General features: G+C 40.2%; 11 protein-coding genes and 1 long non-coding RNA gene across 27 annotated transcripts; 7 read left to right on the top strand and 5 right to left on the bottom strand.

Moving 5' to 3' along the window:
• Positions 1-10585: 10585 nt before the first annotated feature.
• On the bottom strand, positions 10586-13459 carry ccnb1 (cyclin B1). The gene is made up of 9 exons (XM_061061451.1): positions 13306-13459; positions 12941-13069; positions 12400-12513; positions 12124-12306; positions 11885-12043; positions 11565-11801; positions 11345-11485; positions 10928-11038; positions 10586-10815 (listed from the first exon to the last, which is right to left on the bottom strand). Exons 1-9 carry the CDS (start codon positions 13324-13326, stop codon positions 10711-10713), a joined length of 1200 nt encoding a protein of 399 aa, XP_060917434.1. The 5' UTR covers positions 13327-13459; the 3' UTR covers positions 10586-10710.
• A 1630-nt stretch (positions 13460-15089) lies between these two features.
• On the top strand, positions 15090-20694 carry LOC132992033 (AN1-type zinc finger protein 5-like). Of its 2 annotated transcripts, none has more exons than XM_061061124.1 (6): positions 15090-15220; positions 17188-17372; positions 17484-17643; positions 17877-17980; positions 18589-18717; positions 19175-20694. In XM_061061124.1, exons 2-6 carry the CDS (start codon positions 17216-17218, stop codon positions 19321-19323), a joined length of 699 nt encoding a protein of 232 aa, XP_060917107.1. In that variant the 5' UTR covers positions 15090-15220; positions 17188-17215; the 3' UTR covers positions 19324-20694. The 2 variants fall into 2 exon arrangements, with proteins under 2 accessions (XP_060917107.1, XP_060917106.1); XM_061061123.1 differs by having other exon boundaries at positions 15169-15355.
• Positions 20695-27037: 6343 nt separating this feature from the next.
• tmc2a (transmembrane channel-like 2a) lies at positions 27038-40341 on the top strand. The gene is made up of 20 exons (XM_061061519.1): positions 27038-27169; positions 28250-28288; positions 28410-28881; positions 29939-30094; positions 30509-30599; positions 30684-30765; positions 30854-30960; positions 31123-31221; positions 32498-32640; positions 32937-33084; positions 33189-33377; positions 33491-33670; positions 34359-34517; positions 34840-34968; positions 36371-36438; positions 37267-37506; positions 37589-37714; positions 37936-38014; positions 39620-39737; positions 39865-40341. The coding sequence occupies exons 1-20, from the start codon at positions 27133-27135 to the stop codon at positions 40071-40073; spliced, it is 2871 nt and encodes a 956-aa protein (XP_060917502.1). The 5' UTR covers positions 27038-27132; the 3' UTR covers positions 40074-40341.
• A 1296-nt stretch (positions 40342-41637) lies between these two features.
• On the top strand, positions 41638-49105 carry LOC132992418 (annexin A1-like). Its single transcript, XM_061061678.1, has 12 exons — positions 41638-41775; positions 41861-41968; positions 42475-42580; positions 42807-42901; positions 43767-43880; positions 44246-44336; positions 44618-44754; positions 45748-45841; positions 46425-46520; positions 47385-47443; positions 48365-48487; positions 48632-49105. The coding sequence occupies exons 2-12, from the start codon at positions 41900-41902 to the stop codon at positions 48686-48688; spliced, it is 1041 nt and encodes a 346-aa protein (XP_060917661.1). The 5' UTR covers positions 41638-41775; positions 41861-41899; the 3' UTR covers positions 48689-49105.
• An 872-nt stretch (positions 49106-49977) lies between these two features.
• On the top strand, positions 49978-59052 carry slc30a5 (solute carrier family 30 member 5). The gene is made up of 16 exons (XM_061061221.1): positions 49978-50486; positions 51299-51421; positions 52000-52066; positions 52193-52278; positions 52404-52491; positions 53044-53131; positions 53263-53339; positions 53437-53607; positions 54409-54694; positions 55768-55976; positions 56317-56474; positions 56582-56711; positions 56857-57109; positions 57188-57414; positions 58504-58632; positions 58774-59052. The coding sequence occupies exons 1-16, from the start codon at positions 50416-50418 to the stop codon at positions 58942-58944; spliced, it is 2334 nt and encodes a 777-aa protein (XP_060917204.1). The 5' UTR covers positions 49978-50415; the 3' UTR covers positions 58945-59052.
• Positions 59053-59945: 893 nt separating this feature from the next.
• Positions 59946-74849, bottom strand: LOC132992274 (MAM domain-containing protein 2-like). Of its 2 annotated transcripts, none has more exons than XM_061061485.1 (15): positions 74589-74849; positions 74355-74465; positions 70299-70588; positions 68259-68343; positions 67932-68069; positions 67210-67487; positions 65804-65897; positions 65208-65351; positions 64327-64446; positions 64055-64224; positions 62343-62439; positions 61618-61776; positions 61245-61498; positions 60363-60447; positions 59946-60281 (listed from the first exon to the last, which is right to left on the bottom strand). In XM_061061485.1, exons 1-15 carry the CDS (start codon positions 74689-74691, stop codon positions 60235-60237), a joined length of 2175 nt encoding a protein of 724 aa, XP_060917468.1. In that variant the 5' UTR covers positions 74692-74849; the 3' UTR covers positions 59946-60234. The 2 variants fall into 2 exon arrangements, with proteins under 2 accessions (XP_060917468.1, XP_060917469.1); XM_061061486.1 differs by having other exon boundaries at positions 64055-64203.
• Positions 74850-81735: 6886 nt separating this feature from the next.
• LOC132992294 (amyloid-beta A4 precursor protein-binding family A member 1-like) lies at positions 81736-107649 on the top strand. Of its 2 annotated transcripts, none has more exons than XM_061061518.1 (13): positions 81736-82045; positions 89123-91082; positions 92748-93089; positions 93546-93585; positions 94728-94873; positions 101230-101262; positions 101562-101648; positions 101907-102107; positions 104040-104219; positions 104821-105033; positions 105848-105967; positions 106222-106362; positions 107125-107649. In XM_061061518.1, exons 2-13 carry the CDS (start codon positions 89199-89201, stop codon positions 107194-107196), a joined length of 3459 nt encoding a protein of 1152 aa, XP_060917501.1. In that variant the 5' UTR covers positions 81736-82045; positions 89123-89198; the 3' UTR covers positions 107197-107649. The 2 variants fall into 2 exon arrangements, with proteins under 2 accessions (XP_060917501.1, XP_060917499.1); XM_061061516.1 differs by having other exon boundaries at positions 92724-93089.
• Positions 107650-110881: 3232 nt separating this feature from the next.
• tjp2a (tight junction protein 2a (zona occludens 2)) lies at positions 110882-147023 on the bottom strand. 9 transcript variants are annotated; one of them, XM_061061513.1, is made up of 25 exons: positions 146809-147023; positions 138108-138237; positions 130516-130569; positions 124706-124830; positions 123839-123941; positions 122867-123605; positions 122528-122631; positions 121142-121295; positions 119959-120070; positions 118432-118562; positions 118245-118332; positions 117957-118107; positions 117405-117513; positions 116733-116952; positions 116296-116483; positions 116080-116175; positions 115830-115909; positions 115532-115742; positions 114558-114658; positions 114223-114447; positions 112750-112851; positions 112382-112618; positions 111889-111966; positions 111192-111277; positions 110882-111047 (listed from the first exon to the last, which is right to left on the bottom strand). In XM_061061513.1, exons 2-25 carry the CDS (start codon positions 138111-138113, stop codon positions 110891-110893), a joined length of 3657 nt encoding a protein of 1218 aa, XP_060917496.1. In that variant the 5' UTR covers positions 138114-138237; positions 146809-147023; the 3' UTR covers positions 110882-110890. The 9 variants fall into 9 exon arrangements, with proteins under 9 accessions (XP_060917496.1, XP_060917490.1, XP_060917492.1 ...); XM_061061507.1 differs by lacking the exon at positions 146809-147023 and adding an exon at positions 141530-141683; XM_061061509.1 differs by lacking the exon at positions 146809-147023 and adding an exon at positions 141530-141682 and having other exon boundaries at positions 112382-112603.
• Positions 147024-148670: 1647 nt separating this feature from the next.
• pip5k1ba (phosphatidylinositol-4-phosphate 5-kinase, type I, beta a) lies at positions 148671-166022 on the bottom strand. Of its 5 annotated transcripts, none has more exons than XM_061061520.1 (15): positions 165886-166022; positions 162650-162882; positions 162197-162327; positions 160751-160868; positions 160491-160643; positions 159313-159609; positions 155864-156048; positions 155684-155764; positions 154494-154542; positions 154311-154395; positions 154080-154220; positions 153886-153976; positions 152737-152833; positions 152011-152109; positions 148671-149628 (listed from the first exon to the last, which is right to left on the bottom strand). In XM_061061520.1, exons 2-14 carry the CDS (start codon positions 162722-162724, stop codon positions 152014-152016), a joined length of 1599 nt encoding a protein of 532 aa, XP_060917503.1. In that variant the 5' UTR covers positions 162725-162882; positions 165886-166022; the 3' UTR covers positions 148671-149628; positions 152011-152013. The 5 variants fall into 5 exon arrangements, with proteins under 5 accessions (XP_060917503.1, XP_060917506.1, XP_060917504.1 ...); XM_061061523.1 differs by having other exon boundaries at positions 152011-152081; XM_061061521.1 differs by lacking the exon at positions 165886-166022 and adding an exon at positions 162984-163133.
• A 3380-nt stretch (positions 166023-169402) lies between these two features.
• Positions 169403-173315, bottom strand: LOC132992038 (uncharacterized). Its single transcript, XM_061061133.1, has 4 exons — positions 172818-173315; positions 171320-171520; positions 171002-171112; positions 169403-169880 (listed from the first exon to the last, which is right to left on the bottom strand). Exons 1-4 carry the CDS (start codon positions 173115-173117, stop codon positions 169854-169856), a joined length of 639 nt encoding a protein of 212 aa, XP_060917116.1. The 5' UTR covers positions 173118-173315; the 3' UTR covers positions 169403-169853.
• Positions 173316-174903: 1588 nt separating this feature from the next.
• On the top strand, positions 174904-178489 carry LOC132992417 (uncharacterized). The gene is made up of 2 exons (XR_009676328.1): positions 174904-174976; positions 176606-178489. It is a non-coding gene; the product is annotated as an uncharacterized LOC132992417 (long non-coding RNA).
• A 9395-nt stretch (positions 178490-187884) lies between these two features.
• On the top strand, positions 187885-193610 carry LOC132992453 (zinc finger protein 883-like). The gene is made up of 5 exons (XM_061061747.1): positions 187885-188659; positions 189124-189313; positions 189420-189500; positions 189975-190034; positions 191569-193610. Exons 1-5 carry the CDS (start codon positions 188441-188443, stop codon positions 192834-192836), a joined length of 1818 nt encoding a protein of 605 aa, XP_060917730.1. The 5' UTR covers positions 187885-188440; the 3' UTR covers positions 192837-193610.
• Positions 193611-269955: the final 76345 nt, after the last annotated feature.

The raw sequence follows: 269955 nt of genomic DNA, 5'->3' as shown, positions 1-269955 counted from the left end.
GTGCATACTCAGCAGAGTACAAACAGAGAGCGCAGTGTCGTTAGCATTGTTGATAAATGAGCACATTGGCACTAAATCGTGCTTGATAATTGTTTGAAAGTGGGCCTTTAAGAGTATTCATTCATTATATTTGCATTTAGCAATTATCCAGAAGAGCATCTTCATTTTTTATATAATGCCAATAATTTTAATAATATGGACCAAATTTGCTTTCTAATGACTGAATTACGCCAAAGTATTCAATCATTGTGCATGTTGAACAAAAGTCTTTAGTTTGGTTTCAAAAGGACAAATGAAGAATTATTGGGGTGTTGTACTTTGTTCTTTGACTTTTCTTGTTTCTTTCACACAGACATCAGTAAGTCCCCCCAAAATGTGTTTTAATCTGTGTTAAAAGTTCGTTTTTATAATGTATTTAAAGTGAACGTGTTTCAGTTACATATGAGTGTATCCTGGTGAGCTTTGAGAAACCAACAAGGTCATCTAACAACACTTTCTGTTTTAAATTGATTTAAACATGCAGAACAACATAGATAACCAGGGTGGCTGTGGCTCAGTGGTAGAGTCGGCCGTCTCTTAACCGGAGGGTCAGGGGGTTAAATTGACTCCAGCTCCTGAAGAACATACTTGAAGGGTCCTTGGGCAAGACACTGAACCCTTAGTTTCACTGCTGCTACACTGGTGGTGTGTGTGAATAGTAGTACAGTACTTTTGGGAGGGTAGGCACTTTTCATACAGAAAGATACAGAAACACAGAAAAGCGCTATACAAATCCATTTACCATTTGCTGGGTTACATAAGTTTTCTCTTAGTGCTTCCACTTCCCTCTGTAGAGACCATTAGGTCTTTGTTTTTATTGGAAGTCCCGTCCCTTTTTCATTGTAATTGGTCCGTGTGGGAGAAGTGACATTGATGAGCGTGTTAGTGTTTCAAAAGTTGAGTTATTTTCAACGCTAGGCTAACGCAGTGGATGTTTTTTTGCACCTTTAAGACCTTGATTGCTGAAACCATGATCTGCATCAGTTTTTTATTTTTTTCACAAAAAAAAAGGCACATTGCAAAAAACAGGCCATAATTTCACCCCATCAAAACAGATGGAGCACAGACTTCTTTGAAAGTCTGTTAGTGCAATAATCTGCAAAGTTAACCATGTGTCTGATTGTTGCAGGAAGAAACTCCAGAAGACAACACACAATTTGAAGGGTAAGTTCAGAGGCTTAATTGACTGAGGTGACACAAACAAACAGATAGCAGCATCAACCTGTCACAGCGACCACACCCGAGATATGCTTAACATCATGCCTGATGCCTAACTTTATGGAGATGAATCCTATAGATCAGAAGTATGTTGAAGGTCTCTGAATCTTTGTTTGGTGTTTGAATTTTGCTTGTGATATCATCTTGTCTTTAATTCTGTGTAGTTAATGGAGCTGCAGTGACATGAATCAAATTTAAAACTTTTTTTTACTTTAAAGTTCTATCAATCAGTCAATCAATATAAGCCTTTGAGTTGTATAAATATTCATCCCCCACAGGAGTGTCATGAATAAATAAATCTGTGATGGAGACCAAAGCAGTTATTGTACCAGGCTGAAAAATGTTAATTTGTTTGACATGGTGCCTAACAGGTTTTAACTCTCTATCGGACCAGCTTCATGTGGCCACTTGAGGAACTGCAGCTTTTAGCATTCATGTGTTTGCTCCATTTTTTAAGCACCTACGATTTCAGATGATTTAACTAAGTTTGCACAGTCACAGACCATGGATAAAGACTTCAAGTCGAGAGGGATTTTTCTTTTATACCAATCACACTTCATGAGAAGCAGAACACAAGGTTCATACTTGGTTTGGAATATGTTGGATGCATACTGTATATGCAGTATACTTTTTGCATAATTTTGTGTTGCTGCAATCCTCACTCAAACACCACTATGTAAAATTCTTGATTAAAAGTTAAGAAAAATGTATGACTACGGATTTCTGGGTGCACATATTAGATTAGGTTAGCACAAAAAGCAACTAGGTGACAAGGTCCAGTGTCCTCTAGTTTTTCTCAATCTGTGTGTCACATACAGGCAACAAAGGAGGTGGCCAAGTGACCCCAGAGGTTGATTTACAATGTGTCAGCAGGATGCGTCCCCTCCTCCCCTCCAAACAGCACATAGAGGATTTATCATAGCTGGGAGGCAGCCTGAGTCACCAAACAGGTCAGATTACAACATACCATAGACACCAGCAGGCATCTCTGAGTGCTTCTGTTCCTTTAAAGTTAAGAAAATTAGTTATTTCTACTTTTCTTTTGAAGACATTTCACAGCTTCTGTGAAGGACGTTTTTTGGTTTTTCTTTTTCTTCATGCAGAGTGATTATTTTTCTGGATTTTATGACAAAAAATATTCAATAATATATGTTCAAAATATACTGTGCAAACCTTAAACCCATAGCACCTGCATTTAATTTGTCATATCTCTGACCTATTGCGTTTTAACCTCAGAGAAAGGCTTGATTGTACTATTACAAACCTCCAATCATAACACTGAGCACTTCATTGGCAGTCTTTCTCTGATTATTCCTGATATCATGAATCAAAACAAAAACCCTTTCAGTCAAACAGTGTGATATAAACCCTGATAGTCACGGTGCATGGCAACATTAACGTAATAACCCTTTTTAGTGTTATTTTGCACAGAGATGTTAGGGTGAAATACAGGAAACAGTTTGATAAGAAGAAACTATGGAGCTCCAGTCAGTATGATGTAATGTGAACATCAAGATGTACTGTATGTGACCGCTGGGGAAGGAATTAGTAAACTGCATTTCAGCAGCAGGGTTGGAAAAACTTAAAGGTTACTTTTTTTAATGGGTCCATTGAGAACAAGTCTGCCAGTTAGTTAAGATGATGTTCACATGAGGACACGTCTTTTCAGCAGTGAAGAGCTGATCTTCCTCTGATCCATCTCTGGTTCCTCCAGTCTGCATGTTGAAGTGTCCTTAGGCTAGATATGAAATCTCAAATTGCTCCTAAAAGCTGCTCATGTGGCTTGTGTCTAAGTAAGTGTATGAATGAGTGTGTGTATGTAAATAGGGGGAAAAGTAATGTGAAGGCGATATAGTTTGCAGACCATTGGATGAAGTTTCTCAATACTTCCAATACCTCAACAATAAAGTTAGACATATCTCAGACATTCAATCAATCAATCAATCAATTTTTATTTGTATAGTGTCAACTCATAAGTGTTATCTGGAGACACTTCACAAAAAGCAGGTAAAAGACCTTACTCATTGTCTTTTAACATTACAAAAGACTGTATCTTCAAAATGGACAAGGCATCTCTGCCTCCTTCCATTGTACAAAAGTGAAGACAAAACACCCCTGCAACAGGCGCTGACATATTGCTCTGGTGACGTCATTTGGAGCCAAGACATGCACAAATAGAATCCGGCTTTTGGAACCATGGAATTAAAGCCACACCCCTTCTGCTAACCAAAGCACAACTTTAATACGCTGATGAAACGTCAGGATAAACAGATTCTTGTGTCAGTTTGGAGCAGACACTCGTGGTTATGCATTTCTCAACAGAGCCAAAGAAGTCGTGTGAAGGTCACTGAAGCATTTGGAAGAGATGCAAGAGAGATCTGGTTGGGTGGAAGGACCTGCATCTCGTTTTCTCTTGCCTTTACTCTTCTACGCTGATAATCTGGTTGAGAAGCTGCAAAGAGCCTCAATTGTCAATAGAACATTGGGGTGCCCTGCTTAGTCCTGCAAAAACAAGCCAAGTAAAAAGGATTGTTTGCCCGTAGGTCCTTGGAAATTGCTTGCAAGAATCCCCTGATAAGATCGTAATCCTGTTGTTCAAATGTGACAGATTTCTCAACAAGTTAAATGTGTTCAGGGTGCCGTTGGCTGAGTGGTTAGTTTGCGGGCGGCCCGGGTTGAAATCCAACCTTTAGCTCCTTTCCCGCATGTCATTCCCCAGTCTCCCTGTCCCTGATTTCCAACTCTATTCTATCTGTCCTATCTCTACAGTAAAGGCATAAAGGCCCCAAAAGATCTTTATAAAAATACACGTCTTCTTTTCCTAACTGAACACAAACTTGAACAGTTTTATTGTGTTTTTTCTCTTCTTACCAAACCGCTCCTGTCTTTTAAAGACATGTTACCGCCTGGTTTCTTCCTGTGAGAAAGTCTACAGGCACTTTAAAAAAATGTCGAACAAAATATATAAATCCCCAGATCTTGTATTGTGAAGGCCAGTGGAAAAATCTTAGTTGTGGAAGTGAACAGGACAACAGACCTCTAGTTTGTAACCACACCACTCAGTGAAACAGTCCAGTAGAGCTGCTCTGTGGCCAAAAATAACCTCTGAGGGCTGAAACAAGATAATAACTTCTTTTTGTCTCCCCAAAACAACCGCTGCAGCCAAAGCATGCATGTAATACAATTTGGGATTTCTAAAGAGGATTCTTACTTTCATAATTTAAGTCAGTTTCTGTTTTTGCTCATCTGTGTTTTTGTTTGCAATGTGTACTGTAAATAAAAGGTTGTTATAGGGATTTGTTCTCTATTTGTTCAAAGTCATTTATGTCCTAAAATGTCCCTTTAGACTGTGAAAATTATTGTTTGAGATTTCATCAACACCATGAAAAAGAAAATAGACTTTAATAAAACATGCACGTGGTCTCAGTGACGTCACCATTTGTTTGTGAAGAGGCCTTTTAAAGCCAAATGATGGACGTCATCATATTGGAAATGCTTACTCCACCTAGCTGTCAGTCAATTTAATAACAGACAAAGAGGTGGGGTTGAGACAGGACATTGCCTCCTGGTAAACACGCTACAACAGATTTTTTGTCAACTCAGCCAAGTTGTTATGATTCTTTGGGGGGTTTTTAGGCCTTTATTGGACCGGACAGATGTAGAGTGTGGGGGGAGAGAGTTTGGAATGACATGCAGCAAACAGCATCAGGATTGGGACTGCAGCTTCATTTCATTGAGTGCCAACTAAGCTGCCCCGAACTACGCTCCTAACTATGTTCATTTATGCAAAACTCTTCACCTACTCATTATAAAAACAGATGTGTTATAAAAGAATATCACCCCCAGTACAGTTTTTTTTAACAATGAAGAAATTACCTGTTGAAACAAAAAACTTTTAATGACCCAGCTGTTGGAAAAATAAGCATTTGTATCAGTTCAAATGATTAAAAAAAACAACCTCTAGAGCAGCTGAAGATGCCCAAAAATACAACATTTACATTAATGTTACTCTGTATATGAGATGTTTTAAATAAGCACTGATATTTTATTTCCTTTGTTCAACATCAGTTTTAATGGAAACGCGCTCTGCTCTCTTTCCAACAATGAAATTCCCTTTGAAAATAACCACTACTTCTCTTCTGTCTGAGACATTTTGACACATCTGTAAGTCTATAGGCCAACTTGATTGTGAGGAAAAGATCACTTCCTGTCTGGTCCTCAGTTAAGGTACTCTGGAGAAAATTGCACTCACCTTTCTTAATCCCTGTTCGGGTCAGGCTACAATGGGAGCCTTTCTTTCCTTCATGTGACATCAAGCATTCAAGGTCAGTGGAGTTCAGGAAGCAGATGATTTCTATTTGAAAATCTATAAATTGTGAAAATGAATGCTCCTGTGTTTATTTGTGCTCCACTCTGCTCTCCTGCTCAGAGGCCTCATTCTGCCTGCCAGCTGCTAACCTATTAGCACCCCACAGAAACCCGAACAGTGCTGCCACGGGCCCTCTGTTTGTTTGACTTTGTCAGTCTGAATTGAGCCGTGCAGACTCGGAATAGGAGGTGAGAATGGGCATTGAATCATTTTGAAGGGTGCACTTGTTAAATCTCTGGCCATCTTGGACGATGTTTAGACTGGGATGGAGCTCTAAACTCTCCACTCTGGTCTTGGACGATCAGCTTGTGGGTGAGATCTGTGTTGCTGAAGATGCCTGAAACCAAGCTTTGCATTCTTCCTGGACCTCAGTGCTGACTCGCAAATTCATTTAATGGGAATGAGCTTGGATAAACATGGAAAAGGGCAGAGGCACTCAGGCTTTAAGGACACTGAAATGTGCAGAAACTTCTCAAATTGATTTCTCAGAATGTGTGTTAAATGTACTTACTTGTCATGCTGACGTTTAAATATGCTACATATATTTTATCATTTAGTTATAGTGGGAAATAACCACACAGATATTTTTTGGTATTATTTAACTACATAAATTTTGAGAGATTGGCCTCTGATGTCCTTTTGAAGTAACACTTTCTAGAGGTAAATAGAAATACATTTACGTTTCTTTTCTTTTCTTTTTTTGAGCCAGAAGTTATTATAACAACTGGAGAGTAGCAAGGAGTCTGCTAACACTATAGTTATAATTATTTGTTGTATCACTCCTTAGATGGGTTTACAATTTAACCTGATGATGGCACGCAAAAAAAAAACCTGGCAAGATCAGGTTATAAAAATGAACAGGACTTGAATGTTAAAACCAAAACATTTTTACTGAGTCCTCTAGGAACTACAAATAAAAAGAAAATGAAAATTGTTTGCCAATCCAATCTTTTTCTTTATATGAGCACCATAAAGTTCTGTATTTGGTTACAGGCCGACATCTCAGAGGCTACAAATAAAAAACAGATCTATTTGCATGGCTAGACACCAAGAGCGTTTAGTGAGGAAATATTTTTTTGTTGCAAATTTGGTCAGCTGACCCTCAAGCATTTCAAAGGTTACTAGTAAACGATATGTTTCAGTGTCGAGTTGCTGAGTTTTCTTGAACTGCTCTGCTTTTATCTTCAATTTTCCATCATTATAAATGTCACACGGCGGAGTCTTTGTCATCAGGGCCAAATAGTGTTCCAGGCAGCTGCAAGTGTACGGTTGGGAGCCCTGCACAGGAGGAATCTGTCTTGTAAACCGATATGGCTGCCCAGCCATGACCTCAGCCTCAAAGCATGAATCCTCAGTGTGATGTGTGGGTTTAAAAGCCCGGCTTTGTAGGATAACTGAGACTAATTATCATGTGTCTCTGTGGAAAACAACAGAAGGGGCAGAGGTGGACGGGTGAAGGGATGTTAAGGTGTCAGATACTGCATCTCATAATGTCAGATAATAATGTAGATTCTCAGAGTGGTGAATAATTCTGCATTATATAACTGAGCTATCAAAGTGTGGTTTGGCTGTGTTTCTACCTCACAAGACAGTGAAGCACCACAGATCTTTTATGTGGATGTTATCCTAATATTTCACAGTTTGAACTCTGCGCATGAACTACAATGAACTCAAACTCCCAAGGTGCCAAATAATGCTTTTCCCCCCTTTCAGCACCGGATGATTTCTGGTGTTAGTCTTTAGCAGCAACAGATGTAGACAAGCTGTTCGTCAGCAGACCTTCAGGAGAGATGGCCTAATGATCCTTGTGATGTACGCAGACTGTGACTCACATCAAGCAGATGGCAGGTGGACTTTTACAGGAAAGCTCTCCTGGTGTCCCCCCCCCGGAGGATGGAGGATGGATAAAGGGGGCACTGGATCCCCTGAGGTCTCAGCTGTGAAAGGGTTAAAGCGATAAGAGCTCACACTCTGCTCATGTGCATTAGCTTTAAATACTGCTGGATTGATGTGATGTAATTAGAGTTGTGAAAAGTGTGTGCATCTGCAGCCAACATGAGACCTACATGTAGGCTTTTCAAAGTATTTCAATAACTGGAGTCATATTACTCTGTCGAGGGAGTTTAAGAGGGATGGATAAAAAACATTAACATAAATGTTCTGAAATTAAATTAAGAAACTGCCTTTGCTCAGCCTTTTATATACTTTGTGTTGTGATAATAACTTTGACAATCTCATATTTATTTGACTTTTTTTTAAGACATTCAGACAAATGGGTGTAGGAAAGGGTGTGTGTGTGTGTGTGTGATGCATTTAGCTGCGTCCTTATCCAGGTCCTGCTGTGCTTACTCATTCACTGTCACTGCTTACTGGAACACTTAAGACCACAGCCATCAATCATGCTTTTGGGATCACCTGGGCTTTAGCGTTCCTAAACTTTGTCAAAGTGTCTGCTGTAACTTTGTATCGCAGAGCTCCCTGGATATTCTTTTTTTTTTTAGTCTGCTATTGATTTGAGAGAATCTGCTGTATTACTCATTTGTTTTTCAAACACATTTGTGCCAAACATATGTTATTAGTGTGGCAGGTTTTGCCAATATCCACTTCTCTGCAGCACGAGGAATGGCTCAGGGTCAGATATGGGCGGTGCTGGACGACAGAAGTGCATGGTCAGACGGGTTTGGATGTCATGACACAAACAGCGCCATCGGCTAAATAAGTGTAAGAAGCACAAATAATTGATATACCTGTATTTCAGAAAATATAAAATGTATTTCATGGCTCTTTTATATCTTTATTGTGTTGTTATGCATTTTTATGAAGTCATTAATGTTATATTAATGTGTGATCAGAACACCATATTCCATCTTACAAAATATATATTTAAACACAGATTAGAAATAAACAGATCAAATAACAGGCCGGGAAACAGTACTACCAATTTTCTGAAGCACTGCATGCAACAGATCTCTGCTTTTTGATGTTTTCTGTGTTAATCAAGCTGTAAAAAGAAGAAAAAAAGAGAAGGTTTTGGTTTCAAATAAGCTCGCCAGTGCACTCTAGCGGATAAAACATGTAACGAAGGCACATTGAAGCCTTGTTCACATTATGCACTCCTGAAAACTGTAGGACAGGCTGCCCAGAAATCTTTCAGATTTGCCTGTTCACATTGTATTTCTTTCTTCCACCCAAGTTTTCATTGGGCCGGGGGCATAATAGTTAGGTGGAAGTTATTACTGTGTCAAGTCAAAGGCAAAACAATGCAGGGGTGGCCTGGAGTGTGATGCGCACACACACACACACACACACACACACACACACACTTGGTAATGGTTTGGTCCAAAGAAATTGCCAATAAGTTCATTAAAAGAACGACAGTGTGCATTACATTCCTTTGCGCCTGCCTTATGAAATAGAAGTTATTTATATTTGAAAGAATTATACAAACAAAAGGTGGACTACATTGCACATCCGATGAAGACTACTACATATACAGTTTTGGGACGTGAATAGGCAGGCTGGATCTCTTTGAAGTGATGACACACAGCTCGAAAGAGTACAATGCCCAGACTTGCCAACAGTTGCTGAATCATCCGTGTCAATTTCCTGTTTGCTTCATGTCAGCTGTGAAGTTGACACTTTCCCACAGCTTAGTTTATACTCAGGTTTGTTAATGCAGAGCAGGTTTACCCTAAGTGGGAGTGTCCAGATAAACTTTTGAGATTGCCAAGGATGGCTCTTTTAAGAGGTCAGTGTCTGGATTTAACCAGGTAAAAAGGTGTTGAATGAAAGGCTAAAAAATATCTAGTAGGCTACAGAAGCTTTAGGCCATGTGCTAGCTACATCAACCACCAATGAGTTGCTCTCAGTAACCTAAATCATTACTAGGAGATGAGTTAGGAACAGTTTTAAATTGTATTGGACTCCCGATCATATCAGAGCATTGATGGGTGGATGGAGTAGCATTTTTATAATCACAAGCTTACAGGGTAGGCGCTACACTTTTTTTGGGTAGGTGATGGCACAACGTCTTCCAAGATAACCCAGTGTTAGTTTGAATGCACCAACCTCAATGTAAACTTTGAAGCTGAAGTAGGAGAAATTTTGAAAATTGTAACCTAAATAACCATCTATATTTTAAGGTCCATTTACAGCCAAGCTTGATCTTAGAAATGTTGTACTATACAGCGAAACATATGGACCAAGTTTTATTCACCAATTTCTCTTTGTGAAGAAAAGAATAGCATCAATGCAAACAAGTCCTTATTGGCTTTAGGAGTACTGGTGCAGCAATTAATGAAATACTGAAGAGGGCTTCATGCATTACTTGAATGTAATTGTTTTTAAGTCAGAAGAGCAACTTCCAACAGGTAAATTCATTTGCTGCTGAAACAGGAGGCAAAGTAGCCTTGTCTTAGAGCAGCCTCTAGTGGTGGTTAAAGGTATGACAAGGAAACAGATATCTGGTATAAACCATTTAATTAGATTTAAAACATCACATGTAAGAACATAAAATCATTTAAAAAAGTATTGCTGTACATTTTACACAGTCACTGCCATACACACATTAAGAAAATGCTGAAATTTAAAAGAAAGTGGGGGCACATTTGTCCAATGGACCCAACACAATACTGACCATTTTGAAAGCAGGCCATAAGGTTTAAGAAAGTGGGCACTTCAGCTACACTAAGTTATAAAACACATGGTTATAGGGGCACAAGTATTGTGTTCAAGGACTAACTTTAAAGATGTCACTTGGCCAAAGTAAGTAGTGCATTAATTGACACATCATTTGCATTACAGCAGTTACGTAGCTGAGTCCTTGTGCACAATAAGGTGACATTGTTGTCACTGATGAGCAAGTCAGTTTTTAAAGCCTTGGCTGTACCAGAAAGTCTCCAATGCCAGCTCTTACATTGGAAATTAAAGCTTGTGGCATGCTTTCTAAAATGGTCAGTAACAGTCTCTTTGAGTTGGTAAAACATGCAAACCACCCATATGGTCTTCAGTTTGCCGACCCCTCAGTCTTGTTAAAAGTTTAAGTTACAACTGTACAAATGAGCACATGGTGCTTAACAGTCCTCTCACTGGGTGACTTGCTTTGCAAGATCCTTTACCAGTGAAGACTTGAGCTGGGCGAGTGCTGCAATCCGCATCTGCTTGGAGGTTGAATACTTTCCTTTGATAGCCTGCAGAAGACACAAGGTTTCAGTGTTAGGACATGAAGTCAGCCATTTACCAAGATGGGAGAACCAGTTATGCCAAATGTTCAGATCTCATGCAAACATTGTTGACACGTACCATATGTTTAGTCAGACCGTCATTCACTTTCACAACGTTTTTGGCAATGTGTGCCATCACAGGAATCAAGCTCTCTGCTGTGTAGTCCATGTAGTGCTGCAGTGTCACATCCTGAGGAAGAATCCAGAAAAACTAATTGAGCATTTTTTTTCTTGCATGTTGTACCGTTAGTGGAAATGATAAAAGCTAGTTTGAGATCTAGATCAAGTTGCAAACAAAAATAAACTAAGGCATGCACTTTTGTCTTTATGCAATATTTTCCATACACATTGGAAGCTGCACATCTTTCAGGCAATTATATTCAGCAAAATAAAAGCATTAACACCTTTTGTGCAGTGTTGTTAGTCAACGCCAGACTGACCTAACACTTCACCACCCTCTTAGAATACCTAACAAAGCTAGGCTGGTCAGACTCACCCATTCGCCAGCATCCAAGATCTTCAGGGTAAGAGCCAGAGAAGCACTTGCAACCATGGAAGGTGGGAAATGAACCATGTCGTAGTCAACCATTGTGAGCTCTAGGAGGTATTTAGCCAGGGTGTGTTGCTCAGCAGTTACCTGAAACAAGTCAATAGTAGAGGTGTTAGTGTCACTGAATAAACCAACAGTAGTCAGTTGAATAGTTTCTGCTACAAACCTCATAAATCTTTGAAGCCCTTCTGAGGAACTGCAGGGGAAGAGGGCGGCCCAGTTTAAACTTTAACACCCGCAGGATTGTCATCTCCATGTCTCTGATCTGGGCGGTGGTGTAGGCACGGTCTGTCACATAGGCAAAGTCTGAGATCTCTGGTGGGTACATCTCCTCATATTTGGAAGCAAGGAACATGGCGGTCACACCAACCAGCTGCAGCTGCTTCTTGGGGACTGGGTGGTCCTGTTGAAAGTGAAATCAGAGATTGTTAGCTAGAGGATTAGAGATGTTCTACACAGGTTAGCTGAGGTTTGATAGTTACGCACCTGAAGAAAGCGGTCAATGATTCCTACAGTCATGTACATAGTCTCCTGCAGCAGACGGAATTTGAGGTTCACTTGCACAAGCCAGTCGATGAGAATGGCCCGCATGTTTCCAGTCACCTCCTTACCCTGCAAGTAAGTAGGTCTGACATTCTGATCCACCTGGAAACAGAGAACTGGGTTTAAAAGGTGGGGAGAGAATATAGGGAAGAATTAAGCCATTGAAGAGGAAAATAAGTAACCTCAAGCTGTCGGAGGTACTTGTAGATATCTTTCACATATTCACTGCAGAGCATGGGGTTCTCGTAGTCATCTGCATCCACGTCCCTGATAGCGTTGTGAAGGATGACATCTGAAAAGGCTTGACAAAGGTCTGCAGGCTCACAGCCAGATGTCTCCATGGGAGTGGGGGATGCAGGTTCAGGCTGGAAGGATTCAAACACCATACAAGTTAAAACGCAAGAGCCACACCCATCCACCAAGCAGCCATTTGTATACTAAAAGGCTAGATAGCTTACCTGCACCTCAGGCTCGGGTTTAACAGGAACAACATTTTTAGGTTTTGGTGCCTCAACAACTGCTTTCTCTACTTTGGTGGCGACTTTGGTCTTTGTGGCCTCTGTCTTGACAGCCTGGAAATTAAAGTTACAAGTTAGTGGGACCAGAAAACAACTTGTACAAATAACTTAAGCAAAAAGCAAACAATTCCATGCTAATAGTTACCCGAAAGTTAGTTAAAGTAACAGCTTAATAAGCACTTTTACCCTATAGGTAATCAAATGAAAAGCATAAGATTCCTAGAGTTAGGCTTTCAGTAAACAAGTTACAGCTGCTAGTCATGCATACAAATGACGTCTACTGACATGGGGTATATGGTGAACCATTTAGAGCCAGAGTAAAAAAAAAAAAAATAAGCCTTACACCTTTAAACCACCTTATATATATATATAAGTCTGCATATTAACAAAAGTATGTGTCTGTGGTAAGATGCACTATTTAAGTATCACTAACATGCAATTGATTTAGGGGGATATAAGGACGTACAAACATTTCTCTTACCTTTTTCTGTGGCTCTTTGTTTGCTGTAATGTTTCCGATTTCGCCCAGTGCAGCTCTAGGCTTCAGGCCAGGCCCAGTCACCGAGCAAGCCTTTCCTCCAAGGTCGGTCCTGGTAGAGGCCAAGCGGTTCTGTAAAACAATATAAAAGTATTCATCGTTAATACATCCCTTATTTTTTATTAATTAAATGCCGAATTTAAATTGGGCTCAGAATAAGGAACAGCTGCGCGAGATCGCACCTCACATATGCGCACGAGGACATTTAACAATGTACAAAAAATATAAATTAATGTGAGAAAATAGTTTGAGAGAATACAAAGTATAAAGTATGGACAAAATAAAAATGTGAAGTTTAAAGGACTCACTCTTGTCACTCGGAGAGCCATTTCGTTATGAGCGTTGCTTCCACAAACAGACGGAGACTCGTAATGGAGGATGATGCAGTTTGTAGCTTGTGTGTGTCTTGGTTTAAATCCTCGCTCGCTGCACGCTGATTCGCTGCATCCGGAATTATCTGAGCATCTGATTGGTCGAGCGCATCTGTTTCAAATGCATCCCCAGGACAACTAGTGGTCACGTGGTCCGAGACTTTTTTTTTTTTTTATCATTTCCTTTTCCTGTAAGTGCTTTGCTTATTTTTTAAACCCATACGTTCAAAAAGCAAATACTGCCCTTTCAAAAGGTAACACAATGATAAATCCATTCACAAAACTTACAATAGACTGTAGGCAGAATATAATTAACATTCATATATGGGAAAATTATATTGAAAGCAATAAAGGCAACAAAAAAAACAGAATACAGTAAAACATCCTTATAAGGATAGTTCTTTAAACAAAATGTTTGAATGATCAGAAATATAAAACATGAACTTTAAAGGGATAACCCCTAAATGCCAACTTAGAAGTTCAAATTAATGTAAACTGTTTATATAAGTCTTAAAAATTACATTTATAGGTTTTTTTCCAGTTGTCTGGTCAGCTTTTTCAACTATCAACTATCAAATTACTCCGAGGAGCATATTTAGATGACAAAATACAAATACAACAAACAAAACTATTTTGTCATACACCAGAAAGCAACAAAACAACAAATATAGAATTGCTTGTAAAAATAAAATTCAACACCTATAATCAAAATATTATCTCACAACAATTAAACCTCTTTGTTGTGCAATCTCATTTGTAAGTGTACTTTCCCCATCCTCCACAAAAAATAACAATTCGACTTTATTGGGTAATATTTACAGTCTATCTTGGGGAGTCAAAGTCCAAGTAGAATATCTTCTACAATGAAGGATTGGAGTTTAGCACATGAAGGCAACACCATTTAAACTAGTTTCTTTTTTGAAATCCACAGACTGTAGCTGCATGTCTGCGGCGTAAAACATTTACAGTTTAACTATTTTTTACTGAGCAGTTACAGGGCCAGAAATCAAAACAACAAGAATTTCGATAAGTCAGCACTAATCTTTCTAGCAATCCTGCTGGATTTCATTTTTTTCAGAGATAAGAAAAAATGTTTGAAATAATTTATAAACCAGTCAAAGGAGGGTTTGCTGTTTCTGCACTTACTACAGTGAATATGATATTTACTCATGAGTAAAATAACATTTACTATGTCGGTAATTGAAGGGTTTAAATTATCCATAAAATAGAGAATACTAGAAGTATCAAAAGATGGAATATCATTAATTTTTAGCGACAACCAGCTTCTAATGTTGACCCAAAATCTTTGAGACAAAGGACAGAATACAAACAAGTGCTCTGAAGTCTCTTCAGATTCACCACAGAAAGCACTGAAGGCTTCACATCAAAATTTAACCTGTTTTTGAGAAATGCAGCAGTTGGATAAATCTGGTGAATTATTTTAAAATGGGTTTCTTTCACTTCAGGGAAAACAGGCATCTTAATATATATGGAATGTGCTTTAGTCAGAACAGAAAGCTCAATTAACTCTGGGAGCTTAGTAAGCAGCTCTCTGTGGTAATCATGGAAAAACCTAGATTTCAGGATAGTACGAATAACTTTGTTATTACATTTACTATCACACAAGTTACACTCAGAGTCTCAGCTATGTTATGGCCTGTTTACATGATGAAAGAAGTAGGTGTTGTGTCTGAAATCTTGCATGGCTGTACTCCAACAAGCATACCTTCCAATCACAGGGTCACAATTTCCGTGACGTACACCGGAAAGGGAGCACGCAAACGCACCACGTAAGGCAAAACAGATGCCACCACAAATCAGCGACAGAGGACGTCAGCGAGTTTGTCCGAAGGTAGGAGTCTATTCCCCGGCAGAAAAGACCCGATAAGACAAGGCACAAACAACAACGACACACCTAGACGGCCCTAGTTTGTAAGCTGGAGAGTAAACCTTGTTTAAACCCATCCAGAGGGTCAAAAGAAAATCAGTAAGTAAACATTAAATAAAGAAAGAAAGTTACCACTTTGTTTCTGAGCCAGAACAAGAACTTAAAGAAATCCTGAAGTTGCAGTTTTAGTTGATAATGTTTAGCATTGGCATGAATGTGTAATAGACTTTATATGTTGTTAGAATTTAACTACAGAAAAGTAGATGTTTTTAATACACGTGTATTTATGTGTTAATCTGTTAGCACTAGCATCTGTACACATGCTAACGTGAATCTGTTGTTTACTTTCTCAAAGTTTCACCGTCATTGTTTGTGACAACTGACTTGTTTTTATCTATCACACGGGGTGTTTTCTCAAATGTCCCCTCGGTATATAGTTATGTTAATAATCTTTAGTTCCTCTTGAGGTGTGAAGAAAACAAAGAACAGACAAAGCTAACTGTTGAAGCTAACAGCTAGCATGCTATCATTAGCGAGATCACGAGAATCAGATCACAAGGTTGTTTTGGCTTTAATACTTCTATAATGAATACAACACATAGTGCTGATTGCTGCTTAATTTGTATGTCTTTTAGCTTAAGAACAACAACAAACTGGACTCTGTGGACTCTGTTGGTGCTTCTCTGTAACAGGTTTTGCTAGCAGCAGCTATTATCTTGTTAGCATGACTCAGTGGATTTGTGACTGCTGTGGCCTGTTGTTTGTCAGGAAGACACCGAGGGTTAAAGACAAGAGGATTTATATACATAGTTCACCTCAAATGAGCACACATATATGTAAAGATCGGGATTTTGTACCTCTTTATGATATTGTTCAGGTTATAACTCAGATTAATAATGTAACTTGTGCTCAGTGATTATTATTGGCTTTTGTCTGATCGACTCTTGTTGTGATCTACAGGTGTTGTGCTGTAATTTGTTACCATGTTAGAGTCTGTTCCCAGAGCTCTGTCAATTCCTGAAGTGTCGAGACTGTATTTCATCCCTCTAGTTAGAAAGCTGATGGAAAACCTTCTCCAGGATACAACTTCTGGCACGAAATCAGCCATGTGTGCAGGGCTCTAGAGGTTGTGTATAAATAGACATGATCGCTGCCTCAGAGGTAACTCTTAGGTGTGTATGTGTGTGTGCTCCAATGGGATCACAGTGTCACATTGCACTCCTGTGACAGAGGAAATCCACCACACAGACGCCCATGTGAGCACTACTGTCTGTACACAGACACACGTGAAGGTGTTGCAAACAGTGGTGTGTTGATTGGGAAAGGAGGAAGCCTCTGATGCAATTCACCACACCTGAACGTAGAAGTGTGAATACTTCCCTTTTTGGTTGTTTTACTTTAGTCATTAAAACAGGAAGTTGGGATGACATCACAAGCAGAAGCCTTTTATGTTTTTATAAGGCTGGTTGGATTACCTGTACATGTTTCTCAAGAGCCCTAATTATGAAAATCGCTACTGCTTTATATTGCTGAGCATTCAGGTTTTAAAACCTGAACAAAACAGTTTAGAAGGAGCTATAGCTGGACGATATGGCCTAAAAATAAAATCACTGATTTTTTTCCACTCCAACCTTGATTTATGGTTTTACTTGTCTTTTTCTTTTGCTAACATAAAACTAGAAATGACAAACACGTTTTGCTTTCATCTTTACATAGAAATTTAACAAAAGTAAAAATCTACCGTGACATTAATAAATCAACGGAAAACCACGTCTGGGAAAATTATTTTAAATGCTTATGCTAAAACAATTCTCATGAAATTACTTTCATATATAGAAACACTCTACATATTGGTGTTCCCTATTTAACCCTTTATGTTTTCACACAACACATTCATCACTATGGCCTTTGTCTTTTGTTTGTGTGTCCAGGTCAGCTCAGCAGGTGGCAGACATCACTATGGCCCAAGAGACCAATCAGAGCCCGGTTCCTATGCTCTGTCCTACTGGCTGTGGTTTCTATGGCAACCCTAGGACTAATGGCATGTGCTCGGTGTGCCACAAGGAGCACCTGTCAAGGCAGAACAATGGAGGAGTCAGCACTTTGAGTCCTCTGGGTAAGTCCTGCTGGGTCTGTCTCATTTTTTCTTTGTTTCCATGTGAACATCTTACAAAATTGGCCAGCCTTTGTGCCTGACTGTAACATGTGGTGAAACTTTCTTCTTCAGGCATCAGTGGTGGCTCCACAGCTGAAGTGTCTGCCATCCAGAGGTTAGAGGCCACTTTGAATAATGCTGCAGCTGCAGCAGTTGCTGCTGCAGAAGTTGCAGCTGAGGCCGCCGCGTCTGCTGAGGCTGCGGCTGCTGCTGATGCTGCTGATGCTCTCAGGTGAGCATCAAACAAAGCTCGTTAGGTGGCCATTTATGAGCTGAAAAGTATACGTAAACACTATTCAACCTGCAAATATATGGTACATCTCTGTACCTCTGTATCTCTTCATTAATGTATTTTCAACAGATACAAAGATAATAATCATTGGTGGAAAGAAAAGTTTAATTAATCAAATTACTCTCCCTATATGTTAAGCCATTTTCACCTGTTTTCACATCTATCCCTTGCAGTGGGGGGTCAACAGCGATTTCTGTAACACAACAGATGACTGAGATGAGTCTGTCTTCTGAGGGGATAGGAGCATCAGGAAGCAAAGTAGAGCTCAATGAGCCAGGTAAGTACCTAATATGGAACTCTTTGTGAATATCCTCTGGTTAATAGAGTTAAAATCAACAAAGTTGTGATCTTCATCAAAGATGGGCAAATATTCTTTAACACATCATAGAAGACTTTGAATGTTCTCACACTGAGCTGAATGGAATGAAGGCGAGATTAAGAGTTGACAACAGCTGCACTCGTGTCTGCATTTATTTTTTTTAAGAGTAAGAAAATACCTGTATTGACATAAAATAAAGCATCTCTATGTTGCTCCATAGCGCCAGACCGACGAGTAGAACAATGACTTGATCATCCCTGATATTTGATCATTGAAAGTGGGTAGGGATATCCCCATAAACCCATGAGCCATTATGTTAAATGAATGTATTAATTTGAGAAGGAACACTCCTTGATTTGACTTATTCATTTAATAGGTTTTCCCAACAGACACATAATAAAAATCATGAACTCTATTCTTCGTGCCGAATCACAATATATATGTATATATATATTTTTTTTTTCATATAGGGATACACAAAAACACCTCAGTGTAGATGAGTAGAAGAGAACCATACTGTTATAAGTATATATGTAACTACAAGTATATTCCTTGTTTGTCTCCAGTGTTGGTTCAGCCCTCATCCTCATCCTTGCATCCCTCCACTGCTGGCAGTGAAGAGTCCAACGCCCAAGAGCCCCAAAAACCCAAGAAGAATCGCTGTTTTATGTGCCGCAAAAAGGTTGGCCTTACAGGTAAGGAATGAGTCTGTTAACTGTAGCACTACCATTTAAAATAAATAAAGAAATAAAAAAATGTCACCAACAGCCACAGACTTGTTCTGACCTCCTATAAGGTAGAAGCAAGAAACTTTAAATGAATCTAGCGTTAAATTACTAAAGTTATTTACCCGTTGTTTGTATGGTTGAAAGACTTAAGTGCCCTGGGTAGCTGTAATGGTTCTGGCTCAGAATACAATACAGTCGGGTCAAACCTGAGCCGTTACACAACAAGATTTTCTTTTCTGCCATAGTGTTACAAGGTCCACAGCAAAATGCAGTTAGCAGATACAAGGTGCAAAAGCTGTTAACCAAATCCCCATCCATCACAATCCTTTGCAGAAAACTAATGTTGGTAATTGAGGGGGGTTTTTCCTTTCTTTGGGACTTGTTATTGATTTCACTCACTTTGTCCTTTGCTGTGGCATTTCAGGTTTTGGCTGCCGCTGTGGGAATATATTCTGTGGAATTCATCGTTACTCCGACAAACACAACTGTCCGTACGACTACAAAGCCGAAGCTGCTGATAAAATCCGCAAAGAGAACCCTGTGGTTGTTGCTGACAAGATCCAGAGAATATAACTTTGAACACTGGGAAGAATCTAATTTACACAATGGACTTGAGCCTGACCTTCTTCCTTAAGGATTTTTTCTTTTTCCCCCCCTGTGATTGTTTCAGGACTTTCCCCCAGTGCATGAGAGTTCAGTTTCATAGTTTCAGCTTTTATTCTTGTTTGTGTGCAAGTTAAAAAAAAAAATATGTGAAAGGTTGTGTTGAACAAACAAAATATGTATGTGAGGACTGGAGACGTGACCGAGGAAGACTTCAGAAGAAAAAAAAATTATCCTTTGAGATAAAATGCTGTTGAGGTCTATTTTGTGATCCTCCGGAGGTCACTTGAACTCTGCCTGGAAGGAGCTCCGACACTTGGGCCTGTTTGGACTCTTGACTGTTACTGCTGTTGGCTGATTGTGCCGTGTCAGCCGTGCTTGCTCTCTGCTGGCTTGAGTAGCAAAAATGTTTTCCTTTTTCTCTGCGTGGCCACAGTCTAACCCTCTCTCCGTTTTTGTCACACTTAACGACCTGGTAAGTTTTTATCATCCTGAGAAGCTTCTCTGTGCCGCTGGGATCTGATCCACCCTGTTCCCCCTTTCAGAAAAGAGACTTTGAAGAAGAGATTTTGTTGCTATCTTTTTTTTTTTTTTTTAATCTCACTGGCTCATAATCCTTCCTCCTTGCTGTTTGTGCGGCACAAGAATCACGACCTAGTTTGACCCTTAACTTGTTTTGTCCTCTTGTTGATCCTGAGCTGAATGCTGTGACTCGCTCTGTGCCGTGGATCTGGACTGCAGGCTCGTGTATCTCCTGCATTGTAGGTCTTAAAAACGCATCCACTGAAATTACAAGACAATGCACGTCGCCCGACTGTTTTTTTTTCTTTTTGGTAATATTTGTTTCATGTAATTTTTGATTTGCAGAATGTGGTGTGTGTATGCTGTGTGTTGTTGTATGACAAGTAGCCCAAACTTGTATTAATTTTTTGCCTTTGGAAGGGTTTAGCTCCACTAACATTTTCATCTTTTACTTCACTGTTGAATGTTTTCCTACGTTTTTAATGTGAGGTGACAAATTCACAAGTTTGGAAGTGTTGGACTGTTGCATCAAACACAAGTGTGTGTGTGTGTGTGTGTGTGTGTGGACCGTGTATGAGATATTGTGTGAGGCTAATTGGTTGTGTTGCCGCGGTGACTTAGTGAGACATGTGGTCGTAGGTTATTAATAATTTTCAGTCCGGCTGCTTAATCAGTTTGTTTTGTTTTTTATCCTTTAGTTATGCAAGTTTGTACAAACATCTTTATTTATATACTGCAGTGTGCATAATCCTCCAATAAAACAGAAATAATTGTATGATGTAAATAAATTATGTTCACAAATATATAACCAGGAGTTCATGACCTTTCATCGTCTGTCTTTGTCAGCGTAAATTGAGAATTATTTTTGTGGCTCCAAATGAATTTGTCAAGGAAGAGAGATTCTCCAAACCTACTCACATTGAAAAGCTATAAACATTTATTCAGTCAAATTCTACATATTTACATGTTTATTTTAACACTTATTGTGACTTCATGCCATCTCCAAGTCTTTCTTATTCTCAGGAGATCTTTTGAAGATCTGTTTTGCAAGTTATTTGGCAAATGCAGGTTTTTCTAAATCTTTGGAGGAGGGATTTAGAGGAGGGAGGGATTAGGAGAGCAGTCATCAGTCGGTAGCAGTCTTCATCCTCACAGCTTGATGCTAACAAATCTTAACCACTGGTGTTTAAATTGATGTTGTATTTTGCCATTTAAATCTGTCTGATTTTACTCTCAACATCCCTCCTTTCTCCTCATGCACCTTCATATAAAGCATAACCTCATCATACCAACACTTTCTCATCCTGCAGGTCAAAATACATTTACTACATAAAATACAATTCTCAGTTCCTCCTGAAACAGGCAGCCAAAGTAGACTTTATGAACATGGACCTAAAGAGGCAACATCATAACACGTCTACAGAAGCGCTGGGTACAACTCTCACATGTTGTCAAACACTAATATGCTTCAAAACAAATGTGCAACACACACCCACACAGCATACCCATATATAAATTATGTCCACAGTGTTATAAAACATATTAAAAATAAAATCACTGTGGTAAAAGTTTGATAAATCAAAAGCTTTTAATCATGCATAGTCCCTAGAACAGGCTAAGATGTCCAGTGAACCTCTTGTGAACGTTTCCTGGCTGCTGTCTGTCAGTTTATCTGTGTCTCCATGTGACTCATGTCTCTGCAGGCGAAACTCGATCTCCTGCAGTGAGCCTGGCCTCAGGTCACGTTCTGATACCCGCTGACCTGCCTCACTGTGAGGACTGTGTGGTTTTATACACACACGTGCAGAGGGTACTCATATCAGCAGCACAGGGTGTCATGGACACTTGTGTTCCCCCGCTTCACTGACGATGAGTAGAAATGGTTCTTCAAATATCTGTGCAGGAAACACAGACCATGAATGCTTTTACATATTTATTTTATCATGTAATAAAAACATTTAGGTTATGTTACCTTTCCTTAAGTCTTTGAGTTTGTAGTCTATCTCATTGAAGTATGAAAATAAAAGGTCAGTGGAATTATAGTCTCTCTTAATGTAAGCTCTCAATAGGGACCTTATTTGGGTGCTGGTGACCTAGCAGTTAGTTTGCACACCCCATGTACAGAGGCTACAGTCCTCACAGCAGACAAACCACGTTTGAATCCAACCTGTGGCTCCTCTGTTGCATGTCATTCCCCACTCTCCCTCTCTGGTATCTTTCTCTATCCACTGTCCACTGTCCTAGCTCTGTGATTACGGTATAAAAAGCTCCAAAATAAAGTCTTTAAAAAAAGGTGCCCTATTTTCTGGAGCTTTTGAGCAAACACACTATGAAATGTTCAAATGAAGATCTTTTAGAGGAGCCATTTCATACATCATGTTTTTACACTCCACTTGGTGCCTGCATGTACTGTTAAGTATGTCAATACTCCTGAAGAAAACAATCAAGCAATATCACATGAGAGGAAGTGATGTTCTAAATATCAGCACGGCTGTGAGTCGGTCTGAGGAACAAGGCCGCTGGCCTAGTGCTAAAGAAAATCACAGCAGTGTTGACAGTCAGTACATCCTGACCTCGAGTGTGATACTGCTTTCACACAACACTTCTACAACCAAATTATAGAAGACAAAAGTAAAATAAAACAACAGATTATACATTTATCCTCCACCAATTTAACTAGTTCTTTATCTAAAATAAAACTCATCTGTTGCCAAGCAACCCAAACATTCTCTTGTTCTCTTTTTACTTAGTTTGTCTCCATGGCTACCAAAGAACATTTATTTATTGTTATTATTATTATTATTATTATTATTATTATTATTATTATTAATAATAATAATAATAATAATAATAATGATAATAATAATAATATATTTAATTTATAAGTGCTTTTCAAAACTCAGACACTGCACATTTGTTTAATTTTTTTTAAATAATAATATTAATGAATTAATCAATTGAACTAATGCAACGAGTAAAGTAAGGATCTGCTGTCACGTAAAGTGAATGTATTCAGAACACCTGTCCTGAGCAGAGTCGTACCATCTTGAAAAGTTCCAGTGATGTTGTTCTTAATATCAGTACTCGTGGAAGACCTCTTGTCCAATCAGAGTACTCGGTCAAAACTATTGTACAATATATAACAATATGTATAATGTATAATATTAAACAACAGGAGATAAAGTGAGAGGTTGTCTCAGAAAATGTTTCCAAAGAAGTCGAAAAAAGACATTGAAAAAGTTAATTATAGGTCCACCTGTAAACCAGAATTTAAGGCAGAAGAAATCAGGTTTGTGAATGCAGAAAACTGAGAAGTTGTTTTAGAAAACTATACATTTCATTCATATATAAAAAGTTAAGTTTTTTATTTATTCTCTTAAAAATAAATGTGGGCTGAGTCCTGAATAGCTAATTTGCTAAGTCATACACAGTGCTGCTTCAGTATCTGTGGGTTTATAGCTTTCAAGTTTATATATTTATTTTTTATAGTTTACAAGACATGAGGTCAGTTTTTAATGCATAGCCACTAGGGGGCATACTAAACACATGACATGCCATTGAACAGATGTACCTATGGCAGGAACTTGAATGTTTCCTTGAAGATCATTGTGGGGAAGTTTGAGTAACATGAGGAGACTTGAGAAGAAAATAAAGTATAGTGAATGCCAACAGCAAGACAACAAAGCATAAATGGAAACATAACATTTCACATTTTAAAGGGGAACTTAACAGTTATTAACCTCTGAAACATGAACGTAATAAGGCCACTTGGACAATGAAACATGTAAATAGCTTAAAATTGAAAATCTCTTACTTGTGCGTATTGTATTTGAGAGTAAATCATTGTCATAATTTAAAATGTAAATGCACATCTATTATCTCTTTAAGATTGAGTTTGGTGACCATTCATGTGCAGAAAAACAACATTCACAAGTCCTGATACATTAACTATTAATTGCTCATGCAGCTTTCATGGTGATTGTGCATTAAACATCAATTCAGAATCATGTGTTACGTTTAAAGACATGTTTAGAAATTCATGTCAAAACCACAAATATTTCCATGTTTGACAGGAACATTGAGATTTCTTGCTGTTTTGTTTTGTTTTTGTAACTGTTTCCTATTCAACAGTTTTTGATTTGTGTGACTTATGATTAATCATCTCTCATAAATATTTGTAGTACAGTATTAATGTAAGAGAGCTGCAGGCAAAGGGAAAAAGTCCCAGCCATATTCCGTCAAAACCATGATAAGCACACTGCACCAAAAACTGTTCAATATGTTCATAAGTACAAGGATCAAACAGCAATTTGTAGAGGTGTTCCTAGTAGTGTTGACTCTTGACCCACAGATAAAAACCACATGTCTTTTAAGTCCCTACAGAAGGTTTCTACATATTTTTATTCTGTTTTATTTTGAAGGCCATGACTGCACTGTTTTGGTTTACACAGCTTCTATCAGTCTCATTTACACCAGAGAATACTGTAGGTTCAAAGATGTTGCGCTGAGAGTCACTTCTTTTATATATGTGAAGTACATGTATATTGCAAGTTCTGGCAACACAGATATCTTTGGTCTGTCATATCTTTTGTCATCAAAATGATGGCATCGTATCGTATGGGTTCCTTTCAGGTTATAAAGTAAATGTAGACAAAACCATGGCTATGGATATAAGTGGTAATATTTCACAATCAGTCAAACTTCAGAGTGGGTTTAAATGGCCAAAAGATGGTATTAGATATCTTGGCATTCAAATTCCGCTAACATTAAACAACCTATATAATACAAACTACAAACCTATAACTCAGAATATTAGTAGGGATCTGGACCGGTGGTCAACTCTTCCACTATCTCTGTTAGGTTGTATAGAAAGTGTACGGATGAATATACTCCCTAAGCTTCTCTACCTATTTCAGATGTTGCCAATTGATATTCCAAAATCCACATTTGATAAATTAGATAGACTTATTTCAAAGTTCATTTGGCATGGACGACGGCAGAGAGTTAGACTGAAAACACTACAACTTCCTAAATCCCATGGAGGCCTCAAACTCCCAAATCTAAGACACTACTTCTGGGCTGCACAGTTAAGACCCATAACAATATGGATTCAGGATCTCTCAGATACACGCTGGCTAAACATAGAAAAAACTTTGTGTGCTACTCCCCTACAGGCCTTGCCTTTCATAGATGTCCCATTAGGGGACATTCAAATGTGTGAATGGAGCAGAGTCACATTAAATATGTGGAGGAAAATAAAAGTATCATTTGGATTACCTAAAACAATCTCAGCACTAACTGACATTGGATTTATGAAGGATTTTGCTCCCTCCCATATGGATGCAGGTTTTAGGAAGTGGTCAGAACATGGACTCACTAAGCTACACCAATCCGTAGGGGTAGAAGTCTAAAATCATTTGAACAACTAAAAGAGGAATTCATACTCCCTAACACTGATTTCTTTAGATATTTACAATTAAGGACATTTTTAACTAAACATAAAGAATGGAATAAAGTCTCGGAGCCCACTCGAATTGAGGAGTTTCTGTTAAAATTACAAACTGGAAACAAGGGTAAGAAGATTATAGGTCGTTTTTATCATATATTTTCAGGTATGACTTTAAATAATACATTGCAGATAAAAAGAAGATGGGAAACCGAAATGAATGTACACATACCAGAGGACACGTGGGATGAAATATGTACTGAAGCCCATCTTGTAACCAGTTCTAATTCATGGAGGGAATTCAAGTGGAAGGTAATAATGAGATTCTTCTGGACGCCAGTAATAGTGGCTAAAACGGACCTAGCATACTCTACTACATGTTGGAGAAATTGTGGTACACAAATTGACAACCATACCCACATATTCTGGACATGTACAAAACTAAAAACATTTTGGGAGGAGGTTTTTAAAGCTCTAGAAATGATATTCCATCAAAAGTTTACAAAAGATCCAACTGTGGCACTACTGGGCCTAACACCAATAGATATTGATGGTAGGGCTAAAAAATATCTTTTACAAATACTTATTACAGCAGCTCTCAAATGTATAACAACTAAATGGCTAAAACCTGACCCTCCGACATATAGTATGTGGACTGGGAAAGTATTGGAAATTTACCACATGGAACGCATAACATACACCCTGAGACTACAGAAAGAAAAATTCATGAAAAGATGGAACCCTGACATTTTTTTACCCTATGATAGAGTTAAGTTAAGTTAAGTTATATCTGTCTTGTTGGGGTTTTTTAAATTTTATTTATTATTGTGTTTATCCTTGTAAACATATAGATACAGCTGTAAACAAAAAAGGAAAATTGAAGAACTGTGAATATTATTGTATAAATTGTTGAATCTGAACTAAAAACTAAGTTTAAAAAGAAAAGATGGCATCATGTATGCTTTTTTGACATATAAGAGTCATTTCAAGAGCACTTGTAGATGAGCAGTCTTAAAGGGTGAGATCCACGTCTAACCTGTGGGAACTGACTACCGTGTAGGCGTGTAATGGAATCCTTATGGATGTGAAAAAAGATCTCTACTCTATTATTTAATGAGGCTACGAGGTGTTTCTCTTGACGGTTTACAGAAAACAGATAGCTGCTGCCAGCTGGCTGACTGTACGCCTGCTATCATTCTATTGAAAGGTTCAAGCAAATAATATTTCAACTTCAAGGTCATCTAGGGGTATTTACTGTATGCCTCATGAGTCTTTCATAGAGAAACCTAAACCTTCATTAAATCTTTAGGGCGTCTGCGGTCTACGTCGGTGTGTGGGGTTTCCAGTTGCAAGAGGAGTGAGAGTGTTCCTAAACATCGAGATGATGTGGCTCTTTTGGCCATTTTAGAAAAAAAAAAAAAACAGGACCAAAAAGTCAGTCGTGGTTGATTAGAGCTGTATTGTGTGTTTTCTTTTCTTACTGTAATTCCAAGATCAATATGAAACACTGGTGAGACTGTCAGCTGTTTATCTACACCTTTTAAATTATTATGAAATATAAGTGTCACAGCTGAAGGAGGATAAAGCAGCCTCTCTGCTTGATAGTCCAAAGTATTAATTTACTGCACCTTTCCAAGAGCACCTATTGAGAGCAGGTCACATGCAGCAGTCGTCATAGTGACGGCACCATCAGATACCTGAGTTGGGTGCTGGCAAGGAGCCTAGGTAGAGGAGGGCCAACCCACTGAAGAGGTAGACCAGACGAACGCTGCAGAGGACACAGAGGACAGACACTTTTATCATTTTTCAAGATGCCGAGGAAAATTGATGCATCTACTTTGGATGAAGGTGGGTTAAAGACAAGAGGACTAAGAGTTGAATCTGCTTTCACATTATGATGATATAAATTATTGAAATTTTAATGATACATAATCCAGCCTGGTTCAATTCAGAGGATAAAAAATGTTTTATTTTTTCTGTATTAATCAGGAATGTTTTGTTGTTATGAGATAAAATCTTCTTTAATTTCTGTATGAACATAAAGTCATCTTCTATGACTTCTTACTACTGTCAGACTTTAAACTACGGTGCACTTTGGGGTAAAAGTTCTGGACTCAAGTGACATTGCTTGGCCTTTTAACTTAACTAAGCTTAACACACGTGCAGCCATCATCACTGTCTCAGCTTTTCTTTCCACCAGATTCCTATGAGTTGAAATCAAAATAGATTTCTAAGTTTTACCTTACTTAGATACCTTATACAGGCATCTGGTCCAACAATATCAAAATACGTAAATGCTTAAAGTTATTAATAACTCATCCTAATAGTCTTGTAGAGCTTTAGCTCAATGAGCTTCGTTAGTGTGTGCAGCTGCTAACAAGCAAGTTTGCTAGTAAACTAGAATATTGTTTACTTGCATAAATTAATATAGAATACTGTTACCTGGGGTAGTATTTTGCTTTGGCAATTAAAATTAGACATTTCAATGTACAGAGGAATTGTATTCATGTTATTTTAGTCCTGTTCTTTTTTTTTGCATGTTTGTTGTTTTACCAGAAAAAAAGAATGTAATCCAGATCAAATAGGTTGAATGAGCGTTCAGCTAACATTTCCCTCACTAGATCAACAGTGTGGCTGATTGAAATTGAGACAAGTTGAAGTGTTCTGACTTAATAATGACTTTCCTTTTCAATTTGCAAACTTATACCAATGTGTTTGATATGTTTTCTATTAGAGGACAATTTAGATAGATTTTAGATAGATGAATTGTTCCGGTTAAATTGGATGCGTTACATTTCCGTCTCTATCTGTCTGTCTGTCTGTCTGCCTGCCTGCCTGCCTGCCTGCCTACCTGCCTGCCTGCCTGTCTGTCTGTCTGTCTGTCTGTGGAGCTGATGGTGTTTGTGTTGTTTTTCTGTTCCTCCTCAGTTGGGATAGAGGTGGACGGGGACTTGACTGACAGTGATGGTGAGTGAATAATAACAGAATGTCGAAGTAACTGATGAAATACTTTCAGTCCAGAATCTAATCTAGTAACTGAAATATCAACTTTGATTTGTCTTGTGTGTTAAATCTCATCTTAATATAGACGGTGCCACGCAGAGGAGACCAAACAGAAGGCAGGCAGCCGGCAGAGGAGGCGCAAGGGCAAGAGGACGGGGTAAAAAACCAGCCAGCGATGATGATGATGAGGAGGAGGAGGACGAAGATGACGCTCCCAAGAGACGCAGGGGAGCAAACAATAAAAAGCCAACCAAAAAACGTGGCGGTGGGGATGATGGTGATGATGACAGTGAGGATGAAGCTCCGAAGAAGAAACGAGGAGGGGCGGCCAACAAGAAGCGAGGAGGAAAAGGAAAAGCCCAGGACAGTGATGAGGAGGACAGTGACGCGGGGAAGGGAAAGAGGGGAAAGAAAGGAGGAGGAAAGAAAGGAGGGAAGGAGGAGGAGGACAGTAAGGGTAAGAAGGGGGACGCCAAAGGAAAGGACAAAGGGAAAGACAAGGGGAAAGACAAGGACAATGACAAGGACAAGAAAAAGAAGAAGAAGAAGGATGACAGGTAGGCCATGAAGAAGTCAAACTAATAAGACTGTGACTTCAAAATGAAGCCCTGCTAACTGGAGGTCGCAGGGCTCATTAAACACCACGACTTGTAACAAATCTGCTCTACTAAGAACAGTGTCCATTCTGGAGTCTGTTGGGGCCCGAGGCAAAAATTGACAGGGAGCCCCTACAGACAGCATTTGTCCCCATTATGTAATAAATAATCTGACACCAAACACATTTTTTTAAGCAGAAGTTATGTTATAAAAGTGTCTCTCCCCCGTATTGAGGGCTAGACGGGCATCATGTGAGTGAGTGTTGTCACACAATATCACAGGGGGGTTTCCAACTGTCATTGCAAACTTTGCACTGCTGTGGTTTAAAGTGTATCAGCTCTTGGGGGCCCCCTACTGGCCTGGGACCCCAAGCAGTTGCCTGCCTTGCCTGTTGACAAGCAGCGCCTCTGACCAAGAAGCATTTATAGGAACAAACATTTTGACACAAGTTTTTTCAACCTTTGGAGAGCAGTTTCTTCAGGGCAGCCTTCCTTACAGACTTCATCATATATATTTTGGTCTTTGAATTGCCCTACAAACAAGCCAGCTCACTCCACTAAATGGAAAGATTTAACCTTCTATGAAGCATGAACGTGCTTTGAAAGTTGCATTGAGTTAATATTTAAATCATTAATTTAATATTTTAGGGGAATAAGTAGAAGTTTTTTTGAAAAATATCAGAAATTTGAAAACAGCCTCAGCTTGTTTTTATGCTTAATAGCAAATATTTGCACGCCACGATGCTTCACTAGGAAAGTGAATATGATAAACAACTTCACCTTCATGCTATTGTCTTCATCGTCTACTCTTTAATAGTTATGGTTTATAGCAGTATATTAACCAGTTAATCTTCAAGAATCCCTACATTCTGCTTTACTATGCTGTTCATCACCTTGCAGCCTCTGTTTTATTTCCTAGGTGCCCCTCAGCCTTAAGGGGGGACATTCTCATTACAATGTGTCTGTTGGAGTAGGTATCCATCATTTGATCTGTCTCCATCTTCCCTTCCTCCTCCAGTTCCTCTGATTCAAACACGAACTCTGACGAAGAGGAGGAGTCCCTGTCAGAGGGCGAGATGGCCGCGCTGATGGAGGAGGTGGAGGAGAAGAAGAAACTGATCGCCACCATCAGAAACAAGCCATGGAGGATGAAGAGGAGGCTCTTCCACTTAAAGTAACTTCTTACAGCTTTTGTTTTTGGTTTCCAATTTCAGAGAATAATTCTTTAGCCCAACCCAGAATCACAGAGCAATATTTCAAGCTTTTAAGGCAAATATTAGGTGTATAATATAATATCAGGTTTGAAATGATCTGATGATGAACTAGTAACTTAAAGGTCTCACACACAGTGATGCACAGCACGCTGCAAACTGCCACATTTTATACCGCAGAGATTCCTAAGAGAGTCATACCTGAAAGGCATTATGAGATATGATGTTACAGAAACATCACTCACACATAGAGGAGCTTTAACATTAAGTTGATATTTGTCTTAAGACTGCTGTCTGTATGATGTGTAGCTGTAAAGCAGTGTGGATGAACCTCAATGCAGCTCTTCAGTCTGACATGAAGTCTTGTTCCTTCACAGAGAGGCTCAGCAGTTTGTGGATAAGTTTGAAGGAGCTCTGGGCAAAGGAAAAGGCAGGAAGTGGTACGCTTACAAAGTGATGATGACAAAGGTTAGCATCAGAACTCAAACTGTCTTATATTTCGTTTTTACACATCGTGTATGCCCACTGTGATTCACTTTCTTTGAATCTCAGAAATGGATCAAGTTCCAGAGGGATTTTGAGAACTTCAGAACGGCCTGCATCCCCTGGGAGAGGAAGATCAAAGAGGTTGAAAGTAGGTTGTCTTTTTGTGTGTGCGGTGCAGCCAAACAGCTTCTCCAAGTGGACAAAGAGTTAAAAAAAAATCCTCTGTATGTCCTCAGGTCACTTTGGATCATCTGTGGCATCTTACTTTATCTTTCTGCGCTGGATGTACGGCATGAACCTGGTCCTGTTTGGTTTCACCTTTGGACTCGTGGTTATGCCTGAGGTGAAATGATGTGCTCCTGCTTCTGAATTAAAAAGCTGTCGAAAAAAATCTACTGGCATAGAACTTCAAAAACAATTTACCAATACACTGGATGTATTTGTGTTACCTTTAATTATTTAAAGAACGTTTATTGCAAATAGATGTTCTGTATATCATTTCCAGGTTCTGATGGGTCTTCCATACGGGTCGATTCCCAGGAAGACCGTACCCAGAGCAGAACAGGACACGGCTCAGGACTACTCTGTGCTCATGGACTTCAATGTGAGTCTATGAGAAAGGTCAAAGATTAGATCATGTGTTCTAGTTCTTATTTATCAAGTCATTCCCTGCTTTAAATATATTAGTAGTAAGTATATATACAAATACAAAGAATCTGTCTTGGTCATTTGGTGTTTTTTCAGTCAGAAAGCTCACGTTTGCATTAGTTTGAAATATTTTTCAGAACATAGTTTGTGTTTTGGGTCCAGGCTCCGACCTCATCACTCCTCGCAGTGTAATTAACATGCAGAAACTTGAGGAGTGATGAGCTGCCCCAGTTGGAGCATACAGGTGGATGTGGTGGTCGGGCTGAGCAAGAGAGAAAGAGTGCAGTACTGGTGCAGGTCAGAGTCTGTAATGAAAGAGCAGAGAAAATCTTACATCTTAAACAGACGGCTAATTGGAAGGAGGTGCTGTCAGGTGATAGTGGATAATGACACATGTCAAGAGTGAAATCAGCACAGCTCGACTCCCTGAACTAGCTCTCAGGCGATCCCTTAAATAATAAAAACTATTTGAATTTGAAAGAATATTGCACAAAGTATATACACTATGTGAATTTAGAGTGCAGCTTAAAAAGAAGGCTTGCAGAAGCCGAGCACTTCAAATACTAGTCGACTACACATTGGGCAAAATAAAGAAAAGCAGATCACATAACAAACGGTGAAAACAATTAAATTCTGTATAAGTCATTTCACCTGAGAGAGAAATCCAGATTAACAGTAATGACATAGTTTAACTTCTTTTGGAAAGAGTTAGCTAACTTTTTCTTTAAATGTAATAATCATTCCTTTTTTTAAGATGTCAGACATTTTCTTTGGGCCTTTTTGCCTTTATTGGATAGGACAGCTGAAGAGAGACAGGAAATGCTTTTTAAGAGAGAAAGGGGGTCTAATGCAGCAAAGGGCCTAGTGTGGATCTAAACCCACAGCCGCTACAAAGAGGACTCCAGCCTCCTCATTTGGGGTGCATGTTGTACCACTAGGCTATCGGCGCTCCCAAGATTTCATACTTATTGATTGAACCTTATTTTTATTATTGTGCAGACAAAAGTGAAGATTTTCCTCTTTGTTTTAAATCACAGCGTGCACAATGTGTTTTCACTTCTGATATTGTTAAAGCTGTCAGTCACAACAACAAGAGGGCACAAATCAGGACTTCATAGTTCAGCTCAGTTCTTTGGTTTCTAGTAAGATGTGATGCAGTTTACATGTCGTTTCATAAGAAACTCACTTCATGTGTTGTAAAAAGAAAATGACGACAGCTCCTCTATTCTCAGGGCTACTGCAAATATTCCGTCCTTTTCTACGGATATTACAACAACCAGAGGACCATCGGCCTGCTGCAGTTCAGGCTGCCTTTGTCCTACCTCATGGTCGGGATCGGCTCCTTCGGCTACAGCCTGATGGTGGTTATTCGCACGTGAGTCTGCAGCGGCGTCCAATGAAGGCGCTTCATATGGACTGTCACAGGAATATCATTAAGTACCAGTTTTGATTGTTTGAATGATTCAAGAGTTCAGAAAAAAAGATGTTGTTAAATAGATCTGATTTAATTTTACTCAAAAAATGTGACTTAAAATCAAAACACTGGGACAGCAGAAAAGATGAAACAATCTGTTATATGTTCAAAATGATGGAAAATATGGTTAGTGATGAAAATACAAAAATGACCTTTAAGCATTTTCTGCCCACAAAGAAGTCTGTTTTGTTCTTCAGAATGGCCAAGAACGCTGATGTGGGCGGTGGAGACGGAGAGGAGGGAGAGTTCACATTCGCCTGGAAGATGTTCACCAGCTGGGATTACCTCATAGGAAACGCAGAGACTGCCGACAACAAGTACGCCTCCATCACCACCAGCTTCAAGGTAAACATGGCAACCACAGGCAACAAGAACATAAATGTCTCTGGCAATGTTTTTTACTGACTGTAAATCTCTCTTTCCCCGCTCCCCCTTTTTGACAAGAACAGGAGTCCATCGTGGACGAGCAGGAGAACCAGAAGGATGAAAACATCCACCTGCGGAGGTTCCTACGAGTCCTGGCTAACGTCCTCATCACCTGCAGCCTCGGCGGCAGTGGATACCTCATCTACTTTGTGGTGAAGAGGTCTCAAGAGTTCGCCAACAGGGACGACCTCAGCTGGTACGAGAAGAACGAGGTAATGACCCTCAGATTGTTACAGGAGATCTGTGTCACTCATCAGGCCTTTATTGTGTCTTGAAAGGAAATTATATCATAAAAGTTATTTTTAATTTGGACTCTTGTGGACAGCTGGAGCTCATCATGTCTCTGCTGGGTCTGGTGTGTCCTCCTCTGTTTGAGACCTTCGCTGAGCTGGAGGACTACCATCCTCGAATCGCCCTCAAGTGGCAGCTCGGGCGCATCTTCGCCCTCTTCCTGGGAAACCTGTACACCTTCCTGTTCGCCCTGTTTGATGAGGTTAATACAAAGGTATGGAAGTAGTTTATATGACACGCAGAGAGATTTCTAACGGTGACACAGCCTCTACAGAAGCTTTCAATGATGACATAGCCCTTCAGACAATCCTGGCTCAACATTGATCTTCTTAACGTCTCATAAAAGCTGCCTTGGTGTCAGTTTGGATCTACTTATTGCATCTGAATTGATCTGAAAAAAGATTTGATGATTCGATTAGTTAATGTGTCCGCCAAGTCAGCACATTAATGAGTCTTTAGATTTACAAATATTCAGATCTTTTTTCAGAGCGCTGAGTCTCCCCCTGCTGGCCATTAGAAGGAATGCAGGTTTTAATGTAATTCTGCAATCTGATTAATCAACCTTTTTTATTTACAGTCAGTGGCTTTAGTCCTTAATAAGATATGTAAAGTCAAAAAATGTGAGATTTGTGAACAGGATATAAACTAGATTTAAAGTTTTCCAGTTTTGTGACCCCAAGTTGTCAAAACTTTTCTAGCTACACTTTAAGCCACTAGGGGTCTGAAGCAAACCAACACACATAACCCTTCAACTTCATCATCTGCAGTCTTTAAAAAAAACAACATGTGTATGTCTCAAAGAGTTCTTTTGTGGCTCTCTTTCACACTGCTCTACTTTGAATGTTTTACTTTTGTTTAATAGAAATTCCATGTTGATTGATTCTCTTGTTTGCGACTCGCAGCTGGAAGAAGAACAGTCCATTAAGAACGCCTCCATCTGGGCCATGAAGGAATATTACGCCAACTTCACGGTTATGATCAACGACACATTGGTAACCCCGCCGCCCATGCCCCCCGCTGACGTCATCAGAGGACCATGCTGGGAGACTGCTGTCGGCATAGTAATGAACAGAAAACTCACTTTTATTTCTTATTCAGACCCAGAAGTAACACTGTTAAATATTAACAAATGGTTCACTTACATTTTCTATCAGTATGTACACTAGCAAGTTGTTATAGGATTATTTGTATAAAAGCCTTTCAAATAATGTAATTAACTCATTTTCAAAACATCCATTTCAGTTTTGTCTTCTTTATTTTTTCTCAATACAAAATATCCTTGTTGTGTTTACAAATGACTTCAAGTTGTTCTGAGAGCAAAAATATCACCCTTCCTAAATGATTATACATCTTATTTGTTTGTGTGTGTTGTTGTTGCTGTAGGAGTTTGTGAAGCTGACCGTGTCGGACATCCAGGTCACCTACCTGACCATCCTGATCGGTGACTTTGCCCGAGCGGTCATCGTTCGCTTCCTCAACTACTGCTGGTGTTGGGACCTGGAGGCTGGATTTGTGAGTGTGTCCGAAGCATCATGTGACTCAGTTTTTATTTAAACAGTCATTTTAATAGAACAGTATGTTGTTCAGAACAGCTCCACTATTTCTGTCTGCATCGTGAGACAAAAGTGTCCGGACCCTTTTCAAACATACATAGACATAGACAAGACAGAAGGCATTGTGTAAATTGTTATAACACACGTACCATGTCACAGATGCCCCGAGTTTTGAGGGAGCATGCAATTGGCTTGCTGACTAAAAGAATGTCCATCAGACCGTGAATTTAATGTTTATTTCTCTTCCATAAGCTCTTCCAAAGTCGTCTCAGAGAATTTATATTAGATCCTACCGGCCTCACAACAGCAGACCTCGTGTAGCAAAGCCAGCCCAGGACCTCCATATCCGGCATCTTCACCTGCAAGATTATCTGAGACCAGCCACCTGGACGGCTGATGAAACAATGGATTTATATAACCAAAGAGTCTCTGCACCAACTGTCAGAAACAGTCTAAGGGAAGCTCATCTGCTTTTTCTTCGTCCTCACCAGGGTCTTGACTTGACTTTGTTATTTCTCACCTTTGATGGCATCTGGCATTTTGGAGAATGTACTCTTCCCTGATGAATCTTTGTTTCCACTGTACTGGGCAGACAGGGGTTGTGGTATGGACAGGCATACACTATGGACAACGAACACAGATGCATTTTGAAAGCACAGAGATACTATGAAGAGACCCATTGTTGATTCATCCACCACCATCCCCTCATGTTGCAGCACGGTAAAGCCCGGCAAGGATCTGTACACAATTCCTAGAATCTGAAAACATCCCAGTTCTTGAATGGCCTGCATACTCACAGGACATGTCACCTGCTGAGCTCGTTTGGGATGCTGTTGATGCGGCTTTCACAACATTATGTTTCAGGTCATGCCAATATCCAGAAACTTTGCACACTGAAGAGGAGTGAAACAACAGTCACCATGTCACAACCAACAACCTGATCAGCTGTATGAGAAGGAGATGTGTTGTGAGGAAAGTGATGGTGACTTTTCAGATAAAACTGCACATTTTAGAGTGGCCTGTTTTTGTTTCCAGCCTAAGGCACACCTGTGCAATAATCATACTTTCTAATCAGCACCAAACCCCTGTCAGGTGGATGGATTTGAATTTGGGATGAATATGCATTCTGTGTACAAAGAAATAGTCTTAGGTCTCTGATTTCAACTCGTGAAAATTGGAGCAGAAACAAAAGTGTTTATATTTTTGTTCAGTGTAATTCCAGTCACATTAATCCGGGGTGTCTGTTCTTTTGGGTTGATAAATAAATATTATCATGCTTAGGTGCTAAACTAAGATGGTACATTTGTGAATTTCTGAAACATGTGTTTAAGTGAGTAATCATTTTGTCTGTTGACTTTCAGCCGTCGTATGGAGAGTTTGACATCAGTGGAAATGTACTTGGATTGGTCTTTAATCAAGGGATGATCTGGTATGAGCTTTTGTTTTTATACATCAACCACACACGATCAGTTTTCATTGTGTACCTCTGTGTGATTGTACTCTGACGTTTACATTCATGGGTGTGTGCTGCTGTGTGTATCAAGTATCACTGAGTGTATAAATTATATCAGTGTCATCTATACTGTCTGTGTTTGGGCTTCAGGATGCAAGGACATCACTCAGTATTGACAGCACGTGAAATGTGTGATATGAGTCTTTATGTTGTAGGTGGGTGTTGCCCTTTGGTGTTCACCTAATAAAGATCCCAAAACTATAGTTAGAAATCCAGCATTTGATTGTTTTAGTTTTTCAGATTGTATCCCTTTCTCATCTGTCTTCTTAATTTCCTCAAATTTGAAATGTTTAATACTTAAAGCAATTGTAAAAAAATGTTGTGATCGTGTGATGGTGAGTGGAGATGTGTTGGAGGTGTGTCGCTGGAGGAGAGCGGAGGCTTCAGAATAGCCGAGGTGTCTCCAAACAGCAGTTTGATGCTGATGCTCAAGGGCGCCATCTACTGGATCAGAAAGGCGCACATTCTTCTTTAAAAAATGTTCCATGCCAGTGCTTCATTGTGAGTTACACGTTGGACATTCGAACCAAAGAGGGATGAGAATTTACAGCGGTTTCCAAAATCTACAAATACCAGAAAGTTCCTCACAGGAGGTTTAAAAGAGGAGTGCTCATATCTTAGTGTAGAATTTGACCACTGTCACGTAAATATAGTATTAAAAGCATTTCAAAAGGAAAGTTTCCATGTTTTGTTCTTTGTTACTCATCATATGACCACACTGCATGATGTCATGTTGTGTTTCAGGATGGGTGCATTTTACGCTCCGGGTCTGGTCGGCATCAACCTGCTCCGCCTCCTCAGCTCCATGTACTATCAGTGCTGGGCTGTCATGGCCACAAACGTCCCCCACGAGAGAGTCTTCAAGGCCTCCAAGTCCAACAACTTCTACATGGGTCTGCTGCTCCTCATCCTCTTCCTCAGTCTGTTACCTGTGGTCTATACCATCATGACGCTGCCGCCTTCGTTCGACTGCGGACCCTTCAGGTAACAATCAGACATAAACCTTGAAGGGTAAGAAGCTTAAAAAACAAAAAGGAAAGCATACTGACGCTGCTGATGTTTGCAGTGGGAAGGTGAAGATGTTTGATGTGATCATGGAGACGATCGATCTGGACCTGCCGGCTTTCCTGGGGACGCTGTTCAGCTACGCAGCCAACCCGGGCCTCATCATACCGGCTGTGCTGCTCATGGTGTAAGTGTGGAGGAGATTCTCACGCTCACACAATCACTGCCTTATTTACCAATGAATGCGTCCACTTGCAAAGACGCAAACGCAAGTGAATGATCACACTGGTTGTTGTTGTTGTTGTTGTCGTTGTGGTGGTGGTAGAGTGTGAGTCTAAAAAAAGATGCAAAACTTTGTTGCATTAGAAGCTACTGAAAAACCACAAATCCTGTCATCCTCCTCTCCAGACTTGCCATCTACTATCTGAACTCAGTGTCTGAGGCCTACAAGAACTCCAACACGGAGCTGAAGAAGAAGATGCAGATGGTAAGTGAAGAAAGGAGGTAACATTAGTGTAAACCATACCTTCATCATATACTCGAGCAAGATGCTACAATAGAACTAAAAGCAGTCTACAGGATTCAGAAACTTATTAAGCAAAAACCAAACAAAATAAGTGAAATGACAATCTCAGCTGTATTATTGGTGAATATTTGCACAAGAAATGCAAAGCCAAGAAGGCTTACACAGTAAACATTTACCTGCAGTAAACACCAGCATGTTCAAGTGATTTTGAGCATGTGAACATGCTGATGTATGACTGAGGCTAAGGCTGAATCCAAAAGTCTTCCCTCAGTGTAAAGCATCAGTAGGACAAACTGTGAGGTGTTTACTGTCATCATGTCATCCTTAAGTCTGCAGAGGGCGTCAGAGTTCATGGCTTCTTATATAGAGGCCTGAAGACGGCAAAAATATAATTTTGGATTTTCTCTGTAGCTGATACTTCTGCATAGTTAGGTGAAGTAGTTGTTCTTTAATGTCAATAAAAAGTTATTTTAGGTTTATTTTTGTTCGATTAGGAAAACTACAGCGTCCATAGTTATCGCAATAGATTGTCAGAGAAATGCAGAGAAAGTCTGCCTGCGCTCTTTGAGGATTGGATCAAGTGGGGGTCTTAAGAGTCCTCAGTACTTGCAGATTTATCTTAAAGGTCACATGCAAAGTCTGCAGGTCTGCAGATCAGTAAAGTCTGGACATTTGAACTCAGCCTGATCAAAGCCTCTTTTTGCTGTTTCGTACACATTCTTGTACAGTTCTGCAGCAGCTTTCACAGTTTTTGGTTAGAAAGGAAAATGTCCTGCGACTTTCTCTGCTTTTTATGTAATCAAATAAGAGGAAAGGAGAAACACATACTAAAGCCTCATGTTTGTACTGGGAAACATGTTCTTTCATTTCCATTAACACACACACTGTAGTTTATTTGGAATCAATCACACACACACATGCAAGCATGCACACCCACCCTCACACACACACAGACACATAATGTTCTTCTGTTGTAAATTCTCACCCGAGCACATTAAACATATTAATCAGCCACTAAAAATAGTCTGCCGTTAACAAAAGGATCCATTTGTTTTTTTTAATTACCAAACCCACTGAAACCTACTTAATTGTGACCAACAATTACACACATGCCTTCAACAGAAGCGAAAGGCTTAGGGCGAAGTGTTACTGTCATCTTAGAGATCAGACAGTGTTGATAGAGACTTGAAAATTGTTAGTTTTGCTCTTTTCGAAGTATTTTGGTAACAAAAACAAAACTATACAACAGCCATATCCTTAAGTCTTCTTCTTGCAGAATCTTTAACGAGAGTCAAACTTCTTCCCCTTCTGCAGCATACCTATGTAATGAACAACACATGTCTGGCCCTTCTTTGGAAATGTTCTTCCATCACCGGGAGATATAGTCTCGACTTCCACACCCATGGTTGTGCTACTGCAAAGATCAGCTCTGAAACATGCAGCCTATGGAGTCGATTTGACAGCCAGTGTACAACCCCTCCACTCTTCCTCCACTGTCTTCTCTTTCTTACTTAATCTCTTATTTTGCATCATCTCATCCGCCTCTCTCCTGGTCCGTCTGTCCAGGCTCGAGACGAAGAGAAAAACCGCAGGAACAACACAGACAGCACCAACCAGGTCATGAAAGACCTGGAGGACCTGCTGCCGAACCGGTCTCTGGCGCCTCCTGCTCCCCCTGAGCCTGGTTAGTAAACTCCTGATTGGTTGTCTAATTAGATCATTGATCAGTTTTCTTGTACGGGTTAAAGAATCATCTACTTATATTAAATATATACTGGAACGCTAATCCACCACGCTCCCTGTCCAAACAGTAAAGAAACCAGAGCCAGAAGCAAAGCCAACAAAAACCAAGCCGGGATCAGCAGGTAAAGGTGTGAACCTGCAGAAAGATGTGGCTCTGGCATCCCCCAACCCCAACGCTCGAGGACCCGTGAGGCAGCCCCCCGGCCCTAGAGGACCTGGACCTGGTCCTGGAGCTGGACCGGGACGAGGCCGTGGGAGAGGGCCCCCTCCGAGATAACAGAGTGAGAAATCTCCTTTCATTTCACAGCAGGTGAATTATATTATATATTAAAATAAATGTCCTCTTATTTACTGAAATCAGAAAGTACTGAAAGTCCCCTGAAGACAGTTTTTGTAATTGAAAGATGTATGAATTGTAACTTACTGTTTGGCAACACGGTGCAGTGAAAATAAGACAGATGTGCTTTTTTTTGTTTGTTTTCTTCTTACATTCACTTTGTAATTCACGGTATGATTCTGACTTTGCAATAAAGTTTATAACACATCTTTGTCGTAGCTAAGTCTACATCTTTTTATTCTCAGCTGCTGAGATCAGCAGCTAGTTTCTTTTGTTGGTCCCTCAGTCCAACCAACAGTACTCCAGGAAGGAGAAACTTGGTGGAGGGGACGTGCTTTTGTGTTCGTGTATAGACTATAACTAAGAAGGGGATGTAGCCTCAAGATCTTCAAAGAGAAGCTTGTGCAGAAATGCCTCAACAAACATCATTCTGCACTGGTTGCCTAAGAGAAGTCAGGTATTAGATGAGAAAGTAAACCTGTTTTGTTACCTATTCAAATATTATCCTACAAAAATTACAGTCTCAATATAAAGTGGTAATGAGGTTATGACAATAGGAGATTAAAAAAAAAAACGGTAATCATGAGCTGAAGAAGAGATGATTAACTGTCTTTGCTAATCTGCTGAAAGTGGACAGGGCAGTGGGAGTGACCTAAAACAAAGTTACTTTACCTTTTAAATGGAATTGTCCTACATGACAGACTTGGAGACGGACAAACACAACCTCTAACTCGTCATTTTCTCTTGTTGGATGAATCATTGGACTACACAGGGTTCGTTTTTTCCCTGACGATGGTCTGCACAGAACCTGTAGTTAAGCCACGCCCCCTTATATCAACTTTGTCCAGGTGTCTGTGTGATTAAAGCTATTCAAATGTAATGTAATTTGCAATAAACATCTTTGTACACAACAGTTCCTGATGTTTTTTTTACTGCTAAAATCTCATAAATGTTTCTGCCACTTTTAAACAGTAACCTAACTTATTAATCATTATGCTCCATAAACCACATCATTGTCACAAAAGCATATTTTCTTCCTTGTTACAATTTTGTGCTAACAATACCCACAATGCAAAGTGTCTGCTAACAGTTTTTTGTATATCTTCATGATTTAGCCTGAAGCTGCTCGCCTTGAGCACGAGATCATAGGGAACTTGTTTCATTCTAACTCCTCACTCTGATTTTTGCCATTTAAAGAATTTAACCATCATCCCCCAAGTAAAATCACTGGAGGACATTCATCAGGTTTCACACAGAGGACCCCCCCCCCCCCCCCAGCAAGTATCAGCTCTAGAGAAAAATGTTGAACATCAGGTTCAGTCTTATAATTATGCAAAAAGTGGTTACTTTAGAAAATGAACTACAGTTACCGCCGTCCGGCTGTCCTCGTTCTCTGCATGTGTGTGTGAATCTTACACAACAGAGGAGTCACCCAACCTGTCAGAAGAACCTCTGACTGTCACCTCACAGGAATGTTGTCTCAGAGAGGTGGATGGTGACTTGCCGATCCACTTTAAGTGTAAGTAAATCTGCCTGTTGAATCACCTGCACAGAGATGGGTGGAGACACACAGCAGGGTGAGTTAAAAAGTCACTCCTGAGATCTGCAGACTGCAGTGTGACGACGATCTGCAGGAGTACAGGTGAGCTTTTTATACAACGTTTGAATATGAGGCAGAAGACTCATCTTCAATACTTGATCTCATTCTTCCATTTTTCCTTCAACAGAGACATTTTGTCTGTTTATTAACTTAAAGCCAAGTCAACATGTCTATGTTCAAGAAATTCTTCAACAACGTCATCCATGACCGAGACAGCGATGACGAAAATATCAAAGTAAGTGTCAGAAAAATCAAAATACAGCAGCTGTTTGATTACATTTCTATATGATTCCCTGTTTTCCAACATTTTAATAGGCTGTAGAAATGATAGTTTTATTGGTTTGTTGTTGCAATGAAGTGTGTTTTATGATTATTCTGGAGGTGAAATGTGAGTGTGGTGGGGCGGGGTGGGGGTGTGGCCCACAAGCCCTTACAGTATGTTTTGACCTGAGATCCTGGAGCTCTTGTGTGACAACTTTTGAATTTGAATGCCAAATATAACGCCTTTTTGCCTTACAATCAAAAGCAACATATTCAGAAATGAAATAACCTGACAAAGACCTCTCTTAGACATTCAGAAGTTGAAGAGAAGCTCAAAATCTTTCTTTTCTTTTCTGACAAAAAGCATTATGTTTTTTCTGTGACTTAATAATTTAGTTGACTAAATGACAGCTGTTGTTTTTGGTTTGCAGCACCTTTAGTTAGAAAAACGTCTGATTTTTTTGTACCTGTGGTTTTAAGGTGAAGGGGAAGGTGAAACGAAAGTATTACGGAACAGTCGCCGAGTATCCAAACTTCAGTGCCAGCAGTGATGCGTCTGTTCTTCAGACAGCTATTGAACATCACAGTAAGTGGCCTAATGTGAAATAACTACAAAATGAGGTTAATGTCCCCTCTCTGAATGACATATTGAGCTGGGAACAAGCCACGCTGCTCCTCTGGTTTTCATTGTTTCATTGTTGTTCTGAGGAACACTTTTTCCTCCTCATCTCTGCACATAAAGCATGTATATACAGTCTGTTGATTAGATGCTTTTAAAAGAGTAAAATCAAAATAAAATGTGTCCCTGACAGACGTGGACGAGGATGTGATCGTTTCAGTCCTGGTGAAGAGAAACAACGAGCAGAGGCAGAAGATCAAAGTCACTTATGAAGCTTCTACTGGAAACGTGAGTGAATAAAAAAACAGACAAAAATACAATTCTGGAAAGTTATTGGAGTTTGAAATATTCTGCAAAACGTCCTCTGAGTTCACCATGCAAAGTGTTCAGGGCTTTTATAGATTTACAACACTATTAAGGTACATTTTGTGACTTGAACAAGTCTTTTAAAACAAAGACCAAGACACCTCGCACACTGCAGGACCCCAATATTGCATAAATGTATTTCTCCTTGTGGAATACATTTATGGAATATTTTGTCTTAGTTTTAAGTGATTTTTTTGCTCGACTCTGCAACCGCCCTTTTTGGTTTGGATGTGTGTGTTTTCTCAATTGTTGAACAAGTAATTTAAAATCAAAGCTGCAATCAAAGTTCTTATTTTTGGATTGTGTATCATATTTTTTTTTAAGTTCCTTCATTTTTATATAAATAATTTGCTTATTTCATCTTAAACCTTTATTATTAGACAAACTAAAGAAACTCCAGACTGCTGACTAAAACCTTGCTCGGTCTGGTATGACCAGTTTGAATGTGGCCAGTCAACAAGCTCTACATGACTATAGACATGAACATCCTGACTCACTTTGTCATGACTTTACATTTTTCAATGTAAAAACAAATAATTCCACTGGACAGATGACTTTTTCTCAGTGTATACCTTGTGAGAATCGTGTCAGTTGTTGGGAAAGTTGACTACATATCTCCACTCTAAAGCAAAAATTAAATAAAGTCTTGCTTTTAAGCTGATACATGTAGCATCTGTGGTAGCAATGTAATGCACACTCACATGAAATGTAAGATGTTGTGAAATCCCCTGGTTATCACACTGTTTTACACTCATGCCTCCACGTGGCTGCTCCCTGTGCGTCTTAGAGGCTGGATGAAGCTCTGGAGTCGGCTCTCAGGCACGACTTAGAGGATGTCACCCTGGCCCTGCTCATGACGCCCACTCGCTTTGATGCCTACGAGCTCAGGCAGGCCACCAAGGTAAATATCATCGCTTGTTCTCTGATTTGTAATTCAAATGTTATCTTATTCTACACGGTACACACAGAGTATCTTTATATTCAGAGAGAATGAGTCAAATTGATGACAAGTGATGCACTCAAAGCCCATCATTTATATCACAAACTTCATTTTGAGCCTGCAATGTGTTGGAGTTGACCGAATGTTACCCCCTTAATGGAACTAGGGAAATGTTTGGGGTATATACGCCGTGATCCTTGTCTGAAAGTCCCCCCTTAAAGATTCATCTTCTTCCTTTCTGATTGCTTTTAACTGCTGTTAACCCAGCATATCATTGATTGATTTATTTAAACTTGCCACTACAAACATTTGCTCTTTTCTAACAGGGTCTGGGCACCGATGAAGACGTGCTGGTGGAGATCCTAGCCACAAGAACGAATAAAGAAATCGAGGATATTAAGAGGGTCTACAAAGAAGGTGTGGACAAATTCAGTGTTGGTGCACTTCCTGAGCTCTGAGGCCCTGAAGGGATTTCACATTTTATGAAACATCTTTGCTATTTGCCTGTCCGTCAAACGTAGGCACAGCAGTAAAACAAAGCTGAATTCCTCGACCACGCAGCCCTGTAATAACACAGTTATGAAGACTGAACTTCTGCTAACTCCACCAGTGCAGCCAGACTCTGTTCAGTTATGTTACAGTTATGTCTGTTATGTTGCAAAGTCTGTTTGGGCTAATTGTTTTTTTTGTCCCCTCAGTGTATGAAGTTGAACTGGAGGAAGTCATTAAAGATGAGACCAGTGGTGACTTCACCACGGCCCTTCTGGCCATGTTGAAGGCTGAACAAGACGAGAGCGATGAAGTCGATATGGATTTAGTCCAAAAGGATGCAGAGGTAAATCAGGGGGGAAAAACTCATCAAGGAAAAAGCTGTTGTCCTTCAATATTTATCTACTTCCTGTGTGAGTCCAAATCTGATTGGTTCCGAATGAAGGGGTAAAATCTTTTCTCATGGGAGGAATCCTTTCTTTGTGTCGATCTTAGACAAATTAGTACGTCTTATCTCTCAGCTGATTTTATTCTGTACATCGACAAGTAGGATTTTCTGTCAAAAAATGTCTCTTAACAATCAAACCACATTACATTGCCTGTTAAAGACGTCACTGTTATGCCTTGCCATCAATGTAAGTCCTTTTCACATTGTGATTCTGCAACAGGGACATAAAAAAGTTCCTCCGTCAGTGCATCCTCAACAGCATAATATTGACGTCCCAGTGTGTGATTTCACATTGCGTTTGAGTGAGGAAGCATTAGAGGCAGGACGTGTACACACAGCGGGAGCTTCACACACATACACACCTTTTGTTACGCCTCTGTGACCACCTCAGATGCCGAATCAGGGGCTGAACGACTTTGCCACACTCTTCCGCCCCTGTGCATTACACACTGCAGACCAGGTGTTGTTTCAGCAGCAGAGTGCCTCACCACAGCGTCACATAGCGATCTGTAATCTGATTCACAAAGCTGTGTGGACCCAAAATAAACTGTTTTTGCTTTGAGTTAAGTTGCAACAAAAGTCTGAATAACCTGATCAAGAAGGTGTTTTTGTGAAGTGTAAAAATTTAAATAATGTTAGGTCTGTTGGCAAGACTGCCATATTCTGAAAACACTTGTTTTTTTTTAACTAAGGAAAGACACATTCTGGTGCAATCTCGAAATATCAAGAGAATCTACAAATCGTGTACAAATGATAAGCATTGTGCTATTCCTGTTGCCATTGTAAAGTTGGCACATTATTTCTTTGTTTAGCAGTGTGACTCAGCAGCTTTATCCTAAGAAGATAATTTGTATTAACTGGTGATGCTGTGTCACTGTTTTGTTCCTGCAGACTCTGTTTGAGGCAGCTGAGCATCCTGAAGGAATCAATGTTACCACCTTCATCAACATCCTGACCTCTCGGAACGCAAAGCAACTCTCTAAGAGTGAGTGTCTGAAGTGTTTGACTCCTTTAAGCTGCTGGGTTTGACTCATCAGAGGCTCAAGCAGCCAAAACCTCCCTTTCAAACACCAACACCTGGAAAAACAGGTTTGAACCACACCTGCAAGTAACCGAGGAACAAGGGAACACACCCAGACGTTTAGCCACGATAAAGAGAAAATCTTTTAGTCTAGTCTGGAGTTGATGGCTTATTTATGGGGAAATAAAAAACATTTATGGATTCTTATCAGCTTTGAATATCTTTTGAAGGTTTATTTAAGCACACATCATTAATGCAATTTTCAATCTTAAGATCATTTCTTTGTGCTACATATTGTCTGTGTTGCTCAAAGTTACTAAAATGACTCGACCAATAATACACATTTTAATGGAATGACTAAAAAACAAGCTCTTATTTATACTTCTTACAGTATGAATTGTGTGTCTAAAGATTACCTTAAACCAGACGAAGCAGGTTTTTCTTAAATCCCACAGCTGGTTGAGGTATCAGTATTCAATGCATGCACTTAATATAATTGCATTAACCATTTATTCTAAATACGTGTTATTTTCTGCTTACCTGCTAGCATTCCAGAAATATGCCTTGGGCAGTGACATGACATTACCTAAGGCTCTGGACATGCATCTTAGCGGCGACATTGAAGACTGTCTGCTGGACATTGGTGAGATACTTTCAGCAATTATTTTCCTAATGTGAACAGATTTGGTCTCACTTTTCATGGTTAAGGAGTTCACTTACAACAAGTTTAAAAAGCCCTCCAAACCATTTACTCAACTGGGATTAATGAGAACTGCATGGACTCAGTTTTGGTCATTTATTTTACATGAGATTCTTCATAATCTTAATTCATCCTAATCAACTTTTTTTGAATCTCAATGTTCAGTTTGAAACCTTTTAAAATAATTTTTGAGAGGAACATTTTGGAGACTTTAAAGTACATCTCTATCAGAAGGAAGTGTAAAGTGTAAAAAACTGCAGTTGTCCCAGTTGTTCTCCCTCTGACTGAGTCCCAGCTTAAACCTGCAGAATCAGTTTCTCTTGCAGCACTAGTGCTGTAGTATTACTTGTGTGTCCCAGGAGAACCACAGGCTACCAGTCTACAGTTTGGATTTTGAATCCTCTTTGTTAAGCAAAGTAATGTAAAACAACTTGCACCTTTATTCCAGCTAGACTAGACAACTAAAGAAATGCATCAGAGTGATGCCAAGGCTGCAGCTGCAGCATGCATCCTGCTACATAAGCACTGTTGATACTACAGCACTGTAAGCAGGAGATAATCAGCCCTTTCTGTCTGTGGAGCATGGCCACCTTCAGTTATCTACATTTATTATTAACAGACTGGACATCCTCATAAAGTCTGCATTTTATTATTGACAAGCGTTGACTTAATTGTTGATCAACTGATGTTTAAATGGAGAAGCTGCTATCAAGACTTCAGCTTGTGAGGTTCAGCTACATTAAAGTCACATTCGACTTCATGTAAGTATATCCAATACTCACATGTTTGTGTCTCTTTGTTGTTCAGTGAAATGCTCCTGGAACACGTCGGCGTTCTTCGCTGAGAAGCTCCATAAGGCTATGGACGTGTGTATAAATACTCCATCTTACCCTCTAAGCAGATGTTAAGAGTGCATATCTGTGTGTATGAGTGTATGAGTGTGTTAATGTGTGTACATGTGGATCTCTGTGGAACTGTTTTGTTTGCTCATAACTTTGACTTCTTTTTGGTAAGAATTAGGTAACTTCTATCTTAGGCATCATTTTGGAGGGAATTTAGATACTTTTTTTCCTGCTCACTCTGAGAGAAACGTGGTCCTGGACGTCTTAATGTACACGTTATTATCTTTCTGTCATGTGTCTATTTGGAAATTTAGACAGAGTAGTGCAAATCTAAGACATGTACTGTATGTCATATTACGCTGAAATCAAATGCAAGTACTGTGCAAACTGAGTACTAATAAGACATCGGCTTCTTTGTCAATCCCTTTTTAGCAGCTGACTAAATTTGGAGCTCTGGCCTCCATTAATAATAATAATAATAATAATCCTTTGGAAGACAATGACTAACTGTAAAGGGAGGTTATGCACAGATGTAATGTGAACTGCTACATAAATTCAACTTATGTCATCCTCTTTCCAAATGTTTAGTAATGTTCCTTAAAGCTGTGGTTGTGCATACATGTTTACACTTATTCATGTTGTGTAAACAAGTGTGCAATATGGGATAATATGCAATATTAGAATGCAATAATATGCAATATGTTGGTTGTGGTTGTCATGGGTAAGTGCGTCTCTGTCTACATGTGTGTTGTTTGAAATGTTGATTATTGTTATTTATTAGTTCTACTGCGGAGGAGCTAAATGTGTATAGTTTTTTGCTACAGGGGGCAATAATGCATCCTATCATATCCGTAACATACACATATTTAATGAAGACACTTAACACTACAGTAGTTTGCACATAGTGGTGTTTGCAGTCAACCATCCTCTGCTCTGTTCTCACAGGGTCACGGCACATGTGAGCAAACTCTCATCCGGGTGCTGGTGAGCCGCTCTGAGGTGGACCTGAAGAAGATCGTGGAGGAGTACAGGGCTATGTATGGAGTTAGCCTTCAGGACTCCTTAGTGGTAAAGTATCCAAACTATTAAGTATTCACATTTTCCCTGATGTCTACCATTGTGTTTTCCCCAAAATTAAGTTAAGCGAAGAAACCAATGACTTTATTGTATCAGAGAATTTCTGCTGATTATGTCTTTTTCTCTGTTTCACAGAATGACACAGAGGGACACTATCAGGCTGTCCTGCTTGGACTGTGTGGACCTTTCTGAAAATCTGGTGTTACCTACTTACTAGAAATAAATCTTGTCTCACATTGTGTAAAATTGTGAATTATTTGACATAAATCAAAGTGTTTTCCCAACATCATTAATATGTCTGACTTAAACATATTGCTAGTGTTAAAACAGCTTATTCACATGAATGCTTATCCTGTGTTATAAATGTTTTTAACTGTTGGTTAGTGTGGGTTTGTTTCTTTCTGTGCTGTGTCTTTATTAAAATCTTTATGTCCAATTGAACCTACGATTGTGATGAGGTCCTGATTCAAAAACTGCTTCTAGAAACTTCCTTTAACGAAAACTTACTTGTTGTTTTTATTGTTGCCTTTTCTTTTACAAGTTGTCAACTGTATTAGAATGGATAATAAACGACCATGTTGCAGTTAAATCTCTATTTTTAAGTAAAAATTAGGAAGACTGAGTTACTTCTTTGACTCTGGGAACCAGTGTCAAGGCTTCATGGGAGCTGTAGTTGTTTTAATGCAGTCTGAGTAAATCTGTCTTTTTTCATAGATGATTTTAAAATGATACTGTAGTAAATTCAGCAGTAGAAACTTTGCAAGTCCATATCCACCAGGACAACATAAGAAAAACTTATTCTACATACACTTCTACACAATAGTTTGATCTGGTACTGCAAAATGACTGAAAATACTACTCAAGACGGAAACACTGTGGGACTGAATCTAATTTTTTAATTTGTAGGGACAAAAACTACAACATTTTATGAATACATTTGGTGTCTGAATTATTTTATCTTTATATGAATACCCAATACGAAGGGAAAGAAGACTGAAAATATTCCAAAGATTAAAATGGTTATATGTTTTAGTTCAAAATAATCAATTGGCTACATTGAAATACTGGTAGAAATGTCTTACAAATTAAATAAGGACAAATCTCATTCCAAATATAGGCTACAGTCTGAATCATGAGATTAAGACAAAATCTGGAATTTCTTAGTAATTATTGTAAACATTATTTATAAATAACAAGCATCTTGAAATTTTAAAGAATGTTTTTCAGATGTTTTTTTCCCACGCCAGTATAATCAGGGAAATGAAGGCGTAATAGTCAAGATTTTGAGACAAAGATGTTGTTATCAAAATAAAAAAAACACCAAAAAAATGTAGTAATTCAGAGTAAAATAAACTGAACTCATGTTGGTAAGCCAAATACTTTAAATACATTTGATAATACACAGTCTATGAGGTAAACCAGTAAACTGCCATCATCATCAGCGCAGAAGTCTGAACTGCGCAGGCGCAACGTGACGTGGAATGTTTACCGTGTCCGGAAGTGCCGTGGCTCTTTGGCCAGGCTGGACGTTTTATCCTGAAATCTCACTCTCTAGTTGGTATTGTATTGAAGTTAACCCACATTTCGCAAATTATTTAACTCGACTACGACTAAAAACATTAGTTTGACGTACAACGTACACTTAAGGAGCGTCGTAGCTCAAAACTGACGATACAAAGTGCTCATTTAACCGGCTTGCTAAACTAGCTTACAGGCTAAGAGGACTGACAGCTGACTGTATGCTGTTTCCCTGTTTACAATTCATTTAATAGATTTAGCAAGTTTGAACGAAAGACTGGGTTACAACCAGAAGCCGCCTGGTCATGGTCTTCACCACACCACCAGTTTCAGGGTCGAGATGACAGAGAGGTTTTTGTTTTTGTGGACATAATTGAAGTGGTCGAGTGTGAAGATTAAACATGGAAGATAAATACAGCAGCAACGTGCTGTCAGGAGGGAAGCTGGGCATGGTGGAAGTACCCAACTCTAGGTACGTACAGTTTAGTTAAACAACCTGTGTGAAATCATATCATTATAGTAGCTTCAAATGAAGTCACATGTTTCTAGAATAGGTCCATCTTAGGCTAAGTATGCTTAGTATCTTGCTTCTTTTATCAGGAATGACATGTTTTCTATGTATGTCCAACTAATAAGATGTCCTATAATAATGCCTGTGTCCACTGTCCAAGGTGACATTGTTAAATGTATTGTTTACAAACTCTGTATAGATTTATAATATTTTATTTTAAGGAAAACTCATTTAATCCTCACTTTAAAGAAGTAAGAACAGTTTAATATTAACTTGATGATTACTGGATTACTACATTTTCAGATGGGGCGGCAGTAGCTCTGTAGGGACTTGGGTTGGGAATCGGAGGGTTGCCGATTCAAGTCCCGGCCCGGACCAAGTCCGGAAATTGGTCTAGTAGCTGGAGAGGTGCCAGATCACCTCCTGAGCACTGCCGAGGTGCCCTTGAGCAAGGCACCAAACCCCCTCCCCACCATCAGCTCAGGAGCGCCCGCTGTGGGCAGCCCCCTAACTCTGACATCTCTCCATTAGTGCATGTCCATAGGATCCTGTTTGTGCATGTGTGTATTTCAGCCTATGTTTGTGTAGCATGTTTACTAGACAGAGTGTAAAATCGAATTTCCCCTCGCGGGATTAATAAAAGTATATAAATTAAATTATGATTAATTGGATGATTTCTTCAGACATATTTAGGATACTGGTGCAAATTGTGGAAAGGCTTTAACATGACAGATCTCCAGTAGTGAAATATATGTCTTTGTCCTTTTCTTCAGGTTAACAAGATATATAGTTTTACTCATTATTACGAAGATCCTAAAGGCCCTGGGGATCTTTGAATCTTATGATATCCTCAAAGTGGTTCACATTGTGCAGTTCATCTTCATACTTAAATTAGGGTAAGTACTCTTCCGTTGTTAATTGCTTTAGTTTCATTCCATATATCGTGGTCAGCCTGAACTTGATGTTTGTGTTTTTACTGCAGTCAAGCCGCTTGAAAAGTGATGCACGTCTCATATCAAATAATAACATAATAATAATATCAAAGCGTCTCAATGTTTCTCATCACCTGTGACAGATTTTTCTAAATAAAATATCGAAACATCCAATATGACTAAAATATCAAAGTGTCTTAATGCAATTTGAGCAGACTTTACCTTTAATTATCTCAAAAACTATACAGTAAAATCTGGACTACAGCCAGGGACATGAGGAACAAGAATCCATTGAAAGTTTCTTGTCTTCACATTGTGTTTTTTTTCTCTCAGCCGTTATTATTGATGGTATCTTTTGCTGAAATCCGCGGCCGCATTCATTCTTTTTGGGCGCTCCAAGCACCTGTACCGTAAACCCGGTATAGACACACATAATTTTTTAAGTGGCAGTCTTTTTGCTAAAGACAGCTCACTTGACTGTAATGTATTTTTGGTGTTGTCATTGGAGATAACATGCTAACTGCTATCCTTCTCTTTCCCAGGAGTGCTGTTATTCTGCTTTTCTTTCAAAAGCCTTTCTCCTCAGGAAAAGCCATTTCAAAAAGACAGGTGTGTTGTAAATCTTCCCCTCTGCAGCCGGATGATTACAGTAAAATGTTGTTGTTGTTTTTACCATTTTCTCTCTGTAGATCTTAACTTTAATTTGTTTTGATTTTATTTCTGTTTCCTTCACAGTGGATAAAGTTACTAAAGCATGCTGTTTTCAGCTGCATCATCTCCCTCCTGGGCTTCTTTGGCCTGACCCTCTGTGGCCCTCTAAGGTAAAATGTCCCCAGAAATGTGTGTCAGACTTTTTGTTTTGTTAACTTTTTGTCTTAGTATGAGCTCATTTAGACTCAAGATGTGTTCAGGTTGTCACTAAAACTCTGGATTGTGTCTTTTACAGGACGCTGTTACTTTTTGAGCACAGTGATGTGGTGGTTCTTGCCCTCCTCGGGGTTCTGTTCACCAGCTCAGGAGGAGGACCATCCAAGGTAGGGGGTCACACAAGTTAACCTCAATTTATTTCATATTGAAAAGCTTGTTGACAATCTGACTGTTTGACTGCGAGTGTCTCCTGCATTGTGGGACTTTGATGAAGCAGAATCAGAATCACAATAAGTTATAATGTCAAGAATGTTTAAACATACAAGAAATTCCTCTTGGTATTTTGGTAGATTAAAATAAACATGGAAAAATGTCAATAAGGAAACTTCTTAAGTGCATTTGACATTGTATTATAAAAATGATGGCCAAAAGCCTGAAAATAAGACTGGAGTTTAACAGAAAAATTATATCTTTTATAGAACAATAGTTCATTGCTGTCTGCTGGGAGAAACTTTGTGAGGAGGCAGAGACTCCCACATTTAAAAAAAAATGTTTAAAAAATGATGAAATATTTGTTGTAACTTTGCTTTATCTGCTGCATTTTGTGCCTCATATAAGATATTTAATAACAACTTGCCTGTAAACACTGCCTCAGATGAATATGTCACTTTGATAGATGTGTTTTAAATTCATTTCTGTTTGTTTGTGGTTTTGGGCAGACTCGAGGAGCGGCGTTATTCATCATCGCTGTGATCTGCCTTCTGCTCTTTGACAATGATGATCTCATGGCAAAGATGGCTGAGCACCGTATCCTTTCATTCCCTGTGAAGGGCAGCATTTACATCTGTTCTGTTATTGGTCTGCTCTGTTTTTGTTGTGCATTATTTATAATATTCCTGTGTTTACATAGCATCTGCCTTAACTCGTCTTTTAACCAGCTGAGGGACACCATGACAGTGCGCTCACTCACTTCCTCTACACTGCCATTGCATTTTTAGGGGTTGCAGATCATAAAGTAAGCAAAACCCACTCAGTACATTTGATGTTCAATGCTGCCTTCAGAAGCACGGTGAAACATTTGTTTTGCTTTCTTCATGAATTTCCTCCATCAGGGTGGTGTAGTGCTGTTGGTGGTCTCCCTGTGCCTGAAGGTGGGCTTCCACACCGCCTCCAGGAAACTATCTGTTGAACTCGGCGGTGCAAAACGCCTCTATGCCTTAGACAACCTGGTGTCTGCTGTGGTGCTGCTGCCCTGGGTCATCGTGCTATCAGCAACAACAGATGTAAGTGCAATAACTCTTAACATTCATGATTTGTCCTTTCAGAGAGCTAACAAGAGTCACAGAAAGTTGGAGAAAATTAGTAAAAAGACATATTGAGATGAGATGTTTCCAGGGGAAATTAGTGTTTACTGAAGAAAAAGATCAAACCAGAGATGTTGTTTCAAGATGTAACAAAGCGTAGGTCAAAGGAATGGCTGCCTTACATGTTTTTTTTACTCCAATTATCAAACATTTTGATCCAAAACAAGACATCTACTTTCTAGAATATAATTGAAATTTGAGACGATATTTATGATCCACACAACGTGTTTTGTAACGATTTAAAGAAAGTCCGGATCTTTCCTTTATTAACCTGCTGATTAAAAGATGCTCTGTGACCGACAGTTTCGTCTATCAAGCCGTATTTTATTTGTATTTGCTGTGGATATTTGTTGTCCCCGGGGGTTTTTGTGACTACTGGATGTTTTCACAGAGCCACCTCCCTATTTATGTAGTAGATATATGAGATTTAGACAGAGAGAGATTTGTCTCTCCACAAAAAAAAATCTTCTTTCCATGCGTTTTATGTTAATTCTTTATTGATGTTATCAAGACTCTATCTAACCTCTATCATATTTTCAGAGTTGGTACTTTATTGGTTTATTTGACTGCTTTGCATTGTGTTGTATTGATAAGACTACACAATGCACAGTATAATAATAATGTTCCTTATATGGTGCTTACCACTTCTTTGTGTTTTTTATGCTCAGATGAGTTTTTTTTTAAAGTCTGCCTGTTTTTCTACGTCTCTCTCGATACTAGAGTAAAGTAGAATCCTGGTCGTCACTTGTCCTGCCGTTCGGGATGATCATCTTCTCTGTAATGATCCTGGAGTTTTACGTTGAGGCCATCTGCAGCGCTAAGATGGAGGCGCCGAGGTGTGCCCGCTACGGCGCCATCTCCCTCTTCCTTAGTGCCCTCCTGCTGGCTAACTTCTGGACTCACCCGCTGACCGACCAGCTGCGCTCCATGAGCATACCCCAGCAGGTCAGCACAGAGCACGTGCTCTCTGGAGGAGTGATCGTCAGCGCCGTCTTCTTTATCATGTGTGAGTAAAAGCTGTGGGACTCAGCAGAATGATGGTTGTGTAGTGATGGTGTCAAGTAGTTATTTAAAACCTACACCAATTGATCCATCTTTCTGGAGTCAAGACAACTCTGGGCCAGCTTTCTGTTAGTCTCACCCCATCCAAGCAAAACATTTCTGAATGCACAGACAGATTTATCTCTGTTTGTCAATACTCTCACTGAAAGTTGAAACAAGCTGTGTTACTGTCAACTTTTATTTTCCTGCTTATAATGCCTCCAACCATTTCAGGGTGGCATTCCAGTTATTTGTCAATGTAATGTCACAGGAATGCCTGAAGGTATTAAAGTCACTTAGTCAAACGGTCCACTTGGAGATTTTTTGTTTGTCTACCGCAATCCCTCAAAAACTGTTTGGTCTTAACTTCATCAAAAGAAAAGTGTCAAAATGTGGATTTTCCGATATATTTAACCCAAATTGTCAAAGGGTCACCTTCTCTATGACTTCATAATATCATGGAAAGAGAACGTATGATCACAATTCCTCTCAAATGTAAGTGAACACAGTAGGTCTAGAGTTTCTAGAGGCTCACCATTGGACATTCACCCCTCGCTCTACCCTTTGCATGCTTGTTCATTCTGCTTTCAAGAGATGAGTATAAGAGTAATCTCTCAGAAAGACAGACAGGATTTTGCTGCAACTGCTCCTGTTTAATGAACATATTCTTTTGATGTTTAGTTTTACAGGAAATGCTGTCTTTATGTGGGAAACACTGATGCATGTAAACGGTTATTTGACTTGTTAGGGAGTCGTACATCAAGCTGTTTTACATTTTAATTTAGCATTATGAAGCATTACAAATGTAGTATTTAAAAGAACAAGAGCAACAGTTCTAGGATGATGTCATCAAGTACAGCAGGAATATAATACACAGTCAGTTTATTACACTGTGTTTTCTGAACATTTACCCTCTTGTATTTAAACATAAAGGAACACATGTACTGTATACTGTACTATTACACTTAACAGTCATTTAAAACATAAACAATCTAACTGAAACACCAACCTTTATTTCTCCTCGCTCCTTCCTTGCAGCATCCAGCATCCTCTCATCTCCGTCTAGAAAAGGTCAGAAGGGCACCTTGGTGGGATATTCACCTGAAGGGACCCCTCTGTACAACTTCATGGGCGACGCCCTACAGCACACGTCACAGTCCCTCCCTCGGTTCATCAAAGAGTCCCTGAAACAGATCCTGGAGGAATACGACTCCAGACAGATCTTCTACTTCCTGTGTCTCAATCTGGTATGTACGGCCACAGAAAGAAAAAAAAAACAAAACTGACTGCTGCCGATCAGATGAATGATCAAGAATGTAAATGCATGGCCAATTCAACATGTAGATAATTGTTTACAAAAATAACAATGGTGGGTCTAAAAAAACAACATCAATACTGAAAGTTTAGCTTAGTTCTTAAAAGTGAAACTTTTTAAAGAAACTGCAAAAGTAAAAATAAAAAAACATCCTCCCCTTATGTCTTTTTTTAAATGCTTTGTCTTCATACCTTTTTTTTTCTCAGGATCCAGTTTCAGGATTGGTGTGTGTACAGTTAAATGTCAATGTATTTTCTGTTTCTCTGTTTTAGGCGTTCACGTTTGTCGAGCTGTTTTATGGCGTTTGGACCAACAGTCTGGGTTTGATCTCTGACGGCTTCCACATGCTGTTTGACTGCTCCGCTTTAGTCCTGGGTTTGTTTGCTGCTCTAATGACGCGCTGGAAAGCCACCAGGATCTTCTCCTACGGGTAGAGTTCATGAAGAGCATGTGAAAATGATTTGATGGGAGTTGTTGGGATAATGGAAAGCTATTGAAAAAAATTAATTGAAAAAATAAATGTCTTGTTTTGTGCAGGTTTGGTCGTGTTGAGATACTCTCTGGATTCATTAATGGCTTGTTCCTGATGGTCATCGCTTTCTTTGTTTTTGTGGAGTCAGTCACACGTGTGTTGGATCCTCCGAATATAAACACTGACATGTTGACTGTGAGTACATGAATCTACTATTTAATGTTATGGATTAAGACTGAATTGTTCCTTGATCAAACGCGTAGTGATGCTTTTTGTAATGTATTGATATGATTATCATAGATTCAGTCTTAACTCTGGGTGTTGTTTCTGTCCCGTGCAGCCGGTGTCTGTCGGAGGCTTACTGGTCAACCTGGTCGGTATCTGCGCTTTCAGTCACGCTCACTCCCACGGCAGCAACAAAAGCTGCTCCTCGCATGACCACGGCCACTCACACCACGGCCACTCCCACAGCGAACACAGCCACGGGGGTCACGGACACTCCCACGGCGGACACGGACACAGCAGTCATGGGCATGGTGGACATGGGCACTCCCATGGCTCGGGAGGTGGAGGCATGAACGCTAACATGAGAGGTTTGTGATGCAGCTAATCGAAGCACTGTTTAAAAGAAAGTCGCCCTATGATATAATCCTCAAGTGTTTTTCTTCCAGGTGTTTTCCTGCATGTACTTGCTGATACGTTGGGCAGCGTCGGAGTCATCATCTCCACCATCCTCATCCGTCAGTTTGGCTGGTTGATCGCTGACCCCATCTGTTCGCTCTTCATCGCCACGCTCATTTTTCTCAGCGTCATCCCTCTGCTGAAGGACGCCTGTGAGGTTCTTCTTCTGCGAGCCCCCCCAGAAAATGAGAAGGAGCTGAACAGTGCGCTGGAAAAGGTAAGGAGTCTCACATCATTGTATCTATAACAAGATTTATAAAGAGGGAGACAGAAAAAATCAAATGCTTTTGCTAATTCATTTTATTTTGATACATCAGATCAATGTGGTGAGCATGCCGTTTCTATTCTGTATTTTTACATTTTAAAGCTCAATTCAAACCAAAAATAGCTTTTTTGAGTCACTTAAGTCTTATATTGATTGTCACCTCTATGCCATTATCTGGCCTGCAATGACAAAAACAGTCATTTTGTCACATAACAGTTCAGTGCTATTTGATGCTGTAAGCAAACATCTTTTGATCAATCAAGTTCTTCTTAAGGTTCTGTTTTTACACAAAACATGTAAACTTACTGAATCAAATATTACCCTGCTTGTAATATCTTGGAAACTTAAAAATCGGTCGCAAACATGATAGCGTTTTACCTCGACCAATGAGCAGGATATTACAGAACATGTATTAAGTATATAAATATAAGAATAGGAGGCTATGTATCTGTAACAAAGTAATTGCTTTTTACTGTCAGATGATTGTGTATTTATCTTAAAGGAGCAATCTGTAAGATATCTACAATATTAAATCATAAAATGACCTTACTATATGATCAGACTTTAAGGAAACATGCTATGTTGAAGTGCTGGCTTCTCTGACAACAATGCAGCAGCCAGTGTGTCCTCCTAAGTTTAGATTCTGGTCCTGAATGCTCTGGATTTGTTTTCATTAGAGAACGTTGGCGGTTTAAATGCAACCCCACACGGCCGTTGAGAGCATTTATCACGGCAAACCAACAAGTGTAAGAGTGATGGAAGCCTACCCAAGAGAACTGGTTCAGATAGAAGTGATTGTACACGACCTAAAAATATTGAAGATGATTTTGAAAAATGGAGAGAGGTTAGAACACAGAAAGGTTTACAGAGCGATGCAAAGCTGGCTAAACACTGAAGCTTCAGTGTCTGACATGTGAACCCATGTGTGCATCGACTCTAGGGAGGAGTGCCAAAAAAGAACTGGAGCAAGTACTTACGTATTCACCTTGGCTACCATTAAAAAATATTGATGTTCATTTTTTTCCTAAACTGTTGTTTCAGATTGAGAAGATTGAAGGAGTTTTGTCGTTCCGGGATCCTCATTTCTGGAGACATTCAGCCAACGTGATCGCAGGGACCATCCACCTCCAGATCATGTCAGACGTGGTGGAGCAGAGGATCATACAGCAGGTACAGAATATTAAGTTGCCCATCTGATCTCTATCTGAGGGCCAAACTTCAAAGGCCTGAGGTACTGGTCCCTAAAGGGGACATTTTTCAATTTAGGTCATTGTTTGCTCCCATGTAATAATTAATTCCCCTCATCTGTAGGTGACAACCATTTTGAAAGACGCCGGGGTGAATAATTTGTCGGTGCAGGTGGAGAAGGAGGCGTACTTTCAGCACATGTCTGGACTCAGCACAGGATTTCATGAAGTTCTTGCGATGACTCAGCAGATGGAGTCCATGAAAGACCTGAAAGATGGGACGTGTATCATGTGAAGAACATTTTTTGGGACCAAATGAAACTCGACATTCAGACTCTTTTGCATTGAAATGTACAGTATATGTGTGTATGTGGTTCTAATAAATCTGAATATATTGGTTTTACCTGAGTCAGCTGTTTTCGTAAATAAAATTAAATACTGAATATTAAACATTCAGTATTTAACTCTATTATTAGCTGAATAATAAAGGGCAGCTGTGGCTCAGTGGTATAGATCTTTAATCCCTCGATTTGTTGGTGGTTGGTGGTTTGATCCCAGCTCCTGCTGGCCACATCTCTTTGGGGAATGAATGGCTCTAGTTAATACTGACGGGCACTATAACCGTCCGCTCTCAGTATGTGAATGTTGAGTAAATATGACATAAAGTGTCAAAGTGATTTAAGGGGTCAGAAGACTAGAAAAGTGCTACAAGTCGTTTTACTGAATCCATTATCTATACCGCTTTTCCCATTGGCTCTAGTTACAGAATGTGGAGCCGATCCTAGCTGTCATTGGGCGAGAAGCAGGGTACACCCTGGACTGTTCACCAGTCAGTCACAGGGCTGACATACAGAGACAGACAACCAGCCAAACTCACACATTAGAGTGACACCAATTGACCTAACGAGCATGTCTTTGGACTGAGGGAGGAAGCTGGAGTACCCGGAGAGAACCCACACATGCACTGGGAGAACATCCCAGAAACCTCGCTGTGAGGTAACCCCCGTTTTTACTGAAGCAATACTCATTAGGACAAAAAAGTTCTCCCTTTTAGTTGTAACAAAACCTTAAAACTAAATATCTAACTTCATCGCTCAGCTGTGTAAAATGTCTCTAAAGTAAATTACAGAATTGAAATGACCATGACCATATACATATATTGTCCATATCGCTACTGCAATTAGTCAAACAAGTAAAACTATGGGAGCCCGCTACAACGAGCATCAATCCCTGTAGCTTACACTAAAATTAAGTGTTGAATTTGCTGGTCACCATCAGAAAGAAACACAAAACGAATGTGGATTAACCATTTGGATTTATTTGAGAAATAGGCATTAATCTAATGCATATAAAGTGGAAGAAACACACAGTTTAACACGCCCTCTGATGCTACAGTGCAGAGAGGAATGCTGACTATGACACAACTGATATGTGTTGCTCCATATAAAACAGCACTACATGAGAAGTTTTTTTCCTTTTAGCCACATCCCTACATGTTCTGGTGACCATGTAAGAGTCAGGAGTCTGTAATGTGCAAAAAAGTACAGCGTTCATGCATCCTACGCAGCAGATCCTCTCGCCTCTGCTACTCGATCTCATTGGAGGTTCCCACAGAGGTCTTGATCTCCATTTCTGCAAGGAAGTAAAAGAGAACAAGGAGCTGTCACACACTGTAACAGTTTATTCAGCAAATACCTGAGAGAGAGAGTTTACCTGAGCAGGGTCCACCTTCCAAAATAATATCATCGATGGCGATGTCACTCCTTACTGATGAGCCCCTGGTGGCTTCAAACACAATCTGGAACAGTGAAAAGAGCAGCTAATATAAACAACCATGTTCAAATATTTCATTACACATTAAGGTCCAGCATAACAAATCTATTAAAATTTATTCCAAGAAGTAAAAGTTTGTATTACATAAAAATGACCTCTAGGGCTGATGTGTTATTTAATATGAATTGTTACAGCTGCTGCATCAGTGTGGAAACAACTATGAAGTAAGAAAGATTTCAACAAGCCAAAAAATGTTTTTCTTAGATAAATTATCCAAGAAACTTTTTCTAAAAACACTGAGAGGATTCTTGAAAACGATCTTTTAACAAGCTTCAATTATTTTCCTCTCTGTAACCCTAGCCCCCAGAAATTATGCACCAAAACTTGGTTAATTCAACTAAGGAACTTAGGACGAGTGTGCCAAGAAAGTTTTTGTTTTTTTAACCGTTCTTAGCTCATAATACAAGAGAGAAAAAGATTCTGATTTGAGTTCCTAAATCAATAACCATATTTTTTTGTTTTTCTCTTTTTCTGCATGATCTCAAGTCAACCACTGCTTTAATATCCCATACTGCTTTGTATTTGAGCATGGGTACAATGTGCTATTTGAATTCATAGTCCATCTGTAAGGAGAACTGTAAGGATTATTAAAGTACAATACCTCTCTCTGAATCAGGTGTGGTAGAATTTAAATTATGAGAAGAGGTGAAGTAGATCTTAATAAACACTTATGTACAGTACTTGAGTTATCGCGTATGTTACAACAGTTTTTCGAGTCTTTACATCTCAAACAGAAGGAGTCATTATTGTATGCACTCTTGCCTGATGCTGGCTGTCACTCTGGTACTCCACCGTCGCTCTCAGCCAGGCGACGCTCTGCTCGCCGCTCAGTTGCCTCAGCAACACATCCTCTCCGTCCTTGCTGAGATGGATGCTGAGCTGTCCCGTGCCGGAGCCGTACATGTGGTAGAAGAAGCGCAGACACTGAGGCCCCCTGGAGCCCCTCAGGACGGAGGACAACAGTCTGACTCTCTGACCGGGCAGCAAGGGGGACGCCTCCAGGTGCAGGTAGTATCCTGTCAATCAAACGTGTGTGATTACAGCTGTTTGAGTTTGTTTTAATAATGCTGTGTGAGCCTGTGTACGTTTAATCATGTAAGCAGGACTTTTCAGCTTCTGACAAGAGAACCCTCACCCAGTCCTGTGGTGTGGTCTCCCCTGGGTCCGGTGTATGATGTCGGGGTGGGTCCTCTCCTCCACTCCCAGTCAGCGTCATCGCTGTGCTTGTCCTGAGTGTAACCGCACAGACCTGCTTCAAAGTCACAATGTCCCGGGAGAGACAACGACAACGAAGCTGCAGGAAAATGAAGGGTAAGTTAACACTTTTTATTCTAATAGACAACACTCTGGAAATCACCTGAAAGGCACTTTTCTTTAGTCACTCAGCATTTCCAATATGGTGACCGTCTCATTGGGCTTGAAAACGACTCTTCAGAAACCAACGGGTGACGTCCATATTTTATACAGTCAATGTCAAATAAGTATTTTCTGGACATTTTGATAAAACAGTGAAGTCCACCTTAACCTTCAGGTTTAAAATTGACATTACTCTATCATTTTGGTCAAACTGTGTCATAATTTGTAAGAATCCTTCAGTTATGGCCCTTTTACACTCAATTTGAATCAGTTTATCCTCATAGTTAAGTGGGTATTTGTGCCATGTGTTAAGACATTCCCTCCACATGTTTCTCAGTCTGTTTATCGTCTTGTTTCCTCGAGGACAGACAGAAACCAATAAACTTTGCCTTCGGTCTTGACTAATAACACATTTAAATGTATTTTTAGTTTTAGTCTTTAGTTTTACAATTAAATTAAAAACTATTGCCCTCGTTAAAGGGAAACTTTTTTTGATGCTTTTACCTGCTGTTAGCTCACAATCTCCGAGGTTAACACTGATATCGTCTAAAGCCACAGAGCCGCAGTCCCAGAAGCTCCTGCAGGTGCTGACGAAGACCACCTGAACAGTGAGACAGTCAACAGAGAAGTCTTCATCACCAGCTCCAACATTTCAGAGGAAATCTTACAATCTTAAAGCTATTAATCATCGACAGATCCAAACCCACACACTCTTTGTTGTGAGACTCTGAAGGAAATGATCAATGAAATACTGAATGTTTTTAAGTAGATCAGTGTGGTGAAGTCTTTGAGCCCTTTCCAGATCTGTTCAATCTGTCTGGTCGGTCCAGAGCTCAACACACAGAACACATTATGTCATCTGTTTCATTAGCTGCTTTTAAATCACTTTAGCATGTTTGTCCTCTTTTCTATCCTGAACTCTTTTCATTTCTTCCTCTCTTCCTTCCTTCTTTCATTTATTATATCTGCTGGACAATCCCTGTGTTGGAGTTTTTAGTTTTTAGTTTTATCCTTTATTTTTTGAAGATTTATTTTGGGGCCTTTTGCCTTTTTTTTGATAGCACAGTGAATAGGCGAGAGAAAGTTGGGAATGACTTACAGGAAAGGAGCCACAGGTCAGACTTGAAATGGGCCGTTCACCTTGAGGACTATTGCCTCCGTACATGGGGCTCGACCCAACCGCTAGGCCATCTGTGCCCCCTAAATAGTTCCTGAATTAGCTTATCTTTTCTTTGGAAGTGCTTTTAGAAGAGTAGCTCGAAAATCAATCCATCAGTTCAACACTCGGGCACAGACAGAAATGTCTGAACAGCTGTTGAATAGATTCCCATGACCATTAACATTCATTGGCCTTAGTGGGAGAGTTATCACTTTGATCTGCCCTTAAGTTTTCATTAAGTCAAATTTAGCATGCAAAAATGAGCCAATTAGCGAATGTTAGCATACCTAATAAACCTGATAAAGATAATCATGCATAGCATTACAACTCTGAGTATGTAGGCCAATACAAGTACAAATTACACTAATAGTAAATCAATAAACCCTATATTTGCTTGGCAACACTTAATCATTAGTGTGTAATGATGCATGTTTAGTTGGAGTTTTTTTAATCAGACCTATATCAGTGTTATGAAGCAAATGTTAGCATGCTAACCAGCTCTACTCTGATACTGAACAATGTAAAGCTTTAACCCGCTGACGATAGCTTGTTAGAAATGTGAATATGACCTGTGGGCAATATGTCAGCATGCTGATAATAGCATTTAGCTAAACAAGTACAACCTCACACAGCTGCTTTATACTTCCTTTGTTCTTCTTCTGTTCATTTTGTTGATTTGCTTTTCCCTTCCTCTTCTCAGACCTTTATTTATTGCTTCTTGTCATCCATCTTTTTATAATGTTTAGTATATTTTTTGTCCTCAACTTTCTCCCTGCATGTAGAAGTTTATTTTTCTTTACATCGCCGTCTATTCATTCCTTTCCCTCGTCATGTGTTCACGTGTTTACTCAATAATCAGCCCCACTTCATTTGAATCTCTCTTCCTTCTTAGACTCATCAGATTGTTTATTTCTTCCCTCCTCAGGTCGTTAATAATTTCACTCCCTCTTTGTTTCCATTTTCACCTTCCTTTATCCTCTATTTTATCTGTTCCAGATCGTCTGGTTCTCTATTCTGATACTGATTGATGTAATATTTCCATTTCCTGTCCTCTGACCTTGGCAGGCTTTGATGTCTGGAAGGTGACATCCGTTCCGATCCAGATTCCTCTGGATTTCTCTCCTTGGGTCCAGATCTTCTCCTGGCTGCTGCTCTGCTGCTGCTGTTGCAGATAAACAGCGAGAGCTCGGTCCGTCTGGTTGAAACCTGCCGTTGCCAGAGTTATTCCTGGTTGGTGAGTCAGCAAAAATAAATCACAGCAGAGGATTCACAAATATATAGTCACAAACAGCACCACATATCCAGACAGATTTCAGGGGGGGCACTCACCCCTCAGAGAGAAGTAAAATCTCAGGCAGAACTTCATGTTCCCCGGGAGAGTTGGACCAATCAGACGGTTAACGTAACCGGACCGAGGGTTCAGCCGCGAGTGAGCCAACAGGAAAGATCCTGGAAGGAGAAGAAGGCCATCATCATCTCACAAAACTCTCTCTTCCTCACAGTCTGGTGTCTTTGAATTTTCCCATCACGACTTGCACCCTGTAATTATCTTGATTTCAACATTTTCAAAACGTTTTAGCCTAAGAAAAAAACTGTACTTTAACAAACAAACAAAACAAGCTGACAAATAAACAATCACAACCTAATCCCTTATGTATGAAATTTGAATGGCTTACATGTGATCAAAAATGTATGCAGTGGGGGTGACAGCTTGTTCTATGAAAACAGCTGATGGCTGCTTGTGGTTGCATTAAATGAAGAAAAGTAAACATGTTATACAACCAAACAATAAGCTAAGAAAGGAGAAAACATTTTAAAAGCAGCAGAATGATGAAATCATTTCCCACCAAAGCATTGTTTCTGAGCTATTAGGAATGATAATTGAGGGTGTTGCCAGAGAGGAGCAAATGCTCATTCATCAGCTAATGTTGGCTCTAGCTTGGTTGGCAAGATGCATCTGTCATTCATATTGAGTGTAATCATAAGAAGGCTGCAGTAAAGAGGTCTAGTGTCCCAGATTTGTTCTAGTTTCAAACTCAGTCGTCGGCCCGCAACTAGCATCTTCTCAAATGATCATTTGTGGACATTTATGAGACTTCTCACTGCAACCTCTGCAGCCAGAAGAAGCCTTACACCATTTTTCCACATGAGGAGAAGCAACCCTTAAGGCCCTGTAAACTGACTTGGATGTGTAGGTCATTTTAACCCACCTGCTCCTGTGGTGTGATCTCCGTTCCTGAATATGTTCGGCTTCACAGACACCTTCTTCCACGAGCCCACCACCTGGTCCTGAGTGTACCGACAGAGACCTGACTCAAAGTCACAGTTAGCCACGGAGGGGTCGAAAGTCGGCACTGTGGGGCAAATGTGTGGAATCAGCATGTTGATGTGGATGGATGGACACAAACTGCTCAGGCTTAAATAATTCTTATTTGACAGCAAGATTTGTATGACATTTGTGAAGGATTGACATAGTTTCAAGGTAATGAATCCTGCAGTTTTATTGACCCTTGTGATCTTGTGTATTGTGAAATATAAAAAGCTCATTCATGCTTAGAGGTTGAACTTTTGGAAAAGGTCTTTGGACTTAGGACAAACTTGACATTTTTATCTCCTAATGTTTCTAATGACAGCTTCTATATCCTGCTGATGGTACATTAAGCTTTGAGTCCTTCTGAAATCATAAAATATTCATATCTTGGAATACATGCAGGTGCTTATAATTGCAACATAAATAAGACTTTCTTCTAATTTAAGCATTCAATGAGCCTTTGTAGAATAAAAAAGAGAAACAGCTGCTCCTCACCAGAGTCAGTGCTGCAAAACTCTGGAGAAAAGGAAATGTCATCAACTGCAACGCGTCCGCCTCTCGGGCTGTTAAAGGCCACTTCAAAGACCACCTGGAGAGGCAGACAGACACTCATTAACAGAGATGCATGCCATCATCACCCTCACACAGAAGTCACATTTATGTGCATTCCAGTACAGTGTTGAGATAATGGCTCTAAAAAATTATTTTGTTTTATTTTGCACAAGCTCTTTTAATGGATATAAAAGCAGGAAAAGGGGAAGGGTCCATTTTTTTTAAATGGAGATGCAAAGAGCATCCACCACCTTGGCACTGTAGTCTCACTAAATATTTTCCACATTCAGTAACAATATTTCAGGGGAAATTACTTTCACTATAATTCATGTGGTTTCTGTTCTTCTGTTGTTGTTTGCAGATGCTGAACATACCCGACTAAAACATCCTACAGCACACTTTAAAGGTTCATTTAACTGTAATTAAAGTATGTATTTTAAAGTACCAGAGAATTGTCTTCTTGTCAGGTAAAGTAAAAAGAAACTAACATATTAAAACTATGAATGGAAGCTGCCGTGCTCACTGTGTGTCAGCTTATGTTGGGTAATAGAAGGTGAGCTGTGGTAGGAAAAAATTACTGAAAAAAACAACACTGGACCAGATTACTTCTGTTTGGTAGTGGAGTAGTCTCTGAAGCGGTTACAGGCACACATGTGTGGGAGAGGAACTTCCCACACAAGTGTGCGGTAAAAGGAATGAGCTGTTTTAAGATTATATTTTCATCTGTCAGACCATGTAATCATCTATTTTCTGTTTAAAGTTTGATGCTTTGTACCCTTTTCCTCACACAGTCACAAAGGTTGGGTAAAACAAAACACGAGTAGTCAAAGATATACTTCTACATTTGTATCAGATAAACCATGATCCCAGTGTACTGAACACCACACAAACAAATAGGAGCAATCACTATTTTGATCATTTTAGCTCTTTTATAAGCAAAATAAACATCCTGCTATAGCCTACTGCAGTTTTTATAAAAGCGTTTAGTTATAGAGGATCTCTTATATGATGACAAGGATAAATGCTGTAAGTTCATTTGAGACGAGTCTTATCTATTCTTCAAGCCTATCAAATAAAATGAAATTATTTACATTAAGTTAATTAGCATAAGAGACAAAAGCCACTAGTCATACTTGACCAAATCATTTATAAAAGTCAAACCTCTGAATGTAAGAGTCTTATTGCATGGTAAAACGACTTGTAAAGGGAAACATTATTTGTATTATTTTGTTATATTATTGTGTTATTCTTCCTCTCAGTAATAGTCCTTCTGTAATATGTGTATAAAGTCACCTCTTTGAGATTTTAAAAACTCCTTATTTAGGTTGACATGTTGCGTTCACACTGACCTGTACAGAGTACGGGGCCTTCAGGTCCACCTGCACAGGTGTCCATTCCCCCAGCGTCCCGCTCCAGTCGCTCTGGTTCTCTGTCCCCGCCCTCCACAGTTCCTGGTACTGACCCAGTTTGTCCCTGGTGAACACAGAGAACAGGTTTCCCCTCTCCTCACTTCGCTGGTACTGAAAGCTCAGGCAGCCGGACATCGGCACCATGGTCATCGGAGAGATCAGCTTGGCCACTTCTTTGAAGGTCTTAGCATAGACCGAGTCCACATACATCAAGTGACCTGAGAGGTAAGTGAGGGTGTTAAATTTGATTTGGGAACTTTGAAATGTACTCATACCAAAATAGACTGATTTAGTAATTTACAATGACACATGTGAGACCTTTTGGAAATGCTTTGTTAAAGGAGCGGTATGTAACTCTGACACCTAGTGTTTAAAATGGGTACTGCAGTCCAAATTTGAAACATTGGAGACAGCTGTCTCCCCCCGCCCCCTACCCTCTAGAGTCGATGCTCATGCAGGTTGCCATGTGGTGAACACTGAAGCTTCAGTGTTTATCCAGCTCTGCATGGGTCTGTAAACCTTTCTGTGTTCTAACCTCTCTCCATTTTTCAAAAGATTCTCAAATATTGATCCTAGTCTCTCAGTCTCTCAGAGATGAAAAGAGCTCTGATTCACTGGATAAAATGACCTTTTTGTGTATGATATGTGATTATCTTACTCACCCGTCTTGTTGTTGTATGTGTGGTCATTTGGCATGTCGTTGTGAAGGAGCTGGCCCCCTCCACCTCCCACGTACCAGTTTACATTTGCGTTCCATAGATTATTGTATCCACACAGGTGAGACTCCTCAAAATCACAATCTAGATGCAGAAAGGAAAGAGAAATCAGAAACAGAACCACCGTTATGTGTGTGGGTTAGAATGCCTTCATGCTGCTGTAACATAATACGATCCCAAGTGAGCACAGATGGTCTTTATCCTGCCATGAATATGTGATTTTTATTTGGTTTTAGAAAGATGTTTGAGTGATGTATGTGTGAAATCACCGACCCAGGCAGTATCCGGGGCTGATGTGGATCTCAAAGATGGCCACGCTGCTCCCAGGGCTCCCTGCAGGTTTACCTTCAATCACGACCTAATCAACAACACATGTTCAGTCGAACCGTGCAACCTATGATATGGATCGATGCGGGAATGACATCATAGAGGGAGAGTGAACGTATGGAAGGTCAGAGAGAGCACATACATGAAATGCATAACAATCTAATTTATTTTAAAGCTCCAGTGATCACCAGGCTTTATGTGAAATGACATACAGAAATAGAAGAGAAGAAACACATTTTTAAAAGCATGAGGTCAGAGCTTGAGCATGTGAGAACATGTGAGTGGAGGTTGAAGGGTGATGTTGAGATAAACTGTACCTGAAAACATGAAACAATGACATGCTTTTAAATAACATCCAGTGGACACAGAACAACGTAAGCCTGATTAATAGAACTTTTTCAAGCTTCACTTTGGTCTCCACCACTTAAATATCCAGCCCTTTATCTGATCCAGATTTTTTTTTTCAAGTGCACCTTGGTAGTTCTTGGGAAGTGCCCTGTCACCTCTCCGGCTACCAGAACAGCTTCCTTACCTGGGGTCAACCGGGACTTAAACCAGCGACCATCCGCTTCCCAACCCAAGTCACTACAGACTGAGCTACTGCTGTGTGTAACGCAGAATATTGACGCCCCTGTTACGCCTCGTCTGCAGTGTGTAACACATGGAGGCAGGATGGTGGAGGGAAGAAGTTCAGTCCCAGATCGCCATCATCATCATCATCATCATCATCATCATCATCATCATCATCAGCCATCTAGTGAGTAACAGAGGCGTAAAGGGGGAAATGCACTGGCAATGTGTATGGTCAGATCGAGCATGGTGAAGCAGCGCTGTGTGTGTATGCATGCCTGAGTGTGTGTGTGTGTGAAGCTCCTGCTGTGTGTTCAAACACGGTGCCTCTCATGCTCCTCTCAACTTTCTGCAATGCCGTTACGCAGTGTAAATCCACTGGGACACCAATATTATGCAGTTGCAGAACCACAATCTGTAAAAGGTTTTTATGGTAAGATAAGCCAGCAACGTCTGACTCCAGCAACTGAACACACAGACACACGGATGGTAGAGTTTTTCTTTTTTGGCTCTTTGAAAGCAATAGAACACATTTCCAAAATGTTGAACCATTTCTTGTTAAATGAGAGGAAAGACTTTAGTTAGACCTGAGGAGGAAGAGGTGGTGTGTTTGTGTTAGGTGAGAATAAATAGAAAGAAGCTTTTATCAGTCTTTAAGTTTAAATGTCTGGTCTGAAATAGACTTGGTTTATGCTTTGAGGGGCCCACACATGGTACAGACATTGACTTTCCATTATGTAGGTCCTGACCCTGTCAGACTCAGCTCTGCCTCTGCACATAATATAAACATGGGCTGCACTGTTCCCAGAGTGTTTGGACAATGTGTGTGTGAGTGAATATGTGTGTTTTTACACACACATCATAATGGCCTCACTTTGCGCCTGCATGTGTTATGTCAACCTATATCTGTCTTCCTTTCAACAGCAGCATAACTGTTTTTTTCTTCTTTTAAAAAAAAAAAATCTCTGCTATATTTTTAATGAGAGAGATTTGGACAGTTTACTACTCACTGAAGACATACTGCACTTGATACTTTTGATTAGAGCTCAAAATATTTATACATTATGCTTGTTATATTACAAGTTATAGTGAGAAACCAGTGAGAAAATGGGCTTCAGTTGTGTTCTGTCTGAATCCAAATAATGTTGTGATGTAGTGAACCAACACCAACATGTAATATCTTAAAGTTAAAGGTTTCATTTGACATAGAGCTCATAGTTAATAGCCGTTCATTTAGTGCTTCCTGTAACACAAACATTTAACTTTGGGTGCCATGCAAGTCTGAGAATATTATTTCTCTGCATGCTTTAAACATAAACAACCTGTAGGGCCCATTAGAGGCACTTTGGCCTTGTTTTTCACATGAAGCTAGTTTCCTCATCAAACAAAGAAGAAAGACACTTGGGTGTGTGTTACCGTGTGAGGCTCAGTGTTGTTCTGCAGGTCCATGCTTGAGATGACCCAGCTGTCAGAGGACTCCTGGCTGCTCCACAGTGGCCTGTCGAAGCTCTTCCCCTCAGTGCGCTGCAGCACCGTCAGGCTCCCTGACCCGATGATCTGATAGACAAGCCTCAGACAGCTCCACTCGCCCTGCTCCAGAGCCGGGCTCAGCAGGACCCCTATGGTCTCTTTCTGCGGTCCAGTTTCTGCAGCTGTCTCATCATCCTGAACATCCGCTGGGGCTGCATCCACCGCAACAAAACGCCCTGATACAAAAATGTATGAGGAGCTGAGATTATGCAACTTGTAAACAGAAGTTCTAAATCTGAGAAAGTTTTCTCCTCACTTGAATTAAAAAAAAAAAAAACACAAGAAGCTCTGTTGCAAAATATGCACATCTTTCTTTAATCCTACAATTATGATTTCTGTCAAGAAAACACCAGAGGTTCCTCTTGTGGGTAGAAGAATAGGGAGAACACATGTTAAATACTGGATACTGTTACTCATGAAACAATTATTAGTAGCAAAAAAAAAAGCTCAACTTGATGGGATAAAGCCTTATTCATCAGTATTTCAGAGCTCCCATCCTGACAGCAACGCTTCCTCTCTGCTGCAGGGGCCTTTGAGCTCTCCTTACCCGTCTGTCATTTATTATTTGTCCCCGTGGAAAGCCCTGCTGCCCCGAGGCTCCTTTATCCTGACAAACACACACGTATCCAAACTAACACACACTCACTGTAGAGCTCTTTTCACTCAAGATGTTTTTCTGCTCCTTCTGGCAACATACTGCACTCGTTTGCAAATGTTTGTATTCAAATATTAAATATAAACCCAATTTATCATATACAAGTAAGAAGCAATGTAGCCTACTTTCTTGTTTTAATCAGTATCAATGCCTTATTTGGACTCAAAAACAAAGTCCATAAAAAGTGGCTCATATATTTGACATGACTTCACTCCTCCTGCAGCCTCAGCTGTCCTGCAGAAACCAAGAGAGGGGAGAACAAATGAGCGAGAGCTGAGCACACCATTACCACACCAAACCACACTGACCTTTTCAAACAAGCCGGCGGCAATAGCAACAAGGATGGAAACAGGAAAAGAGAAGTGGCTGAAGTATCGCAGAGGAAACACTGACAGTGAAAAGTGCTGCGACAACGGAGCAAATTCCAGACAAGTGAGAGCAAGGATCACTACGGGGGAAAAAGTCTTTATGGGGAGATTTTTGTTGCAGAAGCTACTGGAGCTGCAGGACATGGTTATGATTGAGGAATCTGCCTCTTCAATCAGTTAGATGTTGATGAGATTTAGAGTTGAGTTTTGATTTGACCGCTCTAGTGCAGCAGAGTTACTTAGTCTGTCAAGTTGATGGTGAAGTCATTAGTGTGCTCATTGACCAACTAAACTCCTGAACAATTTGCATCATCTCATTCAATTTAAGTATTCTGAATCAATTAGTTCTCTCTCTGTGTAGGGTGAAACGAGTAACTTCACTACGTCCACTTCAAAAACACAATAAAATACTCGTCAAGTCTTCAGGCTGTTGTTTGATAAGAAATACTTAAAGCGCCTTACTCAGCCAAAAACCCTCTATTAGTGATTTTTTAAGAGAGCAAGGCGTGTTGTGTCCACCTGCTTTCACACTGTGTACTATGCTTATATTGACTTCAGAACTAATGCACAGAAATGTACTGCATACCAACAATCCCTCTCTGTAGTTACTGTTTCAAAATGTACAAAACCAGTACCTGAGATTAGAACAAATACTAAAAGAATACTACATTTGATTTATTTTGTTCTACCATCGTGTGAATGGAAGTATTCAGTTGCATAAGATGCCACCACCTCTCCTGATAATCCTAAAGATTTCAACACAGAAACTTCACTTTTACTGTTGCATGGACTGTTTGTGTTGTAGCTGCTGTGTAGTTATAATATATGCATGTGGTGATGGACTGCATGAGAAACAAGATCTGGGTATATAAAGGACTGAATGACGAGTAAAGTTTGGATATATCCTTACACAAGTTAATGTCAGAGGATACTTCAGAGGTTTTAAGCCACAAGATCTGTCACTAATCCTCCTTTGTCACTCTCTGAAGGAGAGCCTGCGAGCATATTTGCAAATGATCCCAAAATATTCCCCATATAGTAAAACTATACGTTACTAGAGAACTGATAGTTTCTGCACATCGATGGGGCAAAATATTGCTTATATCTTTTATTGCATCCTTAACCAGCAGAAAAATGTAAACCCCCTATTTGTATCTTGTGTTTGTACTGTTTACTTATTGATGTAGTTTTCTTTACTACACAGGAGAGCAGTTATACTACTTTTAATTGCACCTTAAAGTGAATATAAAGTAAATTCTGTTCTGTACAGGTACATCAGAGGTTTACAGAAATGTTTTATACTGTGGGGCAATGATCCACATCTTGAGGGTTATGGTATTAGTTTATTTATTTATCTATCTTATCCTTTACGCTGATATGTTGTGTCACAGTAAGAACATAAATATTTTGGCTTTTGTCCAATCATGTCTGCTGATTGATTAGCAGATGATTTGGAAGTGTGGATGTGGGCCGGATTACACTCAGAGTCAAGTTCACCGAGGAGTGGGAAGTGGCAGTGTCACAGATTCAGTGTTGTTCTTTCTACTCATGATATCAATCAGTGTCTTGTAAATGACACAGTGTGTTGCTCTGCTGAAGGTTCACTGGAACATCTTTCTGTATTTTGCCCTTTATTAGGCAACTATTGGATAACATCACTTTTTTTTAACGTTTCTCCAAAGTTTTTTCAAAGAATATTCAACACGACCATCTTTGGTTGCTCTGCAGAGATTTTTAAGTTGTTGCACAATATGCACATTGTTCTGCATTTAGGAGTGGTGGATGCTAAACCGTTTTTCTCCTCACCATCCTGCTTCTTTCAATAGCTTAGGGACATGTTGTCTGTTATACAAACGAAAAGACTGCGTACTTACAATCCGCATACATAGAGTACATTTGAGAGAGTTAGGGACCTTTCTTGCACAGTGTCATATTAACCATCTTCTATAGGGACTCTCCAGGATTCAGTCTGGTGTTTGACTTGAAACATTTCTTAGTACATGCCCATGTCAGTTTAATTTTCAACCTGAGATGTTACTATTGTGATAACCATTTTGAAACTCTATTAACGCAGTCCTTTAAACGTGCAGCCCTATTTCTATTGTTCTTCTTTGTTTTGCCTTTTGGTCAGTTTGCACTTCACTCAGTGCTGTGATCAACTTGTATTGTTTTGAACGTTGTAAAATAAAATAAAAAGCACCTGGAATCCGAACAGGTTTTGCATCGATTCTGGACCATCATCCATCAAAACTCCTACAGAACTGGCCAGACAGATGTAGGTTTGTTGCACAATTATTGGTTTTAGGGATGGGCTGTGTGTAGATAACAGCAGGTCCAAGAGCAAAGAGAGTGTTATTGTAATGTTCACATGGCCCCAGCCTCTAAAAGCAAGCCTCTCTTCATGTCACAACCAGTGTGATGGGATCCTGCTGCTCCTGCAACATATGAGGCATTTGTCTCCAGATGCAGCAACAGTGCAGATACATCAACAGAGAGTGTGTGAGAGGAGTGGAATCATTTAAAAAAAAAAAATCTACAACAAAGTAATAAATACAAAGAACCCAATCTGTTTTTAACTTTTGTGTTTGACCCCTTTAGATAAACAGACACTGACAAACTGTAGTTATGGGTGTGTGCAGTCGTCTGTATCAACTCCAGTACCAACCCAGAGAGAATACCTAAATCTGTTATTTCATCCACTCCAGATGTTGGGAGATGCAGAAATCAATGCAGAACAGATGGGCTTTTTCTAACCACTGTGCTTTAGTGGCATAGTAAAAACCAGCACCAAAACATCTGCAGCATCACATCTAAACATGTAACTGCTATTTACATAGCCACAAAAAACTCTACTAGCTCTACTTTCAAAATGTTGATGACTGTGGATGCTCTGTGTTTTCCATTAGAATGGTTCAGTACCGTCTTTGTGCAGGATCCAGCTCGTGAAGTCTGCATCTGATGTGTATCCGCAGGTGTTGGACTCAAAGTTGCAGGAGCCAGGCAACAGTTGGCTTTGTGCTTGGACGGTGGCTTTGAGAGAATAAACGAGAGAAGGCAGAGAGCAGGAATGGTAAGTATGAATCATGGCATCTGGCATTAACAGAAACATGCCATCATGCACCAGCACTGGCGCTGCTGCTGTAATGAACTCACCAGCAAATGTCAGGAGGTAGAGTAGAAGCATTGCAGCTCTCTGTGGAAATAAACAAACCGCCTGAGGAAATAAGAAAAGTAAAAGTAGGTCTTCTCTTTGCATCCACAGTTGGGGGTAAAAATACAAAAAGTTTCAAGAAAAGTTGCTCTACAAAGATCTTTCTTGTGTTTCTGGTCTGAGTGTCTCTCCAGCTCACAGACTGGCAGCACACTGCAGACTCTCTGTCAGGACGTTTGTGTGTCTGGAAGGCAGAGCAGGGAGGAGGAGAAAGAGAGAGAGAGAGAGAGAGAGAGAGAGAGAGAGAGAGAGAGAGAGAGAGAGAGAGAATAAGTCTGAGAGGGAGGAGGAGAAAGAAGGTAAGTGATGAGATGGTGGGAGGTGGGTGAGAGAGCAGAGAGAAGGAGAGGAGGGGGTAAGGGAATTAAGGGGAGAGAGGTGGGGGGAGGCTGGTGAGAAAACTAAGTGGGGGAAGTGAGGAAGGGAAATGATGTAATAGAGCAAATTGGGGAAGAAAAAGAGGAATAAAATATTAAGTCACCTTTCAAAAGAAAGAAACTTTATCAAGTTCATTTCAGCATCAACATGGTGAATAGAGGCTGATTTATTACTTTTAAGATCTCACTGTGCAGGAGTTAGCAGCCTTTTTCCACTGACAGTCTGATTTATTGTCCTCTGAGCAGAGACACTGTAGGGTTAGGGGTTAATTGTCTTGCTCAAGGGCACCCCTGTTATGGCATTGGAAAAAGGTCAAAGCTATTCATCCCTTTTTGGGGAGTGTTCCCTTAATTTTGAGTCATGGCAACCATTAGCAACAAGTATGTATTTTAAAAAGCCCATCTAGGGACGGGCAATGCAAACAAGCCTTGGCTTTAAATGCTGTAGTGTGTGGTATCAGTTTACTTTCTCCATACGTGTCCCTTTACAAATAAACATTCAATAAGTATATAAAAACAAAACTGTCCTCATCAGAAAATAAGAGTGTCTGACCAAGCCGTCCTGTTTAAAGACTTCTTCAAAGGGTTTGGGTTACACACTAACCCAATAAATCAAGATTTATTTTCTACATTTAGGAGATCCAACTATATATAGGACAGACAAACCAGCCCATAGATTCATTCACCTGAGGGTTGTATTTATTTGAGTTTGGATGCCACTGATGGACGGGTGCATCTTTGTAAAGTTAAGGTGTCCTTCTTTAAATAAAAATATAAGAATTGGCATCCACCTCGCTTGAATTATACAGATGTTCAAAAGGGAAGCTGACGATATTTAATTAGAATCGTGAGCTTAAAGGTTCGTATTGACTTTGGTCCCATTTGTGGACGGTCAGTCTGATCTCTCTGCTGATCGTATCCCAGCTGCCACATGTCTGATGTAAGACACTTAACCCAAAGTTGCTCCCATTACTTCGTCGGCGGCGTATGTGTTTGAATGGAATTAGTGAATACTGCTAGGCACTTTACATAGCATCCTCTTCCATCTCTGTGTGAATGGGTGTGAATGGGTTGATGTGACTTGCGGTGTAAAAGCGCTTTGAGCAGCCAGAAGTTTGTCACTTTTCTCGTCTTCTGACTCCTCAAAGCGCTTTTTCATCACAGATCACATCAACCCATTCACACACTGATGGCAGAGGACGCTATGTAAAGTGTCCATCAGTATCAACTATTCCCATTCATACTGTACACACACACATCACCAACGAACCAGTGAGCTATAGCCAGCCCAGTAACAACAGTTATATGAATAACTTTTTTCATTGCTTTGCAGGTGGTTTTGGTTGGCATGAAAACAGTGAGTATTCAGGGTTAAGAACCTGTGCAGGATTTCTATTTTCAAACAACTTGACTTTCCCTTTAATTTTAGAAAGTGCTTTTATGTGACCAAAAGAGAACTGACAGAATAGTTTTCCCAACATGTAGAAATGTAATTTACTTTCAAATTGGAGGCAACAGTTTAAAAAAAGAGGTTTCCTGTTCAAAAATATCAAAGCCAGCACAAAGCCAGCAGATGTGCACGGAGCCCAAACTAAACCCCAACACCACCTGCACAACAGTCTTCCTCCAAGAGGGCTTTTGCTCTTTTTAGCAGTCACAGGTGTTGCATGTTCACTAACTTATATATAGCATATATTAATATATGTTGTAATATATGTTTTCTTTGCTTTTGTAAAGACAAGCCTTTAAGATCCCGTCTGAAAGTGGTATCATGGGGCTCTGCTGTTGAAGAAGAGACAATACACAAATGACCCACAGAGACCCTGCAGAGTCCAAACATTTTGAAAGTCTGCAGTATTTGATGTGGTTTCAGCCTTCAACCGCTTGCAGGCAGTCTGTTTTATTTAGGCAACTCAGCTTTAATCCTACATGTGCAGCTCCTAAAAGTCTGCAGATATTCTTGAGTTGTTTCCTCCAGTTTCAATTGAGGGAGAATTTGAATTTTTACTTTCACCACTGAAAACCTCGTCCCCATCACTGCAGAGAGAAACGGATTTCAAAAAGTTAAGGAGAAAAGAATGTAGAATGCAGGATTTTTTGGAGACTTTGTTGTAATTTTTACGAGACGGAGAACTCTCGTCCACATTTGTGATCCATCTGCCAGACCTGGCGACTCCGCCCTCTGTCTTTTTCTCCCTTTCTGCTGTTGTTCATGGTCAATCCTCTGCCTTCAGTTATCAGCATTTTAATGAGGTGTCATGAGATCTCTCAGACTAGATGTAGATGAATCCTCTCCTGGTTGTGTACAGAAAGCCTGACAGCATTCATCTTCTCCAGGAAACAATGAAGATCTGAGGCACATCCTGCTGATTATTGAGAAAATGATTTGATTTGATTTTCAAGTCAATGTTAATTGTTTGATCGAGAACAATGAACAGAAAGGAGACTGGAAATGCTCTAGCTGGTTGGATTTAAAGATGACTGCACATGCTCTGTTCCAAAGACAATATTTATGTTTTCAACGATATCTATCACTCATCTGGTTCTCTGTATTTCTGTAAACAACACGACAAAGCTTCAAAATCAATTAAAGAGTGCCAGAATAAACATCTGCAGTGCAAGCTGAAACCATTAATTGCATCAAGATAGATCGCAGGAGCCATTTTTGTTTAACTGGTGAACAATTAATAGTAGTTTGACTTTAAGTGACACATTGATTATGCTTTAAACTAACTTACTTTAGTCATGAATAAACATGAGGACACTGCACATATTTATTTCTTCAAATGCTCACATGCCTGATAACAGCTGGGATCGGCTCCAGCCCCCCTGCCACCCCGAATATGAAAAGCGGTATTGATAATGGATGGATGATGCTTTACTACATGACTGAAAACTATTACAAGAGTTATGACATGTTTTCCTCAGTATGAGATTCAGTGCCAGAGGGCTGAGCAGGTTTCATCTCCCCTGGGAACATCACAGACCATCAAGGTTTTTAATGTAAAAATGTGAGCTACCTGGACCGGATGTGATCACAGTGATATATTAAACCCTTTAATTATACATTTTCAGATTTTCAAAAGTGATTTCTCTGGTAGTCAGTGTCAGAAACCTGTACTGCTGTGTTTTTGCACCATCTGCTGGAGCATAAGTAACAGTTTATTTCAAGTATTATGTGAGTGATTCAACAGCTACACTACATTTAAGTGAATATAAAAAAACAACATTTTGGAGCTCTTTAATTCCTTTATTAGAGAGGACAGAGGATAGATCAGGAGGCCGCTGAGAGAATGGGGACTTTATGAGCGTTGCCCTTTTTGTACCTGCATTACATAAAGGTCAAGTGTGTGTCGAAGAATGCATTACTGGGCATGCTTTCACAGAGGTCGAGAACATAGACACAGGGGGCTTGGCAAAGTGGGTTCACTTACTGTAGAGAAACATTGGTGAAATAAAAAATAAAATGGCCTTGAGTTGTAGATGGTAATTGCTAAATACAAAAAGTGCACTTGAATCACTCCTCTTCTCTACAACACAATAATATAATGTAAGCTCAGATAAGATGAGGATGTTTATGTATTGTGTTTAATGTTCACCATGTTGTTATGCCTTATGTTCAATTAGCCTTTTAGCATTAAACAGCAAATAGGCTAAAGCTAAAGCTAACAGGAAAGTCTTATTTAAGAGACATTATTTAATGGTATTTTCCAAATGTGTTCATTATTGTCTCTAATGTTATTAATTATCAACATTTTAATTATGTTACAATCAATGAAGTGCCCAAAAGGAAAACTGTTGAATTCCATGCGGTTCAGTTTTTAACCCTTTGTGTGAATTATAACAGGATGGTAAAATAAACAAAATCCTAATCTTCCTAGATTAAAAAAATGTAATAATGAAATAATGTTGTTAATTGGTTATTAATGCTTTCCTTCTACAGAACGCCACCTTGGAGAAAACCAAGAGCCACAAGGAATCTTCAAAACAGGAACATGGGGAAAGTCCGACAATGAACAATGAACAATGACAATGAGGCAGAAGGGAAGAAACACACAGAGCTCAACACAGGGGGATATCAAACACAGGTGTGACAGACGACACACAGTGGAAAGTCATGAAGGACTTCACAAAGGGAGGAAGTAAGACTAGACATGATACACAGGGGCAAGAACTACAAAATAAAACAGGAAACACTGAAAACTAAATGCAGGATTATCATCAGAAAAATACACAGGAAACAAAGAAACACAAGGATACAAATGTCAAAATAAAACAGGAAATCACAACTAAGGAACAAACAAACTTAAAAAGAGTGCATCATGAGACATATTTGGTTAAAAAACAAACAATAGTAGATGTAAATTATGTACTTATACTTGTGTTATTTTTGTTATATTTTAATTTTTCTATTAGTATTTCTCTCTTCCTCTTAATATTTCAATTATTTATATCATTATTGATGATTCTTTCTGAGCTGTATTAACACGAGCGGCTGTGGCTCAGTTGGTAGAGTCGGTCGTGTCTCAACTGGAAGTGGGACGCATGAAGTGGGTTTGATCCCCAGCTCCTGCAACAACATGTCTGATGTGTGCTTGGGCAAGACACTTAAGTCCAAATTAGACACTTGATCCTAAATTGCTTCGTTGGTGGCGTGTGCATGTGTATTAATGGATTAGTTACTTTACACAGCAGCCTCTGCCATCAGTGTGTGAGTGTTGGTGTGACCTGCGGTGTAAAAGCACTCTGAGTAGTCAGAAAGCGCTATTCAAGCTCAAGTCCATTTACCGATCACATGTTACTTCCCACAATCGGGGATCAATAAAGATGATCTTATCTTATCTGACGCAGCCCGACAGTCTCATGAACATGAAATTGCAGTGTGCATTTTGAGGCGATGGCTTTCTGCGTGATAGGAAACGACTCCGCAAAGGGCCATTATAAAAAATGAATGTGCATTAATTCCAGTAATGGGTGCAGTCTACCCTCACAGCATGCTATACCGCTAACAGAGCATGCATACCCACATCCATGTATGCAAAGAGAGGCAACAAATTATTGATGTCTCTGGAAATAGAACAGCAGTGAATTTGACTCAGAGCACGATATATAGGCTGTTTGACATGAGTTAACGCCTGCAGCAGAGTGAAACTGCTACCTCAGATACACTGATGACCTGATTCTGCAAACTGCACTCTTTATTTTGGAGCTTTTTGATTGGCTCTGGACTTTAAACCATCCCCTAAACGCCTCCACTTTCAGCCAAAAGTTCACAGCCACTAATTTTACAGATCTGGAGAGGCTTGATTGTGTGGGATCAAAAAAAAAAACGCGGTCGCAATAAAAGACTGTGGATGCCATGGATACCACTCCACACCATCACCATCCTCCGTCACATATTGTTGTCACGGTAACGGCTGCTTCGGTGGAAGGGCGCACGTGACTTAGGTGAGAATGCGTTACCAGGGCTCAACAATGTGCAGACACAGGCCCTGTTGATCTACTCCACCAGGCCTTTTATGACACACAAATGTGGCCAGATTATCGTGCCAGGAGCCCCTCAAACACCGCCCCCCCTTCACACTCCAGTCTGTACATCGTGTATCAGCTATGAATAGTTACTGTATCTCATAGAATACATGTCAGCCAAAAAAACAGAATTCAGACAGAGGGTTTTTGGTTTTTGTTTTCACACAATGACGCTGAGAACAAAACAAAAAAAGAAGCTCTTTTCCCAAAATATTAATTTTAATTTCTCAAGTCTGGTCTCAGTAAAGTTACCATGATGCTTTGATTAATATAGAACCACTTCGGTTAGGAGGTATATGTTGATGTATTCAGTTACAGCAATTACCAAACCTATCAGCTTGAAGACTAATGCAACACAAAAATGTTTCCATAAAGTTGATTCTTATAAAGCCAAACAAAACAAAGTTACTCTTAACTTTTTTAATGTTTTTTTAAAATCATGTTCTTTTATCTGCCATGCTGGAAATGATGTCTCAACTTAACTTTCAGTCAACATATTAACAGTTAAATCGCACCCACATTAGGTCAGCTACGCTGCTTATTGAGAATAACGCCTATCTTCATCAAATAAAAAACGGACGAGTCATCAAAATTCACCCCGTGTACAGCGTGTGCCAATCGAGACATCAGCTAAACACACCAATTTTGTTGTTTGAACCAGGCTGTAAACATGTTTAATTCCTACCGATTAAAAAGAAAAAAAATGTATGGGTGTGTATGTGACTTCTGATGCTTCAGCAGCCATGCCTCAAGTGGACACTCGATGAACTGCAGGATTTTAAACTTCTGCATTGGCTTCCTTTTTTTTTTTAACACCACTTGTTTTTTTTTTTATAGCATTTTCTGTTTTGGGAGTCTGATTGTCCTCGGGATTAGCCTTTGTTATTTAGTTCACCGTGTTCCTGTAAAAAAAAAAAACAAAGATTGTTCCATACAAAGCTATGCTTCAAAAAAGCTTCTCTAAAACTGCAGTGATTGGGCTCAAATAAGCGCTCGAGGGATGACACTTGCTCTCCCATCCGGCTCTATGGTGCATCATGGGGATCTTGATTAACTAACTTCAACTACAAGCAGAGAGCTCCAGCAGCAGTTAACAGCGACACCCCCGACAGACCGTGGGAACAGAAGAGCTCGGTGTTGCAGCAGGCAGCGCTCTCTCTCTCTCTCTCTCCCTCTCTCTCTCTGCAGGCAGCTGATGGAGTGGGAGGGATGAGGGTTCACTCATGGCCGTAAAGCACCGCTTGTGTGTCTTGCTCTGCACCACCAGCATCAGCACTGTTTGTAAAGGCGCTTTGTGCATCGCTAATCCGCTCTGATGTCACGGTGCAGGAGGAGGGGCTGCTGAGCTCTCCGCTTTAATCCGACCAAGTTGTCTGGAGGGACAAAACAGAATCAAACCGAGCCAACCTGCCAAACGGAGCGAGAAGGCACGGGAACGGGGACGATGAGTACTGCAGCAGCCGGACCCGGGCCTCTCCTCCACTGACATGCAGGTAATGGAGTGAATGTCCTGTCCGGCAGCCGGTCAGGGGGACTCCGGGTTTTGTGTGGGGGCAGGAAGGGGGGGTAGGAATTTGTTCGGGTTGTTTTCGCTTATGGCGGATCCGACACCTGCGGAGATTTAATCCAGACCGCGAGGAGGGTAAAAGGAAAGCATTTGGACAGGTGACAGTCTGCTGCACTTGTTTGAAATAGCTGTCAGTCTTGTTATGCAGTCAGATACCAAGAAATAACCCCGGATTGCGTGCACCCTCTCTAGAATAACGTTATCATGTAGATGGATTGCATCCGGTTTTTAGCGTATCTCAAGCAGACAGGATGCAGGACACATTATAATCGACAACAGTCCCAAAAGGAAAAAGCTTCTGCCCTTTTAACATAAAACCATTCAAGGCCATTGGAGGAGATTTAAGAAGCATTAAGCCTTTCAAAAAAAAAAAAAAAAAAAACACTTGCCAGTTTGGCACTTGTTCATGGATTAATGGTCTCCCTCTGGAGCAACGGCGTAGTCTTCATGTAAACATAATGTAAGCAATACGACTATTGATGAATCCCAACATACACCATATGTCTGAACGTGTCTGGGTGTGTGTTTGTGAGAGAGTGTGTGTGTGTGTGTGTGTGTTTGTGAGAGAGAGAGTGTGTGTGTGTAAATGTGTAAGAGGCAGCGGGATGAGGAGAGATATGTAAGAGGATGAATCATGATACCAAGAATAGAAAGATGAGGAGATTCCTCCAAAGTGAGGACAGTCATTTTTTTTTTATTATTCTGATCTAGTAGATAAAAACTGTTTTTAATGAACAGTTTCGTCGTTGGCTAGGAAAACCAAAGATGCCCTTTACAATATCCCAGAGTCCATAGTTAAAGCTTTAAATTGAAGTGATGTTCAACCAACATCTAAATGCTTGAATATCTTTATTTTTATTATTATATTATTATTTTTAAAAATGCAGCAAATCACAAGCAGATCTGGTGATAAGCGCCATTGTTTTTTTTTGTGTTTTTTTTTAAGGTTTATTTTGGGGCTTTTATCCCTTTATTTTGAGAGAGGACAGTGGATAGAGTCATGAATCAGGGAGAGAGAGAGAGAGAGAGAGAGAGAGAGTGCAGAATTACATGTGGGAAGCGAGCGAATCAGATTCAAATCTTTGCCTATTTGGAGGGCAAGCCTCCGTACATGGGGTGAGCACATTAACCACTAGGCTACTGGCGCCCCCATGCCTCAATGTTCTTGATTTGTTTGAAAGGATATTAAATGGATTGGGTTGGAATCAGCAACCAATAAACTTTGTGTTTATGCCGATAAAAGGGTTTCATGGTGAATGTGCCATGTCTTGTTTTTGACAACATTTGTGTGCAAGATAAGATTGTGAGATGATGCACCTACTGTACATGATGCATTTCCTTTTTCCATTTCACAGATGTACCTTTAATGTTGCATTCACCTGATCACTGCAGCATCCAGTGCAGAGAGTTAGAGTCTATCACCCTCTTCATAAATATACATCTGGAGATAAAACAAGCACGCCCAAGATTAGTTTTAAATCCTTCCTTCAGCATCCAAATGATTCACCAGCTACTGCTCCTGGATATTTGGCAGCTGTGTTTGACTGCAGGACTCAGGTGCAGTTTTTTTTTTTTTTTTAACTTCACAAATCTCATCCCTTTAAAAGACAAGCAATAAATGGAACTTGACAGTTTATTCATTTGGCAAAGTGACTGTTTTCTGTGGTTATATAAATGTTTAGAGTGAGTAAAATGAACCCAAGTGGTCATTTTATTCTTGCAACTAAACATTGTTTATGAGAATGTACAGTGTAAAATACTTCCTGAAACATGAGGTCTTTAAGACATATAGAAACACTTATACCTGTCTTGGCCAGGTCTCCCTTGAAAAATAGGTTTTCAATCTCAATGGGACCAACCTGGTTAAATAAAGGTTAAATAAAGGTTAAATAAATAAATACATAGAAAATACTGGAGAGTAAAAATCCAACCTAAATATTTGAATTAACATTAAAATAGATCTGTTTCTATGTGCATCAATATGACTAAACAAAAGTTAGAAGGCTGCCTTCTTCAACAAATAAAGTAGAATATTTAATATGGTCACACATCGTCCACTTATTAAATCACAACAGAAACAGCTGAGAGTAGTGTAAACTTTTGAGTGTGGGCACTGGACCGACTGTTTGATAGAAACTATTTTAAATCAAACAGAGAATTGTTTTCAAATGGCTGCATTTGGCTGTTTTGAACAAGCATCCATAAATACTGATACTGTATGTCTGTGGTATTTCCTTATTAACTTACAATTTCAGCTGACATTTCATTGGTCAAGATCCATCTAAAAGGAACAAATTCATCCACAACATATCACCACACTGTGACATCACCAAATATTGATGGTCATTTTTCACAGTTTCCTCATGAATTAGAGGATACATGACAATTGACAGCCACATATATGTTGACAGTGATCATCAGTTGAAAACTACAGTCAGAATGATTCTGTTTGCCTTACCTACTCAGCCATACATTAAGGGTTTACAGTGGAGGAAGTTGAAGTTAGGTCAATAATCAGTGAAAGTCCTTGCAGGTCTGTATAGCTGCACGTGTGTTGTCAGTGTGTGTTTGTCTGTCAGTATAAGATCAGTGAGTTAATGGGCTAGTAAATCCCCCACCCCGCAGCTTTCACTGCAGCCTGACAGATGGACGTGCAGCGCTCGGCTCACGGCTCTGCGGGCCTGTGCGTTTCTTTGCCACGCTGCCAGGGGCCATCTGTGACCCGGGCCACCCTTCCTCTCTGACCCCCCCCCCCCCCCCCCCCCCCCCCCCCTGCCCCGCCCATCCCTCAGAGTCGCCCAACCCGATGCCATCCAGTCCTAAAACTCCTGGCAGAGGGACACATTAGCCACCCGGGGAGTCCGCCCTGACTCCTGTTGCATCCCTTTGTGCTCTGTCCCTGACAGTTGTGGTTCGTGCTCAGATTACAGGGATAATCGTTAACCCCTGCCCCCTGTGTCGGCTCTATGTACTCGACTTCGATTTGAAAAGACTGGAGTTTATATCTCTGCACATATAAGATGACAAACACGTCGGTAAACCTTCTGTTGCTGCTTAATCCTACATGAAACATGTTGATTCAAGACAAGCTGCTGTAATTGACGGTTAGGAGAGGGCTTATCATACATTTACTTTGATTATAAAAAGAAAGCTCACATGATCAAAATGGATCCAATATGTTTTACATAATCCTATAAATATGAGAGGAAGAATTAATACTAAGAATTTATTAAGGGGGGCGGCAGTAGCTCAGTCTGTAGGGACTTGGGCTAGGAACCGGAGGGTCGCCTGTTCAAACGGACCAAGTCTGGAAATTAGCTGTTCAATTCCTGAGCACTACTGATGTGCCCTTGAGCAAGGCACCAACCCTCTTAACAGCTCACAAGCGCTCTCAATCTTTTTTTATTTCATGCAATAGCGTGACAAACTGGTGACATATACATGACAAATGAGTCACAAAAAAAACAAACAGAAGAGATGAAACGATACAAAACAGAAAACAGCCCTCTCACTCTGACTTCTCTCCATTAGTGCATGTCCATAGGATCCTGTTTGGGCATGTGTGCGCGTGTGTAGCATGTTCAACAACAGAGTATGTCAAATTTAATTTCCCATTGTTGGATTAATAAAGCATGTCTTATGTTATCTTATAATCATTTTTAGAAGAAGAAACACTGACCAAAACAAGTTACACACATTTTGTTGAAGTTACATCTTCAGTTATTATTACACTGAAAGAGAACATGTGATCACGTTGAAGTAGCATTTACAGTATGCATTTTTAACTCCGGGGTCTATTTTAATTCGTACACTTTAGGCTCAATGACTTATGAGTACAAAATGTTTGTTGCACCATTGTAAATCGTTTCTGTTTCAAAAGTGCAAAGCAGGCTTTCATGGCAGTAACATAATCCTGTAGGGAAAAAGTTCCTGGTCAAAGTGCGTCAACTGAAAAAAAGCTTTTTTTTCCTTAACTGTGTGACAACAACAGAGAGGACCACTAATGAAAGAGTCCTCTTTTTTTTTTTTTTTTAACGGTAAGATAACCCCTTAACAAAAAGGGTTATTTTGTGTTGAACACAGGAGAGGTGAGCCACAGCTGAATTTGTTTTTTTTTGTCATGTTGGATCAGAGCAGACCTGTTCAAACACAAAACTGTGACCGACCGAGGCAGCGGCCGACCAGCAACTCTCATGCTCTACCAGGAATAAATACAGTTTTTGTCAATGGAGTCTGATAAGTTTGTAGAGGATGAAGTAATCAATCAATTTTCAATTTTTATTTGTATAGCGTCAACTCATAACAAGTGTTATCTCAAGACACTTTACAAAAAGCAGGTAAAAGACCTTACTCATTGTTATGTTACAAAGATCTGGCCTATCCATCATGAGCACTTTAGCAAAGCAGCAAAAGTTACAGTGGTAAGAAAAAAACCCTAATGGCTGCTACTTGTTAAAAATAAGTGTATCTCTTTGAGGAATCCCTTCTGTAATGTTGTCAGTCACACACTTTGGATGACAATCTGAGCATGTCGGACACAGAAAGAAGCGCCTGTAGTGGACGTGCTTCAGCTGTGTTGTTATTGATGGGCTGCAGCTATTTCACCTGCTGGCTGAATTCATCTATGAGAGGGATTCCAAATTATTTTTTAACCCAAATACCTGAAAACAGAGCACAGGTTATAATAAGCTGGATTTAACATCCAAGCAGACAAAGGGTTTTTTCCATTGCACAGGTGTTCTTTAAATGAAGAGAGACATAGTGACACGAGACATTTTGCTCCTCCTTTAAGTTTGTCGCCTTTTTTCCTCAAAGAATCTGTCAGGCAACATCTATTGTAGAGGAAATGTTTATTTGCAATCCTTTCTAAGCACATTACTGACAAAGAGGCAATGCTGTATCGTGCAAAAGAAATAAAGGGAAGCTCTTAAAATACTACAAGTTTTACTTCTCGACTCTTAACTTGCCATCTTCTCTAATTCAGCCTTGAATTTGTGATAATCTTGATGTTCAAACAACAATAATGTCTGGATTTCAGACAGATCACTGAAGGAGTGCACAGTAAATATTCAGCAGCCATTTATCTGAGATCGGAAGACGAGGATGAAAACAGATGTTTCTTACATACAGTCACACATTTATTGATTGTTCGGACTCGATAGAAGACGTATGAGAGCAGCTTGTTTAAATCATGGAGAAGCAGGAATTGATAAATATAGGCCCTTCAAAAAAAAGCATACGTCTCTTTCTTCTTCTTATCGTTCCTGAAGCAGCTACAAGGATTATATTTTTTATGTCCTTTCTCAGCTCGTTGACCTCGGACATGTTGAAGGTCGCGATAAGAGCGAACTGACGGAAACCCCGATAGCCCTGTCATATAAAATAAATATCAAAACTGGGCCTCTCTCTCACACTGAGGGCATTTATTATTCACATCGTAGCCTTATTCGTCTCTCTGCCAGGTCTTATCTGATACCAGAGATATCCTTCCCTGTCCTTCTGCCCTCCTCCTCCTCTTCCTCCTACTCCTCCTCCTCCTCCTTTTTTCTCTTCCTATCCTTTGCCATCTGCCAGCTGCTGCTGGACGGATGAACGTGGTGCAGATTAAAGTGTAGTACACACCCAGATGAATCCCCTGGGATTTAGGGTTCTGCTATTGGCAATAGAGAGAGAGGGAGTTCCTGTGTGTGTGTGTGTGTGTGTGTGTGTGTGTGTGTGTGTGTGTGTGTGTGTGTGTGTGTGTGTGTGTGTGTGTGTGTGTGTGTGTGTGTGTGTGTGTGTGTGTGTGTGTGTGTGTGTGTGTGTGTGTGTGTGTGTGTGTGTGTGTGTGTGTGTGTGTGTGTGTGTGTGTGTGTGTAAGTGCATAGTATCAGATCAAGATGCTATGGCTTAATTAGCGTTGGTAGGGTGAAAATTTAACTTTTAAACAGTTATCATTTTCATCAGAGGCAGTGCTGACATTGGGAAGCTAAAAAAATGTAGGATTTTATTCATGCTCATCAATTATATACAGATACACACTAACTGCTCCAATCTGTTCTTCTCTGGTTCTACTCTTTAAAGGTTTGTGTTTCAGTAAAATTAGCATTTTTTTGTTTTTATTGTACACAACATTTCTCCCCAAAAAATATAGTCATTTAGCTTTTATTTGAAGAAAACTACAAACTGGTTAAGAAAAGAAAGAGATGCAGTATTTGGAGAGGAGAGTGTTATGAAAGACGGACAACAGCTTAAGTACCATCATGGCTGACACCACCAGTAGACTTCCCGATAGATTTGAATATATATACTGTATCAAAGGACATTTGTTGATTCCTAATTGAGCATGATAATGTTGTACTGAGAATAAAGAATGATTAATTAGAGATAAAAATATTAACAATTAAATTGAATAAATTGTGTCCAATAGTCTAAACCATTATCTTTCCTTTAACTTATCAAAGCAGTTTGGAGTTTAAAAATCACAACAAAGAGGGGATCATAGTTCAGGTTTAAGGTTGTCAAAATGATGATACCTTGATAGTTTTCTGATACCAAGTGTTTTTAATAATATTTCTGTTACTTTAATGACCATCGTATCCAAAAGTCTTATTTTTAACCAAACGCTGTCGTAAGAGAAGAGGAGACAGCAGCGGGTTACTGATGTCTGTGTCTCATGAAGATGCAACATTTAGGTTTATGTCTCTTACAAACAAACAGAGAGCAGAGGAGGTGACCCGGTCTAAATACTAAATTGCACAAACACACTGGCAACCAAAATGTTGCTAATGTATTTGTGCAATCTAGACAGTGTGCAGGAGTTTGACTGCAATTTCTGGTGATTAAAACAAGAAATAACTCGATAGTGTTTAGACTTGATGTCTGTCAACAGGGCAGATACTGATGCTCAACAGATACATGCATCCTTAGTGCTAACAATGTTTTAGTTTTTTTCTTTTCATGCATTTACTTGAGCATCGTTTGCCTATAAGTCCTATTTATTTTCTGCCTCTGTCTCTCCCAGGTTGTGCCATGAGCAGAATTTTCTTGGAGCTAAGTACAGCATGTTCTAAAAAATAAAGTGAGATCACGCCCGAGCCATGAGCCAGAAGTATCAGGGAGAGGCATCAGGGGAAGCAGGCGAGGAGCAGAAGGCCCCTCTGAGGAGCAGGCAGGCCAACGGATTGACAGCCGGGGATCCCCCTGTCCGCCGCTCCTGGAGGCCCTGTCAGATGCTCAACCAGGACGGGGAACCGAATCCCCATCATCACCACCACCATCACCACGCTCCTCACCACCACCACCACCACCAACCACCCTCAGGTCGGGGACCTCCTCGGCATCGCCGGCGGCCTCCGTCGGGTCAGGGGCAGAGCCAGGCTCAGAGTCCTGGTTTGTCCCCGGAGGCAGCACCTTGCAGGCCGGATGGTGTCGAGGACAGAGAGGACGAGCCTCGTCCCGTCCAGCAGCCCCGCCCCGGTGTCGCCCGTTACCGCCGCCATGGTGACCCTAACCCTAGACTCAGAGGTCAGAGGCAGAGGCAGCCGATCAAAGAGACGCAGGATGCTTCACCTGTTGAGGAAACGGAGGGTCCAGGAGAGGTGCTGCAACACAGGTCAGATGATCCTGTTATGGACCAATCGCAGGACAGGGCATCCTCTCACCAGACTCCCATAGCTGTTGTAACCCCCACCCACCTCTCACCTGGTTCTGCTGCCCACAACAAGCAACTGCACCACGAACACACTCCTCCTGCCGAGGCGGAGGAGGACCAGGACATCCAGGAGAACAAAGTGGAGTGTGGAGAGGAGGTGGAGGAAGGTAAGGAGAGGAGCAGAGAAGAACAAGAGCAGACAGAGGATGACGGAGACCACCTCTCCACCACAGCTCGCCTTAGCTGTAGTCATGACGACGATGCAGCAGAGGAGTGTGCAGAGAGGGTGGAGGAGGATCAGGAGGAAGCGATGGAGGACGTGGCAGAGGACATCGCGGCTCAGGGAAGTGAAATCACCGACCTCTGCTCGGACACCGAGAGCGCCGCCTCGCTCAGCATGGACGGACCTCTGCACAGCCCGCCGCCACTCCACTCGCCAACTCCACCTTCCTCCCCGGACGTCCCACCTTTCCCGCAGCTGGACCACTTCAGCGAGGACGCAAGCATGAGCCCCCTGCCCGACAACGATCTCCTACCCGAGGATGACGACGACGATGAGGACTGCTCCGAGTCGTGCTCGCTGTCACACTTCACGTCCGGCTCGGAATCTTATCCTAAAACCTATGCAGACTTTTACTCAGAGTCCCACCAAAAATCGTACCAGGAGCCGGTGTATGAGTCATACGCAGAGGCAAAATCCCATCCCAACTCTTTTCCTGAGCCTCTTAAGACGTCCTACCCTGAGTCGCATAGAGAGCCTCGCAGGCAATCTGGTTGGAGGCCTGAGCCCCATGAAGCCCGTCAGGAGTCCCGCCAAGAGCCCTTCACCAGCCATAGACAGGAGAATGTACAAAAAGGGGCTCCGCCGTCCCCCACCAAGGGCTCTCACTATGCCCCAAGGCAGGGAAGAGACCGCATCTCCCATCACTCCCCTCTGGACCGCTCTGTCGGCTGCCGGCTACACCACTACGACGGACAGTCCGACAGCGAGGGGGACGGCGGCAATCAAAGTCCTGTTCCAAAAAGTCGCAGGCCGGCTCAGAGGTCAGGAGAAACCCAGGCCAAGAGCCCCTTGTCTTGGCAGAGCAGCTCAGGTGACGCCCAGGAGGAGAGGACCGCCGTGGGTAACCATGGAGAGGAAGGTTCGAGGGGCTCAGGAGACGCCATCAGCCTGGCCATCAAAGACATTAAGGAGGCGATAGAGGAGGTGAAGATTAAGGCAGTCCGCTCCCCGTACACACCTGACCAGCCTGTGGAGCCGATCTGGGTGATGAGGCAGGAGAGCAGCCCCACAGAGGACCTGTACCCGCTGCAGACCACAGCTGGACATGTGAGTATGACTGTTGAAGAAATAAACCATCCTAACGTTTCCTCCAGGCTTTAGAGAAAAAATAAACATAAAATGAGTCATCAGTTCTCCAAAACCTTTCAGGATTTTGAACAAACATTTCATTCATGAGAGGATCCTAAGTCATCATAAAAGGGAAAAGACCAAATAAACTATGATTTATTCTTAACTTCTCCTGATTCCCCTGGATGTATCTAAATCTTTCAACTCAAGAGCCAGAGGAATGATTCCTGTTGTCAGCTTTAACTATAGATTAGTACTTAGAAATGGGAGATGTCCAGGAAATACATTCATGATTTCCCCATGCAATAGTATCAAAAAGCTAAATAAAAAATATAGATTAAAGTCTTAACTCTAGCAGGCTGCACTGGTATGATGTGTCTGACTGACAGAGAAGAAACACTGCTGTATGTGTAAAGACGCCCTACAGTAACTGCCTTAAAAAAAACCATTTATTTATTTATTTAGGAGAGCAGAGCCCTCATTTTCTTTAAATTTCTTTTCATCAACATCTGCAGGATGGAGGATATTTAGAGACAGCTGTTTGCATCCTGCAGGTCTCTCAGTGTTCTCCTGAGTCACCTGAAGTTCTGTCACACCAAACACTGCAACTTGTTTCTTTAAAAATTCAGTTCAGTCAGGAACACTCTCTTCATAAATGTAATCATTTCATTGTAAAATGGACTCACAGTTTAGCTTGGGGTTGAAGGCTCTTCTTGAAAGATGCTCCCTGGGTTAGCGGAGCAGCAGCACGTCCCAGGTTTCCAGGGAGCGCAGTGCTAAACCGCCCGAAAGGGTGAACTAAAGGCTCGAGGCAGGAGGGAGGCGCCTTGGATGGCCGAGGCAAAGCTTTGCCATCAGTAGCAGCATTGATGTAGCAGAGATCAGTGAGATGGAAGTTGTGTTTAAATGAACCACCTTGATGTGAGAATGAGCTGAGGGTATGACTTCTGTGTCCTACAGTAACTAACATAAAGCTTTATTTCTGTCTTCCTTAAAAGTTAGAACACATTTCCATGTACAAGTCCTTGACTTTGCTTGAGTCATGGTCATAAGAAAATGGACACAAAAGCCTCTACATCTGTCTGAGTATGAACAAGTAATATTTTGGTGTCATTTATTGACATTTCTTGGTGCAATTTTCATTTATCTTTTCAATTTTTGAACTATTCTGGGGCACTGATGACCTAGTGGAAAGGTCACGCCCCATGTACGGAGACTATAGTCCTTCAAGCTGGCGGTTCAGGTCCCAGTCTGACCCGTGACTCCTTTCCCTCTCTCCCTGATTTCCTACTCTATCCACTGAAGGCAAAAGTCCCAAAATAAATCTTTTTTAAAAAAGATATTGAACCGCTCATTTAAGTCTGTTCTGATGAGTGACATTGCCCAAGGAGTTTGGAACTGCCATGTTGCGATGATTAGATTAGACTTCATCGCTTCTGGGAAGTAAGCAAACTAAGGATTTACATCCCTGGCTCTCATTTCATTTTGTTTCTTGGATTGATGCCCAAACCCTGTGAATCATTAATGGTGGGAGGAAGGTGTTGCTGTAGATGCATTGCACTTACAAAGAGGAAATTTAAAATAAATGCTCTTCTATTTGTCTCTGTCTCCTCCTGATAGTCTTCTCCTCACTCCCCCTCGCAGTCAGCGTCTGAGTCTCCGTCCCGCTACGCCTCAGTTCCAACCCGGGAGCCGGTCAGTCCGCTCAGAGCTGACTCAGCTAGAGCACTTCCTCCTCAACATTATCACCAACAGCAGCCCCAACACAACCACCAACACCACCACCAGGGCCAGCATCCACAGCAGAGAGACACCACCCGGCCGACCCAGACATACTCACAACCTCAGACGTACCCACAGATGCAGCCTAATCAGCATCAGCAGCGTCAGCATCAGCACCAACAACAGCGTCAGCAGCTTCCGGCGCAGCAGCCGCAACCGCAAGTGCAGCCGGCGACGCCTCCGCAGCCGCCATCTGTCCAGGATGTGAGAGTCCATTAATTAACATGTGTAAAATATAGAACAGAAGACGCTCCTCATAGCTGCAGATCCTGCCCAGGATTCTTCACAATCTGAAGTTTTTCTGAAGTGTCAAAGTAACCAGGAGGCAGTGTTGTCTTCACATCTCTGAGTCGTGCAAACAACAACCTCCAACAGCTAAATTCAGCTTACCTTGAAAGATGCCAATTTGTCTAAAAGTAAACAAGCTAAAGGCTGAAAGCAGTCTAAAAAAAGCCGGGCTCACTGGATCCTTTTCAGCGAGGATGATAAATCCTGGAAAAGGCAGACGGGCATCTTTTACGAGGTGTTTATCTGCCAGCAGCTAAACGGCTGACAGCAGTAAAAGTCTCCCAGAATTTCAATGAGTTAGGAGAGACCTGCAGTATGTGAGGAGAAATAATAAGGACGCTGATGTGGTTTGTCTTCTTCTCACCTTCACAGATTCGCAGATCTCTTCCTCAGTTTCCAACATTTGTGGACGGTGAGTGTAAAATCAATCTTGTATCATGTATTATTCTTTCTTCTGAAATTTTATTTCCAGCTCCATTTTTTTCCTCTGTTGATTTGGAGTTCTTCTTTTTTTACAATCCATTTCTTTATTTCATGTTTTTGGCAGTGAGTCCACATTAAAAATCATGTTTTGATATTTTGGAGGATCAGGCTAACACATGTTTTGCACATTTCATTCACAAGTAAATTATTTATAACAGAACTTCAAAAAAAAAAAAAGATCCAAACACACTTATATGATATTCAAGAAAATAACATTTTGCCAACCTAAATAACACACTGATTAATACAACGCAATTAACCGCAACTTCATTACTATTGCTGTATTGTGGGAGGCGGCTGTGGAAGTTGATCTGGCAGCTGGAGCACTGCCAAGGTGCCACTGAGCAAGGCACCGAACCCCCAACCCGCTCTGGTGCGCTCCCTATGTAGTAGTGTGTAGCAGCCCCGCTCTTATGTCAATCAATCAATCAATTTTTATTTGTATATCTCTCCACTGATGTCGGCCTATACATCGGGCCTGTGTGTGTGAGAAGCATGTCTCTGAAACAGAAACCAGTATTTCCCTCAGTGATTAATAAATGATGTTAAATTAAACTAAATTAAATATCAGTATCTGCAATTAACACTTTATGCAAAGTCTGAATTTATTGCAATAAATAAGAAACATTGTTTTATGTAAATGGCTTTGTCACTCAGAATGTCTACATTTAACCTTTTGGATGGAGACCTCAGAATACTTTGACAGTCAGATGAAGTCTAAGCAGCTTTAAGCTACTCTTGAGTTCATTGATGACACTTTAGTGAACTTGTTTCCTGGAGATTCATGTCTCAAACAGGGGTAGAACAGCAGATGGACATATAAAACAAACTGATCTCTTTTTAATCACACTTCATATTGTCATCGATATCGACAATGTAATTGCACATCACATGTTTGTCTTCATCGTGCAGCTCTACCACGCACACACATAACCGTTTTTTATTACCCCTGTCCTGATCCAGCTCCAACACACACTTTTCATTTCCCTATCCTCACCTTTAAATGTTTGTATGCTACAGTATATTTTAATGATTGTTAATGTGCTAATCGGTGTATTTGGGATGATGTAGTTCCAGGACCATGCGACCCTGAAGACCTCATTGATGGCATCATCTTTGCAGCCACCTACCTGGGCTGCACCCACCTGCTGTCAGAGAGGACGCCTACAAAGAGCGCCCGCATGCAGCAAGCTCAGGAGGCCATGAACAGAGTCCGGGTGAGTTTATTTGAATATTTTCTGATGGTGACAACACGGGAAAAATACGGTAGAATGTATATAAGATTGTGAAAGTGCCTTCAACCTGAATTCTCCCAGAAACTGAACCTACCTCTCAGTCACTTTAATACCTTATACCTTAAGTTAAAAAAAGATTGTTCAACTTGTAACTCCTGGTCCAAATGAAAGTTAGTAATGGTAAATACATGAGAGGGAAAGGCTATGACAAGCAGCTATCACACTGACCTGCCAATCAGAGCAGAGGAAACAATGCATATCAACCAAACATCTCTATAGATGGTCAGTAATATGCCAAAAAAGTTTTTAATTCTTTAGGTACAAACTGTTAAACTGCTGACCAATTTTCTTATTCAATCAATGAATCACTTTTAAAGCATCGATTAATAACAAATGAAATCTCACAACACTCACAAAAAAGCAGCAGGTCTAGACTTTACTGTTTACAAAGACCCGACAATAATCCACCATGAGCACAGAGAGACCAAGATCATCAACAACAGCTCATACAGACTTATGGTAATAATTATAATGTTAAAGTTTTTTTCTTCCCCCCCCCCCCCCCCCCCCCCCCCCCCCCCCCACACACACACACACACACACACATATATATTGACATATAATAAACACACTGTAAGTCTCACTCTTTGCTAACAAATTCCTATAGTTTTAGAATTTATTAAGTACAGAATAGAAACTTCAGTGTTTGACAACAAAGTGAAAAAAAGTCCCTTTTAAAGAGGAAACAACAAAAACTTCATCATTTGTAGTGTCTGGTGTAGATTCCTTCACAGGGTTACGTCTAGCTCGAAGTCCTTTTAAAACATATGCCATGCTGTGCCAGCAGTGAAAGAGATCCTGCGCCCCAATATAGGATTCCCTGCATTAAAGAGATGTCAGTAACACTTTATATTATATTAATAGTGGACGGCCCATTCCTCAGTGTGACAGGACAGCAGCAACGATCCACAGGAAGCTATAAGACACGGGAGGTAGGACATGAATTACAGAGAGAGAGAGAGAGAGAGAGAGAAGGAGAGACAGGAGCTCACTTTGATCCGGGTCCCTCAGATCATTCAATTCATTTGACAGATGAATGTTTATAGACTGATATATTGGGATAGAAAAATAATTCACAATTTTATATCTGAAGAAAAAAACATTTTCTTGTGTCAGCCTAAAAAAAACCAACTAAATCTATCACGCTGAATTTGTGAAAATGTGCCTGAAAACATCAAAAAGACATTTGGAATCTAATCGTTTGATGAAATGGTACAACCATAAAGAAACATGCCAACACCATTACACAAAGTATGAACATCATACAGCTTAAGTGGCGGGGTTTGTAAAACCTTAAACGGAGAATAAACCATCAGAGTCTTCACAACCTTTAAGCTTCTTAAAGTGAACACTTTGGGTTTATCGAGGATCCTGAAGATCAACCCAGCAGCTCCTTCATTTTGGAGTTGCCTCTTTTGCACACTCTGACATTTCAGTGATGTAACTATAAGGTTCACTTCATATTTGGGTCTTTTAAAGTTAAAAGCAGTCAACACAGTCGGCGGGCAAAGAGTCTCCGGGTTTCTGCACAATGCATCATCCACAGATCACAGCTCCCGATCCACTAGTCAAACGAGCTCCACTGGATGTTATATAAACTCTTCATCAAGGCTCTGCAGCACTGGAGACTGAAGACTCCGCTTTCTGCTCCAGTCGCTGTGCATGATGTCCAATACAGGTCACGCAAAGGAAAGACACAGAACAAACAAAGCAGAGGAGTGGATATATGTAGCTCATTTCAGATAGTTTCATGTAGGTTGCTTTCACTGTTCACATGAGAAGAAATATCCACTTGATGGTAGGTGGTGTCAGGGACTGAGTGGTGAAGATAGCGTTCAAACACAGTGCTCTGTTAGCCCGAGAGATGAGCAGGAAGAGGTTGCCATTTCAGAGTGATGAGGGAAGAGTGTCCTCAGCGGGGAAAGGGCGGGAGAAGAGCCAAATTTGTGCTTTCTGGACGGCTGACTGACAGTTTAAGGACATCGCCTCGGTTAAGGTCTGAGGAACCTACAGGGAGGGAGGGGGTTAGAGACTCTGTAATGAGGAGGGGAGGGATACATAAGTCATTCACTGTCTGGCGTCTCACTTGCTGGGACGCAGTGGTCTGACTCATGCTGGTGGAGGATACAGAGAAGGGATTTAACTTTATTCTTACAGTGAGGTTCATCTTTTAGTCTGTAACAAAGTCAACGAATAAGAAGAGGATGTAGCTGCAGGCTCAGTGATGTATCTATCTGCAGTCGTTCTTTTGTCCAGTAGGGGGCGAAACCAATAAATGCAAGAATAAGTCAGATTGTTTGGCAGTAGACTCAAATAATAACTTAGTGTTTGATAGATTTTTCTGATTTTATTTATAATATTTTATTTATTTAAAATAGACAATGCACATTAATGAACATCTACATAGAAATATACCAGATTAAATCCACAGACCAGTTTCCATCTGTTGTCACCTGGCAGGTTGATGATGATGATGATGATGATGATGATGATGATGATGATGATGATGATGATGTCATGGCCTTAATCACTAGTTTCAAGTCATCATGGTCATACTGTAGGTTGACTTGTGGTCCCCTTTAGAGTAAAATAAACACGAGAACAGAACAGGGTCTTTTGAGGGGCCTTGATACCTGTGATGACAGGTGGCTATCACACCAACCTAAAAATGACGTTAAGGGCCCGGGGCCAACTCTACTCACAGACTCACTGAGGAATGGGTCGTCCAATTGGACACAACTCTTTTTTAAAGGCTTTTTTTGCTGGCAATAATTTGCAATTAAAATCACAGTTACCTTTCATTCTTATTGCAACTTAGTTTCCACGTCAGTGTTACTTAATTAACCCCTCCCTCGTCTCCAGCTCCTCCCTCTTCACCAAAAATGCTTCCTCCTGGATCCAAAGAACCAAGATATTTACGACCAAAACAGTAAACCAATGAGTGTCATCAATTTGTGGCGTCATCTTTTAATCCTAAAGGGTCTATCAGTTCATTTACAAGGGCGTTATATAAAGTTGTGAAATTCAAAAGCAGTTACCTGAAAACACTTGAGACATCATCATGTACCATTAGTTTTATACATGTATGTTTAAACATGTATGTATCCTACATGTGGTTCTTATAGTTTGAGCTGTAGATTATTATCTAACCTGACAAACAGCACGGAGCAGCTGTGACTGACATCAGACACCTTTACTTTTATGTTGGTTTGGTCTCACAGACTCAAACCAAACTGCTCTGCAGCTACAGCAGCTGTTAAGTTTAAAGTGAAAATAAAAAAGAAGCTCTTATTTGAAAGTGAAATGAAACATATTTTAAATGATTTTTTTTTAAAACCCTCTCTCAACAAAACAAAAGTGAAACACTTAAGAAGTCCGGTCTGTTTGTCAGGATGTTAGACTTTAGTATCAGAGGGGGGGATCAACGTGAGCTTACCTCCGAGAATGACCCGACCGGACCACAAAACTGTTTTAATGAGGTCCCCTCACATCTGGCTGATCCCAGATTCATTTAATGAGATCAGGATCAGGGTCAGTTTCCATCCAGAGGGATTTGATTCAGCAGCAGATTTTGTTGTTTTCAGACAGATAAAATATTCAGTTGTTGCATCTTGCACGTCTGTATTTAAGAACTTGTGAAAAAATAACTCTCAATGTTGTGAATTTATATTTTCTCAGATTTCAGATTGTACTTTTTTAAATTTGTCTTTGAGATGTCAACAACAACATTAAAATAACAACATGATAGAGAGTGTGGGATGAAACATATTCTTTTATAAACTCATAAATAAGCTAAAACATACACGCTAAATTACATTAAACCTTTGACGTACAAATAATAGAGAAATAATCTAAAGCAGACAGAAAGACGTTTTGTAATGTATTGCACCTAGAGCTAAATGGGTAAGATGAAAAAAAGAAGAAATCTCAGTGTGTAAAAATAAGCGTTCTAATGGAGGGCAGCCTGAGGTCCGGGGGCAGGACTGTCCACAATGGCATCAAAAGACGGTTATTGTTCAGGATGTCCGCTAAAAATAAACAGAGATGAAACCCTGGAGGTGACAGAGTGATGTATGAACGGTGACGTCCAGCACAGGTCACGAGTCAGACTGCGGCTCAGGATGCTGATGTGACGGCAGCCTGCGGAGGCGGTCAGCGCCGAGGCTGAAACAGAAACAGTGACGTGTTTTCTGCAGGCTCAGAGAGAGAGAGAGGCTGTGAGGATCTTAACAACAGCCGTGTTTACAAAGTCACATTTTCTGACACCATGAATGAGTACTTAGTATGATGTATCAACTACAGTGCAGATTATCAGCAGTCACAAAAACAGCAACAAAAATAAATAAATGGGGAAATGTGCAATCAAATAAATCGAGCTATACGGCCTTAGAGTGAAAAGATAACTGAATTCTGCCCATGTGTTTTATCACAGAGACTTCATCTTTCAGGTAGTTCAACCCGTCCATCCCTTTGTTGTAAACCGGCTCTATCAGAGATGTCAGGAGGGAATCTTCAGACAGATCATTTATTAATCCTTTACAGGAAATTACACCGACACAGAGGCTGCAATCACAGTCAAGACACAACATAAGAACTGGACAAATAACATTAAGGCCCAAATAAATAACACATCCAAATACTAAAATCAGTTTTAAAAAAACAGACCAGAATTGACCAATTATGAACAAATACAGCACAATAAATCCTCTTGGACTTAAAGGATGAACTGAGTAGAATTTAATATCAAATCACTAATTCACTGTTATTTAAAGCTCCTGCAGGAGAACTTTTGGTTTGTGTTGATTTTGGCGACCCCTGTGGACAAAGTGGGTAGCTCTTTTGGTTTCGCTGAATTTGTAAAGATGGCTGTGTCTGCAGCGAACGGTTTGTCACAGTTAGATACTCTGAAAGTTCTGTTTTATTGGGACGTTAAAGAGTGTAAAGATAAAGTCCTTCAGAGTGATGCCTCATGCTTTAAAGGTTTTATATGTGATATTTCACACTTAAATATAATATAAATCAAGTATATCCTCTGAAAATAACTCTGTGAGTCATGACTGTCTACAATGGGTGTAACACCCGAGTCCCACTGTCTGTGATGTTTTCAGAGTTTTCAGAGTCATATCTTCACTTTGTTTACATCGTCAGGACGGCCGGATGACTCCTCCCCTCAAGTATAAAAGTTGTTTAATTGAGGGACTAGAGAAAAGAAGAATAACATACTGTACTCACTGCTTAACTGTGTTTCTAGATCACACTCATTTCAGGTAAATTTACATGCAGTGTGAAGATACGAGCATAATAAAGATCGCTAGCATTAGCATGCTAACACAACAATGCAGCGTAAGTTGTTTTGGTTTCATGCTGGTGCTCAAGGGCGACATCTGCTGGATCAAAAAATCACACATAAAGCCTTTAAGAAACTATCTTTGGACTGTCCTTATGCATGCAGAACGCATATTTACCCTTCAAACAGAATTCTTCTGTAGTTCAGATTTACAGCAGCTACTAATGATTAAGTTTACACTGGCTGATATGGATCAGTTGATTGTTTACTCTGTGAAATATGAATTACAAATTGTTTAGTGTTGGCCTACAAAATGACATAATCCGGTGAAATGCAGTGTCAATACAAGAAGTCTAAACGTCTCCATCATGAGAAGATGTCTCACTCACAACGTGCAACACATCAGAATCACCTCCGATCATGTCAAAGCCATGATCCTTTTTTTAATTTCCACAGATTAAATCCACTTTAATCACATCAGCAGGTTGAGATTTTAACCTCTGAACAGTTTAGAGAGCAAACTGCGCGACAGCACCAGCAGACATTTGGAATCATGAAACCCTGAGCTGTGGCGAGGCGTCGGCCGCAGACACGAGGCCGCTCGCCTTTTCTTCAGGGGTCGTCCGTGTCACATCGATTAAGAGGAACTTTTGATAATGTTTGTGAAGGCCGCTGGCAGCCAGCTCTGTCAGATGTGATAGACAGTTACATCACTTCCTCCCATACACACACACACACACAAACACATGCAGATACACACACACACACACACACACACACACACACACACACACACACACACACACACACACACACACACACACACACACACACACACACACACACATGCAGATACACACACATCTTTGAGGTCCTTTTTGTCCTTTAATTTGGCATTTGGATCACAGACAGTGAATGAGGCGATTGGGTTTTCTTGATTTGAATTCTTCTGAGGTTTTTTTTGTGTGTGTGTATTTTTTGATCGCTGCAGGCGGCTCAGAAGCAGGCGAAGAACAGAAAGAAGGTACACTTGTTTGTTTTGTTATTGTCTTGTGATGTACAAGTTGCATAAAAGATAACTCAGGTGTACGGATGTAATGTTTAAAATAAAGCATTAGCTGAAAAATGTACAGATTGCTGATGAATACATAAGATAATTTGTATGTTTTGTCTTCATACAAACAACCTTTTATGAAAAAAAACCTCTGTCTTGTAATGTTTTGTTGTTTTCCTGTCCCGCTGACTCTCCATTTTATGCCTCCCTCTGTTATGACTTTGTAAAGTGCATTAGACATCAGTGTTTTTATTTGTCTCCTCGTGCAGAGCCCTGACGGGGAGGCTCCGTCCACAGCTGAGGTAGATCTGTTCATGTCCACACAGAGGATCAAAGTCCTCAACGCAGACACTCAGGTATGAACATGGTCAGACTCTTTTTCCTTTAATCTTTGGTACTACAGGGGACAATATCATTGTGCAAAGAGATCTGATCCTAGAGATATGTTTAGTGCTACAAAAAACATGTATAATAACATATATCCCCTTTGAGTCCAACAGACCTCATTCAAAAACGTACAACTGTAGCCGGTGAATGTGACAACGTCTCATTTATTAATGATCCATTGTAAAGTCTTTTATTTAGAGTTGTTCTCGTCTTCTTTGGATCACCAGGAGTCTCTAATGGACCTTCCCCTGAGGACCATCTCCTACATAGCGGACATCGGGAACATGGTGGTGCTGATGGCTCGGGGGAAGATGGTCCGGTCCCGCAGCGCGCAGGAAAACCTGGACCACGCTGCTGAGCAAACCACCATGAGCCACGACGACAGGCGGCTGTACCGGATGATCTGCCACGTCTTTGAGTCAGAGGATGTGAGTTATCGGTTATGAACATTTTCAATCAGCACATATAATGATTTGGATTTGATGAGCTGAGGTGGGATGACCTAACAAAAAAAATACACTGGTTTTGTGTGACGTTATTTAAAGCAATGCTCTGATGTTTCTGGGAGTTTGTTGTGCTGCTAGATGACGTTTTTTGGTCTGTGCACCCGGTTCAAAGTGTGGATCAAGGGCAAGTTTAACCGAGTCAAACACAAGTTCAATTATACGACCTGTTACAAAATCTAAATGATTATTTAAAGAAAGGATGAAAAAAGGATAACTAAAGCGTGAGCACATCTAAAACGTTTCTCATATTTTCATCTTGAACCCACAGAGCAGACTCAGTTAGGCCTAACTCTGGGCCACTGTTGTCCCTTTATAATAATAATAATGATAATAATAATAATAACTTTATTTATATAGCACCTTTTAAAAACACAGGTTTACAGGTGCTTTGACAAACAGCAAAAACAAGAACAAACAAATGCAAAATACTAAAAATAATTAAATACAATTCAAGAGAAAAGAACCCAAAGTGCACGATACCCAACAGACATATATAACCCGACCATCACAAGAACCATTATAAGAACCCAGGAAACACAAGAACCCAACAACACGAGCTGAGACCAAGAGGACCAAAGATTTAAAAAGATGTAAGAAACTAAAAGAGATAAAAGCAAATAAAAAGAGAACAGCATAACTTTAAGCTCAGATCAGTCAGACGACTCACCTGTCACTCCTCACAGATTTATTTGAAATGCAGAAATTGAGGAGTGATGACCCCAGATCCTGCAGGTGGATGTTGGGGTGGTGGTGGGGACTTTAAATGCAGCACTGGTACAAGACGGCAAGACAATGACGGAGCAGAGGGCGAGACCAGAGCAGCTTAAATAGATCGCTCTATTAGGAGGATGTGTGTGATTGTAGATCGTGAGAATGACGCCTGTCAGTGTGAAATCTGTGCAGCACAGGTTGTCTGCCTGAACAAGCTCTCAGGCGAGAACATTATGTCACAGGGGTTTGAAATAGGTGACAGCAAATGTATTTCTGGCCATACTCAGCCTGAGTCAGTGCTGTTATTCGAAAGTGACTCGAATACAGGCCACATTTAGAAACTGTTACACAATGGAGAAAACACACACAAAAAGGGATGGAGCTGAGTGGAGCTAAAAAGTCTCTGAAAGTCTGGAATATCGGAACCCTGCTGTGTGTGAGCCGTCTTTATCTTTGTTTTCAGTCTAATTTAGCAACTGGACATCACAAAAGCTAAAAAAAATAAAAAATAAAGGAGAATCTAGAGTTCTCAGAAGTTCAAACAAAGTGTTGTGAAGGTGCCTTTGGAATAAAAAAAAAAGGATGAAAAACCAAGGCACTCCTCTGAAAACAATACAACACCTTCAACAAATTGTTTCATCATGGAAAAAGTTCAAAACAAAGAAAGAAACAGCCTTCTTCAGGGGTTCGCATCGCTACCTGACGGTGATGACTTATGTTTTTAACTTTTCCATGATGAAATTTAATCAAGGCTTTTTACTTAATCAGAGGAGTGCCTTGGTTTGTTCCCCCTTTTTGAAACTAAAAAGCTGATTTGGAAAAACATTTTTTTAGAGTCTTTGGTATTGATTCAAGAGTTTGGTATGAGTAAGAAATGCATCATGAGAGTCGGAGTCCTTCAAAGACTTTCAGTACAACGCATGAGTGAGTCCTTAAGTGGGACTAAATCAAGTCATTTGAACACCCTGTGCTCAGTTTGTCTCAGAACACAAAATCCCCACTGGGTTCATAAAACTTACAGTCCTTATCTCTGTCTGTCTGTCTGTCTGTCTGTCTGTCTGTCTGTCTGTCTGTCTGTCTGTCTCTCTCTCTCTCTCTCTCTGTCTGTCTGTCTGTCTCTCTCTCTCCCTCTCTCTTTGTCAGGCTCAGCTGATCGCTCAGTCCATCGGTCAGTCTTTCAGCGTCGCCTACCAGGAGTTCCTCAGGGCCAATGGCATCGACCCCGAGGACCTGAGCCAGAGGGAGTACAGCGACCTGCTCAACACTCAGGACATGTACAACGACGACCTCATCCACTTCTCCAAGTCAGAGAACTGCAGAGATGTGAGTTAGCCAGCAGGTGGCAGCACAGGAACAGGAATGTTAAACCTTGCCCTTAAAACTCAGTATACAATATCTTATTTTAAAAAAAGATTGATAACCTGTGCTGCACGAACTGCTTGACTTTTTGCAAATGCAGAGAATAAGAGCCCTTCAGGTCATGTCATGACATTCTGTTAATGTTGGAACAGAAATGAACCAGTGTCTTTAATTTTCTGCTCAGTCTGCTCTCTGAGTTTGCCCTTCAGTGGTTTCAATGAACAGCTGTTTTTTTTTAGTCACAGCTGTGGGACAGACAGACAAAAATGTCACCCAAGTATGAAGGTGATTTTGAGGTGCTAAACCTGCACTGACCTCAGACTCTCCTCTCTCCTCTGCGGCTCTAAATGCCGACTGTCATCTCCCATTTCTCAGGATTGTGCATCTGGCTGTGAAAAGCTCAAAAATGGGTCCAACCTTATTCTCCCTGTGACTTCACAAAAAAAGAGGATTATACATTTATCAATCCTGCAAGAGGAGGACTGCTTCAAACATTCTCAAAAGGATGATTTTTAGAATTGGAGAAAGGAGTTGCTGAAATAAAGTGGGACTTCCTTCCTCACAGGTTTACATCGAGAAGCAGAAAGGAGAGATCCTGGGGGTGGTCATCGTCGAGTCCGGGTGGGGGTCCATTCTTCCAACAGTCATCATCGCCAGCATGATGCACGCCGGCCCAGCCGAGAAATCCGGTCGACTCAACATCGGGGATCAGATCATGACCATCAACGGGACGAGTCTGGTGGGTTTACCGCTCAACACCTGCCAGAGCATCATCAAGGTACGCATGCTGCACTCAACATTTTGACTCACATACACTCGTAAGTGAGAGGATAAAGATTTACATACTCTACTAAAAAAATAAAGGAGCATGTAGAATATCAAAAAGCTTTGAGGCATATCTTTCAAGTTCATACAACAAACCGTCCTTGTTAGAAGAGAGGAAATATTCAGACCAGTGGATGACTTAAAGAGCTGCCATGTTTGGTGTGACGCGTTCTCTTGGCTGTCAAACCAACAGGTCAAATAGTCAAGAGAAACATATTTATGTTTGACTCGATGCCAATGTGTTTCAGCAGGAACTACTGTATGTCTGCAGTTCAAAAGAAGCTTTTTTTTAACTTTCCATTCTCATTTGTCGGCAATAAAGACGTTAGACATAACAGGTAGAATGAAAACATGAAACTAGTAAACATTTATCTTAAATATTGTACATGGTCCCTTCACAAAGAAAATCAATTCAATTCAATCTCCTCTCTAAGCAGGTTTCTCTTCACTCACCTGAGCTGACTGCAAACTTTCTATCCTTCAAATCAGAGCTTGTTCTGCCGCCAGTTTCCGATTCAAACTTTCTTAAAGCAGAACCTTTTTAATTCTCTCCACTTTAATCTGCCACAACTGCTGTACTTTTCTGAAATTATCTTTTTTTTGTCAAGTTTATTTATGGGGCTGTTGATGCCTTTATTGACAGGACAGTGGTCAGAGATGGAAACGAGGATGAGAGAGTCGGCCCTGATATCTGTAGATGTTAATTCATCAGAAGGCTTGTGTGATGTGTTTATACCTTTCTCATTTCTGTATTTGTCTCCCCTCAGGGTCTGAAGTCTCAGTCCAGGATCAAGATGAACATCGTCAGGTGTCCTCCTGTCACCATGGTGCTCATCCGCCGGCCGGACCTCAGATACCAGCTGGGCTTCAGCGTCCAGAACGGCATCGTGAGTATCAGGACTGACCACACAGATACAGAGGATCCCACTGCAGAAAAGATGCTACAAGCTTTTTTTTTAAAATCAGCATAGAAAGGCTTTGTGTTGTCGACCGTATTCTCAAACCTGTGTCTGTTCTTCAGCAGCAGCTATGGTGAAGTGATCGTACAGATAATGTTCATGGTCATGTTCTCAGATTGTAAACAGTGAAAGTTCTCCCGGTGTAAGTTAACTCCCTTTTTGAACTGTGTCCTGTGCAACAGATCTGCAGCCTGATGAGGGGGGGCATCGCGGAGAGGGGAGGCGTCCGTGTCGGTCACAGGATCATCGAGATCAACAGTCAGAGTGTGGTGGCGACGCCTCACGAGAAGATCGTTCAGATCCTCTCGAACGCCATGGGAGAGGTAGGACGAGTTCTGAAGTATACAAAAAAAACACAGCTCATTTGCATATTTAAAGGTACAGACACAGAAACAGCCTGTTCTGAGCAGGGCTGAAATAGAGGAGTTTATAGACATGATCAAATACAGGATCAGAGTGGATTTAGAACAAGACACTTCACACATTGCTCTTTTATTGATTTTATTTTCTGTAGTAGCTTTATCTCATTTCTCGTTGTTTATCATTTATGTATGTTTTCTCTGCATCATTGTAAATGAGGGTCGCCCTCAATGATCTCTCCGAGAACTTCAATAAAGGTTGATGATGATGATGACATGTTTTGGGGAGCTCAGAGACTTATTTAAACTGGTTGAAAAGGAGGAGAATATGTGACCTTTAAAATAATATACAATCTGAGCATGAAAATGATCTTACAAATTCATTCCCTGTCACCATCTAACTAAAAAAATCTAGATTACATTTCTTTGTCAAAAAGAGAGGTCACATTCCTGATCTTAGAACTCTTTGATTGTATCGCCCACTGACTGATCCTCTCAAGCTTCACTTTGAGTAAAGCCTTTGATTTACCCTAATTAATATGTCGTGGTTATGCTTTAACACTTTAATACTGTGGGCTGAATTGGTCGTTGCAGGTTTGGAAAAAAAAATGCTGAAATAAATCATTAAAATAGCAAAAACAATGACCATCTCTTCACACGTCTTATTGTCTCTTATTTTGTGTTCCTGCCTTTGAATTTACACCATTTGTTTTCTTTCCGCTCCAGATCCACATGAAGACGATGCCTGCAGCCATGTACCGTCTGCTGACAGCCCAGGAGCAGCCTGTCTACATCTGAACACCTCTCACTCTTTTTTTCACCCACACGACTCGAGTCTATCTTTGCTACTCTCCATCCATCCTTCTGTTACTTTCAATCCCCTCGACCCCCCCCTCTCTCTGGATCCTCTTTGATATCACTTGACTTGCCTTAATCTGTACAGTAAACTGTCCTGTAAACATGTACATCCACAGTGTGACAGAAGGCAGGTTATCTCACTAGGCCGAGTGTTCGTGTGACGTCTTATGTTTGACCAAAGAGAAACCGTGGATTTTATTGTGCATATTTAGGTGGCAAAAAGAGTAAATATTATCTTTGGTTGAATAGCTGTAATATCTGAATGTACTCTTAATATGTTGGACCTATAGAAAGGCAGGGCCGCTCAGATGATAAAGAACTTTTAAAGTACAGTGTGGTCATGTAAAAGGAGAATGCATGTACAAATCTGCTGAATAAACTCGGTGGTCAGTACATTCTGCTCTGTTTTCTTCTTCAGGGTTCACAATGAATGTGGTGGGCTGTTAATTAAACATCCTGTATGAATGAAGGTCCATCAGTAAACCCTGGAGGCACACTTTGAGACTGATTGTACATCCTTATTTAATATTTCCTCACTCCTCATGTGCATCTCTGGTGGGAAGGAATAAGAAAATATTAAGGGAGAGATGCATGAATACTACTCATGAGACCAGGTATGTGCCCAAAGAGTAATTAGCAAAAGCAGCCAATCACGAGGCAATAGAGCAGGCTCAGAAAATTGTCATTTAGGGGGGAAAATGAAACATCTTGCCTTTTGCAGTCCTTGTGAGTTTTGCAGCCACCTTAGGGTCCTTCAAACACTTGAAAGGTTGGAGCGAGGGAAGCAGTTGTCAGAGGTTTGCAACCTGAGTCCTTAGCACTCTATATTTTACGCTCTGCTCCCTCAATGTGCCGGTCCATTACATCGCAGAGTACAGCTGTGCTATTAATTGTAATCTGTTGTTATCGCGACACAATCATTTTCAAGACGAACATCAGAAAAATCTGGATTTAATGCAATAAATACGTTCTTTTATAAAAACAAGTGATGCTGTCACACCCAGCATGTTTACATTTCACCTGCTGGATGTAGGCCAGGGTGCATTCTCCATGTTTTCACAACATGTTAATGCAGTAGGATTCAGCTTTAGCTAGCTGTCAGCTTCCCTCTCACATGAATGAGTGCATATTTAGTGATGAATAAATACTTTGAGGGTTTATTTTAGATTCAGGTGTTGCAAACACAGGTATTGTGTTAAACATCAGATAGACAGGAAGAAGAAGCTCATAAAATAGCTAATATTCAGTCTTTGATTTTTGTTTCTTCAGTGCTCGTCCTGTTTTCTTATTCTAATTAAATGTTAGACCACATCTCTTCATTTCTCAAATCCTGCAGGTCGATCATAGAGAAGCAAGTAAGGTATCAAATGCAGCAGTGGGCTTTAGATTGAATTGACATATTTCTGACAGAAACACAAAACTTTTGGATACACTGGTTTCATATCAGTAGCTCAGTCTGTAGGGACCTGGGTTGGGAACCGGAGGGTCGCCAGTTCAAGTACCGGTGCGGACCAAATATGGAAGTTGGTCTGGTAGCTGGAGAGGTGCCAGATCACCTCCTGAGCACTGCCGAGGTGCCCTTGAGCAAGGCACCGAACCCCCTCCCCACCATCAGCTCAGGAGCGCCCACTGTGGGCAGCTCCGTCACTCTGGCTTCTCTCTCCATTAGTGCATGTCCATAGGATCCTGTTTCTGCATGTGTGTTCATGACTTACAGAGTGTAAAAACTGAAATTTCCCCTTGCGGGGATCAATAAAGTTAATCTTATCACGACACTAATAATGTTAAAACGTGAAGGTGTGGGCAGCCAGGTGGCGCTACAAGCGCTACAACATACTTTTTTCTTTCTTTTCTTCACTTAAAAACTGCCCCGAGAACAAAAGTGGAACCGGACCCTTCCAGGACAACAGCTTGTAAAAAAGAGAATTTATTTATTTGAATATTTTCTGCACCACTAAAATCACAAACTAAAAAAAAGAAAAGAGAAATCACAAACTAATAAACATGAAAAAGAAATTGATCAAACAACATGATTGTCTTCACCACATTCCAGACGCTCCTGTATACAAAGACTAGACAGAGTTCAGTTTCTATTCAATATAAAAACATAGACACAACAACAACAACGTGATTGTCTCTGGCTGGAAGCTGATACAAAGAAAGAATACAAACTGCTGACTCGTCATCTTTAAGAGTTGAACTCTTTAATCCAGACATCTCAAACTTTCTTCACAACCCTCACAGGAGCCTGACGTTATTCTCCTGGTGTTCGTCTCCAGCTAACCTACAGATATATAGAAATTCTTTACAGGCACCTGTACAGCCTCCTACTTTATGTGAAGTGCACCGACTTCACATCAAGACAAAAAGTTCAGTGAATCTGTTGAAAACACAGACATCTTTCTAAAAACTATTTCATTTCATCGTTTGTTGTATGGTTCTTTTTATCACTAAACTGTGTGTTCTTCTGCCAGTGAACAGTAAAGTACAGTTTGTTTATTTTAAATCTGATCCAACACAGGAAATACAAGGCACTTGTCAATATGCCGCGTCCCAGAATGCACACATATTTCACAATTAAGTGTAAATATAAATGATCAACAATGAATGCGAAGGTGTAAAAATCAATGAGAATAGACTTGATAATGAATATATTCACTAACTGGTTTGACATCAGAGCAGCTGCACGGAGGTGAAACAAAGTACACAGTCTGAAGTACTTTGTAAGGTAAAACAGATGCTTCCCTCTGTTAGACAGAGAGGGTATCTCACAATCCTTTGAAAATCTTTAAAAGGATTTCAAGAATTCTTTAAAGGTGTTGAATTATTTGGATAAAAAATGATTTTATGTGATGCACAGAAAAAAGACTTTAAGCTCTTTTCACTGAATGATATCTGGGATGGCGACTGGCCATATTACCACACTCAGTTTGCCCAAAAAGTAATAATAATAGTCCATATTTGTAGTTCTCTTTGTAGCTGTATGTTCAGCACGGTAAGATGTTTTAGATTTTGTTTTGTTTTTATTAAATGAGGAAGAAAATATTCTGTCCTCTTCCACCCAGAGAGAATAAAATCAAATCATATGTACTGTATTGGTCAGAGGACAGAATATTTTTTACTTTTAGAAGTTTTTTCTAAATGTTTGAACTTCTTAACTACAAAAAGCATGTTTTACATCCTTCTGGGCTTTTTATAATCAGGTGTTTTTACTTACTTTTTTTTTTACTGTGCTTAGCTGTGTGACTCTAAAGTGACAGTAAACTGTGAGAGACAAGAAACTGTTGATGAAGTGTGTAAACATAAAAAAGTCCTCTGCAGACACACAAAAAGAGAATATTTACACTGAAATATCCGGCCTATGTCTTCAGATGTCTTGTGTGTTAAGGAGTTGTGTGTATGTAAACTGTATGTGTGGCCTAGAAAAGCGTAAGGTTTTTGTACAGATTGAAGAACATCGTGTACAGCTGTGGCTTTGAGTTCCCATCTTCTCTGGCAACAAGAAAATAATGTTTTTCTGAAGGTAAAGCTTCAGGTTCTGGTACCCGGGGAACAAACAGTGTCTGCTTTTAGTGATCGAGTGTGAGGAGTCCAGTCTTGTGCCTTAGATGATGTCCCTGTGTGGTTGCCATGCCTACAGCTCGGTGTCTTTGTATCTCTGAGGGTTGTAGTATCCTCTCTTGGTCTGTTCGGCCAGCTGCCGGCGGTACTCGGCCTCGTCGTCCTCATGTCCTCTGCTCTCTGAGTAATGTGGCCTGAAGGGAGTCTGCTGCTCGGGGTTGGAGCTGGAACTGATCACACACACACACACACACACACACACACACACACACACACACACACAACAATGATCCAACAGTTTCACCTTTTCTGTAATATTAAAGCTGAATCAGCTACAATATCCTAACAACAAAATGTCAGTTTTATGGTGTTACCCTATTGGCTGAGGACGGTTGAGGTTGGGTTTTGGCAGTTTTACTGGGACGGCGTAGATGTCTGGATGCTTCTGTGCGATTTCCAGCTGTGCAGAGAGAAGAGAGCAGACCCAGATATGTCAGAACATTTTGAATAAAACACTACAACACATCTAAACTCTACCTGGACACACAGGCTGCAAGTCATCTTTCAGGACTCTGGAGGTACGCACCGCGGTACAGGGGGTTACTATTCAATATAATAATCCTGTTAACAAAAACATAGCAGAATTTTTTGTTGAATAGCTTAACTTTATATATATATATTAAAAAATAGTCCTAGCATGTCTGAATTAAACACAGTTTGTAAATTCTGCTGCCAGGGGGCTAAAAGATGGCGTTGTGGCTGGCGGGGAATCATGGGAGTTCTCTCTGCTACTCCTTGATCTCCTTTCTAAACTGGCAGTAATGAGCTGCTGCCCTCTTAGTTTGAGAGTTAAGTTAAGTGTATAAATGTCTTTAAGAGGTTTATGTGAGTCAAACGATCTGAGTCATAGTTAACCTGACAGAGTGGGAGTCTGGAGTTTGTGTGGAAAAGTCATGAATCTAACTCTAATAAAAAACAAAAACACAATTTTCCATCCTTGTTTTCGGCATTGCTCGAAATAATAATGCTAATTTATTCAGCCCAAATGATGACAATAAAACCAAAACTGACTCGAGCATTTTCTGCCTCCTGCAGCTCCAGCATCCTCTGAGCTCGGGCCAAGTGGTCCATCTTCTCAAAAGCTTTGATCTGAGAGGAAACAAATCAAAGTCACTTCACATTTCAGCTTTCATGTTTACTGGAAGTAAACAGCACATCCACATGATGGCATGATTCATGAAGGAGTGATGGTTATTTGAAGGAAATGGCAGAACAGCGTGTTGACTGATGATGAGTAACTGTGGATTGAAGGGAGGGAAACAAACATTCAAGACAAATGTTGACACATTCAGTTACCTGGTCACCCGTTCTCTAGTTCATATTAGAGGCAAAAAGAGCAAAAGAGGGAAACAGGAAAGTCAAAATGATTTAATATATCATTCAATTATTTCACTAAATCAAGGCCTCTTTCTTAAATATTAAATATTTCTTAAACGGGAAACAGCAGATGAAATAAGTCAGAGTAGGATTTTTTTTTTTTTTTTAAAGTGGAATGAAAAGAAACAAATATGATGCCAACCTTGCCCAGGAAGGATTTGTTTGCAGGGTCTTCCTCCTCTGTCAGTGGTCGCTGCTCCTCAGGTGTTTGGTTCAGACGGCTCATGCTTGGCTTCAGGGAGACGGGAGGGGGAGCTGGTTTGTTTCCACCCGTTGCGTCACTGCTGATGGTGCTGCTGGAGTGGGAGTCGTAGCTCCTCGATGAGTCCGTCCGAGTCTGAGCCCTCACCTGTACAGTAGAGGACTGGTGAGGACAGTCGGGACCACTTTTACATTTTGATTGAACTGTTTGAGTTCATCATAGGAAAGGTTAGATGGAGTGATGTTATGTGGAGTTTATGGGAGGAAGAAAAAAGGGGGGACGATGGATCTCACCTTTGGGGGTTCAGGGACAAAAGAGGGGGGAGGGCTCGGCTCTCTGTGCGCCAGATCTCTGCTCCCTGACCTGAGACGAGCCCGGGGTTCAGGGTGAGACTTCTGAGCACACACACAGACACACAAACAGACACACACACACACACACACACACACACACACACACACACACACACACACACACACACACACACACACACACACACACACAGGGAGTCAAGGTTAGATTATGTAAACACAGTTTAAATGACAGTGAGTAAACAAAGGGGAGACATAGAGGGGTATGTGTAGGATACATAAGCTGTGTTTCCACTTCAAGGACAGAGAACTATTGAGGGAACTTGGTGCATTTTGTAAGAAACCGGTTTCTTAATTGAGTTCCAGGTACATTATTATAAAAGGTTACTGCTCCAGCAGGTAAAACTGCTTTCTGTGTTTAACATTTCTGATTGAACAGTGCTCCTTGATTTTTTTTCTAGCCATTTCTGAAAATCTGCAGCAGCATAACAATGTGTATTTTTGTTCATTATGTCCAGTGGAATAACTGAAGACAGAACGCATCAGATGAGCAGAAAATGAAGTCCAGGCCTTATTGAACATTTCTGCAGAGGACATCATGCACTGTCCTCCACATTGCCAACTGTTGTTGCAGCACAAAAAGAGCTCTGCACTGAGTTATCATTGTTGTATAGTCCCATACAAAAATGAGATGTAAATCCTGTGTTGATCTCCTGACCACAGTGGATGTGCAGACAACAACTGGCTGGCTTTCAGTTCTTCAAAAGACGTTTTTTTGGAGACAAACTTCTGGGTAGAAATTCAACAGCCTGCATAATCACGGCACTTTTAAAATGCAAAATAGTCTGAAACTCTGATTGATTTCCCAATGTCCAAGGACAAGCAACCAAAATGCCATTTAAAGGATAAAAACCAATAACAGAAACTAAATGTTTTTTTCCAATATTCAATTCATAAATGCATTCAGTTCAGGACAAAACACTCACGTTTGCAACTAAATGACCAAGCAGCCCGTCAGTCAACATGAGCTACTGTCCAGTTGGTTTTATACCAATGTGATAATGGATTCAGGAAATTCTGTATCGATAGTGTGTACTATGTAGGGAGGCTGTAGTCCTCAGGATGGGTGGCCCGGGTTCGAGTCCGACCTGTGGCTCTTCTGTCCCTGATTTCTGACTCTATCCTTTGTTCTGTTTCTATAATAAAGGCATAAAAAGCCCCAAAATAAATCTTCTGTATCAAGTGAAGCTATTGATCACAGCGCTTAAACCCACACTACATAGGGATAAAATTTGTGATAGGCAGGACTTATAAATCAGGCTGAATCGAAATGTGCCCAAACAGGAGGGGGACCACACGTCATCCACAAAAGACATGAGCGTGAAGATATGTCTGGTCCATTAGATTCAGTATACACACAGTTCAGTGTTTGATAGTATCAGAAGTCATTCTCACCTCGTCTGGCATTACGGGCTCTGAGGATCGACTGATGGCTGACACCGGCTGCGGCTCGTCCAGCGTCTCGTCCAGCTCGTTGTCAGTGTAAGCCCCGCCCTCATCTGCTGTGTCTTCATAGTCGCTGGTCAGGCGGCTGTCCATGCTCAGGTAGTCTGCACTCATCGCCGACAGGTAGGACATGCGGTCGTCATGGAGATCCAGGTCCTCCTCTGAACCATCCAGCTGAGGAGAGATAACACATACTCAGTGTCAAAGTATTTAGAAGATTTGCACATCTTAGTCAAGCTCACATGATGTAATACTGGAAAAAATGTCAGATATGCTGGACTCACCTTGCCCTCACACACCCACACAGCTCTGTCCTGCTGCTCCTGAATGGAATCTTTCACACTGCCGTACCACGCGTCGTTAGCAGAGTTCAGGTCGATAGTTGCTGAATGTGCACAAAACAAAAAGAAAAGAAAAAAAAAAGTGAGTCAAACAATGTGTAAGATATGTAGGCAGAGAGGAAGAATTAATGAAAGAAAGAAGACAGGCTCTGACTCTGCTGCATGGATTATTAACTGTCTGACTTTCTGAGAGTCTAACACAGTCTGTTGTAAGAATGCAAAGCTAAGTTTGTGGATTACTCATCCTTAAATCAAATATCACCACATAGCATGTACTCCAGTGTTTTAGATACTTTAAGATGAGTACACTCCAAATACACAGAGTCATAATTTAAAGTATTAAATTAAACTCCCTGTTGACATCTGCTTCTGCTTCTAAACAAATCCTTTAATCTAGGTTCACTGTGGTTAAGATCTCTGATTGTCTCCATCTGATCTGATCTGAATTGCTGCAGAAGATCGCTTCTGTGAGACAGCCATGATACAGCTGCAAATACAGCTTGAATTTCTTCAATATAAACCGGAAACATTCATTACATTGCTCTCTTCAGGCCAAAAGACCCCTTTTGATAGAAACTGTCATTTTTATCCTGCAGAAGACAGGAGTTGCTTGTCTTCTGCTGCCTTGATAAGTTTGTTTAATTGTTTTGTTGTGTGTGTTCCAGACTTGCCATTTAAAAGCACCAAAGTCACACTTTAAAACAAACAGATATCAGCAGTGGTAAACAGACACGTTGATGAAAACTTTAAGCTTTCATCAATGGAATTAGGGTTTCAGAGAGATGGATGTAACAGCTGTTTATGGTTAAAAGAAAAGATTTGAACTTTGAGATCCAAGTGGAGATCCTGTCAACAATCTGAGCCTGTCGTACTTCTTAATACTGCATTATTGCAGGAACTTCAATCGTAACACATACAAGTGAAAAGGTGCGAGCACGTCTTCCTCAGCTTGACCGACTGCTCGTAAAGTTTGCGTGCACTGCGGCTGGATCCGGGCATGAGACGGTTCCTCATGGTCTTGACGCCCTGCTTGCTGTCCGGGTTCAGGAAGACCACGATGGGATACCATTGGGTGTAGTTCAGAGTGTCCACAGCTTTGGGAGTCACATCCAGCAGAGCATGACGGTCCTGAGGAAAGAAGAGGAGATGGGTGAGTGTTAGATGATGAAACAGTTTTTTAATAAAGCTGCAGTATTTTTCTAGTGTGTATCCTACCTGTTCGATGATTTGTCTGATGGTGTTCAGTCTGACGACTCCAGAGGATTTCTCACTTCCTGCATCTTTGGGCTCCGTTTCTGAGAGGGGGAAGACATTATTCAAATTTTCAGAATGAGGAACATGTGCAGGAATGTGTCATCCTTATGTACTCTTAATATTCAGTGTGTTACCTACACATGTCATACAACACTACCAAACACAAAGTGCAACAGCACAACTTCAAAGAGGCAATGATAAAAGCACTCACTGGCAACCACAAACTCATTGGGCATGTCGTTGGCAAGTTTTTCATTTACAGCATCAGAAATGGGTCCAAATATCACAACGGGTCTCCTGAAACCAGCTGGAAGAAACAGGAAACACAATCAAATCCATTCACGAGGTAACAGGGACGAAACAAACATAACAGCTGAAACCTTTGAGCGAAAGAGCAAAGGGCAAAAAAAGATCAGATTTTGGGTACCTTCACGTAACACCACTCTCTCGTAGGCGGGGAATCGTGTAGTGACCGGGGCTGCACTCAGATCCTCTCTGCTCTTTCTTAAGTCTTTCTTCTTCGCAGCTCTTTGACCTCTCAGCCTCCAGAAGTCACCTCTGTCGTTACCTGAGGCTGCCCGAGCAGCATTCTGCACGTTGGACATTTGTTCTGCTCTATAAGACGGAATATGAAACATATCAGTCAACATAATGTCTAATTACTGACTCTTTGTTTTCTTTGAAGTTTTAACTTTCTACTCTGTCTGTTTAGTAATGACTCCTGATAAATGTGAGCCTTTCATCTCTGCACCGTAGAGCTGAAAGTATCATCAACACTATCATTACTTAGGCAAACATATCAATTAATTTTAACAACACTTATCCATCCATGCATAACAAGCAGAAGCAGGACACTGCACACACCTGCTCTTATTGGGGATGATTCCTTTCTCCAGCAGCTTGTTGTCTTTGTCAGAGCGGATAGCCAGCCAGTTGCCCAGTTTACCGTCATAGAGCGTGTCAGTCACTTTGAAGATGTCTCCTCTGCTGAAGGGAAGGCTCTGAGGAGCCTCCTTCTCGTACTCAAAGTGGGTTCTGATGAAGAAAGAATCGCCTCTGCCAGACGCCAAAATGTCCTTGTACACTGAAGAGTGAAACAATGCTGAATCAATCACAGTTTTATTGGATTTGGTTTACAACATGGCTCAATACATCACGGTTTGTTTCTATCATTAGCATATATATTTCTTCCCTTTAGAGCTTTTGTCATACACTTGGCCATTAGCTGATTCAGCAGTATTAAATTATGCACCTTTGTTCAGGCTGCCACTGTACTTCTAAAAGATGTTTAAAAAAGTTGAAGCTTTGTCAGATCAGAATCACGTTTAATGCTACGCAGGTTTAAACATAGAAGGATTTTTTCCCTGTTGTTTCGGTGCACATGTTTTCATTCAAGCTTGTGCAAAGTTCAAAAATCTTTATTGCAGACAAAGTCGCTTCATTTGGAGATTCAGGTTTTGTTTTCATCTATAAATAACTACAAAGAAACATTTGTGATTTGTTGTATTTGCAGCCATAATCTATAGATAACAATACCTTCAGGTTTGCTCTGAGCCAGAATGGTAACATCTTCCCCTTTAGGAATCTCCAGAAGGTAGAGGACAGCATCCTCACGCACCATGCCTCTGAAGTCAATGTTGTTGACCTAAGTTAGACAAAAAAACAGAAAAGACTCAGCATTAAAAAGATAGCATTACTATAGAGAATACTGAAATAAAGGTGGACTGGACATGTATGAAGAAAGGATTAGGAATAAGACAGCAGAACTCCGGCTCTTGAGTTGATAAAAGGCTGATTACTTCTTGTTAAGCCCATCTTGAACTGTTGAACCCAGAGACAGCACACAATAATCTGTTAGAGGCCCAACACATTGACAGTGTTGGTGTGATAGCAGATTCTCATCGTGCCTTTCTCTTACAGATTTGTCTTTTAGATTTTGTTTATTATAGTATTTTAATTTAGCCTCCCTTAAGTTTTTTTATCTTATGTTTTTTGTTACGTTAAATAGATGCTGTTAGTGTAAGATGAGGATCCATTTCACTATCAAACTCTTTGTTTTTATCTGCATATAAATAAAAGAAGTCTCACCTTCATGATCTGGTCTCCTGTGCGAAGGCCCTCCTTCTCAGCTGCACTGTCTTCCTGAACGCCAGCAATGAAGATACCGACATCATTCCCTCCGGCCAGCCTCAGACCCACGCTGTCTCCTTTCTGGAACTGAACCATCACCGTGTTCGGCCTGGTAAATAAATACACATTATTATATAGAGTTACAACAACAGGAAAGGACAGAGAGAAATGCATGTACAGAGAGAGTGATAATCAAACAGATGTGAGATCAGTGTGAATGGGAAAGATCGTTCATAAGATACTGACCCGTATACATCCTGGTCCTCTATGCTCGGCTTTAGCAGCACCTTCGGGGGCGCGTAAACCTTTGGGGCTACATTGTGTGCTGGGACTTCTGAAACAGAAAACGAAACAAGCATGTTTATTTACTCTGCTTCTAAACACTGGTTAATGATCAAAGCGTGATATACTCAGAGGAGAGACGCATGTCTACCTGGAGGTGTTTCTGAGCGTGGCTCCTCCCTCTCTGCCTGCAAAGGGGGCGTGTCTTCAACAGCTCTGTCGGGCGCTCTGAATGGGGTTGGCATGGCTCCCATTTTTGCCAGCCTATTGGGCGGGTCTTCCCTGGTAACAAAAAAAAAACATCAATCATATTTGAGATTTTTTTTAAGGATTATTTTTGGGCTTCCATATCGTTATTCAGAAAAACAGTATACCTCAACCAGCGTCACCAAATAAGAAAATTTAGGCAACCTTTTGATCAACTGATGTAAACACAGTAAGTTCAACGAGAATCATTTAATATTAATCCTCAACCAAAAGCAAAACAAAGCCTGAAAAGATGCTGTGAGCATTGCTACCGTTCAGTCAGACAAATCCGTCGTAGTATATTGATAATTTAAATATTCATTGCAGCAGAACATAGTTTGCGTTTGGCGTCTAGGCTCCGACCTCATCTCTCCTCACAGTTTGAATTTACATGCAGATATTTGAGGATCGATTGGGATGATATCTTAAACCCCCCCAGTCAGAGTCTGCTGGGGTGGTGAAGCTCAGCGAGTGCAGTACTGGTGCAGGTCAGAGCTGGCAGTGAAAGAGCAGAGGGAGAGAGTGGGAAATCTTGCATCTTAAATAGAGTTCTATTTGGAAGGAGGTGTTGTCAGGTGATAGTTTAGAATGAGGCATGTCAAGTGTGAAATCAGTGCAGCTCGAGTGGCTGCCTGAACTAGCCTGCAAGCGTTTTTGGAAGATACCAACTTAATTTGAAATGATCAAATACATTTACTTTGGAGGATTTCAATAACATGTAACACCTGTTGATGGCGTACATTCGGAAAGTGTAATACATTTTCAACATCAAGAACATCAAGCATATTTGTTTGACAGTCCCAATTTTCATAGGAGCCAAATATCTCCACAAGAAAAGTTTCAACACTGAATTGGATGTGCAAAGTTTCAATAGTTATTTCAAGCATCCCTAGATCATCAAAGGTTCAGAGTAATAAGGTGATGCAACAGAGGCAACTCTCCGCGCCAAAGCTCAAGCTTGATGTCACTTGAATCACAACCTAGGAGCTGTGAGCAAAGCGTTTTTTGGTTTCTGTACAACCTTCAGTCCTGAAACATGTTTTAATGTAAATCATATCTTTAAAAAATGTGTTCTCAAAGATGAGAGCAATGATCTCTTCAAATTTGTCAACCCAATTGCAGAATGGTTGATGAAACACAAATATACAGTTGTTACAGCTCTTGGTGGATGCAGAGAAATTCCTCCTCATTAATTTAATGTGAAGGATTGGCTAAGCTTCATGGAGCACAAATCAACATAATCCTGCATTATCCCCATTTTTCTGCTGTATTTAACACACAGAGAATAAAAACACGGGGGAAATATAAGCCGAGCTGGACTCTTTGATCATCTGAAGATTGTGCTCAAGCGTGCGAGACTCAAATCAAGCAATTAAGTCTTCAGGTGGGAAATATCTCCTTTCCCTTGCAGCAAGATGTAACAGCAGCTTACCTGGGCTTGTCTCTGAGCCTCTCATTGGAGGAGTGGGAGGAGAGGTCGGAGTGATGCCCTCGCCTGTCATCCTGCGGAGAGTAGGAGCGGTACGATTCTATTTCGGAGATATCTGCAACATAACAATAAAAATATCTGAACCGAGGTAATTAGCATTCAAACTCGCCTGACAGAGTAAAATGCTTCATTTCTCCTTGATGCACCTGTACATTTTGAAAATTACATAATACAAACAGCCCACAGGTTATGGACGCAAGAGAAGAGAACAAACACACAAACACAATGGTACCAAACAAATGATGGTTGCATAACTAAAAAAGTAGACTAGCACAGTAATTGTATTTAGAAACAGCAAAGACGATCTGGATTTTGAAACCATGCAGGAGATTTTGATTCTGCTTCGAAAAAGAAAAAAGTTGTGCTTGCATTTGCAATGATTGGATCACGGCAGGGTTGATTGAAGCACTTCAGGTGATTTGAACCATGCAGAGCTTTAAATCCTGGACTCATTCACACGCACACAATCAGTTCCTATTGTTAAAGAGATCTCTCCTCAGAGTGATCCTGGACGGCAGGAACCAGAGGGCTGCGGCGGTACGAACCTTAAAATAATGAAAATTCTGTCATATCCAATAGCAGGATTATGACGACGGATTAGATCACCCTGCCTGAGGGGAGTGAGCACTTTCACACAAGCAGACACACACACTCTCACACACACAAACAGAGTCCCAAAACAGACAAAGTGGGTCACAAGTCTTTCGGCGATCCCCCCCCACCTCCCTGCAAACATTTGGTCAGCGAACAATCCACTCACACCACTTATCTAGATTAGCCCTGACCAATCAGAGCAGCACATCTGGTCATGTGACACTAAAACAGGTATAAAAGAGTGATGGCGGTGGTCAGTAATGATGACAGTTTGGTGGATCTGTGGTTAGCTCATGGTGCCGTGTTGTCGAACACATTAAATATTCAATAAAGCTGATGTGTGAGTAAAACGTTTATTTTATGAATGAGACAGGTTTGATGGACAAATACAACAACAACAACAACAGCAGAAATGTTTCCACAGTTGATAAGATGAAGTTCATATGCAGTGGGTTTGTATATGATGATGGTGGCCAGCTGTGTCTTTACACTGGATAGGATCTGCTGCTTTTCAGATTCGAGAGACTCTCACCATCGAGCTCAGAGTCGCTGTCGACCATCGGGGGGACTCGGATCAGCACCTGCCGTCTGTCTCTCTGCACCACCAGCTGCAGCTTCCCACGAGACTTCTCGATCAGCTTCCCAGCGTCAGAGAGGGACAGGTTTTCTGTCACTGTGCCATTTATCTGACCCAGAGAGAGAGAGAGAGAGAGAGGGGACATAAGGGGAGAACGTCAGGTGCTTATCACTGCACTAATGACTTTAAATAATACAACAGGATGACCTTAAGTCTTTAAGAACTGAAGTATTGCTATGAAGACAGAGAGAGATTCTAAGTGTTTTAATTGATGTTGGATGCTGCTTTGGAAAAACATCCCCAGCTTTAATTCTGTTTTTTTTAAAGAGATCACAAAATCCTCACAGTCTCATGTCTAGTTTTCTTATTTAACAGAAAAGCTGCTAAACCAATCAGAACGCATTTGTCAGACTTAATGAAAACAAAGAGAACTGAGCTCACGATGCCTGTCCTGACATCTTTACACAGGCTTCTAGTTACCTGTTATATAGATTTAAAGATGGTTTACAAAGTACTCAGTAATAACCAACAAATGAACGTGTGATCTCATTGAAATTACAAGTTATAAGGTCCTAACACCTTCAGGAAGTAGTTAGTTGGAAATAACTGTCTACACCAAAAACTTAAAAAAAACAACCTCAAAGTTAAAAATTCCCTTAATTAATTAGTTTTCTATAAAACCAACAATTACCTTGATTGCATTAAGGGTAACGCACAACTTCACTCTTTCCTGCTTTGTATTGATTCTTTTTCATTTAAAATTATTTATTTGAATCTAATCTAATTCTATCTTTATTAATTTTTCAGTCCTTTTTTTTGTTTTTTTAAGATTTATTTTTGGGCTTTCTGAAGAGAGAGAGAGAGAGTGTGGGGAAAGACACACTGAAAAGGAGCAAGAGCCTCGACTACAACCCGGGCCGCCCGCCTGGAGACCACAGCCTCCACAATGGGGCAAGCACACCAAGCACTGCGCCACCATCATCCCCAGTGTTTATTTTTTATACAGTGTCATTCCACTATTTCTTTCTCTATGTAAAGTTCCTTGTATGAACTGTTCTGCATTTATAAAGCTACCTTGCCCTCCCAGACTTTGCAGTTGTACCACTTAGACCAAAGTGGAAGACTAGTCTACACACATTTTGACAAGTCAGTCCATAATTCATCCAGCAGATATGCAGAAGATTTTATTTGTTCAGTCTTTGGAGTGCACTGATTTGGTGTATCATGTAATTGTAATTTGGGTATCTTTGGGCTTTTGATGTTAACAAGACCGAGCAAATAAGAATGAGAGAAGAATTAATGATTATATGCAATCCACATTTTTAGAGCTTGTTTGCTTACCTTTAATATGATGTCACCTTCCTGGAGATTCCCATCTCTGCTGGCCAGTCCTGTGCTGGTCATCTCTTTGATGAAGAGCTGGCTGCCCAGACGGAGGCCATACTCTAAGAAGAGAGGAAGAAACTGTTAGTATAGTATAGTATCAAAGAGGTTATTCAGCCCATATCAATATTACAGTATTCTTGTTCTCCCCTCCTCACACTCTCAGAGGTCTGTTTCTGTAAACGCTCTTTGTACTGATCTTTTTGCTCTCAACATTTTCATGAAAGCATTCTTATCATAAAACAGTCTAGCAGCACTGACAGCAGTAAATGGTAAAAACACTGAGTCGTAGCTCACCTTCGTTGGGTCGGTTCTTCAGCAGCATCACATTTAAGGGTTTCTCCAGCGGCTCCAGGTCCCGAGCAGGGCGGGACAGAGGGATGGGCATTGCTGCAGGTGACGGCGTACGGTCCAGGCGGTCTCTGCTCCCACTCTTCCTCAGAGGCTCATCGTGCTTTCTGGGGTCAGCGGGTATATGTTCACGCCCTCTCTCGAAGCTGTGGTCTCGTCCACGACCTCGTGCCGGGCTGTTGGTGCGGTCAAGTGTCCGCTCGCTGCGGTAACGTCGGTCTGGGCTGAACTCCCTGTCCAGGGCTCTCTCACTGCGATAGCGCCGATCCGGGCTGCGGTCTCGGGGCCTTCTGTCTGGGCTGTAGTCCCGGTCCAGCATGTGCTCGCTCTTGTAGCGGCGATCCGGGCTGCGTTCTTTGTCTAACACGCGCCCTCTGCTGCCATCTCTCCTGTACTGTCGGTCCGGGCTCAGGTCTCTCTCTGCGCTCCTGCCACGTTCCTTCCGATCATAATCCCTGTCGTAGTCACGTTCACGTGTCTGGTAGCCAGAATCCGTGTAGCCGCCTCCACCACGCTCCCTCTCCCCGCTGTGGTCCCGCCCGCCAACACTCCGCCCGCTGTACACACTCCGGTGGTCCTGGTCATAGTTGTATTCATCATTGTAATCGGTGTTGAAGACTCTGTCATCAGGGGAGGGAGGACGATTCAGCAGATTGACTGGAACTTTTCTGGGCCTCTTGACTGTCTGTTAATAAAAACAAAGTAGAACCGACGTCACCGAGATCATTTAAACAAATAAATCACTAAAATCTTTATTCTTTCATCGTTGTTTTTAACTGTTTAGAAAGACAGGAAAGGAAATACATGTAGGGAAAAGGGTGGTCAGTTTCAAAAATAGTCACATCATTACAACTTCAATTGTTTCAAAATTAAAAAAAACAATAATAGGATTCAGAAAACAAAAAAAGCTTCACTTACAATTTTTGCCACTTTGCCACACTTCCTGAGAGTATTCACGGCAAAGGAGTGGATGGCTCCCTCCATGGGGATGGCGTTCACCTGCACCACTCGGTCATTCTCACTAAACACAAAAACACATTGATGTGAGCTTCAACTTCTAAACTGAATTAAAAAAAATGTAACTGCTTCAAATGGGAGGATTCATTTTTAGAGAAATAAAAACATGCTGGACAGAACGGGGAGTTTTTCAGTACTAATCAACGTCAGCAGTAGTCACATAATTTATATTAGAAAGGTCTTTCAAACAACAGGGAAAATCTACCACTCTGACGGATGTGTGGAAAGGACAACTATGCTACATGTCAGGGTCAGGCCGTCCTGAAATGTTCTAGTTGTTGTCAGAAGGGCTTTACTGTTTTTGTCAATGGAGTCTGCTGAGTTTGAAGGCAGAAATTTAAAAAAAGCGTATCAAATTTTTTTATCATTTCAAAAAGCCTCTTACCCCTTTATATCGAGGTCTGTCTCTGTATTTATCCATTCTATGATGTTGTCAGTCACTTGAATACAAATCTGAGCCTTTCAGCTGCAAAAATAATCACTTTAAGTGTTGTACTTTGACCGGCTGCTTTGCCCATGAGGATTTAGTTTAGCCATCGCAGTCGCTGCAATCTACTGGACAGATTCCAAAACGGCAGGAGCTATCAACCAATCAATTTAAACACCCAAACATATGAACAAATAGGGCCAGGTTAGATCGAGCATCTGTCTGTATTATAGAGTTTAACTGATGGCAAACTGCTCTATAGTCTATTAATGTTTTCTGAGTGTACTGTGTGTGTGGAGTTCAGGGATTTATACTCAATTATGAAAAATAACAGCACGCACAACAACAAGCCATCAGCGGGTCCTCCCTGCAGGACGTCAGAGACCACGATGGATGTCTCTCCGCTATCCTCGTTCGGGTTGTCCCTCCCCCCTGACACTGCGATACCAAAGCCCATCTTTGGATCCTGAGAACAAAAAGAAAACATTTACATGTAGTTGAATCTTCATTTGTGTGTGTGTGTGTGTGTGTGTGTGTGTGTGTGTGTGTGTGTGTGTGTGTGTGTGTGTGTGTGTGTGTGTGTGTGTGTGTGTGTGTGTGTGTGTGTGTGTGTGTGTGTGTGTGTGTGTGTGTGTGTGTGTGTGTGTGTAGGAGAGAGAGCGGGAGGTCCTGTAATCCCTGTGGTGTGTGTGTGAGCTCAAACAGTATTATGATGGCTGTATGTGTATTGTCCGGGGCGATTACAGGGATTTTGACTCTGATTGTGATTACTGTTGTGCATAGAGGAGTCACGTATGCCGCTGCAGCAGTTCAGGGTCTGCATGTCCATCGTCTGTATGACATCTGTCGACTTCAAAATGATCTCGAGCACCCGTTGTGTCTGTACGTCAATTATACATTCCATCATGGGATGTGATTTTCTTTTTTTGGAAAGGCACCTTAAGTCTTTGGAGATGTTTTTTCGGCTTTGTGTGATTCTACCTGCCTCTGCTCCAGTTTTCTCAGATGAGATTAGGTCAGAGATTTGTTGACCCTGCCTCTTTATCCCCTCCCTCCCATCTGTACTTAAAAAAGAAAAAAACATGCACTATTCACTCCTCGGTCTCTGGCAGATGGCAGCGGAGGCAGAGAGAGGGAGAAAGTGAAAACAGAGACAGAGAAGCAAACACAGGCGAACATGAGGAGATGTGAACAGCCTCTTTTGCTCTGATATGATTATCTTAAAAAAGTATAACCTCCTGTCATTAAAAAACAGAAATACGAGAAAAATCAAATGAGTTGTTTGATCAAAATGTTTAGTGTAAATTACCTAAAAGAAGTTTTGCTGTCAGATGTCAATAAAAGGTCAACCTCTCATTAGCCAAATGAGACGACAAAGCAGGGTCTGACATGGTTTTATGAACCTGAGATGCCAAAAAGTTTTTAGTATCCGTTTAAAAAAAAGACATGAAGTTTTTCAACTGAAGTAGAAACCGGAAAATCGCCATATTAGCATGAAGGGAGTAAAAAATGAAAGCAAAGACGCTCCAGCCGAGAAAGCTGACAACTTTGTAACTATGCTGCAAGAGATGTAAGAAATTAAACAGTGTGAAAGAGGATACAAAGGTGTGTGTGTGTGTGTGTGTGCGTGTGTGTGTGTGTGTAATTGTAGAACAAATGGTTGATGGATGTTAAGAGTCTTATTCAACAAAGCTCTCATTAGTGATTAGTAGCAGAAAAAGGATAACCTTAAACCTTGTTTTAGAGTTCAAACTTGTTATCGGGGCCATCTGTTAGACCGTACTTTATTTGTGCAGGGCCTTCCCTTTTAAGCAAAGTGGCCTTGTGGGAAACAAATGCATGGGACATAGTGATTGATATGGAAAGTTCATCTCCAGTAAAAATGGGAAGAAGAGATAGACTGTGGATACAGTGAAGAGCATCTATTCTTATGGGTTGTGTTATTGTGGTTGTAGTGAGACTTGAATATTGTCTGTTTACTTTTCATAGTGTGTCTTGTTTACAGGAAGATATTTGCACTCACCAACTCCTCAAACCATCTAGTCATACATGCATTACTATACCGCACCTCAAGTGCACCTGTTGTACATGTTTTGTCTTTAAATTGTTTTTTTTAATCTTAAGCCTGGTTTATACTTCTGTGTCAAACCTAAACAGTGGTGGCCTGCGTTGTTGTATCAGTACATATTTGTGGGTTGGTGTGTCTGCGTAGCTCTGAATTACTCGACCTACAAACACTAGCTGACAGAGAGATTTCTATGCTCGTTATAACGCCAGTTGCATTTTCCGCCACATTCTCTGCTTGTTTGTGTACAGGACTGAAATGGCGACCATGGCGACTGAAACCAAGCGTATTATGTTGGAGTTAGAGATGATAAATATTGAGCAGCGGTTAATTTTACTGCAATTACTGCAAAGAAGAAAAAGAAACGAGACATCGGAGGAGATTCATGTAAAGCTTGGCATGTAATGGATGGAACTCGATAGCACTGTTAGCTCAGGCTGTTAGCCTACATTAAACAAACAGAGGTTCATGATACAAAGCACATATATTTAGCTTCTTGTCATAATAAGACCCCATTGTTTTACATGTGGTGCAAGCCAGGAGAGGAAACTGCAGACCAATGACTGGGCTTGCAGTCTGCGTTGTTTCAACGTGCTGTTAAATATTTGAGGAGGTGCAGGCCAGGCTACGTGTGCAGGCTTCTGCGTAGGTACAGGGCTACACTATGGTGTGTGCTATGTTGTAGATTTGACGTGGAAGTATAAATCAGTCTTTGGTTGACTTAAGCTCCTTGATACTTTTAATTCTTTGTATGTGTAAACCTATTTGGCTATAAACCTGATTCTGATTTTGGTTCTAGGAAGAGGCCAGATAAGCTCGGGTTCAATTAAAGTAAGCGTGAAAAGGGTTATATTTCATGTTTACTGAGTGAGTGAGTGAGTGAAATACCTGCTTTGATACATTGTTATCACAACCTCTCACTACCATGCTTTATTAGTTGGTTACCACCTATGAGCAAGGCTTTATCTGACTCTGTCAGCGTTAAGAAACAAGCCATCTCCCAACAAGGTTTCAGAGAGAGGAAACTATCTATGATTGAATTTTTAATATGTCATAATGGATTATCTTTGAAGCTGGCAGGAGTTACCGGTAAGTTGACAGCGACATGTTAAGACATACTTAATACTTTGTTGATAAAAATGTTCAGTCTCCTTCCTCGTTGTTCTGACATATTCAAAATCATTAGCATCATTGTGCAGAGCTTGATCGCCTCGTGCTAACTTAAACATTCTTGTCAGCTCAGGAACTCAAACCTTTCTATGATGCCCCCAATAAATAGAAATATTTAAACAACTAAAATAGGATATATCCTTAGGGACAGATGAAGTCAACATATTTAAAAACTAGCAAATAGTAAAAGAGAATAAATAGTAGAGAATAATCAGAGTGGGACAGCTGCTTGTAGTGAGGTTGAGAGTCAGGGGTCACACGCCTGCAGCAGAGCGACCTTTTTGGCCTAAATCTGCTTTTCTGGCTTTAGTAAACCTCCAGCACGAGACAATGAGCTCATGGTGGTGATTACAGAAGCTCATCTTGTTTGCTCTGCTCACATACTCGTACACGTGTTCAACAGTTTGGAACTTGGCTGCAGGTGTGATGTGGCACAAATTCATCATATCCATATTGAATTAAAAGTATTAAAGATGTGTATCCTTTGTCTCCCCTCACACAGGTCTCAGGTGCCAGCAAGCATCATTCTCTCTCTGCAGTCTGCACCCTGTCTGCTACAACCAAGTCGATGTACCGCCGCTGTAACTAGCTGCATGTTTCTTCTTTCAACTAGAATCTGAGTAACACAGGGTATTGAAATTATAAACAACAAAAACCGGCAATTAATTATTGGTACGGTTTGTAGTTTAGTTAACGTATTTGATCAAATGGACCATGAGCAAAGCTGTTATATCCTTTTGTTCTCATAAAGTTTAATGTTTGTGCTTTTTAAGTCAAGCAGAAACACTGGTTTGGGGTTGTATGCACCTGCCAATCATTACATTTGTGTTTCTGAGATATCACCTTCATAGAATGTGACAGTCATGAGGTCAGATTGACCTTCACCAATGACCACGGCTGCGGCTCAGCAGTAGTGTCGTTAAACTTTCTATCGGAGAGTCTGGGGTTTGATCCCCAGTTTCTGCGGACACGTGTCAAAGTGTCCCTGGACAAAACACTGAACCCCAAACTCTACTTTATTGTGAGCGAACATTTAAGTTACAGTAAAGTAGTTTAGAGTGTGCCACAGATTATTGATTTATTTGTCACTGTATGATCCTGCAACCGAGCGCACCTGAGATCGTATAGGCTGTGCACGGGGAACCATGTTAACCCAAATTGTAACTGTTTACATTCATGTAGCAATCAAGCAAATAAAGTTAGAAAATCTGATCATTTTGGAGGCTTGTCTTGCTATATGAGGAAAGCTCACATTTTCCCCCAGTTCTTAATTGATTGTCCATTTTGGAGCCATGTTGACCACATGTTTAAGGAGCATTTGTTTTCTTGTCTTTGGTGATAATCATGGAAATAAGCTGGAGTTGCATGTGTGTGTTTTGGACCTCTCTCTAACAGAGATTTTTAACGGCGTCCTCCCTGAAGGTTTTTGCTCTATATTTACTGTATTTTTTATGTGTCATGGGATTTTTACTTATTTTTGAAGTTTTATTATCTGTAGTCAATGTTCTTTTTGTTGTTCTTATTTGTTAATGGAAACCATTTAGTCTGAAATCAGCAGAAAGCTTTTTGTGGATCAACCAATGCTCGGTGGACACAGCTTAAAGTTTCCAGAGACTTTTTTTTAGATTTTGCTGGTTAATACACAGAGCTAAAAACAGCTTAAAATGTGATTAAGTTATGAAGAATACGCAACCAGTGTCTCATTATCTGTCCTTAGGTTTTCACATTTTTTAAGACTTCAAATTCAATAATACATTGTGTTTTATAAAGACAAGACCTCCACTATTTTGATGATAGAAAAAAAAAGCCATCTGCATTCATATGTTGCTGCTGCGAGTGAAAATTAGAGAGCCGCAGTGGTCCCTTCAGATTCAAGGGTCAATTCAACTGGATTACAAGAGATAATTGAGGTGGAATATTTTGAAGTTGGTCTATATCTCTGTATCTCTGGGGACAACTGAAGACACTGTCTTTCACAAAAACGCTGCATAAATTGCCCAAATATGTTACAATGTTTCTGAGCCGAAACGATTTATTAAGTAATAAGTTAGCTTATATTTTTTTGATAATTGAAAACAAGAAATTACCAGATATTTGGTGGCTAGGATTTCTAAATTTCTCACCAATATTGGATGATTTATACTATAATTTCATTGAAGTTTAGAATTCTGGTATCTTGACAACCCTTTTATGTTCATTTAGTAAATATGGAGCAACAGGTGCATTGATCTGGAGAAGTGTTGAGGCAACCTGATGAATGTTATTTCAATATTCTTACATCATGAGGCGTTTTCGGGCCGCAGGAACTTTTTCATAGTTCTAGGAACTGTTGGAAACTTCCCCCTTTTTTAGTGATTCCCCATCGCAGGAACTATGAACTATTTTACTTCCTAGATCCTCGTTTAGAAGAACCTTTTTAGCTCCTGCTTCAGAGCAGGTACTCTCTCAGCACCATGGCGATGCGAATTCAGACAGAAAAAAGCCCCCATGTTGAGAAGTCCCTAGAGGATAGTTCCTCTTCAAAAAGTCCCCAGAACAGTTTGGTCTGAAAAAACCTATGGTGTCTCCATGTAGCTCTGTTTTCCTCTCCACATACTTTTGATGTTTGTAGCTGCTTAATGCTACACCACTTTAACAGTTATATAAAGATATGTTGGAAGCTCATCTAAAGGCTAATTAAATATATTTCTGAAGTTCAAATAAATAATTATTACACCATTGCATTAAAGTATTCTGGCTCTCATTCAGTGGACTGGGGAATGTGTTTCATCTGACTGCAGCGTATCAAACCAATAATTTAAATGCACTTCCTGTGGGTATAACATCCCCACTGGCCCACAGCCTGAGGTTTACGACTGAAATGTAAACACTGGGAATGACATGAGCTGTGGTGTGTTTCAGTGTAGATGGACTCACCCTCTGCAGGGTCACAGTGTACTGCTCCCACACGGTCTCCTCCATGGCCGGGTTCTGTGGACAGAAAGAAAAGATTACCATGGCTACCTTCATTTGACTGGACAGATTAATAATGTAATACATGATGTAACGACAGAGGCACTTCATTAGCCCGGGCTCTCATTACACAACGAGGAGCTCTCAGAAGAACAATAAGGGGCCACAGCTGGCTGTTTACAACAACGGGACTTTTGGCTCAGGTTGATTAAATATTGAGGAAGACACTTGAACATCTCTTGGCTTCCTTTAAACAAGCACTTAATTCAGGATGAAGGGACTCCTTCCAGACTGTTCCACAAAGCTGCCAACAGGTTGTATAAATCAACCTCCAGAGATGCACCTGTTAAACTTCAAGTGATTTAGCAACCAAAAAACCAAACAGCTCGGCACAGTGTAACGCTGTTACTGAGAACTGCTTTTATTGCAAATCATGTTAACAACCATTTTTGAGGAACTATTAAGACTCAAGAAATACAGGAACCCAAACAGACGTCTCAGAGTTTTGACGTCAGAGTGAAAACACCTTAAAAAAATATCAAATGGCATGAAAGTAAAAGAAAATACTTTCATTTGAGAGGCTGAAACCACTTTCTTCTTTAATAGTTTAAAATAGACGAGGCATTCATATTCATAAGTTCCTGTTTAGTGATCAATAATCTAATCAGTCCCTCCACAAGTCCCTTCAAAGTAAAAGGCTTTACATCTTGTCTAATAGTGAGTCACTTCCTCTTTCCAGCAGAGAACAAGCCTCTATTCTTCCACAAAGATGTTTCAACTGTGCAAAATGTATTTTGAGTTTGCAGTTAAGTGACTAATCAACAATCCCATCACCCCATCACACTTTACGATGCACAACATTCTTTAATCAAATATTAATTAAAGAGAGTTAAAGTGGAATTACAGAGTACTGAAACGCAGACAGACATAACCTTCATTTCTTTACAACAGTACCACTCAGCTCTTCACTTTTAAAATTTCATCTTTTCCAGCTTGAGTAATTTTTGTAATCTGCTTTCAGATCAGTGACTGATCAGCAATCCAATCCGTCCATTCAATACATCTCAATGAAGTAAACATCAGAAATGTTATAATATTCAAAGACCAACAAGATGAGGTTGTTTTCCAGAGTTTAAAAACAAACCCTGCTTCAATTTCTCTATAAAAGATGAATCTCTAAGTCACAGTTTTGATTTGACACACAACAACATTAGCTGGTTTTAAAATACCATCGTTTATCTGGATCTGAAACTATCATCTTTAAACATTTGATGCCACTTTTTTAAGTTGAGGGTTCCTAATTTACAAAATAAAAGTCAACTCAAACACATGCAAATGATTTCTGAAACACATAATTTAAGACAAACAATAGCACTGATGTCCACAAACACACGTCCAGTCAGGTCCAGCTGCCTGACCGAGACACTCGCCGCCTTACATCTGAGCCACAGTAGCAGAATCAAACTCACGAGTCCCTGGAGGATACGTATGGTCTTGACCGCGTGGGCCCATTTCCTGTGCAGGCTGAGGACGGTCTTCATCGCTTGTGTTCTGCGTCTCTTCCAATCTGCGTCTCTCCCTGCTCACCGCCAGCGGTGCTCTGGCAGACTGATGTGCGCCACAGCCTCCTCCATGGTCACAGCTGCACAACCACCAGCAGCTCTCTTCCTGCATCTGCCCGCCTGCCTGCCTTTGACGTAAGAGGGATTCTGCTGGCCTACATTCAGCACAAATCCCACCGTCTGCAGACAGTGTAAACATTCAGACACACCAACTCCTGCACAGGCACGCGGTGATTAAATATCCCAATGTTCATCTACAAACTCAACAACAAATCACCCTCCACACTTAGGGTGTGATGATGGCTCCTGAGATAGATCAGACTCTCCTCCAAGTTTCCCCGAGAAGATTCTCACACCACATAAAGACAAAGTCACAGTCAACGTGCTCTGAGTGCAAATACGACTGACTGAGAATCACAATGGGTAGGATTTTAAGTAATGGGGATTTTATTTTTTGTTTAGTAATAAAGTGGAAAGTCAAATCTGCGTGCCGCTGACATCTCATGCCCAGGCTTAGTGAAACGGGGGCACGACTCAGACTGGCAGCTCACCCATCATAACCCACTTTTTTGATCTTCTGGCCCACAGGGGGGAAAACCAGATGACCAGCAGCTGCAGCAGGAGACCACAAAGAGCCGAGTGTGAATAAAAAAAACAGGACGAATGCTTCCAAAAACAACAAAAAAACAACAAAGAGATGGGATCTTTCTTTTTTGTGCAGCCATTAAATGTATTCTTCTGGAGTTTTATCTTAAACTTTCTAATCAGATGATGTAGAAAAACATCTGTTACCAGAATGTTCCTGAACTAAGTGACTTCCCTTGAAACAGGACAGTGTATTAGGTACACGGGCTCTAACATGAGCCATGGTCACAAAAAAATTATATTTTGCAGCTATAAAAGCTTAATTTGAATGAATACATTTGCTTGATGAAGTGCTTTATAATATCAACATAATGTTGTATCATATGTCATGCACGGATGAACATTTGACTTAAAAATAAAAAGTAAAGACAAATAAAGTATAATGTTCTGGTAACCTTATAAGTCTCAGAATATAAAAAGTACATTATTTAAAAATAAATCAAAAGTCAAAATACAATGGACCTGTTTGGTAAAATGACAAACTGGAGCTGCAGTAGCCAAAACCATCCCACCTCTCTTAACATACCTGGTCAGGATTGAGGTAGAAGTGGTGTATTTTTTGTTGCTTTAAATATACGTATTGATTCTATATGTATTGATAAAGAAAAGAATCATCAAGACATTTTCACTAAAGGACAGAAATCTGCAGCGGGACTTTGTGTGGAAAGAGGAAAAACATTAACTCATGAAAGTCCGATAAATGACTTGAAGCAAGCCATCAGAAGTTCTTGAGGCAAGGTCAGAACCATTTGAATCAGACCGTCTTCTAGTGCACTGTGATATGATTATGACGGCTGCTCGCAGGCGAGCATGTTGGATAAGTCCCAGCCTCCTGAGTGTCGGCCATTATATAACAAAACACAAAACACATTTTCCACTAATGAGGGGGAGGTTGAAATACTGGGTCAACCTCGCAGGACGGGATTTCAGAAAACTAATTATTTAGAGAATGAGATGACTCTTCATAAAACAAGAAACAGGATGTGTGAGTCGACTTTAGTTGAAAAAATATAATGAAAGAAAATGTACATCATGCAAAATTACAGTCGTTACCAGGGACACATTTGGGAGAGAATAAGAGATTTAAGTGATAAAATACAATAAAATTGATTGTTGTATTTTGACCTAAACCACAAATCAGTTTAGGATATTACACAGAAACAAGCTGTTTATTTTCTACAAATCTTTCAGATAAATGAGCCAATCAGCCTCTTTGCTAAATCTGATTATAAAGATGTGATTTAAAAGTGTAATTTGATTGAATTTGCTATAATGTGGATACAACACAATGTTAGCATTTTCCCCGACAACATAAACGTTTTTAACGGCAGCTAAACAATTAAAAAGAAAATAATCACGCTGTTATGATTTGTTGGGACTAAAAGGCATGCCTCTGTTCCTTCACTGTGTGTGTTTGTGTTTTAATAATGAAGGGGGGTGAGCTCGTCGATACCAAAAACACACAATCATGTCTTAGTGATCATCTTCAGAGAAAAAGATTTATGTCATGACAAAATCTTTTCAACACTACAGGTAAAAATTATATTGCAGGACACAGCATGTCATCAGCGTTTAAGAACATAAGGTATGTTTGAAACAGCCAATCAGCTCTTATTGGCTATAGAGCTCGCTGAGTCAGTTACAAACTGTCCATGTTGCATTTAAATAAACAGATATTTAGACAAAAATAACTCAATATGGACAGAGCAATATCAAAACAACTATCAGTCAGGAGAACAAATGAATGTTGTGTTTTACTACTGAAGCACTTACTGTGATAAATCACATTCATTGATATTCTTTAACTTTAAAGGATTTATTTGACTGTGTAAGTATATCATTTTATTTATCAAGCACAGGGTAAGACACCTTATGCCTATATGGTTAAAACTTATTCAGAAGCCTTACATGAAAAACACTGAATTTGACATTTGGTAAAAAAATTAAAAAATATGTAAATAGATACAGAAATTAAATTAGGAAAAGCTGGAAACCAAATAAAGAAAAACTGTTGCACAACATGAAACTGTGCAGGAAAATTGTAGAATAGTTAGTGCTCTCTTTAACGTGGTAATCTCAAAACTAAGTATATGTGCCTGTATAAAGTGCTGTAAAGCATTTATCATCAAAACAAAATGACTGTGTGGATACCCCGAGGTAGCATGCACATTTTGACCTGTTCTTTGTAAGGTATTAAATAACACATGAGCCAGACTTTTGTATATTATTTTCTATATTTGCTAAAGATCAATCAATTGTTTTTGATGGGAAATCTGTGAGATTGACGTGATGTTTTCCAATTAAAAAACAACCTGGCAATCCTTCATCAGGCAGTTTTACTGTTTATTTACTTCTGAAGGAGGGTCATGGAAAAGTTGCACAAGTTTGCCCCCTATCGGGAAAAAAGCGACATTACACTGTGAGGCACAAGAGAGAACAACAAAACACACCGCAACCAACTTCACAGAACAGTCATAATTAATAATTACTTTGGACATGTGTGTTCAAAGCCTTTGAGTTATAATTTTCTACGCACCAAGCAACATCCACCTTTGGCTTTATAAACATAAATATGAAAGAAATAATGACGCAAAAATGACGTTTCGACCCCCAAAAGACGCAACAATACTGTGAAACAAAGCACTTCAAACAAGTCCAGACGGTCAGACATGGCAGAAATCGACTTATCAATATGATTTATCCGACGGGAAGAACATTTAAAGAGGGATTAAGTGAATTTTAACTTGTTTTTTACAAACTAAATTAACCAATTGATACAAAGCGGGCAGCCATAGCAGGTGCAGCAGGATGCAACAGGCTTCAACTGGGAATCATGGATACTCGGGAAGAACCATTTCTCCACAAAAACACAAGAATTCAACATTTTAACAGGATTATAACAGTACTTTTACTGCTCAGCCTTTACATTTAGGAGAAATAAAGCAATGGAAGTACTTACGATGAAATACTGCGTTGCGTATCTGCTCAAAGAGAGCAGCCCCCCTCCGTTAACAGGCATCACGCACTTTGAACTGTCCCGGAGTGGTACAAAAGATTTAAACAAAACTATAACTAGTTCAGAGTTTCTGGTCCGAGTCGGACCCGGATAGAGGAAACAGCTGGATTTACAGTGTCGAAAGAGTCACAGTGTCGTCTTTTTTACTTAAAATGTTGCACTTTACTCGCAACAAGTGCGAAGATTTAAACATTCACAGCAAAAATTTGCGCCGACGACTCCCAGCTCGCTTGAGGTTAAACCAAATGCGAGTTAGGGGAGGGGGTTCAATTTAAGAGCAACTAACATGGATAACACAAAACTATAACTACGTGTTGTTAACGCAGCCTCGTTTGAATTTGATAAAGTGTCTATTTATTATAAGCCATAACGAACAGATTATAACATTATTCACACATGTATGGAGGGGTCTTTCACCTCTAATGCACCTGACATGGACTCGTCTAAAACTCCCATTGATTTTTAGGAAGCATGCTGTGAGGCCGTCCCAGACAGACGGCACAAAACACCTTATTATTTACAGTCTATGGTTTAAATAGCCTACAGCAACACGTACTTCAAATAAATATATCTAAAACGTATAAGGGCTCCTAGTTGAGAGGTTTTTGTAAATAAGGCAAATACTAAAGTCCCACTTACACATAAGGTAGGCTTAGTTCTAAATACACTAAACAATTAGATCAATTAAAGCTCCTTCACAAGAAAAAACAAACAAGCACTATGCTCCTCATCAACATTTACAACCAAGAACAAAATCAATTCTAACTTTTCAATCATTTTCTCTTAACTTGATGCAATTAGTGTAATTGTGTTTCTTATGCTCAACAACAAAATGCAGTTCGATGTAAAAACAAATGTCACCACACCCATGTACTCTTGGTTTCAGGATTTCTATCAGATTTTGAAATTGGGCTGCAGGAATTTGCTCCTATTAAGCCAAAAAAAGCATCACTGATGTTTGATTGTAGGTGATGACTCAGTTTAAAATAAGTGCTTCAGGTCATCCCAAATGTGTTGATAAGGTCAGGGTTTTACGAGCCTGTCAAAACCTTCTACACCAAACTGAGACAACAATGTTGTGATGGACATGCCTTTGCGCATGGGGGCATAGTCATGTCAACAGGGAAAGGCTCTTCAACAAACTGTTGCAGTGAAGCCTGAAGCAACTTATTGTTTTAATTATCACTGTGTGCTCAGCAATGACGTTCATTTTCACTGGAATTAAGAGGCTAAAACCATTAACACTTCAAATGTTAAGCACACAGCAGCATGTGGCTGCCTTAGTGAGCTATGTGAAAAATGTAAAGCTCTTACAGGCGAGAAGCTGAAGCAAAGGTCCTGAAAACTATAGACAACTATGTGCAGCTGTCCCACAATAACCTGTTTGTGTGTGTGTTTGTTCACGTGTGTGTGTGTGAGTAATACTATCCTTGAAAGTCTGCCCTCATCTGAAAGTTTATCAGCAGATGACACATCAGAAAATAATTCCAGCTGACCCTGAAAATGTCCAAAATCCTGAATAACTCACAAAATGTATCCGTTCCCTTTCTTCATCCACCATTATAGGAAATTATCAAAAATAACTTTCTGCCTTTCAGAAAGGACATCACCTTATCGAAATGATAAACTTCAGAGGCAGAAATGCCTCAGGAATTAAGTAATGAGAAGGAAATAAACAAGAAATTAAGGTCAATCAAATACAACTGCAACATTCACATCAACTGAAATATGCGGAATATGTCTTAAAATAGGCCATGCTTATGCAAAACAGCTTCACTGGCCTGAATAATTTGTGAGACCAAGTCATTAAAACAATGAAGCATCCAGGACATGACATGTCTCTCTGGTTAATCATCATCCGGGATGCAGGAGGCGTCATTATAGAGTAGTTAGAGCTATATAAGGAAAGGACAGAAGAATGGGGAACAACTAAACCATCACTGCTGCAGGAGAGAAGCAGCCTTATTTACAGCTTACCCACTATTGAGGATAAACAAAAATCAATCCCCCCCAACACAAAAGTGCATGCATGTTTTTTTTAAGCTTCTCCAATGGTGGGATTACAAATGAGTTTCATAAGATTAAAGTTCATGAAATTCCATCAAGACAGAAACACAGTCATCCCAGGGATGTTTAAGCAGAAAAATCACAAAAATAAATCTCAATGGCATCAGCGACGTACAGCCAAAAACACACACATGCATGAGAGTAGAACAGGAGAACAGGTGTAGTTTGAGTGCAGGCATGTTGGATTTAAACACCGCTGGGGGTCAGCAGGTCCACAGGAACAACTCTGACAACACTGAATCAACAATGACATGAAAGCAACGTACCATCATAATAGCCGAGTAGCTGCGTGAAGAGAGACGGCGCAGATACAGATACTGGGCTTCTCTGGACCAGCAGAACTTGCGGCCGGACTTGAGCAGTTCAGTGCTGGTCTGGTCAATGCCAGGCTGGTCCCTAAGAACACAGAGAGGGGAACACATTTGACAAAAACTTTACAACATGTATGTGAAAAAACTAACTTACAACATTCACTCTGCATGTGAGGTAAACCTGGAAGTAGTGCTTCGCTCACGGTGGATTAATGGAGGGTCTCTGTAAATAATATAATGAGGAGTATAGTCCAGACCTGCTTTTTTTAAGTGTCTTGAGATAACATTTGTTAACACATGGCACTATTAAAATAAAGCCTGATTGATTGAGGTGAAGTCCTATCTGTACAATAAAGGCCCAAAAAGCCTTAAAATAAATATATTTTAAAAACATTTGTAAGTAAAATCTGGAAACTTGCTTGAGTAAAGTTTAAACACATTTTTATTTTTTGTGTAATTTTAAATGAAAACTATTTTTTATTTGTCCTTAGTTCCAACTTCTTTACTATGCTATAATAAAGATTTAACAAAGAATTAAACCTGTGATACATCACACACTTGCAGCTGCAAAATTGAATACATTTGTTTGTTTAATTCAAAACAGCATTTAAATTTGTAGAAAAAACATGACTGCCTTGAAGGTGCTCAAGTAAAAATATGTGAATAACTCTACAGCATGCATTCATAACTGTGAGCTGCAAATGATAACAGTGAACAAATTGTACTCAAGAGTGTGTCCTCAAAGTGCAAAGTTAAGCTCCCTGTGGACTCCTGAAGACTCCTAGTAAAGGTTTTTAAACATTTGTTTAAAGCAACATAAGTTACTCTAAAGGCCGTGTTAGCAGCTCTGCAGGATGTGCTAAACCACACTGAATGCTGTCAACCATTCCAGTGTTTCCCCTACCAATATATTATATATTAGCCCCCCCCAACCTTTGGTAGGCATTACATGGACTTTACTGACACCTTGTTAATTATTGTTATAATTAAATGATAATACTTAATTTCAAAGTTATGACTCATCATTGGTAGCAGGCGAGCATCAGATTAAGTAGAACAATTCCCCTGGGAACTATGAATGTCTGTACAGGTTTTTGCGCAAATGTGTAGATGTTAAGATTTCACGGTATGAGCAAAAACTTGAAGGTCTTTCATAAGAATTAGTCCTCAGCAGGAATTATTCTCTAGGTACCACAGAATCTGTGACTATCAAGCAATTGTTTCTGAGATATTTCCAGCTGAACAAACAACCATTCAAAAGGACAAAGACAGATGCCACATGTGACAGAGAGAAGTGTAAGTCTCAGGTTAGAGCTGGATTTGAAGTTAATCGTTAAATCCAGAGTTAGTTATTTGATGATGTCGCCTTGGGCTCTTGTGTTGCATGAGATATTTTTCATACTTTACTCACCATATCACCTTTTAAACAATTTACTGGTGTTGGCAGATGACAAATCACACAAACGGATTAAAGATTACAGATATCTCAGTATCAGAAGGACAAATACAAACTTGATTGTTGAGGAAATATAAACGGATCAAATGGGTATAGAGCATAAAACGCCAAAATACAAAACACCACGATTCCCAGAATTAAGCTCCCATGTGGCTCTGAGCTCGTCAGAGTGGACCAGACTCACACTGATACTACTGTCTTTAATACTATAATCTGCAGTCTGACTTCAAGAGCAGCATTTCTGACCTGACTGCTAACAACATGTCCAGACACGTGGCACTCTCTGAGCTCAAACTACTTTGTTTTTTTTTTCTGAACTTGGTGGCAGCCAGTCAGAAAAGAGGTTTTCTGTGATACATTCAGATATAGTCTGACAGGATACAACCAGAGTCGAATACAAATCAGTTCCCGGAGTTAAGAGAGGAGATTGGCTCTGCGTGACTAAACCTGCTGCCTGTTCCTGACAAGTAGGTTCAGTCAAAACATGACAAAGGGCTTGGTGCCTCCAGGAACAAATGAAGAAATCCAACATATAAAACACCAACATGAAATAATGAGATAGTGGGCATGAAGGCTGGTGGACGCTATTGAAGGCTTTCTTTGCAATGTGTAAACCCTATTATCTTTACCTACGTGTCCAAGTAATTATGTACCATACTTTTGTGAAGTTGGGGGACTTGCATGAGAGAAAAAAATGGTCAAAATCTAAGCAGCAGGAGGCTGGGTTGTTCTTACGACTAGATGTGTAGGTCAAGTTTCAAAAACTGTGCTGAATCTTATAATATCTTTCACTGGGGTCTCCATTTAGCTCGCATACACATCTTTTAAATCAATCCTGCCAGTTCCTTAAGCCTGTTCTGACAACACCCTCAAACAAAACTTCAGGCACCAGATGTGAAGCACAAACCTATTTATTGAAACTGTGTTTTGGATAAAAAGGGAAAACTGTCATTTCAAAAGAGCAAAAGGTCAGTATTTAAACCGAAGTAGAATTTAAGCCTGGTTCACAGGTAGGTATTTTTCCGCTCTCTCCTTTAAACATGCAGTTGTAGTTGTTTCAAAGATCAAACTTGCAGCTCTTGATTTGATGAGGTCTTGCACGACCTATACGTAAACAGCGGCTGAAGGCATCTTGGTTTTTCTGAGACTACAGCAGAGACATCAGGCTCTGAGAAAACAACACTGTTCAAGTGCTTCAATATTTCATCTCTTACACAGGACTCTATAACTGCTTGATCTCTGTAAAGTTACATGAATTAAACTGCAAATATATCTATTAATACTAATTAATACTTAAGGATCAAACACTGAAAAGAGAATCATTTGATTTAATCGGTGGAGTATCTAGGATACATTGTTTCTAGAAAGACACGCTGACTGTGATGACGTATTTCAATGAGCAATAAATCAAATTCAAGTCCTTCCTTTTTGTATTTGGATTGAGACAGAAACTCAAATCTTTAGCAAAAGAAAGTTGTAGTTGTCTCCGTGGCAAGGTACCATTATACTGTACTTTAGCTATTTTTTCATCATCTGAAGAAACACATTTAATGGTTACTTCCTATGTTTTGCATCCTTCCAAAATCCATCTGTTGCTTCACCTAACAAGTTACTTAAGGAACCCCCCCCCCCCCCCCCAAAATGTAGGATTCAGACATAATGTTTATGACATATTCAATAACACAGTTGTTAAAGGTAACAACCAGGGCCTCAAGTAACAGTCATTTTCATTATGAATTCATTTGACGTTTACTCACAACTAATGTCACAACATTGTGAAAAAGTCCATCACCAGTTAGCAAAAACTAGAACCAGCAAGTGTTTGACATTTCTTCCTGAAAAATCGCTGAAATGATCAATTATTAACAGAAATGTGGCCATTTATTTTCTGTCATCAACAGCATACAGTGGACTGACTCACCCCGGGGGTCTCCACAGTTTCCTGCCTGGTGGCAGAAGCTCTCGTTTGTTCAGGGGTACGATCCCCATGGCTGCCTGCATGATCGTGATGAATTTCTTGAACTTCATCTTTTAATTCTCATCCGACAGCGACCGCATCACAGACACCAAATTGCTCTGACTGCTGCTACTCCTCCATCGCTCATCTTCAAAGCAGCTCCGTCCGCATCATCAAGACTAAAAAACTTACCCGCCCCCCCTCTCGTCACTTCAGTTCATTGGTTTCTCCATGACAACCAGCAACAGCTTCAGCACCCAGAGCGCCGAGGTCCCTGCGGTGCGGCTACTACGGGTCCCGTCTCCGACCACTCTGACAGATGTCCTTTTAGCTTTCTGAGCGCGTGAGGATGAAAGAAAACAAACAGCCACGTTCCTGGCAGGCGGTTGGCGGACCGAGAGGGGATGACAGCACGTCACTCTTACATAATTCTGGAGCTTCTTTGGACATTACACTAATGAAAACGCAGCCTGTGCCACCACGACTGCTGCTGCCGCTGCTGCTGCTGCTGCTGCTGCTGGGATAATTGTGGTACTAAGCTCTGACAGATAATGCATGCTCCCCACCCCCTTCTTCTATAATCCCCCATCCAGGCTTAGACTTCTCACCATTTACACCCAGAGAGACCCATCTACAGCATCCTCACATCCTCAGACATGAGGAGAACATCTGTCATGGAGGTTATTTAATTAAAAGAGTTTTACTGAACAATTTTAAGCTGCAGTCGATCTGCACTTCAGGACCTGAGTATAGTTTTAAATGTGTTTGGTACTTCTCAAAATATTCACATGCAATATCCAGATTTTTGTAAAATTACGTTTTCAGTTGCTCTGGCTTAAATCTGAAAGCCTTTGTTGTTATTATCATTGCAAGAATTACAAGGCCAAAACTTTTGTTTTCCATTCGCTTAAATAATTCTTCAATTGGTTGCCAACCAAGTAACACAAAAATTGTGGCTAGATTTCCCGAGATTACAAAATAAAATCTTATTTCCTAGAAAAACTACCATTTAGAGATTATAGTAAACTATTCAGACTGAGGGGATTTTTCAGACCAAAAATAGCACAGTGTTAAAAAAAAGGGCAGTTTTATGGTGCTGTTGAGAGAGACAAGGTCCTCGATTAAATCCATCCAGAGACATTTGTTGCAGCTACGTCCACTTCTTCTTTAGTCAATAAAACACAAACAAACTAAAAATAAAGGAATAAATGCAAATAAGTTCAACCCCCCCCTCGTGCACATCATGCCACCACAAGAATGAAAAGTGTGTATCTTGTCTTCCCTGAGTCACCAGCTGACAGCAGTCTGCCATGCCCTGAGAGGACTCTAATAAATAAATAATCTGTGCTGCCTCTTGATGAGTTGCCAACCAAACTGCGGTCAGGGTTAATACTCCAGCAGCCTGGACGTCTGGATTACGGCTCTGGATGGTCGTGCCATGAGAGCTGCTGCAGATTTCACTGAGCAGCAAAAATCCCCCAGCACTGTAAAAATACCAGGAGCACAGCGGGGGGAGACACAAAAATAACAAGCATCTATTTTTGAAAGCGCTGGGTAACAACAGGCACAACGGGAGAGAGGAGAGGGGTTGTTTAAGTTCACCCTGTGTGCTGCCTCCGGTTAAAAGGAAACCAGATTAAAAGCCTGAAAGCACGGAGGAAACCAAACCAGTGAGCTGTGCAGACATCACACAGCGGTATGACATTCACAGGCGATTTGAACATAATCCAATACCTTACAGTAATCTCACAGATAAACAGTCATCCAGCCAAAACTGCATCCAGATGAAATGTATCACGCAAAGGTTCACTATCACACCTGTGCACACCTGAAGCCTGTTTAACAAAGCAGGAAGTAACTTTGCTTCATACAGGGGTACAAGGACAATATAACTGATGCTGCACACCTTAACCTCTCCATAAAATAGCAGACCAAACTGTATAAAAGCAACACCTACTGACCAACTAGTTCTCTCGATATGAGCTCAGTGCTTGGGACACAAATTGGAGAAGGGGCAAAAGTGTTTGGACATTTTTCTCTTTTTTTTTATGCAACAGATATTTTTTGTGCTTTTAACTAAATTGTCCTGGAACGAGGACTGTCGCTACACACCATGCACCTGTTGTACTTACATCACACAAAAGATAGCTCGGATTTGCTCCTAGGTCTGTTTGCTATACTGCAGGGTTGCAGCAGGAAGGATGAGTCTCTATCTGAAATGCACGTCATATAAAAAGCATCTCAGCAACACACACATATAATATCATGTGCAGATGCAATCGGAGTCAGATCTATCTATTTCAGTATCAGAAATACAGCAACATATATATTTACACAGTCAGTGATTTATCTGCCATCTATCTTCCGTCATTTTGCAGCTTTTCCTAGTTTCTCTTAGTTTTTCAAATATGTCCCTCTATTGTCACTTGATTTGTTTGTATTGATATAACACTGCATGTAACGCTTATGCCTGTATGGGGCCAATTTCCTCATTAACAACCACCACGGTGTGACAGCTAATAGAAACCCTGTTTGACTCTTTGAAGTTGAAAACATCCAATCACCAGCAGTTCTATAACTTCTGTAGTTAATAATTGATATTTTCTTTATTCAATGGCCACAAAAGCTGAAGTATAAAGAATATTATGGTTTCATGAGAGAGGTTGTAAGTCAAACTGTTGAAAGCTAAAGTGTAATAGGAACTAATATTCTCATAATGTGCAGCTTCTACATTTTATTCTCTCACTGCATGCTTTCAAACACAAAAAACTACACATCTATTACTGCAAAGCTGCTGAATCATTTTTGCACAGATGGTTACTTCATGGCTCTTTAACGTTTCCTTTTCGAGATTTGTGCAACACATTACGCTTCTTCATCTTTTTTTTAGTCTCTGCTGCGGCTGCTGCTGCTACTACAGCCCCCTAAAGCCAATTTAATCCTATGAAACTCTTTAGTCATCTCCATCTTCCACTTCAAAAGCTAAATTCAGGCTTTTTCAGATAAGAGTCACTTATCTTTAGATCCTTTACTGTTAATGCTCACTGTGTTTTTAATCAGTCTTAAACCTTACAGTTCAAATGGTCAGTTGGTTTTGATAGTGTTTTTTACAGTGTTTTTCAAATTCTTTAACAAATATATGGGACTGTGAATTGCATCAAATGAGTAGCAGGTAGTGATATAGGAGCTTTAGGTTTAAATTATGAAAGAGGGAGAGGGATCCATTTGTCCGACGTCTACCTATGGCCGGGCATGTTCTCACTTTTTAATGACCTCTGAATGCCTTCTATTTCTTCGTCTTCTTCCACGGGTTGAGCAAATGAGGCTGAAGCTCTTTGCTCGTCTTAATGCTTTTACATAAGAGGTTTGTGTCTCTGCCCCTTCTCACTTCTTGCCCCACGTGTTGGGAGTAGCTCTGTGGTGCTGCAATATTAAGGCCCGAGGCCATTATGCAATGTCCATATGCAATGCATGCGCGAGCCAGATGGAGGGACACATGCCACTCAGAAATCTGTGGTGACAGTTTAGAAGGGAGAGAGAGATTGACAAGTAGAGGAAGAGGAAATGAGGTTGTGCACGTGCCCTGCATAGGTATAATCTGGATCATCAGGGGACATGGGTTGACCTAGAGAGACACACTAAACATTAGAAAAAAAACATGTAACAATTTTGAATTTAACAAAAACATGTTCTCTCTCTCTCTGCTGCATTTTACTCTCAAGACATCCTACAGTAAAACTATGTCAGCTGCAGAACGAGAGAGCAGCTCGTTCTGAATGCTGAATGCAGGTCTTTTGTTTCCAGCTGGCTCCCTGTTGTATCTGCCACTAAGGAGTCTAAGTACGTATTTTTTGTTTGCAACTTGGTGGTTTACATTCTGCAACTATTTAGCTAGATGAAAATTTTCAAGAGTCAGTATCAGCTTACAACATGCAGGACAAAATGCTTTACACTGCCCGTCACCTAAGCCTCTGCATGAAAACGACAGAAGGGCTTCACACTTGAAGATTTTCTTCAACTGATCATCAAGTTGTTGCACTGCAGTATACATTTTAAATAGTGATATAACATTTTTGGAGGGAATCAGAAAATGGTATTAAGAAGAATGTTTCAAGAAAAAGTGTTTGCACTGTGCAGTGTGACATTAATGAGCCCTTTAAAGGTTTGCAAGTGCAAGAAAAAAGCAGCCACCTGCTAACAACCATGCAAATATCCAAAAGCGGTAATGAGTCTGAATTTTACAGGCTTGATAGGGGATTTTCACTCAAATAATTCCACACTTGAATAGCCTACTATCATGAATGTTATGAGGGTGAAACTGCTCAGAACTATGTTCACATTAGAGGCATTACCTTTAAGTTGTTTTTTTAAGATAAAGTTTAAATGGTATTGGCTGGTTCAAGAGATATTTTCACCATAACCAAATTCAGACTCAGTTGTCACTTTACACATAATTTACCTATTAAACTGTTATAGATTTAGTATAATAATTCAACTTTATGGTCTCTTCAGAGGAAGTCATTTCTGTTGCAATGTATTGCACAATATTACAGGCAGATTATTATTATTTTTTTGAACATGGAAACTAAAAGGGAATTACAATAAATACACGCTAAAAATAGATAGGTTTTTTTTAAAAAGGACGCCTGATTTTATACTAAAGGGACAATGTAGCTTTTTCTCTGGGCTTTCATTGTCGCCAGCATTTGAAGCCAAGAGTACATAAAGTGGCAACTAATGTCATGTTTAGTGCAAACAATATCTGACATGTAGTGAAATAATGAAGCTTACCTTACACACTGTTTATGTGTAGGCCTGATGGTTGAGACGGTTTTTTTTTTTTAACTAACTCCAGCTCTGCCACTACATTTGGCTGCTAGCCGGTAAAAACAAACACCATCCATACTAAAAGCAAACATATAGTATGCAAACAATAGTAGGCTCCACTGGTAAGCCAGCCCCACCTTGTTTATTTACAGTGGGGGGAGTACATGTATGGACACAGGAGAGACACTGAGGCCTCGACTGGTCATTGAGGTCACAGCTGACATTTTGTTAGTAAAAATAATGGGAAAAGGGCGAAACTAACAACTTCCACCCTTCAAGAGAAAGACAATTATTATGAAAACTGAGAACAATATGCTACTTTAAACACTTGTTAGTACAATGCCCTTATATGGCAGTGAGTGAAACGAAGCACGGAGAAAACATGTCGACACTGGAACAATACACGACCTACTTACCAGGTGAACCTCCGCTGCTTTCCTCTTTTGTGTGCTCACAGGTTAATCCAAAGGTAGTTGTAGATTTGAAGGATACGAGGACGACGAGGGTTTCCACGGGACGAAGTTTTTTTGACGACTATTTTGATTCTCCTTCACGTCCTGGTAGTGTGATTTCCTGGTTTCTCTCAGGTATGTGGGCGTGGTTTAGGGACTGCAGGTGTGTAGTGTTCACGGCGGCAGATTGTGCTGTAGTTTCGCTTGTGAGTCCCTTTGGGTGCGGTAGGTGGTGACATTAGCTTGAGTCACTCATGATGACTCAGTTTATGACCGACCAGCCTATTGAAGACACCGGATATGAGAAACTGACCTGTAAAGGGTCGTTAAAGTTTTTAAGATAGCCTGACGTTAGGCTACACGGAGGTCAAATGTTGAACTGATACCTGTTTACCCCATTGTACAAATTACACGTTAATTTTAATTGGATAGGCCTATTTAAAAATCAATCAAATAGGCCTACAAAAACGTCAAGTTTATGCTTACATTTATTATAGGCTACATTAAAAGCAAGTAAAAATAAACGTGTGTAGCATTGTAGATTGCGCAAAGGTATATAATTACCATTGGCATTAAGCATTACTCACATGTAAGGTGCCTGAAGCACATTTCACATGCAATTCGTTTATAAATGTGATTTTTAACATTTAACATAATGATCCCCTGTGCTGATGAACACGAATGTATACTTTGAGTGATAAAAATGCATGACAAACAAACATATGTTAAATGCTCACTTTGTTAAATGCAAAATTCATTTTAATACACAAACAAATAAATCACTGAATGTGACAGGAGGGATGATGAACCAAGTTGTGCCACCACTGCTTTTGTATCCTATTTTTTTCATGCAGTAGGGTATACAAGTAGGCTACACGGGAGAAAAAGCAACGGAAGGCTGTGATTTTGGCACTCTGACTGGTTTAACCTGTTCAGGTTATTTCACTCTGGCATACCGATGTTAAAGCTGCAAGCAGTCTGCTTCACAAGAAATGTGTGTTTTATATTTCCTCACAAGACATAACTGGGAAAAAAAAGCTGAATTAAATCACTTATACTGAATGAAATGGATGCAAACAATCTGCACATTTACCTTCACTTTTACCATGATATTATCAGGAAACCTTATTAACTGAATAAGGTTTTGTATCATCTTTTAATTGACTTTATTCTCGTAAATTTACGAGTTTAATCTCGAAATTTAATTAATTTTTATTAGTTTTTTTTTTTAACGTGGCCCTAATCCTCCGTCGTACTACACGTGCAAGAAAAAACAAAACAAAAAAACAAACAAACACAAACCTTACCATCTTGTAGCCTCTTTACAGAGTGTCATAACAGCGCCCCCTTGTGTCTACACAAATGATGACTACTTGACTGAGACTCATTTTGACACAAGTTTGCAAAATTGTACCGATCAAAATTAGATTTGCAAAGAAATGACTGAACACGACTCGGTATTAAAGAATAGCTCTTCCTGTTATACATGCAAGTATTTTCAGCATGTTTTTAATTCTTATTCTACTTTTTGCTGTCTTTTTGTATCTGCTGGGAAACTGGAAGTGCACTCACACTTTATGTTATATCATCATATTGAGAACATGCTTATGGTGGCTAAAAGTCTCCCATAAGGACTCCTAATGCACTGCCATAACGTGCTCACTAAATGATAATCTGCTTTTTATTTATTAAGATAATCTCGTTTTTATTATGTATGTTTCTGTATTTGGTGTATCTGATGTGAATAAATATATTTTTTCTGGATATAACATAAATATGAGAAGGGTTTGATACACTCTCACACAATCATAATTCTCAAAAAAGGATTGATATTCAATATTACATTTATTGCACACAAGTCCAAAGTATTGCTATAAAACAGTTTCTAAGCCTATACTGTACATCTCATCAAAGCATTGATTTTTTTATAAACTCTTAAGGCACATGGACAAATAGAAGACAGGTAACATTACATACAGTATGCTCATTACTTAAGGAATGAAAACAGTTTGTATGAGACACACGTTTGAACTTAAAGTACATTCTTTAGAGAAATGCTTAGAGACGGATGAAATGATGAGGAATGAAATATAGTTTGAAAATATTTGATTCTTGTTTTACAGAGAAACTGAAGACAAGTCGTAGTTGTCATGCCGGAAGCAGATTCTGTATTAAGAACAAATTAAACATGATGTAGCTTAAATTCCTCATGTTTTATGCAAACTGAGATGATAAATCAGTTTTTACTAAACGCACAGCACACTTTATCAACCTTGCACATTTGAATGCCTCAAAAGACGAGTCAACATTTTTCATTCAGATTTCTCAAACCACAATAATGTCAACAACGCTCTCTATATATATTAATCTGAATTAAAAAAAATAACAGCAGATAATTATTTCTCCTGTAGCTGATTAAGTTACAGAACAACATGTGTTCTCAGAGATCCAGCCTCTGAGGAGTTTTTGAACATTTTCACAGGAAATCAGAATCTAAGGGTACCTGCACTTCAACGTTTAGTCGCACAGTGTTTAAAAACAGGAGGAGAAACACAACAGTATCGTAGTGTTTTAGTGGTTCAGCACCACAGCTACATAACCACAGACTGCACCCTACATCTGCTTGTACAATTCTACAAGCAATCCTGTGATTTGGCACATTTAGTTTGAAGGAGAGGCACAGAGTGATGTAACAGTGAAGAAAGTCCGGATGTCTTGAAGCCGTCAGACTGGAATGTCAGAAGTCCAGGAGGCCACAGAGAAATAATCACTCTCTTCTCTTCACTGGAAAACACAACACATAGATTTTTATTTATCATCAAGGTAACAAAAGGCTGGATTTGAGGAGTTGAGCTCATCAAGAATTTAATATTATCAACAAATAACGGACGGATAACTTCATATGTCTTCATGTCTGTGTCCAAATGCAAATTATTTTAATATCTAAAACTCATGGTTTGATAGAAAGGTTTTCTAAATCACTCGTTTTTTATAGTCTCAACCTTTTTTTTTAATAATGTTACACATGTTATTTGTTTTAGTAGACCTTGTTGTTGTCTAGTCTCATCTTTATGATTTTTAAAGTCACACCACTTTTATTGCATGAATTAGCAGCCCAACTATCAAAGCAAAGAGGATTGTGTGCACATCAAATCCAAGCCGGGTAAAAAAGCAGAGGAAGAGAAACAGTTTAAAAAAGTTTCCATGTGCATCAAACATCTAGCAGTGCCTCCTGTGAGAAGATGAAGTGACAGTGTGCTGCAGCAGCCTGGCAAACCGATGGTCAAAACAGGGGCCTGGACAGGGGTATATATTCCAAGAAAAATCTCAGAATCTTTTGAATTCATTTCCTGTATGTTCCCCTTCACGGCGTCTAACAACAAAGAGTTTTGCAAGTTAGATAGTGGTCAGGAGTTTGCTCGCAATTTTTGATGGAATCATTCCTCTACTACTTGTGAAGACCCCTCCCTTTCTGCTCCCACTCTGCCTGTCTGTCTTTGTGTTTCCTGTCTCTAAGCCTTGTGTTCTAACCAGGTGATTGGAGTTGGGATGTGAGTGGAGCTGGGAGGGTCGTCAGCTGGTGCCTGCTCAGCTGAGTAGGGCCTTCAGAAGGTTATTTAGGCCTGCCCAAGAGATGTGCAAACTCTCTCTCAGCTGGGGCATGCTGCAAACATCTGCACATTTTTGTCTATGGTCTATTGTCAACTGGATGACCTTCATATATGTATGTATATATGTGAGCCTTTTGTTAATTAAATTATTATTTGAACAAGTAATTCTGTGTGGCCTCCGTCCTTTGCTACCTGCCGTGAGCCAGGTGGTAACAAATGGGGGCTGGTCCGGGATCTTTTCATGCCTGGATGGTTATACTTTAGCATTGTTTGAGGTAGTGTTTCACACAGAAAGATTGATTGCACTGGTTTTCAGGGATAGAGAAGTCTTGTTAGTGGCTGTCTTTATTTGTGCAAATGTTTATTCATAGACTGTGTCCAGTTAATGTTAAAGTGCTCTCCTCTCCTCTCTTCCCCTCTCGTTTCCTCCCCTCTCCTCTCCTCTTCTCTCATCTCCTCTGGTTTCCTCCCCTCTCCTCTCCTCTCCTCTCCTCTCCTGTCCTCTCCTCTCGTTTCCTCCCCTCCCCTCCCCTCTCCTCTCGTTTCCTCTCCTCTCCTGTCCTTTCCTCTCCTCCCCTCTCCTGTCCTCTTCTCTCCTCTCCTGTCCTCTCCTCTCCTTTCCTCTTATCTCCTCTCCTCTCTTTCTGTTGACTAGTTTCCCAAATCTCCTGCAGAGTTTTATAATTTCTTTAGGCAGCAGAAGGTTTCCATAGACGTGTCATTTTTACATTAGGGGAAACATTACAGCCAGACTCATGCAAAGACAGTATACGAAATTGACTGAATTTATAGGAAAACGCATTCAAACACCCTTAGAATCAATTCAAAACTGACATGCAGTAATGGAGTAAAGAAGGCCTACAGTAGGTCTTTGTTAGTCCAGACTGAACTAAATTCTATCGTGCGGGTTAAAGGTTTAAAAAAAAAAAAGCCGGTAACATGTACAGTAGATCATCTCTGAGCAGCCAGATCCAAGCCCTATATTTCCCTTTCCCCTGCGTTAATTTTTTTTTTCTTACCCTTGAATCCCACTGTTTTCTCTCAGAGGCTTTAAGATTAGATTAACTCAAATGTCTGCAGAGCCGGAGTAGAACTGCTTAATGGGAGCTGAAGAAAAGCTTCACATAAGCCTCAATGAGGACTTATTGGTTACGTAAGAAAAGTACTGTAGAAAAGGGGGATTCATGGAAGTTTCTCAGGCTGACACTGACAGGAGGACTGAAGAAAAGGGAGGGGGGGGGGGGGGCACAGGGGAGCAGTACTGTGCTGAGTCACACACTTCAGACGTCACAGGATGCAAGAGGGGCCTCCTGTCACCACAGAAGAAAGTTTCAGGAAGGGTATGAGCAAACAAAAACATGCAGGGACTGCAGCTAATAACATGCAGGAAGATGCGAGCAGTGAGGTGTCCTAGTTACGCTCAGGATTACTGGAGTTGACATGTTTCAAGATACAGACATCAAAAAAGTCCCCTGTGCTCCTTTTAAAAAAATTGTTTTTGGTGTTTATAAGACAAGAGCCCATAGAAAATTGAAGAATGTCATTTGCTGCTTACAGTTTATGGATTCTGGGAAGAAAAACGACCAATCAACTCCAGCTGGGTCTCCTGGGTGAGACTGTGTGACGCTGAAAATGCAGAAACACCCAGTGACGCCTGGATTCATCGTGAAAGATGTTCCCAAAATAGTACAACAACGTTTTTTTTCCCCTCAGAAAATATCATTCAACACACCTGACAAAGGATCAGAGGGACCCAAACCTTGTGATTTATTCTAATAAGTTGGTGATGCAGAGCAAGAGTAGTGTGTAGGATCTTTTCACTTCTATGTGATAGTTCAATGTCCTTTGCACCTACTTCATGAGATGTGAGAAACCCTTCTTTAAAACCCAGAAAACACTATAAAATGGGCTGAGAGGAACAGCTTAAACTATGTGGACATGTATGGATTTAAAGAAAGACTCAAGTTGTTGATAATGACCTAATCTTTTGAGACGTGCAGGGTAAGAAAACAAGTGGAAGCATTCTCAGTTTATGAATAGTTTATATGAATATATCTACCAGGAAGATGTTGTAGTTGTTTGTGCCATGTAACAGTTTTTGGGTCTGTTCCTTTAAAGGGGAAGGGACAGAGTAGGACTTGCACAGTGCTGGTGTCGGTCAGTTAAATGGATTTGATGACAATGACGTACATCTAGTGTAACATTATCTTTCATCATTTTTATCCTTTATAACCATGTACCTGAAAAACATGCCACTTCTATAAAATAAATGTGGTCATACCAAGTAGTCGTCCAGCTCAGAGTCCGATTGGCTCATGTTGAAGGACGGCAAAGGATGCTCCAGAGCGATCGTTGAACTGGAGGCTCGTCGGTCTTCACTGTGACATTAAAGAGGAAATATGATGGAAAGACGATTATGATCATACCTGATCTCTTTTTGCCCCTTGTAGTTACACTTTAGCTCCACTGACATATTTGTCATTGTCATTTGAACAAGTTATCTATTCAGTTGTTACTGAGTGAGTCTTGACTGTTGTGGTTCTTAAGTAAATAAAAGAAAAATCCTCAAAATACATTTTTCAAGAAATTCAAATCCAGAGCACTATAAGAAAACTATATTTTTATTTGAACTGCTTATCAATTTGCTGCAAAGTAAAAATAAAAAATGTGTGTGTTCAAATGAATTGAACAGTTGAACAAAGGCAGGAAATGTTGGGAGGAGGGAGTGGGGGAGGCCATGCAGCAAAGGGCCGAGGTCAGATTGGAAACTATAGACGCTACAAATAGGACTACGGCCTCCGTACATGGGGCCCGCAACATAACCGCTAGGCTATCTCCTGCCCCTAACATTTCTTTAAAATTAGAATTATTACCTCAAAATAAACATGTTGATACTTCAATGATAAAAGCATTGCTTTACATGATCACTAGATCAGTGGTTCCCAAAGTGGATGAACTTTATGGACTTTATTTAACTTGCTGAAATACCTCATTGAATCATGTGATGCTTTAGTGTGTTTTTATGTGTTTTATGTGCTGTCCTGTAAATGTTTGTTTGTATTGTGTTTTTTATACGCTCTGTGCAAGGCAAATTGCCCTAGGGGCAATAAAGTTTTAATTCATTCAACTCCACTCACTTGCCAGGGGTAGCGAGACAAAAAATGTCAATTTAAAATGATTACAATGTTTTATATTTTCCCATTAATGTCAACATTTTCAAAAAAAGTAGTTTAATTTAAAAATAGTCACAGGGTGAGATTCATGCTGTAATGAGTAAATTAGAAAATTGCAGTATATACCACGACATAAGTATCATGTTAATTATCCTGCTGCTTGTGATCGTCAGCTCTGTGCTCTGTGTTTTAACGTTAAGTGATCAAACACTGTTAACTTAATAAGCTCAAGTCAAAGATCTGCACACAGTAACTACCTGCTTTCAGGATCCTTGGCATCAGTTCTGCTGGACTCAAAAGAAACTGCAGGTCTGGGCAGGAGATCTGGTTGTTTGGAGGAAGTGTAAACTGTGGGCAAAGAAGATCCAGAATCAGAAAATGTGAAATGACCTTTCTCAAAATGACACAAAATGTCGTCACTGTATTGTTTAAGGAGGCTTTTTCGACGTACATTTTCCATCCAGGTTGTCCATACTTTGAGCCTTCTTCTCCTCCTTCTTCTCCTCCCGCCGTGCGCTCAATAACTCCTGAGAGGCCGACCTGACTGCGTAGAAGGAAGTCCTCTTTCTCTTTGAAGACGCTCCTCTTAAAGCTGAGACACACAAAGAAATAATGTCAAACAATAAAATAAACACACAGTGCAGAATCCAGATGTGTTTGTTATGTTTCTGCAACAACTTACGATGATTCTTTTTAAATACAGTCGAGCCCATGAAATTCAGGAATCTGTCGGCGTAAAAACTGGGCCTGTGAACCGACACGGTGTCCTGAAAGGTAAAGAAAGCTGTCAGATATGTACACACACTGAACACCTGTACAGATGTGTTTATGTTCTATGTAATGTAACCAGTTACAAGTTACATACCCCATCATGAACTAGAGCTTTCCAGGAGTGTTCAACCTTCTTAATGAATCTGAAAATAACAGTTAAAAAAACCTGTTACTGATCACATGCCATATAAAACATATATTTATGTCTTTATCAGTTGGTACAATTTGATATTAAATATACTTTTAAGCTTTCATCTGGTTCTGATACCTTAATGTGACCCTCAAAGACCATCAATGGACTATAGGCCCAATCACACGGAGACGCATCGCTGGAAAAGCGAAACCATTGTTTTACTACAGTATGGTACAGTGCACTTGGCGGGCGCTCCTCTCTGCTGCTGCGCTTTACACTTTTGTAGCGTATTTTGGGCACGTATTAAGTTAAAAATATTTCAACTTTTCTGCTCAAGACAGGGAATCACAGTGCTCCTCAATCTCACTTTTTGCTGAAGCAGCCAATTAAATCAAGTAGGAGGATTTACATCTAGGAGCAAAAAAAGGGGGAGAGCGCCACGTTTTCTAGAATCCATCTTTTCCCACATATTTTATTTGGTTACCTGTATGCACACGCGGTCGCTCCCAGCTGTTTTCCCCAGATACACTCAAACGTTTTTTGGAGCAATTTAACAATGCTTCTCCGTGTGATTGGGCCCTGTTTCTATATTGTCATTTTTTATTCCTGGACCCTCTTCCAACAGGTCACTGTTACACTAAAAGAGCCTTTATTTTCATTTTACACATCTAAGATTCATATTATTATTATTTATTTTTGAAGTTAAAGTTGCTGATGGGACGTTTATTTGTTCCTCTGCAGGTTCATAAAGTCTATGGCTTGTAGACCTCCTGAAGGAGCTGGGATGAAGACTGTTTTTTTTTCTGTTTTTTTTAACCCCACCCCCTGGGGACCTGTTTTCAATCGCCTTATTGAACTTTATTTTATACACAGTCTTTTCTAAAATTCATATTGAGTGAAATGTTTGACTTTGTCCACGCGAGGGTGCCAACATCAACACAAACCTTTAGTTCCTCACAACAGCTTTACAAATGATGACCAAAAAATATCTAAACAAAAGTGTCAGGGGAAAAATTATTTTTAGGTGTGGTGAGCTGCACATTTGGGAACCTCTGGTTGAGGAGACTGGACTGTAAAATGTAAACGTATCACTAAAACATTGAACAGGTTGAACAGTAAAAAGTGTGTTTTATGTGACAGTGTGAGCTCACCTGTAGGACTGAAGGATGTCAATGATTCCTAAAAAGATGAGAAGTTGCTCGTCTTTATGTCTGGCAGGAATTCCTCCCATTCTGAAAAAAAAGCATGTGAATGTTTTAGACAGTTTTCATGACACAAACAAACGTCTTTGTTGTTTCCACAATACGGTAAATTGTAAAAACTTGTCTCACGTTTCGTCGTCTGCCACTGGATCGGGGTCCTTCACGTTCCCCTGGATGGACTCCAGAGCGGTGGAGTAAAGGACTTTCTGTCCCTTCCTGCTGTCACACCTGCTTCCTCTGCTCAGAGGCTTCCTGTTCAGAATGTGAATCCCCAACAGGAGACTGTAGTCCATGATCTTAAAGCTCTCCAGGACCTGATCAGAGACATGAATGTAAGTTTCTCAAAAATCAAAATCAAACTTTTACTCCCACAATGTGACACTGTCATAGCTCATATATAAACTGGACATTATTGTTGCAGTATGATTGCTCCATCTGCTGCTGTCTGTCTGTATTGCATCATCTGGTTGTGAGATGCTAAACAAGTAATTATGGAGCACCTGAAGTAGTAATGAAAAAAAAAGTAATAAAATATATATAAACTTAATATATTGTGCACTTTCACTGTCTCCGATCTTGTGCCCACAACATTTTATCTTGTGCACACATGATATGTTTCTTGTTGCCACAAGTAATCATATAATTTGTGCACACAAATACATTTCTTGTGTACACAATATAATTATTAAGTTTTTAATTATTAAGTTATTAACTTGTGAGTATAAGATCCTTTTCCCCTAGTTTTGGGACGTAAGGAATGACTGCTTTGTTCTTAAAGTATTTATCTCACTGATTTGAGTTATTATCTCACACTGAAGGATTTAAAATGTTGCAGTTTTGTATTTTTCTTTTACTTGAGTAAGCTCGCTGCAAATGTGCATGCTGCCCTTTGAAAAAATTAAAGAAAATTAACATGTACATTAGTAGCTAGCTAACTCTGGTTAAATTATGTTTATTGGTGGACTCTCCGTGTAGAAAATAATAAGTAATTAAATAATAATAATAAATTCCACCCAAAATGAAGAGGAGCAGAACAGTTGCCAAACGTTAAATTGTCTAAGAAATGCAGTTATACTGTCAATAACAGACACAAGACAGTCTGGCTGGAGGCTAATCCATTGATTTACCTTACAGTTATCAAGCTAAGCTAACAGTAGTGAGGCTGAGCACATGATATGAAACTGCTAACTGCTAGCTGAAGTTGATTCGGCATTGTTTGTATTTCTACACTTCTTATTTTCAGTTTTAAAGTATCTTATTAATGCAGTTAATGACGACTGTAGAAAAACACGTTCTGTTTCAGCATGCACAGTCAATTCATCTTTAACAAGCTGTAGTTTTGTCACTTAAAGGGGCTAAGACTGGATCTGAGAACCACAGTACAGTAAGTTCAAATCCCTCTGACCAAACACTGAAGTCATAAGCTCCTGTAAACAAAGAGGCCCTTACTTTGTGCAGCGTTACCTAACACATAAACAAAAGGTATTAAACCGAGGCATAACAGGAGCACATTGCAACCCAGATAGACCAGTTTGTGCTCCAGAGTCCAGCTCCAGAGCTCGATAATTTGAGTCAGGTGCTTGGCTTTTAATCCTCCATCAAGTGGTTACTGTTGTTTCAGTCTAATGTACTAACAGGCAGGCGCTAATGAGGTCATCATAACTGCTCGAGGTTCAGCAGAGAGAGTGTACGTTATAGAAATACGCTGTCATGGTTGCATCATTATACGGGATTCAGGAGCAGTGTGGCTGAATTTGTCGAGTGGAGATTTAAACACCCGATTGAAAAATAATCAGCAGTGTTAGTTATCAGTAAGCAAGCAGAAAACTCTCAGCTCAGCTTCTCACATGTGAAATCTTTGTTTTATATTCTTATGACTTGAATATCTTTGGGTTTTAGAATGACACCAAAACCTTTTTGAACCCAAAACTTTTAATTGTTATTTTTTTATCCAACCAATGATCCCCTGCCCTGACCATCACCCTTGATGACCATGGATGTAGAAAATGTAGGGTAGGGTACACTGCTAAAGCTAGCTAAAGTTACACTTGATGTACACTGAATGCTTGAGCAGCCTGATAAGCTGAACCTCCTGCTTTTCATTTGCAACCCATGTTAACAGTTTATAGCAGCAACAACGCCAGTGTGAGTGGCAAGCCACGGCCACTTTACAACAACAGACTGTGGACATGACATGTTGATAGTTAAACTGACATAAACCCAGCAAAAACAGACCCTTTACTTTATCTGTCAAATGTGTCACAGACGTGTGACCACCTGCCTCATATTGTGAATGTGTTACTTGTTTAGCCCTGAACTAAAGAGACATGGACTCCACTAGACCTCTGAATGTGTGTGAACACAGAACAGAGTTTGTCTAACAGGTCACTTCTTCTGCCCAATAAAAAAGAAAATCTTCTCTGAATGCCAGCGTCGACACAACAGGCAAACATTGGCTACAGAAATTGGTTCACAATTTACGCATGTGCCGATATCCGTCAACAGGGCTGATATGAGCCGATACCGATAAGTTATCTGATGCGTCAGCAGACACTTCAAGTCCTGTAAGTTGTGAGGTGGGGCCTCCATTGATCTGACTTTTTCTCATGGTCCACTGCACAGCTCCTACATTGCACCTTTTGTACATTTTGTATTTTTTATATATTGTAATAGCTTCTTATACTGTATTATTTAAGTTGTTGCAAGTTCTGCTTTATTTCCTTGTTAATTGTTTAGCACCAATACACCAAGTCAAATTCCTTGTATGTGTAAATGTACTTGGCAATAAACCCGATTCTGATTCTGATTCTGATTCTGATTGGTGGTCAAGCATGTCCCAAAGATGCTCGGGTTGGACTGAAATCTGGGAAATTTGGTCTTCCATTGCTCTGCGATTCTGATGCTCACAGGGTTCAACATGGGCACCCTGAGCGGTCTGTGATTATGTGCAACAAACTGCAATGCACTGTGTTCGGACTCCTTTCAATCAGAACCAGCATTCACTTTTTCAGCAGTTTGAGCTGCAGAAGCTCGCCTGTTGGATCCGACCACACAGACCATCCCCTTCCCCATGTGCATCAGTGACCCTTAACTGCACATGACCCTGTCTCCACGTCACCTGTTTTTCTTCCTCAGTCCTCATAGGCCCTGCCCATGCACTGCAGACCGGCAACACCCCACAAGAGCTGCAGCTTTGGAGATGCTCTGACCCATTTGTCCGCCCATTACAATCCAGCTTTTGTAAAAGTCACTCACATCCTCAACCTATCTAATTTTTCAACACATCAACCTCGAGGACAAAATGTTCACTCACTCCCAAACATTTCACACCTACTGACAAGTGACATCATAACGAGATGATCAATGTTATGCACTTCACCTGTCCGTTGCCACAATGTTATACTTGATTGGTGTACACAAAATGGAAATTAAAAAAAAGATGAAATACTTGATAGTGTATGACCAAAGGAAAACTAGAGACAAACAGGAGCTTTGCAGCAGACCTGCAGGTGACATGCTTTCTGTGAAAGTGAAACACTGAGAGTCTGTGTATCGGGAGTTGTTTGTGTGAAACTCACCCGACAGTCCCTCTGCAGGGTCTTCATCAGGGCATTGTAAGTTTCATGGTCAAAGTTCAGGCCTTCGTGCATCTCCTGGAAGTCCAGGTCCTTGAAGGTGGGACAGGGCTTCAACCGCTCTTTGCGCGAGGCGCGGCGTTTGTACGACGAACCCTTCAGGTCGTACTTGTAGTGCATCTTCATGGTGCGAGGCAGCACGTTGTTCATCACCACCACGCGGACCGTGACGCCGCAACACTGGATGCAGTAAAGACCGTAGAACTTTGGCAGCAACGTCCTCGGGTTCTGATTCAGATTCTACAATTATATATATAAAAAAAAAGATTACTTTCCAGGATGAATCAGTCACTTAGACGCGTTTGGTTGGTACAGTTTCAAAATAACCGATACATTTTTAAAGGATTAACATGGCTGTACGATATAAGTAAGTGCCATAGTTACAAATCATACAGTACAAGCACACACAGGAAACAATTTGTGATATTGCTATACAGAAACTGACTTTGGTTCCTCTTTTTATAATTGCTTTGAAATTAAAGCTCAGTGTGTCAGCCCCTGTTAGTTTATCTCCGTGCTGATCTTGTCCTGGACATAAATAGGTCATGTTTTGTTTGTTAAAAGTTATGGTATGAAAATATTTAAATGAGGCTGTTTCGTCCTTCTCTGACACTTACCCCCCATGGCAGCAGTTTCAGGCAATAATAATAACAATAAAGGAATAGTCCAAGTTGTTGTTAATGATCCTGATTGCTTTTGGTGTCCAAAAGAAGTCATCAGTAATTGATTTCAGTTTGTTTAGTTACCAGCTTAAAACTCCTCATAGGAGCTTTAACATACATTTTATAGCATCAAATATTATTTTAACTAATTAAGTGTGTTCTCTAGACAGGATTAAGGGACTAACTGGTAAAAATATTGGTCAGACCTGCAAGTTAGATTGCCAAAAAACGTTTTTTATACTGTGCAAGAGCAAAACAAAACAAATGAATGGAAATCTGGGCAACATGGAGTTTATTCATGCTGCTTGTTTCAAATAGCGAAAGTGCACAAAGAAGAAAAGTAGTGTTCCAAATCTTAAAGGAAGAGAAAAAATTCAAGCTTGCACTTTTTTGTAGCAGTTGTGTGTACTTGTGTGCATACAACCACAGTGAGAGTTTGTGTTTGAAGACGGTGCTCACCATGTAGTAACCAGGGAGCAGCTTCTGCAGGAACTCCGCCTCCTTGTGCTGCACCGTCTTGATGATGAACTCGTCGTCACTTGTGAGGTAGAACCAGGAACTGCTGGCTCCGGGGTTGGTCAGCTCGATCAGAGGCTCATTACAGATGGAGTACTGAAATGCAGAATGATGCAACAGTCTTAGCAGGAACAAGTGTAGCAATCAAATCGACAGAAACTTACGTCACGTTGTGTTGTATCAGACTGATGCAAAACTTTTACCAGATAGTCGTCTGGTTTGATGCCAAACAGCTCTCTGAAGTAACGAAAAGCCAGCGGGGCGTACGTTTTCAGACGGAAATCTGGGAAATGATGAGCTGGAGTCAGGTTGCTGCCCTCACTGGAGAACAAACAACAACAGAAGATAAGAACAGGGTAAACATTAAAGATAGAGTCAATAGCTTTTTCCTAAAAAAATAAAAAATAAAAAAAAGACTTAAATATCATTTATGGGCCTGGTTGGGTTTGGTTGACACAGGATGTTTTGGGGCAGGGAACTGGTGTGGATCCCCCAGCCAATGACAACACGCAGGTGAGTTTAGGAGTGGATACAGTTCAGCGATTGGGCGTGATTAAAAGTGTTGAATATGACGGACGCAGGTGTAGCAGCAAAATAGAAAAAAATTTAAACTTGGATAAAGCTCGTTCCAAATCGAGGGCTTTTACCCCTGGATGGAGTAGGCCTGCTTTCTTTCTGTTGGACAGTCAGGTGCGAAACACTGAAGGTTAGCTTGTGCTAGCGTGTGCTAGCTTGCAGTGTTGGTACAATGAGTAAACATACACACTACATCCTGCAGTGAGTGTGCACTTCTGGGGTCAATGGGCCCAGTTTGAAGGTTGTGTTTACAAGCTGCAACAAACATGGCTACTTGATTCTATTGAGCGGCTTTAGTTTAGTGTCCTTTGGATGCTTTCTTGCTGTCATTACCAGGACACTTTAATAGGACACAGCCAGCATTCATGTTTTGGTGGCATCTGTACTTTTCCTGCTATGACTTGTGAAACCAAATCACCTATTGCTGCAATGTGTGGTTTTGTTTTGCTAAACCTTAAGTAATCCAACTGTACACTTTGAATATTGACTTCTCTTTTCTTAATAAACAAATCTTTGTGCTGCAACGTCTTGGCTTTTAAAGAGAAATGCGTAACATCATGCGCATAGCCTCCAAGTTTCCTAGAATTTCCAAGAAAGGAGCCTGTGAAACAATCTACACTTTATAAGATAAACAGTTTGAGAAGTCTAACATATCAAACTATGTATGCTGTAATTTGCACTCTTTAGGATGCATACAAAGTTTTGGAAATTATTTTTAAATACAGAGCCATTTCTTCACACGTTTGCAATTACGTTGACTCACTTGCGACGGGTTTTTAAAATGTTGTCCAAATGCACAGTTAACTGAGCAGAATATGGCTTTTAATGGGCAGATTTTCTCATTTAAAACTATACACAAACAGATGTTTTCCCTCCATTTTATAAGGGGAGTGCAGGGAAATATAACATGACCGCTAAATAAAAAACAATCTATCTGCATGCCTCTTTCTGGAGATGAAAAACGAAGATATTTGGGGTAGTTTGGGGGAAAACAATCTTTTAGTTTCATCTACAAGTATTATTTGAATTCTGTTCAATGTCCACAATTAAAGTATGCAGATTTGAGAGCTTACCTAGGCAGATAAACGCTCTCCACCACAGAGAAGTCCTGCATCAGAACATCTCGGTCCGGTTTGGAGCTGAGGTTTCCTACAGCGTAACCGATGCCCAGCTGGATGGCTCCTTTCAAGGCAGCCGGCGTCGGCTAACAAAACCATCGCACAGAGAAAGAAAAGAAGAATATTATTTAACATGGCATCTATATATTGTCATTGTTTACATTCAGACAGAACAGTCTCAGCTACTATTGGATGGATTGCCAGAAAATTGTGGGTAGACATTCGGGTCCCCTAAGGATGAATCCTTCTGACTTTGTTACTAAACTTTGACAACTGGAAGTCTCCTAACAAAATACTGTCTTTAGTGTTAAAGACTAAATGAGTCAAGTTTTTTTTGTGTCATTGTGGTCCAAACAGAGGATGTTAGACATGTTTCCTTCCATGATCATTAATGATATATTTGCTTACCTTTTTGTGATCCTTTGACACTTTAGAGGTTTTGGTTCCTCTTCCCAAATTGTCGTTGGTGGAAGAGGTCGACATTTTTTGCACAGAGAGAACCTGACCAGAGGGAAGCACGGACGTTCTTCCTCGAACAGTGAAGTCAGCTAAGTTCCTTATTTCCCCTCAGTGATGTCCAGACCGCAGTGATTTACCTTCAATGAGCTCTACTGAAACTGTATTTTCCAAAAACCCTGCTCCTGTAAAGAGAAGAAGAGTTACACAACATGTGGCGTTTGCATGAATGAGAATGCAAAGCACACATCAGCTGGTGAAAAACTGCACGGCCATGACTGCTAACCTCAAAGTAACATCTATGGGCTTCAGAAATCTCCTCCACAGGTTGTCTTTTCCTTATTTTCTAACTCCAAACTTTCTTTTAACCAGCAGAGCTTTAAAGTCAGCAGACCTTTCAGTCCAAGGCTCCTCTGAGTTATGAGGGACCACCAGTGTTTTCTCAGAGTGTTGAGCTCCAGAATCCCTCAGAATGAACCTTGATCCTCATTAAGAAGGATTGGAAAGTGATTACATACCAAATTCCCCTGTTTTATAACAGAACAGGAAAGGACTCGTGTTTGTTTACTTGAACCTCGACTCTCTAAAAAGCCAATAGAGATGCCCAAAACAACTAATTAAATGGCTTCTACAGTTAGTTGCTGCTGCAGAAATATTGATGTAAAATCCAGAGGTTACATTGTGACTGTGGTTTTTCAATTGTAGGTCGCCCTCCATACAGACTATGTAGCAGGGTGGAGCCACAACTCAATACTATTGAGTGCCAAGTGTTTATTTTACTGATTTGTTTTTACTTTTCTCATTTTGCAGCAAGCTTCTTTAAATGTACACCAATGTAATCAACTCAATAATCCACAATAATATGAATTGAGTTCCCGAATATTTCTGAATTCTAACCCATTGAGGGCGACCAATTATGGAAAGGTTCCAATTATCACACTTGATTTTTTTCATTGAAGTTGAAGTTTTAATTATGAATTCATCCACATAAACCAAAAAGTTTTATGCAAAGATGACATTTGATTGATGTAATTCATTTGGTTAAACAAGGTGGTTTGGTGATCATTGTTTGACAAGTTGCGACTGAACTTGAGGGAGCAAATTTGCAAAATCCTGCACAGATCCTGCACAGGCAAGCCCCCCCCCCTGTTTATTTTAAGACCTGCTTCAGGATGTGGCTTTTGTGGTCTGACAGAAGAAAATGAAACAATTCTCACAAGTGTCATGTCTTCTTTCTTAAAGATGCACTTTGGAGTTTTGGTAGAGAAATGTGAAAGTTGGAGAAGTGTACAGATTCTGTGGTATATGTTCATAACTCTATACACAAACTGTCCTCAGAGGAACATTTAGCTCCGCGGGAAGTTATGGTGGTCGGCCTGCAACAAATAAACCGTAACTCTCCTGGTAGCTTTTTAGCTCCAAACAGTGCTCTTTCCTTTGAATAAAGTTTGTGTATTTAGTTCAGAAAATATAGAATAGAATTGTGTCACTTCTCAAACTTTCAAATTTCACTACCAAAGTGCACCATTAAGGATTTACTTTTCTCTATGTGTTGGTATGCACGAGTTACAGGCTGAAGAGAACAAAAAGACCTGTTTAAGGTGATTGGTTTTATTGGTTTTCATAAACAGACGCTGGGTGGTTACAGTCATGATTTGGGTCGTTTATTTTTAGATACAGTTGAGTCTTTGGCTGGTTATTTCAGGTTTACACTGCTTTACATAAAAAACAAACAAAGCTGCATTACAGGTCTGTATTAGGGAAAACCACTGGATTAAACATTTGTAAGTGCATTAGTTTGCACTCTGCGTAGTGAGACATATTGTAAGGAATGCTTTTAATGCTTTTAAATGTCACTCAATGTCGTTGCCAAGGCTGTTCCTGTTTTTAACAAATAGACAAACATAATACACCACGAGTCAAAGGTCAATACTGATTTGTCTGTACATGTGTCAATCAATCTCAGGGTTGGAGCTGTTGCTTAGCTAGCCTAGCTTAATGTACGAACAGGACCTGCAGCGTAACGACAGGTAGGCTAGCTGTCATGCTGAAAACGCTGAAAGTCAGCGTTTTTTTTCAGCTCACGTTAGCTCGGCAGACCAAGGAGGAGCCACTCCAAACAACCGGCTTGATTTAAACCACTACCAGCTCCATGATCTGTAAGCCAGGACTAAACAGGCTGATAGTAAGGTATGTTGATGACAACATGCTTCATATCAACTATTGAGTCTGTCACCTTCAGAGAACTGATTAGCAAAATACTGATGTATTAAAGACAGCTTCAATGTGATATGACATGTGAGAGTTGTTTCATCTCACACTGCCACAGCAACAACGAGTATTCAAGTTAAAAAGGAACGCTTAAGTACGTAACTTTCCAAAGTAACAAGTTACTATAACGACACAGTTAGTCAGCTTAGTTACTCAGTAACTTTTTGATAGTAGTAAACTGAATCTTAGTAACTCTCCCATCACTGGGAGTGTCTCAGTGTAATGACTGATACTCAGAATAATGAATGATAATCTTGGAGTAGTATGTCCATACCTTTCTATGTTAATAAATAAGGCTTATTGTGTTTCAACCATCCATTCATTGACAATAGATTGAAAGTTAAAGACACCTCTCAGTATGAAGCAACATCATTTAGAGGCACCACAAACTAAAGCATAACCAGAAACTTTCCATCCACACCTCTGGAAACCTTAAAAAAACCCTTCTCCAGGTATGATACAACAAAGGGCATTTGTGCAGGCTTATGTTGAGTCAGGTGCATTCAGGGGAATATTTAAACCTGCACGCTCTCTCATTACGTCCGTACTGCAGCTGTTTTGAATATATGTAAATGATGAAACAAGCCCTCCCAGCTTTTTGCCGACATTTTACTTTCTCTCTGACTGAAGGGAAGTGCAGCTGATTTCCTCTTGTGATACCATCAGCAGATCATCTTCCTCCTGACAGACACACAGACAACCTGTACAGGTTGTTTAACACTTTCATATTTATTATTATTATAACCATTGATGCTTGATTATCATTATATTACAGGAGTTTAAAAAAAGCTTCCCTCACAACAGGTCACTGGTGCAGAAACAGATGTTAAAGTTTGACTAGTGGCTCCATCTTTATGTTCTAAAAGAAATAAAAACTAGATGAGTTCAAGGTAAAAGAAAGGTCTCCGTGCACTCACCTTATCAGACATGGTTGTGGGGAGACGTTGTTGAAAGCAGGACGATTTAACACCGCCGCCGATGACTCTTCACTGTGGTGTTACTCGCGGACTGACTGTGGTGAGAGGAAGACTGTGCTGCAACAAATGCCAAGCATCCTCAACACTTCCTCTCTCTCTCTCTCTGTCGCTCTGTCTCTCTCTCGCTCTCTCTCACTTTGTCACTGACTTGTAAACAGAAGTTTGAGGGGGAAAAATGTCGTTTTTGAGGGGACTTTCCCACATGTTTTTTATTTATTTTAAATCTTCCTTGTTGGTAAGTATGTTAACATTTGATACTGTATGAGTTTTAATATTAATTTTAACCTGCCTGTGATTTACTTTCTATACTGTTTCTGCTTTAACTGTTCATAAAAATATAATTTGTTTGTTTTCTTGAGGAAGTTAATTTTTTAGAAAAGCGCAGAATAAAATGTCTAATGACAGTCACAGCTCCTAAAAAAATAAAAGGACATTCAATAAATGCACACACATTTAACATATTAATAAAGATAGATAAAACATTTTCACAACAGAAAAAAGTGCTTCAGCTCAGTCTTAAGTAAAGTCTGACCTCTTTACAGATGTGTTAGGATATTGCATATTAAACATGATTGTGTTATGAAGTAGTTGCTGCTGCCCGCCCGTTGAGGTGGTTCAGGCATCTGATTAGGATGCCTCCTGTTTAGAGGGAGGGGCGCCTCCAACTGGGAGGAGACCCCTGGGTAGACCCCGAGCTCACCTGAGGGGTTATTTATCCCCTCCGGATCTCCCTGGAGGAGCTCGAACACATCACTGGGAAGAAGGACGTCTGGGTCAACTTGATTAGCCTGTTGCCACGGCGACACAGCCCTGGATAAGTGGAAGACAATGGATGGATGGATATGAATGCACATCAAAGATTGTTTAACAAACACTTGTATGTATGTTAGAACTGTTTAATCATACGTCATGTAATTGCATGATTGAGTGATTCATATCTTTATTTTTAATGATAAAGAAAAGATGAATGATGAAACATGGAAAGTCATATAATAATAAATGAAAAGTGAAAACATATCCTCTCATAGTCAACAGTGCAGCAAATAAATCATATATGAAAAATTATAAGATGCAAACCTTCCTCCCCTCATCTATTTAAAAGTTTATTTTGTACTATTTCTTCAACAGAGGGACGGCTGTGCTTTGGTTAAATTTGACGTTCAGACATTTCCACTAATTAAGAAGACTTTTTAAGTATGTACTTGGATACAGGAACATTTTTTAATTCAATGCAAAAGATGATTATTATGATTAATATGAACAGCCATTACAATAGCACATTGTCTTGTTTAACAGCTCATACTTAGCAGGCCGAGGACAGAAAAGGAAACGAGGAGGGGAAAGATAAGAAATGACGTGCAGCACACTCAGCTGGACTAATGTGATTAGGTACATTTACTTATGTCAAACTTTTCACTCAAGGGGAATGTATAACTGAGAATGTACATTGAAAAACACATACCGGTAATAGTATTTTTTTGTCCTTGCTTTCCCCTTAATCTTATCGGGTATGTTATGTGACCCTTTGAAGGGACATGGGTACCACAGGGATAGATTACTGTAAGCACCTTGAGTTAAATGCTGCTTTTACATAAGAGTACCAACCAAAGACTGTAAATAAACGAGGACACTCGGAGACATCACCCATTGGTTACTGAAGGGGGCAGTTGAAGTCTGTCATTGTCTGAATCTAACTTTCAGTCAACCTCACAAAAGGTAAAGAGCTGGAGCTGAGGCGGGTCTTATGCCTCCTGACAAACAGCTACACCACACCCGCCCATCAGTAAGGTTAGCCCCGCCCCTTATTATGAATAATGCTTATCCTTCATAAAATAAAAATGGATGGGTTCTGAAAAACATTCTACCCTCGTATAGTGTGTGGCAATAAAGACATGGGCTATATGACCAATTTTGTTTTTTTTGGGTTAGTGTTACCAGGTTGTAAACATGTTTGTTTCTAACAACACTGTACCCTAAACATGCTCAATGAGCACCAACCTCACAGGGTAACCATCAGGAATAACATATGAGGTTTTCTTCCTTTTTGTGCACAAAACCTCAAGCTGATCAAATTGTTTCTGATGGGTTCAGGTTCACTCCTAATGTTTGTGAAGTATCAATCTGCAGAGGTCAGAAGTGTTGTGGAGAATTTTTTGAACATTTTCAATCCCATTTAAAGCTCCATCTGTCGAAATCATGTCTTCTTAAGTAGGTATATTGGCAAAAAATAAAAAAATGTCCTTACAGGTACTGGGATCATTGAAAAGTAAAGATGTCAGTGTCTCCCTCTGACCTCTAGAGGGTGCTGTTGCAGCTCTGAAACACCAGGCAGTTTCAAAAGGTTTAATCACCCTCTCCCATAAACACTAACACTTAAATCTGTGCTCACCTAAGCTGCTGTATATTATATCATCTATTTCAGAATGACCATATCAACATTTTTTTCCTCCATTTAGTTTATTTTGTTCTTCCAGTTCCTTTCAGCCCCCTTTTTTCATTATTTACTCCTCTCACCCTTATTTTTATTCTTCCTTCCTTCCTTAAATCTCTTTTCTGTTTTCTCCCATGAATCTTTGTTGTTGTCTTCCTCCTAAGTGGGACAGAGTTCGAGCTGTCAGAGGTTTGTTTGGGAACACCAGAGGGGACAGGCTGCCTGCAAGTTACAGACCTGAGGCCATCAGATATCATCTCAGTCTCTCCAAGATACAACACATGACCTTTGTCACATTAAGCTTCATGACAGCTGCTGGTGTGATGTTAGAAGTCTTCCTCTTGTCTCCATTATATATTTCACTGGGCATCAAACAGACAGTCAGAATTTTCCTGATGGAGGTCCCCCATTGATAAAGGAATGTAAGCATTGCTTATTCTGTAAGGCCATGGCTCTGATTCTCTTAAACTGCACCTCTATATGAGCTGGCCAGATTTGTGTATGTACAGCAGTTAGAAGGTCAACCAAACCCAGGTTTTAAAAGCAGACTTTTAAAACTACATTTCCTAACAATCATTTTCAACATATTTTTGCAAAATTTGAAAACGCATTTTTCCTCACACGCACATAAAAAAAAAACCTCAGCGTATTGTTATAACAGATCAAAGCACATTCTCAATTTTTTAAAGGTTTATTTCTTGGCTTTTATGTCTTTATTTTAGAGGTAGGACAGTGGATAGATTTAGAAATCAGAGAAAGAAAAAGTTGGGGGTGACACGCGGGAAAGGAGCCACATGGGTTGGATTTGAACTGGGGCCGTACGCACATGGAGTGAGTGCACACTAACCACTAGGGTACCAGCAGAACATTCTCAGTAGTATTTAAACTGTGACAGCTGGTCTGTTTGTCTGTCTGTTGAACAAATGTCTACTTGGACTCCAGGATAACCCGTTCAGATATGATTATATAGAGGTTAAAATAATTAGGCAAAGTTATGCACTCACAGTATTCACATTATTGAATCTAACAAACACTGATGAGTCTGACCTGGACTATATTACAGATTCTTTCTTGTTTATGAAACTTGCTGTGTGTGTGTCTTTAGTGTGTGGAGGTTTCTCCAACTTCAGAGTGTGTCTGTTTATTTGGGTGTGTGACGTTTCACCGCCATCTTCAACCACAATGTTGTGGAAGTCAGATCCACGATGACATGAGAGCAGGAACGTTTTATTTTTGAACCACTTTCAAACAGAGGACAGCGCGTGTCATAACAAAGCACCAACAACAACACACCCTCTACAACCCTTTGTGTTGTGAACAAACAGTAACCTAATTAATCCAAATTATACACATACACTCGTTACATGTGACGCAACCTTTTGTGAGTTTCCGGACATTTCATTTGGTCTCCTGTGAGTTGGTTCACAGCGTCTGTGTTGATGCAGCTGTGTTCATCAGACGCAGTCAGAATCTGCCCTCAGGGCTGCTGGGAGCTTTTTGAAACCTGAAACAAACATAGAGATGGTAAATGATGAGTTCTGCATACTTGTACATATGCACTCCTCAACATTTTAGAAAGGAGTCCTGAGTTGGTTGTTCACACATGCACCTCACAGCAGGAGACCATCCATGTGGGATGTGAAAGAAATGGGGGTCTCAGGAGGCAGGACATGCCGGACAAAAAGTCTGATATACAACGCTAAGATTAAAATTTTTGCCTTCATATCGATGTAGTTATCTATAGTTTTGAAACATTCACAATAAGAAACAAAAGAGCGGAGAAGAACATACTGGAGAACAGAAAACCAAGGAAGCCGTTTCATTCGGTGCATGGAGATCATACTAGAAGTGTGTATAAAGGTCGTGCGCCAGACTCAGGATGTAAATGTCACCATCGGTCGCTGGACATTTTCCAGGAATATTACCCGCTGAGTTCTCACATCAGTTCACCATGACATCAAGCGGGAACTCTACCTGGCTGTCCGGATAAAGTCAAAGGGGAAAATTTGCATCAGAGCATCAGAGAGACCAAAGGAACACAAGAGAGGAAGTTAGCCCGCATGACTTTAAAGTGTTTTGGAAAGTGGAAACCTCTGGCAGAAATAAACATGTTCCAGTCTGGTTCAAAGTGATGTTTTTGGAATCCATACCAAAGGACTTAAATCACACATGAATAGAGGGAGGCTGTCCTGGGGGTGCTGATGCTGAGGGTTATTCTTTTGCAGAATGTTTTTGGCAGATATAGGTATAGATATATTTCCTCATCATACCTTGTTTGCATGCCATTCAATCAGCCAATGAATAAGCCTTTCAAAAGCCCTCATATCGGCATAATCTTTGAAACAACAGTTTGATTACACCATGTCGCGAGCTTCTTTCTTTCATCCACTCGGCCATGTTTTTCAGTAATTTCTGGCGCCAAGAAAACATGATGGAGATTTACAAAAACTGCCAAATGGGAGACTTCTACTTCTAAACCACAGTCCAGTTTAAGGGGCGATGTCACACTGACATCTTTTCAAGTGTCTATGATGGTTTGGTTTGTACCCTCTCAACCCGACTTAAATGAGATAAGAAAAGGTATGAAAGGCCTTCATTAGGAGTGTAAGAAGAACAGATCATTACCTGTTTCTCCAGGTGATCGATGTGTTTCTGTCGCCTGTCAATCATTCTCTCCTGGGCTGAAACTGCAGAAGTTAGACTGGCGAGCTGCCGGGCCTGTTTATCCATGAAAACCTACAACACAAAAAAATAGTCATAAGAAGAAAAAAAAATTGACATAAATACACGTTTTTTTTCTTTTTTTTTTTTTTACAGTTTTCCTTGGAAAATCAACAAATAGTACGACACCCATGTGCTTTCCAAAAATCTGTTGTCTTTAAGTAAATGGAAAAATCTTCATTTATATTTTGTTATTGGATGGAAATCTTGTTTTGAGCTCACCTTCACAGACCCCATGTCCAGCTGAGTCTGATCCCCCGGCCTGGGCTCGCTCAGGCTCTTCACTCTCTGCAGGATCTGGCTCATTCTTTGCTGCATGGCTCCCTGCTCCGTCTCCAGATCCTCCATACCCTTCTGCAGATCTTTGAGCGCCCTCCACAGCCGGTCCCCTCTGGCTCTCAGTATCTGCATGTCCTTCCTCGCCTCAGGAACAAAAACACAACATTATTCATATAGTGTCAATCATATTTACAGTCATACGTTTCTTGTGAATTCTTGTTAGATCTTATTGTTTCATCCTCAATGTCTCACTTTGTGACAGCCGATTTCATTTGAATTTGAAATAAATAATTTTTAAAAAGTCCTGTTTGGTGTGAGCAAAAGCAAATCAGTCAAATAAAAGAAATATAGTTAGAGGAGCCTCTATCCAATCAGGGGGGTTAGCATTCAGATACAGAATATTGTGAGTTTTTTTCACTCCAACAGAGATCTGTCTCAACCTTGAATGTGACCATGCAACCATAAAAAGATGGTCTCATTAATATAACAGTTATATTTGATTAGAATCACAGCTTTTGTATCTGCTGGTGCTGTTTAAAGTGCTACATGAATATGAACACCGGGAAAAGAAAAAAATGCAAAAAGCACCCCTGAGACTAAAAGATAAATGAAAATAATAGAACGATATAGAAATAGAACGAGTTTAAAAAAGGATATGAACAAAAAAAAAACATAAAGAAGTCAGAATCCTATAGCTGTCAAAGATTTGATGAATTGGATCTCAGTTGAAAAGGCAGGTTTGATTGGCTGATGATTTTCATCATAAAAGAATACAATCTTTAAAACACTGCATCACCATAGTTTGCATAGTTTGTGAAAAAAAAAGTTTGGAAAAAGAAGGAAAAAGAAGAGGAGTTATCCATTTGGGAGTGAAAAAAGCAAGAGAGGGAAAAAGGAAGAGGAAATTAAAAGGAAGAGGAAAAATTAAATATATATAATTAAATATATAATAAGACAAACATTTAGTTTTGAGATCAATACTATATTTTGCGGAATGTTATTGTTTTTTATTTGAAGCTATCAACAACATTTTAAGTTCGTTTCAGATTATTTATCACTCAGTGGTGCGGATCGCTGGTTGGAGGGGCCCCCTGGGAATTTTTGCCAAGGGCCCCAGACTCTATGGAACTGCCACTGCTGAGGAGCTTTAACCCTCTTGGTTCAAGGGAAGAAAAACTTTAAAACAAAAAAACTTGAGTCAGAAAGTTCAGGATGAAACAACATGTTTGGAGAAAGCGTTTCACACTTGTAGAAGTGGCTCTGTTGGTGGATCAACATCAAAAATATCCTGACAAAATCCATTTAGAGATACCAAACATGCCTTGCATTTAAGCAATTTGATGTGTTTTCTTTTGCATTTGAGACTTTTTAGGCCACAAAGCATCTGCTTTCTGCAGTCTGATCTGCTTTCCAAACTAACTGAAGCGTAACTTTTCCTCACCTGCCTGCGTGTCCGTCCTGCCTGCAGACTCTGCTTACGAAGGCTCTCCACACTCTTAGTCACTCCGTCCAGCTCTGCTTCCACCTGCTTCCCTTGCTGCTCCAGTCGCTTGGCGTTCTCTTCCACCCCCTGCAGCAGGTGAGCCAGTCCCAGGGAGAGCATCCTCACCTGGGCTACGGGGACCACACCCGAAGCCGGGGACGTGGAATGGGTGGAGGCAGGGTGGGTTTGACAGAGTCCCAACAACAACACCACCAGCAGCAGCAGGACTTGGCTCACCATCATAGTCCTGGATTTCATTAAATGGATGTTAAAATCTAGATCCTAAATCTTGAGAAGTCAGAACCAGATCTGATCAAAATAGCAGATCTGTGGCTTCATGCAAAGGTTGATTAAAAAGCTCAGGAGTCATGTAAAGATGAATCCACATCTGCTGGTCCTCTAAAGTGTCCTGATGTGCCTCACATGTTCCCTGAGGAGGTCTGCAGCTCAGGAGAGGTGAAGGGCAGAGGGATGTGGAGAGGGGGGGAGAGCCCAAACTGAGACAAAGGGGGAGTTCCCAGAATGATGCATAAACTACAATAGTGGCAAATTAAAACCAGTGCTCTGAATCTTCAGTTTAAAACATTTTAAAATCTTAAAAATAGATAGCATCTAAAAGTATTGAAGATTCGCTGCATGAGACATTAAAATAGTAATATTCTGTTAATAATAAATTATAATGAAGGGTAAATACTGCAGTGATACATCTCCTCTGCTGAACACTTGTCCATTCAGGGGAATGAAACTGTGCTGGATTGACAAATGAAATAACGCAACAGAGACATCTGCTGGCTATTTTAGGAACTGCAAAGAGCTTTGTAAATTTGCAGCTTATCTTTTACATCCAAAGCAAGCCAGTGTTTGGGAAAAGGCTTTCTATGTTGCTGTAATTCTTGATAAATATGTTAATAAGAAGTTGTTTATGGCTGGATGTATTATATTCAACATCAATTAAGGACCTCGGCTCAATGTCATTTTATTTTCTAACATCTTTCCAGCTAATTGTTTTGAATCTTGGCTGACATTAAGGACAACAGTCTGAGCGAGCCTACAGGTCTGGAGCACTTCTAATGATATGCAATGATAATATGCAACGTTTCCCTCTTGCAGTAATTTCTAAACAAATATTTTTTATTTGCATTGTTTCTGAATTTTCCACGTTTTTCAAAATGTGAATAATTTCAGCAAATGCTGATCATTTGCAATTACTGGCTTTATTATACTAAAAGATCTCCTTGAGTTGATTTCAGGAAGCAACAATGTGACCTGCAACACCAAGACAGGTGACACATTTAAAGGCACAGCGTTGCAAAATTAGGCAACCAACACCCAATTATGCTTTATGACATATTACAGTCAAAAATACTTAGAAGAGCACTTTGTTGTTTTTTTTGTAAAAAAGTTTATTCCATCCGTTTCTCTCCTTACGGGAGTGGGCTCTACAGGACGACAACAGCCTCATTAATAGGGCGAAACAGTTAGTTTCATGGTTTAAAACTTGTGAAAATAAAATGAAAATTTGGATGCATGTGTAAGACAGAGCTCTCGACCATCTTCATCCAAACACTAAATGAAGTGTAGTTTATAGGAGTGTTTTTGCCTCCTGAATCAGGGCTAATAGAAATTCAGTAAATGTTCCATAAGTCAAACCTGTGAACAAACAGATGGTTAAACGCTCATCTGTGCTGCATACAGTATATTGTATCTAATCAACAACTGTGGATTGGATACAATACATTACATTTGTCAGTCAATCTATTTACTGTAAAGAAAAAGTTTCACTTTGTTCACGCTTGTTTTTGTCCCACCAGTTTGGCTTTGTTCTGGATCTGAATTGAGACAAACATGACTTCCTACACTCAGACTCCGGCTGAATGAGTGGCTTTGTGCAAACGCGGGACAGACCAACAAACTGTCCTTTGAATTGTTTTGGAGTCGAGGCAGGCCAAACGCACAAACGACACTATGTCTACTCATAAAGCCTGATTTATGAAGGAGAGAACGGCGTCAGCCTCAGCCCACTTACTTCCTCCTGCAGTCAGGATTCACAGGGAAGCCGCAGAGAGGACGGGTCAACAGGCCACGGCGTCAGCACGACTTCACAGCTCAAAAATACAGTAAGTCTTCTTCAGTGAGAAATTTGAGTAATTTCCTTCAAAGAGAAATGTTTAAAACAAGTTGATACAACAGCAAACCTGATGTATCAGATGAAAATATCAAAAATGAACTTTTTGAACAGCTTAGATGGACACATGTATCTTCTATACTTATGGACTTCTTTCCACTGTTTTCTGTGTTGTAGTTATTTTAGTAGTCTATATCTTCAGGGTCGTATGTTAATCTACAACAGCTTCTTATCTGTTATCATTCATTTGTTAAAATAAATCTCAGACTTTCAGTAATGAAAATATAAAAAGGAAAATGAGTGACGAGGAAATTTAAGCTGTAAGATTAAGATATATCCCAGAAGCAAATGCTTTGACTTTTGAGGGTAGAAGATTTAAAAAATACTGACAAAACATAAGAAGACTAATACCACTTTCATGGTAGTGCATTACAAAGCTCGAACTAGGACACAATTAGCCTAGCTTAGCATAAAGTGTGAATGCCAGTTGAACAGGGAAAATTGCACCTAAATTCCTATAGATGTAACCGTCAAAAAATGACATGTAAACATGGCATTAAAAGGGGGGGTAAATATCTGCTGTGATTACTTGGCACCAGGCTATCGCTTATAGTTTCAAAGCAAAGCTAGGGTAATTCCCTCCCTATACGTCAACATCTATACAAACTGTGTTTTCTTTATTTGGTTGACTTCTACAAGTAACTTAGTCCCACCTGGGACGATACATTTTGGTCTTGAAGTACAAACTGGTTCTACCAAAAAGGCACCACCACAGCTTTACCAGCAGAGAGACAAAAAAATGTTAGCCAATAGACCGATTCCAACGGGCGGTTTGTGGACGCTGACATCTTGTGGTGGGTTCCATTACTGCGGTCACGTCAGCTGCTGCCCGTGAGAGCAGGAGGAGTTGTTGGATTGACGATGTTAGACAGTGGCCCAGAGTTACTGATGACGGTACCGTATATAAATTGCAACACAAACGTTGTTTAAATTTACATATTATTTACACATTGGTTATTAATATTGCCAGAAATAGCGAAAAAATTAACCACCTGACCATCCTTCATACTTTTAGTAATCAAGTCTACAGAATGCTAACTACCGTTACTTTCAAAGTTGCTAGCTTGCTAATATACCACCAGTAAAAGTAACCTACTTGTTTTTGTAATCTATGTCCAGTCACTTTTACTTTACATCTTGTTAATAACATACTGTGACATTAATAGCTTCTGTTCAGTTAAGTATTTCTACATTCGCCAGCAGGTGACAGTGTTAGCTCTTTTGCTGCACATGAAAGTGAAACTTAAATAAGTGGCTTGAGTAAAACAGTCTGAGCAGGTATTCTGGTGTTGCTGCTGAAGTGTGCTCATGGTGCTGATGTACCTACAGCTTTTATGTTTTGCCATCCTTGCCTGTGAAGTAATAAAGTGAATGTTTTCTACACTATAAGTGCGTTGCAGTCTGAGTGGTGTAATAGGCTACTAACATAATAGTATTCACATATCCAGGCATAGATAGATAAACATATTTCATGTAACATTGGTTGTAATGGTTGCTAGTTTTCTGACATAATCAGATAATTACATAGTAAAAATAAATATGATTTCATGTTGTTTCATAGGTATTCAAGACTATTTCATTTATTGCCTGGCATGTGATGACCAACGCAATGCCAACTACAGGTCACTGATAGAGGGTCAAAATTACCTAAGCTCCAGATGGGTTGGTCAAATATTGCATAACCTACCAGATGAGGAACACATCACTCTTAAATGACCTGTCCGGTACTCCCAGTCCATCTACAACCATCATAATGTTGAAATAACTCTGCAGAGGAGGGATGGCAAAGTAACAGAGGAAAGTGTTGCAGTCATACAGCAGCTCTACTTTACAAAGTGAAACAGACTGTGACCCAAGGCTTTACAGGTACTGCCTGCACCGACGAAGCATGTGCCTGGAACAAATCCTCTTGGAAAAATGTGGTGCCAGATACAGTAGAGAACATTCAAGTGCCAGACCATGAACCTGGAAAATGTATGAAAATTACATCTACAGCATTTGAGTCAGATGCAAATGTTGTTAGACAGTTTTCATTGCCTGAGATGGCTGGTTTAGCCTGTATACCTGGAACAATTTTACATCATGTGTTGACTGCACAGCCACGGAAAAATGTAAATGCAAATGCACAAACGATACATCATGCACAGTGTGCTGAAGACAAATGTAAACTCTGCAATGACATTTTTGAAAAATTTGTAAAATGTGGGAAAGATGGGAGAGAAAGTATAGAATCAAAAACAAAGGGGCAGAATTGTCAATTTTGGCTAGACCAGAGAAAAATTTGAATAACTAGCAGTGAGGCATCTGACGTTCCTAAAAAAGCTGACCCAACCATCTGGGTTGAAAGAAAACTTAATGGCAAGTTTGTTGGAAGCGCAGCCATTAGGTATGGACAAACATCAGAGCCTTTGGCAAGAAAATGTTTTGAGGAGACCACAGGAAAAACAGTAGAGACTTCAGGTCTTGTTGTGGATGAGAGAGAAAACTGGCTTGCAGCCAGCCTTGATGGCATAATTGACACAGATACCATCCTTGAGATTAAGTGTCCAACACTGAAGAAGCTGGAGTCACATGATGGCAGTCTGCTGAAAATGATTGAATCAAACAAATATGAGATAAAACATATCAATGGCAGATACATTCTTAAGGTAACTGCATCAGGCTTAGGGTACAACTACCAGGTCCAAATGGCAATGCATTGTGCAAACAAAACATATTGCAAGTTTCTGGTATGGACCCCAAATGAATATATTATCGTGGATGTGCCATACAACAAAGACTGGACAATGGAGAAAATCTGCCACCTGAAAAAGGTTTACTTTCAACATCTACTCCCAGCAATAGCTACAAGAATAGCACATGGAGTAATGGAAATCAGAATCAGGTAGTTGAGGATCACATCCTTCTCATCACAATTCACTCTTAAGAGTGAAATGTGTACAGAAATTAGTTTCTTAAAAGCAAGTTAGGCAAACAACTGTTTCATTTAATCAATTTACATTTCATTTTCATTCATATGAAGCACTTAGTTTGGCAACATTAGATTAACTGTACATGGTTTTTTTTTCTTGCATTTTATACAAGAAATGACATCACTATTTACAATTTACAGTTCAAAAATGTTAAACAAATGTGTTACAAAGTTGCTTACTTTAAAATCATTTGTTAGTTAGACTTATGTAGTATACACATTTCACAACTGATATTATATTATATTTATATTATATTATATTCCTGCACACTATAAAATGACAATGTTTCAGTTCAGAGACTTTACCAAAACATTTTCTAAAATCCTTTGCTTCCTGTCTGTTTGAGACATAAGAGACGTAACTTTGATTACAAAAAACTTCTGTAATTGATAACCTGTACATTTGAATGTGTTTTGTTGTTACTTGTTTGCTTGTTTACTTTTTTACTATCAATTATTAAAAAATGGAGATTGTTTTGTTTTAAACCTGGTGTTGAAAAATTTGACATTAACTAAACAACAAACAAACACTCTCCTTAAAGGAAAATGAAATTTTACTGCAGGGTCTGCACTTGTAAAAAATAACAACAAAAAAAAACGTTCTACTATGAAAGTGAAGTGCACTGTTATTAGTTTTCGATGTTCTCTGCCTCGTCCCATACTTATGCATCTTATACATCTTCACCTTCATCTATTTCAGATCCTTCTTCCTCCGTTTCATCTCGAATTAATTGAGGTTGCAAGTTACAAAGCACTGCACAAATACTTATTATGTCATCAACATGTTTTACATTACCAGGGATTTCATGGCTCAGAATTGTAAAACCTTTCAACCTTCTAATTGCTCGCTCGACATGGATTCTGACATTTGCCAAGCGGCGCGTTTCTGTTCCGGCATGCTGAGACAGGTCTTTACAACCACGCGTAAATGCGGGAAGAGCTACAGTCACTCCTGGGGGCAATGCATCTGTTATGGTGAACCCACGATCAGCTAAAATTTGATCACCAGGAATCAAGTGGTCAAGAAGACCACTGTTTTTTGTGATAAATGTATCACTGGCCCGTCCTCCAAACAATTTAGAAACAAACATCACATAACCATTAGGAGAGATACAATACAGGAGTTTGTGTTATGATGTTTGTAGTTGCTGTATGTTTGTGATCGTTTCCTTTTGGAAAAAACGTTTTTTGGCCTTTGTACAAATATTTCACTACAGTCTATAATACACGTTGCTTTGGGATAATTTTCAGTGAAACTCTGAGGCCTGATTCTTTTCAGTGTATCTCTAGGCAGCCGCACAATCATCTTTTCCCTCATAAACTTTGCAAGTACTGGTCTCCAGAGTGTGAAGATCTCACAAGCCTTGCTTCTGCTAATACCAAACCGTTTACCTAAGTTGTAAACATTAAACCAAGACGAAGCCTCATCAGAACGAGTAACAGTTAATCATGGACTGCCAACTTGGTAATTCTTAGCTGTGGGAGAAAAGCCTGAAGGGTGCACAAAAGTTGCCAAAAACTAGCAACACCTATGCCTGTGAAAAACAGTGAAAAAGTCTCTATCATCTAAGTCATAGGCTGACATTGATGGAGCAGGATCAGTTTGTGTTGCACTGTCTGTCATTGATTTGTTAGAACAGTAGGTGCGTTCTGTAGTGTCTGGCCACTGGATGCCACCATCGCACATCTGCCGAGGCACACTATTGTCCAGATCCTCAGTGTTCACTGCTACATCAGGCACCCACTTATCGGTGTTTTATTTTGGATGATGCGTTAATTTCCTCAATGTGCGCTTAAACTTTGTATTAGGGCAGCAAGTACCTTGTGTCATATGAAAACGTAATTCATTATATTGCCTTAGTTAAAGAAAATAATATATACAGTATATTTCACAGTAATTCAACTTAGTTAAGTGAACATCGCAGCCCACAGTAAAGCTAACGTTAGCCTAGCCGTTAGCTAGCTAGACAGCACTACTCGTTTTACTATGCTAGGCTAGGCAGTTGCAAAATAGTCACTGTCAGATAAAAAGATTCCCCAGTGTAAACGAAAACCTACCGTGTTGTTTTCATTGGGAACAAAGTTCTTTCCGTTGATATTCTTGATCCACTGCTGGCGAACAGCTCCGTCTTCTGACCGCCCAGGGAATCTATGTAAACCATACGGTCTCAAGCAGGGACACTCATCGTGAAGTAAATGTTTGTGTTCTGAGCACTTGGTTTTTTTACAGCACAAGTTCTTCCCGAACCCTGTGGCATAGTTTTACAACTAATAAAACACACAGAAAGAGGATCTGTTTTCACTTCTCCAGACAGCTTGCATTAAAACGCGCTAGTGTTGTAGGAAGAGGTCACCGCAGTAATGGCAGTTTGTCAACTTCCGGTTTTTCTCCGGATCAGTGTATAGCCGGGCTAGGCTACTTTGGGACCATCATTTAAAAAATGAAAACATCCTGTATGAAGAACACGTTAAATGAAGACGTGTGACCTCATTTACTAAAATGTTTACTGAGATAATAAATCAAGTGAGAAGATGGATAATTTCTCATCTGCTTACATATAATTTGACTTTTTTGAACCAGTATCGCCCCCTACTGGCTATTAGAAAGATTGCAGGATAAAGACACTTTTGCGCCGGCTTCACTTTTTAAAAAATGAGCATTGTCCACTGCTTGTATACAGTCTGTGGTCACATCTTATGTTCTGCTAAAACGATGAGAATGATAACAGCTTTTCTTCTTGTGTTTTGTGATCAGTGATTGTGATAACAGGAGCACATCATTTGGTGCTCAACGGGAGGAAAGGTAACATTGTGTAAGCAGAGTGAATGACTTTCTGTTGAACTTGATGCCCTTACAGCTGCACATATATGAGGTCAGAGATTTATTGTCACTGTCAGAGGCAACAAAAGAAACCTGTATTAATGTTTCTGAGCTGCTTTGAAAGCTTTGTATGAGTCTGTCTCACCCTGTGGTAACCTGAGCTGATGATGATCTCTGTTACTGTCCTTTCAACCAACACACACACTCAGCATCCTGTACTCTCTGTATTACTTTCCTGCATGTACCTTTATGACTGGTCAGTCCCTTTTTCTAGGACAGTCTGAATACCAGAGAGACGCATGATGTGAGATTCTGATCAATTTGCAATTAGACAAAAAACCTGACACAGTCTGTCAATTCATTTAAGATCATGTTTTTGTTTTGTCTGTTTATTTTAGTATTATTCTGTGTTTTCACACCGCAGGAACTTTTCAATAGTTCTAGGAACTGTTGGAACCCCTCCCCCATTTTATTGGTTCTGCACCACAGGAACTATGAACTAGTTTAGTTTCTAGAACCTCGCTTAGAGGAACCTTTTTAGCTCATACTCTCCCAGCACAAGAGGGACTTTGAGTGACATAAGTGCACAGTGATTGGTGCATAAAAAAATATTTTTTATATAATATAATAATGATATTATGATTGTGATTATTATTATATGGTGTGTAGTTCTTAGCGAACTCCTTAGTGGATAGTTCCTCTTCAAAAAGTCTTGTTGTCCCCTGATTGTCTGTGTATCTAACACCTGTGAGTCCTCCCTCATGTCGCAGGTTTCGTTCTGTGTTCCCACGTGTCTCCTCGTCCCAGCCTTCTTTCTTTGTAAGTTTTCTAGGTCTAGTTTTCTTTCTTTTTTGGGGGGGATTAGTTGCCTCGCTGACTGATTACCTGTGAATCGACCTGGACTGTGTAAGAAACTCTGCCCTTTTGTGTCCTACATTCTAACTGGTTCTGTTAAAAAGAATCATTGTTAGTTCATCAGTTAGGTTCATAGGTTTATTTGAATCAGTGACGATGTACAAAATAACTTCAGTCTCAGAAGAGAAGCGATGCTTTGTACCCGATTTAGCTAACAAGCTCATTTCCCTCTGTTGTCCCTGGCCAGATGATGGCAAGATGAGATGAATGAATCCGTTAAAATGGAAAAATAAGTTGAGATCTCAGGATAACAACTGAAAGTAGCTCGAAGTCAAGGCAAAATTAAGCACATAAAATGTATGGCTGAATGAGCACTTTATCTGCAGGTAAAAATATGACTAGTTTGACTAGTGAATTTTAAACTTGTTTTAAGATCAAGAAGGGAATTTGAACCTCTAAATTAGTCATTCTTTAAAGCATTAATGAAATCCTATTACACAAAATAAGATTTATTGCAAGTCAGGTATTTAAAAAAACTGAGCAAATAGAGGCAATCATGGATGTAGAATTCAATTTTTGTTAATAATGTGCATGCTGATTCATATTGTTTATTATTAAATAACATTTTCTCTTAAATGTATTACACATTTTTGATGCTACATGCTGTGGCAATCCAGGGATTTTCCTTGCTCTATCAGCACTTTACTCATAATGCCTTTTAAACAATCCCTCCGTCGCCCCAGTCTCCACTTTGAAATAACGGCCCCATCAAGTCAAGCATGATTTGACTTGGACTTGCAGGGGTCTGAAGGTCAGCGGTAGGGTGGCTGAACAGCTGGGGGGGTGGGGGGGTCACATGCTTAGACCACGCATGGTATGTCATGGCTCTGTGGATCAAACATGTAAAAAGTGAAACCCCAGCACGCAGGATCCAGTGTGTTGTTGTAGTGTGATTCCCATTAAGTCAGCTCCAGCAGTCACACGCAGCACCAACAACTCAGCGTTCAGAGGGATCATTCTAAAGCTCAGCATCGGTCTGTTCACTTTAACTTGAAGATTTCTCGAACTCTGAACTCGGTGTTTGCTGTGATTGAGTAAGAACTGAGAATTGATTGTGAAAATCATTTTATGTGACATGTGAGACTGGGAGGAGTGACAGGTTAAAGAGAGATCATAAATCATCACTGATTGGCTGAGGAGATATTTGATTCACTGCTGACACAGTCATCTTTATATAAAAAAAGAGAGATAAACAACAATGTTAGGCTGCTGAGCTGATTCTGTGAAATGTCACATAATTTAACAGATAATATGATGACAGCCTGCGAGCACTGCACATGTTCACAAATGCAACCAGTGCTGCACCTGCCAGCACAGGATGTGACGCTCCATATATTAAGGTATGTTAGTAATTAGTAAAACATGTTTTTATCATGATAACAAGTGAAATACAAAAGGAAGTTCATGACAGACTGTAAAAGAACATTGTGTCTTCAAAAAATAATCTTCATTGATTGGCTGAAAGGATAATATATTCACTGCTGGCACTGTATTTTAATTCTTAATCTCAAAGGTTACATCTTTGTTGACTGAGTTATTAGTGTTGTAATACTCAATTGGTCTTGGTCATAAGACGAGTTTCGAGACCACTTTTTGAAGGTCTCGGAATCAAAAGCATTTTTACTCTGTCTTGTCTCGGTCTCAGACTTGACGGACTCCAGATTTTAAATCGACACCGGTCAGGACCACCACTGATAGGTTATCTTCTCATTTCATTACAAACAAATAGTTGCAATTTATGGCAGATATACCATGGTCAATAATATATAAATCCAAATTGAAACAAACATGAGTCTCAGCTGAACTAGGACTGATCATGTTTAGTAGCCATGATGGCTACTGAAACTGTTCTAATGAATACAGAGGAGTTGTCTTATTTATAACATGACCCACAGATGTAAATGTCACCTTAAGTGTCAGCAGTAAATTCATCTCTAACAGAAAATGTGATGTGAGGTTTGATTAAGAAGCCTCTCTTCTCTTGGTAGGAGGAGGAACAGATGGATGTGACTCAATGATGAAATTCTGGAAGTATTTCAGGTATGTGACAGTGGTTTCATTTGGAATAACCATGCACCTCTCTCTGTTTGTCATTATCCTGAAAGTCACTTCATTGTTCTTCCATAGCTAAACGTGGCTCCATTTCTATAAGAGAATAGATTTTCTCAAATGAAAAATATACCGTTACATCATTAGACTGTAAAATAAGAATAAAACTAACCCAAACCTGCATCTTTAATATAGTGCCTACACTCTTCAGGACCATGTTCACAATGTCCTCAGGAGCCTCTGATGTCACATGTGCATTATTTTATTGTTCAGAACTAATCTCTTCCTCCTGCATAGACGACAACAATCAGTTAGATTCACATCCAGGTGACCTGATTCATCCTGGAACAGTATACCCAGTCTTATTTAAAGAAACTGACTGCTGAATAAAGGAGTTAGAGTATCAGCATGTTCTCCTTGAACGGTCGAAATAATCATTCTAAACAGGAATATTCCCATCAAGATACAAAGTCTCTTTAACAAGGGAGTCCAAGACCGCAGAATTTATATCTAGTTCAACAGAGCAAAGATGGATAAAGCAACGTCCCGATATATAGAAATAACATTTTAAAATGAATGAATGAAAAATAGAATAGCATGAATCAAAGGTTTTCAAACCTTTGACTGCAGGTAATCCAGATGAAAAAAGGGAAGTCCTTCAAATCAGAATACTCGGGAACCATAAAGATACCCTGTAGAAGGTGAAATGACCCCATCCATCTAATCAGGATCAGTTAATAAAATATAAACACACATTCTTCTGCACATAAATGTACAAAAACATCACTCCACAGTGATGTGTAGACATTTAACATTGGAAACAAAGAGCGGGCGACAATGCATCGAATGTCTTTTTTTTTTTTAAATGAATTTTGGACTTTTTCCACAAAGTTGCATACTACGATTTCGGATCATATACTACATACTCGATGTGATGTCATATTTCATATGAGGTTTGGGTCAGAGGTTTTGTTTCATTATGAAGGACAGGAAATCTGGACTAAAAAACCTGATGCCTCAGGAGACTGAATTTGGCTGTTAATTGCTCAAACGTATAAATGTGCCATTTCTTTAAAGGTTTCTCAACTTTTTTTTTTGGCCATATCAGACAAAGTTTGAAAAGCAGTATAAGCTTCAGATGTGTGGGAGGCTGGATGTGAGGTTACAGAAAGATAGCTTGTCTTGTTAATTCTTCTGGGTGTTTAAGAAGCATCAACTTAATTTGTCAGGCTGTTGCTTCATTATTAATTGCTAACAAACTGCCTTAGAGGTTCAGTATCGCCACCAACTGGTCTGGAGAAGATGAAGGGAAGGAGATTGCAGGCAGACAATGAAATTGGTGCACAACTTTATAAGGGAACAGTTCTCTTGGTTCACACCAAATAGCTTAAAAGCATTGAATCATTCACCAACAAAAATCAATACTTCAAACTTTGAAGCCTACCAGAGGTGAGTGTTTGGTGCTTGATCAGTTTTAATTGACCTCTTTTAAGGTTTTTATTTTTAGCATTTCTCTGACTATGGATCCAAATTAAATCAGAATTTAAACATCCTCCTGTATTCAATTACACCAAAGGGCAAGAGGAAGTTTTCTCATTTTGTCCAATCAATGCCTGTTAATCTTGTGTCCCAGAATGCCCTCGCACCTGCCATGAGGGCGACCCATCCAGCAGAGTGCAGGGGGTGATTACCATGAGTTACTATCAGAGGAGCACGCTGTCATTTTTATTCCAGGGGCAGACTTCCTCAGGCCTCTCTGGAGTTCCTGATATAGGCGGAGCAGTTAATGAGGGAAATACCCAAAGTTAAACCGAGCATGGGAGTTTGAGAGAGAGAGAGAGAGAGAGAGAGAGAGAGAGAGAGAGAGAGAGAGAGAGAGAGAGGAGAGAGAGAGGGAGAGGGAGAGAAAGAGGGAGAAGGGAGAGAGAGGGAGAGTGGGGGAGGGAGGACCAGACCGACTGGAACACGAGAGGAGCACAAGCAGGAGAAAGAGAAGAGATGTGCGGAGAGGAGGAGTAGAGGAGTTTTCCCCCTTTTTGTTGCCGTGGCTATGTGGGTCTCTGGCATGATGATTTGGGACAGAAAACAAAAATCACATTGCCAGGGATTACTGCACTGCTATGGTGTCTGCTTCTAAAGGAGGATGCCTGATTCTGGACACACAAGAGAACTTTTCTTTTACCTGTTAGGTTTTTCTTTTTTTCATACATCTGTAAGAGAGGAGTTCTTGAAGCTGCCAGTCAGGAGATCTGTCTGAAAGAACAACTCTTCTGAGACAAGATGAGTGGATTCATGTGTCTGTGTGTATCTGCTGTGTGTCTGATCAGGTGCAGAGCTTAGTCGACTGCTGAACAGGGAGTCTGAGTATTTTGTTCACAGTGGCTAAGTTCTTCACTTGAACAGAGATAATAAGAATGCATGCATGACAAAAATGAATAATTGTAAACTTGCTGAACAGGTAAATAATCTTTAAACCATCTTAAGAGTTGAAGCGTTTAACACACACAACAAAGAAACTGAGAGGCGTCTGTGCACACGCTGCAAAAGTAAGAACTTTCTTTCATTAGTTTATAGAAATGTAAAATGAATTTGTCTTCCTCACATTCAGGGATAAGGCTGGAAAATATATGCATCGTTTTTGCTCCAATAACAGCAAACATTCCCATTATAGCATTAAGTGTGTTTGCATTCAAAGCCCGATACACATTCTTCCTCTGTGCAAAAACTATTTTAAAAAAACAACACATCAACGATCCACACTGTTGTTCAAGCTGACATGCCCTTCATTATATCATACACAGTTTTACAGATTCAAATTGTAACAAACCTAATATAGCCGGTAGAAATCTATAGAAATATGGAGTTTAAGAGCAACTGTAACAGCCGAGTTTCCCGCTGGGATTAATAAAGTAATTTAGATTTTTATTCTGATTCTTAATAATGAAGCTCCACATTCTAGTCATGCAGTCTCCTCTGCCCTCTGACGGCCACTAAGGGCCACATGCAGCTTTGATTCTTTTGGATGTTTGAAACTGCTCTCCTACATTTTAGAGAATAACTAACAGGTTTTAGTTTTGATACACATCACTTAATTATGTGTTTTTCGCAATTACAGGATTACAGTTAATCGCAAATGACTTTTCCCCTAAACAATTGATGTTAACAGGTAAGATGAAACTGTAATTCATTGGAAATATCCAGACATTTTTTGTTTATTTACATGCAAGAAATTAAAAGGAAAAAATTCTGTTTATTTTGCATGGAAATTAAAATCTCTTACTGTACATGCAGAATTCACTTCACATCTGCTTTCAAAAGAAGCAGCAGAGGGACACAGCTGCTGGAGTCTTTTGACACTGAGGAAACACCTGACCTTCCTCCTGTGCCTCCTGAGCTGACAGCAGTGTGATAGAATACACTGGCTCAGTTCAGCAGGAACAAGAGTTTAGTCAACACACAACAATGATTTAGGATCTCAAGGAGGAAAAGTACACATGAGATGTTAGACAGTGTGCATATTTGTGTTTAATAATTGTTGGTTGTTCAGTCGGACGATGTTCTTTTGTGAGAAATGTCAAACAAGTTCAAAGAGGAGCCTTTTTCTAGAAGCTGTACAAGTCTTCTTTGTGTGGTATCTTTTCATTACATGGAATATATCATAATTAAAATCATTTTAAATCTCTGTATCATAAGTTTAAATGTGACTGCGTTGAAGCATGTGTGACTACATGAATCTTTACTGACCTCTAGTGGTCACAGTGAATAACTACAACAGTAACAGTAGTACACTTAGCCTAACTCTTATTAACGTTGTTGTTAAATGTACCTTCCTGCTATAAATCACACAAAGTAAAAAGACAGATAGGCTTGAGAGTATTGTAAAAAACTAATTAACATTAATTTCTCTGGACGGCAACACTAACATATCACTGATTAGAAAACATTTTTAAATTGGGACCCTTTTAACAGATTTGTTTCTTGATATCACCCAATTATTTTCCATTGATAACAAAAACACAAGTTTGTACCCCAAAAAACTGTCACAAATGTTCAGATTTTCAACCACACAGCACCATGGTAAGGGTGAGGCATAAGACAAAGGTGTGTAGTGTCAATTCCAGTGCTACTTCACACAACATAGAAAAAGACAGTTTCCACAAAATTAAAAAAAATCTAAATTGTTTTATGAACGCAAGAAAGATGCTGAATATGTAAGACGTTTAGTGTGAAGAGACAGCTTTCAGGACAAGGTGATTGACATGTGCCGGAGGTGGGGCATCAGGGGTCTGTTAGAGACCGGGGTCAAACTATAGGCTATTAGGTCCAGGTGGCATTATTTAAATATTTTTTAGCAACATTTTGAAAATTAGAGCAATAATTCTTGCTCTGTCAATTTCTTTTATTCAAATTAGAGCCAATAGGGACAATTAGCCATACAGTCAGAGTGTTGTTTTATTCCGGTACACTAGAGGGCGGTGTCACATGTAACATTGGTTCGTAAACCCAACAACAACAACAAAAAAAAAAAAAACAGAACAAGAAGATTTCCCGCGAAGAAGAAAATTGAAAAAACATCAACATGTTAGTTTTACAACTTGAGTAAACGTATAACATTAATAACCGTGAAAACACCCGGTAACATGTTGAGTCTGGAGACGTTAGAGAGTCAGGTAGCTGTTGTCATGGAGACCGTGGTGGAGGCGGCTGTGACGGAGCTCCGCAGACTTCTGGACCTGTGCTCGGCTAACGTGAAAACTACAGCCGCTGAGGAGCGCTCTGCTCCGGCTGTGAAGGACGAGGAGCAGCGGGAGAGACAAGTGACTCCACCGGAGGACAACAAGTATTATAAAGATTTAACGGTAACACACAACCTGTTGTGTATCATATGGTGTAGTTTACTTTGATTATGAATATTCAGCGGTGTTAGACATATTTATATATTATTAAGTGAAATGAAACTAGACATTAAGGTTTCTGATTAAATTGAGGTGAAGAGTCTTTAAGAATACAAGTTATTATGTCAGAAAGGCTTTGATTTATTTTTCAGTTTATCTCATCTTCATCTAAATACATGAAAATGTCCAACAAGTTCCCTGAAACATATCTTCAAAGTGTGTTTTTATCCAAACATCGTAGAATAAAGATAAGTGCTTAAAAACTGAAAGAAGCTGACGGTATATAATTTAAGATGCACAATAAGCTTAGTTATTTCCTGAATACATTTCATGTATTATTTTCTGGTCACTTAATATAAAAAGTTAGTTGTGTTGGGTAAAAGTGGTTTTTGATAACTAACCAGTCTTTCTTACTCTCTGCTCCACAGAACCAGTTTGTATCTCTCATGTCAGCGTGGACCAAAAGTGCAGCAGAGAAAATACTGATGATGTTGAAAGTGTCTTTATGTGAAGCTGAGGATGGTGCTGCTGCAGAACAGAGGCTGACTGATGAGACAAATCAGACGAGTGTGAAGCTAAAAGCAACAAAAGCAGGGCGAGTGGCCGGGCCAAAGAAAGGTAAATTAATCAGTTTTACAGGCTGTGAAGAGCTCTTTTCTTTTTATACACTTCAACTTTCTTTGTGATTTAAGCATCATTATATGTTGTTGTTTCTAAATTCCAGACTCAAAAAGCTCTCGTCTGAAGAGAAAGGGAGAACTCCTACCAGCATTCACACAGGAGAATGATCATTCATATCACAGAGGTATTACACCAGCTGCTCTTAACATGATATCTTAAATTAAAGCTTGTAATACGTACCAATCTCTCTCACTCAGATCTGTAAAGGCTACTTATTCTTTGAATCAATTTGTTTATTATATTGCTGAATAACGCTTATTCATTTTTAAAGGTTTATTTAGAAAAAAATGATTGAAACATGTTTGAGTTTGCCTACCTTTGAATCTAGCTTTACCTATGGATAAAATGTTCAAATTAAAATGGTTTTAATGTTATAGTGATGTTATTAGTGTTATAAGAGCTTTAGTTATTGTTAATAAATGTAAGTTAAGTATCTATCGTTTGCCAAACATGTCTCCACCCACTCATGTTGAAGCCTATTGTCTTTAGAGTTAACAGTGGGTCACACTTGCAGATAACATTGAAACTACTTTATGATACTATAATTTCTATGATGACTGCACTGATGCTAATTCCATGTTGTTGTTGTTTTTTTCAGTGGAGCAACAGCCTGAAGTACCAACCGCGGCTGCTGACCCAGAGTCTCAGATTGAATGTGGTAAATAGTCTGACATTATAATAATAATAATACATTTTATTTATAAGCGCTTTTAAAAACTCAAAGACACTGTACAATAGTTAAAAACATAAAGAACAGCACAGTAAGGACAGACTAACGGACATTGCAACATTACACACAAATCATAAAGATAACAACAATAAAGGTAAAACAACAGAAAACAGGAAATACATCACAATCATACATTAAAAGCTTGTTTAAAGAGGTGAGTTTTGATAAGTGATTTGAAAGTAGGAGGGTCGGTGCAGTGTTGAATGTGTGTAGGGAGTGAGTTCCAGAGGGAGGGGGCAGCTAATTATAAACAATCAGGACGAATACTTTCTGTTTGATGAATCATCTTTTTCTAGGCAAACTGGTAAAGTGGCCTGGTAGACAGCCGTGACTCAGAGAGACATTTACAGGGCAAATACTTGATTTCTGATATATTAATGTGTAACAAAAAAGCCGTTTTACTGCGTTCAGAAGAGACTCTACTGAGAATGAAAGTGAAGTAGTACGATATAACTTTTAGAACCAAGAGGAGGCATTTTACACCAGTGAACAGAAAGCTGCAAAGGTCACATATTATCCACCTTTTCAATAAGTTTAAATAAGTCTCAGAGGTCCTCGAAGTGTGTATTTGAAGTTTCTTGTTCTAAATCCACTCTGATCCTGTATTTGATCATATCTATAAACCCCTCTATTTCAGCCCTGCTCAGAACAGACTGTTTCTGTGTCTGTACCTTTAAATATGTAAATGAGCTGTGTCTGACCACGCCCCCTCTCTGGAAGGGCTTGGATGTCTTGGGCTTTCTCGCTCCATGCCCTATTGTTTACGGAGAGAAGGCAGACTCAGAGGGCAGAACAAACACCTAGCTGTGGGAGTGTCACCCACCTGGGGGAGGAGTTACTGCCCTTTGTGATGTCATGAAGGGAAAATCTCCAAACGACCTGCTTGAGCACACATTTTCTGAAAAGTGGAGCAGACAAAAGACGGAGAGGATGGACTTTTCTCACAATTGTGGGGTTTGTAGCCAGACTAGAGACACATATTAGAGTTAGAAAAACATGATAAAGTGTATTTATTTAGCATAATATGTGACCTTTAAAAGAAGAGTTTATGGTATAAAATGGACTATAACTGCAGCCATATTAACATATATGAGAGAGATCAGTCTGTGTTTGAATCATCATAGTAATTGGTCTGATGCATGCACACAGGAAGATGAGGTTGTCTTTGCCATTGTAGTTGTTCCAGTTCTCTCTAAAGTCACCTTCTCCTTATTAAAAAGAACTTTACTTGTTTACTCTAACATACGACAGTGAAGACCTTTTAATTGGTTGCAGACGTTTCTTGGTCTGTTATGATGACAAAATGTTTCCTAAAAACTTTCTCCTCTTTATAAGCAAAAACAAAACATTTTTTTTTACTTGTTGTGAGAGTCCCTGTTTGTCTTTTTTTAAGCTGTGTACTGTCAAACTCTGGATCACGTCCTCTAATTAAGCTTTTATTGTTTTTGTTTCTTTTTTTTAGATGATGTAGACACAGAGGTGTGTAACTCTGAGTCCACATTGGAATCTGAAGCTCTGCTAACAAATCCCTCCTCAGAGCTGGACTCTGATGTGAGAGCAGGTGATGTCGTTCAGGAGGAAACAGAGACCGCAACCAACACGCTGGAGAATAGAAAAAACACCACGAGACCATTTCAGTGTCCTTCTTGTGACAAGTCGTTCACTCTGAAGTGTTTGATGGAGAGACACTACCTGAGTCACTCCAAACCTCACCTCTGCCAGGAGTGCGGCAAACGTTTCTCGGTGCTGCGGGGACTCGAGGCTCATTCGAGACGTCACACCGGAGAGAAGCTTCACAAATGCGTGGAGTGCGGGACAGAGTTTGCTCACAAGTCCACCTTTGTCAGACACATGCGTCGGCACGCACTGAAGCAACCGAACACCCGAACCTGCACGCTGTGTGAGGGTCAGTTCAGCGGGGCGTTGGCGCTGCAGCGGCACAGGTGCAGTGCCTTGAATAAGACGTTTGTTTGCTCGCTTTGTCCGGAGACGTTTGAGTGCAGGCGGAGTCTGGCCGATCACGAGAGTCTACACTCAGGTGACAGAGATTTTGTCTGTGAAATGTGCGGCGACAGTTTCTTCACGCCCTTGTCTTTGGCGACTCATCGGTTTACTCACGTGCAAAAGGAGAACTGCTGCGACGTGCTCGGCCTGGGATGCAGCGACTTCAGCGTCCTGAAGAATCACCTCAGCAAACACACCGGAGAGAAACTCTTCTCCTGTGAGGTTTGTGGGAAAGGTTGCAGCCACAAGAGCGCACTGAAGCACCACATGCTGACCCACACGGGAGAAAGGCCATATGTGTGCGAGACCTGCGGCAAACGCTGCGGCCACGCCAGCGCACTCCAGAACCACATGAGGATCCACACCGGCAAGAAACCGGGCCAGCAGCCGGTCTGCGACGTCTGTGGCAAGTCATTCCGCTCCACGGTCAAACTCAAGTATCACATGAGCATCCACACAGGGGAGAAGCCGTACGCCTGCGATCAGTGTGGTAAAAAGTTCAGCAACCCCAGCAATCGCAGGGTACACCAGGCGATCCACTCGGGGGAGAAGTTGTATGGCTGCAACGTCTGTGGCAAGAGGTTCACTCAGTCCACCAGCCTCAAGCTGCACAGAAGTATCCACACAGGGGAGAAACCGTACAACTGTCAGGTCTGTGGGAAAGGATTCCTGAACCGTGGGGACTTCAGGAAACATCAGAGGAGTCACCTAGGGGTGACTGTCTGAAAAAATGCAGTGAATCTCCAAAATATTAAACTACTAAATGGTCACCTTCTATACATTTGCTTTCTGTACAGTGGGCCCCATGCTGGGAATGTGATGATAAATACAATGAGACAACAGAGTCAGTCATCAATGATTTCTCCATCCTGCTCACACAGATGAGTCAAATCATTTGATTTCCTCCCCGGCTTTAGACCATTGCTGGCTTCATGTACGCGTAAGCTTCACTTAACCAGGAAGGATATCAAGAGGACCACATGCATCTTATTCCCACTGCCAGAGGGCTAAATGTGTTTAAAATGTTTGGGTTCTCTCATTCTCTTACATGGACTTCAGTATCCTGTTTTTGTGTTTGTGCATGTAAACATCATACCCCGATTTCAGACACCTGATTTTGCTACTGTTTTTTTTTCTGACTTTCTGGCTGCTGACTACCCGTGCAGGTACGGCCTCATCAGTACGCAATCAGCAAAACAAACATATAGTATGTGCCCCCTTCTGGCCTCCAAGTTGTATTACAATACTTAATGCCCTCGTCAACACATTTTGACAGTTCCACAAAATATCTTTCCTCAGTGCTTGTCTAAGAAAATGTTGCTGACTGGCTCTTGAAGAGTTGAGTATTGACTAGATGTGAACTCTGGACCAGGTGTTCTCAGCTTCTGTTAGCATTGGTTTGGTTTTGTTAAAAAAAAAAAAAAGTTAAATAGTATGAGAATGTACCACTTTTTGTTTTGAGTTCAAACAGTTATTAAAACATACATTTCTTTACTGTAATGTCTTTCCATTCATTGAATTGTCTCATTCAGCTTCATTAAGTTTTATTAAATTGCCTTTTCTTTATTGGTTTTAAGTTCAAATTCAGGCAACCAAGAATGAACATCTGCCACCACACTCAGCGGCTTGTTGGCACAGATGTTGATCCTGTGTAAATCACCTTTTCCCATCCTGTCATATTGTCTCGATTAGTTTCATATTAGAGCTTTAAGCTAATACTTATTAGCACAATTTAAAATAAGAGGAACCACCAACATTTTGTGGAGATGGCTGTAAGTCATTGAACATTGTTTCCTGAACCTCATCAGTGAAACTAATAAGTTAATAAATAATGTTGGTGTTCAGTCCAGACTATCAGACTTAGAGATTTCATTTTTCGTTTCATTCCTCATTCCGACTCCTACCTGGAGGTTTTGTTGTTGCTGTTTCTCTTCTGTAGTTACAAAATGGGACATGCAAATGGTAAATGGACTTGAGCTTGTATAGCACATTTCTAGTCTTCTGACTACTCAAAGTGTTTTTACACACCTCCACATTCACACATGGGAGAGGCTGCTGTGTAGTGAGACCATCAGAAGTAACTAATCTCATTCAAACACTGCTGATGAAGCAGCGGGAACAATTCAGTTTTTAGTGTTTTTCCAAAGGACACATCGGACAAGTTGCTGAAGGAGCTGGGAATCAAACCCTCAACGACGACTCTACCAATTGAGCCACAGCTGCCCCACAGACCAAACTTCTGATAGACATTTTCCCCTGCCTGTGAAATATTTCTATGTTTTCAAGTTGACCTCTGAAAAGTGAAACAACAGTTTGATCTCTGCTGTCTTCATCAGTAGCTGTTGATGTGAATGTGTTGTTTTTTGTTCCAGCTGTGCTCGCTCAGTTTCATTTATTTTTTCACTTGGTGGATTTGAGTGGAATCACAGGAGTTACTTACATGTGAGTAATTATCTTTGTCAGTAAACAAGGGAAGGGCAGGAGGGGGTAGATAAGGTCAATAAAGAAAGCAGATAACCTCTGATAATGAACACTTCATCGTGCCTGAGAACTTGAAATGTTTGCAAGAAATGCAAGTTCTTTATTTTCTTCAGTCTTAGAGAAGTTAATTTCTTCACAGTATTAACTCTCCCACTCATAAGAAATCTCTACAGTGGGATGCCAATACTAGATATATATTGATATTTCTTTCCCCTTATTGCCTCGTAAATAAATCAACTTGAGGCTGAATCCCTCCAAAAAAAGTCCAATATAAGAAACATGATGAGGACAGCACTAATTACCACACTGATGTTTGGAGTTTCACATTACAAACTCTGGGAAATGATTTCATTGTGGATGAATTGAAGCGTCTATCAGAAGGTTTTCATGTTTACTTTGACCTCCTTTATAAAATAAAATTGTGACAACCTACATGGACAAAACACGGTAAGAGTGACATCAGAGTATTATAGGTCTGAAGCTGTTCAATCTGAAACAGACAGTGGTGTTTAAATTCTCAATTTCTCTGTTACGTGTGTCCACTAGATGGTGGCTTAGGATCAACATTAACTCAAAGAGTGTTTGTGCAGAGACCTCTGAGATATTCACTATCAACAAGTTTCAATACACTGTCCACATATATTTCACCAATATTTTCACAAAGAATCATTTTAAAATGCATACACATTCAACTTCTTTGATCACAGTTAAGAGACTGTAAAACATGTTTTGATCAGCAGGTTACACAGTGTTTTCAATGGAAGAATTTATTCATATTTATCATTTTAGTTTCATATTTCAGACGTTTGTACGTTGCATTTTCACGTCTTTTCAAGGTAAAGGAATGGTAGATAACTATGTAAAAAAACAACAAAAAACATTGGTGATCACTTAGAATGAATAGCACAGTGAGAACCTTTGAAACTGGAAGAGATGGGTTAGGGTTAGGGTCATAGTGCGAGAGGGGAGCCATTATTATTATTTGGAAAAATAATGTTTGAAAAGTAATTTTAATTCTAAAGTTATTTGACAAGCAACATTTAAACTAAATGTTTCAGAGCAAATAAACCCTTAACACATGTTTTTTTTTGTTGACATGTAAAGGCTTTAATGATCTGCCTGACAAGAGGTCAGCTGAGTTGGTATTCACTTTTAAGTCCCTTCTTAAAAAACACTGTTACCTGCGAGCCTTTCCTGATTTTACTTGAATTTAAATTTTTACTAGAAATTTGACTTTTCTAAATTCATTTGAGAGAATTTTAGGTCTTTTAGCGTTCATTTAAATTAATTTAATTTCACGACTATTTTTTTGACTGACTTGTTTTATGTTTCATTAGTTATTGCTGTCCTTGTGAATCACTTTGTATCTTGATTTTGAAAAATGCCATGAATAAAGGATATTACTATTATTAAAATATTATTATTATTACTATTACTTTTAATAGTACTTTATATAACTTTTATATTAACTTCATATTATTAACTTTTTATTATTTATTATTATTATTTAATTATTATTAAATATTATTATTTAATTATTATTTATTATTTATTATTTATTTTTATTATTATTGATATTATTAATTATTAATTTATAATATTAACTTTTATATTTATAGTAACTTTTATATACTTTTAGAGAGTTCGGTCTCTGCTGATGCTAGGCAGAAAATGCTTTCCTTTCAGCAAATGATATCAAATGACATTAAAATTGACCAATCACATCTTCCCTCTGAGTGGGCGGGACTTCCTGACCTGTTCCGCTTCAGTCGGCGCACCAATCACAAACTTTCCTAAATTAGCTAGCTAGCTTCCTCCCGCGGTAGGAGCAGCAAGTAACGTGACTGAAGAGGGGAAAAAGCTAGTTTATTGTCTTATCGGTTTTCTGGATTAATTTTGAATGTAAAGTTGTGTGAGCTAAATTTGGTGCAAGAAATGAAAGGCTTTTAAGAGACAATTCAACTCCAACAACTGATAGCCCACCTGTGCTGGACTTCATTCCAGTGATGTGATCATCAAGTCATTTAAAATCTGTGAGGTCGCCGTGCCAACCTGTTTGATTCTGGCTGCTGCTCTCATTGTTTTTTTTATTTAGTGGGAAAATGTAACTAGTCTATGATGTAGAGCTGCAAAGTAACTGATTCAGTGATCATTATTTCATGTAATTGTGCATAATGTCTGTTTTACAAATACATCATACAGTGTGCCAATCTATTGATATTATTTATGAACAACATCACAGATTTGTGGATGATGGTTTCCAAAATGTCATGCTTGCTGCTGTTCACTGTTCATGGTACTGAAGTGTCTGGTGTACAGGCTTACATGATATGTTGGTCTTGTGTGGTGGATTGGGGGGGGGGGGGTCATATTTTTAGACCATAAACCTGCTGTCTGCTGGAAGAATAGCATCCAATTTGCCATTGTTTGAAAGGATGATTTGCATTTTGCATATGAAATCGGCTGTTTTATTGTTTTTGTAATATTTATCTCTCCATGCTGTTCCCTCGTTGCTTTGTGGGATGGCTATGGCTCAGTAGTGGTAGAGTATTTGGTAGGTTCGTCTCTCAACTGGAAGGTCAGGGGTTCGATCCCCAGCTCCTGCAGCCACATGTCCGATGTGTCCTTGGGCAAGACACTTAACACCAAGTTGCTCCCGCTGCTTGCTCGTAGGCGTGTGCATGTGTATGAATGGATTTGTTACTTCTGATGGTCACTTTAAGTATAGCAGCCATCAGTGTGTGAATGTGTAGGTTCCACCTGCTGTGTTAAAGCACTTTGAGTAGTCAAAAGACTAGAAAAGTGCAATACAAGCTCAAGTCCATTTGACTTGTTTTAAAGGCTATAGCTTCTGAATGTGCTCGAGAAAATGGTGCTTTTGCAGTATTCTGGGCAGGTAAGTCTTTGTGTGTGTAGGGGGCCAAGGTTTAAAGCAACAATATGGTTTGGTGCGCTTTGGCACCCCCTGGAGGCCTTAGCGTGCAACTGCACTGTCGTAACACATACAGTGCTGTTACGCTTACCCCTCTTAGACAACATTGTCATCATTACATTATGTTGAAATGTGTTGTGATGTCTGCAGGGATGTACACTCTGCTTCATGATCTGTCACTCTCCTGTTTTAGCTTCTTAGCTTCAGTCATTGTATCAAACAGCAGAGACGGGCTAACTGGCTTATTTTTTATGAATTAAGGCTCGTTTGTGACCGAGTTTGTGCCTGTAAAGCTGTACGCATCTCTAATGAGATGACCTCTGCCTGCAGCCGGAGTATACTGTGTTAAACAGGCATTCAGGCCACGCTGTCAACAAGGGAGAGACGCCATTCAAAGTTATTGTGAAATTACTATTTAAACGCAAAATACATATTTAAGGGCAGGGTTGGTCATTTTCGAAAACTAGCAGGATTTTGAAAGTAGCATTCCCTCAATGCTCCGTCTGCACCCACCCCCTCCCCTCTGTGCTCCCTCAAAGGCCACGCCCCCTCACTTACATGCAAGAGCGCCGTTGTTCTAGACGCGGACCTCAGCTCATCTCTTGCATTGTTTAGAAACTACGTCATCTCATGTCTCCTTCAGCGGTAAGTAAACACTAAAGTCTGTCATCGGTGACGGGGTAGAGAACGAGCAGGGAGACAGGGAGGCGTCTGATTGGTTCATCAGATTGGTACCTCGTGGCAGACATTGGTCAAAGTTTTTACAGGCTTACAACTGATACAGATGACAGATTTCCTTTATTCTTTTTTCAGAGAACATGAGTTATTGATTTCTGTCAGGACCTAAAGACCATTTCAACCAAAATCTTCAAAAGTGTATCTGGAGTAAATGACCAACCCTGCCTTTAAGAGTTGGAGTTTGCTAATGGACGTGATCAATATCACCCTCCTCTCTTCAGCAGGTTGCTGCATACAGATCAGAGTCAGTTGAGAAAAGAAACCTTTATCCTCTCATAAAGCTTGGTCTGTGTTGGTCTTTGTTGCTGCAGCAGCGTTGACTGTTTCCTTTTATGACTCTGTCTGAGGCCGCAGGTCAAACACTTCTAATACCAGTTTATTGCATTTAGTATAAGCTCCAGGCCAGCTATGTTTAATACTGCAAAGAATTCAGTGTTTTTATGGAGATTAAAGTCCTGCTGAGTCTGATACAGAAATTCTATTTTCAGGAACTTTGTTTAAGATAACATGATAACACCGAAACATACACGATTCTATTATAATTATAATTAAATTATGACAACAGATAAATATAATCATGCAAAGAGGAGGGAAAAAATGCTAGAGAGTCATGGTGTCTGATATCAGGTTGAACATTGGACAGTTGTCACTTCCTGACAAAACGGCAGGAATTTCATTTAGATACTGCTGTTGATGCCCGTGGCTGTCGGTATTTGTAGTCTGAGCTCGCTGTGTATTTATTGGAGTGTGCTGTGAATGGTACAACTCGTCAGTCTCAACAAGAGCTATGTGAAGAATATCAAAATGTTTGGATTTTTGCACAAGGATCATGATGCAACAGTTTCTCACAAACTCTTAAATATATACATTTATTGAATGAGCCTTCAGTTTGACCCGAGATGTAGTAGGAAAAAAATATTTATTATATGAATAATAAAAGTGAAAGCCTTAAAATTGCATGCAGAACAGAAATCTATTGAGGAGGCATGGAACAACCCAAACTGTTAGTTTTCCTCTGGCTACAGGTACGGTTGGAGCCAACATTGTACTCATTTTCTGCTCAGATTTGTGTTTGTGTTGAATATTCAAAACGGTGCGATGACTGTGTTCATGTTTAGACAGGCAACTCGAGCTGCACTGACTTCAAACTTGACATGCGTACTACATGTATGCGACTTTCAGATCAAAACAATGCTCTCTTCAGTCTCAGCTCCTTCATCCCTCAGCTACCCCTTTTTGGGCTTATTGGAGAAATAGGACAGTGGATAACAAGTGAGAGAAGGAGTAGGGAATGACATGCGGGAAAGGAGCCACAGGTCGGATTCGAACCCGGGCCGCCTGATAAATGTGGTGCGTGCACAAAACCACTGGGCCAACGGCATCCACAAACACTACCATATTTAGTAACTATGATTGCCTCTGGTCCGCCCCCAAAATAAAGGGCATATTCATTCTCGTGGCTGCAAATTTGGTAACTTATTCTAAGAGTGTGTTTATATGACTGTTGGTTATAAGTGTAGGCTACACACTTTGGATTAGCAACAGGAGAGTAGTGAATAATAATCCAGAGACATTTGATTTCTGCTTTTATTGTTTTGCATACCACACATACCCACAGAAGCAGCATGCACAGATACTATACCCACTCGACTGTATTTCAAGCCTACTGGAAATAAAGGCGGCAAATCAAGACAGAAACTGCTTCACTGGTGTTCTTACCGACATCACCTGAACACTGACCATCCATACCCAGCATCACAGTCTTAACCTGGTCCTCACCTACAGTTCCACTGTTCATGCTGATCATGATCTGTGATCCCAACAATCCATCATATTGCTCCATTGATCTTTCTGCATACAGACAGAAGTTATTGCTTCAGTTTATTTCAGAACCAGCAGCAGCATCAATAGGTTTGGATGAACCTGCCGCAGCCTGCCTGATCGACCTCCAGCTTCTTTCATTTCTCGTCCACCGCCGCTCCCCGCGTGTCGTCTAACTGTGATTAATGTGAGACACTTTCAGGGGTCACTACCCCGATGGTCAGCTGGAGCTGTGAGGTGACAGAGAGTCACTGACTGCAGAGTGATGAACTGTAGGGGCAGAATGCAGCCAATCAGCATGCAGAGAGGCTTTTCCTCCTGATCGTTTCATTCAAGGTCCAGATACAGTCTCTTACACACACACACACACACACACACACACACACACACACACACACACACACACACACACACACACACACACACACACACACACACACACACACACACACAGGTTTACTCTCCTTTACTTCTGGAGGGACCTGTCTGTAAAGATGAGAAGCTACTATTATTTCTGTAAAGATATCATTAAGTATGTAGAATTTTATGACGATGTACATCTAAATTAATACAAAATTTAGCCTAAGTCATATATTTTATTGTTTTATTATTGCTTACATTACCTCAAACATTTCCAACAGTTATCAAAGCCAGAGAAATCCTTCATTTTATTGTTGTAAAAGGACGTGTCTTGTCGTGGCAGACGCCCTTATTGTGCTTAGACTCTAAATGTTTATCGTTGCCAAGGAAACACTGGATGAACTCCCATGATTCCCCGCTAGCCTCGACGTCATTTAGAGCCCCTTGGCGGGCGGATTCTAATGTTTAAAACCTCAATAATAAATGAATATTTAAGCATATTAATCTCAGTTTTGAAAAGTGATATAGGTTATCTATTATTCATGTATATTGTCTATAAAATGAACAGTTACCGGTAAGTCTCAAAATATATAACTAATGAAAGGATTTCATCATTTTGGCTCTTTAGACACAATGATGGATAGAAACTATAAGAATTAAGACACGATTGGAGTCCAGACTGGAGGTTTCGAAACATTCAGGGAATTGCAACAATTAAGAAATTAACATGAAAACATATCAAATGTAATTTTTTTAAATGTCAAGAGCCAACATACTTCACCAAATTATCGGTGTCCTCCTTCACGGACTGACGACATCCCTTCAGTTGTCTTAGTTCTTTCTTGGACGTATCTGCCTTCAGGTTTGGTGTCCGAGAGGGAAAAAGTGAAATTCATGCTTGATCTGGTTTAGATGACATGACTCGGCCATGGCAGAATATTCCTCTTCTTTGAGTTGGCTAACTCTGGGGTTACTTCTGCAGTGTGTGATTCGGGTCATTGTCCATCTGTTCTGTGTTATACTTTCCAATAAACTTTTGCTGATTTTGGCTTGGACAGTTAGTTCCTATTCTATTCAGCTGCTTCTGTCACGTCTTCACAAATACCTCAAGTGACCCAGTGACATTTGAATGCCATTGACTCCAGTTTTACAACTTTGTCATGAGTAGTTCAAATCCTTCTCAACATGTTTGGTTGACATTATTTTAGCCCTACAGGTTCATCTAAGTTACATCTGTCCAAACTAAAATAATCAATGCTTTTGAACTTCCCACCCCTAGAACTTATGATATACTTGATCAAAAAATATACAGATGAAGGATTCAAAGAAATGGATTATTGTTAGACGGATGGATTGATTGATTGATGGATGGTTGGTCGTACATATGGATGAATTTTAGGCTGGCTTGTCAAATGGACAAATCAAGAGATTAGTGGTATGAAAATATATGGATGAAAGTATAGCTAATGAATAAATGAATGAATAACAGCGATTAGATGGTCGGATTGATGGCTGGCTGGATCTAGTATCTGGAGTGTTGTCACAAGCCACAGAACCAGATCAATGAGTGTCAGCTGACTGGGCATGTGACTGTGTGAAAGTGATCAATCACATGTGGGGCCACAGCTCACTGACATGATGCCTCTGACCTTGGATAGACACCATTAATTAAAACTCTGTCGAGCTCTTTATCATTCAGTGCTCCTCTCTCAGGAGGACGGCCCATCAGTCAGCAGCAGCAGCCGGCTGTCAGCGGAGAGCCGGGTTATGTGAGCATTCAATGTGCTTACATCTCTGCATTTAGAAACATTATCAGACATGTGGGTCAAATTAGGACTGATATGCGATTTTAGGGGCCAATACCGATATTCACATGGGGGTAAAAAAAGATCTGATACCGATATATTGGCAGATTCTTAGATCTATTTATTACGTTGTTCCCTCAAATGCAGTTATCAAACATTTGTGAAGAGGTATACAGTATAACAAAGACAAGATGGTCACTCATGGACAGTAACTGAGCATAAAGTGATGATGCTTGTTGTAATTCATTTAGCGCCCTCTGCTGGTTACAGTCAGAGAGAGAACTGCTTGTGTTATACAATGAAACTTGTTGAAATGAAATGCTGTTTGACTGGTGTATGAATCTAGTAATATCTGCATTTATCTGCAATAAAATTAGCAGACACTGATAGTCACTGAATATGATAATATCGGCCGATAGTATCAGCAGCCGATACACCGATACGCTCTCACAGATTCATTTAATGCTGGATGCAGGATGTTACAGTTGATGTTTTTCACACATGCCATGGCTCAGTTAAAGACATTTTTATAAGATATATTTTTGTTGCCTTCAAACATATTCCTGTGGGGACCTGGATTAGATCATTGTGGTTCTCAAACTAGGGTACATAGATGTGTCAGCTTGAATGTGATTAACAGAGGGAAATAAATAAAAGTGCCCTGATGATATAAGCCTATCTTGCAAAACCTGACGCTCACATCATTAGTGTCCACAGGAGAGATCTTAAAGGTTCAAATTTGACTCAATACATTTCTTTATAGCCCTGTTTCCACCAAGCAGTCCAGTTGTCCAGAGTTTTCTTCTCAGTTAGATTTAAGAATGAAATTTGAAGGTAACGACACCAAAGAAGAGAAAACTTTTGGGGATTTGAAAGCTTCTCATTGGTTGAAAAATGGAGGAAAATACTTTGTAAAAGGCCTTGAATAACAATAAATGAAGGCACTCGATATTACATCACAAAGTAAAAATTGTAATTATTTTTTTGTGGTTGAATTAGTCTTTGCTGTATCGTCATTTTTGATAAACACATTTAATTGGAGATTCTGAAGCAGAGCTTTCTTTAGCAGTGTTAACAAATATATCGTCACTGCACAATTAAACTAATAACAGCAGAATATTGTCAATAATCTGCCCAGGATCGATGGTTTTATAGCAAATGCAGCAGCAAATGAAGCACTAATTTTTCCTGTGGGTCCGCCTGATGAAAGGAGGGTTAATTTTATTGACTGGCAGAGAAAGGTCAGAGTGGGGGAACGTCACCCGTGGGCCTTTAAAGATGGAGTGGTATTTCGTGTGAAGAAATCAAAACAGAGCCTCTAAATGCAGCCAATGGGGAAAAGAGACCCAGCTGCACTATTGACAGGAGAGGAAGGAAAAAATGAAGGAGCGCGCTCAGAGACGAGCGCCACAGAGGGATCAGCTCTGACATTCTGACTGTCATTTAGCTGATTTCCCATGCGATTCATATGTCCTCCTACCTGGGGAGGATATTTCATCCATCATGCAGGTAAATAATATTAACATTAACTGTAAATTAATATTGACTGAAGGTTCATCACACATGAAGACATGGATCATGAAATGTTAGAGAGGCATACAAATCTGAAAAGGAGGACATGGCCTACAAAACCTCCAGAAAAACATAAAAGAAATCCAATAACAAAATAATGAATGTAGGTAAAGATGTTGTGAACACACATTGCACTCAGCAGGTAGTGACTGTGGCACAGCATCTATAAGAGATGTCACACACAAACTTTCCAGTGATCAGGAAAACAATTGTGTCTGTGTATGACTTTTAGATAAATGATCTGTTAAAGTCTTTAAATATAACTTTGAAATTACAAGTATTGATATAGTCAGGGCTTAAATCATCCCATGGCTGTCAACAACTCAACACTTCCTCCACATCTCTGGAGAGGTTTGGAACATTACATACAAAGAGGGTCGTTTTTTTCTTCTTCCCGGGTCTCCCTTGCTTGCTCCATTCAGAGAGGAAGCTTTGTTCTAAACAGTGAAAGTAATTTTACATGTTTCAAGTTCGAAATCAAAATAAAACCTGACAAAGTTTCCCCTCCATAGCTCATCATCTTTATGTGGGCAAAACAGTTTAATTAGTGCAAAGGTGCAGATGGCTAAATCCATATTCGGATGGGATTGAGCTTATGAAGCGCATTTTCTAGTCTTCCAACTACTCAAAGCGCTTTTACACTACATGTCACACCTACACATTCACACTCTGATGGTAGTGATCGCTATGTAGTATCATCCATCAGAAGTAATTAATCCCATTCATACACCACCACTGAAGCAGCGGGAGAAATTCAGGGTTAAGTGTCTTGCCTAAGGTCACCTCGGACATGTTGCCCAGCTGGGGATCAAACCACAGCCGCCCCATAATACATAACAATAGAAAACAACTCAGATCAGGACAACTTTGTGCCAGTTAGCGTCGGCATATAATAAGTGCAAATTATTTTGTGGTTAGTACTGTAGGGATTAGTACTGAGAACCGATATTTTTTGGTATAGGTAGCCTACATGAATATTTGTAACTGAAAGTACAGTTAAGTCCATAGACAAATGGCGCTCCCAGCCGTTTTAAACATAAATATTCCATTGACATTGGATCGTTTTATCCAGCTGGCATCCGCCCCCTAGTGATGACGCAGACGTCGGCGTCAGTCACAGTGACGTTACATTGTTGTTTGCTCATACTGGAGATGTCGTCAGTAAATATGGCAGACAGAGCAAAGCGATCGAAAGTATGGGCTCACGTCACAAAACTTGAATCATCTTAGTGTAAATTATGCAATAAGGTGGTTGCGTCTAAAAAGGGTAACACCATGCAACCTGATGAAACACTTCAAAGTACAGTTTTCTATTAACATGAAGCATCGGTATCGATACTGGTATCGATAAAATCCTAGTATATAATATTTCTGCACAATTCATGGTGCTATTGGCGGGCGCAATCAATTCTTAGTAGATCTGGCCCATAGTGCTGCTAATGCTATGCTAATTTTAATTCATGTATGTAATAGGGACAATGCAATTTAACATAATTTCAATACAAAGCATGAAACTGATGTGCTGCATAAAGAGTATATAGCTATTGCTAATTTCCAACTCGTGTCCCCAGTTGGGCCTCAGTGTCTCCTTTCTAAATCTTCCAGAGCCCCACTGCCCTGTTCTCTTCATCTTTGATGTCGACTGTCCTGTTCATGTAAAGGCCTTTTTCATTTGTTCAAACACTGCAGCGAGTCTGTTCGACTACATTAAACACACCATCTATAAAACAAGGCGGAGAATAAAAGCAGGATCGACTTCTGCCCTCACTGAGCGTGCTCTTTGAGAAGCACTCCCTCAGGAGTAAAGGCTTGCAGAATCACTACCATCTTCTAAATCACTTCCTAAGTCCTAAGTGTCTATGTCCAATGTTGTTAAAATAACTTCTCTTCCTTCTACTCCTGTTGTTATTAGTTTACTTTGTTTGGGTCTGTTAAGGCCCTGACACAACAAGCAGAGGGCAAAGAACCTGTGCACTTGAACACACCGCAAAGACTACAGCCGACGGCCAACACCACGTACGTTCTGTGCTTGCGTGACAGGAAATAACTCTCCATGCCAGCAGGCAGCGGTAATCTGTTGTTATGATACGAGAAGACCATATTCACACCGCCGTCGCGCACCACTAGTAATATAGATACTATTAATGGAGAATAATGTCTGATAAAAAGTTGAAAATGGCTCTGGCCTTGTCAGCCCTTGGTCCATTTAGTGGAGTGACAAATAAGGAGAAACCGCACTAAATAGGTGACAGCATGGATACTACAGCCACAGGTTCAAGGGCTTTCCAGAACCTGTGCCAAGAGCTGGAGATAAATGAAAACTCTGAACAGCCAATCAGAGGGATTCCTCTCACCAACTGTGCTGATGCCGACCGACACCGATTCAAGAAGTCAAATTGGCTGAAAAAAGTCAGGTGGGGGTCGACGGGTAGCGACGGAGCTGGACACAACGCAAATACTAGAGCGATGATTACGCTCCGGTTGGACCAACGGCAGACGATCTCCTTTAGATGAACCTCCAACTCTGTTAGTGAGAACACTTTCTGAAGTCTTTCAGGTTTAGTTATTATAAATAAACCAAATAAAAGCTTTAAACATGTCAAGATGATTTCCTCTGATCAGACACTTAGTTCTTTCTCTCAGATATCCATCAAAGTCCAATTTTTACTCTATTTTTCCATTTCTTTCCTTTCTGTTCCTTTTCTATTCTCATTTCTGTTTCATAACTCAATGCGAGTGCATTTGAAGGTGGCAGCATGTGTGACTAATATACCTGCCCTAATGGCACCATTAGAGTGTTTCATTGGGGCCCAAATAGGCTGAAGCCTCCTCTTAATGGAGCCTGTGCGGCTCCGAACCCAAAGCACAGTCCGATGGCTGGAGAAGGACATTTCGCTCCAGCAATAATAAGGCATAACAAGATCTGCAAAGTGTTGAAATGGTAAAATCAATACTAAACTGAAATGTTGCCATGGACACGGGGAAGCTAGCGGAGAGGAGTGAGAGCGGCGCCACAGGTCTGCTATATTAGGGAATATTGAGGTTGAGTATGACATGGTTTTATCTGCAGAGATGGAACAAGAAAAATGGCTGACCTATAAGAGTAAAAGTAATTAATTTATGAGGCTTTATCAGAGAAAAAGACCATGTTCTTTAAAGTTTAGATTTGTTCATCAAGAACTTCAAAATGACCTCTCAGAACAACCTGAATGTAATGAAAATTAACAAACACATCCAAGAGGACTTAAAAAACTACATGTATAAGATTTATCCAAAGGCTACATGTATTCAAGGCCAATAGTGGCAAATCAGCAACACTTATACATTTTTCTATTTTCCATAACTAAAATATTGAATTTAAAATATTCTGTGGGCATTCTTTATGTTTTTTTAGCCTCCTTCATTCATATGACAATAAAGTAATTCGTTTTTTTATTTATTTATTTATTTGTTAGGGACAGTGCATATTAATGTTGCAAACAGTTGTAACAATTACAGCTGTAAAAATGCCAGATTATAGCAGAAGTGCTAGTTTCCATCTGTTGTCCCTAGGCAGGTAACAGAGAAAGATAAATTACAAATAAAATACAAATAAAAATACAAATACAAAGGCACAAGTGACACAAGACAATAATAGAGGTTAAAGGTTAAAAGTGGTCACAGACTTGGTTTTCTTTTATCCACTGTTTGAGGTGTGTTTTGAAGGTGGCATATGTTTGTGAGTCTCTTATTGTGAGTAATATTTAGTTCCTTTGACTGACAGAACAGTTTGAATGTAGTGCGTCTGTATGGGACCTCACAGTCTCCTCGGGCTGTGGCCCTGGTGCCGATCCCACTGGCAGACTTCAGCTTTATAAAGTCCTTCAAAGGAGGAGGAGCAAGTCCGTGCAAAATTTTATAAAACATGCATTTTTAAAATGAACAAAATTATGAAAATTTAGTAAATTATGTTTATCTAAAACAGTGCAATGGTGAAACGAAAATGGCTTTTTGTCAAAGATTTTTATGGCCTTTTCAAAAAGAGATTGTATTGGTTTAAGTGTTGTGCCAGCAGCAAGTGACCATGTGGTTATACAGTATTCAATATGTGAAAAACTCATCGAGTGTAAAAACATTCGAGCAGCATTGATATTCATGAAGGATCTTACCTGTCTAAAATTGTTTATATTAAAATTGACCGTCTTTGTTAATTGTTTGATGTGTTTTTTAAATGTTAATGTTGGGTCCAATGTTAGGCCTAAATATTTAAACTCATTAGCTAGACTAAGCTCTACACCTTCCAGGTAGTGTAGTTCACTGAACCCTTGATTATAAAAGAGTATCTCTATTCTGAATAACCAGTCTTCTTCTTATAGTCGATACAAGATTTCTGTCCTCGGGTCTCTACTCTCGATAAGATGAATAAATGCAGATAATAATGTTCACTTTCACACAGTCACTCTCAGGGATTCTCTGTGTCCTTTTGGATATGGTTGTACGGGGAATAAAGTGGAAGTTAACTCCTGCACACTGCCTAACTTTCAAAAAGAGGATTATTGGCAACATTTGGGTTCAAGACCTTCATCAGGAAATCAGCTTCTAAAAGCTGCAGGCCATCCAGAACGGAGTGGTTGTAAGCCTGTAACCGAATATCATCATCGAATCAGATCGGAAAAATGTAACCAATAAAACAAAGATTTATAAGTTTACTTATGTAGATATGTAAGGGTGCAGGAATAAGCTTGTACTTTTTGATGTGCTAATTCCTCCCCTACACTGCTGTCTTATGAAATACATATGCAAAGCTTTTTTTTTTTTACTTTGTTTGGGATATAAAAAAATACTTTCAAATAAATGCACACAATGGTGGAGAGATTATGGGATTGTATGATGGGAAAAGTAATGAAAATGATTCCTGATTCTTTGGTTGGAGAGGGTGTTTCAGACATCCTGAGACGTTTAAAAATGAACATTTAGAAGCATAACGTCCTCGACATGTCTACCAGTTACAAGAGGGAAGTTGAAAGTAGAAATAAAAGCCCATTGAAGATGTTTTTCTTCTTATTGCTGTAAACTGGATAGCAGCACTTTGCATTCTTGACCTAAGAGGTGAGATGTTTAGTTGCTACATCTGAGAGTGAAATAGACATTTCTTTGAGTAAGGTGTTTCAGACAGCATCAACAGACACACAATGTAAGACTTCAGCGCTGCATTAACAAAGCTCTCAGACATAAACACAGACCCATCATGCTGTGGAGGGATTGTTACTGTTGATTCAGTTGCCAAACAAAAACACAAAAGGATGAAGAAAAAATCCTGTGTCTGTCTGTTAGTGTGACTGCGGAGCAGAGGTGAAACAGTCACCTCAGAGTGTTTTCTTTTTTTTTTCCTAGAACGTCAGGTGCTCCGTTAATGAGAAAAGCGTGGATGTCAAAACTTGAACTCTCTGGCACTTTCCGCCTGTCTCCAAGGAAACAATTAAGACTCTCTTTTCATGGTCAACCAGAACTCTCACTTTCAGCACCAGGAAACCTCTTTATTTCTCTTCTTCCTATCCCGGCATTCAAGGCTGTTTGTGAGAGCCAGAATACGGTATTCCACAAATGAAATATAGTATATGTTTAATGTGAGTTTTTCTGCGTTTAACCCCATGGTGAAAATCAATTCCAAATCTAGTTTAATTTCTCCTAATTATGCTTTACTTGTTTTTGTTGTCAGTCTACTGTTGTCGTGATGGCGCAGTAAGAAAATAATAATCTGTCTTTTCATGTTGGTAAAAACTGATTTTGAGAATATGGACCCTTGGTCATGAGATGAAGCAGCCAAAAGAAAAGTTAAGAAGTAACTGCTTAATTTCACCTGATGTGTGATCGATCTGTGTGGCTGAGTTGATAGGTTTTCACTTGATTCACTGTGTGTGTGCTTCCTCTGGCTCTGCTGCGCTGCGTCCCAGCTCCAGCAGTCTGGAGTCCTCTGCAGCAGATACACACAGGCTTCTGTTTTTGCAGGACGCCGGAGCATGGTGCATCGCTTTACCACAGAGCAGATCGAGTGGGACAGGAAGTCAGGACAGGTTTATTTTCAGAATAAAACATTCTGTTTTGATACCTGGGAACAATGACCTTATTTGTGTTTGTTGTTGTGTTTATTAGAGTTTAATACCACATACATTGTGTACATGATTCTGTAATTACAGCGGGAACTCCTTTTTCTCAGGACTCCTCATATCCGGCGGTGCTGCTCCATGCTAAGCTCTGAGAAAGCAACCTGTGGGTGTTGACGGATGAGGGAGCAGAGCGGACATGCAGTGCACCCCCCCTTTCTGGGTAAGAGTCTTCCTTTCCTCAGAGACAGCGCTGGTGACAGTTGGATCGCACTTTAAGGCTTGATTGGATATGAAGCTCTTGACCCGTCAGTACTGAAAGTTACCAGCTCTGTCTGAAAACATCTGGTTCTTAAATGAAAGTCAAAGGTACAAAAAAGAAGAGTTCAGTACGACTCCCAGAGGCATTTAGCTCAACTCATAGCTGAAGAGCTTTAGGTTGTCGCTGACAACCCTGAGCTCACTATTACATCTTGTAGAAACCTAATGAGATGGTTGGCAGATAATCCGTTTAATTAAATATACTGAGTTGATGTCTGAAGTGATGAACTTACCCAGGAATACACCACACAATTGTATAATTGACGATACCCTCAGGGTATGAAATTGAATAAAATGCTCATATAGCTATCAAATATGAACGCGTAAGCATCCACATAAGTGAATATAGTATCTAATGACAACATGGTTTAAGAACAATAAAGGGTCACTGGTCACAGGTTGGTGTTAAGGTCCCTTCTCAGGACTTAGTTGTTGCCCGGTTAGAATACATGCAACTTGGCTGAGTTGCCTCTTTTTCATCTCAAAGCCATACAATTCTAAATAAAATGGTAGCTTTAGTGTTATGCTTTATTAAGGAATGAAATGACATCTACCAGAACTGAATACCTACAGCTATCAAAAAACCACCTGTGATAAACTCTTTAACACCTGCTGCATGAAATAAATCACTGCATCCTACTGGCAGAAAATAGAATATGTTACCACCAGGGCTAAACATGCCTGGCTTTCATCAGAACACTAATGTCTGGTATAAATAAATAGACCTCTTTTTATAATTAGTTGGCTTAATGAATTGCACACATGTCAAATCTAAACATACCAAAATAAATTCCAGTAACATAGATCTTCTTCTTCATCAGTACCTGCAGGATTCTCTTCAGTCATGATCGACCTAAAGGACTGTGCAGCCTGGAGAGAAGTCAGACAGCAGAGAAAGCCAAACTCTCTCCTCTTCTTCTGTGGTCCTCTCTCTCTCTCTATCCCTCTCTCTCTCTCTCTCTCTCCCTCTCTCTTTCTCTCTCTCTCTCTCTCCTCTTCTTCTGTGGTCCTCTCTCCCTCTCTCTTTCTCTCTCTCTCTCCTCTTCTTCTGTGGTCCTCTCTCCCTCTCTCTTTCTCTCTCTCTCTCCTCTTCTTCTGTGGTCCTCTCTCCCGCTCTCTTTCTCTCTCTCTCTCCTCTTCTTCTGTGGTCCTCTCTCCCTCTCTCTTTCTCTCTCTCCTCTTCTGTGGTCCTCTCTCCCTCTCTCTCTTTCTTGCTCTTCTCTCTCTCTCTCTCTCTCTCTTCGCTCTCTCTCTCTCTTCGCTCTCTCTCTTTCTTCTCCCTCTCCCTCTCTCTCTTTCTCCCTCTCTCTTCTCTCTCTCTCTCTCTCTCTCAAACACACACAAAAACACTTTCCATTCATTTCACCATTGTGGGATCTGTCTCAAGGTTATCCTTTTACTGCAGGTGTGTGTGTGTGTGTGTGTGTGTGTGTGTGTGTGTGTGTGTGTGTGTGTGTGCGTCTCAAAGAAGCTGTTGTATTGATTTAGACTGCGGGTCGAAGCTGTCAGCAGCCTTGAATGCTGCTTTACAGCACAGGGACACGCAGTTAGAGGTAGATGGATTTCTGTGTTACACTGGATTTATCCAGGCTGCTTCTGTGGGCTCACACTGTTTGGCCTTAATCACACAGCCTCGAAATGCATCTATTGTCTTTTACATTCAAATGTACAGGTATAAAATGTATTTAGGAAATGATCAACATTAGGTGCTGTTCATCAGGAAGTATTCATTGGAGACTATAAATGTGTATTTCTGCAGTAAAAGAATCTCTTCAATAGATATACATGACAGTTATAGTTACTGAGTACTTGTTATCCTGTGGTCTGTTCTCATCTCTTCTTTCTTTTTTTAAGATTTATTTTGGGTCCCCAGTTTGGAGATAGGACGGTAAATAGAGTCAGAAATCGGGGGGAGAGAGAGAGGGGAATGACATGCGGGAAAGCCACAAGTCAGATTTGAGGATTCTGAGGACTACAGCCTCCACACATGGGACGTGTGCACTAGCCACTACGCTACCGGGCGCCCCGTTCTTTCTTCTTTCTCTATAGGAGGCTTTGGCTCAATGGTAGAATCAATAGTCTCTCATCCGGAAAGTAAGAACTTTCCACTTCCTGCATGCCATGCCACACTTTGACATGTGAAGTAGCTCCCACTGCTACATCAGTGGTGTGTGAATGTGACTGGGATTAGTCCATACACATTCACACTTTACGAAGCAGCCTCTGCCATCAGTGTGTGAATGTGGTGTGAATGACTGAATGTGAAATGCGGTGTAAAAAGTAGTCAGAGGACTAGAACATCTCTATACAAGTTCAAGTTCAAGTTCATTTAGCATTTCCTCTTTCCCCTTACCCAATCCCAACACAGTTGCAGCAGATGGCTGTTCAACATGAGTCTGGTCCTGCTCGAGGGTTCTGCCTGTTTAAAGGACAGTTTTTCCTTGCCAAGACAGAAATGATCTATACTGCTTTTCCCGTTCGGGGTCGTGGGGGACTGACCAGCCAATCACAGGTCAAGACAGAATAAGTGATAAACTAAACTAAATATAACGTATTCATGACAGGAAAGTGGACTGTGATTGATAGGTTTCTGTATCTGCTGATTATGCAGCAGCTTGTTAAATTACATACACTTAATTTGTAAAGAAAACAGATGCTCAGCTTTACAAACTCCCAGCCTTCTTCTAAGTATTCTGATGATTATTTCACCTTTCTTTATACAAATCTACCAAAATCTGAATCCCATCCCGGCATGGGACACAGCGGCTGGATCACAGATTGTCCTCTGAGTGGATCACTTCCTGTTTTCTGACTCATCAGGCGAACTGTTTGTCAAAATGAAGTATTCGACGAGAGCTTTCCAAATTCCGACTATTCATTTTCTTAGAAAAGTCTGAAAAACTGCTCAAAATTAAATCTGAAAGTTTATTTATTCATCCTTTAATTTGTCCTCTGAGTACGTGCAACATTACATCGTTGTATTTCCCCCGCTCTTTACCGGTTGTTAATGGTGTATTCTATAAATAACTATAAAAGTTATTGCTAGTGATTAACATGATTAGTGACTGTCACTATTAAAGAGATAAATGAATGTTAAATTAGCTGCAAGTTGTTTTCTCACTGTGATTTTAATTACGGGCGTGTATCAATAAGAACTAATTTGACGTTTTGTCACACACATTCTCACACACCAATCACATCAGTATATCAACGCTGAGGAGCCAAAGATCAGCTCACTAGCTTATTTTTATCCTCAACTGACTTTTAGTCTCTTCTATATTTTCCCTGATGTTATGACATGTGAAGTTACTGCTGTGATGTTCACCACACCCCCAGCCTGAAAGTCTCATCACTGGATTCTAACTCTAACAACCTGATTTAAAGGAAAAGTTGAACACATTGGAATGAGCACAGTATGGCCACTAAAAGCAAAAACAATGCATCGCCATTTTGCGTTGATTGTTGTCTGTGCAGGTTGTCAAACATTCATGTCATGGTCAAGTCTAATCTTGATCCAAAGTCAGCTGGACTTGGTTGAAGAACTCGAAGACGTTTCGATGACTCATCCTGGATCGTTAGCATGCTAATGATCCTCAAGGCCTGGTCGTTCAAAAAGTGTCATCTGAATAAGAATGATCTGGATCTGTTTTTTTACTTTCATCCCGGTTGTTCAAAGTATAACTGGATAGGATCCCCCTGATCCAGATACAGACTTACAGGCCCAGAGGCTTCCATTTCTAGCCCCGTCCACTAGTGAGTGTTTAACTGAAGAGGCTTTTCAGAGGAGAGGTGAAACATCTTCAAGACCTTTAACCAAGTCTGTTTGCCTTTGGATCAAGCTTCTGATATTTCATTGATTGCTGTTTTGCTGAGCGTCTTCATGGTTTAAATTTGACTTACTGCAGTTCCTGGAGTTGTGAACTCTACAGTTATTTATAATGATTTATTTGTTGTTTCAAGACATTTATTAAGTAATAGCTAAAAAAGCTAAACAGCTGGTTCCTTGTTTTTGGTTTTGGTCAGCTGAGATGCTTTCAAACTAGAGGTTATGCGAATAATACATGCTGCACTACAAAGACTTTTTTCCCCTTTTCCTTTTTTTAAGCTTAATAATGAAAAAAATAAATTACACTTCCTTCAAAAACAATCAGACAGATTTATCTTTTTGTAATAATGCACCAAAAGAAGAAAAAAAAATCAATTTAGCTTCTTTGAAGATGACTCAATTATTTATCCTTATGGTCACAACTTTATGGAGGTTTTTTTTTTTTTTTTTTTTAAATAGATTTTTTTTTTGTCTACAAACCTCAGCATGTGGGGAGTGGAAACATGAGGATGTCTGCTCTGTCGGTCGGGCCGCTGATTGTCGGGATGAGGTTTTTGCTAATCCATACATCACAGTAGGACACGAGTACGGCTGCTGCCATCAGGAGATGCAAAGACGCTCTCCTGCTGTCTCTGAAAATGAGAGATGCAAAGTGAGGGGCTTTTTTCTCCAAATCAGAAGACAAATTGTCGGAGCCTTAGCAGGAGTTTGATAAGCTTGTTAAAAATCAACCGAGGCGACTCACATTCATCACCGTGAGCTGTACGCAAAAACAACTGAGGATGCAAACATGATGTCTATCAGTCAGTGTCATGTCCGCAGAGCTTTCTGAGGTCCACGGATTATTTGGATGTTTTGTGTGTGTGTGTGTGTGTGTGTGTGTGCTGTTTTATCTCTGCGTGCATGTGACAGGACTCGGGGAGAAAGCGGGCCTGCAGTTAATTTTTTGTTAATTAATTTTAATTACCGTGCAGACAGGCGTAGTTCTGATAGCAGATGGAGGAGTCTGGTGGCCCGATCCACTCCAGTGACTCATCTGACTCCTCCGCTTCCTCCCTCAATACCTCCTCCTCCTCCTCCTCCTCCTCCTCAGTTTTCCTCCCGTCAACCTGAGGGGTCAGGGGGTCACGACTGGAGGAGACAAGCGTGAAACGTAAGACGACACCGTTCTACTCCGGCGACGTCTCCGCTGTGATGTGAAGATGTAATCAGACCCTGACAGCTGCTCAGAAAAAAGACAAACTGTGGGTCCTTAAATCTTCATTAGTCAAGAGTAAATGAGGTTTGTTTTACACTGCAACACACACACACACACGCAGCGACAGAAACACACACACATACCGGCCGTGTGCGTATCCATTACGCCTCAGCTGAGAAGCGTGGTAATGGTGCCTATTGATTTCCTTTCTCTCGTCGACTAGTCAGGCATGTAGAGTTTGGATGCTGGGTAATGAAATTACCTTCACTGTGGAGGATGTCATGAAAATGTTACAGCTGGAGAGAGGCTCCTCAGCGAGCGCGTGCAGTAAACACAGCACCTGTTTGCATCGTCTTTATTCACCGCCAACAGCAGAGCGCCGTGCCTCAATCAAGTCTTTTTTTTTTTTTCTCCCTCTCCCATCAGGGCAGTAATTCATTTATTATTCATCTCATCAGTAGCACTAAATGATGTAAATGACCTTCTCTGAACTGTATGGGAGTCCATTTGGACACTGTCAAACTCCATTAGACATTCAGCGCCCGGCCGCTCAAGAGGGTCAACTCTCTTAGCTCAACACTGACAGAGAAAGTGTGACCAGGCTTTGAGCTCATGAATGGATCCCGGAGTCCAGGGCCATGCTGGTATCATTCTGTGTAGGTGTGTGTATGCAATAGACTGTATTAGAAGTGGATGTAGCCCCCTTGATAACACCCCTGATGTAGGATTTTGAAGCCTTAAGTTTGTTTGATGTTGCAGTATTGGTTTTTTTTGAGCCACGGGTAACCCTGATTGGCCAAGAGGCTTTAAACCAATTGTAACTAGGGATGAGTGATGCTTTTTAAAATATTAACATAATCAATCATTTATAAAAAAATCGAAGTCTTAGTGTGACTTTTATCTCATCTTAAAAATATATATTTTTTCCTATACTGTTGTTTGGTTCCCATGCTTACCTACTCTACTACTGCAGAGCATCTAAAGGCTGTTTGCTAACCACTATTAAATAACAAAGGAAGAAAAAAGGAGGGACTTTTGAATTCCAACATTTTATTTCACTTGAAATGTCAAACCCTAAAGCATACCCTGTTTTACTTTAAAGGATACCATACTGTCATTTACAGCATTATCATAATGCTGTATTAAATCAATGTAGTTGGTGATTCAGATCATATTCTGCCAAGTTTCATTGGTTGGTAGGTTGCAGTGTGTCAGAGACCAAGTAGGGAAGTCATGAGACGACAATGACTGTTTAAAGATAGTTTGAATTTAACTGACAAAAACACCAACTGTATAAACAAAACCTTACCTGATATATAATATACAGATTGATGCTTTGACAGGTGAAAATAACAAGTTTTCTGCAATCTACAGAAACGTTTTAACCAGCTATCACATAGTTAAACACTTAACCCACACTGTTTATTTAGAGAATGTGTGTGTGTGTGTGTGTCAGTGCACTGGCCGCACATGTAGCGTGCACTGAGTGAGTCAGACAAACAACAAACGGTTGCGTACTCTTAAGAACTATGTCTTCAGTTTTTTTGGACCGAACGCAGCACTCTTTAATGGAGTTTGTCTAAGTTTACGGCAACATGCTGCAGCAGGCTGTAACATTACTAACATGAAGCTACTGATTGTTGTGTCATACAGCTGCTACCTGCATGACATCCGACAGGGATTAGAATGGATTCTTCAACAATATGGCTTCTTGTGACGACGAGTGAAGTCCTCCCCTCCTGGCTTTAAGGAAGAATGCAGCTTTTTCACTTCATTTTGAATCTTAGAGGTTGGAGTCACTCTTTGATAAACTCTGTTTGCTTTTGAAACTACTGTACGTGATCTCTGGTTAATAAAATGAGGACAGAAAGGACAAGAAAAGGGTTAGCTGCTGCTCATAATGAAACCCTTGACATACAAATACATGGTTCAGTATGTTGGTGAGATTTGAGTCCACATGCAGTGTGTGTGTGTGTGTGTGTGTGTGTGTGTGTGTGTGTTTGTTCCCCCCTGAGCACACTGCTCTGAGTCAGTAAACACAATGCCGCCTTTAATTAGCACTGTGGTTCTAATTGATTAAAATTCCCTGCAGTGCAATTATGTGATTTCATAGACATGCTTTCAATTTTCTTTCTCTCTTTCTTTTGATTTCTGCGTCACTGCATTTCCTCTATTCCTGCCATCTCACTTTGTAATTTCAGTGTTATTTAAAGCCAGACATACTGGACGGTCAGGGAAGAAACACTGTTGCTCTTTTCTGGTTAAAGTCCTGATACTGCTGCATCAAACAGGTGCAAGGTCATCTTTCTGTTTGTGCAACCAAAGACTTAGTATTAAGATAGACGGAGAAAAAGCTGCCTTGTAGCGAAGCCAAAATATTTAGGGCTCCCCCTGCGGGTGTAACATCATGAACGATCGCGCTGGGGCTCCTTGCAGCGTTCTCAACAGGATTAGCAAAGGAGAGGAAAGGCGAGAGAAAACGTAATGAAAACTGAGAGTGTCTGCTCCAAACCATCAAGAATCTATTCAGCCGTGGACTAAACCATTCTGAGGGATCTTTGACATTTTATCCTTGAGTTTAATGCGCGCTTTGGTTCTCGTCACAGTGTATTTTGGCCATAGAGTGTAAATATTAATGGACAAAGTCTGAGTGACAGGGGAACCCGGAGGCTCATCGGCAGCAGCCGCCATGTTGGAAATCCTGTCTCAGTCTAACTTTCAGTCAACCTAACGACAGGCTGAGAGCTGGAGCTGAGACTGGATGGTTTTAAGCCTCTTGACTTGACATTACATCGCGCCCACTTGTCAATCATGTCAGCTACGCGCTTAACTATGGATAACATGTATCGTTCATGAAATCAAAACGGAGCTGTTTAAAAAAAAATCACCCCCTGTACAGTGTGCGCCCATGAGGACAATAACTTATCACACCTATTACGTTTTTTGTACCAGGCTGTAAACATGTTAATTTTTGTTGTAGAATGGGATTTTTGAATGGGTGTGTATGTGACTTCTGGGGCTTCTGCAGCCAACCTCAAACAGACCCTCGACCTGAAGGATTTTGCACTTCCGCATTGGCCTCATTTTTCAACACCAGCGGTTTGGCATGCTGTTGATGGTTTCATTAGACACCTACCCCACATCAGTGTTCACAGACAGTAAAATTGACTGGATAGAAACATTAAAACTTCTTGCTGATGTTCTTGTTTGCCTTTGTAGGTCATAGAGATGCGTTTGAGTTTGAGGCTATTTCACAACCTCACAGGACATTTAACTATCGAACTAAGTTGTTTCATCATCAGGTGAAGTCAACGTTTCTACATCAATTCAGCTCCACGCATGCTTTGAATATTTCTCTACAAGAAATGTGGTTTCATGTGTTTGGCGACGTTACTGAGGTGTATATAAACTGGAGGCTGCCAGCACAGACAGGCCTATATGACAATCCAACAACACACTGATGCCAGCCTGTAAGAACCTTCTGTATGCATGGGTGTGTAATCATATGTGTCAAACAGGGCCCCTCATCATGATTCTGAGGTGTTGCACATGCCCAGCAGCCCGGCAGCTCGCCGGCCTTGTGTTATTGGGAGGGAAAAGACCCATGATGAGAAACCATTTCCCTCCATTGAAATAACACTCGGGGAAAATGACTCTCTGAACTTGACTACAGGCTTAAGAGCCTCATCACAGAGTCATTGCTGCCAGAATGGCAGAGAAGCAATAAAGAATCCTCACACATGTCACTGCGGCTCATGAATAACAATGAGGAGCAGGACACAATCAGGCTGACGGAGTCTTAAACAACAGGAGGGGAGGAAGTCTTTACGTGACTCCTTCGTTTGTCTTTTCGGCTCCTCACACGTGTACACCGATAATTAACACAGCCACTACGCTATTGAATGGATGTAAAGGTCAGGAGGTCAAAGTCAGTGTTGCACGTGGCTGTCTGTGAAAACTAGGTTTTAAAATTTGATGTCATCTGACTTTTAAATGAAATGATGAATAAATCAGATAAAACAGACTAATTATGACTCAGGCTACAGGGGCATGAAACTGTAACACAGAAAGTTTATTACAAATAATGAGGACAAATAAAACACCGCATTTGATCATCACAAGAAGTATTTTACTATTTCATGAGGCTGCTCTGGTCACGGCTGGATTTAGTATTTTTTGGGGCCTGGGGTCACAATTTTCTTCATTCCCCTCCTGATTTAAATTCCAATAAATACTTAAGTAATCTCAGAGTTATATTTCCCTTTCAAATTGGCCTTGAATACTTATTTAAATCACAATGAGGGGGTAAAACAGATCAGGTCGGTTAAAGGTGAAGCACGATCCTCAAGGATGCATTTAGTTTAGTTATCTGAATGGATCAGAGTTAGGCATTAAGTGGCTGTGCTCGGGTTCAGGAAGGTCTCTAATGACACACTGTGCAATGTCTCTTACTGTACCAGGATACTTGGTGAAAGATGGTTAAGTATAAAAATACATTTTAAGTAGCTGTTATGGGGAGGGGGAAAAAACCCAAAATTATTTTGTGTTTCAAAAAATTCAAGTAGATTATCTCTGGAATTTGATAAAGCGACCATGACACTGAGATAAATCACTGCCCAGGTTGACAACAGCTAATATGATGCACAACTTTATTTCAAATACCTGATGTTCTGTCAATTAACAGCATGCGTGGGAGGGCCTGTGTCCATGCCACTTTTTGAGCTGGTAGCACCAGGTTTCAATAGAAAACCAGAGTGCAGCGTTTCACTGTCACTGCTCAGTGTTGAAAAAAGATCAGCCTCACCTCACTGATCAATCTGAATAGGGAAGGGGTGGGACTTCTGATATCAGTTTGGTCAACAACAACAATGGCGCAGGAGACACTAATCTGACTTGACTTTTCAAGGGTATCATTTCTAGATTTAAAGCTGCCTCTTATGTTTTCATGTTTTCTTTGTGAGTAAAAGCTAATATTAAGCACACAGCTATCTAAAACACACCTAACGCCCACTAGAGAGGCAAGTGGAGGTTCACTTCTGTAACCTAGCAACATAACACTATTTCAATGGGCTTCATTTGGAGCAGCACCATTGGAGGTCCCCAGTGAACAGATAGGTTACATGCACCTCATGACCATCAGATCGTGGATTTAAGGAACATGATTCGAGTCATAGTTGTCATTTGAAAGCGTTCATTACTAATTGTAAAAAAAACAACAACTCATTATTAAATTAAAATGAGGGTGCAAAAAGTGGCATTGCACCCTCATTTTAATTGAATAATGGGTTGTTGTTTTTTCTGCCCTGCACTGTAGCCCGCACACTTGCTGCAAATTAAAAAAAAAGTTTTAATTCATTACAATCACAACGTTTCCACCAGAGGTCTCCTTGAGGGGATTATTATTCTCAATTGAGTGAGTGTGCGGTTCTATCTTCTTCATCAACATGCCTAAGACTAATAACATTAAGAACAAAAAACCCAACGTGAATATCAAGCTGAGACTGTAAGGATAAATTCATAACATCACTAAAGTCGGTAGGATTTAATCTCAGAGGGCCAAGAATCACTGTACGAAATATAAATGCCATCCAAAAAAACATGTGTTGAGATATTTCAGTCTGGACAGAATTGTACGATGGCTCCCTGAAAGATGTATTCATTTAATTCTTATAAGATATTTTATGTATTATTTTATTCTATTTCAGATGTAATATAAATACAAATTAAGTTAACAAGGTCCAAAGCCACATCAGAGAGATTCTGTGCATTGTTCTCTCGCTGTATGTGATATAAATGACAGTGATTAGTGAGGTATAACCCACACAATTACCCAAATCCTCCGCAAATGTCTCTGATGATTAATGAGAGGGTTTGATGGGCAGCGCTGCACAATCGTCCAGCGATGACTCAGAGGAAATTAAAGTGCTCTTTGATAACCGAGCCCACGGACCACTCCCCTTTGAAAGCCTCTCAAACAGACTGTTGGATCTGCTTCAACACAAAGCATTCCTCGCATACACAGACAGCGAGCTCAGTGACACTTCTTTCTGCTCTAAATATCATCTCGGACACAATCATTCCCGGGGAGTCATTCGCAACACTTACTGCAGAAGAAGTTTGTTTCCAGATCTGTGAGAAGACATGGTGATGATAGTGATAAGTGTTTATGTACAGTATCTGCCCCGGACAACCTTGTTTTTTAGGGCAGACGTAGGGGGTAGCTAATCTCTTTATCAATCTGAATGCAGAAACACAGCTGGGCCAACCGTATCCCAGCATGCCTCAGTTCACATTTTTCTGGCCAAAACCAACTGATTCTGCACGTAGTCAGGAATAACTCAGGCACAGCTTGACATTTGGCATAGGGAGAAAAGATATTGGATTTATAATTGAATTAGTGTGAGAAGGCAAAAAGTTGGAGGGAACCATTTTGTTGTAACATAATGACTCGGTGCAGCTTTTTCATTTGAGATAATAAAAAAATACTACAGTACTTTATGAAGCCTGGCCTCTGGACATCTTTACAGTTTCACATGACTGATACGAAATGTTATCAAAATAAAAGGTCAGACATTCGTTTATTGTTCCTTCTTGAGTCTTTACCCCACAGGAGCACCATCTGGGCTATATCGAGTTATCTATTTAACCTTTATTATAACCTATAAAGCATGGACAAGGTCTTAATAACATCACCCATTAGTTTCTGTAGCAGACTTTTGAAGACCAACGTAGTGGATGTTGGATAAGCCGTCTCAAAATAACTTTCTGTCAACCTAGCAACATACAGACGTGAGTTGAGGAGGACCTTTAGCCATGTGGCTAACTGCTACAACGCACCTGCCCGTTTAATTCTAACAACTCTTAGCCTTAATATCATTAAAACAGGTGTTAAAAACAAACCAAATGAGTTTTGTAACCAGGCTGTGAACATGTTTATGTTGCTGTGAAATAGAGCATTTTAGAACTGGTGTGTATTACACTTGAGGCTTTTGCAGCTAGCCTCAAGTGGACATTTGAGGAATCGCAGGTTTTTTTTGCAGTTTCTATATATTATAGCTTCTAAAGTTACAGTACAGAGTTGTAACATTTAAATGTTGTTGGCTTCTAGGCTCAGACGATGTATTTCCAAAGTCATAACATAAAGTATGAACAAAGGGAAATGTACCATACAGAATCACAAAGAAAGGTACAAGCAGCCTTTTGCAACACAGCCCAAATAGTTGATTTCAACATTAATCCTGCCTCTGACATGGCAATTATAGTTACGATTTTGGGATGGCCGATCAGATTACAAGGAAGGCCCAGGCCACCCATTTTGGCCACGCCCCTGCCCTGGTCACTCATGCCCTCCATTCATGTTGCCAAAGCCCCCCCAAGGTGTGCTGGTGTTTCACCATCAGGATAAGGAGATCATTTATTGTTTCCAAAGTGGTCGTTTTGTCAAAATCATATACAAACAGTTGAGCTCCTTAAATTAGATCTTGGGTGGACACAGATTAACAGTTTATGAATATGTAAACAGTCCTCCATTATTCCTCAAATTAAAGCTCTAATATGTGTTTTTAATTTGATTGGAGACTGGCTGAAGCACAGGAAAGAGCTACTCTAGCAACGTGCAAAAAAATAAAAAATAGAGCTATAAATACTTTTGCCCTCCTTCTTAAAGTTCAAGTAAAAGGTGAATGGAGCACAAAGTCCAACTTATCTTCAAAAGTACAAAAAAGACTTTGCTTTTTTTGTCTTGGTATTTCATGTGTCAGCAGATGGCGGGCCCTGAGGGAGCACAGTGAGCGCCTCTGAACGACCTGTAGCATTTGCTAACAGCTTCATTTAGTTCCAGGCATGGTGTCTGGCTGGGTGCCTTAACCTGGCTGGGCTCTTTTGGGCTGCCAAGACCCACAGCACCAGCCTTATTATTCCCCTCCTGCTCCCACTGTGTAATTTGATCAAGTTATTCATAACATTTCAGCTGACGCCTCTCCCTGGAGTTAGCGTGACATTGCTATTTGCAGAGGATAAATGCATTATGGGATGGCCCACTGCTAGGAAATTGAGCATTAATATTTGCTCTTGATGTGATGTATATAAACAGACAGATTTGCAAGCTCTTTGCTCCTCTATTGACAACCCACGGGGGAAGGTGGCTGAATATTTTGGGCCGATTTAAGAGACGTGAGATAGGATAATAATAATAACAATCCACGTTTGTGTTTCTATCTGCTGGGAAGGAAGCCTGCTGCTTCCCATCTCGACAGTTTGCTTCTCGGTGAGCTGGTTGGCAGCTATCAGCGGGGTCCCAGCGGCACATCAGTCATCAAATTGGGCTAATTTCTCTCAGAAAGCATGCGGATGCAGCCGGAGAGGGGAAAATGCAGATGAAAGCAGCGGTAGAAGGACGGATCACTGGGACCGTCGTTGGAATTCAGTCGGGCCTGTTTAAATCGATGCAGCCATTTCCCTCAGAACACCAAAAACCTGCGAGGCGCTGAAAGCATTTTTTTTCCTGAGCGGAGAATCCCTTTTTCTAGGCTCCCAATCTCTCTGTGAATCCATTCAAAAAACAACAATAAAAGCCAGAATATGTCCGCCATACATGACAGGCCTCCCACGGGCCTAAGACGAATACAAATGTTTCAGTCCTAGGGGCCCAGTCACCAGCCTGCTGCAATCTACATTTTCCATTTAACACCGCCTCCAACAATGGAGTCCCTCAGAAAAGTCACAGCGTTAGGTCGGCCTTGCAGTGCAAATAGCGCTGTTTGACACTGAGGTCTGTGCTGGAGGGAGGGAGTTAAAAGTGTGTTAAGTGCACAACAGCTTCAGGACCAAAATGCAGCCTGAACCAACCTTTCATATCTCTGTTTGAAATTATTATTGTGACGTCCATATGGAATTCAACTTCAGCTCTGTCTGCCTCTGTCTGAATTCAAAATTGGCAAGGTTATCAAATTGTTTTGGTGTCATTTTTCTCAAATGACCCCCATGAACGACCCGAGCATTGATGAGACTCAAATTCTGTTATTAAGGTTATTAATATACCACTGTGTTCATAAAATGATGAAACTATATGAGTGTATAAGATATGATGAATGGACAGTGATTGATAGTGAATTGATAATAGGTCATAGCTACATCCAAACAGACAGTACTGATGAGTACCTACCTGGAACACACCAGTAAACGTATTTTGATAAGCCTGCTACCACCTCAACCCGCACCTGGATGAGCAACAGGAAATGTACAGATTAATGGAGAATGTAAACCAACATGGTTTACCAGCAGATTCCACAGCATCTGTGTGCTCAGTGTTCCGTCTCTTCTTTGGTTTTACTCTGTCCGAAGGCGCACACCTTGACCCACTGGGTCCGTGTCTGAAGGATAAGCGCAGTGGAGCGCAGCCATGACCTGGGGGTTCACAAGATCACAAGAGAATGACAAGACCATGTGGTAATAAAAAGAACAACGTGCAAACAACAGATTACTTTTCCTTTGCAGGCTTGACTTGTTCATTTGGTACCTTTGAAGTAATGTTGATAAAGTAATGGGATATATGATCGGGAGTCTAAACAGTGGGTTTTATTTTGAAATTGAACAAATGCTATATGCGTCTCTTTGTCTGACTTCCTGTCCGGGTAGATCTGCTCTGTTCGGCTTGCAGCAGGCTCCATCAAAAATAGTCTTTGCACATATTTGGAGCGGAGCAGAGTGCATGAGTGGCTCTTCCAGGACATGCCGGAGACAGACCGGGGGGAATGCAGCTCTAGAATGTGTGGCACATGGATCAATCAAGCAAGACACCTAGGAAGTATCCACAACGTTTGGGGTTATATTTTTTACTATTATTGTTTTACTTTCCCTCTGACAGCGGTAGGCTAGATGATGTCCATCAAAAGTTCAAAAGAAAGAACCAGGAAATTCAGATTTTGATGACAAAAAATTGTCTTTTTACTCTCTTCTTCTCTTACAAAAAGCAGATTTTGATCAGAGTTGTATAAAATCATCACTTCATAAAATGTATTTAGCGTCATTGTTCCACCCAGATTTCAGGATAAAATGGAAATATGAAACTCAACCCTGATATAGTATTAATAAAGTCAAATCCTCATCTTTAGCCCAAAAAATATAAAACATGATACACTCGGCCATACATGACCCCAACTCCCCACCTCACTACCTACTAATCATTTCTCAACAGTTTTGGAAAGAAATGGTGTGAGGTATGTCATATATCTTCGGTAACTTTTAATAAAAAGACACACAGGGTTAAACGAGGGCTGGTACAGAGACATGAACGAGTAGGAAGGTCAGCACAGCAGGTGACGACCTGCACAGGATATGAAGCTTCCACTGGCTACCACTCTACCAGACAGAAACTCTGTGGCTTTTAATCTCCGAGAAACATAAAACCAGTAACATTAACCAGAGATGTTCACAAGTTCAACGTAGAAAAGGGGGGTTGAAATGATGGATTTCTTTCATTGTGGATTAATCTCATAAATACTTTCAGCTTTGAATCAATTGTTTTTGAATCTTCAAATCTAATGTCTAACTCACTAGTAATGCCAAAAAGTTACACCTCTCTTGCTCCCACTCTCTGCTCCATCTTGAAGTCTAATCCACTAAAAATATTCAGGCGCAAACATTCCCAAAAGAGGTATCTTTACTTCCGCTGTGCGCTGTCATGCTGAGGTAGAATGATGTTGTCTTCATTAATATAATGAGCTGGGAGGGGAAACTTTATCAAGTTTATTGTGAAGCCAGACTTGACAAATGTAATACAAGATTCAATGTTTAAAACAAAGCTTCATCCATAAAAAAAATAAATAAAAAAAGGTAACATGAGTGTGATTTATATTCCACTACAGAGAACTCTCCATGTAGACAGCAGGGAGGGTGTGATTTCAGACACAGCCTGTGTGTGTGATTGTGTGCCTCGGTCCAGAACAAATTTAGTCAATTAACTTAAAAACAGGTGTGAAGGCAGCCGAAGATTTATCCCACCTGCAATCTATATTTGCAACCTCTGATGATCATCTATGCCACGCCCTGGAGCAGTGAGGATCAAGAGTCACACAGTCAGCGTGGACACTGTAATTAGGGTCCATCAGCAGGAGATTAATGTCAGCCCTTGGTCGGTGAAGTTGGGAAAAGAAGGGGAAAAGGAAATAAGGAGATCAGAGGCAAGGAAGAGAAGCGGATATTGGATGTTTGAAAGAGCAAACCAGCAGGACAGAAAAGAGGCCAGTTGGGGGGTTAAGGGTAGGCTGCCATCATGGCAAAGGAAAAAATAAAGAGGCAGGAAGGAAAGAGAGGCATTGGCAGAGGGAAGGCAAGGTGATAAAGAAAACACATTAGGGGATAAATTACAGAGATAGAGGCCGGAGCAGGAAGAGTCAAACAGAGAGCATAATGTGTGAGACAGAAATGGACCACGGACCACTGTGGAGCCTAATTCTACAGTTTTATGTCACTGAGGGCTCTCACAGGGCGAATACGTGTTCAACCAGTGTCCAATTTATTGTAATCCACAGCGGAAAAAACACATAGAGCCGGTGCAAACGCTTAAGAGTCAAAAGAAAGTGAATTAGAAGCCACGTTGGCTGTCAAATTGGGTAGATGGAGACTGTAATCTGGAGCAGTCCAATGGTAGTTCTCACTTCCTGATTGTCCCTCCAGGCTGCAAAATGACCTTAAATTACAGCGAGCTGACCAGCAGGCCTTGAAGTAATTGGCATATGGCAATGCTTTCAACAACTCTTCTTTATTAAATCCAACGCTAATGCAACATTACATTGGCTTTTGCCATTAGGCTGGTGAAGCTACGCTGCCTTTTGCTATCACTGCTAATGGCTGTGTTGCTCATTGGTTTGACGGATCGCTGCATGAATTTGAGGCTCCATGTTGCTCTCATTTTGCTGCCCGCTCTTCAGGGTTGTGTAGGATCTAATGGGTTTAAGTGAAGTGTTGTTTTAAGTGTTGTTGCTTTCCATTGGATTGCAGCTACATCTCGAACATTGGCCTTAATACGTCCCATTTGCCTTCTCGCCTTGTTGTACTTTAGAGTTTCTGTGAACAAGCAGAAGTGAAGGTTAAAGTCTGTGATGTCACGAGGCACGGGATACATTCGGTTTCAGCTAGAGGGAAAGTGTGCATTGCATTTGTTCCAAAAGTAAAGCGTAGAGTACAAAATGTAAACAGGCGTAAAGTGGGCAATGTTTTCACCCTTCAACTGGTTTTGTTTTTTTTAAGGTATATTTTTGGGCTTTTATGCATTTTTATTTCGACCAGCTTGGACTACAGCCTCCGTTCATGGGGCATGCGCTCTAGCCACTAAGCTACCGGTGCCCCCCCGTTCAACAGTTTGCAGCGCCTGCTATTGTAACCAGTAGTTCTTTGCTAAAAGAGAGTATATCGCCCAATGTACTGTAGCGGAATCGGACAAATTTGTTCCTTTCTTGGTGCCTGTATACTAGGACGAGCACGTAGTCCAGTTTAATGGCCTAATAGAGCAATAACCATAGCTATATTTAACTCTAACTATAAAATGTAAACGTTGTGACTCTCTTTAGATGGAAACTTAATTGAGCAAGTTATAAATGTTTTTGGTGTGTGAAAAGAGTATATCAGACAAAAAAAAACTTACAGGTACCAATACAGAGTATTTTAAATGTTCATTGTTTTATTGATAAAGGCAGGCTTGATCAAATAATGTCCAGCTGTTCAGACATTGTGTTGTGATTTATAATGAATTAACAGACCATCATAGACAAAAAAATGCCAGTAAATGCTTCAGCTAAAGAAGTCTCAGATTCAAAAGGGTTCAATCCAGTGCTAACAGCTGACTCATATGGAGATTTTAATTTAAATATTATGAATATGTCCGTATCATTTCTGACTTAAATCATGTTTTTTTAAAGCTATGATCTTCTCCTTAGGAAGAAGAAGAAGATGTGCCGCCTCCTCACTCTCTATAGCGCCCTGGGCAACATTAAAGTTTGATCACATGTAATAAGCAGTCTTTTCAAGGATTAAGGTCATGTCAAGTAAAATAAAATAAGCTGTGCTGAATCATCTCATCACTTGGATCCTTTAACTGAACTACAGCAGAGCTGAACCATAAACTATAGGAAGAACATCCACAGCATTAAAGACCATGATGGACTGTACCTGTGCAGGAACTGTTCTGGTGAAACCACTTCCTCTCTATCTCTGTAAGCCTTGTTAGGATTGAGGTATGACAGACAATTCAAGGGCAGAGGCTATGATTGATAGGGCGCCTTCCCCCCTTTGGCACATTATCAATCTTATATCAAACCAAATTGCCCTCTTCTCAAACTCCATTGAACCATGTGTGTCTCACTCTGCCTGGACTTAGTGTGGACTGTGAAATTGATCTGCACCGATTTTTTTTTCCAGTAGCTTCTACACAGGGAGAAGAGAGACCATGTTTGAGCAAAGGGAGAAGAGCAATGCAGAGTGTTTTGACCTGAAGCCACGCCTACACTGTGCCACATCAGGCCCATTCTGGACGGATTTTTTTAGTCGTTCCACGTTGAGGGGAGTCATGCAGTGTACAGGGGGGCACACTGCAGGGCTTTTTCCCCTCTTAGAACCTGCACATTCTGCCATACAGCATCTGAAAGCACCAAGACAACAGAGACATGCCTGTTATGTGACAGTTATATGAACGAGAGAAACGTTGGCAGGAAATAGCAGTCGTGTTTTTGATCATAGATCTGTCTCATGTGTTTTTATCAAGTTTATCAAGGCTGCTCAGGACCGTTATATGATCAGCGATGTATGAAGTCAGAGTGCCATTCTACAATTCTACAATTCGCATATCAGAAGCTTTTATCCAATGGACGTACATCAGAGAGTAAGTACAACACAAGCAAGGTGCTGACAGGAAGTGCACAGAGGCAAAGCATCAACAGCTGTTCTTGAGATTTCTTATCAGCAACAAAACCATCCTAATTAACGTCAGTCTCATTTTCAAACAAAACCCATCATCATCAACGCCATTACAACACATTATCTTTTTCTTGTTATTATAAAGAAATTAACACATTGTTTTGACAGCCCCAGTTTGACAAAATACATGTCTTTCAAAACTATGGTTGACTATAAACTGTTGAAATGATATGAATTTGTATTGCATTGATATTCTCATATTAAAGTCAGCATGATCAGGCAGCATGACTAGCATGATTTTGTACAGTAGTATTCCCTCAGTGCTCCGTCTGCACCCACCCCGTCCCCTTTGTGCTCCCGCAAAAGCCACGCCCCCTCACTTACATGCATGAGCACCATTGCTCCAACATGGTCTCTCTTCTCTCTCTGTGTAGAAGCTACTGGAAAAAAAATCGATGCAGATCAATTTCACAGTCCACACTAAGTCCAGGCAGAGTGAAACACACATGGTTCATTGGAGTTTCAGAAGAGGGCAATTTGGTTTGATATAAGATTGATAATGTGCCAAAGGGGGGAAGGCTCATCGCTTGCATTGTGTAGAAACTACGTCGTCTCATGTCTCATTCAGCTTTTAGTAAACACAAAACGTGAATATTATACTACTCACAATGTCCAGCGACAAACTCACAGTATAAACTCCATCATCAGTGACATGTCTTGAGTGTGGGCTCGTGCATGCATTGGGTAGAGAACGAGCAGGGAGACAGGGAGGCGTGATTGGTTCATCAGATTGGTACCTCTTGGCAGACATTGGTCGAAGTTTTTACATGTTTACAACTGCTACAGATGACGGATTTCTTCGTTCCTTTTTCAGAGAACATGAGTTATTAATTTCTATCAGGACCTAAAGAAAATTTCAACCAAAATATTAAAAAGTGTAGCTGATGAAAATGACCAACCCTGCCTTTAATGAGCGACCTGCTTGCATTCGCCTGAATTGTAACACATGTATTTTTATTCAGCGACACGGTCCTGCTTAATGTTGGTTTAAATATATTCTGAATAGGATTCTCAGATGGCATACCTTCAGGGTTTGAATTTAGAATTGAGTGTGTGTGAAAGTTCACACTTCTTTTTCTGCTGCAAAAACATATTCAAACAGGTGCTAATTTACACAATCCACCCAGAAGTATAGACATGAATAGTTCATCCTAATGAGGCATATACGATCTGTTTTATGATTGTTCTCTGGAAACAGAGAGTGGAGATGCAGTTAAAAAAGCTGACGTAATTTCTATCCATTTTAACAAGATTGATATTCACTATCACTTAAGCATCCTGCTGCTTTTGTATGAATGTTTTATGATTTGTACAGTAGTAAGGAAGATGTTACTCTTCCAGAGGGGTCAACACTAAACACTAACATGACTGCACTGCCACAAGCTGTCCATACACTCATAGAGCTAAATAGTTAACAGAAACAAGGATAAAGGGAAATCCCTTTCGAGTTCAGGCATTAGGACAAACTGAAAATTTAGATCATAATATATGAAATTATTGTTTTTTCAGATCTTGTCTTTACAAATAGAATATTTAGCACAGTGAGGCTAACAACAAAGTCAAGAAATGATGCATCAAAAGTAGGGCTGTCAGGGTTTAAGCATGAAGATCTCAAATCATGGCATTCATCTTTTTAATTGCAATTCTATTTTGTCCCTTTATGCACACTGTAGCTAAACTACACACAGACAGCCTCCCTGTAGGCACAAATTAGAAAAGAATGACTCCGCAGTTGACAAGTCAAAATTAATATCAACCTTATGGCATCAAATATTTCACTTTTTTACCGTCCTCTTCAGATGTTTTTGTTTACTCTTCGCTCCTTAACAAGTTGCTTTTTTTGTTACCGTCAATCTAATGCAAGTTCTTTATTTTCCTTCAGCAGGTTTTTATCCAAACAGGAAATAAAAAACATTGATCTAAAGAGTATAACACAAAATAAAAGCATTACAAAAACTTTATTGAAATGCAAAACATGCATTTCATGCATATGAATATGAAATTAATCACAATTAGTTGAATTTCAGCGATTAATCACAATTTTAAAGTGAATTGTTTGACAGCCCTAATCAATAGTGCTCTGTTTATATACACACAGCTCTGCGTTTTCGGGCTTCAATGAGACAATAAGTCAAATCAAGTCAATCAGACAGCAATACTATTACATTAAAAAAAGCAATAATATGATATATCTCAGAATTTTTTGTATAGTTGTAGAATTGTTTATAAAGTTGCTTTCAGAGGGCTGTGTGTGGCAGACAGACAGGAGCCTCTCTGTGTGGAGTCTGCATGTTCTCCCCCGTACATGGGTGGCTTCTCTCCGAGTCCCTCAGTCCAAACACATGTTCGTTATGTTAACTGGTGACTCTAAATTGACTGTAGGTGTGAATGTGAGTGTGGCTGCTTGTCTGTCTCTATATGTCAGACCTGTAAATGACTGGTGACCAGTCCAGGGTGTTACCCCGCCTCTGGCCCAATGACAGCCGGGATCGGCTCCAGCCCCCTTTCACGACCCTGAACAGGAAAACCGTTAAAGATAATGGATGGATATGTCTTATGGCTTCTATTCAAATCAAATAATCTGCAGTTTATTTTCATAATTAACCAGTTTTTCTGTCAATCTATGACAAGTAGAAAATAAAAACAAGGATAATCTCACCATGAAGTGACGTCTTCAAACAGCTTCATTTGTCCAAACGGAATATTTAAAATAGTGTGCATTTAATTAATTGACCTATCGAATGATGCAGCTGTAGATCACTTGATTAATTTCAGGTATTACGTTTGTTTGTCCTGCAAAATACATTTAGAGTTATTCCACTTACCTTTTTCCTTTGCCCGGGTGTTGGATATTTAAAGGTTGTGCAGAGGACACTGAGGCGCCCTCCCACTCTCCACTCTCCCACTGTAACTCTTCATTCACATGGTCTAGAAGCTGTACTTCACTTCACTGCTGCTGCTGGATAACAAAATCTAATATCTGCAAATATAATTATTTTTTTGCAATAACTGTATCCCTGCTGAGTCTAGTATTTTACTCCTCAGATGTCAGAGGTTGTTTTGACATGTAAAGGTCATGCTACACCCTCGTGTGTTTTCTCCCTTTTTGTTTGCCGTTTTGACACAGTTTGAACCCTCATGCAGAGACAGCGCAGACACCGCTGTAGTGATTTCCCCCGTGTTCTCAGACCCTCTGGAAATGATCGAAGCTGACAGCTGCGTCCTGCTGTTTGATTTAATCAACTCAGCGTTTTTATATTTTGTATTGATTCATGTGGCCGACCCATAAAGGTTAATAAAAGAACTCTGATCCCGACATTACACACTGATGTTAGAGAAAAACACTCAGCCATGTCAGCACTTTATAACAGATTATTATTGTGCAGTGCACTGACTGTACTGAATATTGATAGCTGTCTTCCTTAAAACAGAAAAGACATCTGACTTATGTTTCTTACCTCCAAAGTGACAAATACAGTAATATACGAAGAGAAACACAAGCAATTTCAATCATGAGCTTCAATGTATAGAAAAAGCTTCTGATAGGAAACTATTTTTTTAGTTTGTGTGTCAACTAGTTGTTGTACCCTCCTGTGATCTCGGCTGTTTGGTGTAAGGTGGTCATGAAACTAAAGGTCGACCATTAAATATTACTGCAGGTCTGTCAGATGAAAATGGTGTTGTTCAATGACATGACCGTTGTCAACAACCAATAGGAGCAGTCCGGCCAGCACCAAACAGGAAGCTGAAACTAGTCAACATTGCGAGGAGGTGTGCGTTTTTCCCGGACTGTGGAAGAGAAGGAGAATTTTGTGGAGTTGTGTAGACAGTACGAATGTCTCTTTGACATGCCCCCCCCCCCCCTTTGTACAACGATAGAGTTGAGAAGTCCATATCTGGAGAAGTCCAGTCCATATCATGCTCACAGCTTTATAGTAAAAGATTTCAAGGGGCTGCAGCAATTTCTGAATGTGAACTTTTTTTAAAAGGCGCAGCATAACTTAAAACAAATTCCTCCCTCATTTTTTTTAAGATATTATTTTTGAAGCAGATATTTGAGAAATGGGACTTTATAATAACAAAATCAGTCCACACAAAATCCCTCATGTGTGACTTTTAATTTATCTGACGGGAACACTAAATTTGAAATTTTAATTTCCGGCCCCCAGAAGTTGTTAGACTTAGTTCAAATTAAAGGTGAAAGCAGAATAATGGATCTACCTTAATTAAACACCAGCATGGTGAAAAAGAAAAAAGGTTGTCACAAAAAAATCAGAAACAAACATAAAAGAATAAATTAGGGGTTTTTCACCTGCATTGTAAAAAAAGAAAAAAATCCAATTAATTTAATTGGCTGTTTGTTTCACACCTTTTCTTCTATTTAGAGTGGCTGGGTGTCACAGACTGTTAGCTCTAAACGTGCTCAGCTTCAGATTTGTCTAATTGGACACTTCTGGGGACCTTTGAACACACTGCAGACATGTTTTTCTTCTTTGTCTCAGTTAAGTGTCTCTCACTGTAGCTGGTCTCGTATTAAAAAAAAAAAAAAAACGCCCCGGCTCCTCATGTTCCTGCTCTCCGATCTCTCTGCTGTTTTATTGGCTGATAACTAATTAAGGAACCGGGTTTCTGTGGCACATGCTGAGGGATTTGATTGTTGCCTGAGTGCTTTCTTTCTTGACATAGTCATCTGACAAAACGTATTATAAAAAAATTACAGCAGAATAATTGTCTTTGTTTACTTTCCAGTGACTGCTGTCACGAGCTGACAGTGTTTTTCCTCACTCGTATGTTTTATTCAGCCCCTTCTGTATTGACTTTTCTGCAAATTGAAATTCTTGTTTTGTTTTATTCCTCTGTATGTTTTTTCACTTAGAAGACGAGCACACATTTGCAGCGTCTCTGTCATAAAAAAAAAAAGGTCATAAATCAAATGGAAACATGAGCATGGAAATGTGACAGTCTTTGAGTTGTTTTCACAGTGGAGTGACAGCCGTCTTTGTGCTGAAATGTCATTGTGGAGCAGCAGGAGGACGTCCGAGCACTGATTAGAAATGAGACATGTGTGTTTATAATGTCACAACACAGTTTTGTGGCATATGAGACATGTGACAGGAGATGTTTCTTTTGTCCATGAAGAATATAAATGAGTGAGGCGGGCAGGAAATCCACTGAAACAGAGTTTTAGAAAGGACAATGAATACATTAAGTAAATATCATTTTTAAAAATGTTTTGTGCTTTTGACTAAATCTTCTGCTGCTGAAGCTGCTTTCATTCATGTACAGTTTCGCTGCAGCGACCTCCTCTTTATGTTTTATTAGCTACAGATCTGCACATCTGCACTCTTGAAACTTTCTAGATAATTACGGGAGGACTCCTCCTGCAGCGTTCTCACATCAGCTCACTCAGACTGGCTGTGGAAAAAATACCAGGGGAAACTCCAGGTGAAGTCCGAGTGAAAAATGTGGCTGTTTGCGTTCACATATACAACTCCTCCTGGAAATATCAGGAGCAAGTGGGAAAGCCCTAATAGACTTGAAAGGAGAAGCATGAGCTGTATGTCACTCTGAATCAAATATCTCCATGAACTACAGTAGTCTGCGTCCTCCAGATAATAATTTGTCCTCTTTTGAGTAATAATACTAGAATCAATGCAATTTAAACCGAAGCGTGATTTTGGATAGTTCAGAACTTTTATTTATACTTTATAAATCCTTAAAAGGAAATTTGGGTTTTCACTTTGTTACTGAGGGACATTCTGCTCACACACATATTCACCACACATGCCCAAACAGAACCTTTAAGGACATGTATTAATGGAGAGATGTCAGAGTGAGGGGGCTGCACACAGGGGGCGCCGCTGAGCTGCTGAGGGTTCAGTGTCTTGCTCAAGGGTACCTTGGCAGTACTCCAGCAACCAGATCTATTTCCATAGTTTGGTCAGTACTGGGACTTGAACCAGCAACCCTGAACTGTTGGCAAGTCTTTACGGACTGAGCTGCTGCTGTTGCCTCCATCATCAGATTCCCACATTTTGTTTTTATGGGCAACACTGTTTGTGCCAAAGTTTGTGATGGCAGTCTGAGCGTCTATAGAAGCAGCCAGTAGATGATTCGCAAGAAACAATGATCATACCAGATTACCTTAAATCCTACTGTACAGACTCCTGATCTTATATCCCATCACTATGTGAACATGACATCAAATCAGGAACCAGATGAACAACGAATCAACCCCAAAAAAGGCAAAATAACTTGTCGTTTTCTTTATTCCAGCGTGATCTCGGAGTTCTCCTGTGACCTTGTGAAACCACGAGTCCATCTTCTCATGGCTGAGCTCTGTTGTGTTAACGCTAAAGAAACGGATGGAAGAAAAAAATAAATCTCTTATAGGAATCAAACGGGGAGTTTTGAGCTTAATCTCTGGATACCAGCGAAGTGGAAAAGTCATGTATTCACCTATTTATCAAAACCAGGTCTGCTTGTAACCAGAAGAACCCCGCCGCCATGACCTCATTAGCAGAAAGCTGTTGTCTCTGTCCAGAAACACCTCGTGAAGCAGGTTCCACATCCTGCTGCTGTTGGCTGGATCTCGCCGTCCGCTGGGTCCTCTTCGAGCCTGAACAGTCTGCTCGGTTTCCGTCGGGGCCCCGAGATGAGGAGCTGCTGTATCCCTCATAACGGCGTGTCGGAGAGCAGGAACGGGTCGGAAATTACTTAAGTCTCTTATTACTCACATAAAAGGAGCCGCTAGAGATGCAATTACCTACAAGCACCTCGGGGTACATTGAAGTGGAGAAGACAGACCCCCCCCCCCCCCCCCTCCTTGTTGTAATTCCTCTCAGTGCTTTCTTTGGCTGGAGGAATATATTCCAACCGGTTGATGACATGTGACGCTGCCGGAAGAAATGAGAGCAACTTCTATTTTCTTCCAAACGCAACTTTTCCCTTTTTCTCATTTCAGTGCAACAATTCACATGGACCCGGGTGTTAGTGCATGAGTGGACTGAATGTGAATTTCCCATTCCAGAGTTTACTGGTGAACTGGAAACGGCAGCACCCGTCTTTCATATGCAATTCATCATCGTGTCAAAACACACACACACACACACACACACACACACACACACACACACACACACACACACACACACACACACACACACACACACAGTTTTCTTTACGGAAATGAATATTTGCCCGTTTATTTATTTTTTGCATTCCATGAGTGTGTGAACACGCATCCGGAGTCCTCTCCGGCTTTGACAGTCTAATGGAAATAAAACGGCGTTGTCAAACAAACACACCGTGGCCCCCCCTCAGCCCCCCCTCACAGAGTCCCCGACCTGCTCGTAAATCACCAGCAGAGAAGAAGAAGAAGGAGATTCTTATTATTATCTCTCTGCTGTAGCCATGCTCTCGGCCATGGATGTTACTTTAGAATTCCAGCCGGCGCAGCCACGGTGAATTTATTCTTTTATGTTGCAGCGAGTGTGCGTGCTTTAGTGTGTTTGTGTGCAGATCAGCGAGCAACATGCATGCTTTCAAGGTCTGGGTTTATCAGTGCTGCTGCCTGGATTTCTCTCTCTCGGACCGGAGATAAAGCTCGGGGGCCTCCGGGCTCACAGCCGCCGTCTTACCAGCACGCGAGCTGGTTGTCATTCACACACACAGCTGCTGTTTGGAGAGAGGAAGCATGCAGGAGGAGATTAATAGCAAGAAACATATCCAAGTGGCACACAATGTGCATGTAGGAATGTTGTGTTCATGAATTTACAAGTGTGAAGGTGTTTTTTATGAGTGTGGGTGTATGTGGGATGTAGGGGTCACAAATAATTGTTGTTTGAGGGGAATCTGGGAAGATTAGAGAGGAGAGAAAGAGGAGGGTTTTCAGGTATTTTAAGGGATTTGCGACTGGAGATTTTCCCCCCATTCTTCATTCACTGTCGCTCTCCGGGCCAGATGAATGTCATTCTGCTTCTAAAGCCGGCTCCTCACCCATGTAATCAGAGATAATTTCACCTTTCAAAAGTCCTTGTGAAGCTCTTATTACTTGGCCGACTGCTTTTTTCATTTATTATTTTAGCTGATGCGGTTCTCCAGGACGCTTTAGAGCACACTGTCTGTGGAAACAGTTTCAGAGGTGGGTTGAGATGACTTCATTGTTACTTCATTAAAGCAATTACTAAAGTAGAAGAAATAATATTCTTTAAAACAGGGATTTGAGTTATTAAAAAATATTAACTGAAAAAAAGAACTTAAGTGAAAGAAATAACACTTTATTCCCACTCAATGATCAGGCCATCATCTCTAGATATTAGTCATGTAGGGCCATGTGTGATAGAAAAACAAAGAAGATCGACTATTCACTTAACCCCCCCTCCACATTTTCCATTCATGACATGTTTGTGTGTTTTTGTGTACTAGTGACCACCTCCTGAGTTTCTCCTGGCAGGGTGTCGATGCTCGAGGGTCAGGTTATGATAAGGTGACACTCGCCTCCTCTCTGCCTCCTCTCTGCCTCCTCTCTGCCTCCTCCTGCCAGTGATTCCCTCTGATGTCACCCAGCACTTCCCCTCACTGACACCTTCAATCCAACTTGCCTTGATAACTGGGGGGCAAAGAGTAACCACGGGGAGCATCAAAGATGGACCTGTGTGTGGCTTTCAGCTGCAGGGAGGGGGGCTCCTGGGGGGGCGGGGGGGCAGCTTTGTAATGACACAAAGATAGGGACTGTATAATCTACCACCAAGAAATAAAACAAATGCAGATTGCTGCTCTTATTTGGCTAACCCAGTGCTTTTAATCTTTAAATATATGTGCAGAGAGCCAGATGTTTGCTAAAGGCCTTCCTTCTAAACTGAAAACTCTGGAAAAACTGCATGTAAAATAGTGATTTGAATAACTTGTTCTCTTATTAAAGGATTACCTCACGGCACTGAAACAAAAGATAGTGACATGGAAAAGAACACGACATGTAAATCAGTGAAGGAGGTCTTCTTCTGTCGCTCTCTCTTGGGAACTTTTTGCATTACTCCCCCAATACTATAATTACTACCATTAACCTCTTCATAATTCATCAGGGTCACATGGGGACACTCGGGGGATGGGAGGGATAGCAGCAGTGGACACATTTATTACTTAACAGAACAACATCCTGCTACAATTATGTGATTAAGCACCGAGTCACTTTAAGAAGTGATGACAGCACGGTCACACCTGGAGATAAATCACTACAAATGTCTGAAGTGAGGTTACCATACAGAGTGAGAGAGAGAGAGAGAGAGAGAGAGAGAGACTGTCCTGACCGCCTTCTAGGGTTACTATAATTGTTTTTTTTAATCTCAAATACGTTTTTTTTCCATGAAGTTCAGAATAATTGACTTTAGAAACATTGTGAAAAGGCCTATTATTAGTGTCTGATCAGCATAAAACAATTTTCCACTTGCGGGGTGACCTGCACAAAGACAGATAACTAAACCTGTCACAATAATAATTCTATCATCACTAATTAAATTTAAGTGTTTGTTTTTTCAACTCAGACTCTTCATGAATTTAGGTCTGATTGAGGCGTATTAGTCCGATTTCGAGAAATTTAAGGTTGCCATGGTGACTTATCATTTACAAAGGAGCCATGCCTTACAGCCTACCCTGATCTTGTTTTTTTTTTTTCAAATAAAATGATTAAGAAACATGTCAGATAGATAAAGACAACAAGTTAGCTGCCGGATGCAATAACCCTTCAGCAATAAACCTAAATGTAAAAAAATGACAGATGAGGTCCTCATCTCATTGACTTGTATACAATCAGTGGACATAGCCCAGGGGTGTGAAGAGTGGAGCTGCAGGAAAGTACCTTAAATGTGCATTGTGTCTAGTGGCCAGTAGGAGGACTTTTTGCAAAAGTAATTAAAGTTAAACAGAGACTGATGGAAGAAGAGAAAAAAGAATCAGCCATGTTTTCATCATCATGCTTCATATGTTACCAACTTGTTGGCTGCGTCAAAACCTGTGCAGCTATGCTTAATTTGCTAAATGTGAACAACAATGTGAGAAGTAAACACACTCACAACACAAACCTTAAGAAGCCAGTACTGTCAGGACTCAAACCCAGAACTGCACCACACTTTGTTCCCAGCTCAAGGCTTGAATTTGAACTCACTTAAGTCTTTTTCTTTGTCACGCACGCTCACTCATTCCACGCTTCCGTGTGTTCCTCTCATGTAGAAGCAGCAGCAGACTTTGGGAGAGGTTATCTCAGTCCAACAGATGACTTTCATTAGCAACGCGAGCCTCTGCCAAGATTCCCACACACGATGATTGTCACCAGATTTTCAAACAAACACCAATTTCTGTCCCTGTCAGATGCTACATGTTAGCGCCATCGTGGACGGGGATGGACACATGGACGGCATCCTGTCACATGGAAATAACCTCCCAAGAAATATTAATTAACTCATCTTAATCAGTCATTACTGGACGAGGAAAAATCAAAGATGATAAATGATTCTGTGTCCTCGCTGACCCTAATCAATCCCAATGAAAGTCCATTGTCAAGTAGATAACGTTTGTTTGTCTGCCTCAGTATATGTCTCAGCTGTTAATTACATTTCCTGTTGTTAAGCATATTACTGAATGTAAGTGCAAAGCCATGTTAAATAGCCCACCCAGTGACGTCATTATTAGAGCATGCGTGCCTGCGTGCACCGTTAAGAGGTAATGTGAGCATGTGCAGAATAAAACGGTCAGAGAGAGATCCCGGACCAAAAAGAGATGGTAGCGGACGTGTTTTTCTTCTGTTGATATTAGCCACTAGATGGTATTAGCTAACCACTTTGGATGACTGTAGGGACGCGATAGACTGCTGCAGAAATGTCTAACGTAACACCTGTGTTGTCCTGGAAGACAAATGAATAGACACACGCAGGCGAAGAAACTCCGTAGTCATTGCGGCCTATCCTTGTATAAAAAAGCCAGTGAAAGAACACGAGCCACAGAATGAACTGAAGTGAACTTTAGCATTTAGCTAAAATCTCCTGCTAATCTACAAAATGGTAAAGGTCTGGTTGTTGTCTTGACTTTTTCAAATTGCCACACAACACTGTACCTTATTTCATTTATTTCCAAAGTGGGGGTTGGGACCCCCTGGGGGGCCAGGAGCCACCAAGAGTTGGATGTAATTTGGGCTGTTGTCTTCTTTTGTGATCTTATTGTATTTTTTATTTTTTTTAAAAGGCCAATTAGTGCATGTGTGTGGCTGTGCACTACGTTGTATACCTTTACCAACTCCAGGGACAGTGGGGGTCCCCAAACTCTGGCACCCATATTTCCGAGGACTGGAGCTGAAAGTTTGGAATTATCCTGCCTTATTTAAACGTACTGTATGTAACGTCGAGGCTGGCAGGGAATCATGGGAGTGAATCTCTCAGGGTTATTCAATGTTGTATTTCTGTCCCAGCAAACCAACAAGTATATTGAACTTTTATCAAACCACTAAAACATAAAGGAATAAATATAATTTGGCATTGGATTAGGTGATGCATTTTATGTCATAATGTCTCATTCCCTTGTCTTCCCATAGATATTGGTTCTTCATACTGTGATCCTTAGCTGGACGTTTCTCCAGCTGTTGGTCAATCCCTCAAGAGGCATGGAGGCCAAATAAATACTTAAGGAAGACATAAAAACCTAATTTTACTGTACACATTTTAAATTACATGATGTTTGAAACCGCACATCATGTCAATCTAATTGGTCACCATGCACAGCTCTCCTGAAGTCCATCTTTTCTCACTCCTGGTCCTCCTCAGGGGTCCCTGAACTCTTTGATGGAGTCACAAAAGCACCGAGCAGGAAGCTCACCTCATCTACAGTCTGTGTTTGAGGACAGTCTGCTTCTGAAGAGAAGTACAACAGTGAGGAAATCAATTTCCCATTGACCCCCCATCCTTTCTCTGTGGTGTTCTGCTGAGGTTCGTCCACACAGTACATGGAAGAATGGTGAACAAGAAAAAGTGTTGTTCTCTCCGAGTGTCTTTGACTTTGAACTTCAGCACCAGAGTCCAAATGTTTTGATCTCAGTTGTCTGTTCCTTCTACTTGTCATCGGTCAGTACTGCAACAAAATGCAACAATTCTGCAATACAGGTTTCATGTCTCACTGTTATGCCTCGTATTCTGTATGTAATGCATGGGTGAGACATTGGTATATCTTTATTTACCAAGCTGTAGGAATCATTCTGGACTACCTTTCCTCTCTTCTAATCTTGGAAGGATGAAATCCACAACCTTCGTTTGTTGGACTTTGTGCAATTTGTTGCTTTCTAAGTTAGAACTGATTTGGGAAAGAAAGTTTTTAGGTTTTCTGCACTTTTTGATTTTAAACTGTAAAACTTAGTTACCCTGTATGTTTATAAATCCTTAGTGAAAAGTCTTGAATCCAAACTATCTGTAACTGTAGATGATTTTTAAATGATGAAATGTGTGCTGTATGAGTTTTAGTGTTTCTGTTGAAACTGTGTGTTGCTTCTTGGTCTTGAAAAAGAGATCCCTCATCTCAATAGGACTCACCTGGATAAATAATGGAAATTGAGTAGCATTGGTTGTGTACTTGTATTTTTTTAAGTAGTTTTTTAAAGAACTGATTTTACAATGAATTGAGTAAATCTTGGGGGAAGTTTTGTTCTTTGCTACATTTTATTTAGCATCAGTTACCGAGTAAAGAAAAGCAACTCACAATGCAAAATATCTTGTACATGCATGAACCACATGGCGGTCATGAGCACTGATAGGTTACCAAGAAGCAGACTCCTGCTGATGCTTAAAACATGGACCCAGTTGAAAGGGTCATCCCCCCATTGGTGGGAATGACTCCAAAGAAAATGAAGTGCATTAAATCTATAGGCAGACAGAACAGATCATCTTCCCATACTTTAATTTCTACCAAGGAGCAATAAACCACCTGTTGGCCTTTTTAAATTGAGATAATATTTCAGGTTTGCTTATGGGATTCTTCACATTTCTGTTAAAATACTAAGGATCATTTTGAGAATAATGATCCCACATTACATCCAACTGTGCTGTTGTGTTGCACTAGCCTAAAAATATTCTTTTAATTAAACAACCTAGCTGGAGATGCACATAACCTTGTCATTCTTGCACTGCATAGAAAGTGAGATCATATTTTACGCTTTAAGTTTTCTTTATGTCTTTATGTCTGACTAAAAACTGGTTGATCTTAACCCCTTGATTATGTCAAATAACAGTTGAATTTATTAAAATTTCTCTGATCATCTCAAATCTTCATAAAGCAGTAATTAAGTCAAGTAATTTTTCTTCCTTCTAACTTGTTGAGGTGTACATCATTATGTCTTCCCCACCTGATCCCAGTCTGTGTGGTTCATTACACAACCAAAAACCAAAAATATTGGTGTGCTGTGTCTCTAAATGAAAACATAAGACCATTTGAATCCCTGTATTTATTTTTCCATCATTGTAAAGATACCATATTGGTATTTGTGTGTTTTGAATGCACATATGGATTCAGTGGTATAAAATCATTGTTTAAGATGTAACTCGTTGTTTAAGATGTGCATTTCATTGTTATTCCAGATTTGACAAGTCTGCATGAAATCAGTGTTAGCAGGAGAGAGAAAGACTACACCTCCCAGCAGCTGTGCTTGGTCTTCACCAAACTGATGTAAACATCCACCTTGTACATGAAGTCATTCATCTTTACCCCATCCTCATCCCTAACTGACACAGATGTTTTTATAATAGTTTCAGCAGCAGGAACAACAGACTGGCAGAGCATGAATATTATCAGCATGTCGACCTTTGTAAGCAACAGAGGGAACATTATTTGCAGATTTATCATGGAATGGCTGGATGTAAGTTACCTAATAACTGCACAGCTCTCTTCATGAGACTAAAGGTTAAAGGATGCAACACAGATGTAGCAAGAAGATTATCATCAATACTTTGAGCTACATGTTTCTCTCATTGAATTAAGATTAGAACAAAACTAATCTGACAAAGACTAAAGGCCAGAGAGTGTCGGTCAGTACCATTTTGGAACCATATTGTGTTATATTAATTTAAACCAAGCAAAGGCCATTTTCACATGATTTCACCCTCAGGATTGAAAGCTAAGATACAGTAAGAATGTTGTACTGATGTGTTGGAAGTTGCACAAAAACAAAAGGGGGCACTCTTAAGTTAAACAAAAAGATAGTTGATGACTCATGAGAAACTGTCAGCTAACGTCACAACCAAAAAGCAACCTCTGGTGAAGCCTATGCAAAAGGTAAAAGTACCTCAAGTGTCCACTGGAGGGTGTCTCCTGAAACGCAGGATGCTCCATTAACCCCACCCCCCATGTAGAAAGGCAATTTTTTTCAGCAGAAATAGACGTGATAACAGCCTGGTTCAAAAAAATGTTATTGCTTTATTCGTTCACAATGTACAGGGTGCGATTGTGTTCATAATCAGAGACCCTGCTGGTCAACGGGCAAAGCAGGCAACTGCCTGGGCCCCCCGGCCTGTAGAAATGAGACATTCAAAGATGCAGCAGTGTCGTTCTGATAGATCACTGTGAATACAGGGAGACACTGCAGCTTATCCATGGAGTGCCTAAAGTGACAAAATAGCATGGGAGTAATCACAATTAAAAAAATGTAATGCATTAATTTCAGACCTCAATTATCATGATTAACTAGTTAATGCTGACAGCTCTACCCTTAACTTATACATTTTTTTGTCTTGAAGAAAGAGAAAAAGCATCCTATGCAAAAAGATAACTTGTATAACCGTGATAGAATTATAATCTCTTTTCCAAACAGCCTCTTCAGACTACAAAGAACCCTCTTGAAACCTTATTCTTTCGCACATTATGGCCTCTGCTGCCTCACACAATGAGGACAGTCTCGCTCCCGGATAACCTGGACGATAATGAGCCATATCCAACCATAATTAGATTGACATTTCGTGCTAATAGCCCGAGCCTCTGTAACTGCCTGTTGCAGTAAATTCGAATATTCAGGGTGAGGTCATTTATTAGTGTGCTCCAGGCATACACATGACATTATGTTTGTCTGCCCTGAGAAGATTATGTACTGATTTTCTTGTGGTGTGTCCTCGATGCCACACATTGCTAATTTTCATGTACTGCTCATGTGAATAAGAGTAGCTAGTCTAAGAGGTCGGGCATTAAAAGAGGAGACTGTTATCATACATGAATACATGTAAAGCTGGAAGAAACATCATCATAATCACCTTTTTACACACCTCAGTCTTTACATGGCATTTCCTTTCTTGATTTATCAGACTTTTTTTTATCTCTCTCCATCCTAACTGATCAAAATCAACACATGTAGATCAATCATGCTGTAATACAGACTTCAATTATGAAAAACAAAAAACATGTTAAGAACAACACCATTGTTAATTAAGGACAGTGTTAAGTCGCTAGCTTTGTAAGTCACCCTGGTATTAATAAATCTCAACTAATATATTGTTGCTCACTGCTTCTTCTCCTGTGCAGCGAGTTTTACATAAAAACAAAGACAGCCTTGTCTAAGTCACAGAAAATTGCCAGTAATCTAAGCGTCTGTCTTTTTGCTTCAAGTGTAGGCAACCGATTGGTTTCAGCTGCCTTCTTTGATAAGTGTAGTCTGCTATAATGATACTTATCAGGTGAAAGGAATTGGTCCAAGCATCAACCCTTGTGGAACCCCTTGACAAACTTTAGCATGCATAGAAGATAAATCTGAGACAAGTACAAACTGTGAGCTGACAAAAGAGATCCAAACATCAGGATGAGTATAGAAAGAAGTTATTTGCCTGAGCCAAATCAGAGATAGTTGGAAACGTAAAGCCATGTTTTCTTACTCAAAATCCTAAAAATAAATCTATATTAAGATAGTGTAGTTCACAATATTATAATGATATTATTCTTGCATTGCTTAGTGTATAATAATTCACCATTAAAACCAAAGGAGAAAAGATTTGTCTGATTTTTGTCTTTTGTTTGATCTAGGGCAGGGGTGGGCAACTGGCGGCCCAGGGGCCACATGCGGCCCCCATTAACCCTCAACGTGGCCTTCGGGTAAATTTTTACATATCAATTAATTGGAAACACGAAGAAAACATGACAAAGTCTGCCATGAAATCATGAAAACCAGAAATATGTCCATAATAATATTTGATCACTGGTATACGAGTTAAATTTGAGACATAATTGTAATCGTTTTTGTATCCTACAATTTGGCCCTCTGGCGGTGAGAATTAAATGAATGTGGCCCTCACTTTGACCAAAGTCGCCCATCCCTGATCTAGGGTGTCCTCTACACCTTTAAAAGGGAGCACCAATTAAATTGTGAGGAAAAATCATGAATAAGATTTTCAATCTGGAAACAGATTTTTTGAGATTGAACTTTCCCATCATAATGTCCATTGGTTACAATACAGAGACTCTACCAAATATTCTAAAATGACTAATACTGCTGTTTCATGATACACTTCTATTCATAATATTTTAAACATTTAAGTATAATACAATATGAATTGTTTCCTGCCAATCCGAATCACAGAGTTAATAATGAGCTCGATTGTGTGGAGGCACAAAAAGGATGTGAGCAGGAGAGAAAATACTTCCTGCTGAGAGTGACCAGGCAATTTCTCTCCATCCCTTGTTACGCATGAATTGTGTACTACACAAGCATAATGCACTGACGGTCTGGGAACCCACACCTCTCCTGGTGATGATGCTACACTTCTTCACTGAGTCACGCATTCAACATCCTGAATGAACCTTCTGGAGCGCAGCCGAAGCCACGCACACACGCTGATCACCTGGCCCTCTCACATTTCAGACAGACACCCCGTCACCTCCTATGCTGCTTGTCCCGCTGAGGCCTCTGTCAGCCGTGACTGACAGGATGACAGGGGGATGCTGTTATGAGTCATGCCTGGGCTGGTGGCCTCGCAGCTGGGTACCACTCGCACCACACCTGGGTACCCCGGCTGTCAGCAGCAGCAGCCACACCAGGCAGTGACGAGAGAGACGGAGAGAAGACGATCACTCACAGGGAGAGGCTATAAAGAGATTATTTAAGAAGGAAGGAGGACATTGAATATGGATGTGAGACAGACGGTCAGACTTAAGTAGCTCATAAGGTGAGACCTTGCGTAATCTGCAGGCGACCCGCTTGAAGCTGCAAAGCAAAGACAGAAAAGGACACAAGTGAAAAGTTTTTCTGAGGAGGGAATTTGGACAGCAGCCGCAGAGCTTTTTTGTGCAGAATGTAGGATTACAGGAATGTTGAGTAAATCCAGTCTGTAAGCCTTTGTGATTGGTACATGCAAACGGCACCACTACTACAGCTTCCAGCAGTCAAAGAGATACCTGGAACTGGTTTTTACATCATGTTCAGAGATGCCTCTTTGTTTTTTTACCTGACAAAATATGCACCACATTTTTAGGACAGATTGTTTTATTTGTTTTATTCAGACTAAATAAATTGCACTCATATGCAGGAGACAGAAGGCAGGAGTCAAAATCAAAACTTAAATAGACTTCTCAGGGAGAGAGTAAACAGAGGCGAGGGGGGAAACAGCACGACGTCGTTCCACAGAGGAAAGAATATATTTTTTCAAAGTTTTGAGCAACAAAGAATTTAGATGTAAAACCAGGCTTTAATATATGGTTCATACACATGCATACACCACCAACAAAGCAGCTGGAGCAACTTGGGGTTGGGTGTCTTGCCCAAGGACACATCAGACATGTGGGTGCAGGAGCTGGGGATCGAGCCCCCAACCTTTTGGTTTAAAGATGAACAAGGATTTCCCAGTTTTTATGTTGTTTCACGTGTTGACTTCTATGGTGGAGCCTTGAATTAGGCAATTTGGCCATTAGCAGTTTTTATTTTCAAGCCAGATTTTTCCTCCTAAAGTAGGCTCATCATCTCATCTCCTTGCACATGATCAGACATCAACCCTTATCACACATACGGAAATCTCTTGAAAAACTCCGGAGATTTGGCTACCCGGAGGTTCTTTAGGCTATGTGTGAACACAAACAGACGCATTTGTGTGAGCTGATGTCTGAACGCGGCAGCATATACTCCGGAGATTTCACCTCGAGCCAATAGAAAGAGAATGACGTTATATACAGTGCCTAAAGTGTCTGCACGCGACCACTACGATCTCCGTGCACGTAATTAAACGGCTGCATTATGTTTTCTGTTCATCAGTATGTTGTTCTCCTCTCTTTTGTGGATGTTGTCATTCCATTGGATTACACATAGCATTGATATAAAGACAAATATTCTCATTATAATGTCGTGTAGCGGACTCTGTTGCTTCGGCCGCTACTTCCGCGTTGTTTATTTACATCACGTCTTACGTCGGGAAATCCCCCCGCCCCCTCCCCTCTGACAGGGAAAGTCCCTCGCTGTGAGGAGCGTATGTGAACGGCTAGGTCGGGAGAATCTCCGGACAAGTCCTCCTGTAAATATCTAGATATTATCCGGAGTGCATATGTGAAAACGGCTATCTTCTTGCAGTCGCCCCCCTGCTGGCTTAAGGCACGTCTGCATTGTGAGGCAATGTTACAATTTGATTTGGCAGACACTTCTGTCCAAAGAGACATGACAGGGATCTAGACAGGAAGAGAAACAATGTATGTCATAGGACCAGAAAACAGCTTCAAGTCTGATTGGACTGTAGTGTCGACAGTCGGTGCACACAGTCAGTGCACAGCGTGTTAAGCCTTCCTGTTCCTGCACCTGTGGGTCAAAGGGTCAAGGTGTTTACAGTGATGTTATGTTGGAGAGTCTTTGCTGCTTAGAACCACAGTAAGGGCCTGCTCAGTTTTGAACTCACAGGGTATTATTTTCTTTACTATTCCTCTATAAAATATTCAAAACAGACTTGCCGCCTTCACATAAAGGCCTCCTGCTGCTTTGTTAGAAAGCTTTAAAAGTAAAACAGCATCAGACGTTCCTGCCATATCTGCACTACTTCTATTCAAACGAGTTGTTTAATCTAAGCTGTTATGAGTCTAAAATGCTTAACTTCTTTATTCACAAGTACTCAGAGTCAGGGAAATAAGAAATGAGTGGAGCAGTTTTGTACCGGTATGTATTTGGTCAAATGTTCTCATAATTAGTACAAAGTATTAACTTCCATAACTTAGTGAAACCTGGCAGCTGATTGAGCAATCCTTCAGTTTGAACACATATCAGATAAATCAAAACCAGCCAAGAAACACACGGCTGCAGGCTCATTAATTTTGCGACGAGCGGAGACATGTTGGCAAATGTGGAACACGGTCACCTTGTTGATTTGTTTACCGAGAAGAAAAGTTGGCTCCGCTCGAAGTTTTGGGTGACTTCGCCCATCAGCGTCTAATCACAGAGCAGCCGAACGTACAGTGAGAGACGAGGCCTGACCCCGCGACAGACACCCGGCCAAGCACCCAGGCCTCAGATGCTGCTAATCTAATCACCCCATCCACATGGCAGCTCACCTCCCCTAACCTCACACACAAATACACAAACACTCAAACACACACACTTCAGAACTTGTTGTGCCCCATCTGGGAGGGGCGCCACCCAGACACAGCTCACTGGAGCAGGGACCAAACCAGCACCTGCTGCCTGACTGGGAGGGCCACACACACACATACACACGCACACGCACACACACATTTTTTACTGTTTTGTCTCCCAGACTTTGTTTAAAAGTGAATTTCCAGTCCTCCCATAAGAAATGACCTTCACATACGCGATTGTTCCCTTGGTTTCTCCTTACCCTTCATCCCTTGTGTCCTCCAATTAGTCTGACTCCCGTGCGACTTTTTTAACATTTCCTGTCTGACTTTCTTTATTCGTTTTCATGATTTTCTATTAAAAATTTACAGCTGAAATACTAGCTTAGTTATTGCCCTTATTCACTCGTGTTAGGGAAATCTGTTTTAAACAGAGCGATCATATGCCCCATACTGCTAGAGAGGAATGTGACCACACTTAATCAGCCTTGAACTCATGGGATTTTTTTTTTGTTTTTCACTGACTTTGAACCACATGTCAGTATAGCACGCATGATCCGACTGTTTTTACCAGCACACAAATTCAGCAAAATCCTTCTCCTTTCCTCCGTGTTCTTAGGTTGTGTGTGTTCTTTTCCCCAGCTATCATTTTGATTGTCATAGCAGGGAGAGCACAGGTGTCAATAATAACGAAATCAGCATTTCAGTCCTATGTGTCCCAGTTAACAGGCTGTTCTTATTCACTGTTTAAAATTAACATGTTTATAAAACCCATTTCAATGTGACTCAAATTGAAGGCCTTTCATACGCCTTGAGTGACGCTCCATTCTTTAGAAAATTGCAGGAATATTAGCTGCTTCAGCCGTCCAGAATGTGAAAAGTCTGGTGAACGCCTCCTCTCCGACCGTTCCCCTTCCACCACATGGGGGGACAGAGACTGCCCCGCCCACTCAGGGATGCTGTCTGTCGTGGCACAATGCCAGAGTGTCATAGCAAGAGTACAACATTCAGACTTTCCAATCTGAAGAAAATACTTTTGTTTGGTCTAAAATACTTACAAGAATTAAGAACCTACTAAACTTTGGGCCGCATATCAGAATGAGGATTAGTACTACAAACGGATGCACCCCGTCGACATACTGGAGGGTGGGACGGGGGAGGAGGGGAGGAGGTGAGGGAGTATTGTTGTGGTCTGAGAGACTGGTGCTAAAGTGCTACAACTACTTGATTGAAAGCCGCATATTATACTTTAAAGGCAAGTAGATAATCCCATCCATTATATTAAAACTTGATGAAGAATTTTGGTAACATATCATATATATATATATATATATATATATATATATCATATATATCATTCAAGATTTGTGTTTGGACGTCCATATCATCTTATAAACTTTTGACGGCATTTCCAAAAGGGGTTGTTGGGGTTTGATGTATAATTTTCATCTCATCATTTTCCTGATATGATATGGAAGATTACTATAAATCCTCTACAGCTCTCAGTATTTTATTGCCAATAATTTTAATATAATATTGATGCAAAACTATAAACCTAAAGAAGATGCTAACCCGTATGCCAACTTTGAGTGATCCCATCAAATCTGAGGGAGTTCATCCATCCCTCCTGAACTCATTAATACCAAATATTCTTGAAGCTGATTTTCTCAGACTGCATATTGTGGATAACGCCATCACCTACAGGTTAGTGAATCCTGAAGTTTGGCAATTTTTACGTTGCCATCTTGGTATTTTGGAGCCAAAAGTAACCAAATTTTGAATTTTTGTAATCCCCAAGTTACATGAAGCTTAGAAAAAAATAAATACACTTTAACTTTGTATGAACACTGGGAGAAAAATATGTACGATAAATAGACATTAACTAATCTCTAAGAAATGAAATGATAAAATAAACTAAGTCTGAAATCTATAAGGAAAGGCAAGCTCCAAACAGTAACCATGAAAAGTGCTCCATGAAAAAGGTAATTACAGAATGCAGATGCATTGTTACAATGCTGAAAGAGCGGCAGCCATATTAAGGACCAAATTGGGGTCTCATTTTCTTGTGCCCATTTCAGAAAAATCTCATCCATCCCTGCAATTAAGATGACACACAAACATGATGAGATGCGTTCTGCACTCGTGCCTTCTCGAATAGATGCTTTGTGTTTCAGTCAATATGCAGCTGTGGCACCTGAGCCCCCAAACCCTTTTCATTTTTATGAAGAAGAGAGGGCTTCTCTCATTAAAAGGAAATATTTTTTAGATGGGACCAAAGGGTCAAGTATAAATGCAGAGGCCCAATTTACAAAACCCAATAAGCAAGGGTTATTTATTTTTCGTTTTTTATCTTGCTTTTTTTTTTTTTAAAGTCTGTGTGGTTAGTATTCAATGATGCCATGGCTCCGACTCAGGGGTTTAAATTGGAGATTGAACTGGAACTGCAGACCATGGCGCCCCAGCTGCCCCTTCTCTGCTCGTTTTCATGCCGTGGCCTGAAGATTTTGTGGCCACTCTGATAGTCACAGTCAGTGGTCCAAGGAAAAGGCTCAAGTGGTCCTGCCGAGAACACTCATGTTACTCAGCTTCTCTGAGCATCATGCACCGACGCACACACACTGCTGCACACTGCTGGAAGGTATCAGCAGACTCCTTAAATGTTTTTACCAAGCAACAACCTTTGAAAAAAAAATGAAGCCAAGTGCCAAAAACTGCAGTTCCTCAAACGGCCACTTGAGCCGGGCTTTGAACAACCCTGGAAATCACATATACACCGATTACGAAATACCCATTTTGACAGCAGAAAAAATTATGTTCACTGAACTGGTTCAAAAATCTAATTTGGTCTGAATAGTTCATGTCTTTATCGGCATACACTGTAGGGGGTGGTCTTTTAAAGTAACTAATCCGTTGATTTATATGAAAGATAAGAGTTCTCTGCTTCCCCTCTTTGCCTGTTGCTAGGGTTGCCCGAGATAGCATTTTCAATATGGCGACCACCATCGATCAAAAGTGCATTTAAGAAACCATTGTGTGATTGGTTTTTTTCTCCATCCTGACTCGTATGACTGCATGCATCGTACCATGGTGGTTCAGGATGAATAAACATACTGTTACCCCTTGTGGCTTCTTTTACTCAGTCTGTTTGTCAATAACCTAGTTTGTGTCTTTAACCAACCCCAACTCTTGCTCGCATGTGATTGGCTAAGTTCTGCTAGCTGTCTTAGCTTTTTGTCCTAATACATAACAGTAGTTTACCATAACAACAACAAGAAGTTATTTGCTGGAATACAAAACAATGTTGTCACAGTGGCTTTGTCCAAATTATTACAGAGATGAGTATGTCACATCAGAAAGATCAAAACATTGAAATTAGATATTTCAGGAACATGGTAAACAATAGCACAACTCAGCTAGAAATCATCGCAGTCTTACAAGAACAAGTAGAAGTCGATTGAGAGTCCATGCTAACCGCCACAATGTGACTGTCTAGAAGAAGAAAGGTAGACACTTCTCCCATAGCCAGCTCACATAAATATCAGACCAGACATCACTGATCTTACTCACACAGAGGCAGGCCTGGCAGCTTAATTAGGACCCTCCTGTAAATCACAGCAGCTACAGTATTAGGATCTCACTTTGAAACTAGAATACCCTGCTGGTCATATTCTAATAATAGAGGTAATAATATAAATCTGAATGTCCAGTACAGATATGACCACTGTCCAGACCAGACACAGATCTCAGAGAAAAATTACTGCAGTTTTCACTAAAGTATAAAAATGAATGAAACAAGTTTGAAGATGTGAACCAGTGCTGCTCATGACATATTCATGTCATATGAGAGAAGCCATAATTACCAGTCTGACTTGTAAATACTGTTCCCGACAAAATTCAAGTCATAATTATGACCACGGAGACCAAAAGTTCTGAAATGACCAACTTGGCTCTTATTAATATGAAAGTCACAGAACAAGCAAACAGATGCTTCACGCCCATAGGTCCACTGATGCCTATAACTTCTGCACAAATTCTGAATGCCAATCTATGCTGTTCTTTAGCTACTCTCTCCTATCTTTAACACATAGGGTTACTGTGCTGTTTTTGAAGCAGGTAACCACCATTTGACAATGATTGTCTTTCAATGAACAGCAGTCTTTATTATAAACAAAGCTACTAAATTAAACACCAGCCTTCTAATGATAACCTCCTCTACAGATACAGTAAAGTAAATGTAATTACAAAGACTTGTTTTTTTTCTCCTTTTTTGATAAGTGCACAGTCTGCACAAAGTTTTCACAGAAGAAAAATCTGCAACAGCACCTTACAGTTTCCAGATAATGAAAATCTATTCACTTATTTTTCTTTGCCCTTCGACAAAAAGTAGTAGAATAAAAATCCTAAATGGTGGTATAAGGCTATTTTAGTTTTAAATATTTAATCTGATTGCCTAATCCTGTGAGGGAAAAACACAATAATAACAATAATAATAAGCATGTAAACAGTGAGAGGAAAACCCAGAAAAGAGGAAAACCCAGAAAAGACACCTGGGGGACCCCAAAAGAAAGAGGAGCATAAGAGGCATCTCCAGGCATTACAAAAAAAGGCCTGTTTGACTGATAGGAAATGAACCAGTCTAGAGCCACACCACTTAGTCCAACTGTGTACTTTAAACGGCTGATTAAGACATTATGTATGTACGTTTGTATCAAAGGGTGAGCTTAGCTCAAGATGATTTAAAATGGAGTACAGCCCAGAGTCAGGGCCTAGCAGTAAATGATTGGAAACCTTTACCAGGGGAGCAGAAACCAGTTTAAAATATTTCTTAGATATGATAATATGGCCACATGTCAGGAGTGTATGTTTAAACTCTCTTTCCCCTTTAAATATCAGATCCCGACCAATGAAATAGACCAGCTATTATGTTGTAAGTCATTTATATTAGACAAGGCTCTGAATGCAGTTAAGACTGAATGGAGTTAATAGGGATATGGCTTTTGATGAGGCATTACTGCCATTTGAATGCATTGCAAAAGAAGCAGTCATTATTGAACAATGGAGCTAATGGAACCTTAAGGGGCTGCTATTGATCAGTGAGCTGCCACTCTTTTAGACTAATGTGATCAATAATTCAGCCATAGCCTGGAACACAATCTCAATAGCCCCTATGGTGTGGCACATACAGCTCTGACTCCTGTGAGAAATTACACCTTGGTACAAAACATTTCCATTTGTGAGGCTTCACTGAGAGCTTCATGCTAGCTCGGTGCTATTTATAACACATATTCATGGCAGAGAGAGCACTTTTCTATGAAAGGCAGGTTAGTCGTCTCAGAGAAGTGGCAACAAGCCGCTTCATCACGGTGAAATGGTTTAGATAATGGGACTGCAACTGAACTTTGGAGAGGGGACAGAGCACCTAAAAAATTGAACACAAAGAGAAAGTTGAGGAGAGGTCAAAGAGCGGGGGTGTGAATCTATCAGAGAAAAAATAGAGCTGTCAAAAAAGGTTTCACAAAGTGGAGAGGACGTACAAGGACTGGAGAAACGGTACAGTTTCAAGTTTCCATGATAACAAGGTTTGATTGTTATGTACTGTAGACACTGAGCACATCACCACTTGGTATTTAAAGCTCCATAGATACTTACATACTCTGTGAGCGCCGTGGTCCGTCAGCGCCAAGGTTTTGTTCCGTCGGATTAGATCGGATGAGCGCAGCCATGATCAGCTGTACACACATCACAGGAGAACTACACGAAGAGAAAAATGTGCAAACATGTTGCTTTGTCTTTCTGAGGACCATTTGTTGTTTGTTCGGTGCCTGTTTTTATGTAATGTTGATAAAGTGATGAAAAACACGATCGCAAGTCTGTATATTGTGTTTTATTTTGAAATTGACCGGACGCTCTGTGCGTTTCCTTGTCTTACTTCCTGTCCAGGTTGTCATATTCTGTCCAGCTTGACGAGCGCCTGCAGCGTACTCTGTCCAAAATAGACTTGCAGCGTATTTGAAATGGAGCGGAGGGTAGTGGCGCTGGTGGCACGCTCCGCAGATGGACCGCGTTGCTTGCTGTGGAAACACAATGATTGACTTGAGTGGCAGCGAAGTGTGTGGAAATTGCGGGTTAGGCGCCGTCCCACAAAATGGAGAGAGGCTAGAGCATAGAGTTGGTTAAACACTGAAGCTTCCGTCGGGGGTGTCAAGAAAACGTTCAGTTTTGTGTATGTGTGAAAACAATGCAGTGAATATTAACTGGGTAAGGGTCCTTTAAGAAGATGTTGCTCTCTTTGAACTTTTACTGAGGAGCTGCACAAGATATGTATGAGGTCACACGCTGAGGGAGTCATTTTACCCCTGGCTATGAGGAGATTAGATTGGGGTCCTATCCTATGAAGGATAAAAGTAATGTTCTCATTTATCCTGCCCTGTTTGGCCCTTTATAGATTAACACAGAGTAGGTCATCATCACTCAGGCTGCACGTCCATCTCTTGGTCCGATTGTCTGTAAAGTTTGTTTTTTATCACACTTCACACTTTACCATAACATTAGAACCAACAATGAAACTTTTCCTGTGTTTCTCTCTGCTTTGTTTTTTTTTGATTGGATTTATTCAGCTGTTGTTCGTGTGAATCAAAGATGGGCAGATATGGAAAGGGAAATACATTCAGCATTAGCATTGGTGGAATAAAACGAATCTGTGTGTTTTTCCTTTTGATTGTCCAGCTGGTCCATGAGAGTCAGCCTCAATCTCTGCCAGGAACGCCACCCGGTGACACAGATTCTCCTCACATAGTCATTACTTGGGCAGATATCCGGGATGAGGATGACTCCTCTGTCTTCATCCAGTTGCTCTTTTTTCTCCCTTTCTTCTCTCTCTCTTTTGTGTTGTCTTTATTCTCCTCTCCTGCTTCAGTCCACTTAAGACTTTGCAGAAAGAAACAACTCAAATGTGACAACTATTTGAAGTGTGCAGGACTGCTGGTTGATGCAGTGCAGGTAATGTACAGTGAGTTTGATAAGTGAAGATTATTTGTACAGCACATTTCAGCAACGAGACAATTCAAAGTGCTTCACACACGCCAGCTGTGTGGCTCAGTGGTTAGTGCGTGCTCCCCTTGTGTGTGGAGGCTGTAGTCCTCAAAGCGGGCAGGATCGAATCCAACCTGGAGCTCCTTTCCTGCACGTCATTTCTCTCTCCCTCTTCCTTATCTCCAACACCATCCACTGTCCCATCTCTCCAATAAAGGCCCAAAAAGCCCAAAAATCAATTTTGAAAAGAAAAAAAAAACATCACGACAAAGGGACAGATAAACATTCAACATAGAAACATAGAAAATGTAAAAATCACGAAAACAAAACCATAAACAAGCACAGAGAAGATTAAATGTGAAAATATGAACCAAAAAAAAGAAATCAAAATTAAAATACAAAATAAAATATAAAATTAAGAAAAAGCTAAAGACCCAGCTCTTTCATGAATACCTACTAACTTAATGATGATGGTCTCCATATTATTGATGATGATGATGGTAATGACGATGGTTTTTGTTTGATAACGACGACTTATAAGATGGTTTCTATACTGATTAGAGCTCTCAAGAACTGCCCTCAATGTTGTGCTTTGCCTCTGGTCACTTCCTGTCAGCACCTGTGTGTCCAATCAGACTCAAAGCTGATCGTTTGCTCTTACTGACATTGTTCCCTTTTTTCTAGATCCTTTCTTGTGTTGTTCTTACTCTCTGATGTATGTCGCTTTGGATAAAAGCGTCTGCTTAGTGAAATGTAGAATTGTAGAAAATATATCAATAACCTCAAATGTAGTGATGTTATCTGCGCTTCTCAGAGCCTTTTTGGTTTGTTGTATATGACACTGTGCTTAACACGAGATCTTGACAAGCCTCATTTCTGCTTTGAAAAAGGTCCTTATATGTGAAGAACATTTTTTTATATTTACGTATGCTAGTCTGAAGTACTGTATACGGCAGATGATTTCATATTTGATTGTGTGCACACTAGTTTAAACTGGTCCTCCCTCAGAAACACAAAGGTCTCTCTCCTTATCTTATTCTATACACTACAGTACATGATTATATATTGTGTTGAAGAGGTTCAAACCCAGCTAGTTTTCTACTCTTATATCCATTCATCTCTTTCCTTCTACTACTGTTTTTTTTCTTTTTTTGCTCTCCTCCTTTCTCCGGCTTTCACCAACACAATTACCCAGATAAAAGGACTCAGGAGGGTGCTTGTTCACACACAGATGAAGAGGCAGGCAACTAGCAGCATATTCAATACCTTGTGTACTTACTTCAGGATAAACAACAACCAAAAAAAAGCCTCTCGTGTGTCTCAGTTCAGGTTTGATCAAGGCTGCTTTACTCCTCTCGGCTCCATATACCTCCTCTTCAAACTGCACACTCCTGAAAGAAAGAATTAGCAAACCTGCAATAACAGAGAGTCGGGGCTCCAAGCTACGGTCTGCTACACAGCGGCAGCTCTAAACCGCGGTTCAGCTGCTTATAAATCTCCTAATAAACATCTGGGCTTTCTATAAAGGGGGAAAAAGGGGTTGTGCATTTGCAGCATACCTGACACCAGATACTCCCCATGACACCAAGGCCTTCAGGACACCTAGAAACAGCTTTGGGCTTTTTTATTGGCTGAGACGTGCATGAATGCCCCTGCGCAGAGTTTATGGAGGAATCGTGCACCGCGTTAGCGCTCGACTTTGCCCCTGCACCTGAGCAAAATTACAATTTATGTGCGAGCAAAACTGAAAACATATAAAGCTTGTTCCATTTATCAGTTACACTGGGTAACACTATATATGTGTGCATCTGGGATTATCCAATACGCTGTCCTCCCCCTGAACTGGACGTCAGACTGTTTCTGCTGAAAAAACTTTATCGACGGTCTGTTCGAGCTGAATGGCTTGAGTGTTTCCCCTCCTGTTAAGAGCAGGATTAAAAATCCATGACTGACATATTAGCTGGTGACAGGATCCATGTCGGAGATCTGGTTTATACTTCCAAGGCTGCTTATCCCAACGCTCGGCTGGAACTGGGTTTATAGGACCCAGGGACCTGCAAATTTTCAACATGACACGCTAATGGCTTTATGTGTTTAAACGGTGTGCACTGTAGCATTTCATTGCACAAGCACTATCTGTGAGATCTGACATGTTGATTCCTCAGAGGGGAGATAAGAGCCAATTTGTTAGCCCAGTAGGATTAACTACAGCCCTGCTCTGGATTTTGGCAGTGACAGACAGACTCCAGCTGTCAGTTTCAGCTTGGAGACGGGAATCTAGTGGAGGAGTTTGGTTAGGATGCATGACAGGATAACGACTGATAATTCATTAATCAAGCTTTATCCTGGAATGACTTACTTGAATATTTCTCTATTTATCTCTGATCCTCCAAAGTTCACAGGTTTGATTCCAACAACAGCCAAAGTTTCCGTGAACTGTAAGCTGAATCCCAAACCTCCTCTGGGAGCGTTGCTTCTGGCTGCCTTCTCGGCCTGGCCCGTCTGTTGAAATATGATTATGTATACTCTGAGGCTCACAAGAGGGATTTATACATAAATGCATTAGTTATGCACTATGTCATATGGTAACTGAAAAGTGACAAAATACCCCAAATAAATGACTGGATAGAATTATTCCCAAGCTTAGCCTGACATACTAAATATGCTAAAATACACTTAGGACTATTGACAGATTTTATGTTGAACAGTGACACTGAGGGGAAAATTCACTAAGAATGGATTTCAGCTGCTAATAGTTTCATGACTTGCCATCAATTGCACGCACTATCTGCTCCATCTCAAGGTCCAATTCACACAGCATATCTCGCATGAGACAATGAAGCACAGCAACGCCCATGGAGTTGTTTCCTTTCTCTCTGGTGCAGAGCATGTGCTGAGCGCTCTTATCCTGATTGAGCTCGGTTGTGTCCACCTTTAGATGACGAGCTGGACTCATTTTCTTAAGCTGTCTATTGTCGCAACAGATATGACACTGACACGGCTCGCTTTGTCAAATAGGTCATGTTCTTCGTTTGTTTTATTTCCTGTTTTATTTTGTAGTTTTTACTCACCTTTGTCTATTCAGATCCTGCCCCTCATGTTTGCTGCCTTCTGTGTCAGCCCCGGACTGATTACTCTCACCTGTGTCTCGTTATCCCCTGGTTGTCTGTGTATTTAATCCCAGTGTGTGCTCCATCATATAGCTTCCTGTCTGATCTCTGCCTGTTGTTTGACACTGCCATGTGCCTTCTTCTACTCGGTTTTGTTTGCGGATTGCATGCTGTACTGTGTATCGCACCTTGGACTATATTTTACGACTTGGATTTTTGAACGCTCCCTCGGAGTCTGTGTAACAATAATAATAATAATAATAAAGTTTATTTATAAAGCACTTATCAAAACCAACGTCACAAAGTGCTTTACAGAAAAAATTAAAAATCCCAACAGTCAAATACACAACAATAAAATCCTATAAAAAAAAATCATGAAAAATAAAACAACAGTGCAGCAATCATTCAATTAACAGAGAAAAGAGACAAAGATAGGCTAAAGTTAACAATAAAACAAATAAAACATCCTGGATGAAGCAAGAATTATAAGTGTGTGTATCCATTGTGTGTCAATCTTGTGTCCGATACAACTTTTCATCATTTAAAAAAAAAAGCTTCTTCCCTTTAATTAACAAGAGAGAGCAGCACGTCCAGGTACAAAAAAACCCACACACACTCCCGTACCCATCCTGCCAGTGATGGAAATTCAGACTGAGTTTATTGATCTGTGTCATTTTATTCAGCTCAGTAATGTTTTGACTTGTGATTGATCTGTTCATGTATTTAACTAAATTATTTGATTGCAATTGTAGCTAAGCATGTAATTCCCAGAATAATACTATTTCTATGATGTTTGTTTAAAAAAAAAAAAATAATGTTATAGGGGAGTAGGTAGCATAATATGATAATATAGTGCGTGTACCCAATATGCGGAGGCTGTGGTCCTCCAGATTGACGGCCCGGGTTGGGGTCCGACCTTGATGGCTACTATCCCGGGTGCCAATCCCCACTCTCTCTCTCCCCGATTTCAGACTCTATCCACCTTTCTAGCTCTCAAATGAAGCCATGAAGGGCCCCAAAATAGACCTTTAAAAAACAACAACATTAATGTTATACTGAGCACAGTGTGTCTTTGGCCATGTGGTGAGGAGTAAATATGGTCCCTTTATTCTGTCCTGTATTAAATAACAACAAGCAGAGAAAACCAGCTCTCAAACAGGAGAAGACTCCCATCGTTCACACGAATGAGACCAGTCTGTTTGTGTCAAACACATCACTACGTCCTACATAAGGGTACAGAGGTGAAATTGGTCTCCTGATCATTGGAAGGTTTGCACAGGACTTTACTTTGGGAGCATTTATCACAAACTCTCAGCAGACGGAACATTTATCACTCTCACTGGTGTGGCTGTTAGTTGTTTGTAAATTAGATGTTTTTTTTTAAACAAGGTTAATTTGATAAAAGTTATCAATCAATTATTATGAAATAATGGTTCATTTAAATAGAGAATGGAAACGGGTAGACAGCGTCATTGCAGAGACGCTACGTACTCTGGAGCACATTTAGGTGTGCATGAAACCCTTTGCGTTTGTTGACTTTGTCTTTTTGTCTCAGTTGCACAGGTATAGATGGCACATAAGCCACACAATCCTTTTTTTAAATCAGGACCTCAGTTTATTCATTGGTATGTAGGTCTATAAAAGCAGCTTCAAGGAAAACTGTTGACATTTATTATCCTTTGGCCTGACACTAAATCTTATTATCAAGAACAGGACGTCTTTCTTTCCCTCTCCTTCTCAGAGGAAAGTTAGACGTTACTCTCTTCTCATTTATCGATGTGGCAGCTCAATTTCTGTGTTGGCACTGCTGTTCCCTTCCTCTCTGCCAATCTGCTCAACTATTTACCTTTCCTTCCTGCCGAAGGGCGTTTGTGGTTTTTATAACAGTGGGTAAAGTCTGGTGTTGCCCTGATTTATGTGGTTCGTGGGGTTTGGTGGATAAATGTTAAAACACGGCTGTTCCATTGGCCGCCAGCAATAACAGGCCGACTGGTTTCCTGTGCGGGGTTGGATTGCCTCCTTTGCATGGGCTTCTGGGAATGTGAGGCCAGAGGAGTCACAATTTAAGGGAAGGTCACCTGCCAGAGAATAAAGAGGGGGAAAAAAATTAAGTGGACGAGATGTATAAGGCTTAAGAGAATAGTCATCTGAAGGACGTTTCACATGTGAATGCAGCTGTTTAAACTTTAAAACAAAGACTAAACATTACTGAAACATGGCTCACTCTGAACATCAAGAAGGACATGACCATGGGGTCAAGAACAGTGAGGCAACAGCAGTAAAACGAGCGTCCTTGAGGAAGACGCTTAAGTGAATCAGTAAAGTCTGAAAGGATAAATATCCTGTTTTTATTGAGTCTGAAGAGACTTATTTTTCAGGGAATCACTCTGATGTTTGCTAAAAAACAGTCACTTCCTCTTTGTCATCAGGTGGAGATATGTGTGTATATTTCATGCAATTAGAAAAAAGCTCCAACTTGACCTTTAAACATTGATAAAACATCTGTGTATTGGTTTGCTGGTCTAGCATAGCTTTGATGGAACAAATTTAAGCATCGTTTTTGCTTGGCTATGATTGGCTATCTGCCCAGTCAGAGGCAAAACTGAGATTCAAAATGACTAATCTTTGAGGTAGTGGTGATGTACTCATAAGGCCAAAACACTATGAAACCTTCGAGGGTGACACGGCGGCGTGCGGCACAGTAATCGTTTAATCTCGATTATCTTGTTTTCATGATTATTCAAAGCTAAAATTGTATTTGAAATTGGAACTCCATTTATTGCCCAACACTAATGTGACATGTAGGGGTTTATTTGGAGTCTGAAGAGTTGGCTTTTTAGAACAGATGATCGCCGTCTGTCACATTCATTCACAACCAGTCCTAGAAATTAAACAACACAGATAACAGTCAAGTCCTACCAACAACAGTGCAGTACTGTGATATCTGACAAACCTTCAAACCAAAGCATCTTTCACTCTAAATGCTTCCTGCATGATTTTCATTGTGTGACTTAAACAGTGTATCAGATACTCTCTGACTAACACGGCCATTTGCCTCTCATTTCTTTAACACAAGAATAAACCCTTATAGTAAACAATACTTCTCAAAGCATTATGGGATAGCAATCCACACTGGACCAGGAGCTGATGTGTCAAACTGCAGTGTTAGAGTGTTGATAATTAAATATTTTATTACTTTTTTACAAATGAAAGGCCAACACCTTGCCTACCCTAACCCCCTCTTTGAAATCATTATCCGAAGAACAAAATCAAATCCCGGAGAAAAAAAAACGAGTCCTGCGTCATTGGGCCAGAAGGTTTGTTGCTTATCAGGTGTGGATAAATGTCTCGGCAGGAGAAGATTTTGGCTATCTCTTTAAACGTCCCTTGCTTTAAAGATTAGAGGTAAAAAAAAATACAAACCATAATTTAGCTAGATATGCTGCATGTTTCTCCAGTTTCCTGTACCCCTGGAGGGGTCATCATGGATTAAAGAAAAAATTTTTGGCAGCAAAGGATCTTGGGCGAAATTGTTCGTAGCCTTGCGATGATAAAGCCCTCGTTATTTTCTTGGCGTGCAGTTTAAATGGATGTCGTATTAAGTAGCCTGTGAAATGTTACTCACAAAAAGAATGCAATTACAACTGTTGTGACCGCCGGCTATGTACGACAGGAACGATAGGAATTAAGATATTCATGTTACTTTCAATAAATCTTCTTTACAGCAAATTTGCGGCGCTTATGGCCTAGCGGTTAGGTCGCGTCCCATGTACAGAGGCTTTACACTGTAGTCCTCTAAGCGGGTGGCTCATGTTCAAGTCCGACCTGTGGCTCCCTTCCTGCATGTCATTCCCCACTCTCAAAACCCAAAACAAATAATAATAATTACAGAATATAAATTATAATACATACATAAAAATAATACATATAAATAAGACCATCTGAAGGACATTAACTTCACACCAGTTTTTCACTATTTTGGAGCAGATGAGCAGCTGTTCAAAGCTCCCCACATACTTGTAATCATTGACCTCTGAATGCAAAGAAAAGAAAAGAGTCTAAAGTTTGTCTGACTCTGAGTCTGTAGGGTAAAAGTGATTTCCCTAACCGACGGATCTCTTTCAGTACAGTGTGTTTTTAAACAGTCAGTACATCTAAAAATGAAGGAAGCCCCTGATAACAAAACAAAGAGACCAAAATCTGAGATTAAGTTCTTTTTGTTTCCCCTCAAGGAACCTGATATTATGATGATCAGAATCACTTCAGCCACCAAAAACTGCCTGAGAGTTAGTGTTGGCAGAGAGCTGAAACCTAATCGGGCTTCACAGAGTATCAAAACGCCTCACAAGGTGCAAGGACAACAGGATCTCATGGTACAAAGAGGGCAGGGCAGGATTTATTAATGAACCACAAACTTTGGATATTAATCTAAATATATATACATGAATACAGTATCTGTGTTTGTGCAGAGTGGTAAGCAGTGCGTTTGCAGCTGTGGAGGAAATTGTGGTGAGACAGAAACCACAAGATAAAACATCAGGAGGAAGAGGCCTGATTTAAAACTGTAGACCTGGGGCTGTATTCACAAAGCCTCCTAAGTACAAAGAGTTTCTCCTTTGGTGGTAAAATTCTAAGAAAAGTCTTAAAATCCTGACATTTTCTCTGAATTTCCCCTAAAAGTTAAGATAAGATCCTTGAAAAGATAAAAGTTATTCACAGCAGCATCTTAGCCCTTAAGAAAGCTCCTAAAAGTGTTTGAAGGCATGCAGACTTTTTAAGAGTTTCTAAAGCAGAGGAGGAAGATGAAGAGATAGATGAGCACACAAACAGCCACCAGGGGGCTCTCAATCAAAACAATAACCAAAGATAATGTCCAGGCTAGCGGGGAATCATGGGAGTGATTCTCTCTGCTGCTACTCCGTCCCCACTCCTGATGACAACCAAATCCGAGTTGACCGTCGTCAAGATCAACGGGCGAAAACACAGCAGCATACAGCAACAAATAAAAGTTTCAGTTCCTTCCTAGCTCTGTGAATGTTCACTCCTAAGCTAGGACTCCTAAAAGCTAAATTGGGAGCTCTCTAAAAGGATTCTCAGTGAATGCGGTCCCTGCTGTGGTGTCGGTCACACCCAGCACAATGGAATCAGTGCTGTTCACAGCACCAAATATTATTTAGCTTTAAATGAATAATAAATAATTGAAAGCCCCAAATTCCAGAAGCCGAAATGTGAGGTTGTAGCTGGTATGCACAAGGGTGGGTGCACTGCAGGGATCATGGGGTGTAAACACATACCTACCCTGGTTAGCATGCAAGCGAGCCTGAGGATACTCCTAGGTGTGAAGCATGTGAGCAACATCGGAAAGGACTTAACAGAGCCTGTTCTAAATCCCTGCACCCCTGCACACTGGAGCCTGTGGAGAACCAGCAGGATTATCAATAAGACAAATATGCTGACAGCCGTGAGGTGGAGGTCATTCATTACTCATGTGCACATGCAGACCTGAACAGAAGTCCACACAGGTACATTTATGAATACTGCATCTTTTGTAAAGCCAAATGGGAATGTGATGCAACTGTAGCTTCATGCTCATTAGCCTTACATACATTATGTAGACAAGCATGTGAAGTGTCTCATTACGTTACATTGTGATGATGGTGCTTGGGAGAAAAAGGTGAAAAAAAGGTTCTCAACAAGCAGCAATTTCCAGTGTTTAAAAATGGAGTCAATGCAGAAGTTGCAGTTCCTCCAGTGTCCACTTGAGGCTGGCTTTAAAAGCCCAGAAAGTCCCATACACACCCATGTTAAACTGGCCATTTATAGGAAATAAACATGTTTACAGCCCACAAATAATTTGAACAGCACACTGTTTACAGGGAGGGGGGGGACTTTTAAATAACTCATCCGTTTTGATTTTATGAACGGTAAGAGTTATGTAAAATCAGGGGCGGGGCTGATGTGACTGCAAGCGGGTGCATCATAGCTGTTTGTCAGGAGGCTTGAGACCTGTCTCAGCTCCACCTCTTTGCCCTCTTACTAAGTAGAGACAGCATTTCCAATATGGTGACTGTCATCGATGGGCTTCAAAACTCCACTTCAGAAACCAATGGGTGATGTCACTGAGAATACATCCATGTTTCATACAGTCTATGTTTTGCATAAGCATGTAAAAACACACACACACATACATGAACATATCAGTACTTCACTGAAAATCTCCATGAATATAAAACACCTTGTGAACTTGAGATATGTGTTTCCTGTTCAGCAGAAGGGTGTTGATTATAATCTTTTCCATTATTGTCCAATATTGTTCTTTCTGATAACTGATATTGGTAACCGATGTCCATTTACAGTATAAATTAAAATGTTTCTGTAAAAAATGTATAAATTGGGATATTACAAATTATGTTTAAATGATCAACCAGAGACTCTCCTCCTGCTCCAGGCGGCTTTCATCTCTGTGCATTTCAGTGGCACCCAGGCTTCAGTGTTGATTGGCTTATACACGTGTGAGCCAAGTGGTGAGTGAAAACAGACCCAGAGGGGAAGACACACCTGGTATTAATTCATTTTATTGGGGATCTGTGAAAAAAACCTGCTGACACAGATACAGGCTGATAATCAGTCAACCCTTATTTTCTATGCGTCTTCCTGCAGCATTCTAAATGTAGCATATGCTGCAACAAGGCTATGCAATATTGACACAATTAAAATCAATCCTCCAAGCAACATCTGATTTCTAATGCAATCCATGTTATTGACATGTTGGCTATTTAATTGCAGATGTTGTTTTGCTGCTGCTGTCTTTTGCAACGTGCCACATACACTTCTAACACACTGCTGGTTGCCTCTTCAACTTCACTTTTAGCACTTAATGGCACTCACACATTCATAATCCCCCATGTTCATTTGACTTTATTTGGGGGGAGATAATGTTTGGTCTTTAAATACACCTCACCCATGCCTTGTACTCTTTCTTTATAGCTACCTTGATACTGTACACAAAGAACAGTCCAAATGAGTGCAGACTCTGTTTGACTTGCAGTAGATTGATCAATAAGGATTGATTTATTATGTGTACGTGGAGATTCTGTGGTTTGTGTTGTAGAAATGTGTCAGAGCTTATCTTTTCTTTCTCAGGCTTCAGCAGCGCTGACCACACACACAGCTTACAGCAGAAGAAGAGGAAATAGTTTAAAGCCATTACTATTTTTCCACTTAATGGTTTGACCTCAAACTATGTGAAATACCCACTAAAAGCAGCATAGCAGTGTTTGGTGGCCACAGTAAGTCGCAGAGCCTTTGTTCCACTTAAAAGAATTCTTCAGCTCATGTGCTTTTCTGCTTTTCTGCTTTCGGGTGTTTCCCTGCAGCACACACTTAATCAGCTACATGAGGTACTGACATTGTTTTGCATAATGGTTGGACACAATTACAGAGATGAGAAAAATGTTGAATGAAAAGCAGAATAAAAGTTGTTTTTTATTGTTACCAGTTGATGGGAAATAATTTAATTCATTATAAATCTTTTATTGGATAAATGAAAGCTCTAACTGATGACAGATGGAATAAATCTACCCTTTGTTGTTTATATTGTTTTTGTCTTTTTTTGGCTGTATCTTCTGATGCACATTAACTAAAGTTAAGTCATCGTTTATAAGTGGCTTAACAATAAAAACACTAGGAACATGTTGGTCAGGGAAACGAAACATCAAAACAAAACATAAAAATATATTTCTGTGTGTGACAGCATGAGGGCCTGTGTCCACTGACGGCGCTTTTTGCTCTGGAAACACTCACGACATCTGTTTCAGAGCGCTTCTCACCATCGCTCATTGTTGCTAGGTTACGGAAGATAACTTCTGCTTTGCTCTGTAATGCCTGTTCGGTTTGATTTAGATATCTCCGTGTGCTTAATATTTTTTTTAATTCAAGGAAATATCACAAAGAAAACAATCAGTATGAGTCGTGTCCTGGCATCAGCAGCAGCTCTACCTGGATACTGTACCCTCGAAAAGACGAGTCGGACAAGCATCCCGTCCCGCTGTTGTTGTTGACAAAGCCTGTCCCGCCCTGTCTTGATTCTGATTGGCCAGTGAGGGAGAAGGAACAGTGACGAGCCGGGCGCTGTTCCAAAAGTTGAACTGTTTCCAACTGAGAGTTCTGTGAGTGCAGCGACAAAACACAGCTGAGCGCTGAAAACGCTGAACTACATTGGTTTTGTATTGAAAACGAGCGCAAACAGAGTCGTCTGTGGACGCAGGCCCTGTGTTCAGTGAATCCTTTCCTCTCTGCAACACATTTATTCAGAGGCAAAAATCTATTAAAGACGGAAACAAAAGATGTGGCACCACATTTATTTTTGTTAGTATCCTAAAAAAAAAAAATTAATCCAGTAATTGTATTCAGGAGAATATCAACAGTGAGTGTTATTGCAGGTCTTATTCTCAATTTTCAAGACTGCATTATAAAAAAGGTGAGACTCAATTTCAAGTCATCATCACTCTTCCCCCAGCCTGTTTCCAATCTGATACATTTAACTGTATTTTCACGTCATTCATTATAAACCTTCTGATCCTATTATCTTTCTCATCGCAGGAACACTTTCAGGCAAAAACAACTCATACAGAAAATAACAAAGAACTCATATTGTATGCACACTCCTTAAGCAGAAGAAACATTGTGTGTCATAATATTTAATGATCTTTCCCCTTGCATTTACAAAAATCATTAGCGGTGTTATTCGCCTGCTGTGCTGAGGTGTTAGCAGACACGGCTAATATCAGCGCTGAGTATGCAAAGCCATGCTCTCTATCAGTCTTTGAACAGTGTGTTGTCTCTCCTCACACCACCAGCTGAGACGCACATCCACTGACAGCATCAATTCACAGCCTGATGTAGTCCCACTGTGTGTGTGTGTGTGTGTGTGTGTGTGTGTGTGTGTGTCTTTGTTTGTCATTAGGCCTTGGTAGACAACTCAATATGTTTGCTTCAGTTGACGTCTTTGTTGATGGGCCCTGAGGCGATAATGTGATGTTGTTTTAGTATTTAGCATGAATCTACTTTTGTGTGCATTTGCAGTAAGACATCATCTTCAAATCCCCGCTGAAGATCCTTTTCACTTATTTTTCTTTCTTTTTCCTCCTCTTGCGTGGTTTTTAATAGTGTCACAGCAAACACAACCCTGGGATTATAACTCGTCCAGGGCTTCCAGGCGTCAGCTGCCTTTGGAAGAATTGCTTGTGGCTGCCAGAGTAAAGGTAAGGGAGCCGGACCTTACCTGTTGATGCTTAGGCACCAGCTCACGCTGCTCAGTTCCAAAATGTACAGACATTTGTTGCAAAGCGTCCTCCTCCGTGTTGGATGACAGTTCATTATTATAACATAAAACATGCATCAATAACTCAACAGACTTTGTGACAAAGATGATAAACAGTTTCTCATCCACACTCCCACAAAGTAGCTCACAGTACCAAATATCTTTTGCCCGCCTCAGTTAATCAAGACAGTGGCTCCCCAGCCATTGGCCGAAGGCCCGCCCCCTCTCTAGCTAGACAGGCGTGCAATACAATCAGGAACAATGTTGCCGAAACAGTAGAACTTTACAACTGACCACTGACCATTGACATAAAGCAGACCCAAAATACCCCCACAATGGGTGCTGACATATTACGCCGGTGATGTCTTTTGGAGCCAAGACATAGAAGTGCAGAAGGGAAATAGCTGCTGGAACTGCATGATTGGTACCACGCCCCTTCTGCTAACTGAAGTGCAACTTTAACTCAGGTGCGGTCCTCAGCAGGACACATTCTTGTGTCGGTTTGGAGCAGCAGACACTCACATGTATGGGAAGTTAAATAACTGTATTGTCAGTTTTCATGACATTTTCTCTTACCCTTCCTCCTCTACTTTGCTAATCAAGTTGAGAATGCTGCAAGGAGTTTCATTTGTCCACAGAGCTGTCAATCATGCAGCTACATCCATCCTTTATTTTGCTTCAAATAATGACACAATACTAAACTTTATAGTTTGTCCTATCTGTTAACATGGAAAAGGTGGAGTTTATGACATATACTGCAGATAGGCAGCAGAGGGAGTTCTAAATGTTTTGGCTTCACTCCCAGGCTCTTGTTTCTCCATCCATCTTAATATACAGTCCATACTTCAGACACAGAAACAATGAATGTCTTCTTATTAGGGTAAAATGTAAATTAGAGGTTGAGCTTCCAGTATAACCATTCAAACACTAACAGGTAGTCATCTGCTCCAGTTTTTCTGGGTGTTTTTTTAAACAATGTAAGCTCTGTTTAATTAAAAAAAAGAATCTGATGTGCAGCCATGCTCCCTTACTCTGACATTTCTGATAGAGAAGTTTGGTGGAAGCTAAATATAATTTCCACTGACACCTCAAAATAGTTTTAACTGCTTCCTATATAATTGAGCTTTTGCCTCCCTTGGGTCCTGTGCAATAGATACAAACATCCTTTTTTTAGTATGAGCTATAAAATCACTTTATTCGCACTGCAGCGATTAATTTGCACCCTCTGTTTTTACAAGCCGGATAGTCACTCTCTTGTTGTTTTTCTTTTCAAACATTTATTGGTTTTACAAGTTTTAATTAGTTTTTACTGCCATCATGTCTTCCTCTTTATAACTTATATATTTTTTATTGTGTTTTACTAATGGATGACTTTGTTTTACTGTGCAAGGCAAATTTCCCAACTGGGACAATAATGACTGAAATGAACTGAGCTTTTACAAGCACGTTTTATGTGTTGAGTTTAAAATCTTAATTGCAAAGTAACCACCAAATGGACCGTTAAAAGTACAATACTCTCCTCTGATTCTGTGGAGTGGCAACATTATTATTTATCCTTGTCCTGTTTAACCCTGTGCAGGCCAACGTACAACGTAGATGTATTTTAATCAAGTTTGACTCAACTTAGTTTGTGAAATTCTCTCCTCTGAACTCGCTCTGACTTCTCTGTGATCAAATCACAGCGGGAACATTAATAAATTCCAAGCAAAGGTTTATTTTACC

This window comes from Labrus mixtus, chromosome 17 (assembly GCF_963584025.1).
Source record: "Labrus mixtus chromosome 17, fLabMix1.1, whole genome shotgun sequence".
Lineage (NCBI taxonomy): Eukaryota > Metazoa > Chordata > Actinopteri > Labriformes > Labridae > Labrus > Labrus mixtus.
Note: the sequence above shows the minus strand (reverse complement) of the source record. Positions and strands in the feature narration are given on the sequence as shown.

Coding starts and splice junctions, on each gene's coding strand:
- LOC132992274 (XM_061061485.1), bottom strand. CDS start 74,691: ATGCAAAGAGAAGACCTACTTTTACTTTTCTTATTTCCTCAGGCGGTT. Junction 70,589..74,354: donor CTGGATCCTGCACAAAGACG/GTACTGAACCAT, acceptor TTTTTGTATCAG/GGCGTTTTGTTGCGGTGGAT. Junction 61,499..61,617: donor AGACCACACCACAGGACTGG/GTGAGGGTTCTC, acceptor TTTGATTGACAG/GATACTACCTGCACCTGGAG.
- LOC132992038 (XM_061061133.1), bottom strand. CDS start 173,117: ATGAAATCCAGGACTATGATGGTGAGCCAAGTCCTGCTGCTGCTGGTG. Junction 171,113..171,319: donor TGGACATGGGGTCTGTGAAG/GTGAGCTCAAAA, acceptor TTTGTGTTGTAG/GTTTTCATGGATAAACAGGC. Junction 169,881..171,001: donor TCGATCACCTGGAGAAACAG/GTAATGATCTGT, acceptor TGTTTGTTTCAG/GTTTCAAAAAGCTCCCAGCA.
- tmc2a (XM_061061519.1), top strand. CDS start 27,133: ATGCCGAGGAAAATTGATGCATCTACTTTGGATGAAG. Junction 30,600..30,683: donor ACAAAGTGATGATGACAAAG/GTTAGCATCAGA, acceptor TTTGAATCTCAG/AAATGGATCAAGTTCCAGAG. Junction 33,085..33,188: donor CCATCACCACCAGCTTCAAG/GTAAACATGGCA, acceptor TGACAAGAACAG/GAGTCCATCGTGGACGAGCA.
- pip5k1ba (XM_061061520.1), bottom strand. CDS start 162,724: ATGTCGACCTCTTCCACCAACGACAATTTGGGAAGAGGAACCAAAACC. Junction 162,328..162,649: donor TGTCAAAGGATCACAAAAAG/GTAAGCAAATAT, acceptor TGGTTTTGTTAG/CCGACGCCGGCTGCCTTGAA. Junction 155,765..155,863: donor CCAGTGGCAGACGACGAAAC/GTGAGACAAGTT, acceptor CTTTTTTTTCAG/AATGGGAGGAATTCCTGCCA.
- ccnb1 (XM_061061451.1), bottom strand. CDS start 13,326: ATGGCTCTCCGAGTGACAAGA. Junction 13,070..13,305: donor TGGCTCTCCGAGTGACAAGA/GTGAGTCCTTTA, acceptor ATTGTTTTACAG/AACCGCTTGGCCTCTACCAG. Junction 11,486..11,564: donor GGGCTTCAAAGATTTATGAG/GTTTGTAGCAGA, acceptor GACTTGTTTCAG/GTAACTGCTGAGCAACACAC.
- slc30a5 (XM_061061221.1), top strand. CDS start 50,416: ATGGAAGATAAATACAGCAGCAACGTGCTGTCAGGAGGGAAGCTGGGC. Junction 53,340..53,436: donor TAGGGGTTGCAGATCATAAA/GTAAGCAAAACC, acceptor TTCCTCCATCAG/GGTGGTGTAGTGCTGTTGGT. Junction 57,110..57,187: donor CATGAACGCTAACATGAGAG/GTTTGTGATGCA, acceptor TTTTTCTTCCAG/GTGTTTTCCTGCATGTACTT.
- LOC132992033 (XM_061061124.1), top strand. CDS start 17,216: ATGGCCCAAGAGACCAATCAGAGCCCGGTTCCTATGCTCTGTCCTACT. Junction 17,373..17,483: donor CAGCACTTTGAGTCCTCTGG/GTAAGTCCTGCT, acceptor TTTCTTCTTCAG/GCATCAGTGGTGGCTCCACA. Junction 17,981..18,588: donor AGTAGAGCTCAATGAGCCAG/GTAAGTACCTAA, acceptor GTTTGTCTCCAG/TGTTGGTTCAGCCCTCATCC.
- tjp2a (XM_061061507.1), bottom strand. CDS start 141,636: ATGAAGTTCAAGAAATTCATCACGATCATGCAGGCAGCCATGGGGATC. Junction 121,296..122,527: donor AAGGTGACATCATATTAAAG/GTAAGCAAACAA, acceptor TCTCTGGGTCAG/ATAAATGGCACAGTGACAGA. Junction 114,448..114,557: donor TGTGGGTGTGTGAGGGCAAG/GTGAGTCCAGCA, acceptor ATCTCTCCTCAG/CTGGATGGTTCAGAGGAGGA.
- LOC132992418 (XM_061061678.1), top strand. CDS start 41,900: ATGTCTATGTTCAAGAAATTCTTCAACAACGTCATCCATGACCGAGAC. Junction 44,755..45,747: donor TAGTCCAAAAGGATGCAGAG/GTAAATCAGGGG, acceptor TTGTTCCTGCAG/ACTCTGTTTGAGGCAGCTGA. Junction 45,842..46,424: donor CGCAAAGCAACTCTCTAAGA/GTGAGTGTCTGA, acceptor CTTACCTGCTAG/CATTCCAGAAATATGCCTTG.
- LOC132992453 (XM_061061747.1), top strand. CDS start 188,441: ATGTTGAGTCTGGAGACGTTAGAGAGTCAGGTAGCTGTTGTCATGGAG. Junction 188,660..189,123: donor AGTATTATAAAGATTTAACG/GTAACACACAAC, acceptor TCTGCTCCACAG/AACCAGTTTGTATCTCTCAT. Junction 190,035..191,568: donor AGAGTCTCAGATTGAATGTG/GTAAATAGTCTG, acceptor TCTTTTTTTTAG/ATGATGTAGACACAGAGGTG.
- LOC132992294 (XM_061061516.1), top strand. CDS start 89,199: ATGAGCCAGAAGTATCAGGGAGAGGCATCAGGGGAAGCAGGCGAGGAG. Junction 91,083..92,723: donor TGCAGACCACAGCTGGACAT/GTGAGTATGACT, acceptor TCCTCCTGATAG/TCTTCTCCTCACTCCCCCTC. Junction 105,034..105,847: donor CCTGCCAGAGCATCATCAAG/GTACGCATGCTG, acceptor GTCTCCCCTCAG/GGTCTGAAGTCTCAGTCCAG.